The 288,358-nt window shown below is 41.3% G+C and overlaps 4 protein-coding genes across 11 annotated transcripts in view; 1 reads left to right on the top strand and 3 right to left on the bottom strand.

The window, feature by feature from the left end:
• cstf3 (cleavage stimulation factor, 3' pre-RNA, subunit 3) overlaps nt 1–57,011 on the top strand; it is a 102,509-nt gene extending 45,498 nt beyond the window's left edge. For 2 of the 3 annotated variants that reach the window (XM_063061675.1, XM_063061674.1), the window contains 18 exons: nt 33,013–33,045; nt 36,037–36,134; nt 36,236–36,302; nt 36,397–36,431; nt 36,536–36,662; nt 39,338–39,415; nt 39,533–39,695; nt 41,653–41,762; nt 43,363–43,479; nt 44,038–44,112; nt 45,767–45,910; nt 46,425–46,527; nt 47,255–47,324; nt 49,750–49,945; nt 52,255–52,408; nt 52,549–52,643; nt 53,708–53,768; nt 54,897–57,011. In XM_063061675.1, coding sequence (XP_062917745.1) covers nt 33,013–33,045; nt 36,037–36,134; nt 36,236–36,302; nt 36,397–36,431; nt 36,536–36,662; nt 39,338–39,415; nt 39,533–39,695; nt 41,653–41,762; nt 43,363–43,479; nt 44,038–44,112; nt 45,767–45,910; nt 46,425–46,527; nt 47,255–47,324; nt 49,750–49,945; nt 52,255–52,408; nt 52,549–52,643; nt 53,708–53,768; nt 54,897–55,102 — 1,932 coding nt within the window. In that variant the 3' untranslated portion in view covers nt 55,103–57,011. The remainder of the gene's footprint in view (nt 1–33,012; nt 33,046–36,036; nt 36,135–36,235; nt 36,303–36,396; nt 36,432–36,535; nt 36,663–39,337; nt 39,416–39,532; nt 39,696–41,652; nt 41,763–43,362; nt 43,480–44,037; nt 44,113–45,766; nt 45,911–46,424; nt 46,528–47,254; nt 47,325–49,749; nt 49,946–52,254; nt 52,409–52,548; nt 52,644–53,707; nt 53,769–54,896) is intronic. The other variant, XM_063061673.1, reaches the window with a different exon arrangement.
• A 57-nt stretch (nt 57,012–57,068) lies between these two features.
• On the bottom strand, nt 57,069–89,077 carry LOC134353585 (T-complex protein 11-like protein 1). Of its 4 annotated transcripts, none has more exons than XM_063061669.1 (11): nt 88,939–89,077; nt 83,571–83,680; nt 82,148–82,348; nt 80,590–80,722; nt 76,678–76,798; nt 72,809–73,029; nt 68,946–69,082; nt 66,777–66,964; nt 63,046–63,227; nt 59,869–60,041; nt 57,069–58,871 (listed from the first exon to the last, which is right to left on the bottom strand). In XM_063061669.1, exons 3-11 carry the CDS (start codon nt 82,299–82,301, stop codon nt 58,636–58,638), a joined length of 1,545 nt encoding a protein of 514 aa, XP_062917739.1. In that variant the 5' UTR covers nt 82,302–82,348; nt 83,571–83,680; nt 88,939–89,077; the 3' UTR covers nt 57,069–58,635. The 4 variants fall into 4 exon arrangements, with proteins under 4 accessions (XP_062917739.1, XP_062917741.1, XP_062917740.1 ...); XM_063061671.1 differs by having other exon boundaries at nt 88,973–88,995; XM_063061670.1 differs by lacking the exon at nt 88,939–89,077 and adding an exon at nt 88,827–88,928.
• Nucleotides 89,078–106,071: 16,994 nt separating this feature from the next.
• On the bottom strand, nt 106,072–172,332 carry depdc7a (DEP domain containing 7, paralog a). Its single transcript, XM_063061668.1, has 9 exons — nt 172,199–172,332; nt 155,560–155,986; nt 153,856–153,974; nt 152,200–152,380; nt 148,719–148,936; nt 122,000–122,142; nt 121,225–121,350; nt 109,643–109,721; nt 106,072–106,385 (listed from the first exon to the last, which is right to left on the bottom strand). The coding sequence occupies exons 1-9, from the start codon at nt 172,209–172,211 to the stop codon at nt 106,177–106,179; spliced, it is 1,515 nt and encodes a 504-aa protein (XP_062917738.1). The 5' UTR covers nt 172,212–172,332; the 3' UTR covers nt 106,072–106,176.
• Nucleotides 172,333–187,711: 15,379 nt separating this feature from the next.
• Nucleotides 187,712–285,894, bottom strand: LOC134353583 (uncharacterized). 3 transcript variants are annotated; one of them, XM_063061666.1, is made up of 19 exons: nt 285,638–285,894; nt 246,399–246,493; nt 227,682–227,865; nt 225,232–225,389; nt 221,376–221,504; nt 221,147–221,241; nt 219,517–219,695; nt 217,662–217,751; nt 216,915–217,065; nt 214,285–214,420; nt 213,812–213,852; nt 212,793–212,884; nt 211,543–211,669; nt 210,642–210,979; nt 207,012–207,137; nt 204,937–205,594; nt 193,918–195,346; nt 189,274–189,370; nt 187,712–188,605 (listed from the first exon to the last, which is right to left on the bottom strand). In XM_063061666.1, the coding sequence occupies exons 1-19, from the start codon at nt 285,767–285,769 to the stop codon at nt 188,600–188,602; spliced, it is 4,263 nt and encodes a 1,420-aa protein (XP_062917736.1). In that variant the 5' UTR covers nt 285,770–285,894; the 3' UTR covers nt 187,712–188,599. The 3 variants fall into 3 exon arrangements, with proteins under 3 accessions (XP_062917736.1, XP_062917737.1, XP_062917735.1); XM_063061667.1 differs by having other exon boundaries at nt 193,918–195,391; nt 219,517–219,635; XM_063061665.1 differs by having other exon boundaries at nt 187,713–188,605; nt 193,918–195,391.
• Nucleotides 285,895–288,358: the final 2,464 nt, after the last annotated feature.

The raw sequence follows: 288,358 nt of genomic DNA, 5'->3' as shown, positions 1-288,358 counted from the left end.
AGTTCACTGAGCATCCTGTTTGTTAGTCCCATTATATTCTGCATGTTATTACTCCAGGAAACCTGATGAATGCAAAATAACAAAGAAATAATATTAATTAAGACTCTATATTTTACTGATGTGCTATTGAAAGAAATATTTGCAATAAGACAATTTTAATCAAAATTGAGCCCCAAGTATTTATATGTTTTGCTAAGTGTAAAATAGTATAAAACTTAATGTGACCTTTTGTTTATTAGGATAGAAAATAAGAATTCAATAATATACAGGATGTTTAGCTAGCATCTAAGCTAATTGATTGGTTAAGCATACCTTTAAATTGTCCCTGTCCAGCCTGGACCCTGAACAAGTTGATTTGACAGTTATGGTTGTATTGAGGTAGTGTGGCTGGGTTTGTCCTGTTCTAGCTTTTCTGAAACACTATCAGAGCCTTTGCTTTATCCACTGCTTTCAAGCCTTTCATTGGTTTCCTGTGGAATTAATGGAGCTGGCTGAAGGCAAGTTCGGTAATGGGGCTATTGGATGGAGCAGTGATGGATTGTCTACGTACCACTTTAGGCAGAAGATGCTGGAGCCCCATCTTTGATATTCCTGGGCTGTACCACTATTGAAAAATGGGAATATCCTGGGAGCCGCTTTCCCTTTGGCTATTTAATTGTTAATCATCATTTACAATTGCATGTAGATTTGGTTTATGTGGCTTCACCAAGTTGGCCCTTCACTTTCAGGTTCATGAGACTCTTACAGGAAAACCCATCTTCATTGAACCAAAGCTGTTACATGCAGGCCTAATGCTGTTCCTGTGTCTATTGGTCTTATGTTAAAGCATCAAAATTACGGATTGTTGAGAGTTTGCAGTGACTTTTAAATGTCCTCTTTTGAGCTACCAAGTCTTAATGGTAGTTGCACATAGATAAGATTTTGTGTTGACTGTGATGGTCAGTCTTACCAATACTATCAAAGTTGGATGCATCTGCAGTATTTACAGTTATCAGACATGGTCAAGTGGATTTCCCCCTTGCTCCTTCTCTCTCCTATCTGGTAACTATGTCCTTTGGGTCAGTGATGCTACTGTTGGTGATGGGTATTGAAATTCCCTGCTAAAATAAGTTCCATGTCCTTGCTACTGTGCTGCTACAAAGTGGTATTCAACCCACAGAAGATGTGATGTGGGTTCCATCCATACAGAGCAGGAGCTCCCAATCTTTTTTTATATATATACCTCGAAGTAATACCATTGAGCAAAGGGTCAGTGGACGCCAAATTGGGAACCTCTGATCTAGATGCACAATAAATGTGATCTTCACTGCCAAAAGAGGTACATGGACTGGCGTGACTTTAATTCCATCACTCAAGAGAATCTGGATAATCTTCAGACTTGGTTGTCCTTGGAAATTCTTTTCACTTGGATCTGTTATGGACCTGTTCAAGCTACATTGTCTCCACTCCAGAAGCAGGATCATTACAGCTTAAGTCATTCAGCTGTACAAGTGCATGGCAGATGGTTCTTGTGTTCATGCATGTTCAGAAAATGAGCTCTATGTCGCTTTTGACCAAAACATTGGATAATGGATTTCACTAAACTACCAACATGCCCCACTGTTTAATACTCTCTGATAGCAAAGGCAATCAATGAAATCCAAGAAAATGTGGACTAATTTCTGTGTCTTGGGGGCCACTTCTTAAGACCAACATTGACTATGAATTTCAATCACCTTTGATATGTCAACAGAGCCAATAGCCATCTGAAGAAACAAATGTTTGAAAATCAAGACCTCAAACCTGGCAAAATCATGAACAAACAAGCCACAGTGACTCCTGCCCTGCCAGACAGCCCAACTGTATCTGTGGTGGAAACAGTAGCCACACTAATGTCAGTCATCTTGGAACTGAAGTAAAAGCAGGCCATCTTAGCCCTAGGGACTAATCAAAAGATGTGTATGCTTAGAATTTGATATAGACTAGTAAAGGTGGCAGTATTTTTCCTTAATGTTGTGATGTATAACAGTTCAGTAGTATCATGGTTGTTGTTACTGATGCTGTCTTCTTTTTAATTCTGGTTACTTGGCTCAAATCCTAGCTACCATATTTCCCTGGTTGAGTTTAGAGGTAATAATCTAACGTGCCTATTGCCATTCTTGTTAGTTTATCCTAAGCTGCAATGAGTTCCAGTTGTCTCATTGGTTCATCTTGAGAGGTAAAAAAAATGGAAATATTTAGTTGATATTTCATAGCTGGCTCTCAAAGCCTCTATGTAGTCCATCTAAACAATCCTTGGAAACAAAAAAAAAACTTGCTTTCAAAATATTAAACAGCAGGGTATTTTTCATTAATAACTGGTTTACCATTGTGACAGAAAGTAAATGTAATCTTGGTGAATCAGTATTAGTGCTTGAAAATTAATTGGTTAAAATTGTTCTTGGTGTTCAGCTCACCTGATTTAACAGGTGCTAAACCTATCTTGGCATTTTCCCTTTTTTTAAAAAAAATAATCTGCACCAGTACACGTATCTCAAACATATGCATAATTTCCCAGCACCAAAGCAAACTTACTGCTCCGCACACTATTGCATATTTGATACAAACTGCCATTATCTGTACTGTTGGCATTTGTGAAGGAACACCATGAAAAATGTAGTTATATTGTACCATTTTCTTGAGCAGTTGTGCCAGCAGTAGCTTAACAGGTGTGAAATTTGTCTGCAGATAATGTTTTATCAACTGAGGATTTATGCACTAGGTGAGTAAATGGTCTACGAGAAGCTCTGAAAATCTTAAATAGCTTTGTATGTACACTCAGTGGCCACTTTATTATGTAGCTCCTATACCTAATAAAGTGGCTGCTGAGTACGTTTGTGGTTTTCATCTGTAGCCGGTCTATTTCAAGGTTTGACAACCAATAAATCATCCATGATGGAATGGTGGAGCAGACTGAGCTGAATGGCCTATTCTGCTTTCATGTCTTATGGTCTTGCGTTATGTGTTCAGAGTTCCTCTTCTGTACACCACTGTTGTAATGCTTTATTTTATTTACTGTCAGCTTGAACCAGTCTGGCCTTCCTCTGACCTCTCCCATTAACAAAGCACTTTCACCCACAGAACTGTTGCTTACTGTATGTTTTGTTTCTTGCACCATTCTCTGTAAATTCTAGAGACTTGTGTGTGAAAATCCCAGGAGATACTCAATTTGCTCCATCTGTTACCAGTCATTCCATGATCAAAGTCAATTAGATCACATTTCTTCCCCATTCTGATGTTTGGTCTGAACAACAACTGAACCTCGATCATGTCTGCATGCTTTTATGTATTGAGTTGCTGCCACGCAAATGGCTGATCAGATATTTGCATTAATGAGCTGATATATCTAATAGTTGCCACTGAGTGTATTTTAAACTAGAATATATGAGGGTGTGTTAATGGCCATTAACGCAAAACATAAAAATTTGAGTTCAAGCACTGCCCTAACATTTAGAAACAAGACTGACACCAAAATGGTTGAGGGAATCCTACAGCAGGAAAAATCCTTTCTTAGTGGAACTAGATGCACCTTCTGCTTGCTTTGGCAGAATAATTCATTGAAGAGAAGAATTCTTATATTCTTCAGTGTACACCACCAGAAACAGATTAAGCAGAGCATTTGTTTCTGCGATTTAGCAAATGCTGCCAGTTATGTGCAAATTTAACTTGCTGTGCTTTAATGGTGCTTCATTGACCACTAGGCATTTAGTGAAATTAAATGCCTAGTGACCTGGGCATTCAAGTGTCAGTTAAGCTAACATTCAATATATTAAGCATTCCTTATGGATTTACTTGATTTTATATGAAGTAGTTCTACAAATGCCAGAATCTGAATCCTTGCTGTTATACCGTTGAAGGCAGTGCAGTCAAAAACTATGCCCAGCATCCATCACATCACTCACGTACAAATTTTACATGTATGTCAGTGATAATCACAACTGAGCTTATCTGGCTTAGTAGAACATAGAATAGTTCAGCACAGTACAGGCCCTTCGGCCCACAATGTTGTGCCGACCATCAAACCCTGCCTCCCAAATAACCCTCACCTTAAATTCCTCCATGTACCTGTCTAGTAGTCTCTTAAATTTCACTAGTGTATCTGCCACCACCACTGACTCAGGCAGTGCATTCCACGTACCAACCACTTTCTGAGTAAAAAAAACCTTCCTCTAATATCCCACTTGAACTTCCCACCCCTTACCGTAAAGCCATGTCTTCTTGTATTGAGCAGTGGTGCCCTGGGGAAGAGGCGCTGGCTGTCCACTCTATCTATTCCTCTTAATATCTTGTATACCACTATCATGTCTCCTCTCATCCTTCTCTCCAAAGAGTAAAGCCTAGCTCCCTTAATCTCTGATTATAATGCATACTCTCTAAACCAGGCAGCATCCTGGTAAATCTCCTCTGTACCCTTTCCAATGCTTCCACATCCTTCCCATAGTGAGGTGACCAGAACTCCAAGTGTGGCCTAACCAGTGTTTTATAAAGCTGCATCATTACCTCACGACTCTTAAACTCTATCCCTTGACTTATGAAAGCTAACACCCCATAAGCTTTCTTAACTACCCTATCTATCTGTGAGGCAACTTTCAGGGATCTGTGGACATGTACCCCCAGATCCCTCTGCTCCTCCACACTACCAGATATCCTGCCATTTACTTTGTACTCTGCCATGGAGTTTGTCCTTCCAAAGTGTACCACCTCACACTTCTCCGGGTTGAACTCCATCTGCCACTTCTCAGCCCACTTCTGCATCCTATCAACGTCTCTCTGCAATCTTTGACAATCCTCTACACTATCTACAACACCACCAACCTTTGTATCATCTGCAAACTTGCCAACCCACCCTTCTATCCCCACATCCAGGTCGTTAATAAAAATCATGAAAAGTAGAGGTCCCAGAACCGATCCTTGTGCAACACCACTAGTCACAACCCTCCAATCCGAATGTACTCCCTCCACCATGACCCTCTGCCTTCTGCAGGCAAGCCAATTCTGAATCCACCTGGCCAAACTTCCCTGGATTCCATGCCTTTTGACTTGCTGAATAAGCCTACCATGTGGAACCTTGTCAAATGCCTTACTAAAATCCATATAGATCACATCCACTGCACTACCCTCATCTATATGCTTGGTCACCTCCTCAAAGAACTGTGTCAGGCTTGTTAAACATGATCTGCCCTTCACAAAGCCATGCTGACTGTCCCTGATCAGACCATGATTCTTTAAATGCCCAGAGATCCTATCTCTAAGAATCTTTTCCAACAGCTTTCTCACCACAGACGTAAGGCTCACTGGTCTATAATTACACGGACTATCCCTACTACCTTTTTTGAACAAGGGGACAACATTCGCCTCCCTCCAATCCTCCGGTACCATTCCTGTAGACAACGAGGGCATAAAGATCCTAGCCAGAGGCTCAGCAATTTCTTCCCTCGCCTCGTGGAGCAGCCTGGGGAATATTCCATCAGGCCCCAAGGACTTATCCATCTTAATGTATTTTAACAACTCCAACACCTCCTCTCCCTTAATATCAACATGGTAGGGTGACAAAATATATAGACTTTACTGTAAATTTCCTTTCATGCTTCCAGAAAACTGGACAATGTTAAAATGTTTAAAAAATAAAACTTTAATAACTTTTGCATGAATTAGTGTTTTGGTTGAAATAAAAATACATGCAGTTATAGCCACCCTCATTGGAAGAAGACTATAAACTTTAAGAACATTGAAAGGTTCAGGATACAAGAACACTTGAATGTGTCCAAAAGTTTCCTAGACAAATAAATGTCTGTCATTCCCTCCCTATCTATCCAATTCTCTCAATTATTCAAATTCTTGTGTTGGATGGTTGAAAACTCCCTTAAATCAAGTACTACGTTTCAATAATATATCCTTATTCGGTAAGGAATGGAACCAGTGTGGTCTTCTGTCACACATCTACTTCAAGTTTTGTGTTCAGAGGTGCTCTTCTGCACACCACTGTTGTAACATGGCTATTTGAGTTACTGTCAGCTTCAACCAGTCTGGCCATTCTCCTGACTTTGCTTATTAACAGGATGTTTTCACCCACAACTGTCACTCACTCTATTTTCTTTGATTTTTCACACCATTCTCTAAATTCCAGAGACTGTTGGTCAGCAGTTTCTGAGATACGCAAGCCTCACCATCTGGCACTAACAATCATTCCACAGTCAAAGTCTCTTAGAGTTAGATCACATTTCTTCCCCATTCTGATGTTTGGATGAACAACAACTGAACCACTTTACATGTCTTCATGCTTTTATCCACTGAGTTGCTGCCATGTGATTGGCTGATTAGGTATTTGCATTGATGAGCTGCTGTACAAGTGTGACTAATAGAGTGGCCACTGGGTGTGTGCATCTTCCCATATTCATTCCATGGATATTGATTCTGCAATTTGAGACCACATTAAATATTGTGAATTATTTGAAAATCAAAGAGCTAGAGATGCTGGAAATCTGGAATAGAAGCAAGCTGCCAGAACTGGTCAGCAGGAGATGAAGCCTTCATGGATGAAGTTAACATTTCGGTTCAGTGGCATGTTAGCTATTTTTCTTTAGCAGAATACGGAAACTTGTATGCCCATCCTAGGTGAGTTTAAACCAAATTTCAACCCAGCCATAGTAGCTTTCATTCTTTTTCCCTCTTATCAGCTCTGCATTATAGTCTGTGAATATTTACTGACTATTTAATGTATCTCTTGAATTTTATTCAAAACACCGAAAAATATAACTTTGTTGTACCCCTCTACCCCCAACTAGAGCATCTTCATTTTTGCATCTGCAATTATACAAGTCATCATCTCCCTGCACCCACAACAAATACATGGCTTCTCCATAGAGGGAGTTAAATGCATCAAGTTCCTAGGAGTTCACATCAAGGATGACATCACCTGGTCCCCTATATCACTTCCCTAAACAGGAAGGCACAGCAGTGCCTCCACTTACTTGGAGGCAAGCAAGGCTCCCCTCCCCCATCTTAATTCTACTTGAGCACCATTGAGAGCATCCTGACAAAGTTGCATCTCCATCTGGTACAGGAGCAGCTGAGCATTGGACCAGAAGTCCCTACAAAGGACTGTGAGACCAGCTGAGAGATCATAGGGGTTTCTCTATCATCCATCAGGGACATTTATCAGGAGTGCTGCATATGCACTGCCCTTATTAGTAAGGATCCCACCTATCCATCCAACAGCCTCTGACTTTCTACCATCAGGCAAGAGACTATGATGCATAAAAACAAGAATGGTCAGGAGGAGAAACAGCTTTTTCCCCCAGGCTATTCGGCTTCTGAGCTCCCTGTCATATTGTATTTAAAGTATCACTGGTCAATCTGTTCCAGTACAATATTTAAGGGGCACCTTAGTTTGTTATTAATTTGTGATTCATCTGTAGATATTATCCTTATCTTCATAAGTTATTGTGTGTTATGTGTATTACTGTGCTTTGCACCCTGGTTTGGAGAAATGTTGTCTTGTTTCTATATACACTAAATGGTTATGTATGTTATATACATGTCTATAGTTAAATGCAATAAACTTGACTTGATACACACGCCTATCCAATTATGACTTTCATACTTCTAGCCTTTCCCAGAATAAGTTTATATTTGTAGTGTATATACATTGTAGTATGTTTCAAAACACCCAATGGGTCTTGCGTTTTTGTTTACAACTAACAACCCAGTAATATTTATTCCATCAAAGCATCACTGACAACAATGATTCTTTTCACCATGATGCATATCCAATTTAAGTTACATGCAAGTTTAGTTTTTAACATGAAAACAGATTAAAAATGATTTTCTTTGATGTTTTAGCCATGCTTATAATTCCTACAAACAAGTCTAAACCACTGGTTTCCATGATGCTGCTGTAATTGCAGAAAAAGGTATCTAAATCTTCTGGAATTTTCATTTTTTTTAATATATTTGCAGATTTGCCTATTCTTAATTGATCTTTTAAAGGTGATGTTAAGCTAATTTCTTGAAACTTGCAGTCTTAGTTAATGTGTTCCAGGATGCCATTGCAGCATTTAGACCCAGCTTTGAAGGGCAGATTTCCAGATCATAGTAGTAGGAACCTGGAGAGGAACTAGGACAGCACAGTAGCATAACAGTCAGCATAATGCAATTACGGTACCAGTAAGCCAGGTTTAATTCTCTCTTAGGAGTTTGTAAATTCTTTCCAAGGTTTCCGTTAGGTGCTCCTGTTGCCTCCCATACTCCAGACATTGGATGGTGAGATATCAATCAAAAACCTGCTTTTCCTGGATGTCCTTGAGCTTGAATGTTGTTGAAGTTGCAGGGTTAGCGTTACGATCACAATCAGGGTTTAATTCAGCTGCTATCTGTAAGGTGTTTGTACATTCTCCCTGTGACCGTGTGGTTACCTCTAGATGCTCCAGTTTTCTCCCACATTCCGAAGATATGTAGATTAGATTAGTAAATTGTGGGCATGTTGGTGCCAGAAGCATGGCGACGCTTGCAAGCAGCCCTCAGCATAATCCTTGGACTGTGTTGGTCATTGATGCAAATGACACATTTCACTGTATACTTTATTTCAGTGTATATGTAACATGAAGCTAATTTTATTTCCACCATGCTCTTGACTTGTGCCTTGTACGTGGTGAAAAAGCTTTGGCATGTCGGGAGGTGAATCACTCACAGCTGGATACTCGGCCTCTAACTTGGTCACGTATCCAAAGTGCTTGTGTAGCCTATCCAATTAAGACTCTGGACCTGAAGGTAGGAGACTCAAAAAAGGTAATTCCATTAAATGTCAAAGGTATGTTGTTAGATACTTGTTTGAGGAGGTCATTTATGATGTGAATGCTATTTTCCACTTACCAGCTCGTGCCTGATTACTAACTAGGCCTTGTCACTTGTTGAGAAATTATAAGTGTTTTGCATTCATAAGCAAATATCCCCACTCCTGATCTTGGGATGAAAGAAAGAGAGGTTATTGATGAAACAACTGAAGGTGGATAAAGCCCTGAGAGTCTAAAGTGGTGATGTTCTGGGGTTGGAACAATTGTCCTCTTAACCACAGCTATTTTTCTTTGAGCGAATATTCTTCAATATTCAAAGCATTGATGTCCTTTGATTTCGGTTTTACCAGTGGTTCTTGTTGCCCCACACATTCAAAACCGACCTGTTAAAGGTAATCACACACTTCACCCCTGACTTTCAGCTCTTTGGTCCCAGTACAGACCAAGGCTTTGAGGTCTGGAGCAGAGTGGCGGAATCTCAATTGGGCATTGATGATGATTGGTGTTAATGATGCCTTTCATCCAGTCTACTGTCTCTACAGTTGTGACTGTGTGGTTTGGCACAGCTCAAAAGCCACCTATAAATGCCTGTTGTTGACAGAACATTAGATGGTGAAGAAGAGGCTTACAGGAGTAAGTTAGATTAGCTGGTTGAGTGATGTCATAGCAACAATCTTGTGTTCAACATCAGTAAGATCAAGGAATTGCTTGCAGGCTTCCAGAAGCGGAAGTTAAGAGAAAACACCAGGCCTCATTGAGGGATTAGCAATGGAAAGACCGAGTCGTTTCAAGTTCTGAGATGTCAACATCTCTGAAGATCTATCCTGGACCCAGCATACTGATGCAGTTACGAAGTAGGCATGCAAGTGGCTATACTTAATTAGAATTGAGTTTGGGGATATTTAGTGTCTCACCACAAACTAGAACCTTTCTGCAAATGTACGGTGGAGAGCGCTGTTACTGGTTGCATCACTGTCTGGTGTGCAAAGGATTGGAAAAATGTGCAGACTCAGCCAGCTTCAACCTCCACACCACTGAAGACATCTTAAAAAGGCGATGCCTCAAGGTAGTGGCATCCATCATTAAGAACCCTAACTGATCAGAACATGCCCTTTTCTCATTGCTACCTTCAGAGAGGAGGTACAGGAGGCTGAAGACCCGCACTCAACATTTTAGGAACAACTCGCCCCCCCCCACCCCACCATCAGATTCCTGAACAGTCTATGAACCCGTTAACACTACCCCACTGTTTTGCTCTCTTTTTGCGCTGATTTATTTTTTTATTTTTATTTTTGTCACTTAGTGATATTTTTATGTACTACACTGTACTGCTGCTGCAAAAACAAATTTCATGGCATATGATTGTGGGAAGGTAGAGAATTGGGAAGCTTTTAAAAACCAACAGAAGGCAACTATAAAGCCATAAAGAGAGAAAAGATGAAATGTGAAGGTAAGCTAGCCAATAATACACAATAAAAGGATACAAAAAGTTTTTTTCAGTTACACAGAGAGGTGAGAGGTGAATCAACTAGAAAATGATGCTGGAGAGGTAGTAATAAGGGACAAAGAAATGGTGGACAAACTTTTTTGTGTTTTTTGTGTCAGTCTTTACTGTGGAAGATACAGCAGAATACCTGAAATTTGAGTGTCAGGCAGAAGTGAGTGTTTTAGCTATTACCAAAGCAAAAGTGCTTGGAAGCCGGAAGGTCTGAAGATAGGTTAGTCACCTGGACCAGATGGCCTGTACCTCAGGGGTCTGAAAGAGGTAGCTGAAGAGATTGTGGAGGCATAGTAATCTTTCAAGAATCATTAGATTGTGGAATGATTTCAGAGGACTGGAAAATTGCAAATGTCACTCCACTCTTTAAGAAAGGGAGGCAGAAGAAAGGAAATTATAGGCAGGTTAGCCTGACCAGCAGTTGGAAAGATGTTAGGAGTCCATTATTAAGGATGAGGTTTCGGGGTACTTGGGGGCACATGACAAAATAGACCAAAGTCAGCATGGTTTCCTTAAGGGGAAATCTTGCCTGACAAATCTGTTGGAATTTGAGGAAATAACAGACAGGATAGACAAAGGAGTGTTGGTGAATGTTTATTTCAATTTTCAGAAATACTAGCATGGATAAATTGGCTGACTGGCAAGAGGCTAAGAGTGGAAATAAAGGGAACCTTTTCTAGTGACTGCTGGTGGTCTGCAGGATCGGTGTTGGGACTGCTTTTCACATTATATGTCAGTGATTTAGATGATGAAATTCACGGCTTTGTGGCCAAGTTTGCGGATGATATGAAGATAGGTGAAGAGGTAGGTAGAGCTGAGTGAGCGGGACATAGACAGATTGGAAGAATGAGCAAAGAAGTGGGAGATGTAATATAGTGTAGGGAACTTTTATGGTCATGCATTTTGGTAGAAAGAATAAAGCCATGTATGATTTTCTAAATGGGCAGAAAATTCAAAAATTTGAGGTGCAAAGGGACTTGAGTGTCCATGTGCAGAATTACCCAAAGGTTAACTTGCAGGTTGAATCTGTGGTTAGAAAGGCAAATGTAATGCTGAGATTTTGTAAAGCATTGGTCAGACTACACTTTGAGTACTGCAAGCAGTCTTGTGCTCCTTATCTAAGAAAGATGTGCTGGTATTGGAGAGCGTCTACAGGAGGTTCATGAGAATGATCCCAGGAATGAAGGCGTTAACATAAGCGTTTGGCTCTGGGCCTATACTCGCTGGAATTTAGAGAAATGAGGGGGATTTTGTTGAAACCTACCAAATAATGAAGGCTTAGAGTGGATGTCGGGAGAGTGTTTCTGATGGGGGAGACTTGGACCAGAGGGCACAGCCTCAGAATAGAGGGACATCCATTTAGAACAGAGATCAGAAAATATTTTTTAGTCAGAAGGTTGTGAATTTATAGGATTTATTGCCACAGTCATCTGTAGAGGCCAAGTCAATGGGTATATTTTAAGGCAGAGGTTGTTAGGTTCTTGATTAATCAGGACGTCAAAGGTTATAGGGAGAAGGCAGAAGAATGTGGTTGAGTGTGATAATAAATCAGCCATGATAGAATGGTCGAGCAGACTTGATGGGCCAAATGGCCTAATTCTCCTATGTTTTATGGTTTAATAAAGTTGGTTCTGAGAGTGGACGGTTTGTGTAGTAATTAGCCTGATTACAATTGTCCCGCTTCTTGTGAATGGGGCAAAACTGAGCAATTTTCTACATTGTGCAAATTTCAGCATTGTAACAGCACTGAAAGACTTTGGCCAGATGTAGTAGTAGTTCTGGAATGTGTATTTTCAGTACCAGAGCTGGGATGTTCTCCCTGTACTTGTAGTTGGATCCTTGATGTCATGTGGAGTGAATCAAAGTGGCTGATGACTAGCTTTTATGATCTCTGGGATCTCAGAAGGAAGCTGAGATGGATCATCTGTTCAGCAGTTTGACTGAATGCTGCAGCCTTGTCTCGAGCACTTGTCCTTTGCTCCACCGTCATTAAGAATGGGAATGTTTCTGGAGTTACGTCATCCTCTTAGTTCAGCATGACTATTCACAATTAAGTTGACATCTGATAAATCTGATACATTGATTATGAATTGCTTAGCTTTGTTTGGGGCACATCAGCTTAGTCGCATTTAGTCCTGTCTTGCAGCTTCATCAGGCTTATTTTGAGGTAAGCTTAGTACTGCTCCTGGATTGTCCTTAAGCAACGTTCATAAGAGTAGGGTTTAATGCCTTAGCCTGGTAGTAGTTGTAGATTGAGGGATATGGTAGTGGTGTAGATTTCTGTTATAGCAATACTATTAGAGTGCCTAGGTGACTATTGCATGCATTTTGTTGAATGTTGGAATATCTCTACTGTGATTATGGAGCTCTTGTTAGATGATTGACTGAGCTCAATTCTGCACACTTTCCAAACACCCACGTATTCCTCCACCTCTCTCTGATGTACGGCCTCACTGACTTTGCCTTCAGTAACTGTTTTAATTCTTTGCTTCACAAAATCGGGGTTATATCAATTCTGTATTCACCTGATTGGACTGCTTGCCTCAATGATTGACACTATCACTGTACTTGATCTTCTCCATACTCCTGATTTGATTACAGTTTTGTATTTCTGAACCTTTCTCCTTTATACAAATCAGAAAAAAAATCACCACCTTTATTTGTAACTTATTTGTAATCGCTGCCACAAAACAATAAATTTCATGTCAGTGATAATAAACTTGATTCTGATTCAGAATTCTTGTTTCTGGCTTTGCTCACATTATTAAAGTGTGATGTGGAATTTGTTTTAATGCTGCCTAATTAGAGCCATGATTAAGCTTTTCATTTTCTGTCTCCTGTCAATTACCTATTTCCAATACCACCTTCAGCTGCTCCTGATAACAAGGCATGAACTTGAAACATAGATTTGTTCCTCTCTGCCCTACTGCATCCTGACCTAAGGAGTACTTTCAGCTTTTATTTTGCTTTCTAGATTCTGTGTTAGAGTGCTGATCCTGGTGGTCACCAATGATTAGAAACACATTTGAACCATCCACTTAAATCCTTAGGGTACAAGGCAAAGTCTGTTCGTCCTGTTGCATGTGGCTCACCTGTGGACACCCCAGTGCTTTTCCACCATGTGTAGGGCACACATAAGGAGTATGATACAATATTCTCTATTTGTCTGGATGAGTACAACTCCCACAACACTAAAGAAGCTCAATTTAATGCAAGATGCTGAAGTGGCTTGTTAGGTACCTTGCACACTATCATAAACGGTTATATGCTTCACTGGGGGAGCAGCAAGTGGGGCTTGCGTGCATGGACTCAAAAGTTTCACAGCATGGGAATGCGCCTTTCAGCCCAGCTGATGTATGCTGACCAAGATGCCAATCAAAGCTGGCTCTATTTACCCATGTTTGGCCGATATGTATCCTTTTAAACCTTTCCTGTCCAACTGTCTTTTTTTTTAATGCCCCCCTCCCCCACCCCAACTGTCTTTTAGAAGTTGTTATTGTATCTGCCTCAACACTTCCCCTGGCAACACACATAAAAATTGCTGGTGAACGCAGCAGGCCAGGCAGCATCTCTAGGAAGAGGTACAGTCGACGTTTGGGGCCGAGACCCTCTGTCAGGACCCTTACTCTGGCAGCTCATTCCATTCATGCATCTTCCTTGTTTTTTTTTTAAATGTTGCTCCTCAAGTTCTTATTAAATCTTTTCTCTCGCCTTAGCCTATTTCCTGCAGTTTTTGGTTTCTCTATCCTTGCGAAGGGGGTGGGGAATGACAGAGTGCATTCACCCTTTGTATGCTTCCTCATGATGTTATATCACCTTTCAATTTCCTACTCTTCCGTTCACCCACAACCACAGGAAATTCTGCAGAGGCTGGAAGTCAAAAACAACACACACAAAATTCTGGAGGAACCCAGCAGGCCAGGAAGACTCTTCATCAGCCATCCAGTCTCTAGCTACAACTCAATCACTCGAGACCTGGCAACGTCTTTGTAAATCTTTTCCGCAAAAGTGTCTGCATTATCACCTAAAAAAGTACACAGCAGTTATTCACAGGCTGTTCCTGATTGAGTGACCTTTGCTACCGGAGAAAAAACAAAGGCAGCAGGCACATGGGAAGGCCAGTTCTTGCAGGTTCCCCTCCAAATTGCACTCAATCCTGACTTGTCAATTCCTTCATTGTCATTGAGTATAAGTCCTGGAACCACCTCCTTGACAGCACCTCTGTCTTCAAAAAGGACTGCAGCATTTTAAAGAAGCAGTTCATCTTCTGAATGGCAATCGGATGGGAAATAAACTTCGGTTTGTTGAAAGCTCCCAGATTACTAATTAATAAATTAAAAAGTAAAGTCCTCTCTCAGTTCTTCCGACAATGCCTTTCAAAGGCCAGTGGTTTAATCTTTCGATTGGCTCTAAATCCCATCTTCCCTGGCTTACTATGCTAGCAGTACGCCCAAAATTTGAAGCGAAGAATAAATAAGGTTTGTATATTGAAACCGTGAAGACAAAATAAATTGTAGGTGTCAATCATAAAACCATATCCTCTTTCTCTAGCCTTGGGTAACATTTCATGTTGCATTCTGTCATACATAATAGCCTTGCATGACCTTCTCTTTTAAAAAAAAGGTTAATTCAATAACCAGTGCATGATTGCTTTAAATTTAACTTTGTATTACATTTCAGTAACAAGATGTAAATATTTGAATGACTACTGAAATGCTGCTTAAATGTGTGCTAGGTTCTGGATATTTCTGTATATAAACTAATAAGGTATTTTAAATTTACGAAATACTAGGGAAGAGGTGACAAAGGTGATAAATATTTAAAATAATTTAAATATTTCAGTCTGCTATGCTTGCAGAGTGCAGGTAATACTTTATAAAAGACTCAGCTGATTTCAAGCATGCACAGATATAACATTTGTTCATGGCAAGGTTTAAATGAACTGAGCTGTTAATTAGACACAAGGGACTGCAGATTGGAATCTGGACCAATAAGCAATCTGCTGGAAGAACTCTAGGTCAAGCAGTATCTGTGGGAGGAAAGGAATAATTGATGGTTTGGTCCCTGGTGCAAGGTTTTAACCTGAAACATTAATTGTTCTTTTCCTCTCACAGATGTTGCTTGAACTGCTGAGTTCTTCCAGCACACTGTTGAGCTGTTACTTACACTAGTCTGGGTGGAGGAAAGCACTGAATCTGCCAATCGTATGAATATTATTAATCATGCTATTTCAGCTAAACAATGATAAATTTCTGCAGTTTTTACAATACTATTAAACCACATTTGCTGCAGGACTGTATGATATCCATAATGCAATTATGCTGCTTCAGGAAACATGGTCTTTTAAACTTCAATCTAACATGGTCATGGGATACTGTTGACGAACAAATCCAAGGGAACTGAACATTTTAGTATGTTTTTGTACTCTTATTTTTGTAATAACAGCTCCTGTAGCTGTTATTAGAGAAAATGACATATATTTGGGATATGAGAGTTAAGAGCTGTAACATGCCAAGAAAAGTTATACTTGGCACTTTCAGGTCACTAACTATAATAGTAGCATTAATATTGCTTATCTTGAATTACAGTGAATGGAGTGTCTGTTGGGAGGTAGGGTGTTTGGGAATTTGTTAGTCTTCTACAAGGAAATAGTGTGGCACAGATTTTGCAGAAGAAATTGTGGAGATACTATCTGTATTTGCCAATGTTATTCCATGAAACTAACTGCCTTGGGTTTGGGATTTCTGGTGTCCATAAATGCCTGCAAGAAAATGAATCTCAAGGTAGTACTGTACATGGTGACATACATGTACTTTGATAATAAATTTACTTGGAATGTTGATTTCAGTCTTTCTCCATTGGCAGTGCTGTTTTCAACTTTCTTTGACAATCAAGAAATAGGTTTTGTTTTGATGTAAGTTCAAGTTGTTAATGAATTGCCTTACTGCAAAGTACTGTGAAAGTGCAACATTTTGATGCATGAGTTCTGAGTTTAGCTAAACCATAATGCTGCTTAGCAAGCCACCTGGCACTAACAAAGTACCTTGAGTGTGCATTGATACTGTTTAAGTATTTCAAATGTAGGTTATTTTAAAAGGTTATGATTTTTCACTTCAAGGTAGATTAAGTCCATTTTTCAATGCTTTATAGAATTCTGTATCAGTTTATGGTGACAATTTCATTCAGTGTATATAAAGTCTTACTTCAGGAATAGGTCTTTTATAGTTTTTGCAATGTTATAGATACTACTTGACCTACTGAATTCCTCCAGTCAGAGTAAATGTATTATCAAAGTACATATACATCCTTGAGATTCATTTTCTTGCAGGCATTTAGATGAAAATAAAGAAATACAATAGAATTTATGAAAACTTTGCATAAGGCCGATAAACAACCACTGTGTAAAAGAAGACAAATTGTGCATATACTGAGTACATGAGTTGTGGAGTCATTGCAAGTGAGTCTGTAGGTTGTCGAGCCAGTTCAGCATTGAATTATGTGAAGTTATCCCAGCTGGTTCAGGGGTCTGATGGTTGAAGGGTAATAACTGTTCCTGAACATGATGGTCTCCTGAACCTCTCACTCCATGGAAATAGCGAATGAGAGAATGGCCTGCATGGCGGTGGTCCTTAATGATGGAGGCTGCTTTCTTATGGCAACACCCCTTGTAAATGTGCTCAGTGGTGGGGAGGGTTTTGCTTGTGATGGACTGGTTGGATTCCACCTCTTTCTGTACTTTTTTGTTCCTGGTCATTGGTGTTTCCGTACCAAGTCATGATGCAACCAGTCAGGATACTTTCAAACTATGCATCTATAGAAGTTTGTCAGAGTTTTAGATGACATGCCAAATCTGTGCAAGCTTCTCAGAAAGTAGAGGTTCTGTCATACCTTCTTTGTAATGGCACTTGCATTCTGGTCCAAGACAGATCCTTTGATATGGTAGCACCAAGGAATTTTAAATTACTGGCCCTCTTCACCTCCAATCCCCTAATGAGGATTAGCACATGGACCTTTGGCTTCTTCCTCCTGTAGTCAGTAATCAACTCTTTGGTTTTGCTGACATTGAATTAAGAGGTGGTTGTTGTGACACCACTCAGCCAGATTTTCAATCTCCCTCCTACATGCTGATTTGTCACCACTTTTAATTTTGGCAACAATAGTGATGTCAGTAAACTTAAATATGGCTTTGGAGCTGTACTGAGCCTCACAGTCATATGTATTGAGGGACTAGAACAGGGGGCAAAGCATACAGCCTTGTGGTGCATCTGTGCTGATGATGAGTGTGGAGGAGATGTCAGTCCTTACTGACAGGGGTCTGTAGGTGAGGAAATTGTGGATCCAGTTGCACTAGGAGTTATTGAAGCCTAGGTCTTGGAGCTTATTGGTGAGTTTCAAAGGGATGCTGGTGTTTAATGCTGAGCTGTAGTCATTGAAGAGCATCCTGTTGTATGCAGCTTCATTGTCCATATGTTCCAGAGCTGAGTGAAGAGCCAATGAAATGGCATCTGCTGTTGACCTGTTGTAAGGGTAAGCAAATTAGTGTGGATCCACACTAGATTAGTGGACTCGTCTAGGGAGGCTATTTGGGTGGAATTGAGGAATAGGAAAAGTGTTGTGACTCTTATAGGGGTGTATTATAGACCACCTAATGGGGATAGAGAACTGGAGGAGCAAATTTGTAAGGAGATAGCAGATATTTGTAGTAAGGAATATAAGGCGCTTTTAAGGAATATGAAAGTGGATAAGTCTCCGGGTGCGGGCAAGATATTCCCTAGGACCTTGAGGGAAGTTAGTGTAGAAATAGCAGGGGCTCTGACAAAAATATTTCAAATATCATTAGAAACAGGGATGGTGCTGGAGGATTGGCATATTGCTCATGTGGTTCCATTGTTTAAAAAGGGTTCTAAGAGTAAACCTGGCAATTATCGGCCTGTGAGTTTGACGTCAGTGGTGGGTAAATTGATGGAAAGTATTCTTAGAGATGGTATATATAATTATCTGGATAGACAGAGTCTGATTAGGAACAGTCAACATGGATTTGTGCGTGGAAAGTCATGTTTGACGAATCTTATTGAATTTTTTGATGAGGTTACTAAGGAAGTTGACGAGGGTAAAGCGGTGGATGTTGTCTACATGGCCTTCAGTAAGGCCTTTGACAAGGTTCCACACGGAAGGTTAGTTAGGAAGGTTCAATCGTTAGGCATTAATATGGAAGTAGTAAAATGGATTCAGCAGTGGTTAGATAGGAGACGCCAGAGAGTAGTGGTGGGTAACTGTGTGTCAGATTGGAGGACAGTGTGTAGTGGTGTGCCTCAGGGATCTGTACTGGGTCCAATGTTGTTTGTCATATATATTAACGATCTGGATGATGGGGTGGTAAATTGGATTGGTAAGTATGCAGATGATACTAAGATAGGTGGCGTTGTGGATGATGAGGAAGGTTTTCAAAGCTTGCAGAGAGATTTAGGATAGTTAGAAGAGTGGGCTGAAAGATGGCAGATGGAGTTTAATGCTGATAAATGTGAGGTGCTACATTTTGGTAGGACTAATCAAAATAGGACATACATGGTAAATGGTAGGGCATTGAAGAATACTGTAGAACAGAGAGATCTAGGAATAATGGTGCATAGTTCCCTGAAGGTGCAATCTCATGTGGATAGGGTGATGAAGAAAGCTTTTGGTATGGTGGCCTTTATTAATCAGAGCATTGAGTATAGGAGTTGGGATGTAATGTTGAAATTGTATAGGGTATTGGTAAGGCCAAATTTGGAGTATTGTGTACAGTTCTGGTCACTGAATTATAGGAAAGATGTCAATAAAATAGAGAGCGTACAGAGGAGGTTTACTAAAATGTTGCCTGGGTTTCATCTCCTAAGTTACAGAGAAAGGTTGAACAAGTTAGGTCTTTATTCTTTGGAGCATAGAGAGTTGAGGGGGGACTTGATAGAGGTGTTTAAAATTATGAAGAGGATTGATAGAGTTGATGTGGATAGGCTTTTTCCATTGAGAGTGGGGAAGATTCAAACAAGAGGACATGAGTTGAGAGTTAAAGGACAAAAGTTTAGGGGTAACATGAGGGGGATCTTCTTTACTCAGAGTGGTAGCTGTGTGGAACGAGCTTCCAGCAGAAGTGGTTGAGGCAGGTTCGATGTTGTCGTTTAAAGTTAAATTGGATAGATATATGGACAGGAAAGGAATGGAGGGTTATGGGCTGAGTGTAGGTCGGTGGGACTAGGTGAGAGTAAGAGTTCGGCACGGACTAGAAGGGCCAAGATGGCCTGTTTCCGTACTGTAATTGTTATATGGTTATATGGTTATATCCGAGTCACTCCTCGGGCAGGAATTGATATGCTTCATGACCAGCTTCTCAAAGCACTTCATCATTGTGAATGTAAGTCCTACTGGACGGTAGTCATTAAGGTAGGTTACCACATTCTTCTTGGGCACAGATATGATTGAAGCCTGCTTGAAGCAGGAGGGTGCTTCAGATTGCCAAAGCAAGAGGTTGAAGATTTCTAAATACTTAAGCTAGATGATCCAATATTTGGCCAGGTACACCATCTGGGCCAGATGCTTTCTGTGGACTCACTGTCCTGAAGGATGCTCTCATGTTGGCCTCAGAGTGAAATTAGTGTCATTAGAGGCTGTGGAGGTTTATGAAGGTACCTTGTTTTGTTGGTCAAAGCAAGCATAAAGGCAATGAACTGCTCTGTATGTTGCTTGGTTTTGCTTTGTAGAAGATGATGGCATTCAAGTCCTGCCACATCTAACGAGGATCCTTCTGCGATTCAAGTTTGGTCTGGAAGTTCCACTTTGCATGTGAGATAGCTTTCCAGTGGTCATACACGGACCTCTTATACTTTCCTGAATCACTAGTGGTTTGTTTTTTGCTCCAGATTCCAGCATCTGCAATTTCTTATGTGTGTCAATATTATTTCTGCTCTTATTTGAAGGCACTCCTTATCTCTGATTTATTTTTGTCCTCTTATTTCTCAACCTGGCATCAGCTTTCAATTTTTGAGAAGTATCTTGAGAAGCTTTTACTGAGTCTAAGTGTGTAGGTTAAGGTTGATCCGACTTCTGCACTATTGAAATTATATCTATCTCTAGCTTACTGGGCTGTAATCTTCTAAGGACTCCTAATATGAAAGGTCCTTCCAAGCGATTAATGAGTGCTATAACAAACATGTTCAGCTACAGGCTGGCTGACATCAGCTGGCTGGAAGACAGGTAATATGTATTTATTTGTTTAAAGGTACAACGAGAAACAGGCCCTTCTGGCCCAGCAACCCACCTATTAATCACAGGACAATTTACAATGACCAATTAACCTACTAACCAGTACGTCTTTGCACTGTGGGAGGAAACCAGAGCAACCAGACGAAACCCATGTGGTCACAGGGATAACGTAAACTTCTTAAAGACAGCACTAGAATTGAACTCCAAACTGTAATAGCATTGTGTTAGCCACTATGCTACAGTGACACACCAATATGGTACTGTACTGTAGTTTATAAAGGTAGTGGTTTAGAACTTGCTGTTTGGAAGAGTGGTGGAGCCAAACAAAACTCTTTTAAATATTTAGAAGGACCCTTGATATGCAGATATCCACAATGCTTTGAAAGCTTATCTTTATAGTATGGGCACATTGGGAAGAAAGGCCGCCTGCTGGGCAATACATTCAATGAGAAGTAATAGTTATGTTGGTTGTGGAAGTGTGCTCTAATGATCTTAATTTATTCCAATTCACCTCTATCCATGGGGAAAGGTAATTGGAACCTGCATCCTCTACATTGCTGTCCTCTTAAAATAAAGTATTCATTTGGATATTGACAGGTGAGATTTCAAATGGGAAGTGACCTCTGTAGTGTGAGGCAGCAGGCTGTGTCACATTAGCTCAGTGGTGACCATTCTCACATCAGCGTAGGAAACGTGGTTCAAATGGTACTCCATTGGCTCAGGCCTGAGTGAGGGTGCTGTTTTCCTCATGAAATATTTAAACCATCTGCTTCTGTAGATGGATATAAACAAAATAATTCCCTGGTGTAATTTTAAAGATCTGGGGAATGCTCTCTAGCATCCCTAATGTTTATCCCCACAGCAACAACATTAAAAGATTATCTGTTATTATGTTGACGTGTGAGGGAGTTTGTGGTGTGTAAATGAACTGACGTATTTTCAATGTTACAACATTTCTACAATACTTATTGACTGAAAAGTGCTCTTAGTTCTCCTGAGGTTAGGAAAAGAGATATATCAATAATTTTTCCCCTTTGCCTTTCACAGTTAATGTGAAATGTTCTCAGAGAATGGCAGAATATTAAGATAGAGGAGTGAGATGTTCTTGTGAAATGTTTGTGTCTTTCAGCTGACACTGTTTCTTTATTTGTAAATTGATAATGAGCAGTATTATCCACAATTAATGGAGCAATTTCATTCTTCAGTTGAAGTTTTCAATCATCCTGGCATTCTTTGAACTTGACTGCTTTGGACTATCAAACCATGTTACTTACTAAATATGAAACAAGATGATTCATCGTTAGTAAATTGGAGGTTGTCTCACATACAGTCTCAAAATACCACAGCCATTGTTTAACTCATATCATGTCTGAAGATTAAAGCACGAAACCAAATGGATATGGAAAGCAGCTATATTCTCAGTATGAAGAGGCGGTTAAAGCATTGATAATAACTTGGTAGAACAACATGCGATTTTAGATAATAAATCACTCAGATAATGCAAAGAAGTAGAAACACAAATTGTTGAAAAGCTGTGGGAAAGAAAAAGCTGCAAGATAAAGGGAAGCGGGGTGGGTGGGAGGACTACATATCCAGGAGATCCAAAGAGAAAAAAATGAACTGTTGAAGAATACCCTAGACATCTCCACTATCAAGACCCTACTTTAGATAATTTCCCTAACTGGAATGTCAGAGTGCCCTCTCCACCCCAATCCCGGGCTTACCTTCCTGCCCTTGTGCCTGCCTGTTGGTAGTACTACATCATGGGCAGTTCCTTCTGCTGAGAATACCATTCACTAGTGTGCACCCTGGGAGCAGTCTCCAGAGCATAAGGTCCTCTGCTGTCATGCTGCTGAAGGTGAACTGGGACAAATACCAATGTATCTCCATGCACCTACTGAATAAAGATTTAATCGAGCAAGAGATGGTGACGGTCTTGTTCTCTGAAGGGTAGTTCATTTTGGCACCAAGAATTCAAGGTTGTTAACAATTTGACACAGAGAGGATCTTCCTCACCACAGCCAGACCACATTTAATGGACAGTTCCAGCAATAAGCTGCTTTGCTAAATGGTCAGGCACTCACTTGTTCCCAGTTTTGTTTATCAGCCCAAATGCAAAATGCTGCAGGTGCTGGAATCCTAAAATACAACTAGAAAATGTGCAGTAAGATGGACAGCATTTGTAGGGAGAGAAATAGTTAACTTTTCAAATGATGAAAAGTCTGTGAAATAATTTTAACTCTTTATATTTGATCGTTACTTATTTAAATGATCCAAGCATTGAATGTGTCCCACCTCTAGTAAAGTCTGTGTGTCCTCGTATTTATCTGAAAGGAACATGGTTGATGTAAGGAACCGCAAACACGAGGAATTCTGCAGACGCTGGAAATTCAAGCAACAGGCCAGGCAGCATCTCTAGGAAGAGGTACAGTCGACGTTTCGGGCCGAGGGTACCTCTTCCTAGAGATGCTGCCTGGCCTGCTGCGTTCACCAGCAACTTTGATGTGTGTTGCTTGATGTAGGGAATCTGCTCTTTTGATGATTGAAAGTGACTTCTGATTTATCGCTAGAATTGTTACAGCACAGCGGAATCCTCTTGGCCCCATTCCATTCATCCTATCACTCAGCTCTACAAGTTTCTATAATATTTCCCTTTTAAATTGTGGTTTGATTCTATACTACCTTGTTAGCAGTGCATTTCAGGTCATAACCATTTCAGCATAAAAATATTTTTTCCTGTCAGTGCTACTGTATCTTCTCCCATCTTATTAAATTTGTGTACCCCATTCTTTTGACATCAACAAGTGGGAACAGTTTCTCTTTAGTTAACCTGTCTAAACTAGACATATCTTGGAATACCTGTGTCTCATCCCCTATTGATGTTCTTTGCCCCAGGTGCAGCAACTGCATCGTCGCTAGCCTAACCCTCTAGTTCCTCATTTGTGGGGTCATAATTAAGTCTTTTTGGCAACTTCTTTAGAATATTCTGATATCTACCTTCCATCGCATGGAAACAAACAATCTGGCCCACCACATAGGTGTAGTGACCGGAATTGGTATGATACTCTTCGTGGCCTATCACCTTCAAGAAATTATGCTTGTCATTTTGCCTTTTGCTCTACAAGAAGACTGCTCAGTCCATTGAGTCTGTCAGTTCTCAGTAATCCCTTTCCCCAGTTATTTCCTGTTCTCTTCCAGGTGCCCATTCACTCCTTGATCTCCTATCACAGAGGTCCACTGTAACTTACAGTGGCCAATTAGCCTAAAAATCAACACATCCTTGTGATATGGGAGGAAACTGGAGCATATGTGCAATTACTGCAAGAGCATGCAAACTCCACGCAGACAGAACCAAAGATCAGAATCAACCCCTGGCCTACAGATATACGGGCTCGCGGCAAGTGCTGCACCACTCTATCTCACTATTTTCCTGCAAGCTCCTCAGAACCAACCAAGTCCCACTTTAAATATTTGTAAACTACAAGAAATTGCTTTAAAAGTAGGCTCCTGTACCATGGTGATCTTATTGTCATAAAAAGTTTCTTATGAACAAAGTTTCATCTGAATCTTAGGGTTAGGGATGAGGCTGGGTAGCCAAAAAAAAAAGGGTTGAGTAACTCCATGAATCTATGAATTGGTCAACATTATTGACCTCTTTCTCTCATTCCCATGAGGGAGGACTTCATGTTCTAGTCTCAAAGGACAAAAACAGAAAGGGAAAGCTAATTTGTGGCGGCGAGTGCGACATAGGCTTCCTGCTCAAGCATATAGAAGCTGTTGCCGTGGAAACAGTAGAACAGTTGTCACGTTACTTAATAAGCAATTCACAACCTGAACTTCAAGTTCAAATCCCAATATGATAGCTAAAAAATTTATATACAGTTCAGTAAATAATCTTTATCAATAAACTTATATCAGTCATGGTACTATAACTATGAAAGTATAAAATTGTTACAACACTCCACCTGGAAATCTCTGCCTCTCTTGCTCTGACTAATAGGGCATCATGGTAGCCTAGTGGTTACCGTGACGCTATTACAACTCGGGGCGAAGGAGTTCAGAGTTCAATTCCAGTGCCATCTGTAAGGAGTTTCTATGTCCTCCCCACAGGTTTCCTCCTACATTCCAATGGCGTACCCATCTGTAGGTTAATCAGTTATTGTAAATTGTCCTGTGATTAGGCAAGGGTAAATAGCTGGCTGGCTGGCTGGGCAGCTCGTTGGGCCAGAAGGGCCAATTCTGTTCTGTATCTCTAAATAAATAAACATAAATGTTTCCTGGCCTTTTGTTGACCCCTACAATGAATGAATGAGCATAAAACCAAAAAAGCTTTGTTTTTGGACGCAGTTTCATCAACAACCACACCAAAAGTCTTAAAGCTAAAAGTCTTCTGAGACTTTAGATTTAACTAATGAAGACAGTTAGTTATATCTAATATAACTAATGAGAGGGGCAGTTTCCGCTGAATTACCCTTGATTGCTAAGTGTTTTGGGCAATTAACTAATGGCATGGTTGATCTTTGGACTAAATCACTATACATCCCAAGAACAAAAAGTGGAAAGAAAGCCCAATTCACAGATTGCATTCCCGCTGACAGTGTACTAATGAAATTCATATAGATCTGTAACATGGATAACTGACATGATTGAAGAAGTTATTTCAGTATCCTTCTGCAAGGGTGCCTGGCTCTTTTTTTTTGGAATCTATGCCGTCCAGGTTATTAAAACACCTACCTAGCCACGATAGTTAGAGTCCAGCTGTGGGACTTTTCCTTTGTTAATTATTGATACTCAGATCAGTACTACAAGATCTTGAGAGACACGCAGATTCTTCAATCCCACGTTTCTGTAAAAGGTAAATTCAGTGGAAGTTTCACATCATGACTAATGCTGACTGTAATGCACAACATCTTTGAAGAATAGGTTTGTAGTAGAGATGGAACAGTGGAGGCTGAGGGGAGATGTGATAGAGGTTTATAAGGTTATCAGAGGCATAGATCGAGCAGTCAGACAGTGTCTTTTCCCAAGTGTTGAAAGGGCTAATACCAGAGGATGTGCATTTAAAGTGAAAGGGGGTAATTTCAAAGGAGATGAGAGGGGCATCTCATTTAAGAAATGTTTAGCTAGGGACACGAATATGAGGAAAATGCAAGGATATGGGCATTGTGTAGGCAGAGGAAATCAGTTTGGTTGATTACTGATTTAGTTGGTTCAGAACAACATTGTAGGCTGAGCTGTACTGTTCCATGTTCATGTATGTTTATCTATATTTATTTTATATAGAGATACAGTGCAGAACAGACTCTTCTGGCCCAACGAGCCGCAGTGCCCAGCAACCCACCCTTTTTACCCTAGCCTAATCACAGGACCATTTACAATGACCAATTAACTTACTAACCAGACTGGAGCACTCGGAGAAAACCATGCAGTCACGGGGAGGACATAGAAACTCCTTACAGGTGGCGCTGGAATTGAACTCTGAACTCTGACACCCTGAGCTGTAGTAGCATCACGTTACTGCAATGCTTTTTATGCTTCTGAGCTAGTGATGTCTTCTAGGAGAATTTCTTCCTCATTGCTCTAGTTATTTGGAGTTCGCTACTGTACACATGGAAAAAAGTGCTTCTGTTAAGAGTTAATGAATTGTGATGCCCGTTCTGTGAGTAGTTTCAGACTGAAATGTATCCAGGTATTGCACGATTCACAGCTCATTTCACTCTTTAGACGGTGATTCAAAGAGGCTCTGGATTGCTCAACAAGATGTCCCTTTAGAACAGAGATAAGGAAGAATTTCTTTAGCTAGAGGTGGTGAATTTGGAATTTATTGCCACAGACAGCTGTGTGGAGGCCAAGACATTGGGTAATTTTAAAGTGGAGGTTGATAGGTTCTTGATTAATAAGGGTGTCAATGGTGTTGAGAATAATAAATTAGTCATGATGGACTGCAGACCAGACTTGATGGGCCTAATGGCCTAATTCTGTTCCTATGTCTTTATGGTCTTATCTAGTTAGACACAAAGATTATTGCATGAAAAATAGTGCATCAGATAATATGAGCATTCCCGGGTATCACATTGGGGTTACGTTGCAGGGAAAATATATTCTGCTGACTCAAGGGAATGTAACAATGGAATCTGTTGTGTTATCATTCTCTACCATCCCCCAACCACCACTTCTTGATAATTTCTTCTCAGTCACCGTATGTACTGACACTTCTGTGCCTAGCATCATTTTGTCTATACAATCGACCTACCATATGTATACAAGTTCTCATGTATTTATATTTATTGTGTTTTTTATTATTGTATTCTTTGTCTTATTGTGTTTTTTTGTGCTGCTTCAACAATTATTTTCTTCTTGTTTACACTTGTAAACTAGAAATGACATTAGGCAGTCTTGAATTTTGAATTAAAGGGATTTAGTATTTTAGAGTTTCTTTATAGAATCTGACTGACAATGTTCAGAAGAGCCTGTGAGTTTTTAAGACTCCTTGGTGGATTTTTTTTTTGCAAGAGCTCCAGCAGTAATGTTAGCATGTTGAACCAAAGGCAGAGAAGTTATCCCTTGGAGTTCTGCTCCCTGGTTCCATTCACTGAATCCTTACTGCAGATTCTCATGATTCAAGGAAAGTCAAAGGAGAAAAATTCTGGTTTTAAGAAAAGCATGATCTCCAGAAACAATAGATACTCCTTGTACAATGTTGTGATGAGTCTCCTACCTAAGATTTACAGTATGTGAAGAGAACTCTTTATATTGAAGGGACCTGCAATAATTTCCTTGCATGACCTTGATAAAATAAAACTCTACTATTGTTTTAATCAAATCTGTGATATATCCTCCAGACTAGTAAGTTTAGTTAATGTCGGACAGTATCTTCAAATTCTGTTATGATCCCTCAAAGTATAGTGAAGCATATAACACGTGCAATAAAGGCATTGGAAGTCTTAGAGTGAAACGAAATACACTGGTGATTATTAAAGAAAATTTAATTCTACACCATGAATGTTTTAAGGTTCAGAAGGAGACCAAAAGATGTTGAGACGTTTTCACAGAATATCTGCAAAGTGAGGAGAATTGCACAGTGTTCCTACATCATAGGGGAAAGCATCAGAAGAGCTTTACTGGCACTTTTATATAGTCTCAATGGAACTTTAAGACACAAAAGCCCTTTTAAGGCCCTTAACCCTGATTACATTACAAGCTGATCATTCTTGGGAGAAATCTATTCCGCATTTCCTGTTGTTGATTGAAAATTATTGGCATTCTTTCCTCTTCATGGAATTTTTAAGTCAGGGTTTTGAATGTTCCAAGAGTTAGGCATTTTGTGTCTTCTGTTGTAAATTTCTATATACTGTCTTTATAATTGGGACTACCAGGAGGCAATGTAGCATCTCGCTTCCTACATCTCAGCTGCAATGTATAAAAACTTAATTACTCCAACTCTGTGCTTTTGCTTCCCAAGGGAGTTCCCTTTTGGGGAAAAGTAAAATCCAAGTACTTTGTAAGAAATCGAATGATAAAATAAAACGTTAATAAAATTATGTTGGAGTCCTCATGTTCTATTGTGTCTGGACATTGGAGACCAATGAGTCCATAAATTTATTACTTATATAACTTCATTTTTATAGATAAGTTAGTTAGCAAAGACAAAGTTCTCATTTTCTTAAAACCTGAAAGTCAGAAGCAATGTTAAGAGCCTATCTTTTTCTTTCTTTCTTGAAGAAACACAAGGTTTATTTCTAGGTTGTATGTTGGTTTGAGCTGCCAGTTTGCAGATGATTCCTCCTGTACTGCAAAACTCAAGTTAAACCTTAGCTTTTCCTGCCAGCCCCAAGCTGCGAAATGATCCAGAATTGGTCCAACACCAATGAAAATTCACTATACAAAGAACAGTATCTGTTAGAAATCTGAAACAACTAGCAGTTGTTCAGTGAAGATGTGGGCATATTGCATTTCAGATGTTTGAGGTAGGGTTTCACCTGGACTGTACACACCAGTTGTGTGGCAAAAAAAAAATCACAACAGCGTCTCTTCCACCTCAGGCGGCTGGGGAAGTTCGCAGGAGCGCTCAAGTCCTCAAGGCCTTCTAAAGGGCCGCCATGAGAGTATCCTGACTGGCTGTATCACCACCTGGTACGGGAACTGCACCAACCTTGATTGCTGGGCACTGCAGAAAGTGATTCGGACAGCCCAGCGCATACGTGGGTGTGAACTTGCCTCCACTGAGGACACCTACAGCAGCAGGTGTGTAAAGAAGGCCTGGAAGATCATCGGGGACACCAGTCACCCCAACTATTCGTAAGGCCAGTGATGTTGTGGGGATGGAACTGGACTCTCTGACGGTGGTGTCTGAAAAGAGGATGCTGTCCATGTTGCATGCCATCTTGGACAATGTCTCCCATCCACTACATAATGTACTGGTTGGGCACAGGAGTACATTCAGCCAGAGACTCATTCCACCGAGATGCAACACAAAGCGTCGTAGGAAGTCATTCCTGCCTGTGGCCATCAAACTTTACAACTCCTCCCTTGGAGGGTCAGACACCCTGAGCCAATAGGCTGGTCCTGGACTTATTTCCTGGCATAATTTACATATCACTATTTAACTATTTATGGTTTTATTACTATTTAATTATTTATGGTGCAACTGTAACGAAAACCAATTTCCCCCGGGATCAATAAAGTATGACTATGACTATAAACTGTTCCAGCTGCTTCCATCTGGCAAACGGTACCATGGCATTAAAGCCAGAACCAACAGGCTATGGGACAGCTTCCTTCTACAAGCCAATAGACTTTTAAATTCACATGTCTGTACATTGTGATGGTGTCACAACGCACAGATTTTTACTCCCTCACGTTGCGAGATGGGTGTAAAATTTAAATAAATTCAATTTAATGTGCAAAGCCCAGATAGCTGGACACTGTACTTCATTAGAAATTGATATATTTATTGGCCCCAGGACACAAGTTCTGAGATATTAACACAAAAACAAAAGCACTAGTTGCTGAAAATTTTGAAAAATCAACAGAACCTGTTGGAGATGTTTAGCTGATCATAAGACGACAAAGAAGATAAAAGTTAGTTATTAAACAGCAACTTAATGCCAAATGCTAGACCACATCTCGAGTATTGTATGTAGTTCTGGTCATCACACCATAAGAAATATGTGATTGCACTGGAGAGAGTGCAGAGGACTTTACATATGGAGAGAGATTGGACAGGTTGGACTTGTATTCTGTCGAGCAGGGCTTCTAAATCTGGCGTCCAAGGACCACTCGGTTAATGGTAAGGGTCCGTGATGTAAAAAAGATTGGGAACCCCTATTCTAGAGAAAACCAGGTTATCCAAATCTTATCTGGCAAGATCACCAGATAAAAGTATGTTAGATTATGAGAGACATAGATAGTCGACATCTTTTACCCATGGTACATCTATCAAAACAAAAGGTACAGTTTTAAGGTGAGAGGTAGAAGATTTAAAGGATTTTAGGGGGAAGTTTTTCACATAGAACATAGTTGATGTATAGAATGCAGTGCCAGAGGAGGTGAGGAAATCAGATAAAATGCTATACTTCAGAGGCTTCTACTCAAACACTTAAACAGGCAAGGCGTAGAAAGATACAATCCTAATACAGGTAAATGGGGTTAGTGAATGGGAAGAAAGGGGTTGTCATAGATGTGATGGCCAAATGATTCCTTCTGTGTAACTGAATGACTTTATTAGCCCACATCTTTGGAGACAGAAACAAAATTAACATTTCTGATTAAATGCCTCTTCATCCAAACTAATGTTTATTATGTTAAACTACTTGATCTGTTTGACACCTTCACTCCAATCCCCTCCATAAAGGAAGATTAAAACATGACTGATTTAGCTTGTATTTTTAAAATTCAAGTCTTCATAAAGTAGTGATGATATTAATTATTTTAATCTTGCATGGCATAGGCAGTGTTATGGGTTATTACCTCAATAAATTGAGGCATTGAGTTCAAAAGCAGGGACAATGAACTTGTTTAAAGGGCACAGCTGGAGAACTGCATTCAAATTTTGGTTATCAAATTCCAGGAATGTTCTGAAAGTCCCAGAAGGGGCGCAGACATGGTTCTAGGGCTGAGGATTTTCAGCTGTAAGTTTAGCCCAGGAAAAGTGAGGTTGACGCAAAGAATATTGAGCGTAGGCTACACATCTGTATAAGGTTCTGATGGTTAGATAGAGGATGATATAGGGAAGTTGTTCTCATCAATGGGTGGTCCAGAAAATGCAGATTTATATGCAGTATTCTGGACAAAAGATCAAAAGGGAATGAGACAAAAATCATTTCTCATATGGAGTGTAGTTGAGATCAGGAATTCTCTGTCCCAGAGGAGGTAGAAGCAAAACCTGTATATTCATCTGGGAAAGAGAAATGCATTCAGGAAAATAATTTACACCTACTACAAATTTTCACCTGCTACAGCGGCACATTAATATTTCAGTAGTAAGTTAAATTCCAGATTTTCTTTGATAACTAGAGCACAGTAAAATATAATCCAGTTGTATATAATCATCCTCCAATCTGTGATCTTTAGTTTGAACTTTATAGGGTTTTGGGTTCTGTCAGAATCAAATTGCAACTCTTGGAGCAGCATTGCAGCTGTCTGACCTTTATAGGCCTCCACTGCAGTATTGGCATGCAAACTGGGCGGTGGCTGAGAAATGTGCCTCACTGGTGTGAACTTCACGACTTCTTTCAGAGCATGTAAATGTAATTAAGATATTCTAAAGCATTCCTACATAAAATTATTTTTATATTTCAACTGGTTTCGATGCATGATAATGGATAAGCCAGGGAATGTCGGGCCAGTGAGTCCTACATCAGTGGTGGGAAAGTTATTGGAAGGAATTCTGAAGGGCAGGATTTATTTTCATTTGGAAGTACAATGACTGATTAAGGTTAGTTATATGGACTTATGCAAAGGGAAATCATGTCTCAGGAATTTGGGATTTTTTGAGGAGGTGAGGAAGTGGATTAATGAGGATAGGGTAGTAAACATTATGTACAGGGACATTAATAACAAGATTCCACACAGTAGGCTGGCCTAGAGATTAGAACATATGAGATCCAGAGTGATCTATCAAATTAGATACAGAATTGGGTTAGTGGTAGGTGGCAGTGGAGGACTGATATTTTTCTCATTGGGGGACTAACCAGTGGTATAGTGCAAAGATCACTTCTGACTCTTTGTTGTTTGTCAAATATATAAATAACCTGGATGGGAATGTAGGCGATTTGAAAAGTAGGTTTGTAGATTACACCAATATTGGTGATATAATGGACAGTGAAGGAGCTTGTCTAAGGTTGCAATAGGATAGAGATTAACTGGGAAAGCGGGCAAGGGAATAGCAGATGGAGTTAAACTCAGACAAGTGTAAAGTGATGCATTTCGGGATGTTAAGCCGGGGCAGGTCATACACAGCAAATGGCTGGGAAGTGTTGCTGAATAGAGAGACCTTGGGATACAAGTACAGAGATCCCTGAAAATGTCAGCACAGGTAGCCAGCCTGGTGACAGGTATGGTGCACTTTCTCTCATCAGCCATCAGTCAAGAGTTGGGATATTATGTTACAGTTGTACAAATTGTTCATTAGGCAGCACTTGGAGTATTGTGTATCGCCACACTATAGGAAGGATGTGATTAAGCTTGGGAGAGGGTGCAGAAAAGATTCACCAAAATATTGCTTAGATTGGAGGATTAGAGTTACAAAAAAGATAGGAGGCGATGGGTCTATCTTCTCTGAGTAAAGGAGGCTGAGAGGAGTCATGATAGAGGTACATAATTATGAGAGGGATGAGTAGGGTGGATAGCTAGTGCCTGTTTCCTATGGTGGCTGTGTCATAGGTGTAAGGGGATGGTTTTATAGCAGATCTGAGAGAGAAATTTTTGACACACAGCTATTTGTATATGGAATGAGCTGCCAGAGGAGGTGCTGGAGTACAGGCCATAACATTTTTTAAGGTGCATCTGGAACCATCATTGAATGAGCAGGGGGAGGTATTGAATTAACGCAGGATTTGTGCAGATAGGCATTATGGTGGAATGTAGACATGGTGGGTTGAGGGCCTGTTTCTATGCTATACAATTCAATAACTTAAACAAGTTAAATGATTTAGAACAAATTTTAGATCTTTATTTCATCTTTTTTTTCATCTTATTTTTCTTTTGGTATTTTGAGTTATTAAAGTATCTTAATGAATAAGCAAACTTTACATCCTTCCTACCTTATATATAATGACACTAAATATCTCTATCACTGCCATGCTAATTTGAATCCTCGTTAAATATCTTTTTCTTTTATAATGTTGCCTTCTATGTCAAAATTTAACCACAGGGAGTTCTCTGTGTGGAACTGCTATTCTTTTTAAGACAGAGTTTCTCCTCACTTATGGAAAATGTAATGAATCTTTCTTTTTGTTGCTACAGATAAAAGCAAAAAACTACGACAAAGTCGAGAAGGTAAGCTACAGTTTTTAATTGTTATCCCACTAACACACTAGAAGGAAAGGAGCCAAGCGTACTTTATGGTTAGTTAGTTAGTCACTGCAAGCTAACATGTTCGCTTATCTGAGCTTTGTCAGATTTCATGGAGATTGTGAGTGAACAACCCTTTTCAAATTCTCAGTTGGATTGAGGTCTGGACTCTGACTTGACCACTTGAGGACATTAACTCTGTTGTTTTTAAGCCACTCCTGTGTAGCTTTGGCTTTATGCTTGGGATCATTGTCTTGCTGGAAAACAAATCTTCTCCCAAATTGCAGTTCTTTTGCAGTCTGCTTCAAGTTTTCCTCCATGATTTCCCTGTATTTTGCTGCATTTATTTTACCCTCTATCCTCACAAGCCTTCCAGAGCCTGCTGCAGTAAAACATCCCCAGAGCATGATGCAGTCATCACCATGCTTCATGGTAGGGATGGTGTGTTTTTGATGATGTGCAATGTTGGCTTATGCCAGATATAGCTTTTAGTCTGATGGTCAAAATGCTCAAATTTGGTTTCATGAGACCATAGAACCTTCTTCCAGCTGACTTCAAGTCTCCTACAATGCCTTCCGCAAAACTCTAGCTGAGATTTCATCCGAGTTTTTTTCAACGGTGGCTTTCTCTTTGCCACTCTCCCATAAAGCTGTGACTGGTGAAGCACCCAGGCAACTGTTGTTGTATGCTCTACAACTCTTCCATCTCAGCCACTGAAGCTTGTACCTCCTCCAGAGTTGTCATAGGTCTCTTTGTGGTCTCCCTCACTAGTCCCCTTCTTGCACGGTCAAACAGTGTTTGAGGACAGTCTGATCCAGGCAGATTTACAGCTGTGCCATATTCTTTCCATTTCTTAATGATTGACTTAACTGGGATATTCAAGGAATATCCAAGGGATATTCAGTGACTTGAAAATTTTCTTGTATCCTTCTCCTGACTTTTCAGTATCCTGTTTGCAGAGTTGCTTGGAGTGTACTTTTGTCTTCATGGAACACACATAAAAGTTGCTGGTGAATGCAGCAGGCCAGGCAGTATCTCTAGAAAGAGGTACAGTCGACGTTTCAGGCCGAGACCCTTCGTCAGGACTAAATGAAAGAAGAGCTAGTAAGAGATTTGAAAGTGGAAGGGGGAGATCTGAAATGATAGGAGAAGACAGGATTTTCAGATCTCCCCCTCCCCCTCCCACTTTCAAATCACTTACTAGCTCTTCTTTCAGTTAGTCCTGACGAAGAGTCTCGGCCCAAAACGTCGACTGTACCTCTTCCTAGAGATGCTGCCTGGTCTGCTGCGTTCACCAGCAACATTTATGTGTGTTGCTTGAAATTCCAGCATCTGCAGATTTCCTCGTGTTTGCGTTTTGTCTTCATGGTGTAGTTTTTGCCAGGATACTGACTGACCAGCAGTTGGACCTTCCAGATACAGGTGTATTTTTATTACAATCAATTGAAACACCTTGACTGCACACAGCTGATCTCCAAAAACAGATCTCCATTTAACTAATTAAGTGACTGGACTTGTAAAGAAAGGGCTGTTCACTCACGATCCTCATGCAATCTGACAAAGCTTGAGCAGTTTTGTAAAGAAGAATGGGGAAAAATTGCAGTGTCCAGTTGTGCAAAGCTGATAGAGACCTATACACACAGACTCAAGGCTGTAATTGCTGCCAAAGGAACATCTACTAAGTACTGACGAAGGGGGGTGAGTAATAATGCAGTCAATCATTTTGTGCTTAATAATTGTGATAAATTTACACCAATTTGTAGAAATTTGTTTTCATTTTGACACAAAAGAGTCATTTCTGTTGATCAGTGTAAAAAAAACACCAAATTAAATCCACTGTGATTCAATGTTGCAAAACAGTAAAACACAAAAGCTTCGGGTGGGGGGGGTGAATACTTTTTATAGGCACTGTATGTCACCATATACAACCCTGAGATTCATTTTCCTGTGGGCAAACCCAATGAACCCATAATCGAGTAACAGCCATAATAGAATCAGTGAAAGACCGCATCAACTCGGGCATTCATCCAGTTTGCAAAAGACAGCAAACTGCAATTAGAAAAAGAAAGAAATAATAATAATAAATAAATAGATAGATGGATAAATAAGCCATTGTGGCGGCCTGCACACTCGGGACTCGAATCGCCATCGGGAGCTGCGGGCAGACACGCGGTAGCGTTTTGAACTACCCACTCAGGGTGGACTTTCCAGGGACAGTCTGACGTCACGTCTGCCCCGCGGGTTGCAGGGGCCCATGGGAGGGGAGATTTAAGCGCGCGATTTTGAATCAGTAAAGGCATTCTGAGTTCAGCTCTCTCTGCCTCCGTGTGTTTCTTTAGTAGCGTGTTTGCACACGACTACACAATAAATATTAAGAACATGAGGTGAGGAGTCAATGAAAGTGAATCCATAGTTTGTGGGAACGTTTCAGTAATGGAGTGAGCGAAGTTATCCCCTCTGGTTCAAGAGCCTGATGGTTGAGATGTAATAACTGTTCCTGAACCTACTGGTGTGGATCCTGAGGCTCCTGTACCTCCTTCCTGGTGGCAGCAATAAGAAGAGATCGTGGCCTGGGTGGTGGGGATTGGCAAGATAAACATAAATTGTACGCTTTTTTTTGATTTTAAAAAACCCTTAGAACAAAAAAAAAGCAAAGTCCATTTTAGTGAAAAGAGATCAGAGAAGGGTGGGAGGAAGCTTAAATAGACTGTCAGCACTGGAATGAAATTAAATGTTTTTGAGTTTTACATTCTATGAATCAAGTACACAGACCTTTGTTCAAAAGAGTTGGGCTCCTAGCAGGAAATGTGTCCTTGCAATATTTGCTCTATAAACAGAGATGTCTGGAGTTCTAAGGAGAGCTAGCCACAGCACCTCTTGGTCATGGCATAATTTATGGTCTAAAGAACAGTAAGAAATATGTCTTAAAATTTTTCTCATTCAGAAATTTCTAATTTTATTTGTTTTTTTTTTCAGTTGTTTCAGCGATGTCTTATGAAGGTTTTGCATATTGATCTATGGAAATGTTATTTGGCTTATGTACGGGAAACTAAAGGGAAACTTCCTAGTTACAAGTAAGTGCTGAAGTGTTGTAGCTTTGCTTTCAGTTTTTAAAATAATTTTATTTCCAGCTGTCAAAAAATGTTCCATAACTCCTTCATCTGTTGCACTGCAGGGAGAAGATGGCCCAAGCTTATGATTTTGCCTTGGATAAAATTGGCATGGAGATTATGTCCTACCAAGTAATTCTTTTCTTTTCAATTCTGCAACTTGTTAAAAAGATTTTATAAATGCTTTGTGAATTGAAACTGTAATAATTTTAATAATCTCTTGCAGATCTGGGTTGATTACATTAACTTTCTGAAAGGAGTGTAAGTAATGAATATTGTTATATTTTGTTCATTCATTCTGACTTTAATTATTCAGAGAGAAAGCTTGTGTTCACTCTAACGTGCTTCCACATGACTTCCGACAGGGAGGCAGTAGGATCCTATGCAGAGAACCAAAGGATAACAGCAGTGCGCCGGGTGTATCAGCGAGGCTGTGTCAACCCTATGATAAATATTGAACAGTTATGGCGAGATTATAACAAATATGAAGAGGTAAAATCTTTAGACACAGATAATATACTGTGGAGGGAGAAGGTTAAGGTTTACAGCCAATTAGAATATCTTCCTTACTTGAGCAAGGGGAAGCTATGAAGCCTACTCAATCAAGTGTTTATTATGGGCAGTACAGTAGTGTAGTGCTTTGCTATTACAGCGCCAATGACCCGAATTCAATTCCTCTGCTCTCTGAAAGTTTTTATGTTTTCCCCGTGATTGCGTAGGGAATATTAATTGTCTGTTCCCCGGGTGCTGCGGTTCCGTTCCACATTCCAAAGACGTACGTAGGGTTCGTAGGTTAAATGGTCACATGGGCATAATTGGGTGACGCGGGCTCACTGAGCTAGAAGGGCCTGTTACCACGCTGTATCTCTAAGTAAAATAAAAAAGTCACGGCCCTTTCAAAGAGCAAGCTTATTTATCACAATGTCCTCTGAGAATGGTTGTGGTCTTCTGCTACTATCGCCCATCCACTTCAAGGTTCAACGTGTTATTCATTCAAAGATGGTCTTCACACCACTGTTGTAATGCGTAGTTATTTCAGATACTATCACCTTCCTATCATCTTGAACCAGCCTGGCCATATTCCTCTGACTTCTCTCATTAACAAGACATTTTTGCCAACTGAACTGGATATTTTTCGTACCCTTCTCTGTAAATTTCAGAGATGTTGTGTGTGAAAATCCCAGGAGGTCAGCATTTTCTGAAATACTCAAACCACCCCATCTGGCACCAATAATTATTCATTCCATGGGTCAAAATCTCTTAGATCTCATTTCTTTCTCAATTTGATGTTGGGTCTGAACAACAACTGAAACTCTTGGCCATGTCTGCTTGCTTTTATGAATTAAGTTGGTGCCATGTGATTGGCTGATTAGTGATTTGCATTAACAAGCAGGTGTACAAGTGTAATTAATAAAGTGGACACTAAGTGCAGTCTCCCAATGGTAGATTTGATTTTACCATCTTAATGCAGTCTGTTACAAAGTTGATAAATACTTTTAAACAGTCAGCTTATATTTGTTCATTTGCCCTTTTGCTGTCACTGTAATGGGAAACCATCACTGCAGAGTCTGAATATGTGACCACCTTCCACATGAAGTGTTGTACCATCCCCATACAGTAAAATCAGGTCCAGCTCCTACCTGACCATTTTAGCAATACATAAATATTTTGAAGCAAACATCTTCCTGATGATTTACTCCTGCTTTGAAATGGGTGAGATGGACATAAAGAATATTAGCACCCCACACTATTTAAAAATTAGACAAGCAATACATTGAGTATTTTCTATTAAACAATTGTGTTTTAATATGAGTAATTAGATTAAATAGGCATGCAGCCTCCATAAAGGATTAGCACAACAATTTACAGTACCAGTGACCTGGGTTTGTTTCCTGCCGCTGCCTGTAAGCAGATTGTATGTTCTCCCCATGACCGCATGGATTTTCTCCATTTGCTCCAGTTTCCTCCCACAGTCCGAAGATGTACCGGTTAGGTTAATTGGTCACTGTAAATGGTCGCTGTGATTAGGCTAGGGTTGGATCAGGGATTGCTGGGCATGCGGCTGGAAGGGCCTATCTATGCTGTAATCTCAATAATAAAATAAAATTTAAATAACGATTTCAAGATTGTGTATTCACGATTAAAGATTGCTTATTGTCATTCTTCAGTACACAACTGTAAAGTAGAATGAAGTGATTGTTAGTCCAGATCCAATGCAGCGTAACAAAACACAATATGATGAAAGGAAACAATAAAAAAACAAATAAAACACAATAAATATAAATATGAAAGCAATCCTATAAAACACAATGGGCATGTCACTGAGTGTGGTTGTATATGCAAAGATTAGCTTACGTACATAGACTCACTGCATGCCATAAAGTGACCTTATGAGCAGCAGTATCTGTACATAAGATGACTGACAGTATATGATAAAGGGACTTGGAAAGAGGAACTTGTTGCCACAGTGACAACAAGAAATTGTAGAAATTATTTGTAAGCTTGTAAAGTGATGGAAGTACGAGGGGTGAATGATAAGTTCATGGCCTAAGGTAGAAGGAGTAAATTTTAGGAAACCTAGCACATTTATTTTTCCTACGTTTACACATTTAGTCCAGGGGTCGTGGAGCATACGGATCCCTCCTTTGTAGAAGTCAGCGCCTTGAACCTCCAGAAGTGGTCCACAGCAGGGGTGATTGATAAGTTCATAGCCTTCGGTAGAAGGAGATGAGTTATTAACTTCAAACTTTCTGCATTTTCACTCAGAGTTGAACGGCCCGTGCATGTAATGAGACTGGCATAACTCATCTCTTTCTACCTTAGGCCACGAACTTATCAATCACCCCTGCTGTGGACCACCTGGAGGTCCAAGACACTCTCATTACATGCATGTGCAGTTCAACTCTTTCAGTGATAATGCAGAAAGTTTGAAGTTAATATCTCATCTCCTTCTACCTTAGGCTACGAACTTATCAATCGCCCCTGCTGTGGACCACTTCTACAAAGAGGGGATCCATGTGCTCCACAACCGCTGGACTAAGTGTGTACATGTAGGAGGGGACTATGTTGAAAAATAAATGTGCTAGGTTTTCTAAAATTGACTCCTACCTTAGGCCACAAACTTATCAATCACCCCTCATAAAGAGTTTTTCTCTCTTCCTCCACAGAGCATTAACATACACCTGGCCAAGAAAATGATTGAAGATCGGAGCAGGGATTATATGAACGCTCGACGAGTGGCAAAGGTAAGTGTTCCCATTTTAATTTGTGATAGGTTGCTGCAAACTGGGGGAGCTTTAAAATACAAGGGGCTCCCTTCTTCTTGTGCATCAAAGCTATGGAGTTACATATTTCCCTTGCAGGAGTATGAGACTGTCATGAAAGGTCTGGACCGCAATGCTCCATCAGTTCCGCCACAGAACAGCCCTCAGGAAGCACAGCAGGTGGAGATGTGGAAGAAGTATATTCAATGGGAGAAAAGTAACCCACTTCGCACTGAAGACCAAACACTAATTACTAAGCGAGGTGAGGCTAATTAACAGACAGTGCTGCCATTTTCATAGAAACATCATTTTCTGTTGTGCAAAAGCAGTCTAAAAGGATATTTACTGCTTGTTCATTTCATTGTTCTTAAGAGAGATTTTCATGTGCCTAAAATAGCAACCATGTTGTCTAAGGCAGCATGGTAGCGTAACAGCTAGTGTAACGCTTTTACAGCAATGATAGGGGTTTAATTGCGACTGCTGTCTGAAGAATTCGTATGTTCTCCACGTGACAGTGTGAATTACTGCTAGGTGCTCTGATAACTTCCCACATTCCCAAGTACAAGCTAATAGGTTGTAGGCACGCTATATTGGCGCCAGAAGCGTGGCGATACTTGAGGACTGCCCCCAGCACATCCTCGGACTGTAGGGCAAATGACACGGTTCATTGTACCTTTTGATGTACCTGTGACAAATAAAGTTGATCTTCTATCTTTAAAATGTTCAGTGCATCAAACTCTGTAATTCCTCCTCTAAACGTTCATATCTCTATTTACTCTCCCTGTCTCTTTGGTCAGTATTTTGCTTATTAGTCCAAATAAGAACTTAGTCATCTCTTTTTTGGCGTAGTGTCATAATGCTTCTTTGAAGCACTGCATTAAGTTCCTTAGGTAAATGTAAATTATTGTTATGTTTTGAGAGTATTGAATTGTCTATAAAGCATCATGAAATTTCTTAGTAAGCCATTACAAGGAGATATATAAATTGGATCATCATCATCATCGTTATGTGCCATGTCGTATGACATGCGCGGGCATGATATATAATCATATTGTTCTTGCCAAATTTTCTACAGAATTGGTTTGCCATCGCCGCCTTCTGGGCAATATCTTCACAAGATGGGTGACCCCAGTCATTATCAATACTCTTCGGAGATTGTCTGATTGGCGTCAGTGGTCACTTAACCGGAATGTGTGATCTGCACTGGCTGCTCATACGACCATCCACCACCTGCTCCCATGGCTTCCCGTGACCCTGATCGGGGTGTGGGGGCTAAGCAGGTGCTTCACCTTGCCCAAGGGTGTCCTGAAGAGCGAAGGAGCACCTTACACCTCCTTTAGTAGAGACGTATCTCCACCCCACCACCCAAATAAATTGGATATCTTTTTAATTAAGAGTTGGCAAGAATTATTTTCTTTAAAATTGGTTTCTGGAAGTTCTGCAGATGCTGGAAATCCAAAGCATGAACTTCGGAGGTCAGGTAGCATCCATGGAGAGGAATGAACAGTCAACATAACACACACGAAATGCTGGAGGAATTCAGCAGATCCAGATCCTGATGAAGGGTCTTGGCCCGAAATGTTGACTGTTTATTCCTCGCCATAGCTGCTGCCTGACCTGTTGCATCCCTCCAGCATTTGTGTGTGTTATTCTGGAAGAACCAGATATTATGTAATTGATCATATGCTAGCTAACCACAAACAAGAGAAAATCTGTTATTGCTGGAAATCCAAGCAACGCGCACAAAATGCTGGAGGAACTCAACTGTCCAGGCAGCATCTAAGGAGAAGAGTACAGGTGACATTTCAGGCCAAGACCCTTCATCTCATCTGTTAAGTACATCGACTGTTTATTCATTTCCAAAGATGCTGCCTGGCCTTCTGAGTTCCTCCAGCATTTGTGTGTGTTGCTTGGATTTCCAGCATCTGCAGATTTCTCTTGTTTGTGACATTGCAAAGTCTCTTCCAGGGATGCCTGGCCTGAAGAAGTTTAAATCTTCCCTTCGGAGGGAGTTCAGTGAAACCCTCTCTCACTGCTACCCCTCTGTGATCTCCGATTCCTAATGAAGGGTCTTGGCCTGACACATCGACTGTACTCCTTTCCATGGATGCTGCCTGGTCTGCTGAGTTCCTCCAGCATTTTGTGTGTGTGCTATACTAGCTATCGTCTCCTTTGAGATCTGTTACTGAGTGTAAAGAATTGGATGTGTTTTCTTGCAGTTATGTTTGCCTATGAGCAATGTCTTCTGGTCTTGGGGCATCATCCTGACATCTGGTATGAAGCTGCACAGTATTTGGAACAATCTAGCAAGCTGCTAGCAGAAAAGGGGGTAGGTAATTACCAGTACATCGAAAATGGATAATAAAAGCAATGATTATAAGACGATGCAACACACTTAGTTTGAGGGTTGCCAAGCATAACAACTATAAATGAATTACTAGTCTGATTTAATGGGTTTCACCTCCAGACCATCCTTGTAGAAATAATCGCAAATTGTTTTATGGAACTGATTGAGATATCTTGGGTTCCTGAGGCTGTTTGTCGTTAACTTCCAGGGTCATTAATACTATGTCAGACTGCTCAGAACATTTAAAGACTTGTGGAATTATTTGACATTCCCTCTGTTGTACATGTTTCCTAGGTTGTTTAAAAGTAGATGTGTTAAACTCATAGAGTACTACTGTAGAGTAAAAGGCCCTTCAGACCATTAAGTCTATGCCATCCTGGTTTTATGCCTTCCTGCTCCCAGACCATAGCCCTCCATACCCCTTTCATCCACATACCTGTTTAAACTTTTCCTAAATGTTACAGTTGAACCTGTATCCACCACTTCTGCCGGCATTCATTCCACACTCGTATCACCCTTAGAGTGAAGTACTCCTCCTCAGATTCCCCTTAAATATTTCACTTTTCACCTAAACCTATGACCTATAGTTGTTGTTGCACCCAACCTACAGGATTTTATTAATTAAGTTCAAATCCTGTTTTTGGGATCTCTACATTACCTGGTATCTTAACTTTATCTGGATATCTTCATGGGAAGCAACCTTGGAGATGTTACTACAGTAAAGGCTCAATATAAATGTAAGTTATTTTGTTATTAAGATAAACTTATTAAGAGTAGTTTGTGAAGTTCTGTAAAGATAGACAAAATTCCAAGTAAAATTTATTATTGGACTACATACATGTGACCACGTACAACCCTGAGATTCTTTTTCTGCAGCTATACTTAGCAAATCTATAGAACAGTAACTGTAAACAGGATCAATGAACAACAAATTGTACAAATACAAGTATAAAAAATGGCAAATAATAACAAGAGCATGAAATAACAAAATGGAGTCCTTAAAGTGAGACCCTTGGTTGTGGGAACACCAGAAATAGAATGGGTGTAGTGTTCCACTTTTGTTCAGGAGCCTGATGGTTGAGGGGTAGCAATTGTTCATGAACCTGGTGTTGTGAGTGCTGAGGCACCTGTACCTTCTGCCTGATAGCAGCAGTGAGAAAAGAGCATGGCCTGGGTGGTGAGGGTCTTTAATGATGGATGCTGCTTTTCAGTGGCAACTTTTCATGTAAATATGGTCAGTGGTTAATGGGCACAAGAGATTCTGTAGATGCTTGAAATCCCAAGTAACACATTGAATGCTGGACTAATTCAGGTCAGGCAGCATCTATGGAGAGGAGTGAACAGTCAGTATTTTGGGCCGAGACCCTTCATCAGTCCTGGTCTTGATAGATGCTGCCTGATCTGCTGAGTTCCTCCAGCATTTTGAGTGTGTTATCCCATAAATATAGTTTTTTTTAAAAAGTGCCAACAAGATGGCAGATTCCTGGTAGGTTCCTGGTAATTGTTCTTGACTCTTAAATGTCTGTTGTGTCACTGCCAATTAATTTGAGGAACTTTTCTCATAAATGTTACTCTTTGACAGGACATGAACAATGCAAAACTGTTCAGTGATGAAGCTGCAAATATCTACGAGAGGGCCATCAGTACTTTGCTAAAGAAGAACATGTTGCTTTACTTTGCATATGCGGATTATGAAGAGGTAAATAGAGATTATGCAGTCCTCTGGTCTATCAAATGTACAAAGAAGAGATTCTGCAGATGTTGGAAATCCAGAGCAGCAGACACAAAATGCTGTAGGAACTCAGTAGGTCAGGCAGTACCTGTGGAAATGAATAAACAGTCGATGTTCCAGGCCGAGACCCTTCGTCAGAACTGAAAAGGAAACGGGAAGAAGGCAGAATAAGAATGTGGGTGGGGGGGGGGTGTAGTACAAACTGGAAGGTGATAGGTGAAGTGGGAAAAGAGAGCTGAAGTGAGAAGCTGGGAGGTGGCAGGTGGAAAGGTAAAGAGCTGAAAACAAGGAATCTGATAGGATAGGAAAGTGGATTTTGAGAGAAAGGGAAAGAGGAGGGGCACCAGAGGGAGGTGGTGGGCAGGTGTGGAGTGAAAAAAGAGATAAGCGGCAAGCCGGAAGGGGGAATGGAAAAGGGGGGTGTGGGGAGAAATTATCGGAAGTTAGTGAAATCAATATTGTGGCATACTGCTCCCTATTATTCTGCACCCCAGCAGTTAATGGCAAGCTTCTTTTTTATTAAAGAGTCGAATGAAATACGAAAAGGTACACAGCATATACAATCGGCTCTTAGCTATTGAAGATATCGATCCAACGTTGGTAAGTGTGGCTTTGGTTTGTACCATCTGCAGGAATAAGTGTGTGCATTTTAATCCATCTTTTGTTAAACTCTCACTGACTTACAAGTAGTGGCAGGGAGATGGCAAAAAAAAAACAAATTCCGAGTGGATTTTTTTCCAGCGGGGAAAGATTAGGAATATTAAAGAAAATAGGAGCAGGAGTCCATCATTTCTTCAAGCCCCTATCACGGTTTATTTGATTATGACTGTAACTTGTTTCCACTGATCCACCCTGTAGCATAACATAAACGCAGTGCTAATACAGCTCGGCATCGGAGTTTGTATGTTCTCTCCGTGACTGAGTGTTTCCTCCCACACTCCAATGACATACTGTGTAGGTTAATTTATTGTAAATTGTCCTGCGATTACGCTGGGTTTAATGGCTGGCTGAAAGGGCCTCTAACTTTTTAACTATCCCCTGATGTCTTTACTGAAACCTCAGGCAACTGAATTAAACGCTTCACCAGCTTATAGTTTATTTATTGAAAGAAGAAATGCTAGAAAGCTGATCAGATTTAATACATCTGGCATATGTTGTGAAATCCAAACAAAAACAGAAAATGCTGTTGAACTCGTTGGCTTCTCGAGTGGTATGAATAGGAAGGGTAGTAACACACATAAAAGTTGCTGGTGAACGCAGCAGGCCAGGCAACATGTCTAGGAAGAGGTACAGTCGACGTTTCAGGCCGAGACCCTTCGTCATCTGCAGATTTCCTCGTGTTTGAATGGGAAGGGTGCACATTTCATGTCAAGGTTCCTCTGTCAGAATCGAGAAAGTGAGAAAACACATGTTTTAGTTGCTGAGAGGAGGCGTGTGGGATAAAAGCAGTGGGAATGTTTGTGATGGGGTGCAGACTAAACGTCAAGTTAACAGTTACTTCAAAATCTTGTAGATAGAGAAAATAGGTAATGCACTATCAATTACTCCAAAAGACTGGAAGTAGAGTAAATACTGAAGGGCTTTTATTAACAGTAAATGGACACGTCCATGCTGAATATCTGCCCCGGACTGAGGGAGGAGCAGTGACACAATCGCCTTTATTCAGGGGCTGTGGGAGGAGCCACAGGAGCAGTCAGCAGAGGGGCGTGTCCAGACAGGTAACCCAGTTACAACCTATATATGGTTTACCACAATAGGAAACATTGACACATTTCCAGTTCAGGGTATTGCATTTGCATGCCTCTTCACCCTGAGGGTGGGTGACCATTTTGCAGAAAAATTTGCAAGGATGCCCCTGAGCTTCCAGTTGCCTGTCACTTTGGGAGTCTGGCCCACTCCCACTCTGGCTTTCTGTCTTTAGCCTCCAACATTGGTCCAGTGACGCCCAGAGTAACGTTGAGGAATAGCACCTCATCTTCCATCTGTGTACACTGAAGCCCTTGGGACTTCTCATTGCAGTTAACAAGCAGAGCAGAGCAGACAGGGTCCTGTTATGGACAGAGTGTTGTTTCCTCCACCCTTCCCCAGTTGGGGAACACTGAGGACAGCTGTTAGTGCCCTAATAGGCACAAATTGATCGAGTTAACGAAGATCTGGACTGGGCATAGAACTTCCACTGGCCAGAACCCATCTTGTAATGCTGACCTGAGAGATGTAGGGTTTTCCATCATAATCTTTTGTGCTTGAATTGAAGGTTTACATCCAGTATATGAAGTTTGCGCGGAGAGCGGAAGGTATCAAGTCCGGTCGATCCATATTTAAGAAGGCACGGGAAGATCCCAGAACCCGCCATCATGTTTATGTGTCTGCTGCCCTCATGGAGTACTACTGCAGTAAGGTATGCTCCTCGTTCCAGGGTTTAAGCCTGGCAATTATTCTTGTTAAAATCATCTTGCTGAATTACAAAGACTTCAGACAAATACATAATTAATTCTATGGAGTAACGTTTTTTCATTTGAACTAATTCAATGCATTTTCTCAAACTAATGTATTTTCTTGTGATCTGAAACAATCAAATGGCACCATTGCAAAGCCAAAGAGTTTAAATTACTTGATAAAATTAAGTCACTGGCATGTAGCGTACTGATATATTGTAGGATGCATAAGTGATGGCTTTGCATTCTGTCCACTGAATCAACTGGGGATTTTATTTATTTCATCCCTTTTTACATGCAGGAGTATGCTGTTGAGTTCTTGATTAGTCAGGGTGTTAAAGTTTGCAGAGAGAAGTCAGGAGAATGAAGTTGAGAGGGAAATTAATCAGCCATGATCAAATGCCAGAGCAGACCTGATGGGCCAAATGGCCTGAAAGTGCTCCTAAAGTGAGTAACTGTTTGACCATTCCTTTTCAGGACAAGGCAGTAGCCTTCAAGATATTTGAGCTTGGTTTGAAGAAGTATGGTGATATTCCAGAATACATATTGGCTTATATTGACTATCTTTCTCATTTAAATGGTAAGTTGTATATTCTTGTGCATGATAAATTTCTTCAGACCAATGAAGAGTTAGATGTTGGCAAATATAATTGTTTTAATTATTATCTTGGAACAATGTGGCTATATTTAATCAAGCTGGGACCATAATGTCACTTGCTATAAGGATGTCATTGACTGCACATGTTTTCCCAAGAGATGGGTGTAAACAGTTAAAAAAAAGGGGGTCAGTCTCAACATCCTTTGTAGGTGATTTCAAGAGGGGCGGCAAACAGATTACTTCCAGAGAGAAACACAGTAGCATAATGCTTTACCACACCAGTGACTGGGGTTCGTTTCCCATCGCTGTCTATATGGTGTCTGTACGTTCTCCCCGTGACCGTCAGGATTTCGTCTAGGGTCTACAGTTTACTCTGACATTCCAAAGACCGGATTAGTAAGCTGTGGGCACGCTATGTTGGTACTGGTAGTGTGACGTGACTTGTGGGCTGCCCCCAGCGCAATCCTCACTCTTTGTTGCTCATTGACAGAAAATGACATATTTCATTGTATGTTTCGATGTACATGTGACAAATAAAGCTGATCTTTAAATTAGCCATGATGGAATGGCGGAGCAGACTCGATAGGATGTATCTCTGTGATCTAGTCCTACTTCACAGGTCTTGGTGCACAGTCTTGTGGGTTATACAGATTCCCAGGTACTTGTACAGCACAGCAAGATGTTTAACTGCATTCTCTCTGCATTTCAGAGGACAACAACACCAGGGTTCTGTTTGAACGTGTCCTGACATCTGGCTCCTTACCACCTGAGAAATCTGGGTAATGTTTCCTGTCTTTAAACTTTAAATGGTCCGTCAAAAATTCACTGTTTTAAAGTGTACGTAGAACAATGTGGGCTTTATTAGAAATTCTCACAGATAGCAAACAGCTTATAATTAGTACATTGGTGCATTCAAAAATGACATTGTCATGATCCCAAGAATTACTCTCAATTTATCAGATGGGGAAGATGTCCCTCTTCAGCGGAGCCAGTTCCCGATACAGTCATGCTTTGCTTTGCTATGACTATACATACGGTGCAAGGTCAAACCATGGAGAATGTGTTGATTTATCTGGTATTCCAGCACGGTCAGCTGTATGTGGCTTTAAGCCGGGGGAAAAGAAATGAAAACGTTAGAGTATTCCTGAAGGGTGGCAGATCAACCAGAAATGTGGTCATAAAAAGTGTCCTTCGTTAAACTAGGAGGAGCAATATTTGTCTTGCTATGCGTCTTTCTTCTTTAATACACTGAGTTCTTCTTCTTTAATTTCCAAAGCACAGCACATCACATCACACTGAACTACCTTTCTCTCAAAAGGTGCCCCAACGGGTCACCCGGTTGTCTAGTAATTAAGTATACAGAAGTAGTCTAAAAAAACTGGAAGTTTTGAAAAAAATCAATGAATCAGAATAGAAACTTTTATTTTGAGATCACTGATTTTTCAATATTCTTTGGAGGGAACGGACCTCCACACATCTACAATTATTTGGATTAGTTTGTAGCAATCTACTTGTATCTTCTTGTGAGAGATTACATATATTGACATTTTCAAGTTTAATAATATTATCATCTAACTGTACATATATACAACCAAATGAAACAATGTTCCTCCAGACTACAGTGCACCCGTAAACATATATCACACACAGCACAAGCCAAAATATTTCTATAATAAATTAATAAAATATAAATCTAAATGCAGAGCTCAGCACAGGTAAACAGTAAACAGCTTGCTGCCCTAGTGGCGAGACCTCAATGGTGGCAGGATCCTTATTAGTCTTACAGCCTGAGGGAAAAGGCTGTTACCCAATCCTAGTCCTAATGCTTCTGTACCTCCTTCCTGATGGTGGTGGGTCGAAGAGATTGTGGGATTGTTGGTAGGGATCCTCAATGATCTATGTCTGAAGGGTAGAAATGAAGATTTGTAGGTCACAGAAGCTGTGCTGTATGACTCTTATCAGGAGGGATATGGAGGACTATGGCCCACATATGGGACTAAGCAGAATAATAGTTTGGCACTGACTAGGATGGGGTTGAGAGGTTTAATAAATCAGCCATGATGGAATGGCAGAGCAGACTCGATTGGCTGAGTGGTCTAATTTTGCTTCCATCTCTTCTGGCTTTAGAAAGGCTGAAAGACCTGATTCTGTGCTGTGGTGTTCTGTGACTCTCTAAACTGGTCCTTCTGCCCAACTCATCCATATCAACCAAGATGTCCAGCCGAGATAGTCCCATTTACCTGCATTTGCCCCATATCTTTCATTTAAGACAAGGTTGGATAGATTTTTGCATAGTAGTAGAATTAGGGTTATGGGGACAAAGCAGGTACGTGGAGATGAGCCATGGCTAGATCAGCCATGATCTTATTGAATGGCAGAGCAGGCTCAATGGGCCAGATGGCCGACTCCTGCTCCTGTTTCTTATGTTCTCTCTAAACCTTTTATCCAGGTACCTGCCCAAATATCTTTTAAACATTGTAATTGTACTCACCTCTGCTAAAGCAGTTTATTTTGTGATAGCTGCTAAATTCCACTACCAGTGTGAATTCTGCCTGAGGCATTGTTGAAATCTTGATTAACTGTCTCATGTACTGCTCTGTGGTGTGTTTCCAATTACTGGGGATTAAAAGTGTCTGCAAGGAAGTAGCTTGAAACTCAAAAGTACTCACTAAAAAACGCTGGTGGGACTCAGCAAGTTAGACAGCATCTACAGAGGGGAATAAACAGTTGACATTTTGGTCCAGGGCACCTCATGGGGACTGGAAAGGAAGGGGGCAGAAACCAATATAGAGGGTGGGAAGGAGCACAAGCTGACAAGTGATAGGTGAAGCCAAGTGAGGGAGAAGATGCATGAATGGGGGAATGAAGTAAGAAACTGAGAAGTGATAAGTGGAAGAGGTAAAAAGGGCTGAAGAAGAAGAACAAATCTGAAAGAAGAGGATTGTGGATCATAGAAGGAGGGGCGCGAGGGAGGAGAAGAGAAAAAGGTAGTGGGGGCAGAAAGGGGGATGGAAAAAGAGAGATGGGGGAGGGGGTGAACTTACCAGAAGCTGGAGGAATTGATGTTCATGCCATCAGGTTGGAGGCTTTCCAGAGAGATTATGAGGTGTTGCTCCTCCAACGTAAGTATGACCTCACCTGTAATAGCTCTGGTTATTACACCCTAATTTTACTTTTTCTCTCTTCCTGTTGCCACCATTACAGTGAGATCTGGGCACGATTTCTAGCTTTTGAAAGTAACATTGGAGACCTAGCCAGTATCCTGAAGGTGGAAAAGAGGAGGTTTGCTGCTTTTAAGGAGGAATATGAAGGAAAGGAAACAGCATTACTGGTGGATAGGTACAAGTTCATGGACCTGTTTCCTTGTTCAAATAGTGAGCTTAAAGCTCTTGGATATAAGGTATGTACCTTCCATTGGGATGTGTGCCATTCAATTAATTATGCCCTTAATGATCCTGGAAATGTTTCCTTCTTGAAACTCCATAATAATCCCTTGCTGAGTCCATTAGCCACTTTACTGGTTTTCTTTTACACTGATGTCACGTGTACTGTTCTACAGCTGAAATTTTCTCTTCAAAACATTGCTAGTTGGCCCCCACTCTAGGGGAACATCTGCTTTGATTTTTATTAATATTTGATTGAGTGTTGCGGTGCTTAAGTGTAGTCAGTTCACAGAGGAACTGTTCTGCTAGGAACTTTGGATCATTGCGGATACTTGAGTGTGAGTGTCACTTTTCCTTTAGAGCCTGGTAGAAAATCTGGTCTTCCTGTTGGAATTCTTTGAGGAGATTACACATAGGATAGATAAAGGGGATGCAGTGGGTGCTGTATATTTGAACTTTCAGAAGGCCTTTGATAGGGTGCCACACATGAAGCTGCTTACCAAGTTAAGTGCCCATGGCATAACATGAAAATTACTGGCATGGTTAGAGCCTTGGCTGATTGGTAGGAGGCAGCAAGTGGGAATAAAAGGATCCTTCTCTGGTTGGCTGCCAGTGGCTAGTGGTATTCCGCAGGGTCTGTGTTGAGACCACTTCATTTTATGCTGTATATCAATGATTTATATGGTGGAGAGACAGGTAGCGTTGAGGAAACAGCTAGGATGCATAAGGACTTAGGCAGATTAGGAGAATGAGCAAGAAAGTGGCAAATGAAATACAATGTTGGGAAATGCATGGTCATGCACTTTGGACGGAGAAAAAAATCCAAAAATCTGAGATGCAAAGGGACTTGGCAGTCCTTGCGCAGATCACCCTAAAGGTTAACTTGCAGGTAGTGCTGGTGGTAAGGAAGGCAAATGCAATGTTAGTATTCATTTCAAGAGGTGTAGAATACAAGAGCAAGGATGTGATGCTGAGGCTTTATAAGGCTCTTGTGAGGCCTCACCTTGAGTATTGTGAACAGTTTTGGACTCCTCATCTAAGAAAAGATGTGCTGACATTGGGGAGGGTCCAGAGGAGGTTCACAAGGATGATTCTGGGAATGAAAGGGTTATCATACAAGGAATGCTTGTTAACTCTGGGTTTGTGCTCAGTGGAATTTAGAAGGATGAGGGAGGATCTCACTGAAACCTTTTGAATGTCGAAAGGCCTAGACAGAGTAGATGCGGAAAGGATGTTTCCCGTGGTGGAGAGTCTAGGACAAGAGGGCACAGCCTCAGGATAGAGGGGCGTCCATTTAAAAAAGAGATGCGGAGAGATTTCTTCAGCCAGAGGGTGGTGAATTTGTGGTATGTATTACCACAGGCAGCTGTGGAGGCCAAGTTGTTGGGTGTATTTAAGGCTGAACTTGATTAGGTTCTTGATTGGGCACGGCATCAAAGGTTACGAGGAGAAGGCTGGGGGGGTGGGGAATGATCGGCCATGATTGAGTGGCAGAGCACATTCGATGGGCCAAGTGGCCTAATTCTGCTCCTATGTCTTATGGTCGTATGATTTTTACAACAGTGGGTTAATTGTCACCACAGGTGATGTCTTTAATACAGATCACATTAAGAAATTACTGATCTCATTCCCCATCTTCTCTCACTGTGAACAACATTCTTTCTTTACTCCCATGCTCTGCATCCAGCCCTGAAGCCAGTTATAGATCCATTCCATTATCTCTGACTTCACATTCTCCGACCTTAATTATTGGTTTGTTATGAGTTTCTTTATCACAATGGTAGGAATGTATCTAACGCATGACCATTGACTCTTCTCTCTGTAACCTCTTCAAAAAAAAAATCTCAGTAAGGATGGGCTAGAAGCAATTTCCATTTTGCTGTTCATGTTGTCCTTTCTGTTACAAGAGTCTGACTTACTGTTTAAAATGGTGAATAAATCATACTAGGTAAAATTGAAAGAGAGTTTCCAAAACCAAGGTCTGTGAATACAAGTCAGATGAAAAATACAGAAGGATTTCTTACATTTAGGTTGTGGAACCTGGTACCACAGGAAATCAGTGAGGCAAACAGCTTAAAGGTTATGAAGAATAATGGGCAAATTCAGAGAGCAAGCCTCTTGATATTGAAAGGCTGAGATGTGACAATTGAGTGGGACAACTCTAGGGCAGTATAAAGCAGTACAGTCGAGGTGAGCTGGGCTCTCTGTGAAGTACTGTTGGCTGACACAAAACCACTCAGAACTAGTTAACTGAGAACAGCAGACAAACCATTACAAAATTCTGTTGATGCCATCGTACTAAATACAATGATTTGCCTCCTTCCAGGACGTCTCTCGAACCAAGCTAACGGCCATTATCCCAGACCCCATAGTGACCCCCTCCACTGTAACCATAATGAAGGACGAGATTGACCGAAAGCCTGAGTATCCAAAACCTGACACAAACCAGATGATTCCTTTCCAACCCCGCCACCTGGCACGTAAGTGACTTGATGTTGCTTCTTATTTGCTGATTTCAGTATCGTCAGTAATTTAATGGGCTCACTAACAAGACCAGTGTCAGGATGTTGCATTGCTTAATTATTGCTTAAAAAGTGTAACACTTTTTGTTATTGTACAGCTCCTGGTCTCCACCCCGTCCCAGGGGGAGTGTTTCCTGTACCCCCAGCATCTGTGCTGCTTATGAAACTGTTACCACCACCTATGTGTTTCCAGGTGAGTTCACCAGTGACCATTTTCAATAGACCCCAATTCAGGTGTCCATGAAACATTAACTATAATGAGCAGACATGTAAAACGCTGAGTGAATTGAGGAGGAGTTGCCCAGTAGTGGATCTCTTGCTCTGTCACTAAAGTCAGAGTAACCCCTTAAGGACTTCTCTATCTCCTGGGTTGTCATAGCCCAGGGGGTGGAATGGGGATGCTCCCACTATCTATTAAATGTTCCCAAATAGCCTCTGAAACCAAGTCCTGGCCTTCACATGTGGGTCAGTCGTGGTTGGCAACTCATTTAGTGAAAGGAAAACTCTGATCTCAAATCTCTGCTGCCTTGTGGCTATACCCACTGATGGGGAAGGCTTCAGGAGAAAACCCCACGGAAAGCTCCAGAGCTGTCAATGCTGACTGACAACTCCTGTGATGCTGCTGGTGCCAAACTGTATCGGTCTCTGCCGTTCCTTTGGATTCATGAGCTGCGTGGAGAGGGGGAGCCTGCTGCATGGCAACAGCTTACTCTCCATATTGCCCTGTCCTGGCTTGTGTATCACGTAGATGGCTAGGACGTTTGGCCCCGCCAACAGAGGGCATAATGGCATTCAGTCTCTCTCGATCTCCCCCCTCTGCATCTTAAACCATGCTTGTTTTTTAACTTTTCTGACAAAAGGTTATTGATGTGAAGGTTTTGTAGGATCAAGTCCTCCTTTTGCAATTTGCAGTCCCCTTAAATTCCTGTTTTAAAGAAATGATTTACATCTGGCCTATGTTGTATACGTTCTGATTATAATCTTGGCAGATTTCCTGAACAAAAGGTTTCTTGTCTACACTCAATAGTATGGGAAGCCAGCACTTGCAACACTTATCTCCTTCTCACTGTATAACCAGTCCATCATCTTGTTAATTAATTGAGCCCTTTCTATATACGTTCATGTGTTGGATTGGACATTGACACAAGGAAATGAGGCAGAGCTTGAAGAATGTGGTGACTGGAAAACTCTCTTTTCAATGAGCTGAACTGATAGTTACTCAGTATCTGATTACATTTGTAAACTTCTTTCCCACAGGGGCCATTTGTTCAAGTTGATGAACTAATTGAAGTTTTGCGTCGCTGCCAGTTACCAGATAGTAAGTGATGTTCTTTGCTGCTACTTCATGACATTCTGTGAAGACAATGTGCACACAGTAAAACACTCAGCCATGAAATAGATATCAGCTTGCCTTCTCCCCATATCCCTTCGTACCCTGAGTAATCAAGAATCTATCAACCTCTGCCTTAAATATACAAAAAGACTTGGCCTCCACAGCAGCCTGTGACAAAGAATTCCACAGATTCATCACTCTGGCTAAAAAAATTCCTCCTCATCTGGTCTGAAAGGACACCCTTCTATTCTGAGGTTGTGTCCTCTGGTTTTAGACTCTCCCACCATGTGAAACATTCTCTCCATATCCAGTCTATCAAGGCTTTTCAATATTCAATGGGTTTCAGTGAGGTCAATATGGAGAGCAAGCTGTTGCCCATATACACACACATTATAGTAATTTATAGTTTTTTTTAATATATTGCACTGCAGCCACAATTTCACGACATACTGTATGTCAGTGATATTAAACCTGGTACTGAAAACGGGGGATTAAAAAAAGGCCAGACAAGGCAAGTATTATCTTTTTCACTTAGAGTGAACCCACAGCAGTTCCCATTGGTTTTTAGTAATTAAATGTGTTAAACAATCACCTATTCCTAATTACCCTAGAGGTGTGCTGATGAGTTGGTTTTGCCAATGGCTGCAGCCTGTATAAAGGTGCATATCAATGGTGTCCAAGAGTTTTAACTCTGAGGGTGGGAAAACATTTCCAACTGTGTAGGACGGTGTTCCTGGGATCCCAAAGTGACCTGATTGTTGGTGCTTACCTTTAGGGATAACTTGATGCAGAAGTGTTATAGATCATGGATTTCTTCTGCCAGAAACAAGGAACCATTTGATTCCTCAGCTTAGAGGTCGTGTTCCATTCACTTAGAATTAGGACTGGTTGTAGACTGTGAAAGTAACCATTATCAAGCAAGTGAGGTAAACACAATGCAGAACATGTAAATGCAGCCTGGTGAAGACATTCCCGTCAACAACATCCTTGTGTAAAAGACCAGTTCAACATTAATTTTAATAACAAACTTGAAATGGTCATAGCACTGGAATTTCATTGCCCTCCCCACCACAAGGATTGGTTTATTAATGTGTGCCTTTTAATTTCTTCAAGCCGTTGAACAAGCTGTTGAACTGATCACTGGAGGCCAAGCGGAAACAGTTGCTGAAGGGAATGGACCTATAGAAAATGATGCAGTGATTAAAAAGCCCTTGAAAAGGGCAGCAAATGAAGATTCTGATGAAGAGGAGGAAAAGGGCGCGGTGGCACCTCCCGTGCATGACATATACAGGGCTCGCCAGCAGAAGCGAGTCCGATAAACATCCACCAGCAGCATTTTATGTCTTGAAGGAGCTGAATGTCATTCTTAAGCTGTCAAGAAATGAGCTGTGTCTTCACTTGCCTGTGGAAATGAGACTGCTTTCACTGTTGTGCCTCATTCAAATAAGATGGCTCAGCTGGACGGGGGACAAAAAAAACTGGATAAAACTTGGCTTCTTCTGTACGAAAAACTGCATTTTTGAAGAGGCTTTTGTTGGGCGGAATAATAAACTTTGGTATTGATCGCCAGACACTGCACTCGTACACAGCCAGTGCAAACATTTCAGCTGCAATCTAGTTCCATGCAAGTCTGCTATTACAACACAACTTGTGAATCTTTGTGATTTTGTTTTATTTGTTTGTTTCATTTTTTTTAAAGAAAACTGGATGGTGCAAATACAAGGGAAGGTATTTTATTATCCCGTAAACTACAACACCACAGTCCTATTATGCATTGTGGTTTCCTGCCAAGTGTCATTTTACCATTATTTAAGGCAACCTTTTTCCTTTTGTAATTTGAGAGCCTGAACACAATCTTTGTAATAAAGACAGAAAATGCATTTAAACTCCGACTCTTGTTTTATGCTATCTTATCAACGTTCAAGATGCTCAGTGTCTGCTATGCCTTTAAATAGCAGGTGCAGCAGCCAGGTATTGTTAGAAATCAAATGAACGTTTTATTAAGCATATGAGACAAGGTAACTTACAGTAAGTGTCAGGAGCTGCACAGGTTTGCTGCTTTGCCAAACCAGGCACAATGGAAAGATGACTCAGCACCCTGTCATTTGTCAGAAGCCTACAGCCTGTGTTTCTGCAATTCGTTGTAGATTTTTTTTTCCAAAAACAATTGTTAGTTTGTGAAAACAGATTCAATAGGAACTGTTAAAAAGTTAATTGATATATACTATAAAAAACAGAAGGCTGCTGGAAAATGGGTAATGGAATTAATTGGTAGCTCACAATTAGGTTTTAATTCTAAACTATTTTTTTAAGAAGGCTTGAGATCTTAAACGTGCTAAAAAAAAACCTCTTTGATAATCCAGCATTTTGAAAAGCACTTTTCCACTGTCAACATCTTTCCACTGTCAACATCTAAAGTATTACTATGTGATGTCTATTTGTAGATTATAATTCATCCTTGATTTAGTATAGTAAATGTACACCGTGCTGAAATATGTTGCTGGAAATCAGAGTCATTGATCAACAGGCATGCAAGTGTTTAACATCTAAAATCAAGAATGGGTTTCCAACTCACCACTTCTTCATGTACTAATACTCTCACTTTTCAAAATAATACATGAAAATCAGTTACCACATTCTAAGGATTGGCTTCACCTTAGAGTCAAAACTCTATATTGGCTGAAACAGTCACGATCTGAAGTTGAACTGAAGTAGTTATTATAAAGTCAGCTCAGAAGGTTTTCCATTCTCTTGCCACAAGCAACACTCGTTGCTGGGAGACGGGACGGATGAAAGTGCTGCAGGTTGAGGCAGTCCTTTCATCTTCCGAAAAAAATCCCTGCCTATTTCGGTCACTGGGTAGTTCACAGCCAAGGCAGGTCAATGTTTTACATCTAAAACCAAGTTTATTTGGCCTAATGACAGACAGCCCTGTGCAATACTGGGCTTCCATTAGGAGTGGGAGCTGCAGCTGAATTTTTGGCTGTTAGCATCTGACATTTTACAAAGGGTAATACAGTCTCTGCTGAGAGCTGGACAGAGGGCAACAGATGGGGCTTTAGAGAAGATATAGAGATGAGTTAGAAATGGGTGAGGGTGTAGTTATCTACCAGTGAATAGCAGGACATATCTGAACCATAGTACTGCCTGGTCTTTTATGGTGATACACCACCCTACATCAAACCCTTTTTTTTTAAAAAAAGATCTCTTTCAAAATAATTCTAATGCGCTCTTTAATAACAGGAGGTTGATTTCACCCCCCCCGCCCCACCCACCTTGACCAAGGCATTCCTGAATGTAGTCATCAACACAAACACTTGCGGTCAGAACCACAGTGCATCACTTGTATAAACATATTAATACCTACTGTTGTTTCTTTATAAAACAACTACTGCCACTCAATGTACCTTTATTACACCAGAATACATTTTTTGTTTAAATACTATACATTATCACTACTGTACACTGCAAAATTCTGGAAACATGCAGCTGAAAAAAAAATCAGTGACCATTGTCAAGTTTTACAAAATAAGTTACTAGTATTTACACCAGTAAAGTACAACTTGTAGTCAGTACAATATATGCCATTTCCATTGCCAGTCTATAACAGTACACAAGAGGCAAGCATAATGAATGCTCAGCAAGCAAGCAAGCAATGATACTAGATCACAAACAGCAGTGAGGAAAATACTGAGTTTAGAGCCACCATGTTTCAAATGCTTTCATTTAAATAAAGATGACTGTATTTAGTAATTAGTAATGTGCATAAAAGCAAATCAAAGCAATATCCTCATTTTAAACCGTTTCTACAGTGCTCCAAAAATAATCCATTTTCGTGTTGGCTTTTTAGACTTTCAAATATATAAATAAGAAAAAAAACATTTGGTTCCATTTTTTTTAAATAGTGTATCTCAAACTACCACAAAAGAGAAGGATTAAAATATTCCCTATGGATTTAAGCAACAAGCTAGGTTGAATGGTACATGAATATCCATTTTACGCTTCCAACTCGGGCATAACTGTAGTGTAAGTGGTCTTTCTAATTTCACAATAAGAATATCGTATTTGAAGGTTTTCTGGATTGGATTTGAACCAAGGATGACAAGAGGTTGGAAATCTAGATAAATTAATGAAATGTTGATAACTCTTGACCTGAATATGGGGTGGGATGAAGAGGCTTGAAGGGTTGTAGTTACACTCTAGAAATAAGAGTTGTATCATCAAAGACATTCTTGCTGCCGCAGGGAGGTTTTCTGCTGATTACAGTTCAATTAAATAGATGCATCAAAAAGAGGAGCTTCACTTCTCATTATGCAAGAGCTCATCAAAGATGGGGGTTCCTACTCTCAGACCACACCAACTAGCACCAGTAGTCACCAAAGACACAAGCACTGCCCAGGGATCTGCAGTGAGCCTCTTGCATTGTCTGGTATGCATCACCAGATCATGGCATCTGCCCAAACTAACCAATGCCAAGGGCTGCTCTTTCTATTAATTAATTATTCACCAATTAGTCACAACACCTCTAATTAGTGAAAACTTTCAAGGTGTTTTAAATCTGAGTTTTGGGGATGGGGGAGGGGAATGGAGACAAGCTTTGGAGAAGAAATATTTTAAATGAGTATCTCAGAAGAGAATTGGATCTGTACTTAAAGAGCACCATCCCTATTGTACACAAACACCAAAGCTCAGCTAGATACTCCCCCTCACCCCAAGCCTCAGATTACCCCAAAACCAGCTATTTCTTCACAACTTTCCCTTCCCAAACCATAAAGAGAATGAAATCAGCTGTGGAGAAACAGACAAATGGAAAGATTTTGTTGCTCAGTGTGCAATGCTTTAGATTTCATGATCATTGCTCCTTCTCACCCATCCCAGGAAGTTGTGTCTCATTTCTCTGGAGCACTTTAGCCAGGATAGTGTCATAATAAGGACTGAAGACCATCTTGTTATAGTTTACCAGGTGAAGAAATTTAACTGTTATCTTTTCCAGTTCTGCTCTAATGGGGCTAAGCCCTCCAGGGACTGAAACGGATTTTGGATTGCTTGACATGAGATGCATCTTCAGAAAAGTCTGAATTCGTGAATCTGGCAAAAGAAAAAAAATCTAAATGAAAGTAGAGAGTTGCAAAGAGTGATTCCTTAGAAAAAGGTTTTTTTCTAAGATTAAACCAGAACAACCAAGTCACAATCCAGTCAAGAACCAGGGATTTAATAAGATTCCAACCAGCTCTGTGGAGACTGGAAAAGAATAAAACCAAAACCTTTAAAAAACATAATCCTTCTTCTACTATAGCTACATCAGAACTGCAAATTCAGAATTAATAAAGTAACTGGTTAAAAACAGTGATCATTTACTTTCAATTATGATGGAACACACTCTAAATTAGCTCTTCTATAGTTCTAGAACTAGAATGTAAAACTGAAATGAGGTTTGAACAGGTGCAATCACATAAAAAAGGATCACTGTTGGAATTGACAGCTGCCCTCTTAGAAGGGTTGGAAGCTGTCCTGGGGGTGGTTGGAGGTACTTGATACTGTGAGATTTTAAACAGCTAGCATTTATTTGCACAACTTAAGGTATTTATCTAAACACAAGAGATTCTGCAGATGCTGGAAATCCACAGCAACTCACAAAATGCTGGAGGAACTCAGCAGGTCAAGCAGCTTCTACAGAGGAGTAAAAACAGTCAATATTTCAGGATGAGATATTTCATCAGGACTCATACTTATCTCCTTTTAGAAGTTCTTGCTTCTATTATTTTAGACAACATCATCTGAAACATAAGAACTCACTCACAATTTACAAAATTTTTAGCTAGATAATTGCCAATGTGACCAGGCCCAGCTCAAACATTTGATTTGCCCACCCACAGCTCAGTCACCTGATCTCCTGGCTCTGATCAATCCTTCAATCCTTTGATTTCTAGATTCAGATCAATTATTAGATTCTGTGCAGCAACTGAAGCATTTCTGATCGGCAGACAGCTTCAACAAAGGCCATCTGACACTGACTGGTCTGGACTGCCAAATGTACAAGTTACAACTACAGATCATTTTAATGTAATTCAACATACATTCTTACCTATTAATTTGCGAACAGAGTTATCCGGACTAGCTATGGCCTGGATTTGACCTTTCAATACCATCTCTTTTTCAGTAGGTAGTAGTGGGAAACCGTGTTCAGTTAAGCAGTGGTTCACTTCCACACACATCTGCTCACTCATGCTGGTCATGGCCTCAGCAAGGTGGAAGGAACTAGAAATGCAGCATTTTCAAATAAATCAGTTCATTTCATCACTCAAGGTTCTTTGTTTCTTCTACATAGAGTAAGCAAGAGGACTGGAATATTTCTTACTGTAATTTATAGTTTTTTGTGTATTACACTGTACTGCTGCCAGAGAACATTGAATTTCACAATATATGTCAGTGATAATAAACCTGAAACCTGATTCTGATTCTGAAAATTAGTCAGAGAGCATTCCCAATATTACAGTCTGTGGGGTCACCTGATTGCAATATCTGTTTCTTAATGTATTTATTGAGATACAGTATGGAACAGGCCATTCTGGCCCTCCAGCTGAGAGACATTCTAGCATCTATGGGGTGCTTGAACTTTGAAGTTCTTTTCTAAAACCGACAATTGGTACTAGGTGAAGCATTAATTTTCAATCTATGATGGATAGGTGACTTGTATGAAGGAATGAAGGGTATGGGAAAGAGACAGGTATGAATGGGGTTAGGCGACAGATCAGAATTGATGAGACTGAATTATGAAGCAAGATCTACCATTCCATAGACCATACATGAAGTGCAACACCGAATTTCATGGCTGGAAAATCTCAGCCACCCATCATGGAAAGAGATATGATGTGTCAGATTGAACACCTTTTATCTGAACTCAGGAAGAGAGAAGATGGAAAGGGCAGTGGATGTAACAAAGGAAGCCTCTGGGATAGGGTGACATAATTATATGGATTCAATTTCAACACTGAAGAGAAATTTAGATAAGTACATGGAGAGCTATTGTCCATAGGACTAGACCAAATAACAGTTAAGCAGAGACTAGATGGGCTGAAGGGCCTGTTTCTGGGCCGCAGTGCTCTATGACTAATAATCTAGCAATAAAAGGGCAGTTAAGCTCTTTTGCCCATTAATGTGGTGTTAATGTTAAAATCTTGGTAATACTGTACAGTCTGGCCCACTGGGAACTGAAAGAAAGAGCAAAGGAAGAGATGGAAGGTAAAAATCGTCAGTCCTGAAACAAACAGAAAGTTATCTAAGGTTGGAGAATTCAATATCAAGTCCTGCAGGCTGCAATATGCCCACAGATTAGGTAGTATTCCTTATTTACTGAATATTATGTTGCATCCACACTCAAAATGTAATCAAGCGTAGACACAAGAGATTCTGCAGGTGCTGGAAACCTTAAGTAATACAAACGCCAAGTGTTGGAGAAACTCGGCAAATCAATCAGCATCTATGCAGGGAAGTAAGCAGCTGACATCCAGGGCCAAGATCTTCATCAACACTTCATGGTGCATTTTATGTATACTGCCAAGGTAGTATAGGATATAGAGGAACTTGTGCTATATTCAAGGGTACAGCAAATATTGGCATGATGAAATAAAGTAACACACAAAATGCTGGAGGAACTCAGCAGGTCAGGCAGCATCTACAGTAACAAATAAATGGTCAATGTTTGAGGCCGAGACCCTTCTTGAAAACAAATGAGAAAGTGATTTGACAGGGTATTTAAAAATGGGTTCTCAAATACCCCATCATAAGGGAAGGTGGTTCAGAGGGCCAGAACAAAGAGAGTCTTATTTATAGAAACATTGAACAACATAGGGCAGGAAGAAGTCTGAAGATTCAAGGTCAAGGAACATTATTGATTGAAATCAAGTTAGCGTTATGGTTTAAGAAAGACTGACAGGATTTTATAGAAAAGGAGAACAGAAGAGAACAAAGGTCCTGAAGAAGAATCTTGGCCTTAAACGTCGACTGTTTCCTCATTTCCATGGATGATACCCAACTTGCTTGAGTTCCTCCAGCACTTAGTGTGTGTTGCTTTGGATTTCCAGCATCTGCAGAATTTCTTGTATTTATAATTCTAAAGCAATTGGAGAAAGTTTAGGGAGGATGTCAGAGATAGGATTCTTTTTAATGCATGGGACACAATGCCAAGAGTGGTGGTAAAAGAAAGTACATTAGGGACAATTCAGACACTCTTAGATAGGCGCAAGAATGAAAGGAGAATGGAGGGCTTTGTGGGGAAATAAAGGTTACGTTGGTCTTGGAGTAGGTTTAAAGGTTTGCATAATATGGTGGGCTGAGGGGCCTGTACTGTGCTCAGTTCTATATTCTAAGTTCCGTGTGTCTCCTCTAACACAAGCATACATTCAAGTTGAAAGCCCAGGAGACAGGGAATATTGGTTAACTAGGCAATAAATGCAGTGGCTGCCACATGTAACGCTATTACAGCTCTCAGCGTCAGGGTTTGGAATTCAATTCCAGTGGACTCTGTAAGGAGTTTGGACATCACCCCACGCATACATTTCCTTTGGTGCTGCAGTTTCCTCCCACAGTCCAAAGACCAACTGGTTAGTAGGTTAAATGGTCATTGTAAATTGTCCCATGATTAAGCTAGGATTAAACTGGTGGGTTGCTGGCGGCGAGACTCGAAGGGCTGGAAAGGCCTATTTTGCACTATATTTCTAAATAAGAAATAAAAATAAAATACCTAGACTTACCAGTCTTTCTTGTGTAATCAAATGGTTCTTTGAAACTACGACGCAAACATGAGGAAGTCTGCAGATGTTGGAAATACGAGCAACACACAAAGTTGCTGGTGAACACAGCTCTGTCCCTCTCACTTATACCCCTTGCCCATCCTCTGGGGTCCCCCCCTTTTCTTTCTCTCTAGGCCTCCTGTCCCATGATCCTCTCATATCCCAACCGTCCAGCTCTTGGTTCCATCCCTCCCCCTCCTGTCTTCTCCTATCATTTTGGATCTCCCCCTCCCCTTCCCACTTTCAAATCTCTTACTAGCTCTTCTTTCAGTTAGTCCTGACGAAGGGTCTCGGCCCGAAACGTGGACCGTACCTCTTCCTAGAGATGCTGCCTGGCCTGCTGCGTTCACCAGCAACTTTGATGTGTGTTGATTGAAACTAAGATTTAGATATTCTGACAAAACCATCTGGATGGTGAAATCCAAATCAACAGAGCCATAAATAGCTGAAGCATATAATAAATCACTTACTGCGTATGCATGCCTGTCAGTAAGACTTTAATGATCCCCTTCAGTCTGTCCAGGAAGCCCGAGAGCCCTGAAATGGCAGCACCGGTCATGTTGTATATAACCAGCAGGGCAGCTGCAATAATGGTCAGCTGATTCAGCTCTCTCTGCATCTCCATGAACCGGGACTCGTCCATCAGTACAGTCTAAAGGAAAGGAACACGATGGCAGGTCAAACTTCAGTACAGAATCTAACTCATCAGGAGGCTCATCCAGGGAACTGCTTTGTTCTCTGTCAATTATTGTCAGATTTTAAATATTCTTCCCCTTTTGCTTCACATTATATCAAATACTGAAAGGCCTAGATAGAGTGGACTTGCAGATGTTTCCTATGGTGGGGGAGTCTAGGACCAGCAAGCTCTGCCACAAAGAACAAGGACGTCCCCTTGGGAGGAAGAATTTCTTTAACCGAAAAATAGTGTATCTGTGCAATTCACTGCTAAAGACAGCTGTGATGGGCAAGTTGTTGGATATATTTAATGTGGAGGTTGATAGATTCCTGAATGTAAGGGCATCAAAGATTACAGGGAGAAGACAGGGAGAAGAGATTATATATCAGCCATGGTGGAATGGTGGAGCAGACTCAATGGACAAATGGCCCAATTCTGCTCCTATGTCATATGGTCTTAAAGATTTTACTCTGGCTAAGGAAATGGGACAAACTACTAATTCCCTAACTGCTGTCCTTCACCAGACCACTAATCACACACTTAAAAGAGGAAGAAAAATCTAGCATTTATACAGTTTAGCAAAAAACCCTTTAAGTGTGTTTATAGACTGTCATCGTGTAAGTAGTTTGTGTTCAGTGAACTCAGATACTATCCAGAAAAGGCTGCTATTCTCAAACTTAAATCACTCAACCTCTACGAAAGCCAAAACAACAAGCAGGTACAAGTATCACTATGGAATTGAAATTGGTTCTGATTGTCACATGTACTGAGTAACAGAGAAAAGCTTGTCCAGCATATTGTTCATTCAGATCAATTGACTGCATTGAGGTAGAATAAATAAGGTAAAATAACATAAGAAAGCAGGATAAAGTGTAACAGATACAGAGAGAGTGCAGTACAGGTAAACAAACTGCAAGATCGTAACGAGGTAGATTGTAAGATCAATAGTCCATCTTATCATATTAGACATTTCAACCCTGGGGAAAAAGATATTGTCTGTCTACTCTATCTATGCCACATAATATTATAAACTTCTATCAGATCTCCCCTCTGTCTCTGCCACTCCAGAGAAAACAACCCACGTTTGTCCAACCTCTCATTATAGCAACATACCCTCTAATCCAGCAAATATCCTGGTAAACCTCTTCTGCACCTCTCCAAAGCCTCGACATCCTTCCTCTAGTGGGGCGACTAGAGCCGCATGCAGTACTCCAGAAGCGGACTAACTGAAGTTTTAAAGCTCAACGTAGCTTCCTGACTTTTGAACTCAGTGCCTCAACTAATAAAGGCAAGCATGTCATGTGCCCTCTTAACCACATTATCAACCTAATTATCAATTAGGGAGCTATGAACGTAGACCCCAAAATCCCTCTGCCCCTCAAAACTGTTATGGGTCTTGCCCTGAGCAGTGTACCATCTCTTTACATTTGACCTACTAAGGTGCAACATTTCACAATTGGCAAGCTGAAATGCCATCTGCCAATATCTGCAACTGATCTATATCATGCTGTATTCTTTGCTGGTCATCTATACTATCCACAACACTACCAATCTTCGTTTCATCTGCAAACTGACTAACCTACCCATCTACCTTTTCATTCGGGTCATTTACATATACTGTTCCCTCTAAGCTGCGCTGAAATGCTCCTGTGCATGTAGCCTTTGTTGCAATGCAGCTGGAATTTTCTTTTATATGTTAATATAAAGTTCAACGCAGTTTTCAGGCCATGTAAAGATTTTTTTGCCCAGAGCAATGGTTGGTCTGTGCAGTTATATAAAATAATTAAAGGGAATGTTGTTTATATACATCACTAACAGCGGTGTCCCAATGCAGATCCCCGCAGAACATCACTAATCACAGACCTCCAGCTAGTTAATTCCCTTAGACCTCCACTCTATCTTCTATGGACAATTCTAGTTCTGATCCAAACAGCCAATTCACCATTGATCTAATGCTTCTTAATCTTCTGGATAAGCCTCCTATGAAGAACCAATCAAAATCCACGTCAACAACATCCACAGTTCTATCTTTATAAATTACCTCATCACCTTGTGAAAAACCTCAATCAAATTAGTAAAACATAACTTGCCTCACACAAGGTCATGTTGGCTCTTCCATAATTTAGGCAATGGTTTTCCAAATGCTCATAAATCCTATCCCTAAGAATTCTCCCCAGTAATTTCCCCACCACTGACGCAAGACCCACCAGTCCATAGTTTCCAGAACTATCCATGGTTCCCTTCTTGAACAATGGAACCTGTTGATGTGCTGAGTTATGTTCACAATTCTCTGCAATTTCTTAATATTATGAGAAATAGGAGCCCATGGACGAGCAGGTCCATCTGTCCCTCTACCATTCAGTGAGGTCATGGCTGAACCATCCGTGCCTTTAATTTCCTATTCTCTCTCCTGACCCTTGATTCCTCAGTAGTTCAGATGTCTACCAATTTCCACCTTAAATACATTCACTTACTTTGCCTCCACAGCTCCCTGGGAGAGAGAATTCCAAGGATTCACAACCCTCAGAAAAGAAATTTATTGTTGTAAAACTACGCCACTGGCATGAAATGCTTCCCCTAAGGAAAATATCCTCTCAACATCCACCTTGTCGAACCCTCTCATAACCCCATGTTTCAGAAAGATCACTTATCATTCTTCTAAACTCTGAACAACAGCCTAGCCTCCTCAAATCGTCCTTCATTGATCAAGGAAGATCAGTGGTTACTTGATAGAGGTGTACGAGATGGTAAGAGGCATTGACAGAGTGAATAGCCAGCACTTTTTTCTCAGGGTGCAAATGACTAATTTGAGAGGGCACAATTTTAAAGAAATTGGGGATGGCCGAGGTACATTTTTTTCACACTGAGAGTGATAAGTGTATGAAATACCCTGCCAGGGTGGTGGTAGAGGCAGATACATTAGAGACATTTAAGAGACTCTTGGAAAGGCACATTGATGAAAGAAAAATAGAGGGCTATGTGGGAGGGAAGGGCTTATCTTGGAGTAGGTTAAAAAGAAATGCACAGAATTGTGGGTGAAGGGCCTCTACTGTTCTATGTTACCAACCAAGTTTGTCGTTTAATTACATAAAACTTATACTCGACAGACTTTCATTCAAGTACAAATCCATAACCCAAACACATATATGTCACATTAAGTACAGACATCACTGAAGTCAAGACTATACCTTCCAGTGAACTAGAGAGGAGGCTAGTTTTCGCCAGTAAGAGAATCTCAAATAAGGGGACATATCTACAAGATAAAGGGCCAGTAATTTGAAACTTGGGTATGTAGGAATTCTTCACAAACAGTGATAAATAGGAACTTGGTGGAAGATGGATCACTGGAACTATTTCAAATGGAGGTGGATAAATATTAGATTGAAGAATAGAGAAGTATGGAGAAACGATACACACTAGAAATTAAGGCCAGCACAGATCAGACAATGTCATATTGAAGGGCCTGTTGACCTACTATTTTCTGTGTTCCTGTCAGGACATATGAGGTGAGGAAATGGTACGAACCTCCGGGAAGAGTTTGCTGCCATGATCCCATTTCAGTAATTTAACATAGGCATGATTTAACACCAAGGAAGGGCCCAAAGCTGAAACGTCTGTGGCGGCGGCTGTGGCTCCGTCAAGCACAGAAGTATTAGGACCCAGAACTTCACTCACAGCCTCTTGCAGCCACTCTGTTGTGATCTCCAGTGAACCTATGACAAAAAAGAAAATCAAGGGGGATCTCACATTTCCAATAAAGTTGTCTTACTAAAGAAATTTACAATTTTACACTATTGATAGCGTCAGGGAAGGAAAACGTTAATATTAGTGTGTTCCTATTTTCACTGACTTTGTTACAGCTCTATAAAGCTGGTTAGGCAACATGAGTATTGTGACAGCTCTGGTCTCATTATAGGAAGGATGCAGAAGCTTTAGAGAGGGTGCAAAGGAGATTTACCAAGATGCTGCCTGGAAAAGAGAAAATATCTAATGAGAATAGGTTGAACAAGTTAGGACTTTTCCCTTTGGAGTAAAGTGGGATAGAGGTAGTGTGATAGGGATGTACAAGATGATGAGGCATCGATCGAGTGGATAGCCAGAGGCTTTTTTCCTAGGGAGGAATTAGCTAATACGGGGGTGGGGGGGGGGATAATTTTATGGTGATTGGAGTAAAGTATAGGGGAGATGTCAGAGGCAAATTCCTTACACAGAAAGTGGTGAATGCATGGAATGCCCTGCCAGGGATGGTGCTAGATGCAGATACATTAGGGACATTTAAGAAACTCTTAAATTAGGCAGATGGATGATAGAAAAAAATGCAAGACTATATAGGAGGGAAGGGCTCGATTGATTTTAGTAGGTTAAAATCCAGCACAAAATTGTGGGCCGAAGGACCTGTATTGGGCTGTAATGTTTTATAAATAGTCTGATTATTGCATTTTTGTTCTTGCAAGCTTACAGTACATTAGTCTGTTGTACTTCAAAAATACTTTCCTGATCTTACTAAGCTTTGAAATATTCTGAGGTCATAAAAGATCCAATATAAATAAATTCATTTTAAATCAGAAAATGCAGTGCTTGAGAAGCCAGGATGAATGAAGCTTGCAGTGCTTTATATGAACCACAGTTAAGGAATTAAGTGCAGATCTGGTCACTGAGCTATAAAGAAAGATGTCATTAAGGTGGAAAGAGTGCAAAAAAGATTCAAAAGGATGTGGCTGCAGTTGGAGGGCTTGAGTTACAAAGAGGGGCAGGATAGACTGTGGTTTTTAGCCTGGGAAATAGAAGACTGAGGGATGGCCTTACATAAGGGGTGTGTACAACATCATAAAGGGCAGAGACCGGGTGAATGGTCACAGTCTTTTTCCTAGGGTAGGGGAGTGCAAAACTAAAGGATACAGATTTAAGGTGACCTGAGGGATACAGGCCAAATGAAGGTATGTGGAACTAGCAATTTAGTCAGCAGGGATGGGTTAGGCCAAAGGGCCTTTTCCCTGCTGTATAACTCAGTGATTCTAAGCCATAAAACCAAACTGGTTAAATATAAAGTAAATTAAATCATGTCATAGACTCTAACAAACATATGATTTTTTTCTTCAGCAATATTATAAACAATGTCGATAGAATAACATATGATCTTAGCACATCATTATTACTAAATTATCCTGGTTTTAGTTACTGGCTGAGATAGAGAACTAGCGAGCAATATTTCTAAACAACATAACCGGATTAAGAAAGATACATTCTACCTAAAAAGGCACACCACAGTTATAATCAAAATCAACTGATTTACCCATATTCTCTTGTTAACCTCTCTACTGATGTGACCAATATTCTTCAATTTCAAACGCTGTCTGTAAGGAGTTTGTACATTCTCCCCGTGACTGAATTGGATTCCCCCAGGTGCTCCAGTTCCCTCACATATCTCAAAGACGTACAAGGTAGGGTTAGTAAGCTGAAAGCATGCTATGCTGGTGCCAGAAGTATGGTGACATTTGCAGGCTGCCCCCAGCACATCCTCTAACTATGTTGGTTGTTGAAGCAAACACCACATTTCGCTGTACCTTTCAGTGTTTCGGCGTACATGTGACATATAAAGCAAGTCTCTTTTTAATTACACATAAATAACTAGCGAAGTCTAAAAACATCAAATTATCTAGGTAATATGACTATAAAATGACTCTTCATTCTCACCACGTTGCTTATCAAGGAACTCCTGGAAACATTTTCGCTCGTAATCAACAGACTGCTTCATTAAGTGCGGTCGACTGCGGCTAATGGTAACATTCACCATGTCGAGCTTCATTAAGTCCAGCACAGCAAAAATCTCCCTGTCAATAGAGAATACATGTTGAGAATAAGTCGTGCTTTATTTTGTCATAGAAAAAAAAACACAGAAACAGGCCCTTCAGCCATTCTAGTCCATGCTGAATCAATTAAACAGCCTACTCCCATTGGCCTGTACCCAGACCATAGTATTCCCTCCATAACTCTACCATCCATGTATCTATCCAAACTTCTCCTAAATGCTGAAATCGAGCTTGCATGTACCACTTGAGCTGGCTCCCCATTCCACACTCTCCTGACCCTCTGAGTGAAGAAAATTGCTTTAGTAAATTTCCATGCTCTCTCGAGGGTACTCATATCCTTTGCATTCCAGCTGTGGTTTAACTACTGATTATAAAAGTTCAATTAAAGCTCTGTTTTATTTGATGAAGCCAGCATAAGACCATAAGGCACAGGACCAGAATTAGCCTATTTGGCCTATTCAGAATGTTCTACCATTCCATCATGGCAGATTTATTATCCCTCTCGGCCAATGTTCTCTCTAAGGTGTGTGTGTGTGTGTGCGCGCGCGCGCGCACACGCACATACACACACACACACACCTCTTTTGCTACTAGCTCACAAAGGAATTTAAACTGTGCACAAAAGGTTGTCACACTCTCCCTCGTTGGCATGTTAAGTATACATTGCCTATAAAAAGTATTCACACCCTTGGAAGTTTTTATGTTATATTGTTATACAACATTGAATCACAGTGGATTTAATTTGGCTTTTTTTGACACTGATCAACAGAAAACGCCTCTTTCATGTCAAAATGAAAACAGATTTCCACAAAGTGATCTAAATTAGTCACAAATATAAAACACAACATAATTGATTGCATAAGTATTCACCCCCTTTAATATGACACACCAAATTATCATAGGTGCAGCCAACCAGTTTTAGAAGTCACATAATTAGTTAAATGGAGAACACTGTATGCAGACAACATGTTTCAATTAATTGTAGTAAAAATGTACCTGCATCTGGAAGGTCCAACTGCTGGTGAGTCAGTATCCTGACAAAAACTACACCATGAAGACAAACAAATATGCCACACAACTCCATGGAAAGGTTATTGAAGAGCACAGGTCAGGAGATGGGTACAAGTAAATTTCCAAGTCACTGAATATCCCTTGGAGTACAGTTGTCAGTCATCAAGAAATGGAAAAAATATGAAACAGCTGGAAATCTGCCTAGAGCAGGCTATCGTCAAAAACTAAGTGGTTGTGCAAGAGAGGAACTAGTGAGATAGGCCACCAAGAGAACTATGACAACTCTGGAGGAGTTATAAGCTTCAGTGGCTGAGATGAGAGAGACTGCACATCCAACTGTTGTTTAGGTGCTTCACCAGTCACAACATTATGAGACAGTGGGAAAGAGAAAGCTACTATTGAAAAAAACTCACAAGAAATCTCGGCTAGAGTTTACCAGGCAAGATGTATGGCGTCCACTTTTATCAGAAAATTGGAAATATTGGGAGAAGAATGTTCTCACACTTTCTCTGCGATGTATGGAAAGTATAGCACTCTCTTTCACAGACAGTGATTTGCTAGAGTACTGCTTATATCTACAATCACTGAAGAAGGATTTTCAGAATGATTCAAGGATTTGAACGTTCTGGAAATTCCGAACAGGGTAATTAACCCATTTCTTTGCAAGGTGAAAGAATAGAAAGAGAGCTTGCATATGAAGCTTCCTGGTCTTTGAAGAAGAGCAAAGCTACTCTTCATTGCATTTCCATCTTCCTATCTTGTTGAAAGAGGCTTCAGTGCAGTGAAACACATACTCACAAAAAAACGGAAACCGCTTGGACATTGTTACACGTGGGAACTTAAGGTTTTTGCTGTCACAACTTAACCAGATATTTCAACAATTGCTAAAAACCATCCAGCTCATGGATCACATTGATATCGAAATTGCTGTACAGCACACAGGTACTGTGTAAGCTAGGTTTAAAGACAAATGAAAATTTAAAGCAGAATCATTTTTCTCATGTTAGCATATGGTAGACATGATTTTACATTACTGGGGCGCCAGAAAATACATTGTGCCTAAGAGGGGCGTTGGCAGGTATAAAGGTGCTTTTGGGAGGGGCTGTTGTCAAGTATGTAAGTGCTTAGGGGGTGTTGGGCTAAAAAAGGTTGGGAAACACTGATCTAGACTATTCAATAACTTCAACGAGATCCCCATTCATTCTTCTAAACTACAGTGAGTACAAGCCAGAGAGATCAAACGCTCCTACACAATCATTTTCTCAAACTGCCTTACAATAATCAAGATAATTATCTGCATGTTAAATAACCTTTAACCTTCTTGGCAGAATGACACAACTTTTTATATATTGCTGCATTTTATGTATTTATTGCTTCAGATTTCAGACATACTCATGCCCAAGTCTCTTTGTTCCTGTGGTCCCATTAGTCATTATTGTTTCTACTTTGCCTCAATAGCATACTGCATCACTTCACAGTTTTAATCAGTAAATTTCAACAGCGAAGTCTCTTCATAACATCAGCTATATAATGGCCATTAATGGTGTTAACTTGAAAAGTTCCATCAATGCTGTCTTTGAAACATCTTAAATATCAGCTGGGAAGATAGAAGAACCAACATCAGCGTGCTAAATGAAGCAAAAACAACAAGCATTGAAGCCTACGTCATCAAGAACCAACTAAGATGGAGCCGTCATGTTGTTCAGATGAAAGACGAACGTCTGCCGAAACAAATCTTCTACTCCCAGCTGAAAGAAGGCAAACGTAAAAGAGGTGGACAACAGGAGAGATTCAAAGACGCCTTAAAATCCAACATGAAGAAATGTAACATCGACATCAACAATTGGGAAACCAATGCCAAGGACAGGAAACTCTGGCAAGCCGTCATCCGAGAAGGAACAGCAACTTTCGAGCCAACAGATGTGCAGAATTAGAAGAAAAGAGAAGAAAATGGAAAGAGAGGCAGCAACAACCAAAGCCCGACCTGCCATCTGGAACCACCCGTCCTGAATGCAGAAGAAACTTTCAAAGCCAAGATTGGACTCATAAGCCACTTGAGAGCCCATAAGTAGATCAACAGAATGAAGACCATCATCCTCAACCTCGAGGGAGAGCCACGACGACGACATTTTTTGCCAATACTTCCAGCTTTTGTGTCACTTTCAAATTTTTGCAGAATCATGTACAAATCAAAAGTAATAGCTTCAGAAATAGAATCTAATCAATAAATCAAAACACTTTGCACCTGCTTTCCTTCCAGAAGCCAAAACAAAGCATTAAGTTAATTAAGTTCTTGGATGACAAAATAAATCAGCTATTTTAGACTAGCAGAGCAGATTCAATGGCCAAATAGCCTAATTTTGATCCTATGCCTTGTGGTTCTATGGTCTAACTCTGGTTTATGAACATACGACCACAATGGCGTTGGTCAAGTATAGTTGAGATTGCAACAATTAACCAAACAAGAGACCATATTATACAGTTGATTAAGTTGTCAGATTAGGAAGAGAAATGAAAGTTCTTAAGTTTCTTCCTCAATTGCAGCAACTTTTAGTTTTCATGTTCGTGGGCGGGGGGGAGAGGGGTTCACTATGAGGGGAGTGAAGAAGAACAAAAAGGTGGAAAGGATGATATATTACATTGCAGATTTCACTTTGCTACTAATCAAAATAAAAACTAGATACAAAATAAAAGTAAGTTGACACATTATTACTGAACCTTAATATATAATCTTGCCTGAATAGTGGCACCACATCAGAGACGTCCCTGAGGAGCTTGATGTCATCATCCCTGATAGGGGCGCAGAGTGTTCCCATCATCCCAATGATGAAGTCAGCTAGTTTTGGGATGTTCAATGCTCCATTCTCAGCCTCCTGTTTTATGAGGTCCAGATCCAGAACTTCGTTGATTTGGTTCCTCAGCCTGGTATGACCAGGCAACAAGAATGAGAGCAGAGTCTAGAACAAAACAGTGCTATCAGAAACTAGATGGAAACATCAGCAACATCCAGACAGTTCCAAAGTGAATGTAACAATCTATACTGACATATTCCCAAAAGACATGGGTACACCCTGATGGGTACCACAGGCATGGCCCATTTATGCACAAATCTACATGTTCAAGAGGCACCTTTAGCTACCAGAATAGATGTTTTATAAATCATACCATCCACAGTAAAGTCCTCTGTAAACTCTGAGGAAGAAATCTGGAGCCAGGGTCTCTTGTTTACTATTTCACTCTGGTAACCTCTGCGATGACACTGGTGCCAAGCTGTATTGGCACTTGCCCTTCCCTTGGACTACATCAGTGACGTGGAGAGGAGGAACCCGCTGCGCAGGTAAGTCAGTTCTTCAAATCTTCCCGCCCAGGCTTGCGGCCTGGAGAGGACACAGTCTACCAGGGGCGCAAACCCATGATCCTCTGGGATTGATGGCTGCCTACTACTATCAAAGGAATAGTCAATGTATAAACTTCACATGAAGGACGTGACTGTACTGGAGAGGGAGCAAAGAGGATTCACCAGGATTGGAGCATTACAGTTTATTTATTTGGAGATTCAGCATGGGAACATGCCCTTCTGGCCTAATGGTCCGTGCTGCCCAATTACACACATGACCAATTAACCTACTAACCTGTACGTCTTTGGAATGTGGAAGGAAACTGGAGCACCTGGAGGAAACCCACTCAGTCATGGGGACTATGTATAAACTCCTTATAGACAGGAGCTTTTAAAGTGAGACTGGATAGGTTAGATTTGTTTTCCCTGGAACAGAGAAAATTGGGGATGACCACATAGAGGTAATATATACAATTACGTGGGGTTACTAGTAAAACTGTTTTTTTTTCCCATGGTGGTGGTATCTAAGACCAGACAGCATAGGTTTGAAGTAAGAGCTGGAAGCTTAGAGGGGATCTTGGGAGCGGGGGAATTTCTTTTTCCATTCACAGTCTGGAATGCTCTGCCTTAACAAGTGGTAGAAGCAGGTAGTCCGACAACATTTAAGAAGCATCTGGCTAAGTACCTGAGCCATCATGCTACATACATAATGCAAGTAATGCCAGATTAATGTGGGCTGGCCTCTCCTATCGGTGCTGCTCTCTAGTGCTCATTGTTGAAGACAAGCCGGATCGTGTTCATCTGCAGCTGCACTAGCGCAGGACGAGGAACTGTTGCGTGCTTGTTCTCGCTGAAATACCGCTCCAGGAGGACACCCCATGCACTATCAACCTACAGACCATGACACTCAGGGACTTGGGCTAAAACTCCTAACTACTTTATTAATCACACATTTTCCAGTAAACGATCACTGCAAACAATAACCTGCAACTTCCCTTTCAGAGTTGAGATTTTGAACCGCCTGTACAACCTGGCATTTTCGCTGCGTTAACTGAAGTTTCGAAGGTGCAGGATGGTTGCAGCGTAGTGTGCATGGGCCGAGCTGAAGTAGCTTGGCCCGGGCACGAGAGTGGGAATGAGCTAATATTTGACCATTGCTGCAGTGGATTTGCATTCCAAGGCGAGGCAATATGGAGATGGAGCCAAGGCCCCAAACTGAGGAAAGACCCAAAGTGGGATTGATTTAAGGGCCGAGCTGAACTGGAAAGATTGGATTAGGGCTGAATCAAGGTGGTGGGGTACGTAACGAAGAGGCAGGGCTTGGGTCCGAGAGCAAGGAACAACCTGAGGTTTGGAAAATTTAAGCACTGGGCCAGATTCAAAAGGTCAGGGCGTCAGGGCCGGAGGCAAAGGACAGGCCAGTTCAGCTCGCTGCTGCACGAGGTTTACTGGCCTCTGTGCAGAACTGAGACTGTGGCCTGTAACTAACAGGCTCCTGAATTAGCTGCTGGCTTCACGTCTGTGGACTCACTTTTGTGAACTTCAGTTCTGAATGTTATTTGCTTACTTTTATTGCTTACACGGTTTGTTTTTTTTTCCCTGCACGTTGCATGTATGATGGTCTTTTTTAAAAAGTGGGTTCTGTTGGACTCCATTGTTTAGTGGCTGCCTGCAAGGAGACGAATCTCAAGGCTGTATAATGTATACATACTTTGATAATAAATGTGCTTTGAGCTTTTGAACTTTGGCCCTGCTGTTTCGTTTGGCTGTTTACATGTGTATGGTTGAGTGGCAATTAAACTTGTACGGTAGGCAGCATGGACATGTTTCTGTGCTGGATAACTGTGGCTTTCCTACCACTCAAGTAGCCACACCATGGTGATAAGGTTAAATATATTTCCTGCATTCCGTACTGCTGTAATAAAACAGAAATGAGTATGCAAGCTGTTCAATTTAATATTCAAAATACTCTCAATATTATACTTATGGATAGATAAAAATTACATTACAAAGAATAGTTAACAAAATGCAACAATCTGTTTACTCTTGCAAATTAAGTACAACCACTTGGATGATGCAGTGGATACTAGTCTGGACGGGAGATGGACATGAATCAACTTTTTTTCAAAATTATGCATGATATAATAAATTTAATTACCATAATTTATAAATCATATGCTCACCTGTACAGTTCTAACAATATTTCAATGTATGATTATCATGACGTTTTAAAAAAGCTTACAGTAATGGCTATTGCTGGGTGTACAAGCTACCCCTCATCTTTGCTTCTCTGCTTCACCCCAGATTCTACCTCCAGAAGGCAGGGTAGGCTGTGTATTAGGCCACACATACTGTATGGTTACAGCCAAGTACTGGTAGGAATCTGTGGACTGCTTGCTGTTTCCTAGTAAAGCATTAAACTACTTGCAAGTGAGAAAGTGACCAACATACAATAGGAAATTCAATCACTAATGGTACAGCATTACTACCAACATGATGATGGTATTAGACAAGACAGCTGGAGTGTTCAACTTCCATTGGAGCAACGTGAAATTTGGAAGTTTAATGAGAACACAGTAACGTCTACCAATTGTTTCAAAAAACCCAGCTGATTTCCTAATGGAGTATGAGGAAAGAAAAATCTGCAATCTCACTTCTGCACTGGAGTGACACTTAGACCAGAAGACACAGGAGCAGAATTAGGCCATTCTGCTCCACCATTCCATCATGGCTGGTTTGATATTCCTCTCAACCCCATTCTCCTGCCTTCTCCCCATAACCTTTGATGCTATGACTAATCAAGAACCCAATATACCCAATGACTTGCTCTCCACAACCATCTGTTGCAATGAACTCCACAGATTCACTATCCTCCAGCTACAGAAATATGTCTGTTCTAAATGGTTGTCCGTCTATCCTGAGGCTTTGCCTTCTGTTCGTAGACACCCCCACTACAGGAAACATCCTCTCCACACTCACTCCATAGTAGCCTTTCAATATTTGATAGGTTTCAATAGCTTAATGTAGAATATGTCATCTTCTGGAGATTGGAAGTTGGCACAACATCATGGGCTGAAGAGTCTGTACTATGCCATAATGTTCTGTGTTCTAAAACAGTCCACCATCACGATCTCCTCATGACTGTCAATGGGATTGCTGTACTAACTATTTCCAAATAAAACATTAAACAAAGGAATTAAGAGTCTTCAAATGAAATCGGATGGGGTGTGGGTGTGGTGGGGGTCTACAATAATCCTGGAGATCTTACCTCTTTAATCTCACCTAGAAGCTTGATTGCATGGTCATAAACTGGTGGATCCTCATTTAGCTGAGCTTCTAAACAATCCCAAAAAGCTTTCTTCACAATTCCTTCAATTGTCTTCTGAAAACTGTTGACATGATGGCAATTGTAGATTAGTTATACAGTCACTCTTAACTTCAATGCACAAGTATCTTAATGTACCATAGGCAATGTTCCCTCTAATTTTTAGCAGTCAGTGTGCGCAAAATCTTATGTTGTGCAAATTCTTTTCCTGTGACAAAAGTATGTACGCACTGAATGCACACATGGGACAGTTTATGTAGGTTTACAAAATACTTGACATAAAACTGCACAGAATAACAACAAAATAACATACATATTTAAGTCACACACACAAAAAATGCTGGTGAACACAGCAGGCCAGGCAGCATCTCTAGGAAGAGGTACAGTCGACGTTTCGGGCTGAGACCCTTCGTCAGGACTAAGTGAAAGAAGAGGTAGTAAGAGATTTGAAAGTGGGAGGGGGAGGGGGAGATCCAAAATGATAGGAGAAGACAGGAGGGGGAGGGATGGAGCCAAGAGCTGGACAGTTGATTGGCAAAAGGGGTATGAGGCTGGAGAAGGGAGAGGATCATGGGACGGGAGGCCTAGGGAGAAAGAAAGGGTGGGGGGGAGTCCAGAGGATGGGCAAGGAGTTATAGTGAGAGGGACAGAGGGAGAAAAAAGGAGAGAAAAAAAGGGGAAAGAAAAAAATCATAATAATGATAATAATAAATAAGTAAATAAGGGATGGGGTATGAAGTGGAGGAGGGGCATTAACGGAAGTTAGAGAAGTCAATGTTCATGCCATCAGGTTGGAGATATTTAATTTTTATCGTATTTAAGTCACTCAGTTATTTTTTCTCTCTCCTGTCTTTGGCATTTACCTATTCTTTGTAAACTCTACCTTGACTAATAGAACTTCCATCGCATTGATGGCTTTTGATTCTCATTAAAATATCCAAATGACATTCACCTAAACGGTTTCTCAGCTTGTTTTTAAGTTGATTCATTAGGCTAAAACCTCGCTCATAGTCCGCACTAGACGCAAGAAAGTTTCCCCCAATGTCCACCAACTGTGCAAGGTCGCAAAACTGTTCATTTTGAAGTACAAATGCCACCATTTGAGAAAAGTTTGAAATCGGTTTGGATTTAATTTTTTCTTGCACAGAAAATTTGAAATCATTAAACTGTCTAACTATTACAATATTTTCAGCTAGAAAATCATGATATTTTAGACATAAGGCATTAAAAAAGGAGGGGAGGAGAAGATGGCGACATGACGCAATGCGCGCGGTCACTCCAGAATGATATTGTATTTGTAAGTAGGGGCCGTGCACAATCCTGATTTGATGGAGACAGACGTGAGAAGCACGGAGGAACATCTGGAGAAACTTCTGAAATGCCTGCTTCACTGCCGCTGCTACTGTGCGATTGAGAATCTCTGGAGGGGAAGGCCCCAAATCCTCGGCTTTGACTATTGCCGGGGCTGGGGTCAAAGCGCTCAGCAGAGATGGTGCTCGGTGTCAGAGGGCTGGTCAGAGGCTTGAAGTTTTCGGACAGACTCAAGAGTCGGCTGTTGTCGGGTGCTTCCAGGGTGCTGCATCGGCAAGTTTGCGGCGCTGGAAGTTCATGGCAGGAAGAGAGTTTCTCTTCTCTTCCTTCTACTGTCTGCGTGAGATGATGGGACTTTTGAGAGACTTTGAGACCTTTTTTTTACCATGCCCATGGCCTGTTCTTCATCAAATTACGGTATTGCTTTGCACTGTTATAACTATGTTATAATTATGTGGTTTTTGTCAGTTTTTTTAGTCTTGGTTTGTCTTGTGTTTCTGTGATATCACTCTGGAGGAACATTGTATCATTTCTTAGTGCATGCATTACTAAATGACAATAAAAGAGGACTGCGTGTCCTCATAATCTAAACTAATCTAAACTTGTTCATCGCCAATTGTGAAGTCACAATCTGTAATTGTGGAGAAATCAAAAGCTGACCATTCTTGTACCTCAACTTTGATCTCCTCTGAGTTCAATAGTTTTCGCTCTCGCTCATCTGCACTCAACCGCAACACGCGTAGCACTCCTGTAACGGGTAATGATGGGTTCTGTTGCCTGAGCTTTTGTACATCGTCCAAATGCGATTTACTTGCCAAATGACGCTTCAAAAAGTCAAGTTTCCAAATATCATCCCACTTCTTTCCACCAGCAAATTCCGCAGCAACTTTCATATCATGACAATACAAACAGGTAACTCCAGTTTCCGAATCATACATAAATACTTCTCATAGCTGAACGTTCATGACCTCATGAGCTTTCGGTCTAACAGTTTCTACTATTTTGTTAAGCCATTCAACTTTAAACAAATTTGCAGTTCTTTTGCGCTTCACGCCCTTCACTTCTTTTGAATTCAACATAGTGAATCAGTATTTTTTCCAATAAAAACTTAGTAAGCTATCTACAGGATTTGAAATAGATCTTTGTAAACTTTACGATAAGAACACTGTCTGCCAAACAAGGCTGCCACCGTGATGCAGCTGTACAAACCGGAACAGGAAAGGTGAGATGACATAAATTAGTGACGTGCATTGTGGTATTTGAAAAACCGACCAACTAGTTAACAGAAACAGTTAGCTAAAAGATTATTTTCAATAAGTATAATTATTAACTACTACACTATTTTAGGTAACTAACCTTTTGTGCGCACATTAATTTCCTTTGTGCGCTGGTTGAAAAACGTGTGTGCATGCACACACGCACAGCTTAGAGGGAACTATGACCATAGGTGTCATTTTTGATACTGTTATTCTACAGTGGACCCTCCATTGATCAGAGTTGACCACAGATGTTTCATCCTAGCTGTCTATACAAGCCACAGCAGTGCAGTAAGCTGTTGCCCATGCAGCAGGCACCCCTCTCCACACAGCTGATGAATCCAAAGGAATGGCAGAGACCGATACAGTTTGGCATCAGCAGCATCACAAGTGTTGCCAGCGCTGAACTCAACGTAGAACAGCCCTAGGGACACCAACTCTGGATTTTTCCTTAGGATTTACTCCCGGTCTTCCTCATGAGTGGGTATAGCTGCAAGGCAGTGAAGGTCTGACATCAAAGTTTTCATTCTCCAAGATGTGCAGCCAACCACAGCTGACAAGCCCTATCTGCCCGAAGCAGCGGGACTTTATACACCAGTAACCTGCCTTTACCCATTCTCCTGTCTGTAGAAATAATTCCACCAGGCTTAGTAGCTAAGCCACACATGAAGGCCAGGATCTGGACTGGTCAGAGGCCACCAAGAGCATTTAATAGATAGTGGGAGCTTATCCTCACTACCACACCCTGGCTATGGCAAACTTAAGGAACTTATTCTCCAAGTTCTATATTAAAGGCTATCTTGATTAATTAATTACAAAAGCTACTCATCTGTCTGTCCCTTTTGCAGACTTTTATATTCTCTTTAATATAGAAAGAGAGTCCAGGTCCCTTCTGCCATAGGCAGTCCCTCAGATCCAGGCTGACTTGGGTTTCAAAATGATTTTGCGGAACTGGAGGTGACTGTTGAGGCTAGAGTGGATCAAACACTAAGCCCTCTATGAATGGAACAGGTTGTGCGTGGCAGGGCAAGTGAGGCCAAAGGATAGTACGTGAACTTAGAAATTAAGTCATAGTGACCTACAAGGAGAAAAGCTCAGCTTGCCCTGAATTTAAGCTTTGACTGATTTCACTTAGGCAAATAAAAATATCGGCAATTAGCATGGAGACCAAATGAAGAATCAGAATCTGATCTTGATTGTAAAGCAAATGATGTATTAACGAGAATAAAAAGTACAGACGTTCAAAAGCTAAAACAATAAACACTATTATTCTGTTCAAGAAATGTACCTGTTCTCTGGTAGGTCCCGCTTTTTGATTTCAAAGCTTTCATTAACTACTATCTCATGGGCTAGAGCCATGTTATAAATGCCCTTTTCTGTCTCGATTAGCTCCTCTACAGATGCCAGGCTAGGAGAAACAGCTGGAATCACAAGAAAAATTATGTCATGACACATTCATACTTCAATATATCCTCGACCTTTGCATAAATGTGCAGGATAATAGCCAGCACTAACATCACTTCTCGGTAGTGGAATTCAAGGTCAGATCTGATGTGACTATCTGAAATAAGAATCAATCATTGAATTTTAGAAATCAGCAGAATAAAGTCAGTTCTGTTAATTAAACATCTAATCAAATCCGAATCAGATGGACAACCACATAACCATAAAATCACCAAATAGTTTGCCTCCCCTTGCATAGAAATCCTTTTAATAAGAAGTGTGATTTAAATATTATAAGTATTCCATTTTTAAATGTTTATGATTGGAACATTCTCATATCCCAGCCGAGGATTGGCAATTTTATTAAACAGTCAATTTCTAAATGTAAAGAGAATGTATTCATTGAACTATATAAAGTACAATTTATTCCAGCATTACCACATTGTTATTTCAATGTTATCCCCCCATTACAATATATATTATTCACTGTTAAAAAACATTGCCCTGTTTTTTTATATACAAGTTGCTGGCACATACACTGTCTGAATCTCCAGTGAGAATTCTTTCAAAATTCTGGTTATATGGTTAAAGACTTCCTGAATCTTCATTACTAAGGTCCTGCCACTGTCACCCCAGAATGGCTGGGACATGTGCATGAAAGAGGAAAACCCTTGCTACTTCTGGCATTCAGAAATATTCAAAACTAATGAAATCAGTAATTTAAAAATTTTTTTACAATATTAAGAAACAAAAGCACAAAATGTTAATTGCAAAAAATATAAATTATTGATTTTCAATTATTGTGTAATTATACAATCAAAACCACAGGCAATTTGCAATTTTTAAATTGAGTTTTTAAATGGCATTGCAGATCTGCCTGTACAAATCTTAAATCGCATTACTCCTATAAGGTGATTAAGCATTTTCCTCCTTTTGTGGTTCAGAATCCGAACTGATACAATACACCATTGATCTTAATAAATCTTCTCATGTAGCCATTTCTATTAACTCTGCTACAGACAGTCCCAAACCTTGCTGAGAAAAGAAGGTTGGGCATTGGGCTGGCAACCCCATCCTGTAATAACCCAGAGCTACCGGAACACCAACAGAAGCTCATCTTTAAGAGAGTAAAGATTTTCAAAGATGGGTTACAGTTGGGAACAATTTGAAAGACGGGCCCAGGAGAGAGGACTCTGACAAACTGCTACTGGCGGCTTATGGCCTACAGGGGTAGTGGGCTACGAAGAAAAGAAATCCTGAGTTAGTACTTTGGAATTTGCACAGCAGTTCACAAAGAGAGGAAAAGTGAAATACATCATAACAAATCCCATCAATAACTTTGCCACATTTCATAACTCTGATCCTGCGCTTGGGCATATGAAGATGTATAACTACAAACTTACAATGAAGAGTGCTTTCTTTGCGGGAGATTTCAGTCCCTTGGCTCGTTTGATGATGCAGATTTTCGGCTTCTGAATCACCCTGCCTGCTATGATGTGCGCTCATAGGTTTTTCCTCCCCGTCATCTTCTTGTGGTTTCTCTGGCTCCTTTGGCATGTTTGAAGTGCTTCAACTATATTCAACACAGCTTTTTGACTTTGAACCTGTAAAAGACAGTGGCCTTGAGCTCTGCTGATCTTAATTTCTGCTTGGCATTGGCGACTTACAAAAATCCCCAGTGAGATATTCCATACAGAAATGAGATTCCTTTGGTATCCATGAAATTAACCAATTGGAATTGTGAACTATTTCAGTGATATGATTACCAATGTCATAAAACTTAATTTTCATAGGCTCACCCAAAATGGTTGCAAAAGTTTTTCAATAAGTTGTGTAATAATAACTTCTTTTAAAAATTTCCAACTATACTTTCACAAATGAGTCATAACTCAACGGGAAATTACAATTGCAATTACAGAAATGGGACAGGAAGATGGAGCACCAAGGGACCCCATGCAGTCACAGGGAGATTGTGCAAATTCTGTACAGACAACACTGGAGGTCGGGAATGAGCCTGAACATGTGGTGAAGTGAGGCAGTAACTCTACTATCTGTGGCAGTGGGAGAATTGTTAAACTTCTATTTTTAACCTATTCACCATCATTACCATAGCAAGAAGTGAAGACAGATTAAAGATGAAAGGCAAGCCTTCTGCCATCACAAGTTACCCTTTATGAATCCTAATTGGCTTCATAAATATTTCCCCGGAGATAGTGAATGTTTAGAATTCTCCAACATAAGAGTGCTGCAGAGATCCAGTCGCGGAATAGGTTTGCATATGTCATGTAAATCAAAGTTTGTAGGATTAGAGCAGGAAACTGAGGTAAAAGGTCAGACATGCTCTGAAAGAACAGTGATGCAGGCATGAGAAACTCCTGCTTTTACTTCCTATATTCACCAACTTTTTGGGCAATGTTTTATGTAAGCCACTGGTCTACTCCCATGCCTTCTTTGCCTTTTCCCTTTATTCTTCAGACTTCATTTAAATCCCTACTATATTTTTACTACCTCCTCTGTCTCATTTTCATCTCAATATTTTTTTCATCCAGGGAACTCTTGGATGCGATATATGCTCTTCATCTAACAGTGCCTATTTTATACTCAGTCCATCACCTCGTTAAAAGATTTTTGTTACTCAGTTACTGCTTGGACTACCAACATTTGATTCCATTCCACTTGCCAAATCATTTTGTTGTGGAAGCTAGGCCTTTTCAGGTTAAGTACTACAGCACATGATTAACTTATATAATTTTCCATTATTATTTTAAATTTAATATTGTGATCAGCATTCTCCAAATGCTTCTCAGTAAAGCATGCAGCACTTGCCGGACTTCATTCCCCTGGATTGAGCACTGCTTCTTTTCTCATTGAGATGGAAGTACACTTATCAAGAACCTTTTCGTGTATACATGCAAAGTACCACCGATAGTGAAAATCTGAAAGACAGAGAAAAAATGCAGTAAATATTCAGTAGGGAGGCATCATTTCTTCAGTGAAAAGATAGTGAGCTAAGGGACTGCCCATCTGTGTAAGATTACTATTGCCATAATCTCCTTCAGCCCTACAATCCTTGTGTCCTTCTAACATTATCATCTAGCCCATCCATCTTTCTTGTAAAGATTGGGTGCCAGGATGGTGTAAGCGGTGAGCACAACGCTATTACAAATCACAGCATTGGAGTTCAATCCTGATGTCCTCTGTAAGAAGTTTTTATGTCCACCCCATGAAATGTGTGGATTTCCTCCAGGTGCTCTGGTTTCCTCCCATACTTCACTGAAAATTGTCATGATTAGGCTAGGATTAAATCAGTGGGTTGCTAGGGAGTGGCTTGAAAAACCTATTCTGTACTGTATCTATGAATTTTTTAAAAATTAGAATTATTTGTCACATGTACATCAAAGAAGAAAGTGAAATATATTGTTTGCATCACCATACTTCCAGTGCTAAGATAGCAAGTTAACAACTTACTGACACTAACCCGTAGGTCTGTGGAATGGAGGAGAAAGCCACAGCACCCGGAGGAAACCCAGGTGGTTACGGGGAGAATGTACAAACCCCTTACAGACAGCAGAGGGAACTGAAGCTTGGCCACCGGCTCTGTAAAGCTCTATGCCAACTGCTACACTAATGTGCCGTACCTTTTGCAGTTACTGACAACCATGCATTTGGCTAATTAAACTCTCAACTCAGAAATTCCCTTCTAAGGTTTGGTGTCAAGTTTTGTATTATAAAATTAAATGTTCCCTGTTATTACACATTACCGTTTATGTAGCTTGGTGATGTTAAAGGGCTATTGGTTGTTAACCATACAAAACTACTTCTACATGAAAAACATTACATTTAACGATTGGTATCATGACAGGAAGACGTCAGACCATTTGTGTACAGCAAGATCTCACAAACCACCAAGTGAAAACAGAATCTACATTAGAACTTTGATTGAGAAATAAAGCAACAGGCCAAGACGCTAGGAATTAGTCCATTACTTAACTCTGAAATAGAGCCAAGGATCCTTCATCCCACAGGTCTAATGTGAACAGCACATTCTCTGTACTCAATTGGACAGTTGCTCTAGATGTTCAAGTCTCTAGAGTGGGCTATAAGCCAAGTTAAAAGTGCTACTGGCACAGAGAGACTCCCAAAACATATAAATAACAACAAAAACATACCAAAACACAGCATGGTCCATTTCACCTGTCAAATCCATAGCATTTCAATACAAAAGTAGTTCCGCTGTCCTCATAATCTTACAATTTCCTTCATTTCAGTTGCATTTCCAATGCTACAATTGAATCTACCTCATCCACTACAAGCAATATACACTCAGTGTCCACTTTATTAGGTACAGCAGCTTGTTAATGCAAATATCTAAGCAATCATGTGGCAGCAACTCAATGCATAAAAGCATGAAGACATGGTCAAGCGATTCAGTTGTTGTTCTGACCAAGGATCAGATGGGGAAGAAATGGGATCTAAGTGACCGTGGAACGATTGTTAGTTACAGACGGAGTGATTTGATATCTCAGAAAGGGATGATTTCCTGGTATTTTCATGCACAACAATCCCTAGAGTTTACATAGAAAAGTGCAAAAAGCAAAACAAATAAAATTCAGTCAGTGACAGTGCTGTGGGTGAAAATGCCTTGTTAATGAGAGAGGTCAGAGGAGAATGGCCAGACTGGTTCAAGCAGACAGGAAGACAACAGTAACTCAAATAACCGCACTTTACAACAGTGGTGTGCAGAAGAGCATCTCTGAACACACAACACATCGAAACTTGAAGTGGATGGGTTACAGCAGCAGACGACCATGAACATACTCAGTGGCCACTTTATTTGGTACCTAATAAAGAGGCCACTAAGTGTATATTAATGACTTAGATGTGAATGTAGGAGGTATGATTTATAAACTTGACATGAAACGATGTTGTGGGATGGCAAATTAGGTTGTCTAAAGTTACAGGATAAAGCTGAAAAGATGTCAGAATATTGGCATTTGCAATTTAATCCCAAATGCAAGGTGAGGTCAAATAAGACCATAAGATACAGGAGCAGAAGTAGGCCATTTGGCCCATTAGGTCTGCTCCACCATTCAATCATGGGTTGATTCAATTCTTCCAGTCATCCCCACTCCCCTGCCTTCACCAGATACCCTTTGATGCCCTGGCTAATCAAAAACCTATCTATCTCTGTTTTAAATACACCCAATGACTTGGCCTCCACAGTCACTCGTGGCAAGAAATTCCATAGATGTACCACCCTCTGACTAAAGTAATTTCTCCCCATCTCAGTTCTAAAAGGACGTCCTTCAATTCTGAAGTCGTGCCCTCTTGTCCTAGACTCCCCTACTTTGCCATATCTAATCTGTTCAGGCCTTTTAACATTCGGAATGTTTCTATGAGATCCTCCCTCATTCTCCTGAACTCCAGGGAAAACAGCCCAAGAGCTGCCAGACATTCCTCATATGGTAACCCTTTCATTCCTGGAATCATTCTTGTAAATCTTCTCTGAACCCTCTCCAATGTCAGTTATCCTTTCTAAAATAAGGAGCCCAAAACTGCACACAATACTCCAAGTGTGGTTTCACAAGGGCCTTATAGCACCTCAACATCACATCCCTGCCCTTATATTCTATACCTCTAGAAATGAATGCAAACGTTGCATTCCCTTTTTTCACAACCGACTCAACCTGGAGGTTAACCTTTAGGGTATCTTGCATAAGGACTCCCAAGTCCCTTTGCATCTCTGCATTTTGAATTCTCTCTCCATCTAAATAATAGTCTGCCCATTTATTTCTTCCACCAAAGTGCATGACCATACACTTTCCAACATTGTATTTCATTTGCCACTTCTTTGCCCATTCCCATAAACTATCTAAGTCTCTGTGCAGGCTCTCTGTTTCCTCAACACTACCCACTCCTCCACCTATCTTTGTATCATCGGCAAATTTAGCCACAAATCCATTAATACCGTACTCCAAATCATTGGGTAGGATAGGAGTAGGATATATAGTAAATACATGAGAATCTGCAGATGGAAATCCAACACACACAAAAAAAAGTGCTGGAGGAACTCAGCAGGTCAGGCAGCATCGATGGAGGGGAATAAACTGTTGATGTTTCAGACCGAGACACTTCCTCAACTGTTTATTCCTCTCCATAAATGCTGCCTGACCTGCTGAGTTCTGTGCAGAATATGTACTGTAACTATTACGACACTAAGGAATGTTGCTTAACACAGGGGCCTTGGAAAGCATATTACAGTCATAGTCATACTTTATTGATCCCGGGGGAAATTGGTTTTCGTTACAGTTGCACCATAAATAATTAAATAGTAATAAAACCATAAATAGTTAAATAGTAATATGTAAATTATGCCAGGAAATAAGTCCAGGACCAGCCTATTGGCTCAGGGTGTCTGACCCTCCAAGGGAGGAGTTGTAAAGTTTGATGGCCACAGGCAGGAATGACTTCCTATGACGCTCTGTGTTGCACCTTGGTGGAATGAGTCTCTGGCTGAATGTACTCCTGTGCCCAACCAGTACATTATGTAGTGGATGGGAGACATTGACCAAGATGGCATGCAACTTGGACAGCATCCTCTTTTCAGACACCACCGTCAGAGAGTCCAGTTCCATCCCCACAACATCACTGGCCTTACGAATGAGTTTGTTGATTCTGTTGGTGCCTGCCACCCTCAGCCTGCTGCCCCAGCACACAACAGCAAACATGATCGCACTGCCCACCACAGACTCATAGAACATCCTCAGCATCGTCCGGCAGATGTTAAAGGACCTCAGTCTCCTCAGGAAATAGGGACGGCTCTGACCCTTCTTGTAGACAGCCTCAGTGTTCTTTGACCAGTCCAGTTTATTGTCAACTCGTATCCCCAGGTATTTGTAATCCTCCACCATGTCCACACTGACCCCCTGGATGGAAACAGGGGTCACTGGTACCTTAGCTCTTCTCAGGTCTACCACCAGCTCCTTAGTCTTTTTCACATTAAGCTGCAGATGAGTCTGCTCACACCATGTGACAAAGTTTCCTACCGTAGCCCTGTACTCAGCCTCATCTCTCTTGCTGATGCATCCAACTATGGCAGAGTCATCCGAAAACTTCATGCTTGCCTTCATAAGTTAGGGCACAGAAAACAGAAGTTTTTGAGTTGTTATGTTGCAACTTTACTAAACACTGCACTGTACAATTCCATCGTAACACAACAATGGCAGTGCAGAGAAGATTCTCCAGAAGCTTGCTTGGACTGGAGGACCTTATTTAGGGGGAGATTGGAGAGGATGCATTTGTTTTCTCTGGAACAAAGGAAACTGAGGGGTGACCTGATTGTGGTATTTACAATTAATAAGAGGTATGTCAGGTAGATTAGCAGAAACCTTTCTCCCATAGTGTAAGCATGAAATATGAGAGAGAAAGGGGTTGAAGTTTAAGAGTAGACTGTTGTGGAGAGAAGAAAGAATTAAGTGCAAGAATGGAAAACAACAAATTATTTGAATGAAATTTAAAACACAAGTTGCAGATGCTGAAAATCCAAAGGAACGCACACAAAATGTCAGGAAGTATCTATGAAAATGAATAAACAGTCTAACCAGTCCTGCAGAAGGGTCCCAATCTGAAACGTCGACCATTTATTCATTTCCAAAGATGCTGCCTGTCCTGCTGAGTTTCTCCAGCATCTTGTGTGTGTTGATTGAAATTTAGTTTGGTTTAATTGGTAATAAGAGGAAGGAGGTCTAAAGGAATTTGAGGGGAAAGTCTTTTTTCTTCTCCTACACGGAGAGTGGCTGGTATCTGGACTGTGCTGCCAGGGGACTGAGGATCTGACACAATCACTACATTGAAGGAAGATTTAGACAGGCAAGGCACAAAAGTGTGGGCAAATTGGATGAGTGGGGATGGAAACAACCATGGGGTATCATAACAGATTTTATAGCATACCATGTGTTTATGATACATACATATGATGAAAAGAAATATGCATATATAGATTATTACATACAGTCTAACAGATGATATATACAAGTACATGGTGATGGATAGCTGTATATACGGGTGGTAAGTTGTATGCACCTGTATATCGGCCCAGTGTTTCAGTGTGCAGCGTGTTCTGTGCAACGCCCGGTCTCAGGCCATGAGCAGAGACCACCCCACCCGGCCTCTCCCTGTTCGCCACCGCGCTCACCCGCTCCTTGCTGCACCGCCTCACGTCTCCGTACCGGCGAGGCCCAGCCCACAGCCCGTTGCCATTAATCTACCCGTCCGAGCCCCGGTACTCGCTCGGCCGGCAGCCACCCACTCCACCTCCCGCAGACAGCTCACCGACAGCCCGAAGCGTCCGACTAACCGTTTATTTACGGAAGTGACGAGCGGAAATACGCCGCTGGGTGTTATGGGAGCTGTAGTTCCGCCAAATGGTTCCATTATATCATCATTCATGTGGAGAGAGACTCCGAGACTGCGAATTTACAGTGGGGGCGGGGGCGGAACAAACTGCGGGAAGAACTTTGAACGCCTCTGCCTGAGTTTTGTCCCAAACCTGTTTTCCGATTTCTTTCTTTCTTTCTTTCTTTCAAAAGCTATGCCGAATCTTTGGCCAGCGACCAGGGTTAATTTCTAGCTGCTGCCTGTGAAGAGTTTGTACTTTTTCCCGATCACGCGTGGGTTTCCTCCCACATTCCAAAGTCGTATAGGGTAGGAGGTTAATTGATTAATTGGACCGGATGTATAATCACCAAAAACTCAACAATGGAGTCTCCTGACTGGTTGCAGCACAGGCTGGTTTGGACTCACAGGGAATGGAAAAAGTTGCAGAAGGTAGCCCAAGATGGAGCTGACTAGATTTACAACCATCTGCAGCTTCTTTCGATCCTGTGCAGTAGCCCCCACCACCCATAGCGGACAGTGATGCAGCCTGTCAGAATGCTCTCCACAGTACATCTATAGAAGTTTGAGTGTATTTGTTGACATGCCAAATCTCTTCAAACTCCTAATGCAGTATAGCTGCTGTCTTGCCCCCTTTATAACTACATTGATATGTTGGGACCAGGTTAGATCCTCAGAGATCTTGACACCCAGGAACTTGAAACTGCTCACTCTCTCCACTTCTGATCCCTCTTTGAGGATTGGTATGAGTTCCTTAGTCTCACCTTTCCTGAAACCCACAATCAGCTCTTTCATCTTACTGATGTTGAGTGCCAGGTTGTTACTGTGGCACCACTCCACTAGTTGGCATATCTCACTCCTGTATACCCTCTAGTCACCACCTGAGATTCTATCAACAATTGTTGTAACATCAGCAAATTTACAAATGGTATTTGAGCTATGCCTAGCCACACAGTCATATGTATATAGAAAGTAGAGCAGTGGGTGAAGCACACACCCGAGGTGCGCCAGTGTTGATCGTGAGCGAGAAGGAGATATTATTACCAATCCGCACATATTGTGGTCTTCTGGTTAGGAAGTCGAGGATCCAATTGCAGATGGGGGTACAGAGGCCCAAGTTCTACAAGTTCTCAATCAGGATTGTGGGAATGATGGTATTAAATGCTGAGCTAAAGTCGATGAACAGCATCCTGACGTAGGTGTATGTGTTGTCCAGGTGGTCTAAACCTTTGTGGAGAGCCATTGAGATTGTGTCTGCCATTGACCTATTGGGGAGATAGGCAAATTGCAATGGGTCCAGGTCCTTGCTGAGGCAGGAGTTCAGTTATAGTCATAACCAACCTCTCAAAGCGTTTCATCACTGCCGATGTGAGCGCTACTGGGCAATAGCACTCATTAGGCAGCCCACATTAGTGCTCTTAGGCACTGGTATAATTGTTGCCTTTTTGAAGCAAGTGGGAACTTCCACCTGTAGCAGTGAGAGGTTGAAAATGTCCTTGTGCACTCCCATCAGTTGGTCAGCACAGATTTTCAGAGCCTTACCAGGTACTCTATCGGGACCTTCTGCCTTGCCAGGGTTCACTCTCTTTAAAGACAGCCTAACATCAGCCTCTGAGACGGAGATCACAGGGTCATCAGGTGCAGCAGGGATCTTCACAGCTGTAGTTGTGTTCTCCCTTTCAAAGCGTGCATAGAAGGCGTTGAGTTCATCTGGTAGTGAAGCATCGATGCCATTGTATCCTGGATAATGGGCTTCCTGACTGGCAGACCACAGTCTGTGTAGCTTCAAACGCGTGTGAGACATGGCTACAAGTAGCACTGGGGCCCCACAGGGGACTGTATTGGCTCCATTCCTGTTTACCCCGTACACCTTAGACTTTAGATACAACACTGTCATGTCATCTGCAGAAATTCTCTGCTGACTCAACAATAGTTGGGTTTATAAAGGGAAGACAGAAGGATGAATATAGGACCCTGGTGGAGGACTTTGTCAAATGGTGCAAGCTGAATCATCTGCAGCTCAATATCAGTAAGGCAAAGGAGATGGTGATGGACTTTAGGAAGACTAAGCTTGCACAGCTCCCAGTTACTATTGATGCGGGTGTGAATTGAGATGATGTTTTTGCGGGGAAATGTACTATGGACGTGTGGTCGAAGTTTAGGGATCTCTTGCAGGATGTTAGGGATAAATTTGTCCTAGTGAGGAAGATAAAGAATAGTAGGGTGAAGGAACCATGGGTGACAAGTGAGGTGGAAAACCTAGTCAGGTGGAAGGCAGCAGCATACATGAGGTTTAAGAAGCAAGGATCAGATGGGTCTATTGGGGAATATAGGGTAGCAAGAAAGGAGCTTAAGAAAGGGCTGAGGAGAGCAAGAAGGGGGCATGAGAAGGCCTTGGCGAGTAGGGTAAAGGAAAACCCCAAGGCACTCTTCAATTATGTGAAGAACAAAAGGATGACAGAAGTGAAGGTAGGACCAATTAGAAATAAAGGTGGGAAGATGTGCCTGGAGGCTGTGGAAGTGAGCGAGGTCCTCAATGAATACTTCTCTTTGGTATTCACCAATGAGAGGGAACTTGATGACGATGAGGACAATATGAGTGAGGTTGATGTTCTGGGGCATGTTGATATTAAGGGAGAGGAGGTGTTGGAATTGTTAAAATACATTAGGACAGGTAAGTCCCCGGGGCCTGACGGAATATTCCCCAGGCTGCTCCGCGAGGTGAGGGAAGAGATTGCTGAGCCTCTGGCTAGAATCTTTATGTCTCGTTGTCCAAGGGAATGGTACCGGAGGATTGGAGGGAGGCGAATGTTGTCCCCTTGTTCAAAAAAGGTAGTAGGGATAGTCTGGGTAATTATAGACCAGTGAGTCTTACGTCTGTGGTGGGAAAGCTGTGGGAAAAGATTCTTAGAGATAGGATCTATGGGCATTTAGAGAATCATGGTCTGATCAGGGACAGTCAGCATGGCTTTGTGAAGGGCAGATCATGTTTAACAAGCCTGACACAGTTCTTTGAGGAGGTGACCAAGCATATAGATGAGAGTAGTGCAGTGGATGTGATCTACATGGATTTTAGTAAGGCATTTGACAAGGTTCCACATGGTAGGCTTATTCAGAAAGTCAGAAGGCATGGGATCCAGGGAAGTTTGGCCAGGTGGATTCATAATTGGCTTGCCTGCAGAAGGCAGAGGGTCATGGTGGAGGGAGTACATTTGGATTGGATGGTTGTGACTAGTGGTGTCCCACAAGGATTGGTTCTGGGACCTCTACTTTTCGTGATTTTTATTAACGACCTGGATGTGAGGGTGTGGGGGGTGGGGTTGGCAAGTTTGCAGACAACACAAAGGTTGGTGGTGTTGTAGATAATGTAGAGGATTGTCAATGAGTGCAGAGAGACATTGATAGGATGCAGAAGTGGGTTGAGAAGTGGCAGATGGAGTTCAACCCGGAGAAGTGTGAGGTGGTACACTCTGGAAGGACAAACTCCAAGGCAGAGTACAAAGTAAATGGCAGGATACTTGGTAGTGTGTAGGAGCAGAGGGATCTGGGGGTACGTGTCCACAGGTCCCTGAAAGTTGCCTCACAGGTAGATAGGGTAGTTAAGAAAGCTTATGGGGTGTTAGATTTAGGTCGAGGTATAGAGTTTAAGAGTCGCAAGGTAATGATGCAGCTCTATAAAACTCTGGTTAGGCCACACTTGGAGTGCTGTGTCCAGTTCTGGTCGCCTCACTATAGGAAGGATGTGGAAGCATTGGAAAGGGTACAAAGGAGATTTACCAGGATGCTGCCTGGTTTAGCGAGTATGCATTATGATCAGAGATTAAGGGAGCTAGGGCTTTACTCTTTGGAGAGAATGAGGATGAGGGGAGACATGATAGAGATTTACAAGATATTAAGAGGAATAGATAGAGTGGACAGCCAGCGCCTCTTCCCCAGGGAACCACTGCTCAATACAAGAGGACATAGCTTTGAGGTAAGGGGTGGGAAGTTCAAGGGGGATATTAGAGGAAAGTTTTTTTGCTCAGAGAGTGATTGGTGCATGGAATGCACTGCCTGAGTCAGTGGTGGAGGCAAATACACTAGTGAAATTTAAGAGACTACTAGACAGGAGGAATTTAAGGTGGCGGTTGTAAGGGAGGCAGGGTTTAAGGGTCAGCACAACATTGTGGGCCGAAGGGCCTGTACTGTGCTGTGCTATTCTATGGTCTATGCTGAGGACCTACAAGTACCTGGCAGTGCTCCAGGATTACAGGCTTGAGTGGAGCACCAACACAGAGGCTGTGTACAAGAAGGGCCAGAGTTGCCTCTACTTCTTGAGGAGACTGAGGTTCTTTAGAGTTTGCAGATCCTGGAAAGGTGTAATAATAGTTGTCATGATAGGAGATTTTAATTTCCCAAATATTGATTGGCCTCTCCCAACAGCAAGAGGTTTAGATGGGGTGGAGTTTGTTAGGTGTGTTCAGGAAGGTTTCTTGGCACAATATGTAGATAAGCCTACAAGAGGAGGCGCTGTACTTGATCTGGTATTGGGAAATGAACCTGGTCAGTTGTCAGCTCTCTCAGTGGGAGAGCATTTTGGAGATAGTGATCATAATTCTATCCCCTTTACAATAGCATTGGAGAGAGATAGGAACAGACAAGTTAGAAAGCGTTTAACTGGAGTAAGGAGAATTATGAGGCTAGCAGGCAGGAAATTGGAAGCTTAAATTGGGAACAGATGTTCTCAAGGAAATGTGGCAAATGTTCAGGGGATATTTGTGTGGAGTTCTGCAGAGCTGTGTTCCAATGAGACAGGGAAGTTATGGTAGGGTACAGGAACTGTGGTGTACAAAGGCTATAATAAATCCAGTCAAGAAGAGAAGAAAAGCTTACAAAAGGTTCAGAGAGTTAGGTAATGTTAGAGATCTAGAAGATTATAAGGCTAATAGAAAGGAGTTTAAGGAGGAAATTAGGAGAGCCAGAAGGGGCCATGAGAAGGCCTTGGCGGGCAGGATTAAGGAAAACCCCAAGGCATTCTACAAGTAAGCGAAGAGCAAGAAGATAAGATGTGAAAGAATAGGACCTATCAAGTGTGACAGTGGGAACGTCTGTATAGAACCAGAGGAAATAGCAGAGGTACTTAATGAATACTTTACTTCAGTATTCACAATGGAAAAGGATCTTGGTGGTTGCAGTGATGACTTGCAGCAGACTGAAAAGCTTGAGCATGTAGATATTAAGTAAGAGGATGTGCTGGAGCTTTAGGAAAGCATCAAGTTGGATAAGTCGCCGGGACTGGATGAGAGGTACCCCAGGCTACTGTGGGAGGCAAGGGAGGAGATTGCTGAGCCTCTGGTGATGATCTTTGAATCATCAATGGGGACGGGAGAGGTTCTGGAGGATTGGAGGGTTGCGGATGTTGTTCCTTTATTCAAGAAAGGGAGTAGGGATAGCCCGGGAAATTACAGACCAGTGAGTCTTACTTCAGCGGTTGGTAATGTTACGAGAATACACATAAAATTAAGATGTTTGCTGGCCTGGGCTAGCATCAGTGGCATCAGCAGTTGGTCTGCCACCTGCCCTCAGGGGAAGGAGAGATAAGGAACAATGGAGCAGCGTCTGGAGATGTGTAATGAAGGGATGTGGGAGGAAGAGCTGTCTGGAGCGGCTCCCCCCTTTGAACCCTGAACTGTTTGAAGTGATGGACAGGCGATACCCCAGCAGGGGGATAAAAAGGGACAGGTTCGCTAAGACAGACACACACGCCACCCGAGGTAACGAGACCCTGGAAGCGGTGCGCCTCTCACGAGTGGTGAGAAGTATCGGACAACGCACAGGGTGGAAAGGTACGATCAGCGGGAACCCGGTGTGTGTCCGCCCTTGCCTGGGTGCCGGGTTCACTGCAGAGGATCGACCGCATCTGGAGGAGGGGTCACAGTCGGTGACCTCAGGTGACATCACCAAGGACCCGCCCAAACGCTGTTTTGTGAGCCATCTCGCTGGTCTGTGAGTGAAGCCGTTCTGAATGATGAGTTGTTCCTATTCTATCTCTCTCTTCCCCCACGTTGTCCACCGCCATGGCAACGATTACTGCGAACTGAACTACTAACTGGACTGAACTTTGAGTCATTTTGAAATTGGTCATTTACCCCTAGACAACGATAGAGCTTGATTGATGCTGTTATCTTAATTCTGTGCACATGTGTGTTTATCATCACTGAACTGTTGCATTTATTATCCTTTCGATTACTGTGTTGCTTGTTTCTTTAATAAAACTTTCTTAGTTCTAGTACTCCAGACTCCAACTGAGTGATCCATTTCTGCTGGTTTGGCAACCCAGTTACGGGGTACGTAACAGTAAGTTGATAGAGAAGATCCTGAGAGGCAGGATTTATGAACATTGAGAGGTATAATATGATTAGGAATAGTCAGCATGGTTTTGTCAAGGGCAGGTCATGCCTTATGAGCCTGATTGAATTCTTTTGAGGATGTGACTAAACACATTGATGAAGGTAAAGCAGTAGATGTAGTGTATATGGATTTCAGCAAGACATTTGATAAGGTACCCTATGCCAGGCTCATTGAGAAAGTAATGGGATCCAAGGGGACATTGCTTTGTGGATCAGAAACTGGCTTCCCCACAGAAGGCAAAGAATAGTTGTAGACAGGTCATATTTGCATGGAGGTCAGTGACCAATGGTATGCCTCAGGGATCTGTTCTGGGACCATTACTCTTTGCGATTTTTATAAATGACCTGGACAAGGAAATGGAGGGATAGGTTCCTAAGTTTACTGATGACACAAAGGTTGGAGGTGTTGTGGATAGTGTGGAGGTCTGTCAGAGGTTACAGCGGGATATTGACAGGATGCAAAACTGGGCTGAGAAGTGGTAGATGGGAGTTCAACCCAGACAAGTGTGAAGTGGTTCATTTTGTTAGGTCAAATATGATGGCAGAATGTAGTATTAATGGTAAGACTCTTGGCAGTGTGGAGGATCAGAGGGATCTTGGGGTCCGAGTCCATAGGAGGCTCAAAGCAGCTGCGCAGGTTGACTCTGTGGTTAAGAAGGCATATGGTGTATTAGCTTTCATTAATCATGGAATTGAATTTAGGAGCCAAGAGGTAAATGTTGCAGCTATATAGGACCCTGGTCAGACCCTACTTGGAGTACTATGCTCAGTTCTGGTCACCTCACTACAGGAAGGATGTGGAAGCCATAGAAAGGGTGCAGAGGAGATTTACCAGGATGTTGCCTGCATTGGGGAGCATGCCTTATGAAAACAGGTTGAGTGAACTCTGCCTTTTCTCCTTGGAGCGACGGAGGATGAGAGGTGACCTGATAGAGATGATGAGGAGCATTGATCATGTGGATAGGTCAGAGGCTTTTTCCCAGGGCTGAAATGATTACCACAAGAGGACACAGATTTAAGGTGCTGGGGAGTAGTACAGAGGAGATGTCAGGGGTAAGTTTTTTTTAATTAAAAATGCAGAGTGATGAGCGTGTGGAATGGGCTGCCAGCAACGATGGTAGAGGCGGATACGATAGGGTCTTTTAAGAGACTTTTGGATAGGTACATGGAGCTTAGAAAAATAGAGGGCTATGGGTAAGCATAGTAATTTCTAAGGTAGGGACATGTTCGGCACAACATTGTGGGCCGAAGGGCCTGTATTGTGCTGTAGGTTTTCTATGATTCTCTCCTTCACGTTCTACCAGTCTGTTGTCGTCAGTACAATCTTCTATGCGGTGGTGTGCTGGGACAATGACATCAGCATGGGTGATGCCAACAGACTCAATAAACTGATTAGTAAGGCTGGCTCAGTTATAGGAGTCAAACTGGACACACTGGAGGATGTGATAGAACAAAGGACCCTACAGAAAAACCTAGCAATTCTGGACAAAGTTTCTCACCCTCTGCATGCCACCTTGGCTGAACAGAGGAGCACTTTTAGTGATAGACTAAAACAACTGCACTGCTCTAAAGAGCTCTATGATGTCATTCTTACCCTCAGACTTTAGGCTCTATAATGGGTCAACCTATGGCTGGGGAAATGATGATTTCCTCATGTTAGAGTGTTTGAGATAACTTTTTTTATTCTTTCTTACTTTTCTAATATTTGTATATCTGTGCACTTGTTACTGTGACACAGTAATTTCCTTTGGGATCAATAAAGTATCTATCTATATAGTAACATATACATACTTCGATAAATTTACTTTGAACTAGAATCGTACTACTACTATGTCGACTCAGGCCTAGGGGGCCGGCGTCAGGCACGATGACGGACTCTCCACTTCTCCCTCTCCCTCAGTGTGTTCAGTTCATCTACACGAACCGCGCCGCTGTCTTCTAGGAGCACGTTGACCATAGTCTTGGGAGGACACCCAGGGTTCATCCTCCCATGCTTGGGCTCCCATATGATGACTAGGCTGGCAGGTAGTTTGGGGTGGTGTAGACAGTGCCCCACTAGTTGCAGTCTTCTCGCCTCGAATCGTATCTACACCATTACCATACAAATCCCACATTTCTAAATTCCCTTATTTCTAAATCTGAATCATAGCGGTGAACCAATCCAGTAATATCATAATCATAAGACATATAGGAGCAGAATTAGGCCCATCGAGTCTGCTCTGCCATTTCTTCATGTCTAATCCATTTTTCCTCTCAGCCCCAATCTCCTGCCTTCTCCCTGTATCCCTTCATGCCCTGACCAATCAAGAGTCCATCAACCTCTGCCTTAACGTACATAAAGACTTGGCCTCCACAGCTGCCTGTGGCAACGAATCCCAGATTCACCACTCCCTGGCTAAAGAAATTCCTCCTCACCTTCATTCTAAAGGATGTCCCTCTATTCTGAGGTTGTCTCCTCTGATCTTAAACTCTCACCATAGAAAGTATCCTCTCCACATCCACTCTTTAAGGTCTTTCACAATTCAATAGGTTTCAATGAGGTCACCCATCATTCTTCTGAATTCTAGTGAATACAGGCCCAGAGCCATCAAATGCTCTTCATAGTGAGTAAGACAAGATCTAAATCTCACACTTGCAATTGGGGAAATTAAATGCAATAAATCAACCATTATGACATTAAAAAGTTCCTTTAAAACCTCAATTCATTGACCTCCTTCAGGGAAGGAAATCTTCCTTTGTGTGGTCTAGTCTATGTGATGTAATTTAATGTAATAGACATTTACTGTAACTGTTTCCTGCAATATACTAGCAAGCCAATTAACTCAGGAAAAGACAAATAAGCATAGTCTTGAGAGCATCATCTGCATTCCATGAACAATTTTAGTACACCACACATGCTACCAAAACCCTCATCCCTTGATTTTTCCCCTCAAACTTATGCCTGGTTCATGTTCTCCCTTCTGGAAACCTGATTTGAGAAACTGCTGTCTGAATCCTTATTACTACATCTCATTTTGAACATCCCAAAGTGCAGTGACAGAACATTGTGCCTGTCTGGCTGCATCATTATGTGGAACGGAATCTGCAAGGCATTGGACCGCAATACCCAGAGGACAGTAAAAACTGCTGAGGCGATCACTGGGGGTCTCTCCCCCACTATTTGTGACATTAACTGGGAGCATTGCATATAAAGAGCCCCAAGCATTTTTGAGAATCCCTACCACCCATCTCACAATCTCTTTGACCCACTACCATCAGGAAGGAGGTACAGAATCATCAGGACTAGGACTGCCAGACTGGGTAACAGTTTCTTCCCTCAGGCTGCGAGACTAGTAAATATTCTACTACCAGAGACATTGTCACTAGGACAGTGAACTGTGTACTGTCTACCTGTGCCATGCATGACATGCACTTTATATTTTACTTTTGGTAATATTTTGTTTTATGTGCTGTGTGTGATGTTTTGTGGGTGCTCCATGGTCCAGAGGAACTGTTTTGTAAATACGTAGATAGATAACAATCAACTTGAACTTGAATGACTACATGGAATCTAACACTAAAACAAGGGTAAAATGCTCAACTTTAAAATAGGAATTGAATTAAATTTGAATATCTGGTGTTCAGTTATTTCCCCACCATCTTAGCACTGCAATCCCCAAAGACCACATGATCTCAATTCTTCAGCAGAGGGATACATATCCTGACCATTCATACTGGTTACAAGAACTTTTAAGACCATTAAGATGTACAGTACTGTGCACATCTATAGCTAGGGTGCCCAGGACTTTTGCATAATAATGTAGGCATTCAGCTCATCAAGTCTGCTTCCCCATTGCCAATTAATTAACTCTCTCAAACACATTCTGCCTTCTCACCAGCCTCCACAGCTGTCTGTAGCAATGAATTCCACAGATACACCACCCTCTCATGAAATACCTCCTCATCTATGTTCTAAAGTAATGTCCTTCGTTTCCTTTGACAAAGCTTTTTCAGCAGACTGGAAGTATTCAGCATGTTGGCCATCACAAATTCCAAAAGAAACCATTCAGGTCAATTATCACAATACAGTTCATTTGTTCAAGTTGTGCCATGTCATTATGATGTGGGCAATCATGGTCTTTCCATTACCAAGAGCAATCATGGTTAATAATGCCATTAGGCATTTCAATTGTCTATGCCACTGACTTGAACTTTGGGCTCTTGCACCACTCCAAAGGGCAGCACAAACTCGAGGACTCTACACAATACACACCTCCGATCTAAACACTGAATTCAACCACTCCAATTAGTGTTTAAACTGAAAACACAGTCTGCAGATGTTGGAAATCCAAAGCTACACACAAAATGCTGGAGGAACTCAGCGGGACTCAAGAAAAGTCTGAAAAAGGGTCCTGGCCTGAGATGTTGACTGTTTATTGATTTCCATAGATGCTGCCTGACCTGCAAAGTTCCTCTAGCTTTTTGCGTGCATTGCCTCAATGTTTTAACTGATCAGTTCTGCTGTAAAGCAGGAATGCTCAGTGGGTTGGGTAACATCTCTGGTTTGGTAGGGTAGAGAAGGCAGAGCAAGTATTTCCAGTCGATAACAACCTGGGAGCATCAGAGGCCAAGGGCAAACTGATAGGAGTTAGAGATACGAGAGGCCTGAATGGGGTGGATGGCTGACTCAAATCCATGAGCATTTACCACCTTATTCCTTAGTTTTGCATTATTTTATCATCTATATTAATTTCATGTCTTTGCACTGTACTACCGCCAGTGGAAAAGCCATTGCACTGGAGCCGTTCTACTCTCTCATCCCCAGAAGTCCAGGTCCGGTGGTATGAGTAGTCCAAAGCTGGAGTCTTCCAGCTTTGCAGTTGATGACCACGATATTGTTTGTGTCTCTTCATGTCCTTCGCTCTCAGAGCATTGGAGAACCACCTTCTTGGCCATTGGATCACACTGTTGATCTCATCCACCCAGGCCACTGGAGCCAACTTCACATGTTAGGACAGGCATGTCCCCATCTGACTGGGTTATGAGGCCTGCTGGCTACCCTCACCTAATTTAGCCCATCTGTCGAAGTGCTGTACCGAGGTGTGACCGAGGTGTGGACAGCTACTTGGAACCACAGGTGAGAGCTGAATAGTCGGTGGGCCCCCGAAGGTGATTGAGCTGTCCCAGAATGGACCTAACAAGCTCCTTTGCTGTTGGGGATTAAAAAATTCATAATCAACATTTAATGTCATAGAAAATTTACCTAGATTAAAACTGGCAATAGGTGTCAAACTGTCTTCTAGTAGGTGACAACTAGTGATAATAGGGGTTTCTAACCTGGGGTCCATGGATAAGATTCCAAAGGGTCCATGAACTTGGATGGGAAAATCTAACCTCCAAGTGAAATTTAGCATTTCCTTCAATTATGAATCTAGCCAACAAACCAAGTAGTATTAGCAGTACCTGCGACTTTGTCAGTAATTGAAATCAATCACGTTAGTTACAAGTATCTCATCATTTACATCACTACTTCAAAATTACAATAGTTATTAGATCCACCACTGGATTGAACATGATTGCAGTCATCCTGTCTGCAGATGCTTGTATGATGTAGCTGGCCAACTGTTGGGCAGCCAGTGACTCGATGTGCAACTTGACGTGGAGCTTTGTCAAAGACCACCCCACAGTTTAAAGTTCCTATTTAAGCTGAGCAACAACCTCCACACTGATATGCCTTTAAAAGATTAAATTTAATTTAAATTTAATTTTAACTTGCCTGTATTTTAAATGCATAGTCTTTTTAGTGTTAATAAAGCACATATTACTATATCACAAATTTGTTTTTAATATTTTAATAACTATTTCAACATAATTGGTTCTGTTTGTAATCCTGTGTATTTTCTATAAATACATTACAGTATTCTGAGAAGGGATCCATAGGCTTCCAAGTGCCAAAAGGGTCCACGGCATTTAAAAAAGGTTAAGAACCCCTGGTCTAACAATGAGAAAGAATAATGTAGGAGCTGTTACTATTTTCAGGCAGGTGGGGCTCGTCAGCCTTGGATGGCAGCCCACCTAGAAGGAAAACTCTGATTTTAAACCTCTGCTGCCTTATGGTCATAACACCACCCCCCGCCCCCCATGGGAAATGCTTCAGGAGTAAATCCCGAGGAAGAAATCCAGAGCCGGGGTCCCTAAGGCAGTTTGATGTTGTTTACAACTTCACTCTGGCAACCTCTGTGACAACACTGATGCCAAGCTGTATCGGCACTTGCTCTTCCCTTGGACTATGTCAGTGACGTGGAGAGGGGGAGCCCGCTGCACGGGCAACAGTCAGTTCTTCAAATCTTCCCTGGAGAGGACAGTCCACCAGAGGCGCAAACCCATGATCCCCGGGACTGGTGGCTGCCTACTACTGTTACTGCTCATTACCATCTCCATTTATTTGGCTGAACAGAAAATCAAAAAGGCAAATTCGTTATTGACAGCGCAAGTGAAAATGATGTATTCAAGGGTTTGAATAAAACAAATTATATTTTAAACTCTGAAATTTTATGCAAGTAATTGGAGTGTCACTCAAACTGATAGGGTTAATTATTATTGAACAATATTAATCATGAAGAAGCAACTGACCATAAGAAACTACAGAAAGCTGTGGACACAGATCAGCATATTATGGAAACCAGCCTCCCCTTCATGGACACTATTTCTCACTGCTTCCATAAATCAGCCAGCATAATCAAAGACCTTGCACAATCATTCTTCCCCCCTATCCCACCAGGCATTCAAAAGCATGCATCCCCAGACTCAGGGATAGCTTCTACTTCGCTGTTATCAGACATGAGTGAACTTCTTGTACAAGATGGAATTTGATGTTGTGGTGTTCGCCGAGTTTGGGAATTGGCTTGTAGATGTTTTTAATTACCAGTAGGGGAGTCATCCTCAGTGCACATTTACTGTATTTGTTTCTCTCTGGGAGTGCTCATATTTACATAGGACCATGTTCACTTGCCTTGGTCCTGATTGGCTATCCCTTCAATTGACCTTTTGGCTTGCATTTCTTTGGCTCTTAAGAGATTCATATATGACATCTATTTTGGTATGTTTGTTGACAGAGTTATCAAGAGAGAACCACACTACTAAAATTTCTCATGCCTGCATCATGTTTGTCTGCACTAGAACCTCCACGGTGTCCCAGTTAAATGAATCTATGAACCTCCAAGAGCCAAAGAAACATGAACCAACAGAATTCAAAGGTCAACTGAAGGAGTAGCCAATCAGGACTCAGGCAAGCAAATAGGCCTATATAAACATGAGCACACCCAGAGAGAAACACCAACAGTGCACTAAGGACGTCAACTCAACTGGTGATGAAACATCAGCCAAGCTCAGTGAACACAACTTCAAATGCCTCAACCCAAGCCACTAATATTCACCATCATCCTAAATAAATAGTCTCGATCTCAATCACCTTATTATGACCTTGCACCTGTCCAACTGCACAGCACCGTGTCACTGTTAAACATTGTTCTGCTGCTTTTTTTTTAAAAAACCTTGTTCTACCTCAACACCAACTATAATTTGATTTGTTATGAACAGCATGCGAAACAAGGTTTTTACTATCATGGCACGTGACAATAATAAACCAATACTCATTAAAATGTTAACATACTGATGATGTTGTGACATCTTTCTTTCTCCATTTCCATGGGTACTTTGGTTGTCAAGTGTTTGCGATATGAGTTTATAAATTCATTTCCATAGATGCTGCCTGACCTGCTGAGTTTCTCCAGTGTTTTGTATATGACCTGGCTGGTGGCATAGTAGCATCAGTGCCGGACTTCGGGACAAAAGGTCCCGAGCTCGAATCCAGCCAGCTCCCCGGCACGCTTTCCATCCGTGCTGGGTTACGAGCTGGTGATCCCTCTGCAAACTCACCCGGCAGAAGGCAATGGCAAACCATCACTGTAACTTGCCTCATACGCGGTTCCCCACTACGTCAGAGAGGCATGGAGGGAAATCGTCCACTAACCGGAGAAATTCCAGATGAACTGTACCTTTCTTTTTTGTATATTTACTTATGAAAGTTCCTTTTGTTTACTAAGATACAGAACAGACCCTTCAAGCCTCACCACCAGTAACCCTTAATTTAACCCTAGCCTAATCACAGGGCAATTTACAATAACTAATTAACATGCTCAGTAGGTCTTCAGACTGTGGGAGGAAACCAGAGCACCCTGAGAAAACCCACACATTCCATGGGGAAAATGTACAGATTCCTTACAGAGGACCTCAGAATGGAACTGTGATGCTGTGGGCTGTAGTAGCATTGCATTAACCACTACCCGGGCTTGCTGGATTCAGTTTGCAGAACGCTGGACTGGTGCTGCTGAGCAGTTTTCTAAGAAAGCTCATTTTCTTTCATTTATAGGACGTGGCAAGGCCAGCATTTTATTGCCCATCCACACAGGGTAAATGAACCAAAGTGAGGTAGGATGCAGCTTTTCCTACTGATATTGGCCAAGCTTTCCTCCGCTAACCCAGTGCACAAAGGATATTCCAACATGCTCTGATAGCCAGCTTGTAACACCATGAATACCTGTAAACAAAACAGCAGCTTCCCATGGTAACCTAGATAGGAAAATGAACCACATTCCTCAGTTTTGGTGAACTGCTTTGAATACATATTACATAGTGAGATATTGACTGTCACATGTACATTGGAACATGCAGTGAAATACAGCATTTGCTCCAGGATTGTGCTGGGGGCAACCTGCAAGTCTCCACATTCTTCTGGTACCAACATTGTGTGTGCAGAACTTACCAACCCTAAAGGCTGATTTATACTTCTGCGTCAAATGGACGCTGTAACCTACACAAGTGGCCTACATGCGTGGTGAGCATTTATACTTGTGTATTGGTGTGTCTGCGTCGCTCTGCAATGCGGGCACGTCGCACACACCTGCCCGCGCAAGGCTTCATGGTCATGGTAGTCTTTCTCAGGGTAAATAAGTTTAAAGAGCGTCTTTTTCCCCCCCAAAAGGGAAATGTGTCCTCCATAATTTCGGAGGTCTGTAAAGCTTTATGGAAAGCACTGCAGCCAGAGTTCCTTCCCTGCCCTTCAGTCGCCCAATGGGAAGCTACTGCAGCGTAGGAGGAAATGCGATGCTACCAAGTGGACCAATCACAGTTGTTGTGGTGTGTTGCCACAACACAGTTACATTTTGGGAGAGGTGCACGTCAGGCTACGGCATAGGGATCCACATAGGCACTGGGTAGGGTTTGCAGTGATGCCGTACCTACATCCATTTGACGCACAAGTATAAATCAGCCTTAACCCGTATGTCATTGGAATGTGGGAGGGAACTGCAGCACCCAGACGATTCCCCACACAGTTAAGAGAATGTACCAACTCTTTACAGAGAGCAGTGGGAATTTAACCCCGATCTTACAGCTGGTACTATAATGTGTTGTTTGAACTGCTATACAAATATTAGAGGATTATTGATCGAGAGTCAAACTCCACTATGAAAAAGGATCTTGTCCTGAAATGTTAACCATTTCTCCACAGATGCTGATGACAATATCAGCATTTTTATAATTTTATTTCTAATACCACCAACTGTTCCTTTCATAAGGAACAAAATTACCAAGACTGAGTAGATGCAAGATATTAAAAAATGTCACAGCATCTTAAGGAAACCAGCCTTTCATTCCTGGTTTGGCTATGTGCCATACCAAGGTGGTAAGCTCCCCACTATTCTGAAATGAAACAATTAGCACAACCCAAGGATGTGCTGGAGCAGACTGCGAGGTTGGCACCAGAATGCATGAAATCTCCCAGCCAATCACAGAGCAGCAAATCACTGCTTAAAAGTATGCAGACATGGTCAAGAGGTTCAGTTGTTCAGATCAAACATCAGGAAGGGGATGAAATGTGATCCAAGTGACTGCCTGTGGAATGATTGTAGGTGTCAGACAGGGTGATTTGAACATCTCAGAAATGACTGATAATGGGATTTTCACTCAGTCTCTTGAGCAGGGGCTCCCAACTCAGGGTCCACAAACCCCTCAGTTAATTGTAGGGGGTCCATGGCATATAAAAAGATTGTGAACTCCTGCTGTTTTCAGAGAATGGTGTAAACAAACAAAAGTCATCCAGTGAGCGACAGTTCTGTAGGCAAAAATGCCTTGTTAGAGTCAGAGAAGAAAGGCCAGATTAGTTCAAACTGATAGGAAGGCAACAGGAACTCAAATAACCACACAATAGTGGTGTGTAGAAGAGCATATGAGAGTGCACAACAGGACAAACCGTGATGTGGATGGGCTACAGCAGAAGACTGAACACACACTTGTGGCCACTTCATTAGATAAAGGAGGTTGCTAATAAAGTGGCCACTGAGTGTTTTGAAATACATGTGACATCTAAGTACACATGACAAGCAATTGAATCTGATTATGATGACCCGACCACGAGTTAGCAGTTAGAGATGGGCATAAATGCTGGCCCATTCTGCAAACCCAAAGCTGGAACGAAGACATTTCAGGAAAGCAGGTGAGAAAGGTTAAATAAAATTTCAAACTTTATTCATTCAATCTTATAAAATGTTCAATAATTTTAACTTTTTATAATTAACTTAATTATACATATATACAGTACATTGATAAAATTAATGTTTCCTCTGAGGATCAAAGAAATACTGAATAAATATAGCAGGGTGACTCTTGTTGAACTGAGTGAGGACCTTCTTTTTCTCTTTAGCAGACAGCTGTGTGTTTTCATCAATAGTCTTAAGTAGCAGTAACAGTTCATCTCTGGTGGTCTTTCGCATGTTGCTTTCACATGCAGAAAGACTTAACCTCTCGCAGAAAGTGTGTCCTAGGAAGGAAGTTACAGAAGATGCAACATTTTCCAAAAAAAATTGGGTTATATTCAAGACATTAAAAAATTCTACATCCTGTTGGATTGGAGTGTAAAAATTGTTATTTTCCCCCAGTTTAATCTTTCCTTCTTTGCATTTTTATATAATCATTTATACATGTGTATTGTTCATTAATTTTTCTAATAATTGTAGAGCTGATTGTGTACATTTTCCCCCAGAGGCTTTTTTTTTGAAACAGAATGGATCTGGCTGTTTTATGAGTTAACTTATCACTGGGATGTTATCTTTAGTCTGAGTACGAGGCAACTACACTTCCTTTTCTTTTTTGATCTTGTTAACACTTAGTACATGGCAGCAACCAATGTCTCATTCTTGATTTCCAAAGAACTCGTGGCTCACTGTCACCAGATCCAACAACCCTAAATGGAAAATGTTGATTCAACAAGTTTCTGTTGTAATCAATTCTGTAGAATGTGTAAGACTAGCAACTAGGGCACTGAGATTCACACCATTTCCTAGAACCTAGATTCTTAACAGCACACACTGCCTACTTCCCAGATGCCAACATTGCAAAACTACCTGCATATATGACATGTTGTGACTTTATCGTCAGTATCCACATGTCCTTTTCTACAAGTCTGTGGTGGCTAGTGCTATCATGTTTGCTGTTGTGTGCTGGGGCAGCAGGCTGAGGGTAGCAGACACCAACAGAATCAACAAATTCATTCGTAAGGTCAGTGATGTTGTGGGGATGGAACTGGACTCTCTGACGGTGGTGTCTGAAAAGAGGATGCTGTCCAAGTTGCATGCCATCTTGGACAATGTCTCCCATCCACTACATAATGTACTGGTTGGGCACAGGAGTACATTCAGCCAGAGACTCATTCTACTGAGATGCAACATAGAGCGCCAAAGGAAGTCATTCCTGCCTGTGGCCATCAAACTTTACAACTCCTCCCTTGGAGGGTCAGACACCCTGAGCCAATAGGCTGGTCCTGGACTTATTTCCTGGCATAATTTGCATATTACTATTTAACTATTTATGGTTTTATTACTATTTAATTATTTATGGTGCAACTGTAACAAAAACTAATTTCCCCCAGGGTCAATAAAGTATGACTATTCCCAACCCATCATATTCCAAATCTAATTATTTATTTAAAAGCCAGGGTGGAAATACCCTGGGATTTTTGTGCACACCTCCAGAATTAGACACCCCATCAGGTATGTCCTGCTCTCTGGAATAGTTAGGTGTTCCAACGTCAGCCTCTGTGATCAGTTTCTACAGAACCAGATCAAGTTACTACTGATCCCAATGGATCACCCAAGATGACAGAGATCCTGTTTTTACACCAGCGATAACTGCAGGGCATTGGTGAAGGAAACTGGATACCAGATGTACAAGAGTTGGTGAATTTGCAGCAAAGAACACAAACACACATTGTTTCACTTAAAATATCCATTTATGATCTTTCATTATCACTTGCTTGCACTGCATTCATCGGTAGCTTTTACACTTCATTCTGTATTATTATTATTATTTTACCGGTTCCTTAAAGGTTATTATAGCTTGGGGTGGAGAGGTGGGGATGAGCTCCCACTACCTATTAAATTCTCCCAGTGGTATGCCTTTCAATTAGCCTTCACATCTGGCTCAGCTACAAGCCGCAGCAGAAGAGTTTCCACTGACAGGAGAAGGGGCAAAGGTGGGTTACTGGTGCCTTAAAATCCGGTCACTTCATGCAGATGGGATTTATCAGCCACAGCTCGGAGAAGGAAAACACTGATCTCAAACCTCCGCTGCCTTGTCGCTATACTCATTCACAGGGGAAGGCTTTGGGAGTAAACTCCCAGGGAAAATCCAGGGATAGAGTCCCTAAGGCAGTCCTGCATTGAGTTCAACACTTAGACAACTCCTGCAAAGCCACTGGTACCAAACTATCAGTCTTTGCCATCTCTTGGATCTATCAGCTGCATGGAGAAGGAGAGCTTGCTGCATGGGCAACAGATTGCTCTCCATATTGTACTGCCTTGGCTTGGTATCACAGACAGCTGGGACACATCAATGCTCGACCCTGACCAATGGACAGCCTCATGCATTGTTTACCTTATTCTAGCTCAATGCACTGTGTAATGATTTAATCTGTACAAATAGCACTTCACTGCAACTTGGTACATCTGACAATAATTAAGCAATAATAATAAATCTGAGTGGTATTAACAATTTAAATCGTTTTGGTCCAAAACTGTATCCTGTGAAACTAATCCAATTTATACTGTCAGACAGATTCATTAGAGAATCTGTAGGCTATAAGGAGAGGACAATTTAAACAGAATCCCACAGGTTGAATCAATCCAAATGTCAGAAATTCAATAGTGATAGAGAAACATGCTTTTGGGGGAAACCCAAAAGAAGAAGAATGGGACAAAGCCTCAAACTGGAGCTAGAGGGTCCCTGGCCACCACCAGAAAACAATTCCTCAAAGGGCATTGCTATTTGGCCCTTAATGTTCACAGATGGGTTAACTAAAACTGCAAAGTGGAAACCGATTTGGATCAGGTAAAATGAGGGTTACAAAAGAGTTTGAGAAAGGAAGATGTAGACTAGGCATGATCCAAGAGTTCAAACAAGCCTTTATTTATTTATTTATTTATTTAAAAACCCCAAGAGATCTCGCACACCCTTCACCAAGACTCACCCTGAAACATTGACTGCTCCCCTCCGTAGATGCTGCCCGACTTGCTGAGTTCCTTCCACATTGTGTTGCCCTGATTTACTTTCCTAGCAAAGCAGTTATTCCATGTAATATTAGAAAACAAGCCAAGCTCAATTTAAACAAAGCAAACAGATGACTTCCAAGCTTTTCAGACCATTTCCGGGGAATTCAGCAACACACAAAAATGTTGGAGGAACTCAGGTCAGACAGCATCTGTGGAAGTGAGTAAATGGTGAATGCTTCCGGCCATGCTTCTTTGGGACTGGAAGAGAAGGGGAAGATGTCAGAGTAAGAAGTGTGGGGGGGGGGGGAGGGGGAGGGGAGAAGAGAAGGATTATAACCAGGTGATAGTTGAGACCAGGCAAGGGAGAAGGTGTGTGGGTAGGGGAGGGGGACATGAGGCAAGCAGCAAGTGATAGGTGGAAGAATGGAGAATGGAAAAAAGGAGGCAGGCAAAGCTCATTGCAGTGAAGGTACTTAATTAGGACCAATAATCCTAAACATTACTTCACAAATAAGCGTACATGGTTCCTTACCTGTACTAAAGTCTGGATCCTTTCCGCACTGAATGAGCATCAACTTCTCACTCACCATTTTGTGTAAAGCCACAGGAACCTGTACAATATTTTAAATGAGTTATTCAAGGTGTACAAAATATACTTATGCATTTCTCACAGCAAATTCCTCCTGAACTCTTATTTTGTTTTGCCAAATGTACTAAACAATATCCCAAATTCACAAGGTTTCACCCAAACACATTGCAATGTACCCAAGCCAGAAGTCACTGAGCCACATCGAGGAAAGCCAGCATTCACAGGCCTAGGATCATGCAGACAGAGGCTCTACAATGGGTAGTCAAAACTGCCCCACACATCACCAGCACCAGCCTACCTCCAAGGACACGCACAGACAGGTGCTGGAAAAGGGACAGTAACATCCTGAAGGACCCCCCCCCCCCCCACCACCCTTCACCCTGCTCATGGACTTTATCCCACTCCCATCAGGGAGGAGGCTATGCAGCATCCATGCCAGGACCACCAGACTCAAAAACAGTTACCTTCCCCAAGCAGATAGGCTGATCAACACCTCCACCCCCAAGTGCCACTACTTTATCAGCTGTCAGAGTCACCTTTGAGTTCTGACCAGCAACCAAGCTGGACATCAGAAGTTAGAGAGGAAGGGATTTCACTGACTGTAGAAAAAGGCAGTGGTGGATCACAGCAGTTTATTTTGAGCTCTGACCAGTGACCAGTGAGGTACTCAGGATTGATTTGCAAGAGCAAATTAAAGGCAGGGAAATGCAATGTCCACTCAGACAATGGCCAGAGTTAGAGCGGCGAGGCTTTAGCTCTTTGGGACTTCAGACAGAAAGCCAAAAAGAAAAGCTCCAGGCAAAGATTCTTCCCCCCTCCCTTCTTTATATCTGCTCAGGTAGGACAGTAGAGGGGCCAGGCAGTATCCTCTTATAGGATATGAGAAGACAGAGACCTCCAGTGACCCTGATGACTACAACTGCAAGTGCATCCAGCTGCAGCTTCTAACAATCCACATTAAAGTGTTGGAGCTGGAACTGGAACTGAAACTGGATGAAATCCGGATCATTCAGGAGGCCGAAGGGGTGATAAATAGGAGAGGTAGTTAGACCCAAGGTGCAGGGCACAGGAAACTGGATGACAGTCAGGAAGGGGAAATGAGTTAAGGAGCTAGTGCAGAGTACCCCTGTGGCCATCCCCCTCAACAACAGGCAGATCACTTTGGATACTGTTGGGGGGAGACCCTGAGGAAAGTCACTGCATTCAGGTCTCTGGCACTGAGTCTTCCCTCTTGGGTCAGAGGCATCAGAGAGAAGAGGCACACTGTGGTGATAGGGGGGGGAACGGACAACAAGTTCAATGGGTGAGGACAAGATTGCAGATAGTATGTTGCTTCCTGGGTGCCAGGGTCTGGAACATCTCAAATTGAGTCTTCAGCATGCTTAAGTGAGTGGGTGAACAACCAGAGGTAGATAGAATGAATGGGTAGGACAAGTGACAAGGTTCTGATAGAGAGTTTGGTGCTGAGTTAAGGGCAGGACCTCCAGGGATGTGACCTCAGGACTGCTACCCATGCCATGTGCTAGTGCAGACAGAACAAGAAATATTACATCATTTAACATGTGGCTAATGAGTTGGTGTAGGATGGAGGGCGTAAGATTTTTGGGTCATTGGGCTCCTTGCAGGGAAGGTGGGACCTGTGCAAAAAGGACAGCTTGCACCTGAACTGGAGGGGGACTAATATCCTAGTGGGAAATTTGTAAATGCTGCACGGTAGGGGTTTAAACTAGAGTTACAGGGGATTGGGAACCATGGTGTCAGAACAGTGAGTGGAGAGGTACTGGAGACAGACGTTGGTAAGACCTCAGACAAAGTCAGGAACCAAAAGGTTGAACATAGTACAACTAGTGTCCTAAGCCGCGTATATCTCAATCCAAGCATTGTAGGAAAGGCAGATGGATGAGCTCAAGACAACTGGAATTATGTTGTTGTGACCATTGGTGAGACTTTGTTGCAGGAGGGGCAGGACTGGCAGCTCAATATTACAGGGTTCTGTTTTAGATGTGACAGAGGGAGGAGTGGCATTACTCCTCAGGGAAAATGTCACAGCAGTGCTCCATCAGGATAGACTGGAGAGCGTGACTCATGAGGCGTTACAGGTGGAACTGAGAAACAAGAAAGGTATGACCTCATTAATGGGGCTATATGACAGACCACCAAACAGACCTATGGATTTCGAGGAAAGAGGGTGAAGGCAAGGCAGTGGATGTTGTCTACATGGACTTCAGCAACGCATTTGACAAGGTCCTACATGGGAGGCTTGTCAAGGTTCAGTCATTTGGCATTCAGGATGAGGTGGTAAACTGTATTAGACATTGGCTTTGAGGGAGAAGCCAGGGTGTGGTAGTAGGGGGTTGCCTCTGGTTGGACGCCAGTGACTAGTGGAGTGCCACCGGGATCAGTACTAGATCCTTTGTTGTTTGTCATCTATATCAATGACCTGGATGACAATGTGGTGAACTAGATCAGCAAATTTGCAGATGGCACCAGGACTGGGGCTGTAGTGGACAGTGAGGAAGGTCATCATGGCTTGCAGAGGGATCTGCATCAGCCGAAAAAAAATGGGCCGAAATATAGTAGATGGAATTTATACAGACAAGTACGAGGCTTTGCACTTTGATAGGTCTTGTACAGGGAATGGTAGGGCACTGAGGAATGTGGTAGAACAAAGGGATCTGGGAATACAGGTCAATAATTTGTTGAAAGTAGCATCACAGGTAGATAGGGTCATAAAGAAAGCATCTGGCATATTGATCTTCATTCATCAACGGTTTGAGTACAGGAGAGTGAGATCTTATGTTGAAATTGTAGATGAAGTTGGTGAGGGCTAATTTAGAGTATGGTGTGCAGTTTTGGTCACCTACCTACAGGATGTAAACAAGAGTAAATTTATAAGCTTGTTGCCGGGAAAGAAAATTTACAAGCATGTCACCACATCTGGAGGATCCAAATTATAAGGAAAGATTGAATAGGTTAGGACTGTATTCTTTAGACTGTAGAAGATTGAGAGGAGGACTTCCGGGTCATCAAGGGAATGGCGGCGTAAGGAAAAGGTCTCTAGACAAAAAAAGGTAAACTGCCCCAAAATGGAATTTAGACAAATACTTAATATTGCATAACTATATTAATAAAAGGGGCAAGGATGATGTCTAAGAACAAGATTAAAAAGTCCGCTCCGAAGGCTGATAAACAAAGAGACGCAGCAAGGCGACGGGCCTAGCTCCCCCACGGCAAGCCAGGACGGAGATAATGAGGGGGAATCAGTGACTGTCTTTGATTCTCGGAGAGATTCGCGAGTTCCAACAAGATAACAGCAAACAGCTGGAAGATATTAAACAGCAAACAGCTGGAAGATATTAAAGGAGAAATAGTAAAAACTAACTCGCAGATAGATGAAGCCGAAGCGAGGATTGTTGGAATTGAAGAGAAGCTACAAAACACAAAGGAAGTGATAGCAGAAATGCTGAAGCTACAAGACCAGCTCCAGTGGAAACTAATAGATCAAGAAGGCCGCTCAAGGGAAAATGTGAGGATTTACAGAGTTCCTGAAGGAACCGAAGGTAAACCTGGATTGATGATTCCCTTCGTGGAGAAACTGCTTAGAGAGAACCTTGATATAACGGCTGCAAAAGACCTACAGATAGAAAGGGCTCACCGCGCGTTGGCACCACAGCATCCGGCAGGTGCCCAGCCCAGATCCATTCTGGTCAGATTTCTCAGTTACAGAACGAAAGAAGAGGTGCTTAAAAGGGCATGGCAAAATAAAGGTTTCATGTGGAACTGTAAAATCAGTTTAGACCACGACTACGCACCGGGGATTCCTGCCAGACGGAAGGAATATACGGAAACACGGAGAGTCCTGAAGGAAAACAACATCAGATTCCAGACCCTGTATCCAGCTCGGCTGAGAGTCTTTTACGACGAAGGGACAAAAACTTACGCTACGGTGGAGGAGGCAATGTTGGACCTGGCGGACCGGGGACTACCTATTAAAGTTATCACCCAACCGGAGTCGCTACTGGAGAGGATTCAGCAGAAGTCGTGGCAGTTAGTGGGGCAAGGACGCTCCACTTAAACCAGAGTGTCAAACTACAAGGAAAAGCTGCAAATATTCAGACGCGAATGTACAGAGAATACAGATTAATTAAGAGAAATGACTGAAAAGAGTAAATCGGACTTAAAGGTAAAATGAAAACTGGTAACTGAAAATAAACTAGGCAGAATAACTTGAATGATAGCAATTTGGTCGAGACATAAATAGGAGAAAATTCTCTATGATTATTCAAACTGCTGAGGGCCCTCTAACACAGGGTGAAGATAGAGGTTTTCCCTCTGAACTGAGGCGGGTTGGTGCTCAGGCCTCACTGTGGGAAGTCGGGAAAAATTTTCAAACGTTACACGTTCAAAAATGTCTAGGGTGTGGTTATATGTTTTGGTTTACTGTTGAGAAGGGATTGCTTACTGTTTGGTTAGAAAAGGAGAGTGTTTTTTCTCTACTAGAGAAAAATGCAAACTGAATTGGTAAAAATAATTTCCTATAATGTTAATGGGGTTTTGAATCCAATTAAAAGAAATAAGATTATGTCCAAATTGAAAAAAGAGAGGGCACAAATAGCTTTCCTCCAGGAAACACATATGAGCCAATCTGAACATGGAAAATTAAAAAGAATGGGCTTTAAGCATGTATTTTATTCATCATATAAATTGAGCCACAAAAGAGGGGTAGCTACTTTAATATCAAGTACTCTTAATTATGAACATATTTCAGAGACTAAAGACAAAGGACAGTTTGTAAAAATCACAAGAATAGAAGGTACAGAAATAACATTGCTGAATGTTTATGCTCCTCCAGGTTGTGAATGGTCATTTTATAGACACATTTTTGACCTAATGGTCAGTTCTCAAGGGGTAGTAATTTGTGGAGGGGATTTTAATATTAGATTAAATCCTGAATTAGATTCTTCAAGAATAGTTACTCAGAATAAACCTCTGACTCGGAAAATGAATTCATTAATGGAGGAGTTGGGAATTATAGATGTCTGGAGGGAATTACACCCTACTAGTAAAGATTATACACATTACTCTTTCCCTCATTCAGCCTATTCAAGGATAGACTTTATCTTTAATACAGATAGACTCAGGATAAAAAACTGTAATATTGCAACAATTGATCTGTCGGATCATAGCCCAGTCTCTGTCTCTAATCCTGGAAAGGAAAATGAGGAAAACACTATGGAGGCTAAACTCTCATACTCAATAACCCGAAAGTAATGGAGAGATTAAGGGGAGAAATCAAAGAATATCTAGACCTTAATGACATGGGAGAAACATCACCAGTGATCTTATGGGATACATTGAAAGCTGTACTGAGAGGGAAAATTATTTCCATTACCACTCACATGAAAAAAATCAATGCACAAAAATTAGCAGACCTTCAAGGAAAATTAAAACAACTTCAAGTTGTAGATAGCAACAAAAGTAATTCAAATCGAAAACAGGAAATCACAAAGTGGAATTGACGATATTTATACGTTGGAAACTCAAAGAAATTTTTTTACCTGAGACAAAAGAATTAAGTAGGAGGTAAATCAGCTAGATTATTAGCATATAAATTACAAAAACAAGCAGACAATACAATTCATAAAATAAAGAATCCAAAGACAAAGCTTGTGGAGAGTACAATAGGCAAAATTCAAGAGAGTTTTGAAACATTATCGAGAGCTGTACTCCCAACCCCGGGCCCCCAATGAGCCCTATATAGACAGTGTATTGAATTTTTTAGATCTACCTAAACTTACAGATTTACAAAATGAAAGTTTATTAGAACCAGTAACTGTCAAAGAACTGAACGTGGCCATCTCTAGGTTAAAGGCTGGAAAGTCCCTGGGTTCTGATGGGTTTACCTCAGAGTGGTACAAGTTCCTGAAGACAGTTAGCCCCATTACTACTTAACACCTTTAATTGGATCTTGCAGAGAGGAGAAACTCCACCTTCCTGGAGAGAAGCGATTATTTCAGTTATTCCTAAAGAGGGTAAAGATAAACTAGAATGTGGCAATTATCGGCCAATTAGTGTTCTTAATTTAGATTACAAACTATTTACATCTATATTAGCACGCAGATTGGAAAAGTTTTTACCTGGCCTAATCCATTTAGACCAGACTGGATTTATTCAACAAAGACAAACACAGGACAACACAAGGAGAACTCTGCACATATTAGAACAGGTTAATAAGAATGAGACAGAGACAATGGTAGTAGGATTGGACGCTGAGAAAGCTTTTGATTCGGTTAGTTGGGCATTCCTATACAGAGTGTTAGGAAGATTCGGCTTTCAAGAAAAGTTTATTAAAGTAATTCAGACTCTATATGACAGCCCTACAGCCCGAATTAAGGTAAATGGGGACCTCTTTGACTCCATTTTAGAGAGAGGCATTAGACAGAGATGCCCAATTTCTTCTCCTTTTTGCGCTATATATTGAACCACTTGCCCAACTAATAAGACAGAGCAAAATCGTAAAAGGTATCAAGGTGGCAGGGATTGAACAGAAAGTGGCGTTATTCGCAGATGTTTTGGTCTATCTGAGTGAACCAGAAAAATCATTTATAGCATTGTTTACACTGTTGGATGACTTTGGGAAAATATCAGGTGATAAAATAAATGTAAAGAAAACACAGGTTATGTCCCTAAATTATACACCATCCAAAAAATTGCAGGATACATACGATCTTAAGTGGGAAGCTAAATCATTAAAATATTTAGGGATAACCCTGCCGAAGGATCTTTCAACACTGTCACAGGTAAATTACGGGCCATTAATCTCAGAGATAAAAGCAGATATGCATAGATGGAATCTTATCCCCTTTTTAAGTTTAAGTTCAAGGATAAATACTATAAAAATGAATATTCTTCCTCGGTTATTGTATCTTTTCTGTACTTAACCGGTGGAGGTGGATGATAATCAATTCAGGGAATGGGACAAATGGATCTCCCGCTTCATTTGGCAAGGAAAGAAACCTAGAATTCGATATAACACCTTACAGTTAGGGAAGGAAGGGAGGTATGGTTCTTCCTTGCCTGAGAAATTACTTTTATGCCTCACAGATAACCCCTGTTATATTGGTGTAATAGGGAATATAAGGCTAGATGGAAGGAAATAGAATTTGGATTAGTCGACAGTTATCCTCTACAGGCCTCAATAGCTGACAAAGGATTGATGGCCCAGTTGGAAAAATTTAAAAACAGTTGGATAAATCTTACATTAAAAGTATGGCAGAAGGTGGTTAATTCATGTGGAATTAATAACATGTTAAAACTCTTTAGATGGTGTACATATGATACCAAATTCCTTCCCAACAGAGGAGATAAAAGATTTGAGCTATGGATAAAGAAAGGTCTTACAACCTACCTCTCATTTATAGATAAGAGAGTATTACAAAGTTTCCAAATTCTGCAGGACAAACATGGCCTAGAACATAATGACTTTTTTTAAGGTACCTTCAAGTACGAAACTATGTTAACCAGAGTTGTAGATATACAGACCTATCAACAGTAGAATTAGAATTTTTCAAGATTCTGAATTCAGCTTGCAGTTCAATACCTAGTAAATTAGTTTCGAGTATATAATGCACTCTCCCATGCTAAAACTGTAAATACACTATAGTAAAGAGAAGTGGGAGAAAGAAGCGGGGTTGGTACTTTCAGAGGAGGCTTGGGGGAAAATCTGCAGCTTTCAATGGTCCTCGACTAATTCTTTGACTTGGAGAGAACATTGTTGGAAAAACATAAGATACTTCAAGACCCCTATCAGGAAAAATATAAAGATACAAACGTGACGTGTTGGAGAAGGTGCGGCTCCAAGGGGGCAAATCATTTTCATATTTTCTGGGATTGCCCTAAATTAAGTCTATATTGGGAAGGTATTCATAGAACATTAGTTAAGGTACTTGGGTCCCAGATACCTCTGAACTTTGAGACGCTCTATTTGGGGCATGTATTGTTTCTTGAACAGAAGGAAGATATAAAGTTGCTGCAGGCCCTCTTAGCGGCAAGTAAGAAATCAATCACTAGAAAGTGGCTAAATCCAATAACACCTACATTAGAAGATTGGCACGAAATTATCCTGGAAATATTTAAAATGGAAAAGTTGACTTACTCCCTGAGAATTCAAAAAGAAAAACTTTATCAAATCTGGAATAAATGGATTGAATATATAACCCCAATGTGAGCAGACTTTAGATGACACTCCTAATGATTTATACTGCTCTTCTCATCCACACAGTAATATTACTAACATAAGCACCCCTAGTCTAAATGTCTTTTTTTTTGTTTTCTTTTGGAAAATAGAGAATTAACACAAGGGAAAGATTTGGGAAAGGGATAAAAAATGAAAAAATTAAGTAAATAAGTACATAGGGATTGGATAATTATGTCTGTGGGCAGGAGCAAGCATGAACAAATTGGGATATAAACACCTACAATGGTTGTTACATAGGCTTATATACAACATTTTGGACCAGTGGAAATGGTCCAGAAGGGTTATATGGAAACTATTATTACCATTTTTCTTAACAACTAATACCATTACTTAGCCTAATAGATTAGAATTACCACAGTACATAATTATCTATTTAAGTGTTTATTTTCCTTTTATATCATCTCAACGTGTACTTAAGAATGTATAATTAGTTTTATACATAAAAAATGGAAAAGGTTATATGTGTGAAAAAAAGTACATGATATTTGTGAATTCCTTATCCAAATAAAAATAAAATTTAAAAAACAGATTGAGAGGAGATTTGATAGAAGTATACAAAATTATGAGGGGTATTGACAGGGTAAATGCAAGTAGGCTTTTTCCACTGAGGTTGGGTGGGACTACAACTGGAGGTCATGGCTTAAGGGTGAAAGGTGAAAAGTTCAGGGGAACACAAGGGGGAACTTCATCGCTCGGAGGATTGTGCATGTGTGAAATGAGCTGCCAGCACAAGTGGTGCACGCAAGCTCAGTTTCAACATTTAAAGTGAAGTTTGGATAGGTGCATGGATCATAGGGGTATGGAGGGCTACGGTCAATGGGAGTAGGGGGGCTGTGGCCTCCATCACACCACTCCCACAGAATAACTGAAACTGTGAGCACGCACAAGGACTCCGATACTTGCACTAACGGCACTTTGTGCATTACTGTGATATTCTGGTGCTGCTGTAGCTTATTTTCTGCTACTTATTTAATACTGTTTTTCTACTAGTCTTGTTTTTATCTACCGCTTTTTTTTAAAACTGCCTGAGGGGAAGCCAAACAGTTTCATTGTATGTATAATAACAACAAAGAACATTCAATTCAATTTAAATAGTTTCAGCATGGACTCGGTGGGCTGAAGGGCCTGTTTCTGTGCTGTACTCTGACTCCATGTACAGTACAGACATTCCTGTGCCTGGTGTCATTGTCAGTTTTCTATCTTTCTATGTTTATGAACATACAATCAATCTAGGAACAAACTTTCTGAGCCATCTATATTGTGTATTTTTTGTGTTCTTTATCCAAGAGTTTTTTTGTGCTGCATCAGATCCAGATTAACAATCTTGTTCTCCTCTACACTTGCATACTGAAAATGACAATAAACAATCTTGAATGGATTTCATTGTTTGTTTTAAAGAATGAGGCAGCACACTACAGCTGAAAACATTTGAGATAATGTGGAATAGGGAGCCACGCCGTCCAGCAATCCCCCAGTTTAACCCCAGACTAATGAGACATTTTGCAATGACCAATTAACCTGTTAACTGGTACCAGCTTTGAACTGTGGGAGGAAACTGGAGCACCCGGAGGAAATCCACGTGGTCATGGGGAGAATGTACAAACTCCTTACAGGCAGCAGCAGGACTGCCCAGGGTTACCCTCACCCAGATCATCAAGTATCTGCTACTTCAGTCAACCCTTAATGACCTGAATCACTTCAGGTCAAGTTCAATTAGAATTCCCTTTTGCTTTTTGCCTGTATTAAATTCAATGTATTTTGAATTTCTGATGGGAAAAACTACTTGGAATTAAGTGATAGTTCTTTTAAAATTTAGAGTTCAGCACTGTAACAGGCCCTTCTGCCTGATACACACTTTAGAATGGATCTTTGAAATATGAGGTAATCAGAGCATCTGGAAGAATCCCACATTGTCACAGGGAAAATGTACGAAGTCCTTCCAGACAGCGCTGGGAACTGAATTCAGGTCACTGACACAGTAATAGCATTACACTAACACCATGCTCCAAATTGCAGCCAAGAAACTTGGCACAGTTGGACACAGCCTTGGCTTCTTGTGCTCCAGGCTTCAAAATCTCACCACTTTTTAAATTCAGTGATGCCTCAAGGTGGTAGCGTCCATCATCAAGGACCCTCACCATCTGGGACATGCCCTCTTCTCATTACTACCGTCAGGGAGGAGGTACAGGAGCATGAAGACACCCAACATTTTAGGACAGCTTCTTCCACCTCCGCCATTAGAGATCCGAATGGTCCATAAACACTACCTAGGTATTTTGCTAAGAACAAGAGTCTCTAGATGCTGGAAATCCACAGAAAATGCTAGAGAAACTCAGCAGGTCGGGCACCATCTATGGAAAGGAATAAACAGTCAACATTTCCGGTCAATCTTTTATTTCTCCCCCCCTAAGTGCTACCTGGCCTGCTGAGTTCCTCCTGCATTGTGTTATTCACCACTTTTCTCTTTTTGCACTAATTTTTATATTATAATCAGATTAATTTACACATTTCACAATATATTGTACATCAGTGATAATAGGCTTTATTCTACTTCTGGTTCTTAGTGAACACACAGCACAAGGAGAGGGGAAAGACCCATATTTCACAGGGTTGAGTGCAATGATTGAAAAGTTGAAAACTCAGGCCCAGAGGAATTTACTTACCCAGGGGACTGAAGAGCTGTGGATGGTTGGGTGAATGCATACAGTGCGGCAAATTAATGGAACCAAATAATATGGAAACAAAGGCTCACTTCACACCTCTATCTAATCTTTGATCATTGTTTGTCAGGAGGTTAGTTTAAACTTCATGCATCTTTACAGTGTTACAAATAATTTTTAACATTGTCATTGTAGAGAGAAATACGATGTCCTTCATTGGCAGAACTAAATTCAAAAAAATACCAATGAGATTAATCTGGTTGTTGTTACTATAGAAAGAAACTTGCAAAATACTAGTCTTTCTTGACTTTAGGATGACACAAAGTGCACTATAGCTAACGAAGTACTTGAATGAGAATTTTTTTTTTGCCAGAGGGTGGTGAATCTATGGAATCCTTTGCCACAGTTGGCTGTGGAGGCCAAGTAATTCAGTATATTTAAAACGGAGGTTGATAGGTTTTTGATTAAGGGAGAAAGCCAGAAAATGGGGTTGAGAGGGATAATATCAACAATGATGGAACAGCAGAGCAGACTCAATGGCTTGTATGGCCCAATTCTGCTCCTATCTTATAGTCTTGTGGCATTTCTGTTGCCATTATATTATGTACCTTAAAGACATCTTTCTGATGATCAAGTAGAAACAACACCAAGAGATCAGCTTTCCCTTTTGGTAGGTTCTTGTTAAAAACGATGGCTTTACTGAAAGTCCTTTTCATCACAATTCTATTGTTGACCTGGAGAGGAAAAAAATGTCACCATCAGGAACCAAGCTGTTCTTTTGCGCATTGAGTTACAGAAAATTGAAATTCAGCCGTGCATGTTGAACCCCATCCTTCCCACAATCTGACCTCTTGCCATCAGGCAGAAGGTACTGCGACTCAAGAACTAGATCAGGCTGGGTAACCGCTTCATCCCCCAGTCTGAGAGACTTTCAAGCACTCTGCTGCCAACCAAGCACACATGTACACCCTGTCTGAACACCCATTCAACTCAAACACGTCTTGTACCGGTCACTTTTCATCTTTTATTGCTGTTTCACTTATTTATATGACTGCTCATTTTATTATAATAGTCAGTAACATTATACTGTCTTACATAAACATTTACCTCACACTGTCAATGTCAATCTTCAGACCATGCCACTTGGACCTGCACTAATAATTTTTTTGTCTCTCTGCTGGATCATATCATAATTATGTGTGCGGCATGGGACTATATGCACTGTGTTTTGCACTTTGGCTCCAGAGGAATGATCTTTCGTTTAGCTGTGCAAGCGCATGGTTGAACGACAATAAAACTCGAACTTGAATTCTTATGGTACAGAATGACCTACGAGAATCATGTTAGAAGTAAGGAAAATCTTTGTGAAGATTACATACTCACCCCATTCTTCAACGCAATGGATGTTGGATCAGCAGCAATGGCCATGAAATGCAACAGTCTCCTTAGTTCTTCCCGATTACTGGCATTCATAAGTTTCAGACAAAGTTGGGTGGCTTCTAATGCCTGTTCAAACTTGCCATTTACTGCAAAGAGAGCAACTCAGATTTAATATCACTCGCACAAGTCGTGAAATTTGTCTCTGCAGCAGTACAATGCAATACACAATAGAAAACACAGACATTAGTTAAATAAGTAGTGGAGAAATAGAAATAAAAAGTAGCAAGTTAGTGTTCATAGGTTCAATGTCCATTCGGAAATTGGATGGTAGAGGGCAAGAAATTATTCCCGAATTGTGCGGAACAGCTTCTTCCCCTCTGCTATCCAATTTCTGAACGGATTCCCACATTGGAAGTTTGAAACATGAGGTGATGATCCAAAAACTCCATTATTTTCCTCCACAATTACCACCTGCCCAACCGAGCATCACCAAATAAAGCAATTTCAGCACTATCTGTAGTCAACATGATCATACAGTCTGATATGAGATTCTGCAAGATCCTCTTAATATCTGACAGAAAGCAAGCACTTAGTGCTCTATCTATAGGCCAATGAAGAAATCTTAGCTCCCCAGCTCCATTATTGGAGAGAGGTTTTGTATTTATAAAACAGCTTTTACAGGCCAACACATGCCCAACTAATTTAGAACATGGAACATTACAGCATAACAAGCCCCCTGGCCCACAATATTTTGTTGACATTTTAACCTGCTCTAAGATCAATTTAACCCTTCCCTCCCACAGTGACCTCTATTTTCCTATCATCCATGTGCTCTTCTCTCAAGTGCCCCCAATGTATCTGCCTCTGCCACCACACCTGATGGGACATTCCATGGACCTACCACAAAAACCCTACCATGAACATCCCCCTACACTTTCTTCCAACCACCTTAAAGTTATGTGCCCCTGTGTTAGCCATTTCCACCTGGGGGTGGGGGGAGGGAAAGAGAAGAGAGAGAATCTCCAGCTATCCATTCAAAACTTGTTCCTAGGGTGGAAATTTACAGCTCAAGTTCTAGAAACTTAAAGTGCAAGATATATGGTGACTAGCTAGGTTTGAAAACTTGTATTCATTATTTGCTGGTCACCATATTGTTTTGTGTTGGGTAATTGATAAACATTAGCCAGTGCAGTTGGCAGGACCGTCATGCTTCAAAAAAAAATGTCATGATTATTTTTAGACCATTCAAAAGCAATGATTAAAAACAAGCTTTACTTGTCACATGTACATCAAAACAGTGAAATTTATATTTATCCAGACCATACAATACAGGAGCAAAATTAGGCCATCTGGCCCATCAAGTGCATCATGGCTGATCCATTTCCCTCAGTCCCAATCTCCTGCCCTCTCCCTGAGACCCTTCAATACCCTGACTAATCAAGAATTTATCAACCTCTGCCACAGGCAGCTGTAGAGGCCAAGTCATTGGGTATACTCAAGGCCACAGATTCACCACTCTAGCTAAAGAAATCCCTCATCTCTGATCCAGACAGATATTCCTATATTCTGAAGCTGTGTCTCATTTATTGAGATAACGTGGAATAGGCCCTTCAAGCCACACCACCCAAAAACCCCCAAATCAACCACAGCCTAATATCAGGACAATTTACAGTGACCAATTAACCTACCAACTGGGACATCTTTGGACTGTGGGAGGAAACCAGAGCACCCAGAGGAAATCCACAGTCACAGGGAAGAACATTTAAATTACAGATGTGCTGTACGTGTTGTTATACTTCCAGGGCCAACACAACACCCACAACTTACTAACCCTAACCCGTACACATCTGGAATGTGGAAAGAAACCAGAGCAGCTGGAAGAAACCCATGGAGAGAACAATCTCCTTGAGCAGGTATTGAACCCCAACTGCTGGCATTGAAGCATTGCTCTGACCAGTCTCAGTTGAATATCTTGCTGAATACAAGCATCCTTGATGGTGTAAGTGCCCAAGTTCACTGGTGCATCAGGCTATATTTTTCCACAGGGACAGTAATTCACCTGCAAGCCTTCTCCGAAATGGAATGCAAGGTCACTGCAGCAAGCAAAACTGCTAGAAATCTAAAACAATGCTGGAAAAATTCAGCACCTGCAGCATATCTTACAGTTAGTTTGTTAATTTGCATCTTATCACTATCCAGCCACCTTGGTTCAAAGCAAATTTTCAAAGTACTTGTCACCATATGACCAAGTTTCATTTTCTTCCAGGTATTCACAGTATATACGAAATACAACCGAATCAAGAAAAAGCTTCAAAGACTGACAGCCAATGTGCAAAAGATGACAAACTGCGCAAATACAAAAAATTGAGAACACAAGTTAAACAACAGGAATTCTGCAGATGCTGGAAATTCAAGCGACACACAAAGTTGCTGGTGAACGCAGTAGGCCAGACAGCATCTCTAGGAAGAGGTACAGTCGACATTTCAGGCCGAGACCCTTCGTCAGGACTAACTGAAAGAAGAGTTAGTAAGAGATTTGGAAGTGGGAGGGGGAGGGGGAGATCCAAAATGATAGGAGAAGACAGGAGGGGGAGGGATGGAGCCAAGAGCTGGACAGGTGATTGGCAAAAGGGATATGAGGGGATCATGGGACAGGAGGTCCGAGGAGAAAGACAAAGGTGGGGGGGGTGGGGGAGGAAGAGAACCCAGAGAATGGGCAAGGGGTATAGTCAGAGGGACAGAGGGAGAAAAGGAGAGTGAGAAGGCTACCCAGATGGAATACAAGGTGTTGTTCCTCCAACCTGAGTGTGGTTTCATCTTTACAGTAGAGGCGGCCATGGATAGACATATCAGAATGGGAATGGGATGTGGAATTAAAATGTGGCGCCACTGGGAGATCCTGCTTTCTCTGGCGGACAGAGCGTAGGTGTTCAGCAAAGCGGTCTCCCAGTCTGTGTCGGGTCTTGCCAATATATAGAAGGCGACATTGGGAGCACCGGACGCAGTACATCACCCCAGCCAACTCACAGGTGAAGTGTCGCCTCACCTGGAAGGACTGTCTGGGGCCCTGAATGGTGGTAAGGGAGGAAGTATAAGGGCATGTGTAGCACTTGTTCCGCTTACAAGGATAAGTGCCAGGAGGGAGATCAGTGGGGAGGGAAGGGGGGGGGGGAGGAGAATGAATGGACAAGGGAGTCGCGTAGGGAGCGATCCCTGTGGAAAGCAGAGGGGGCGAGGGAGGGAAGGATGTGCTTAGTGGTGGGATCCCGTTGGAGGTGGCGGAAGTTACGGAGAATAATATGTTGGTCCCGGAGGCTGGTGGGGTGGTAGGTGAGGACCAGGGAACCCTATTCCCAGTGGGGTGGCGGGAGGATGGAGTGAGAGCAGGTGTACGTGAAATGGGGGAAGATGCATTTGAGAGCAGAGTTGATAGTGGAGGAAGGGAATCCCCTTTTTATATATTAACAAAAAAGGACATCTCCCTCATCCTGGAATGAAAAGCCTCATCCTGAGAGCAGATGCGGCAGAGACGGAGGAATTGCGAGAAGGGGATGGCATTTTTGCAAGAAACAGGGTGAGAAGAGGAATAGTCCAGATAGCTGTGAGAGTCAGTAGGCCAATAGGAGACATCAGTGGATAAGCTGTCTCCAGAGACAAAGATCTAGAAAGGGGAGGGAGGTGTCGGAAATGGACCAGGTAAACTTGAGGGCAGGGTGAAAGTTGGAGGCAAAGTTAATAAAGTCAACGAGTTCTGCATGCGTGCAGGAAGCAGCGCCAATGCAGTCGATGTAGCGAAGGAAAAGTGGGGGACAGATACCAGAATAGGCACGGAATATAGATTGTTCCACAAAGCCAACAAAAAGGCAGGCATAGCTAGGACCCATATGGGTGCCCATAGCTACACCTTTAGTTTGAAGTGGGAGGAGCCAAAGGAGAAATTATTAAGAGTAAGGACTAATTCTGCTAGACGGAGCAGAGTAGTGGTAGAGGGGAACTGATTAGGTCTGGAATCCAAAAAGCGGAGAGCTTGGAGACCTTCCTGATGGGGGGGTGGAAGTATATAGGGACTGGACATCCATGGTGAAAATAAAGCAGTGGGGGCCAGGGAACTTAAAAATCATCAAAAAGTTTAAGAGCATGAGAAGTGTCACGAACATAGGTAGGAAAGGATTGAACAAGGAGGGATAAAACCGTGTCAAGGTATGCAGAAACGAGTTCGGTGGGGCAGGAGCAAGCTGAGACAATAGGGCAGCCAGGACAGGCAGGTTTGTGGATCTTGGGTAGGAGGTAGAAACCGGAAGTGCGGGGTGTGGGAACTATAAGGATGGTAGCAGTGGATGGGAGATCCCCTGAGTGGATAAAGTGGGTGATGGTGTGGAAGACAATGGCCTGGTGCTCCTTAGCGGGGTCACGATCGAGGGGTAAATAAGGAGGTATCCACGAGTTGTCGCTGTGCCTCGGCAAGGTAGAGGTCAGTACCTGTTGAGTCCATAGATCTTGCTGAAGGGTCTCAGCCTGAAACATCAACTGTACTCATTTCCATCAATGCTGTCTGGCCTACTGAGTTCCTCCAGCATCTTGTGTGTTGCCACAGATTGTGGAATCAGTTCAGTGTTGAGGTGAGTGAAGTTATCCTCACTGGTCAGGAGCCTGATGGTTGAAGAGTAATAATGGTTCCTGAACCTGGTGGTGAGACCCAAGACTTTTACTCCATTCCCAATGGCAGCAAGACAGCATGGCCTGGATGGTGGGGGTCTTTGATGCAGGTCCCTCAAAACATCAGCCTAATAAAATTTTGAAGTACAACCCAAAGATATTGGATGTTAGTAAAGCTCAACTGGTCACAGGTTTGACCAATCCCCAAATAACCATGAGATGCCACATATTAGTGATTAGTGATAATTTTTCAAAACTCTTTAGATTCTGGACTAGTTCCTGAGGATTGGAGGGTGGCTAATGTAACCCCACTTTTTAAAAAAGGAGGGAGAGAGAAACCGGGGAATTATAGACCGGTTAGCCTAACGTCGGTGGTGGGGAAACTGCTGGAGTCAGTTATCAAGGATGTGATAACAGCACATTTGGAAAGCGGTGAAATGATCGGACAAAGTCAGCATGGATTTGTGAAAGGAAAATCAAGTCTGACGAATCTCAGAATTTTTTTTGAAGATGTAACTAGTAGAGTGGATAGGGGAGAACCAGTGGATGTGGTATATTTGGATTTTCAAAAGGCTTTTGACAAGGTCCCACACAGGAGATTAGTGTGCAAACTTAAAGCACACGGTATTGGGGGTAAGGTATTGGTGTGGGTGGAGAATTGGTTAGCAGACAGGAAGCAAAGAGTGGGAATAAACGGGACCTTTTCAGAATGGCAGGCGGTGACTAGTGGGGTACCGCAAGGCTCAGTGCTGGGACCCCAGTTGTTTACAATATATATTAATGACTTGGATGAGGGAATTAAATGCAGCATCTCCAAGTTTGCGGATGACATGAAGCTGGGTGGCAGTGTTAGCTATGAGGAGGATGCTAAGAGGATGCAGAGTGACTTGGATAGGTTGGGTGAATGGGCAAATTCATGGCAGATGCAATTTAATGTGGATAAATGTGAGGTTATCCACTTAGGTGGCAAAAACAGGAAAAAAGATTATCTGAATGATGGCCGATTAGGAAAAGGGGAGGTGCAACAAGACCTGGGTGTCATTGTACACCAGTCATTGAAAGTGGGCATGCAGGTACAGCAGGCGGTGAAAAAGGCGAATGGTATGCTGGCATTCATAGCGAGAGGATTCGAGTACAGGAGCAGGGAGGTACTACTGCAGTTGTACAAGGCCTTGGTGAGACCACACCTGGAGTATTGTGTGCAGTTTTGGTCCCCTAATCTGAGGAAAGACATCCTTGGCATAGAGGGAGTACAAAGAAGGTTCACCAGATTGATTCCTGGGATGGCAGGACTTTCATATGAAGAAAGACTGGATGAACTGGGCTTGTACTCGTTGGAATTTAGAAGATTGAGGGGAGATCTGATTGAAACGTATAAAATCCTAAAGGGATTGGACAGGCTAGATGCAGGAAGATTGTTCCCGATGTTGGGGAAGTCCAGAATGAGGGGTCACAGTTTGAGGATAAAGGGGAAGCCTTTTAGGACCGAGATGAGGAAAAACTTCTTCACACAGAGTGGTGAATTTGTGGAATTCTCTGCCACAGGAAACAGTTGAGGCCAGTTCATTGGCTATATTTAAGAGGGAGTTAGATATGGCCCTTGTGGCTAAAGGGATCAGGGGGTTTGGAGGGAAGGCTGGTACAGGGTTCCGAGTTGGATGATCAGCCATGATCATACTGAATGGCGGTGCAGGCTCGAAGGGCCGAATGGCCTACTCCTGCACCTATTTTCTATGTTTCCATGTTTCTACGCTTCCATTCAGAGGAACAAGGCTTTGCTCTGAATAAAGTCCAGTTCCCTCACCAACGCCAGTGACAAACTACAAATAATCCCCAATCATCTTTGAGTCACATTTTAAACCAATTGCTGCCTTCAGAAACTAAGTTTTAAAGACTGCACTTTGGGCATTCACAAGCAATTCACTTAATTGTTAACTTTTGGTGTTTAGAACCCTACTCTAGCATAGAATTGTTTCCATAGATCAAGAACCAGGAACTTCAAATCATGCATTTTAAAACAGACAGTACCCAACATTTTTCCTTGAGCTTTTAATATTAAAAGCTGTTTCTTTTTTTTTTAAAAAAAATGCAGTTATTAAACAAGTTATTTTTTGTGTAATTAGCTTTCTACCAGAGCAGCCATACGGTTAACAAAACCAATTTAGGCCATTTACATCAAGGATCAACCCAATTTGCCATATACACTTACATGTATTAGGAGTTTGCTGATGTGGCATGTTGATTAACTATCCTCAAGTTAAAACACAACACCCCAAGATATAGGAGCAGAATTAGGCTATTTGGCCCTTTGAATCTGTTCCACCATTTCATCATGGCTGATCCATTTTCCTTCTCAGCCCCATTCTCCTGGTTTCTCTCTGTATCCCTTCATGCCCTGACCAATCAAGAATCTAAGTCTCTGCCTTAAATATAAAAACTTGACCTCCACAGCTGCCTGTGCCAACAAATTCCACAGATTCGCCACTCTTTGGCTAGAGAAATTCCTCATTTCTGTTCTAAAAAGATGCATGCCACTATTCTGATGCTGTATCCTCTGGTCCTAGAGTCTCCCACCATAGGAAACATCCTCTCCATATCCACGTGTCCCTTCAACATACGATAGGTTTCAATAAGGTCATCCCTCATTCTTCAAAATTCCACTGAATACAGGCCCAGAGCCAGCAAATACTTCATATGACAAGCCACTTAATCCCGGAATCATTTGTGAACCTCCTTTGAATCCTCTCCAGTTTCAGCACATCCTTTTTAGAATAAGGGGCCCAAGCCTGCTCACAGTACTCCAAGTGAGACCTCAAGTGTTTTATAAAGTCTCAACATTACATTCTTGACTTTGTATTCTAGTCCTCTGAAGTTAATGCTAACATTGCATTTGCCTTCCTCTAGAATGTTTCATCACTGACAAAAGAGCATCTAATCCTTAAACCATTTAAATAAAACATATTGCATTCAAACAAGAGTGAACAAAATACTAGTGACAGTGGCTTCATTGGAACGAGAAAGACAACATTTCATTATTGGCCAACTTGGCTCCAGAACTGATCATCTTGGTTTCAGCTATACAGTATGTAAATACTTTCATGTCAAAAGGGAGATTAAAAAGAGCAAGAGTTTCTTTTAGTTTGGGACAATTACAGCCATTGAAAAGAAACTTAAATAATGATCAGATTGTGTTCGAGAGATGAACTGAGAAAGGAAAAAAACTATTACCATGCTGAAGGGGGTGAAACTTGAACTGATGCAAAAGATCTTCTGTTCATAAGACATTCAAGCAGTTCTTAAATATAATCACTAATAGAGACCAGAAGTACCAAGTTACACACTAACACCAAGTTTGCGGATGACACGAAGCTGGGCGGCAGTGTTAGCTGTGAGGAGGATGCTAAGAGGATGCAGAGTGACTTGGATAGGTTGGGTGAATGGGCAAATTCATGGCAGATGCAATTTAATGTGGATAAATGTGAAGTTATCCACCTTGGTGGCAAAAATAGGAAAACAGATTATTATCTGAATGGTGGCCGATTAAGAAAAGGGGACGTGCAACGAGACCTGGGTGTCATTATACACCAGTCATTGAAAGTGGGCATGCAGGTACAGCAGGTGGTGAAAAAGGCGAATGGTATGCTGGCATTTATAGCGAGAGGATTCGAGTACAGGAGCAGGGAGGTACTACTGCAGTTGTACAAGGCCTTGGTGAGACCACACCTGGAGAATTGTGCGCAGTTTTGGTCCCCTAATCTGAGGAAAGACATCCTTGGCATAGAGGGAGTACAAAGAAGGTTCACCAGATTGATTCCTGGGATGGCAGGACTTTCATATGAAGAAAGACTGGATGAACTGGGCTTGTACTCGTTGGAATTTAGAAGATTGAGGGGAGATCTGATTGAAACGTATAAAATCCTAAAGGGATTGGACAGGCTAGATGCAGGAAGATTGTTCCCGATGTTGGGGAAGTCCAGAATGAGGGGTCACAGTTTGAGGATAAAGGGGAAGCCTTTTAGGACCGAGATGAGGAAAAACTTCTTCACACAGAGTGGTGAATTTGTGGAATTCTCTGCCACAGGAAACAGTTGAGGCCAGTTCATTGGCTATATTTAAGAGGGAGTTAGATATGGCCCTTGTGGCTACGGGGATCAGGGGGTATGGAGGGAAGGCTGGTGCAGGGTTCTGAGTTGGATGATCAGCCATGATCATACTGAATGGCGATGCAGGCTCGAAGGGCTGAATGGCCTACTCCTGCACCTATTTTCTATGTTTCTATCACAAATGACACTTTGGGGGAAAAAACACAATGTTGACCAGGAAAGTTCAGCTATTCTTTAAATACTGCTTTAATATCATTGGTAAACAGACAGATTTGATTTAAAATTGTTCAGTTATAGAATCATAGAATGCTACACAGGTTCTTTGGCCAACTAGTCCATGCTCAATTAATCTCCCTAGTCCCAATGATTTGCACTTGGACCATCGCCCTCCATACCCTTCCCATCCATGTACCTATTCAAGCTTCTCTTAAATATTTCACCACTTCTGCTGGTAGCTTGTTCCACACTCCCACCCTTTGAGTGAAGTTCCCTCTTAAATATTTCACCCTTGACCTATGACCTCTAGTTCTAGTCTCACCCAGCCCCAGTGGAAAAAAAAGCCTGCTTGCATTCATCCCATCCATAATCCCTCAATTTTGCATATGTTCATCAAATCTCCCCTCATTCTCTTACACTCCAGGGAGTAAAGTGATAACCTATTCAACCTTTCCTTATAATTCAGGTCCTGAAGTCCCAGCAACATGTAGGTAAATTTTCCTCTGGATTTGTTCAACTTTATTGATATCTTTCTTGTAGGTAGGGAACCAAAACTGCCAATAATACTTCAAATTTAGCCTTACCAATATCCCATAGAGTCTCAGCATAATATCCCAACCCCTGTACTCAATATTCTGACTGAGAGAAAAGTCAATGTTTATTTCATTTGTGTGTCAAATTGGTTAATCTAGATTACATGTTCAAATCTCCAGCATACAAGTATCACCAGCTGGACAAAGTTAAAGGATGATAATTGGAGGCAAATTAAAGAGGTATATAATGTGGCAGAAATATGGAAATCTTGAAAGGAGGACTTAAAAATATTCCTCAAAAAATGGAATACCATTTCCAGAATATGCACAATAATCTAGTTGTCAATATTGGAGGCATGATTAGCTGGTGACAAAAGAAATGAATGGGAAGCTTTGCAAGTGAGGAAGGTTCACATAGATCAGCTGGTAAAGTACTCAAAATAAAGGCAAGTAGAATTAAATCTTGATCATGAGGGGGAGTGGTGAGGTGGGAAGGAGATGGAAGGGTATCAAATTATCAACAGTGTGAGGACAAACCATTAGAACTTGCAGTGAACAGTAGGACACTGAGGAGTGTGGTAGAAGAGGGATCTGGGAATACAGATCCACAATTCCTCAAGTTGAGTCACCATAGATAGGGATTAAAAGAGCACTTTTGGCACACTGACTTTTACAATCAGAGTACAAGTACAAGAGCTGGGACATCATGCTGAAGTTGTGCAAGATCCCGGCCAAATTTGAGTGTGTATTTTTCTGGTCACCTTACAGGAAAGGTGTCAATAAGATTGAAAGGGAGGGGTATGGACAGCCATGGTCCAAGTGTGGATCGATGCACTAGGCAGAATAGTTAGCACGAACTAGATAGGCTGAAGGGCCCACCGTGGAACTTTATCCTCAATTTCAACAAACTGTTTAATCAGAGACCATAAAACAAGTGCAGAATTAGGTCATTCAGCTCATCAAGTCTATTCTGCTATTCTTAATTTTATTTAGTGATACAGTGCAGTGTAGGCTCTTCCAGCCCTTTGAGCCACACCACCCTAGCAGCCCCCGACAAACCCAATTAGCCCAAACCTAATCACAGGACAATTTACAATGAGCAATTAATCTACCCAGTACATTTTGGACTGTGGAGGAAATCAGAGGACCCAGAGAAGACCCATGATTTCATGGGAGGGAGATACAGAGACTCCTTACAGAAGGGCACCAGAATTTAAATCCAAACTCCGGAACACCCTGAGCTGTAATAGCGTCACACCAACCACTACATTACCATGGTCGACTCCGATCTCCTGACTCCCTCTATAACCTTTGACACCCTTACTAATCAACTCATCAGCCTCTGCTTTAAATACACCCAAGGGCATGGCCTCCACAACGAATTCCACAGATTTACCATTCACTGGCTAAAGAAACTCCCAATCTGTTCTAAAGGGATGGCCCACTATTCTTAGAGTGAACATGGGGAGGATGCTTCCTTCAGTGGGGAAGTCTGAGCATTTCAATGTTCCAGGTTGCACTGAGAAACCTCATTTTTCTCAACTCCAGTGGAAATAGGCCCAGAGCCATCAAATACCCATGTTAATCCTTTCATTCCAAGGATCATTCTTGGAAACCTCTTCTGGAGCCTCTACAATGCAAGCACATCCTTTCTTAGGCATGGATCTTAAATACGCTCAGAATACTCGGTGCAGTCTGACCAATGCCTTATAAAGCCTCAGCATTACGTCCTTTAACCAGGAGGATGAATAGAACAGTACGATTCAATAAAATCAATAATCAAAGCATTGGTTCCTATTGGAACAAGAAACAAGGCATAAATTAAATTCACAAATCAAATTGCAGCAAATCCAGTTAAGAGTCAGAACACCACAGCACAGAAACATGCCCTTCAGCCCTTCTAGTCCATGCCAAACCATTAATCTGCCTAATCCCATTGGCCTGCATCCAGAGAATAACCCTCCAATCCATGAACTGCACCTATCCGACTTTCTCTTAAATGTTGAAATCTAATCTGCATGCACTACTTGCACTGGCAGCTTGTTCCACTCTCACCACCGAGTGGAACATTCCACCTTTAACCCATGACCTCTAGTTGTAGTCTCACTCATCCTTAGTGGAAAAGCCTGCCTGCAAAGTCATAATCTACAAACGTTTGTAGTAACCTTTCAGGTCTTCAAGTATTGCCAACATCCTTATACAAACAAGGTGACAAATTTATGTTAACAAGATATGCAGGACATTAAATCATTAATGTCCTTTACAAGATTCCCTTTTCCCAGTTACCAGTTTAACACATACATCTCCTGATCTACATCATTCTAGCCAACTTCCAAATGCCCTCTGATGTGTTTGAACAAAATGTTAAGGAGTTTACTTAGCAAATAAGAGTGCTGAAATAAATACTGATCTTATCTAATGATACCAAACTTAAAAGAACATTAACGAAAATGTCAAGCTTGTTACAATGAGGACAAACCCAAATCTTTAACAGAGTAAAATCTACTTCAATGTTTTAACAATGTTGAGTGAGATTTTGATCATGGAAAAGCAGGTAAATACTGCGATTTCTAAAGGCTGATTGAGACTGGGGAGTCAAGATTATCAATTATAGTGCAAAGACATTAAAAGCAGTTGAAGATATCCTAGTGGCTGGATAAAATATTTAAGAATATCAAATAACACACAAAGTTGCTGGTGAACGCAGCAGGCTAGGCAGCATCTCTAGGAAGAGGTATAGTCGACGTTTCGGGCCGAGACCCTTCATCAGGACTAACTGAAGGAAGAGTTAGTGAGAGATTTGAAAGTGGGAGGGGGAGATCCAAAATGATAGGAGAAGACAGGAGGGGGAGGGATGGAGCCAAGAGCTGGACAGATGATTGGCAAAAGGGATATGAGAGGATCACAGGACAGGAGGCCCAGGGAGAAGGAAAAGGGGACAGGAGGGGAAAACCCAGAGGATGCGCAAGGGGTATAGTCAGAGGGACAGAGGGAGAAAAAGGAGAGCGAGAGAAAGAATGTGCCCAGTTTCAAATCTCTTACTAGCTCTACCTTCAGTTAGTCCTGATGAAGGGTCTCAGCCCGAAACATCGACTGTACTTCTTCCTATAGATGCTGCCTGGTCTGCTGCATTCACCAGCAACTTTGATGTGTGTTGCTTGAATTTCCAGCATCTGCAGAATTCCTCGTGCTTAAGAATATCAAATCTTGGGGGTGACTGTTTTACGAACAGAATGTATTATTGAACAAAAAAGTACCAGGGCATTCTCCAAATATAATGCTTCTCCCTGTGGTCAAGGTATAGCGTTGAATCATTCCAATTCAGCACAGACAAATCATATGTAAAACAGTAAAGTGGATCCTACTTTAGACATTGTCAGGGTTCCCAACTTTTTTGTGCCATGGACCCCTACCATTAACCAAGGGGTCCTTGGACCCCAGGTTGGGAACTCCTGCTCTAAACGCTCCAATTTTATACCACATTGAGTTTATTTTGGAATATTGGATGCAGTTCTGGTCACCTACATAAAGATATCAATAAGATTAAAAATAGTTTCTGCAAATGCTAGAAATCCAAAGCAACCCTCACAAAATGCTGGGACAGCTCAGGTCAGAGCATGAATGGAGAGGAATAAAGAGTCACCATTTCAGCCGAGACCTTTCAGGACTGGTGAGAGTCTAGAATGAGCAGCCAGTGGAAGCGGTGGATGCAGGTTCAGCTACAACATTTGAGAGGTTTGGATAAGTAAATGGATAGGAGGGATATGATGGGCAATGGTAAGGACTAGGCAGAACAGTTCAGCACAGACTAAATAGGCTGAAGGGCCTGACTTTATGCTGGAGTGCTCTATGACTTTCAGCCCAAGATGCTGATCACTATAGTTATATGACCCATTTTCGATATTCACACCTGCCATTCTTTGATCTTGTACCAAAATAATCACTCAGTACAAACTAAAATGTTCCTTTTTCTGGAAGTTGCATTCACAAACATCTCATGCCAGATCTCTATAGCCTCAGCATAAACAAAAGATTCTGCAGATGCTGGAAATCCTGAGCCATACAATACTGGAGGCACTCAACCCAGGTAGCTTCTATGGAGTGAAATAAATAGTTGAGACCAAACTCAGAAGAAACCGCTCATTGTCTGGATAGCCTCCAGCCTGATGGCATAATTTCCACCCTCCTCCTGTCTCTTTCCATTCCCCATTGAGAACCCTCACCCACCCATCACCTCCCTCTGGTTCCCTTCTTCCCTTTCTTCCACTGTCCACTATCCTGTCTTATCAGGTTCTTCCTCCAGTGTCCCTCTCGTCTACCTATCCCCTCCCAACTTCAACCCCTTCTCCTACCTTCCCCTCCCTGGTCTCACCTATTACCTGCCAGCTTCTGGTAATCCCCTTTCCTTTCCCAGTCCTGATGAGTCACAACCCAAAGCACTGACCATTTATTCCTCTCCATAGACCCTGCCTGACCTGCTGAGTTCCTGCCACATTTTACTGTTGTTCTATAGCCCAAGACTTGGTTCAGGCAAGTTCAGCAGTTCAGCTATGGAAGACATGGGTAGCATAGCAGTGAGCACTACACTTAGTACTGGCTGCAAGATCGGGGTTCAATTCCCACTGCCATCTGCAAGGAGTTTGTACATTCTCATGACTGCGGGGTTTCCTCCAACATTCCAAAGTTAGGGTTAATGAGCTGTGGGCTTCCTATGTTGGCTTTGGATATGGGGCAACACCTGCAAGCTGTCCAACACAACTCTTGCTGATTTGATGCGACATAAATTGGTGCATTTCACTGTTATGATGCACGTAACAAATAAAGCTAATCTTTATCCGATCTCACCATCCATTCCACAGTTCATTGTTTACTCTTACAGGCAGAGCAAGACTGATCGCCTTTAAAGTCTTGTCAATCACAATTTATCTTTCCAAATACCAAAATATCACTTTCAGATTATTGGGATAAATTAACCTCATTCCCCTTGTGAATTTTGTTCACTAAACAAATCACTTCATATTCCTTTGCAAGTGATTAATTTTTTTTAATTAAAAATGACACTCTGGAGATGCTCAGGTCATGCAGGATCTGGGGTGGGGGAGAACATTTTCCCCCCAACTCAATTGATGGTTCTTCATTACCTTAAGAAATAAAGTTTAAAAATACATTTGGGTCACCACAGCAGCACAGCTGTTAGCTCAACATTATTACAGCTCAGGGTGCTAGAGTTGAGAGAGAAATCTGATGCCATCTATAAGAAATTTGTATGCCCTCTCCATGACCCACATGGGTTCCCTTCCACATTCCACAGACATACTGGTCATTGCAAATTGTCCTGTGATTAGGACAAGGTTAAATTGGTAGGTTACAGGGCAGTGCAGCTCAAAGGGCCTATTCTATGCTGCATCTTTTAAAAAACGCACACCTCACCAGGTCATTACATGGGAACTTGTTGTACAGTCTATGTCCATCATAACAGTGAGTACCTTTCAGAACTACTTGCAAATTTAAGCACTTTGTATTTATATAGTGCAAAGATACTAATGTTTTTATAGTAACAATGCTGGAGGAAGTCAGGTCAGGCAGCATCTATGGAGGGGAATATACTGTGATTGATTTTATTATTTTTCTCTTCTGTATTATGTATTACATTGAACTGTTGCTGCCAAGTTAACAAACTTCACATCACATGCCAGTGATAATAAACCTGATTCTGAGTTATCATTTTGGGATTAGACCCTTCAGGACCTGAAAGGGCGACTTTTCTCCACAGATGCTGCTTGACCTGCTGAGTTCTTCCAGCATTTTATGAATTCTCCTGAGTTTCCAACATCTGCAGAACCTCTTGTTTTATGATTGCTGGACTTTTTAAAATGGCAATTATAGGACAGTACTTAGCTCACTTTTCTCCCGCCCCCATTACCAACTCCATGCAGCAACAGTACATTGATTTAATCACAAGATGGGCTGCAGGTAAGGGGAGGAGTGAAAAAAGGAAAAAAACAGTTAATGAAAAATTAAAAACAATTCAGCTCAAATTTTAGAAGTAATGACATTTTGAAAGGGTTGAGGATGCTGTCACTTAGAGTTCAGCATAAATTATCAAAGCATGTACATGTCACCATATACCACAGGGATTCATCTTCTTGCAGGCATTCGCAGTAGATAGAAAGAAATACAATGGAGTCATTGAAAACTACACAAAGACAAGCCAATGTTCCAAAGGCAAACTGCAAACACAAAACAATCAAATACTGATGAATAAATAAAGAACGTCAGTTGTAGAGTCTTGAAAGTTGTTATAAAGCAAGTCTCTAAGTGTGGAATCAGTTCAGTGTCAAGGTGAATGAAGTTACTCATGCTGGTTCAGGAGTCTGACAATCAAAGGGTACTAACTGACCGGAACTGGGTGAGCCAGAGGTTTAAATATACAAACATCTCCCAAGTGGGTAGACAGTGGAACTCTCTGCTACAAGGAACTGTGGCAAAGCAATGATGCATGAAGGTGAAGCCAGACAAACAAGGGAAAATTGCATTGAGAACATTTTATGCATTTGGCAAAAAAACATGGGACATTAATAGATTAAACCGCACCAGTGTAAATCACAAACCTTAAGGTTGTTATAGCCTGGGTTGGTAAGCTCCCACTGCCTATTAAATACTCCCAATGGCATGCTCCTTAAATAGCCTCTGACACCAAGTCCAACTCCTGGCCTTCACCTGTGGCTTAGCTACCAAGACTGACGGAACCTTGTCTACCAAGGGGCAAAGGTGGGTTACCAGCACCTCAAAACCAGTCACTTCAGGCAGATGGAGCTCATCAGCCATGTTTGGCAACTCATCTGGAAGGAAAACCGATCTCAAACCTCTGCTGCCCTGCAGTTATAACCATCTCATGGGGAATGATTCAGGAGTAAACCCCACAGAGCTGGAATCCCCAAGGCCGTCAATGCTGACTGGCAACTCCTGTGACACCACTGGCACCAAACTATCGGCCTCTGCTTTCCCTTTGGATTCGTCAGTGGTGGGGGTGGGGGGGGGGCTGCTGCATTGGCAACAGCTTGCTCTCCATATTGTACTACACTGACTTGTGCGTCACGTGGACAGCTGCGCTGCGATGCAATATCCATGGTTAACCCTGACCAACAGACAGCCTCAAGTCAAAACCAGATGCTCCAGTTCACCCTTAGTGAAACTAAATTACGTGCTAACAATTTCTTATAGTACAAGGTTTGACATAAAAAATTGTTAATCAGTTACATAGTCACAGAACATTACAGCACAGAAGCAGGCCCTTCAGAACACCTAATCCATGCTGAACTATTAATCTGCCTCGTCCCATCAACCTGCACCTAGACTACAACTTTCCATGTACTGTACCTATCCAAAATTCTCTTAAATGTTGAAATCAAACTCCACTTCTGCTGGCAGCTTGTTCCACACTCAGTGAAGTTCTCCCTCATGTTCCCCTTAAACATTTCTCCTTTCACCCTTAACCCATGACCTCCAGTTCTGGATTCAAACCTCAAAAAGCTTGCTTACATTTACCCTATCTATACCCTTCAATTTTGTATATTGCTATCAAATCTCCACTCATTCTCCTACTCTTCACAGAATAAAGTCCAAACCTATTCAATATTTCCCTGTAACTCAGGTCCTCAAGTCTAGAAATCTATACATCTACAGTACATCAAGCCCATATCTATAATGAAGGGCCATAACATCACATGCCAAGTGTGCCTACATCGATCTCGCAACTATGTCAAACATTCGTGACATTGAAATGCAAATACAAGATGTCAAATTCCAGGATAAATGTGAGCTAATTATATTTAATGTTGGCCTATACAGTTGTTTCCCTGTTGCAAGAGAACAAAGGGAGAATGAGTAACAGTCAGGGCACTGATAGTGTTTTGGACTGTTTGGAACCAGTTCACCCAGTATGCCAGAAGCAGAGTGAGGAGAACTGCTCTCCACAACTCCTCTGGCCTTTTCATTCAACTTCCTCTAACTTACTGAGACTTGGTAATAACTCAGCTGTGGGCGAACAACAGGAGCGGTCCCAAAGGGGCACAAAAGGATTTATTATCCAGACCCTGCAGTTCGCCAAGTGTTTGGTTTAGATAGAATCTCATACATAGAACAACCTCAGAGACACAGTGGAAGCGACCAACACACCAGGGCAGACAGCAGCATTTCCAACATACTTCCTCAGTTGCACAAATGCTTCCACAGCAGACAATGAAATGATTCAAATTGTTTTCAACTGCATTTTTCAGATTTCCAACCCGCAGGCCAACAGTGCACAATTCTGGGATAACTCAGGGTGCTGAGTGGCTTAAAGTCAAACTAGGTGTTGTTTCTTCTGTAAAAATGGTTGACAATTTTTCAGGGTATTATACAAGAGATAAGAAATATGTACAGTAGATCAGTGTAGGAGGGTGTGGCTTGTGTCAGCTATTGATCACATTTAAAAACTGCTGCTGCTCTTTCCTATTGGTTAGTTTCCCTGGTTAGATTGTGTGCAAGACAGGAGTTGGGGGTTTGTTGTTATTGTCACTACCACCACCCCCTCTCCCGTGCCCCCCCCATGGGAAAAGACAAATCTCAGTTGTAATCAGCATACATACTTAGATAATAAAAGAACCTTTGGTTGGCTTACATGCCATGACACACATTTCCTGTTCTGGGAACTTTGGTGGGGTGGGGAGGGGTACAAGAGTAATGAAGTGGAAGGTATGCTCCTCCCACTCAGCTAAATATCTGTTTGTTGATTTGTAGTCTTGCAGTTTGTTTAACTTGGGGTGAGGATTTAAATATTTGGTCAATTTTCTTTTTACTGTTTGTAAATAATGTATGAGATCATGAAAAGGCAACGTAACTTCATTGGACATGTGATTAGGAAAAAGGAGTTAGAATGCACGGTAATTATGGGAAAGATTGAAGGGAAGAAAGCAAGTGGAAGTCAAAGACAAATGGAGACAGCAGACAGAACTAGAAATGAATAGATCCACTTGACCCGAAACAGGAATGTGCGGGCCATGGCAGTCAAAGCTCAAACTGGGCATGGCACCCGATTATGATGACGACGACAACGACTGTTTGTAAATAAATTAGTATGCTTATTTGTAGTCAGTTTTCTGTCTCAGTCACCAAACCTGTGAACCTGCTTCTACATTACACTTGATCACAAGGATTTTGCTTCAAACATTCTAATCCAATTACTTTGTGTATTATAATCACCATTATAATGTAGCAAAAGCATCAGCTAATTTATAGACAGCTCCCACATCCAAAGAGCATGAAAGATTATGAGAAGGCAGGAGATGGGGTTGAGAGGGATAATAAATCAGTCATGATGATCAGTCACCAGTCATGATCAGTCAATGGTGGAGCAGACTTGATGGGCTGAATGGCCTAATTCTGCTATGTCTTTTTGACATCAAAACAACTGGTGACAGCAATTGACGAGCAAAGAGAAAAACAGATGGTGAAAATCAAAAAAAAAACAGAAAATGCACATAATAGTCTGGAGGTCAGACATGTGCAGAGACTGACTAGAGTACAGATGAAATATTATCAACCTGAAGTTGTAACCATTTCCCTCTACAGACACATCCTGAGCTTTTGGCCATCATGGTGAAAGAAATGATATTGGTTTATGAGCATCAACTGATATGAAGAAAAGGCAGGAGAAAAGGGTTGAGAAATAAGTTAGATATGACTGAAAGGCAGAGCAGAGTGATGGAGTGAATGGCCTAATTCTGCTCCTACGCCTTATGGTCACATCACATCTGCTTCCTAAAAATCTACTCACAGAAGAGGTTTTGACTGAATGTCTCACACTTGAGGTACATGTCACCTGGAATGGAGCTTGAATCTACAACTTTCAGACTCCCAAACTAGAACCTCAATATTTCCCTCAAGGAATGAAGGAAAAGGTTGAATCAGGAGCCTTAATTCTGAGGATAAAGTATTTATTTTCTTTTAAGCTGTTAGACCCAGGGCAGCCATGTGAACTAGTGTGAACAGAGGGGCTGATCTGAGCCACACCAACTATAGATTATGAAAAGCCCACAACTGATTTAAAAATGATAGAATTAGGTGTAAACAAAAGGAAAATTACTGAGAATTAAGGGAATTAGATTCCCAAGGTGAAGAACAATGAAATAATTTAAAACTGAACTCTGCATCCCATTTATACTCAACCAATACTGTCTACTACCCAACATATACTCAGTTCCTCTGAAATGACAATTCAGCCCATCAAATCTATGAGCAATTCATTCCCTCACTCATTTTCAGATTCAACATTCAAGATTGTTTATGGTCATTCAGTAAATGAGTGCCAGTGAGAACAAAAAGACTCTAGATCTAGATTGTAATAAAGACCAAATTGTAATTAATGCAATAAATAACATGACTGAAGTCTCCTGCAATTATGAAGACCATCTGGATGCTTGGTTTGTACAGAGCTAATGATGCTGTAAACTCTGAGTGCATCCGTGGTGCTAACACTGAGGTGGTTTGTGGTGGGGGGGGGGGGGGGAGTGACAAGAGCTTTTCCCCCCAGTAACCCAATCACTCCACATCAGAAGCATGGCAATCATCAACACTTCTAGATCCACATAGGCGCTAGGAGCCATTTGCAGCAGCGCCTTAACCTATTAACCAGTCATAGATACTGCCTGACGTTTTTCAGTTAATCTAGGTTTCTTCCATCTGCAGAATATCATGTTATGACAATAAGAGTTTAAATATCATCATAGTTCATCACTGACCTTCCTGCAACTCAATGCAGCATTGCATTTTTGCTTTAACACTCTGGTGACCCAGTAAGCATGAAACCAGTCAACTCAAACTGGAAATTCTTGCTCAGCTGGATGCTGGTCTTCCACATATTCCACACATCTCAAATGACAGATTTTTTTTCAAAATGCATTCTTCAAACCAAAAGTGCAAGCTAATAATATTGCACAAGATCATAACACAAGAGCAGAATCAGGCCATTCATCTCATCAAGTCTATTCCATCACTGCTGATTTATTAGTCCATTCTCCTGCCTTCTTCCCATAACCTTTGACACCTTGACTATGCAAGAATGTATCAACCTCTGCTTTAAATATACGCAGTGACTTTGTCTCCACAGCTGTCTGTGGCAATGAATTCCACAAATTCGCCACCCTCTGGCTAAAGAAATTCCTCACTACTGAACTAAAAGGAGATCCTTATATTCTGAGACTGCCCTTTAATCTTAAATGCAGCATCGATTTATAGCCTTATGTTTTACACTAAAGCATAACTTAAAATTGAGGCAGTTCATTGAAGCATACATTATTCATAGTCTGGAACTCTGAAGAGGAACAAAATGCCTCTGATTAGCTTCACATCTATCCCCTTTCCTAGGCAGTCCCTTGCCATCAAGGACTACTTACAGTACTTCCAGTTTACTGGGCCTTCAGTGGCTAACGAGATAGTGTAGGAAGCACAATCTCATCCACAGATGGGCCACGATTTCTGCCCCAAACTGTAACTGCACTTCAGTTACAGGGTGTACACTGGGAACTGGAGACCACTGCAGGCGAACTGGACCATTTTCACACGGGATCATTACCACCGCCACCCCCTCTCCTCCCCACCCCCCACAAGCTCCCAGACAGCTGGAATAAGAATGCTCAACAGGCCATATTGAGCAATGTGGGAGATTTACTCATGGCCCCAGAATTATTAGTTAATCCATTAACACTCAAATGACACTGGTACAAGTAAACAAGTGGGTCATACTAGATAGAACATGAACAGTTCTGAAAGGTATACAGTTGATTGCACAAAGCCCTCAGTCAAGCAGAGGCATTGCAGAATGTGGAGATGCAGTTAGGTGACTATTACATCAATACACTCATTAAACATATTGTGACAAATAAACAGGGAGCTTGAAAGGGCAGCACAATAGTGTAACATGGTAGTGTAACAGTTGCATAACACTTTAGTAAAAGGGATTATCAATTCAGGTTCAATTCCTGCTCCAGCCTGTAAAGAGTTTGTACATTTTCCCTGTGGCCACATGGGTTTCCACCAGATCTCTCCAACATTCTAAAGACATACAGATTAGGATTAGTATGTTATGGGCATGCTACATTGGCACCAGAAGTGTGCCAATCAATACTTGCAGGTGGTCCCTAGCATATCCTCAAACTGTGTTGGTTATTGACACAAAGAACACATTTCACTATGTTTCAATGTAATGCCATCTATTCCATCATCTAAATCATTGATATACAGCACAAAAAAAACAGCTGCCCCAACACAGACCCTGTGGAACACAACAGCTCACTAACAGCTAAGCAGAAAAGGATCCTTTTATTCCCACTCATTACCTCCTACCAATCAGCCAATGTTCTAACCAACCCAGTAGCTTTCCTGTAATACCACCAGCTCTTAAGGTAAGCAGCCTCATGCGTGGCACCTTGTCAAAGACCTTTTGAAAATCCAAATCTACAACATCCACTGCATCCCCTATATCTATCCTACTTGTAATCTCAAATTCCAACAGGTTCATCAGGTAAGATTTCCCCTTAAGGAAACCATGCAGACTCTGTCCCATCTTGTCCTACATCACCAAGTACTCTATAACCTCATCCTTAACAACTGATTCCAAGATCTTACCAACCACTAAGGTCAGGCCAACTGGTCTATAATTTCCTTTTTGCTGCCTCCTTTTCTTAAAAAAAGTCACATCTGCAATTTTATAGTCCTCTAGAACCATGCCAGAGTCCAATGATCTTGAAAGATCATTACTAATGCCTCGACAATTTCTACCGCTACCCCTTTCAGAACCCTAGGGTGCAGTTCATCTCGTCCAGATGACTTGCACATCTTTAAGTCTTTCAGCTTTTTGAGCACTTTCTCCCTTGTAATAGTAACAGCACTCACTTCTCTTCCCTCACACCCTTCAACACCTGGCACCCTGCTAGTGTCTTCCGCAGTGGGAACTGATGCAATCTCCTTGCCCCATTAGTTTTCTGGCATCATTTTTAAGCGGTCCAAAATCCACTCTCATCTCTTTCTATATACTTGAAAATGCTTTTTCTATTCACTTTGCTTTCATATTTTATCTTTTAGTTGCTCTGTAGGGTTTTAAAAGCTTCCTAATCCTCCACCTTCCTGTAAATTTTTGCTGTTCTCTACCCTCTTGTTTTTACATTAGCTTTCACTTCCCTTGCCAGCTACAGTTATACTGTTGCCATTTGTGTATTTTTGTTTTTGGGATATCTATCCTGCACCTTCCTCATTTTCCCCAGAAACTCAAGCCAGTTCTGCTCTGCCAGCATCTCCTACCAATTTACTTTGGCCATCTCCTCTCATACTACTAATTTCCTGTACTCCACTGAAATACTGATATGTCAGACTTTCTCCCTATCAAATTTCAAGTTGAACTCAAATCATATTGGAATTACTGTCCAAGGGTTTCTTATCTTAAACTCCCTAATCACCTCTGGTTCATTACACAACACCCAATCCGGCATAGCTGATCCCCTAGTAGGCTCAACGACAAACTGCTCTAAAAATCCATTCTATAGACATTTAACAAATTCACTCTTGGGATCCATTACCAACCATATTTTTCCAACAGACCTACATGTTGAGAACATCTAGGACTATCATAACATTGCCCTTTTGACACACCTTTTCTATTTCCCCTTGTAATCTGTAGTCCATATCCCAGATACTGTTTGGGGGCCTGTATACAATTGCCATCAGGGACCTTTTACCTTTGCAGTTTCTTAACTCAACCCACAAAGATTCAACATCTCCTGAACCCATGTCACACCTTTCTAATGATTTGATGCCATTCTTTACCAGCAAAGCCACATCACCCCCTCTGCCTGCCTTCCTCTCCCTCCAATATAATGTGTAACCTTGGACATTCAGTTCCCAACTACAACCATCCTTCATTCACAATTCAGTGATGGACACAACATCATACCCAATCTGTAAAAGTGCAAGATCATCCACCTTGTTTCTTGTACTCTGCATTGAGACATAACACATTACAGATTTATTGATCATCACAAAACACCTCTGATGCCTTCCATTCCCTTCCCCTTTTCCCAGCAATGATTTCCCTCTCCCTGCCCCTTCCCACTCTCAGCCCACAATAAAGCAGTATCAGGATCAGATTTATCACTCATATGTTGTGTATTTCAGGTGGCAGCAGTACAGTGCAATACATAAAATTACTACAGTACTGTGCAGAAGTCTTAGGCTAGCTGTATACATGTGCCTTAGACATTGTACTGTTGTATTTTGAGACATTATAGCCACTTGCAATGTGCTACATCTACCTTGTGCCATGTATGATTCTTGGTAATGTGTTTGTACCTTGACCCCAGAGGAACTCTTTTGTTTGTCTGTATTCATGCATGGTTGAATAATAATTAAACAAAATGAGATCTGGATGGTGGCAGGGAGTGCAGCAGTCTCATCTTGGGGTAGCAGTTTTCCCCATCCTAACTGTTCCAGCTGCTACCATCCAGGAAACGGTACCGCAGCATAAAAGCCAGAAACAACAGGCTCCGGGACAGCTTCTTCCACCAGGCCATCAGACTGATTAATTCATGCTGACAACTGTATTTGTTACATTGACTGTCCTGTTGTACATACTATTTACTGCAAATTACTATAAATTGCACATTTAGACAAAGATTTTTACTCATGTACACGAAGGATACAAGGAATAAAGTCAATTCAATTCCTTCTCCTAAAGCTATGGAGCCTCTTGCCTGATTGTCGAGGGTCAAAGAGATTGTGGGACCTCTTGGGAGAGATAGGTGGGATCAACAAACCTTGCTGTTATATATCAACATTGCCTAGTTCATGGAATCTTCCCATGAAAATACAGAAGATTCAACCCTTTAACTCTTCCCTTGCCAGCATTCAGGGACCCAGACACATTAAGTGAAGCTGAGTTTCTCTTTTACTTGTAATCTGGTCCACTGCATTGGGTGATCACAATGTGGTTTCCTTGGATCAGATAAAACCACAGATTGTGTCCAACCAAGAAGCAGTACTCCAGTCAGCAAGGGTGACCCTGATGTGTTTGGGGATTTGATTCAATTACCTCCAGAATTCATGCACAAATTGCAGAATTCCTTGAGAATTCAAAAGCCTCAGGTTACCAAATGGTGGCTGAAGTGTCCACAAGTCTATTTTTAAGAGCATAGTCTTAAATCTGAGAAGCTCAAAAGCACTTTCCAATCAGAGGTATTTCTGATGAAGGATCACGGTCCCAAATCATTGAACATTTCCCTTTCCACAGATGCTGCCCGGCCTGCTGAGTATTTCCACCATTTGTTGTATCAATTTTCAGCATCTGCAGTTGCTTTAATTTTCACATTTTATTTTATAGCATGGAATAGGCCCTTCAAGCAATGCTGCTCAGCTACACGATTCAACAATTTGGAAGTGAAGACTAGAATGTGTTTCTGGGATGGTGGTAGAGGCAGATACATTATGGACTTGAGATGTTTAGACAGGTACACGAACGTGAGGAAAATGGAGCAGCATGAACATTGTGTAGCCATAAAGGATTAGTTTAGTTGGCCATTGATTAATTTATTTGGTTCAGAACACTGAGCCAAAGGGCATGTTCCTGGACAATACTGTTCCATGTTCCAAGTAAAATTAAAATATAAAAAAATCTTAACAGCACATTTACACACAAACTCCCAGAAACATCAAAAAAGTGACCAGGTCATTGACTGTAATGTTATGGATTAGGCCAGATACACAAGAGCAGAACATTACAGCACAGTGGAAGCCCTTCCACCCATGTGCCAACCTTTTAACTCACTTCAAGGTCAATCTAACACTTCTCTTCCACATAGCCTATAACCCTCCATTTTACTTTCACCCACACATATATCCAAGTTGACATGATCCTTATATCTGCCTCTACCACCACCCCGGCAGCATATTTCACATACCCACCAGCCACCACTCAAACAATAAATAACTTGCCTCTGACATCCCCCTCTACTTTCCTCCAATCACCTTAAAATTAACACTCCCCCCATATTAGCCATTTAACAAGAGATTAAAGACATTAGCTTTGTCACATGTACATTGAAATGTACAGTTAAATGTGTCATTTGCTTCTGTAACGCTCAGTTATATTGGCTCGTATATGTCTAGGGGAAATCCCACCCAGCACCTGCCTCAATGCTTCCCACGGAGTCAGTTGCCACCCAAATCAATCCCAAAGATCAATCATCAGCCAGTACACCCAGTACATTTTACTAAGTACACTTTATAGATATTACTAAGTCTATGACATTAATATAAATTCGATACAGAAAAGAAAGTAATGAAAAAAAAAAGGCACCAAGACTTATCAAAGTCCAAGTTCTTCGCGCGCAACCGTTGGAGCTCAATCGATTCCTGACGACCGCCCAGATCCTGTCGACTCACGGCTCAGGACCACCTGGAGTGATCGACCGGAGCCTTTCCGCATGCCCCCCGTCCTCCCCGTCTCTCCTCCGACTCCCCCCAAAACTCCCCGCACATCCACCATCCTCCCCGTCTCCAACCCGTCCACAGTCATACAAGACAGTATTATCATCCGAAAAAACGATACATGACCACCCATTGGTTAATAGCACCCTGCTATCTGTATTAACCCAAGCAAATGTCTAGCTAGAGACTTTCTCAGCATTTAACATAACAAAGAAGCATTCCCAAGTATAACATAACAAAGAAGCTATTTTAAATTTAACATACAAAAAAGAAATACCCGGTACACTTCAAATCAGCAAAAATTGTGCAAGGGGGCAGCCCTCCAGTACCACCACTGGAGTATCCAGAGGAAACCCATGCAATCAAAGGGAGAGCAAATAAACTTCTCAATGGTGGGAATTGAACCCTGATCTTGCAGCCAGTTCTGTAAAGTACCGCACCCTGGGGAAAAGTCGCTGGCTGTTCACTGTGATTGCACATTGGCAAAAGGCTACATGAAACACGATGCAGAAACACCTTTTAACTTCACAATAACTTTCAAAGGATCATCCTCCTGAACACAGACCATTTGTGTAACTACAGTAAAACAGTTCTCTGTTTCGATATTAAATTACTTCCAAGCTCCTAGCACCTGCAGACAGTTATAAATGGAGCCTATTTTAAAAGCATTGGAATGTCAGTAATTAAAGTTATACATACCAATAAGCTCTGTCACTCCTGTGTGGATGTCAAAGAGATCACTGGTAAGGAGAGGTTTTTTGGTCTGGCTGTAATATTTAGCAATGGCATCAAAAAGCATCATTTTACACTGGTCTATGTCGCAGGATGGTTCTGGAAAGTTCCTACTGATTTCCACCACTGTGGTATCAGGGAAATACTCCAGTAAACAAATTGTAGCCGACAGCCACTCATCATCCCTGGTGGAAGGAATAAAGTATAAAGATTAGATAATCTTTGGAAAAAGTGTCAGCTTTAGTCAATTTAAAACTTTGGACCAGAAGCAATATTACTTTTTCTTCAAGGTTATGTAGGATGAGACTGTATAATTGCCTGCTTGTATTTTAAATGCCTACTTGCACATGTAACTATTTAGTATGTTTCCTAGTAGTCACAGTATATATGTATGCAATGGTTCAGTTTGTCACCTGGTTGTTACAGCTCTGTCTCTTTCTGGAAGCTTCTTGTCACATTATTCAAATAGGGGTTGCCTGGTTAACTCATACTTACAAGTTTGAAGGCAAGGTTTTTTAGCTATGGAGTACAAAGGCAGAACATGACACCCCCATTTTTTTTTATTCTGTTCTTTCTTAACTACGACTTTTGTAGCTCTGCTTTTCTAATTTTGCTCTATCACAAAATGATCGTGAAGAAGTTTCATCCCTCTGGACTTCCAAAAGAACTACGGATTGAACTTCAGAATTCAATATGTGGATGTGTACAGACAAGTGAAACTAGCCCCTCACTAAAGACTCTAGCAAATTCCTTCAGATATACCATGAGAGCGCACTAGAATTTTCACAGCCTGGTAAAGAGGTAATAATGCACAGAATTAGATAAAGCTACACAAGAGGGTTGTAGATTCAGCTAGCTCCATTGTGGGCACTAGCCTCCCCACCAAGGACATCTTCAAAAGGGGATGACTTATGGCAGCACCCATCATTAAGGGCCCCCACCACCCAGGACACACCCTCTTAAAACTACTCAAAAGTGTGCCTTCAAGCTCCTGTACCTCCTCTGCAATGAGTGCATGTTTTAGGAACTGCTTTCCCTCTGCCATCAGATTTCTGAATAGTCCATGAACATTACCTCACTAGTTTACTTTTTGCACTACTTACATTTCTTATCACACATCATGTATTGCTCTGTACTGCTGCTACAAAACAATTTCGTGATATTTGTTTCCATAGGAAAAGGAAACAGTTTCTCACTAAACATCCCAGCAATTTGGAAGGACAGTGGGCACACAGGAGCTTCGATATAGTCTAACACCACCTCCTGGGTACAACCTCCATGTCATGGGACCAGACTCTTGGACTGGTTTCAGCTTATGGACTGCAGCTTTAAGGAGGCAGCATACCAGCAAAAGCAACTAAAGATGGGGGTAATAAATCCTGGCCCTGGTACCAACATCAATACCCAAAAGCCGATATTTAAATTTACTCTTGCCATGAGCAAAACACACTTGGAATCCCATCCTCTGTTGTAAAGCGAGATCTTGGTGTGGTTGATTACACAAAAGTTTAAAGATTTAAAAATTTAGATATTCCAGAAATGAGGAATATTGCTGAAAACCTAGCCTACTGCTATAGGATTACCTAACCTCTGGTTTATTCCCTCCCTCCTATAATACACAAAATTCCCAGCACAAAAAATAAAATCTGGTACTAAGCATCATAAACTCCTCCCACGCAAAGCTTTTCCATAGCTTTCCTCCATTCACTCTTATCTCACTCTAAAATACATGTTTACTGAATGCCCACACTACTCCCTCTGGTAAGAAGGCCCATGTATTAACCATACCAGGTAATGTAATACCAAATCGCTTGTTGGATTTTTAGTGACAGTTTAAAGTCACAAGCTTTAGTCTGCCATTGAACAACATTTTATAAGGCCATCTTCACCTTCTTTCAGAAAGCCCAAATGCCTGGTCTTTTCTGATAGTAATAAACGTAATTTTTAGCATATTCCCATTCAATTTTCCTTTTATACATTTAATGCTTCCAAATTCTTTACATGAGGCCCCTGGCAAGGGACCAAGATCAAAATGGATAAAAGCAGGTGGGCAATTCAGAAAAGTGTCCATACTTCTGGAACTTAGAAATCAGTGTTCTAGAGGTGAGAATTCCACTAGGAGACAATCCAGGGGGTACAAGTATGGAAGATTGAAATAGAAGACAAGCTTGGAATTTTTAACAGCCAAGATTAAATTAAAATATTTAACTCTCAGCAACTGCTGGTGGAGAGCGACCACATGTCCCAGGAAGAATGGGATGTATTACACCAGTAATATTTACAAAATGCTGGAGGAACTCAGCAGGCCAGGCAGCATCCTTGGAAAGGAACTGAGAGTTAGCATTTCGGGCTCTTCATCAAGACTACTTTAGTGACTCCTTAAAAATAAAACATTCATTGTTTTGTGGGTAGATTTAGGAGCAGTACAGAATTACTGTTGTTTTGGTATCACATTTCATCCATTTTGGCTTAACTGAAATAGAAGAGACATTTCTTTGATTATCTGAGGCAGATACTAGATTAAATTACATAGCATAGCAGTTAGTTCAGCTGTAAGATTGAGGTTAAATTCCTGCCACTGTCTGTAAGGCGTTTGTATGCTCTTCTTGTGATCACATGGGTTTCCTCTAGGTGCCCTGGTTTCCTCCCACATACCAAAGACCATGGGTTAGGGTTAGTGAGTTATGGACATGCTCTGTTGGCAGCATAGTAGCAATACTTGTGTTGTTCAGCACAATCCTTGCTGATTTCATTTGACACAAACGACATTTCACTGTCTGCTTCGATGCATGTGAACAAGCAAATAGGTTTACATTTTTACAGGACAATCCAACAATGCTCCAAATTCCATTCCTTCTCGCACATTTATTGTCCTTAGAACAACCAGACTGATCTTTGCAAACACCAGTGGAAACTGGTATGGAAACACCAATGCCCTTAAACAAAACAAAAAAAACATACAAAAGTAGTGGAAATGGCCCATAACCACACCCCCCTCCCCCCACCAGGACATGCTCTTTTCTTGCTGCAGTGATCAGGAAGGAGGTACAGAAGCCTCAGGACTCACCACCAGGTTCAGGAAGTTCATACTCAACCATCAGGCTCTTGAACCAAGGGAGATAACTTCACTCGCTCCATCAATGCAATGTTCCCACAACTATTGGACTCATTACCAAGGACCCTTTATCACATGTTCTCTATGTTTCTTATTTATTGTTTCTTTTTGTACTTGCTCAGTTTGCACTCTGGTTGAATGCCCAAGTAAGGTGGTCTTTCATCAATTCTATTATAGTTATTATTCTGTAGATTTATTGAGTATGCCCACAAGAAAATGAATCTCAAGGTTGTCTATGGTGACACATGCACTTTGATAATGAATTTACTTTGAACTTGGAAAACGGCACAGCTTTAGGGTTATGCAGAGAATGCAACAATTATAAACACCTACTGAGAATCACTGAAAGCCTTGAGGATTTCCCGATCCAGTAAGCCACTGGTAACCACACTGCTGCTTGAATTCTCTGATTTTGTCCGGTGCTCTTTTCTGTCCAGAAGTGAATCCAAGACTGGAAGCTCAATAAGTTGCAGGAGACGCAACATTGTTTGTTCCTGCCATATCTCATTGACTACTGCAATAAGGAAATTAAAAGAGTTTATGGCAGCCATCTCAGAAACGTTACTCAATCAACAATAGCTTGAAAACCAGCCCCACCTTCTACTCAGAAAAGCTTTGCAATTATCTTCAGGTATAGAAATGGTAAACTGTGGATTTTTGTGACTATTTTTAAAGAAATGATGACATTGTAGCCATCAAGGAACCCCATCATCCAGGCCATGCTCTCTTCTCACTGCTGTCATCAGGCAGGAGGTGCTGGAGCCTTAGGTCCCACACTAAGTTCAGGAACAGCATCACCCTACAACCATCAGGCTCCTAAACTGGCATTATATTTAAAGCAGAGGTTGATAAGTTCTTAATTTGTCAGTGTCAAAGGTTACAGAGAGATAACAGGAGGAAGGGGTTGAGAGGGGGTAATAAATCAGCCAAGATGGAATGGTGGAGCAGACTTGAAGGGCCAAATGGCTGGTTCTACTTTTGTCTCATGGTCATGTGCTGGATCAACTTCCTTATCTGCTGTCAACTCTAGTCCTGTTCCCCAGAAGTTCATTGTTAACTAGGACAGAGGGTTAAGTTTGATTTGGACTTGAACTATGTTATAGCTGGGCAGCACAGAAGTGAATGATATTATACTTCCAGCAACCCAGGTGCAATTCCTGCTGCTGCCTGTAGGTAGTTTATATGTTGTTCCCATGACTACTTGGATTTCCACATGGTGCTCTGGTTTTCTCGCACAATTTAAAGACCTGCGGGTTAATTAGTCTCCTGGATGTGATTGGCTCATTGGGCCAGGGTCTGTTACTGTGCTGCATCTCTGTCGTCAGACAAAGGATAAGCTCCAAGAACCGGCCAGGAAATTACAGGCTGGTGAGCCTGATATCGGTAGTGGGCAAGTTACTGGAAGGCATTACATATCTAGTCCCTTATACGTATTTGGAAAGACAGACTGACTGGGGATAGTCAATAAGCATTTGTGCGTGGTAGGTCATGGCTAACCAATCTTCTAGAGTTTTGATAAAACTACCAGGAAAGTTGATAAAGGCAAAGGCAGTGGATGTTGTCTACATGGACTTCAGCAAGGCATTTGACAAGGTTCCGCATGGGAGGTTGGTCAAGCGTCAGTTGCTGGGATTCATCGGTGAGTAGTAAATTGGATTAGACTTTAGCTTCACAGAAGAAGCCAGGGAGTATTAATAGATAGTTGCATCTCTGACTGGTGACCTGTGATTAGTGGCATGCCACAAGGATTGGTGCTGGGTCCAGTTTTGTTTTGTCATCTATATCAATGATCTGGATGATAATGTGGTAAAACTGGATCAGCACATTTGCTGATGACACTAAGATTAGGAGTGTAGTAGACATGAGGAAGACCAAAGCTTACAGCAAGGTCTGGACCAGCTGGAAAAATAGGCTGTTGGTCAACACCAACAAGTCTACTTGTCATTGAGTCTAAAATGCTGCTGTTATTCAACACCAAAAGGCACTTACCTGTTGGAGGCAGACTTGAAGTTTCAATACGAGAATTCACCGGTTTTAAACTCAAATTATCAAGCAGTTCTACTATTGAGTGGTCAGAGCTTGTATCTGATGCAGGAAAGTTAACTGGCCTACAAACAAAATTTTAATTTGTTAAAATTGTTAGCCCAGCACCAGAAACTAGCATAATCCCATTGCATTCACATTTTTCAAATCTTCTCAGTACTAAAAATGAGAAAAATGAGCAGACTGATTGTTAGGCAAGGAAAAAAGTCTGCCTCATTTTTAATTATTAGTTTAAGGTAAAACAAAGCTCTTGTCAAGAAGAACAAAGTCAATTTTCTGAAAAACACCTCCGCTCAAGGGTTTAATTAAAAGTAGCACATTTGAGATTACATTTCTAAACGCCAGTTCATTGTCAGGATTAGGGGTTGGGTAAATGAGTGTTTGGGCAGGAAACTGCATAGCTCACCCCAAACCCAGAGATGTTGCCACAGTAAACTTAGTGGGGAGAACCATGGTGCAAAACGAAAACTGGGGAGACAGTGGTTACATCACATCCAGCAGGTGACAAGGGAGATGCTCACTGGAGGGCACTGTAACTAGTCGCATGAACATCTGATATGGAGGGGCCACTACACAGGATCATAAAAAGCTGCAGAGGGTTGTAAACAGCCAGATCCATCATGGGCCCTAGCAACACACACACACCCACCCACACCTTCAAGAACAGCTTCTTCCCCTCCACTAGATTTCTGAATGGTTAATGAATGCATGAGCACTGCCTCACTTTTTGTAGCACTTATTTTATGTTTCTTTGCACTGAAAGATTGTTGCAAAACAAATTTCACGACACATGCCAGTGATAATAAACCTGAAAAGAATTAAAAAGCATGTTAACAACAGTTACAAAATTAAGTAGGCACCTACTTTCAGAGGTGAACAGAACAAGAGTTTCTGCAGATGCTGAAAAGCTGAAGCAACACAAAACGCTGGAGGAATGCAACAGGTTAGGCAGCATCTATGGAAATTAATAAACACCCAACTTCTCAGGCCCAGACCCTTCTTCAGGGCTGGAAAGAAGGGGGAAGCTGGAATAAAGTGGGGGGAGGGGAAATGAGAAAACTAGGTGATAGATGAAGCCATGTAGGCTTGGGTGGAGGGGGATGACTTAAGCTGGAGGTGATGGGTAGAAAAGGCAAGGGCTGGAGAAGGAATCTGATAGGAGAGTCAACCATGGAAGAAAGGGAAGGAGGGTATCCAGTGGGGGAGGGGGGTGTTGATAGGTATGCAGGTGAGGAGAAAGGGCAGGAGTGGAGTCAGAGTGGGGAATAAAGAGGGAAGAGGGGGGACAAATTACTGTAAGTTAGAGAAATCTATGCTCATGCTATCAGGTTGGAGGCTAGCCAGACAGAGTGAGGTTGTTCCTCCAATCAGAGAGTGGCCTTTTCATAGCAGTGGACCAACATATCAGAATGGGAATGGAATTAAAATGGTTGGCCACTGGGAAATCATGCTTTTCTGCAGATGGTGCGGTTGTTCGACACAGCCATTCCCCTAATCTACGTAGGGTCTTACCAGTATACTGCAGAGACTGCATCAGGAGCTTTGGACAGCAGAGGAATTCAACAGTGACCTGGTAAACTGATTCTGTGCACATTTTATGCAGTTCCTTTACTATGAGTGCCCTCCACTACAGAGACTAAATGACCTTACCTGCCAGCCCAGCCATTGAATCTAGAGGTTAGTTGTGCTTGAGGAGACAAGGCAGTGTCCGAGTTCTCTTTCACAGTATCAATCCACTTGTGCATTGCAGTAAACCGGTATAAACTGTAACTACTGTCCTCAAAAGGGTACTCCTTCTTAACTTTGCCAAAGAGTTTTGTACTGACTCCTTCAAACACCTTATGGTCCATCAAAGCTTGGCAGAGCCTCACCACTTTCGGTCGTGTGATCTCAGCGTCAAAGTACTTGTTCTGCAGAAGGTGGCTCAGGAGGATGTCCACAGCATCAGAGCCAAGGAAGCAGTCATTGTGGGACTTCAAATTATGTCTGCGTCGCTTAACCTCCACTTCTGACTGCAGGGTGAAGATTATATTACACCAAATGTGAGTTGCTCTGAATGGATTAACAGTTGGCAAATCTGGAAAATAAGGGAAAAATTTAGCAAAAGGCAACTCTTGAAGCATATGCCTTTGCACAGCCAGGTATGGCAACACCAATACCCAGGAACCAAAGACCACAGAAAGTGGACAGCTTAGTCCACTGGCGAGGCTCTCTTCACAACTGAGCACATTTGTGGCAGCACTCCTTGCAAATCAGCATTCAAAAAAAAACCCCACCTTGCTTCTTGCATTAGAAAGGTACAGCAGCTTTGGGTCCCACATCAATAGGTTCAGGAACAGTTACGATCCTACAGACATTTGACTCCTGTATCAGCGTGGATAACCCAACACAACTCTGAACTAATCCACAGCCTAGACTTTAAGGTCTCATTTATAAGTTATGTTCTCACTTCTGCACATTGGTGTTTGTCTGCCTGCTTTATGTAGAGTTTTTCATCAATTCTGTTGTATTTATTTCCTGTAAATGTCCATAGAAAAATGCACCCCCCCCCCCCAACGAGATGTCAGCAGTGGAAAGAGTGGGCAGCTTCCAGTTTTAGGTGTCAACATCCCCTGGGCCCAACATTGATGCAACCATGAATGGACACAAGCAACTCTGTTAAAAGTTAGAGGTCGGATACATCAAAGCCAGAAGTTGATAGACCTGATTAGAAAGGGTGTCAAATTTTATGGTGAGAAGGCAAGAGGTTGGGGCTAAGGGAAATAAATCAGCCATGATGAAATGGTGGAGCAGACTCAATGGGCCAAATGGCCTGATTCAGCTCAATCTCTTATGGTTTTGTGCTCTCTTCTCATTCCTACCACCAGGGATACAATTCAGGAGCATGAATACATTTAATGATTCAGAAACCGCTTGCTCCCCTTTGCCATCAAATTTCTGAATGGTCCATAAACACTACCTTTTGTTTGCACTATTTAGTAACTTCTAGAAATTTTAAGTCTTTGGTACTGCTGCCATAAACAACATATTCCACATCATTAGTGATAGTAAACTTGATTCTGATTAAAATTATGAAGGGGAATTTTCAATGTTTGATAAAGCCACCTGAAGGTTTTTTGACAAGATCAAACTATTTCAGCAAAGCTGCCCAGGCAGTTTGTTAAAAAGGAAAAACCATTTGCTTGGCAGATAGTTTCCTACATTGGGATTTCCCCACTATCATTTCCATCAGGATCAAAGGACGAAAAAAAGACAGGACATTCAACAATCTCAATATTCTGAAACACTCTGCAGTCACCCCAGTGCAATGTCCTTCATTACAAGTAGTACTGTTTATGGAGTGAGAATTTAAAAGGTAATCGTTGGAAATTTGGATTTTCAAGCCTGCTCTATCATTCAGTATCATAGCCCATCATCCATCTCAGTAGTATATCGAGTAGGACAGCATGGTAGTGTAGTGGTTAATACATTACTTTACTGCACGAGTGATCACTGATTGGGGTTAGTATGTTCTCCCCATGGCCATGTAGGTTTCCTCTAGGTGCTCCAGTTTCCTGACATTCCAAAGATATACATGTTAGGCTTAGTGAGTTGTGTGCCTACTATGTCCTGGCCCAAAATGTTGACTATTTTATACCCCTCCAAAGATGCTGCCTGACTTGCTGAGTTCCTCCATTTTGTGTGTTACCAACCACAGTAGTGCATTGAAGTGTCATCATTGTTGTCGGGGAAAAGTAGTAAGAACATGACTAGCTAGATCTCGAACAGCAGAGAGGCAACAACTAAATAGTCAACATTTGTAAAAACCATTAAGCAGAGGGCCTGGGAACAATGCACGACTTCTCAAAAGATCTTCGGATCTGGATGGAACTACACAAGTGCTGTTCTCCCTTGATACAGTCAGACTAGATATTCTGCACTCAACCTTGGTTCCAATCCAAGTATTTTAAGTGGACCACAGATGATACTCAAGAAGCATACTGTAAAGCCAACATTGAGCCAAATCCAACCCTAGTCTCATCTAGGCAGCTGGCTTTCTTTCCAACAACGTATCAAATAGGTACTAGATTTGGGTTAAGGGCATGGAGTTAATCCAAAATGCCCCATTTCTCCACAATTGATACAACCCACTTAAGTGACATGATCCCTCTGCCAAATCTTGAATGTAATCTGCTTGGATGGTATTGTCAGCAACTAAATGCATCCCAAGAAACTCTTGGATTATTGAGGTACAACCATCAAGTTACAGCCACTTACAACATGATCCAGATTTAGAGGGATCAGAAGGCAAGCATCTAGCTTGGATTGTGCATAACAATGTTGCAATAGGCCAGTAATGACAGACCTTGCTAATGCCAATTCCATCTGTACCATCCACAATCCATCTTAAAACTATTGCCAATGGAGCAGGAGATCCTTCATTTTCCACAAGACATAGCACCAGAATTAGGCACATCAAGTTTGCCCGTCATTTGATTATGGCCGACTTATCTTTCCTCCCAACCCCATTCTCCAGGTAACCTCCGACACCCTTACTAACCTTTTATAGATGCACAGGAGACACATCCTGACTGGTTGCATCACAGCATGGTATGGAAGCATGAAAGCCCAGGAATGGGAAAAGTCTGTAGGAAGTGATGGATACATCCTGGTCCATCATAGGCAAAGTCCTCTTCCACGAATTGAGCACAGTTACAAGGAGCGCTACCACAAGAAAGCAGCATCCATCAAGGACCCCCATCATCCAAACCATGCACTCTTCTCACTACTCCAGTGAGCCTTGGGTCTCACACCACCACATTCAAGAACAGTTATTACCTTCAACCATCAAGGCCCTGAACCAGTGTGGGTAAGTTCACTCACCTCAACACTGAACTGATTCCACAACCTATGGACTCACTTTCAAGGACTCTACAACTCAATATTTTATTTTTATTGTTTGCACTATTTGCTTTTTGACAAATGGGTTATTTGTCAGTTTTTATTTATGTATAGTTTTTCATAGATTCTATTGCACTTTTATTTTCCAGTTAGTGCCAGCCGGAAAAAGCATCTCAATGTAGTATATGGTGAAAGATACACATTTTGATAACAAATTTAATTTGATTTTGACAATAATTCAAGATCCTGTCAACCTCTACTCTAAATCTACTTGATGACTTGGCCTCCGCTGTTGTCTGTGGTCACAGATTCACACCCTGCTAAAGAAACTCCACCCCATCTGTTCTAAAGGGACATCCTTCCATTATGAGGCTGTGCCCTCTGGTCCTAGATGCCCCTAGATGACTATTCCAAGTATAGTTGGGATTTTCCAGGTTCTGGTATCAGGCAGGCTACATATTTCATAAATCAAGCAGTACAGATTAAATAAAACACACCACCTTCTGGGAGAGCTGAAGGTCAAATTTTGAGTCCATGGGTTCACATTTTCAATGCGAATGAAGAATGTTCCCAACTGAATCACTGAACAAATTCAAGGTGGAAATTGTAGACATTTAACCTACAAGGGCATCAGTGTTTCTGGGAGAAAACACATGAATAGGCCAATTTCAGGCCCTTCAAGCCTGCGCAATCTTTCATCATAGCAGATTATCGACTGACTGCAGAAAAAAAATCTCCACTCCTATCCCCCACCCCCGAATGACTCAGACAGGCACCTGGATGTCAGAAAAATGCAAGGTTATGTACAAGGGAAGGGTTAGAATGATCTTAGTTGGTTTAAAGGTCAGCACAACACAAGGCAGAGGGCCTTATGTTGTACTGGGCTGTAATACTCTATGTTCTATGATCCACTGGATCCCAACTGATCCTCTGTTCTCACCATGTTGTGAACCCATTTTTAAAACCTGAAAATACTTGCGTATCCACAATCTTTGAAGCAAGAACCTCTAACCCTTGAAGAGTTTCCCCATAGACTGGAGTGCCATCACTATAGGATGACAGCCCTGGTTCCTGGCTCTGCCATGAGGAGAGGAACTCCAGTCATGAATGCCCAAGGTAAGCGCCATGTGGCCAGATTGTGCTCCAACTCCATCTACATTGTACTTTACAGGTTTGCAGATGATACCACCATAGATACCACCACATAATACATCAATGGTGTAGAGGTCGAGTGTTTCAGATTCTTCGTTGTTAACATCAATAGCCTGCCCTGGTCCAACCACAACATCACAACCAAGAAAGCTCAGCAATGCCTCCATTTCCTCAGGAGGCCAAAGAAATTTGGTACATCCCCATGGACTCTCACCAGTTTTTATTGATCACATCACAGGAACCAACCTCTCGTCTATGAACTCAATATTCTGACTGCCTCAGTAAAGCAGCCAAAACACTCAACAACCCCACCCACCAGACATTCTTCTCTGCTCCCATTAGGCAGGATTTACAAGCACCTGAAAGGCACATACCACTAGGATTAAGTATAGCTTCTATCCCACTTACCAAACCTTTGAATGGACCTCTGTATCACAAGTTGAACTCCTGGCCTCATGATCTTGGACTTTATGATTTACCCAAAAATGTACTTTTCCCAGCAGCTTTTACATTGATATTGTTTTAACCTTATCCTATATTAATGAATTGTATGAACAGTATGCAACTCTCCCCCCCCACTGTATCTTGGTACATGTGACAATAATAAACCAGTACCAAGTCATCTCGGACCAATATTCAAGGAGATTCCCAGAGAGTTTAAAAATGGTGGGTGCCTGGAATTCATTCCTGGGGCAGGTCAAAAATCAGGGTTATTCTCACTGATATACACTCGGCAGCCACTGTTATGTACATCTACTCATGAATGCAAATATCTAACCAGTCAATCATGTGGCAGCAATTCAATCCACAAAACCATGCCATATCATCAAGAGGTTCAGTTATTGTTCAGACCAAACAACAGAATGGAGAAGAAACGTGATTGAAATGACGGATGTGGAATGACTGATGGTGCCAGATAGGGTGGTTTGAATATTTCCAGAAACAGCTGATCTCAGATACTCATGCACAACAGTCTAGAGTTTACAGAGAATGGTGCAAAATACAAAAACCATCTAGTGAGTAGCAGTTCTGAAGGGTAAAACACCTTTTTAAAATGAGAGAATGGCCAGACTGGTTCATGCTGAGGGGAAGACAGCAGTAACTCAAATAACCATGCATTACAAAAGTGGTGTACAGGAGATCTCTGAACATGCAACACAGCAAACCTTGAAGTGGACTACAGCAGCAACAAACATTCAGTGGCTTTTTTGGTACAGAAAGTACCTAATAAAGTGGCCTCAGTGTACATTATAAACTGCCTTGTAGCAGTATGGTGCAGAAAAACTTACTACAGTGAAACAATGCAAAAGGGGGACAAAGTTGGCTCAGAACAGAGGGATGTAAACCATGTGCAGACAGAAGGGATCAGTTTAACTTATCATGGAAAGCTGGGTGCAAGCCGAATTGATGTGGCTGGACTCGGGCCCCAGAGCATATCAAAGTGATAGAACCCAATGTTTGGACAAGAGTTTAAGTGCCAGCTAAATTGCAGAAGTCCAGGCCCCAAAGTGCATTGTAGCAACTGAACCAGTTGTTTGGATGACTTAGGCACCAGGCCAGATGAAAAAGGTCAGGGTGTTGGGGACAGAGGCGAGGGACCTGCTGGTTCAGTTCAGTGCCCTGCAGCTTTTACTCAACTCTGCACTGAACTCTTTCATGAACTTCATTTCAGAACACTATTTGCTAGTGTTTATTATTTGTGTGACTTAATCTTTCTCTGTGCATTGGGTGTTTGATGAATTTTTCAAAATAGTTTTTGGGTTTCCTGGTTCTGTGGCTGCCTGTGAGAAGATGAGTCTCAAGATTGTGTGATGTATACATACTTCAATAATGTATTTAAAAATTTGAAACTCGAACATTGAAATCAGACATGTTGGGCCAAAGGCCCCATTTCTGTACTGTACCGTTTCTTGTTCTCAAACCCATCTCCTCATACCAAGATCCAATCTGTGCTTGAAATCCCAAGATCAACTGCCTTGGATATAGACATGTACACACCAGTGGTCCCCAACCACCGGACCGCAAAGCATGTGCTACCAGGCCGCGAGGAAACGATACGAGTCAGCTGCACCTTTCCTCATTCCGTCACGCCCACTGTTGAACTTGAACGCACGCGTGGTCATCAGTGACCCAAGACATGCAAAGGAAGGGGTCCGTGACCCATTTGTGAATGTCCCCAGTGAATCATCCATGTCAGCGCAAGAAAAAGATCAACTCCGAGTTTGCAAATGATGGTGGGCTGAAAAGTATGTTTGACATAACATCTCTGCCAGCACTCTGGATAAAAGTCAAGGCTAAATATCCTGAGATAGCCACGAAAGCACTGAAAACGTTGCTTCCATTTCCAACATCTTTCTGCGAAGTGGAGTTTTCTGCAATGAATGCAACGAAAACTAAATTGCGGAATAGACTAGACATAAGGAACCCCCTTCGAGTATCGCTGTCTCCCATCAGCCCTCGATGGGACCGTCTTGTTACAGGAAAACAAGCCCCAGGGCTCCCACTGATTCAGTGATACTGGTGTGTTGCAATGATTTTATATGTTCATACGAGGAAAATATGCACTGTGTTTAATATCCAAACATTACTTAAAATGTTATGATGCTATTGACTTAAGTGACTTATAACTCAGTGGTTCCCCAACCTCCGGGCCACAGACCAATACATTGCCGCGAAGAATGCAGCGGCAGCCAGAAGACACCCAGCACATCTTAAAAAAGCCAAAACAAACAAGCTAATTAATTAGGTGCCAGGCAGCACCTAATTAATTAGCTTGTTTATTTTGGCTTTTTTTTTTAAATACAAAAGATGTGCTGGGTGCATTCTGACTACCGCTGCATTCTTCGCGGCAATGTATCAGTCCATGGCCCGGAGGTTGGGGACCACTGTTTATAATTGACTTATCACTATATTCATGCGAGGAAAATATGCGCTGTGTTTAGATAAACCCTTTTAGAAATGAAATTGAGTGCATTAGCCACTTACAAGAGACTTATAGTTGACTTATCACGTATATTCTGGTCATGATTAACACCCCTCGCCGCCCCCCCCCCCCACCCCGGTCAGCCAGTCTGCAAGAATATTGTCAATATTAAACCGGTCCGCAGTGCAAAAAAGGTTGGGGATCCCTGATGTACACAATATGGGTGTGTTCTCACCAAAGTTCACAATTGAAAATATACAGAGAAATTTCCATCTCCTTTGCTTACAATATGAATATGTACCATGTCAAAAGGAGTACGATTCCAAACCCATAAAACTTATTCCCAGGCCTACCGCACACTGCACCAGCGGTTAGTAATGCCTGCAATGTTAACCACCATACTTGCAGGAATATTTATGAATAAGGTGGCTACAGTGAATTTTAAAGTAAAAAAGTTTCTTTCTCCATCCCGCACCCCCAATCTTAAGGCTGTAATTTGTGATCTCAGCAAATGGCGGAACTGCACACTAATGATGATACACCTAACTGTCATTAAGCTAAGTGGTAAACATTTTCAGGGTTTCTGACACTGAGGAATAATGGGAAAAACAGAGGTCCATGCTGTTTAGTAAGGGATAACATCAGTTGATAATGTGTTGAGCAAGGATCTTGTCTGAGTGATATTGAATTAGAGGGAAAGATTAGCTTTCTTTGTCACATTTGCATTGAATCTGTGAAATGCGTAAATATTGTCCTGGGAGTAGCCTGCAAGTGACGCCACACTTCCAGTGCCAACACAGCATACTCAACTTTCTAACCCATTAGCTCATGCCTTTGGAATGCAGGAGGAAACCAGAGCGCTCCACATGGTCATGGAGAGAGCATTCTGCAAACAGCAGCAGGGATCGGAGCCCCGTTGGTCATCACTAGGGGCAGCCGTGAAGTGTCACACTAATTACTACACGACTATGCTGTCCCACAACCTAATTGTCATTACAGAAAATGGCTGGAAGGCAAAGCCAAAAACTAAACTTTTTCAGGGTTTTTGCCATTGAGGAATGATGGGCAAAACAAAAGGGGTTAGAGTTGCTTAATCAGTACAGAATGTAGTTGGAAAGGATCTTATCCGAGTGAATAGGAGTGCAGGCAGCAAACACAGATGGGAATTGCAGAAGCCTGAAGTCCCTCAGCACCAGGTTCAAGGAACAGCTACCCCTTCAACCATTTGGTTCTTCAACCACAAACATGAGATTTTGCAGATGCTGGAAATCCGGAGTGCTAGAGGAACTTGGCACTCAGGCAGCATCTACGGACAGCAATATATTTTGGGCCAAGACCCTTTATAAGGACATCTCATGAAGTCCTGCTAAAGGGTCTGAGCCCAAAACTTCAACTGTCTTCCTCACCAAAGCTGCTGAGTTTCTCCAGCACTTTGCACTTTTCTTGATGAAGCCTGCACAGCCCCAATCATGACAGTTTAGTAGTACTTCAACCACTTTGCACTAAAATGAACTTGGTTCCAATTTCTCTTGAAAAAAAATTATATATACACATTGCAATTTGTTTTTCTTGCAAATGCTACTTATAAGATTCTTAAATCTGTGATGCTGCTGCAGGCAAGTTTATCCCATTACATTTGTGCATAGACATACTTGTCCATCTGACAAATTAAACTTGACAAACTTCTGAATAATTGCTGTGATGTGGGGCAGAGTACAAACAGGAAAATTAGGGGTACATTTAACAGAGATAATGCAATAATCATTGGGGACTTTAATCTGCATGTAAACCAGGTAAATAATATGTAGGCTTATTCCTGGAAAGTATGCAGGGCAGATTTCTAGGTCAGCCCGTTGAGGAAATAACTAGGGAAGAGGCTATTTCAGATTGAAAGCAGCCTAGTAAGCCACATCATAGTTGGAACAGCAATTTCTTTCTTTCCTTTTTTTTAAAAAAATTTTATTTGGATAAGGAATTCACAAATATCATGTACTTTTTTCCCCACATATAACCTTTTCCATTTTTTATATGTATAAAACTACAATTATTTATACATTCTTAAGTACACATTGAGATGATACAAAAGGAAAATAAACACTTAAATAGATAATTATGTACTGTGGTAAATCTAACCTATTAGGCCAAGTAATGGTATTAGTTGTTAAGAAAAATGGTAATAATAGTTTCCATATAACCCTTCTGGACCATTTCCACTGGTCCAAAATGTTGTATATAAGCCTATGTAACAACCATTGTAGGTGTTTATATCCTAATTTGTTCATGCTTGCTCCTGCCCCCAGACATAATTATCCAATCCCTATGTACTTATTTACTTAATTTTTTCATTTGGAACAGCAATTTCAATGCACAGGATTGCAAAAAATTGCAGAGTTGGTCTCATCTGAATGCATCACTCCCCACAATTAGCATCAACATGAAGTAATTCCTCAAACCCCACCATCCAGGCCATGTGATCCTGCAGTTAAGATTAGGCAGGAGACAAAAGCCACAAGTCTCACACCATCAAGTTCAAGAACAGAAGTTAGAGACCTTAAGGATGAACAAGATTGACAATGAAAGAACCCAGAACATAAGAAACAGACAAAGCTTTAAGGAAAGTGTATGCAACCTACAGAGAATTAGTGGTATTTATGATGGAGAATAAGGAATCTTCTGAAGAACTTCACTCAGAAGGTGGTGCGAGTTAGGAACAAGTGAGGAAGTGATGGATGTGGATTTGATTTCAACATTTAAGTTTGGATAGGTACCCAAATGGGAGAGGTATAGGGGACTATGGTCCAGGTCAATAGGACCAGTCAGGTTGATACTCTGGCATATACTAGATAGGCCAAAGGGCCTGTTTCTATGCTGTAGTGTGCTATGACTATGACAAAAACAAATATTGTGACAGTGAGATGCAATGCAGAAAAAAAGGCCTCTGACCCATTAATATGCACTGACCATTGGGCACCCACCAACAAACCCTACATTAATCCCTTTCCAAATTTCCACAAGTTCTCAACTCCTCCCAATTCTACTCCAACCCCAAATTGGGGGAAATTTGCAGTGGCCAATTAACTTACCAAACAGCACTCTTTGGGATTGAGGAAACTTGAGCACCTTGTGTCTTTACAGAAAGTGACAAAATCTCTCAAACACCAGAGCACTAAAGGTCCAGCACAGATGGGCAGCACGGCAGTGTAGCAATTAGCTTAATGTTAGTACCATGCCAGTGACCCAGGTTCCATTCCCACCACTGTCTGTAAAGAGTTTGTATATTGTCCCTGTGACAGCACGCATTTCCTCCAGGTACTCTGGCTTCCTCCCATATTCCAAAGACATACGAGTGATCAAGTTAATTAGTCACATGGGGACAAATGGGCAGCACAAGCTCATTGGGCCAGAACGGTCTGTGACCTTGCTGTAACTAAAATAAACAAAGATATAAAGATTTACTGTGACAAAACTCCCCAGAAGGTAAAAGTCTAAACTAAAATGCCAATTACTTTAGTCATAGAGAAGTACAGCACAGAAACAGTACAGCACAGAAACAGGCCATTCAGCCCATCTAGTCAATACTGAAACTATTTAAACTGCCTACTCCAATCAATCTGCACTTAAGACCTCCATATCCCTACTATCCATTTACCCATCTAAGCTTCTCTTAAACATTGAAATCAAGTTCGCAGAGACCACTTGTGCTGGTAGCTCATTCCACACTCAACTTTGAGTGAAGATTCCCCTCACGTTTCCCTCAAACTGCTTGCCACTCTATACCACTCAATATGTCTATCAATATCTCCTACATTCTAAAGAATCCTAACCTATTCAATCTTTCCTTACAACTTGGGTACTCTAGACCCAGCAACACCCTTGTAAATTTTCTCTGCACTCCTTAAACCTTGCTTACATCACTCCTGTAGAAAGGTGACCAAAAATGCATGGAATGCTCCAACTGTGGTCTTACAACTTCAGCATAACATCTCATTTTCTGTACTGAATACATTAATGAAGGCCAACTTGCCAAAAGCTTTCTTTATGACCCTATCCACCTGTAATGCCACTTTCAAAGAATTACGTACCTGTGTTCCCAGATCCCTTTTGAGCTTTTAGATCTCAGTCCCACTGAGGTCACACTCCTCAGTGCCCTACTGTTCACTGTGGAAGACCTATCCTGGTTGGAACTATCAAGTGCTAAACCTCACACCGCTCTGCATTAAATTCCATCTGCCATTTTTCAGCCTATTTTTCCAGCTGTTGCAGATCCCTCTAAGCCATGGTAGCCTTCCTCACTGACCACTACATCCCAAACCTTGGTGTCATCTGCAACCATCAACATCCCTGCAGGGCAAGTGCACGCAGTAGTTGCCATCTGCCATAATTCTGGAATTGTTCTGCAGAATGGAGGGCAAAGCTGCTCAAATAGATGCCAGTTAAGGGCTTTTGCTTTGATGTGATTGATAACTTTAACAACATCACTCAATGCGCTGTTATGATCAGGTGACATTTTTCAGCTAGCCAGCATTTCCGTGTGACACAGTGTAGACTGGCATTCAGGAGCAACCTCGGACTCGGCTAGTGAAACCAGACTCGTTAAGGCGTTCCAACAGCTGTGCTTCGATGTCCTCCGCTATGCCATCGATTCTCCTTGAAACTGTGGTAGCTGAAAGTGAAACCTGTGCCATCTTGTTAGCTGCAGCTTCTCCCAACAGTTCACAGCACAGGTCCTTGGCATCAGGCAGAATCAATTCTTCACCAGTGAAAGGCTTCTTAGCCTTAGCAAACACGAGGAATTGCTCTGTCTGCCAGAGAAAGCAGGATCTCCCACTGGCCACACATTTTAATTCCACATCCCATTCTGATATGTCTATTCACGGCCTCCTTTACTGTAAAGATGAAGCCACACTCAGGTTGGAGGAACAACACCCTATATTCTGTCTGGGTAGCCTCCAACCTGATGGCATGAACATCGACTTCTCTAACTTCTGCTAATGCCCCACCTCCCCCTCGTGTTCGTTCTCTCACTCTCACTCACTCACTATACCCCTTGCCCATCCTCTGGGTTCCCCCTCCTTTTCCTAGGCCTCCTGTCCCATGACCCTCTCATATCCCTTTTGCCAATCACCTGTCCAGCTCTTGGCTCCATCCCTCCCCCTCCTGTCTTCTCCTATCATTTTGGATCTCCCCCTCCCACTTTCAAATCTCTTACTAGCTCTTCTTTCAGTTAGTCCTGATGAAGGGTCTCGGCCCAAAACGTCGACTGTACCTCTTCCTAGAGATGCTGCCTGGCCTGCTGCGTTCACCAGCAACTTTGATGTGTTACTTGGCCTTAGAAATACAACTAGCCACTAAGTACGACGCTCTCAGAGCAGCAGCATTTGTGGAGGTGGAGGCTCTCAGCACTTGCTTCTGTCCCACTTGCTCACGTTTTCTTCCACTCAAAAAACTCAACGGGTTTGTCTTTAAGTGCAGGGTGCTTGGACTCAAGGTGCCAAAGCAGTTTTGAGGGCTTCATTGCCTCATTAGACAGCTTGTCTCCATGTGTCACACACAGGGCGCTTGGGGCGTGACAGTCATATTTTATGTACAACTCATCGTATTTTCTGTTGAAGGAAGCTTTTTTTTTGCATTCTCAGCCTTAGCTGTCTCTGCATTATCATATCGTTAGGCCTTTTATGTCCCCTACCATCTCTTCCAAAGAAACTCTCAAGTGACATTTGTTTTTTTTAAAACTCATTGAGTAGACATAGGTTAATGACCAACAGATGACCTCGCATGGGTAATGATTTCACCTGCATTCAAGTTCAACAGTGGGTGTGACAGGGAATGAGTAAAGGTGCAGCTGACTCGTATCGTTTCCTCACGGCCTGGTAGCACATGCTTTGCGGCCCGGTACCTGTCCACGGCCTAGTGGTTGGGGACCGCTGCTTTAGAGTTTACAGAGAATGGTGTGATAAACAAAAAACATCCAGTGAGTGGTAGTTCTGCGGACAAAAATACCTTGTTAATGAGAAAGGTCAGAGGAGATGGCCAGACTGGTTCAAGATGACAGGAAGGCAACCAACTCATAACCACACGTTACAACAGTGGTGTGCAGATGAGCATCTCTAAAAGCACCACATATTGAACCTTGGAGTGGCTGGGCTACAGCAGCAGAAAGCCATGAGTACACACCGTGGCCACTTTATTAGGTAACAGCGACTATTGTGTATGATAGAGGATGGGATAAAGATAACTGGAAAAATAATACAATTGACCACAGTCATCATGGGTGTATCACTTGATGACCTACTGGAGCTTGAGGATGTTTCCATAAAGTAGATGAGGAGACAATAACTAAATTTGAACTTCTATGGAAGTGAACATGGGAATTTGTAAATAAGGTTACTGAATGCAGCAATATAGAAGCAAGATTTAGAACTGCACATAAGCATCCCGGGATAAATGATAGAACAGCTTCTTCCTATCTGATTAAAGAGATATTATGGCATTAGAGAAAAGATGATGCTGAGGAACCAAAGACAAATCAGTTGGATTTGAACCAAGAAATACCAGAGGGAACATTGCAAATGATGGGTGTACACAACAAATCAGCTGGAGGTGGGAGAGACAGGAGTAAATTTGCAGGAAAATTAGAAAATTGGTAAAAATTACCAGGTGGTTAAAAATTGGAGGAGTTTAATTATTCTGGTGTAAACTGGGTTGCTAATAATAAGATGCAAGAAACTTGTGAAAATACAATTGCCGAGAATGGTTTTCTGGAACAATGTCCCTAGTCTATCCAGGGGCAAAACATTGGATCTGGTCTTTGGCACCAAGGTGGGTTCACTACATTATGTTTGGTTGGGAAACATTTGGGGAAAGAAAGATCAACTCAGTGTCAGAACACTACAAAGAAACAAGCCCATCTAGCCCCTGCCAAACTATTAATCTGCCTAATCCCATTGACCTGCACCATGATCATAGCCCTCTCTATACCCCTCCCATCTATGTACCTATCCAAACTCCCTTTAATTTTGGTCAGACATCGGATTCTTTTGTTCTCCATTTGCAAAGGGAAAGAAATTACTTACCAGAAACCCAAATTCCATGGGATGAGTGTTAATCTGGCTCAGATAAATTGGAATCAAAAGGTGACTGAAAACTGTGGCAAAACAATGGGCTGCCAATGGAACAGGGTGTTTAGGTACAGTTCCCATGTAAGAAAAATAAATCAAGCTTGTGTTCTCTGCAAGATGCAAGAAACACAGAGGAAGATAAAGTAGAAAGTACAAGTGCCAGGCTGCAGATACCAATGAAAACCAAAGTGATTACAAAAAAAAATCCAAGGGGCAGCAAAATCTAGAGAGGTTAAAAAAGTACAAGACAAAGTAAACTCAGATTGTGTTTTGCAAAGAAAAATAACTTCAAGAATAAGACCAACACAACCTATGCACTCTTTCAAGGACTCTACAACTCATGCTCTCAATATTTTCCCCCAATTAGCTCCATTTGTCTTTTGCATATTGGTTGTCAGTCTGTAGTTTTCATTGATTGTTGTATCTGTTTTTTCTGTGAATACCAGAAAGGAAATTACTCTTAAGGCAGTACATGGTGACAAATGTACTTTGATAATAAATTTTGAACCCCAAATAGTTGAATTGAATAGTTCTAGAGGCATCTAACAGTAACAGGGCCGAACTGGGAGCATTAAGATTAGAAAATATTGGTATGGTTTGAGTACCTTTTGTCTGTCAGTAGTTAGGAGAAGGAGATTCTTTCCAAGAGTAAAGGGAAATACAGTTGCATAAAAAGCAAGAGTATGCAATTTAGTTGGAATAACAGACATGCCCAGTGTTTATTTTTAAATGGAGAGCGATTGGGAATCCGTGGAGTTGAACAGGATACAAGTGTCTTTGCTGGTGACACTGAGAACTAACATGCAGGTGTATCAAGTAATTTGGAAGGCAAACTGTATACTGGCCTTCACTGCTAAAGTGTTTATTTAGGTACAAAGTAAAAATATCTACTGTAGTTACAGACTGTGTTGGAAACTGGGATTAGTGTTCCAAATTCAAAATAAATTTATTACTAAAGAACATACATGTCACCATATACTACCCCAAGATTCACGTTCTTGCAGGCATCCACAGAAGTACAATAGAAACAATGAAAAACTGCACGAAGACTGACAACCAACATACAACAGGTGACAAATTGTACAAACACAAAAACAGTAATAAATAAAACTGACACCAGGAGTTGGTTGTGGAGGCCAAGTAATTGAGTATATTTAAAGCAGAGGTTGACCGGTTTTTGATTAGAAAGGGCATCAGAGGTTATGGAGAGAAGGCAGGAGAGTGGTATTGAAAGGGATAATAAATCAGCCATGATGGAATGACAGTAGATTCAATGGGCCAAGTGGCCTAATTCTACTCGTCTTTTGGTCTTGTATTTTGTTAGCTCAATCATGGCAAACTTTTCAAATTCTCTGCCCCAGAGATCTACCTCATTGCATTCAGGGCATAGACTTGTGGAATGAGAGAGAGGGGAGGAGAGATGGGGAAAATGTTTTTTAAAAAATCACCCATGATCTTTGTGTTTATGATAAACAAACTGTTTTGAACCTAATCAATGGAACAGACTCGTGGGGCAAAATAGTCTACTTTTTAAAAAGATCTAAACTAGAATCGAAGGCATCTGAAAATTAAGCGCCTTAAAGAACCACTCTGAAAACAGGCATATCCAGTTAGAAAGAATGATGTTTCGCGGGCAGCCAACGCAAGACCTTAGGGAGGGCAAACGTGTCTCGATTCCCTTCGTATTACTAATACATCCCGGCACTGATTTAAATATACAAAGCAACAGCAACTGTGTTCGCTGTTAAATTAAATCAACACCCATTTGCTCCGGGGCACAGCAGATTTCACACTGTGGGACAGTGATTTTAAATCTGAGGTAAATTCAGTTCCTCTTCCTTCGCCAGAAAGATCTGCAGCTCATACTTAGACGGTCCGGGTCTGCTGGAAACGGTGTGACCCCCCGGGAACTTCCCTCACCCCTCCAAGTGTAACCCCCTCCCCACCCACCCCCTTCAGCCGGGGAGTCAGCAACCGGCGCTCGGCCGTTCATCACCCGGAGGTCCCGCCGGTGTGAGACTCCGGGTTCACCCGCGGTGGTGTGAGGGGTGGGGGCGGCTTCGAGTCTTCCCCGCCGACCGCTCTCCCCCACCACACACACACTTCACGTCTCCAGAGAAGGGCGTGTGTGAGTGAGACACGGGCACGGAGTGTCGCCCACCCCCACCCCCCAAACCCGGCGGCGAGTGGGCTCCTCTCCCTCCCGCCAACTCACCTGACTGTGCCATGCCGTGAATCGGACATCCTGCACGGCGTGAGGAGGTGGTAGAAAGTTCCCGGCCCGAGTGCGTGAGAGAGAAAGAGAGAGAAAAGGTATGGGAGTCACAGCTGGTGACGCGGGGAAGGATGTAAATACAGTACAAGGCGTGGACAAACAGGAGGCTGGAATGCAAACCAACCGCAGATTGGAACGGAGAGTGTGGGAGGGTCAGTGTGCGTGTTTGCAATCACAAATGACTTTATGGACGGCAGCAGATTGCACCAGTTACTGAATACTCTCCCTGCATTTAAACATTAACCTTGAATGATAACACTGCGATTAAAAGAAGTCCCTGTTACTACACAACGCCCGGAAGCGACAAGACAAGACAACTTAGTAATAACGGGCAGAGTGAGGGAAAAGGCGAGGCAAGGCGATTTAACAATTCTGTATTGTGGATTTTGCATGAAGCACACTTTTTGTAAATTTGGATTCGTACCTGCTTTGACCGCCGGGCTAAGAGCCGCTGGGTTCAGGCTCAGGCTCAACACCTGAGCTATCTCTCGCACCGTTGCCATTGCTGTCCCGGGGAATCGGTAACCCACCAGTATCGACCAAACGAAGCGCTAGCACTGATTGGCCCTGTGCTCGCTCCTACAATTTATGAAGTGAGACTCACATGCCTAATTGCACAGCACGAATAACACAAAATTAATTGATTGCAATCGTGAGATAACTTGCCTCCGAACACCCCTCCCGTACGCTAAACTTTATAGTTTTTAACCCCTTGTTATGGGGAAATTTTCCTGTATCTACGCTGCTTATTACTCTCATAATTTTATTTCTCCCAATCAGCCCCCACCTGGCCTTCTCTGCACTAAGGAAGATAAATCCAGCGTCTCCAGTCTGTTCTCTAAGTTGAAACACCAGACACACGCAACACTGTTGTAAATCTCCTCTACACCTTTTCCAGTGTAACCACCTCATTCCTTTTTGCGAGCTAAAGAAAGCTGCCACAGTATTTACAATCAGCCACAGATAGTAAGTGTATTTCCAATCTGTAGCTCAACCAATAGGTATCATAACCTCCCAGAAAAAGGCCAGTAATATCATGAAGGCCACTCACCCTGCTCAGGGACTGTTCGTCCCATTCCCATTAGACAGGGGGCTTCACAGCATTCAAACTAGGACTACCAGGCCCTGTTACTTTCCCCAAGCAGTAAGGTTGATCAACACCTCCACCACTAACCCACCCCTCCACCAGTACTTTATCATTTCCTGTCAAAGGCACCTTATGTACAAATAATCCTGTGCCTGGCGTCTCTTTATGTCCATATAATCAATCTATGTATATAAGCCATATTATGTATTTATATTTATTACGTTTTTTATTACTGTGTCCTTATCTTGTTGCATTTTCTTTTTGTGCTGCACCAGACCCAAAGTAACAATTATTTTGTTCTCCTTTACACCTGTGTACTGGAAATGACGTAAAACAATCTTGAATCCCAGCTGATATCCCACTTGACTCCAAAGCTTATCTACCTGTGCTGCCACCTTCAAGATTCTAAGGTCCATCATAAACACAAGAGATTCTGCAGATGCTGGAAATCCAGAGTAACACACACAAAATGCTGAAGGAACTCAGCAAGTCAGGGAATAATGAGTGAACATTTTGGGCTGGGACCCTTCATGAGAACCTGTCGAAACGTCAACTCTTCATTCCTTTCCATCGATGCTGTCTGACCTGCTGAGCTCCTCCAGCATTTTGTGTGCGTTACTCCAAGGTCTTCAAATCCTCAGAATGTCCAGCAGCCTTACCTTGAGTGTCCTGCCTTGATTAATCCTCCCAAACTTCACACTTACTGGGGTTAAGATCCATCTGCCTCTGCTCTGGCCATTTTGCAAATAATGGTGGAGTGGACTGCTTCAAGAACACTGTGGCTTGATGTTTGCCATTCTGTGTGTTATCTGCACATTTTTAGCTCTTTGTGCGACTTGTTCTTTTTTGTGCGTTGGGTGTTTGATGCTTTTTCTGAACAGGTTCCATGGTGTTTCTTTGTTTTGTGACTGTCTGCAGGAAGACGATCTCAGGGCTATATACTGCATACGTACTTCGATAGTAAATGTATTTTGAATCTTGAATATTTTATCACCTTCACAACTCCTCCAGTTTTTGTGTCATCTACAAACTTTTGAACCATGCGGAATCAGGTTTATCATCACTGACATATGTCATGAAATTTGTTGTTTTGTGGCAGCAGTACAGTGCAACACAGAAAAAGATTAGTATAAGTTACAATAAGAATTATAAAATATAAGTAATGCAAAAAGAGGGCAACAAGTGAGCTAGTGTTCATTAGTTCATGGTCCTTTTAGAAATCGGATGGAAGCTATTCCTAAAATATTGAGCTTTAGGCTCTGAACCTTCTTCCTGATGGTTGTAATGAGAAGAGGGCATGTGAGAGTCCTTAATGGTGGATAAATCTCCTCGATGCTGGGGCAGCTAGTGCCCATGATGGAGCTGGCTGAGTTTATAACCCATCTGCAGCTGTTTCCGATCCTGAGCAGTGACCCCTCCATACCAGACAGTGATGCAACCAGTCAGAATGTTCTCCACAGTACATCTACAGAAATTTGCTGGTCTTTGGTGACATGCCAAATCTCCTCAAACACCTCATGAAATATAGCCACTGGTGATACCTTCTTCATTCTAATCCAAATTGTTCATGTATCCAACAAAGAGCAAGGGTTCCAATACTATTTGCTGTTATAGAACATAGAACAGTACAGCACAGTACAGGCCCTTTGGCCCACAATGTTGTGCCGACCCTTAAACTCTGCCTCCCATATATCCCCCCACCTTAAATTCCTCCATATATCTGTCTAGTAGTCTTTTAAATTTCACAAGTGTATCTGCCTCCACCACTGACTCAGGCAGTGCATTCCACGCACCAACTAACCTCTGAGTGAAGAACCTTCCTCTAATATCCCCCTTGAACTTCCCACCCCTTACCTTAAAGCCATGTCCTCTTGTATGCACTGCAGGTCACGTTATCCCTGTCACAAAAACAATTCTCCACAATCACTCTCTGCCTCCTATCAGCAAACCAGTTTTGGATCCAATTTACCAACTTGGCTTCAATCTCAAGGGGTTTAATCTTTTTGGACCAGGCTCCCATGTGGGACCTTATCAAAGGTCTTACTGAAGTCCATGTAGACTATATCAGCTATACTGCTCTCTACACACAAGTTACTCTCCAATAAATGTGTGAGGGAAGGGATTGATCTTAGTGTAGGTTAAAGGGTCAACATTGTGGGCCAAAGGACCTGTACTGTGCTGTACTGTAGTGTTCTATGTTAGATTCATTCCAATTGTTTGGACAGGATCTTCCCAACAAAGCCACACTGACTACCTTTGAGTAAATCTGTCCCTTAGGAACTTTCCTCCCACTGATGTCAGACTGACAGGCTTAGAGTTTATGAACTTATTCCTGCTGTCTTTTGTGAAAGAAAGATACCACATTTACTGTCCTCCAGTTATCTGGCATCTCAGCTTTGACCATAAAGATATAGGAGCAGAATTAGGCCATTTGGCCCATCGAGTATGCTCCACCATTTCATCATGGTTGATTATTATTTCCCTCAACCCTGTTCTCCTGACTTCTCCCCGTAACCTTTGACGCCCTTACTAATTAAGAAACTATCAACTTCTGCTTTAAATATACCCAGTGACTTGTCCTCCACAGCTGTCTGTGGCAATGAATTCCACAATTCAGCACCCTCTGGCTAAAGAAATTTCTCCTCATCTCTGTTCTAAAGTGATGCCCCTCTATTCTGAGGCTGTGCCCTCTGGTCCTGGACTTGTCCACTGTAGGAAACATCCTCTCCACATCCACTTTATCCAGGCCTTTCAATATTCGATAGATTTCAATGAGATCCCCCTCATTCTTCTAAACGCCTGTGAGTACAGCCCCAGAGTTGACAAAATCTCCTCATATGTTAACTCTTTCCTTTCCGGGATCATTCTCATGAACCTCCTCTGGGCCCTTTCTAATGTCAGCACATCCTCACTAAGATAAGGACCCCAAAAACTGCTCACAACACTCCAGGGAGTGCAGTCTGAGTAATGCCTTATAAAGCCTCAGCAGTGAAAACTTGGCCAGTGAAAGTTTAATAATACGTTCATCTCACCTGTTGGAGCCTATGTCACCTGGGATATACAGCATTAGATGGTACCCATATTAAGATGCTTAATACCTTTTTTGTTTTAATGTTAACATGGTCTAGAATTTCAGTCCCCCTCCCTGAATTTTCCAGCTACAATGTCCTTCTCATTAGAAAATATGGATGAGATGCACTAATTTAAGACCTCACCAATCTGAGCATGTTCAAATTATGAACACTCAGCAATTTATGAACAGCTTCTTCCCATACAACATCATATTTCTGAACGGTGCATAAACCCAAGAATGCAATCTTATTATTTGTATTATTTATTTATGGTAATTTCATGTCATTGCAAAACAGTAAATTTCATGTCATATAAATCAGTGATAATATATCCGATTCTGATAATCACCAGTTAGGTTCAAACAACGCACACAGAGTGCTGGAGGAACTCAGCAAGTCGGGCAGAATCTACAAAGAGGAATAAAGAGCCAACGCTTCAGGCCAAAAGCCTTGATTGGGACTGGCAAGGAAGGTGGCAGAAGGCAGAAGAAGAAGGTTGGGGAAGGGAAGGAGTACGAGCTGGCAGTTGAAAAGTAAAAGAGATAGAGGTCTGAAGAAGAAGGAATCTAATAGGAGAGGACAGTGGATCAAGGAAGAAATCAAAGAAGGAATTGGGCAGATGAAGAAAAGAGAAGGAGTGAGGGGGAACTAGAATGGGGAATTTAAAAAGAGAGAAGCGGAGTTAGGATCAAAACTGTATGCTAAATCTGGCCTTTCAAACATACTAGCCTTACTTTCAACCTTAAACCAAAATAATCCACACTTCCTTATCTATCTGTCTGCAGAGGAAGTTTCCAATCCCAGTCTTTCCCCAGAGCCCTGTAAATGATTTCCTCCTGTGTTTATTCTTTTGAAAACCCTCTGACAGTTTCCATCACTGTTACAAGCAGGAACTTCCAAATTATCACCACTAGGATAAGGTTTCTTGTTCTTAAGAGTGCTCTACTACATCTGATAAAGGGAGCAGCTCTTTTTATCCAGTCAGAGGCCATCGTGATCTTGTCAGCATCTTTCACATTTCCTCTCAGTGTTTTTGCTCCAGGAATCCTGAGATCCTCCCGTCTAACTCTGAAGCAGGAATCGTTTATCCTAACTTTCACTGCACCTACTCTAGTGTCCCTCACATTCTCAAGGTGTGGAAACTAGAACCCCAAATTTCAATCATATTTACAAACACTAATCTCTACAGATGTATGATAGAGAGCATTCTGATTAGTTGAATTGCAGACTGGTATGGAACCACCAATGCACAAGATTGTAAGAAGTTGCAGACTCGGCCTTCTCCATCATGGTCACAACCCTTTCCTCCATTGAGAACATCTTCAAGAGGTGGTACCTCAGGAAGGCAACATCCATCTTTAAGTACCTTCACCACCTGAGAAATGCCCTCATCTCGTTGCTACCATCATGGTATGGAAACACCAATGTCCAGGAACAGATAAGACTACAGAAGGTGGTAGACACATCACTGACAAAACCCTCCCACCACTGAGTACATTCTTATGGAGTACTGCCACAAGGAAACAACTTCCATTCAAGGACCACCACAATCCAGGCTATGCTCTCAAGGACCCACAATCCAGGCTATGCTCTCTTCTCACTATTACCATTGGGCAGAACCTAGGTCCCACACCAGCAGGTTGTGGAATAGTTATTACCCTCCTGAACCTGTGTGGTTAACTTCACTCGCCTCAACTCTGAACTGATTCTACAACCTACGCTCACTTTTAAGGACTCCTCGCAACTCACGTTCTCTGTATTTTTTTATTTGCACTATTTGTCTTTTTCACAATAGTTGTTTGTCAGTCTATGTGTGTGGCCTTTTGTGGATTGATTCTATTTTATTTCTTTATTTTTGCTGTAAATATCTGCAAGAAAATGAATCTCAATGTAGTACATGGTAACATATACATATTTTGATAATAAATTTACTTATATCTTTGATCCAGGAGCCTGAAGAACCCACTCAACAGTTCAGAAACAGCTTGTTCCCCTCTGCCATCTGATTTATGAATGGACCAATGACCAATGAACACTACCTCGCTATTCTTATTTTTCACACATTTTAAAATTTTTGTAATTTATAATAACTTATAACACTTTGCGCTGTACTACTGCCCACAAAGCAACAAGTGTCACATCATATAAGTCAGTGGTAATAATTCTGATTCCTACCATTAAGCAAGGTAGGATCCCAGGTTGGGAACCCCTGCGGTAGACCGATGTGTGTAGTAAGGAACACATTACAGTCTGTTATAAAGGGTAACAGGACACTTAGAAAACATCAGATGCATGAAACAAAGTCTACATGTATTTATGAGATTTCATGTTTGATAAACCCACTAGAACTTCCTGATTTTGACTGCCAAAATATACAGGCAACCTCTAATTATGGCCATTTGGGTACTGGAGATTCATAAATCATTACCCAAAGATTTGCGATACATAATAAAATTCAAACTCATGGAATTTATCAGAAAAAAGTAAATAAGTAAATACAAACTTCATTTCTTCAACCCTTGTTTCTTGATGTATGTAGATGACACAAATTCGTGTTATGGAAATTGCAATAAGGACGATTTTCTTGGAACACATTGCTCTTCTGTCATATGGGCGTCACCTATACAAGTGACCTATTCCCTGTGGATTGTCACCTTGTCGTGGTGGAGAAGCTTGTGTGGTCCTGTGATCCCAAGAGCAATGCCGTCTGGAGCTATGTTCCTGGTAGGGTCACCCATGGAGGTAAGGTCAAGGGTGAGGTCCCTGACAAAGAACAATCCAACCAAGACCTCAACGGCGGAACAGGCGGATGAAGTTACTTCGAACTCAACGGCTGTGAAGGCGGATGAAGGCTGCAAGAAATCCATCAGCTCCAATCGTCGTGGTTTCCATGCCATTGGAATCAGTAGATTGATTTGTGAAGTATTATGTGCTTCTTGGAGTGCAACATCAAGTACACGTTAAACAAATACACACACAGGCGTCTTTGCTCTGTGGGCCACTTCTTCAGAATGAAGACGATCATCCTCGACCTCGAGGGATAGCCACGACGATGATGACCTGTACAAGGGAACCCCAATAGACGTGGTGTATTTGGACTTTCAGAAGGCCTTAGATAAAGTTCCCTGTAAGAAGGTAGCATGCAGAGTGAAATCACATGGGATTGCAGGTAATAAATTGACATAGATTTATGGCGGGGGTCCTTGATGATGGATGCTGCTTTCCTGCAAAAGCACACCATGTAGATGCGCTCAGTGGTGGGGAGGGCTTTACCCGTGATGAATAAATGTAAACTTATCATATTGGTCAGTAAACAGAAAGGCAGAGTATAATGTCAGTAGAGATGGAGAAAGGAACATGTACACATACCTGAAAGTGAATATACAGGAAACTCCATCTACAAGTTTGCAGGTGATGCCACCATAGTGAGCTGAATCTCAGCAATGATGTGTCAGATTAATGGACGGAGATAGCCTGGTGTCATGGTTGCATGACAATGTTTCCCAGAAAAGGAGAAGAGGTCATTGACTACAGGAAGGTTGGAGATGCGCGTGCTCCTACTTACAACAATGATGCTGAGATGGAAATAGAGGAAAGCTTCAATTTCTGAGGAGTGAACATCACCAATAGCCTTTCATGGTCCAACCACATAGTGGCCAAGAAGCTTCTGCTCCCTCAGGAGGCTTAGGAAATATGGCACGTTCCTGTAGATGCTACCAGTTTTTGTAGGTGCAACATAGAGAACATCCTATATGGATGTATCATGACTTGGTATGGCAACTTCTCTGTCCAAGACTGCAAGAAACTGCAGAGAGTTGTGGTTAAAACTCATTATAGAAACCAGCCTCCCCTGATTGGACCATGTCTACACTCTCACTGCCTTGGTAAAGCAGCCAATATAATCAAAGACCCCACCCCCTTCTCATCAGGAAGAATATGCACAATCCTGAAAGCATAAGACCATGAGATACAAGAGCAGAATTAGGCCATTCGGCCCATCGAGTCTGCTCCACCATTTCATCATGGCTGATCCATTTTACTCCTCGGCCCCAATCTCTTGCCTTCTACCCGTATCCCTTCATGCCCTGACCAATTAAGAATCTATCAATCTCTGCCTTAAATATACATAAAGAATTGGCCTCCACAGCTGTCAAAGGATTCCACAGATTCACCACCCTCTGGCTAAAGAAATTCCTCCTCATCTCTGTTCTAAAAGGACACCCCTCTATTCTGAGGCTGTGTTCTCTGATCTTAAGACTCTCCCACCATAGGAAATATCGTCTGCACATCCACTCTATCAAGGGCTTTCACCATTCGATAGCTTTCAATGAGGTCACCCCACATTTTTCTGAATTCCAGCAAATACAGGCTCAGAGCTATCAAATACTCTTCATATGACAAGCCGTTCAAACCTGGAATCATTCTCATGAGCCTCCTTTGAATCGTCTCCACTTTCAGCACGTCCTGTCTAAGGGGTCCAGATCTGCTTGCAATAGTCCAAGTGAGGCCTCACCTGTGCTTTATAGTCTCAACATTACATCCTTGCTATATTCTAGTCCTCTTGAAATGAATGCTAACATTGCATTTACCTTCTTCACCAGAGACTCAACCTGCAAATTAACCTTTATGGAATCCTGCAGAAGGACTCCCAAGTCCCTTTATACCTCAGTTTTTTTTTGGATATTCTCTTAGAAAATATTCAACCCTTTCATTTCTTCTACCAAAGTGCATGACCATACACTTCCTGACACTGTGGTCCATTTGCCATTTATTTTACCATTCTTCTAATCTGTCCAACTCCTGTAGCCTCTCTACTTCCTCAAAACTACCTGCCCCACCATCTGCCTTTATATCGTCTGCAAACTTTTCAACAAATCCATCCATTCCGTCATCCAAATCATTGACATAAAAAGAATCAGTTCCAATACACTCCTGTGGAACACCACTAGTCACCGGCAGCTAGCCAGAAAAGGCTCCCTTTATTCTCACTCTTTGCCTCCTGCCAATCAGCCACTGCTTTATCTATGCCAGAATCTTTCCTGTAATACCGTGGGCTCATAGCTTATTAAGCGGCCTCATGGTTCCACATGGAAGGTTCAATCGTTAGGCATTAATATTGAAGTAGTAAAATGGATTCAGCAGTGGCTGGATGGGAGACGCCAGAGAGTAGTGGTGGATAACTGTTTGTCATATTGGAGGCCGGTGACTAGTGGTGTGCCTCAGGGATCTGTACTGGGTCCAATGTTGTTTGTCATATATATTAATGATCTGGATGACGGGGTGGTAAATTGGATTAGTAAGTATGCAGATGATACTAAGATAGGTGGCGTTGTGGATAATGAAGTAGGTTTTCAAAGCCTGCAGAGAGATTTAGGCCAGTTAGAAGAGTGGGCTGAAAGGTGGCAGATGGAGTTTAATGCTGAAATATGTGAAGTGCTACATTTTGGTAGGACTAATCAAAATAGGACATACGTGGTAAATGGTAGGGCATTGAAGAATGTAGTAGAACAGAGGGATCTAGGAATAATGGTGCATAGTTCCCTGAGGGTGGAATCTCATGTGGGTAGGGTGGTGAAGAAAGCTTTTGGTATGCTGGCCTTTATTAATCACAGCATTGAGTGTAGGAGTTGGGATGTAATGTTGAAATTGTATAAAGCATTGGTGAGGCCAAATTTGGAGTATTGTGTACAGTTCTGGTCACTGAATTATAAGAAAGATGTCAATAAAATAGAGAGCGTACAGAGAGGAGATTTACTAAAATGTTGCCTGGGTTTCATCTCCAAAGTTACAGAGAAAGGTTGAACAAGTTAGGTCTTTATTCTTCGGAGCATAGAAGATTGAGGGGGGACTTGATAGAGGTATTTAAAATTATGAGGGGGATAGATAGAGTTGACGTGGATAGGCTTTTTCCATTGAGAGTGGGGGAGATTCAAACAAGAGGACATGAGTTGAGAGTTAAAGGGCAAAAGTTTAGGGGTAACATGAGAGGGAACTTCTTTACTCAGAAAGCGGTAGCTGTGTGGAACGAGCTTCCAGCAGAAGTGGTTGAAGCAGGTTCGATGTTGTCATTTAAGGTTAGATTGGATAGGTATATGGACAGGATAGGAATGGAGGGTTATGGGCTGAGTGCAGGTCGGTGGGACTAGGTGAGAGTAAGAGTTCGGCACGGACTAGAAGGGCCAAGATGGCCTGTTTCCGTGCTGTAATTGTTATATGGTTATATGTGTGGCACCTTTATCATGTGCCTCCAGGTACCCTGAGAACTCATCCTTAATAAGCAACTCTGACATCTTCCCAACCACTGAGGTCAGACTAAACGTCCTATAGTCTTCCTTCTTGAAGAGTGAAGTGACATTTGCAATTTCCCAGTCTTCCAGAATGTAATGATTCTTAAAAGATCATTCCTAATGCCTCCATGATCTCTTCAGCCACCCCTTTCAAAACTTTGGAGGGTACACCATCTGGTCCAGGTGACACATCTACTCTCAGACCTTTCAGTTTCCAAAGGACCTTCTCTCTAGCATGTATACCCAGGCTCAAGGAGACCTATCCCACACCTACACTACTGGTAGTTCCCTAGTATGATAAAATGGACACTTGACTTCAATCTACTGTTATGACATTGCACTTTATTGTCTGCCTGCACTGCACTCTCTCTGTAACTGCAACTCTATATTCTCCATTGCTATTGTTTTCCCTTGTATCAGTTCAGTGTACTGGTAAGTTGAAATGAGGTGCACGGGTTGCATGCAAAACAGATTTTCTTTGTACCTCAGTACATGTGACAACAATAAACCAATTTAAATTGTACGATGGTCTTTGTACAAGAGTGAGAACAAGAATGACGCAGGGCCTTGATAAGATTACATTGGGGTATTTTGTGTATTTGTGGTCCTTTCAACATAGAGGGAACACAGTGAGATTCACCGACTGATTCCTGAGACTGCAGTAGTCCGAAGAAGACTTGAATCAACTACACCCACATTCACTGGAGTTCAGAAGAATGAGAGATTGATTTCACTGAAACATAAAACTAGATCAGGGCTGGACAAACTGGGTGGAAGGAGAATGTTTCCCCTGCTCCTGTGCAATATCTAGAAGAAGAGTGTGTCACATCACTGGATACAGGGCAAGACATTCAAGACCAGCATGGGAAGAAATTACTTCTACTAGCAAACTTGTAAAATTCTGTATTACTCAAGGCAATGGAGGCTGAATGGATTTAAAGGAGGAAATAAGATTCCAGACAAAAGACAGAGAGAGAGAGAGAGAGAGAGAGAAACAGAGACAGACAGACAGACTAGATTAAAGAATCTCCGAGATTCTCGGAGGTGTGCTGATGAAGGGTATCAGCCTGAACTCAGCAGGTATAAAGAGATGACATTTTGGGCTGAAACTCTTCATCAGGATCTGAAACGTCGACTCTTTATTCCTCTCTATAGATGCTGCTTGACCTGCTGAATTCCTCCAGCATTTTGTGTGTGTTACTCTGGATTTACAGCATCTGCAGAGTCACTTGTGTTCAAGGGAATTATTAAAGAATATTAGAAATATTAGACATAAGGAGAGGTTGGACAAAATTGTTTTTTTCCCCTTTTAGAGCACTAGAGTCTGAGAGGAGACCTGATTATGGTTTATAAATAAGATACATACACTGCATAGTCACAGAATTCTACAACACAAAAACAAGTCCTTCAGCCCATCTAGTCTATGCAAAGCTGTTTATCTGTCTAGTCCATCGATTTGCATATGGATCATAGCCCTCTATACATCTCCTATCTATGTACCCATCCAAACTTCTCTTAAATATTGAAATCAGACTCATATCCACAGATGAGCTGGCAGCTCATTCCACATTCTCACCACTCTTGAGTGATGAAATTCACTCTCATGTTCCCCTTAAACATTTTACCTTTAACCCATGACCTCTAATTGTGGTCTCATCCAACCTCAGAGGAAACAGCCTGTATGCATTTTTCCGTTATATGCCCTCTTAATTTTGTATACCTCTATCAAATCTCCCTCATTCTTCTACATTTTGGGGAATGAAGTCCTAACTCAAATGTTCCCTATAAACTCAGGTCGTCAAGTCCTGGCAACACCCTTGTAAATTTTCTCTGCACTCTTTCAATCTTATTGACATCTTTCCTGGTGGTAGGTGATCAAAACTGCACACAATACTCCAGCTTAAGACTGACCTACATTTTATACAATTTCAAAGTAATATTCCAACTTCTTTACTCAATATTTTGACTTTGAAGGCCAATGTGCCAAAAGCTTTCTTTACAACCCTATCTACCTGACACCACTTTCAAGAAATTATGGATCTGTATTCCTAGATCCCTGTTTTACCATACTGCTGTGCCCAACCACTCACTGTGCAACTCCTATCCTGGTTTATCCTCCCAAAGTGCAACACCTCACATTTACCTGCACTAAATTACATCTGTCATTTTTCCAGCTGGTCCAGATCCTGATGAAAGCTTTCTCACTGTCCACTATACCCCCAATCTTGGTGTCATCCACAAAGTTGCTGATCCAATTTACCACCTTACCATTCAGATCATTGATATAGATGACAACCAACAGACCCCAGCACCAATCCCTGTAGCACACTGCTAGTGTACACTCTCTGAGTTCTCCTGTGAAGCCAATGTCTAATCCAATTTACTACCTCATCTTGAATGCCAAGTGACTGAACTTTCTTAGCCAACCTCTGATGTGGGACCTTACTAACATTCATGCCACGCCTTTATCAATTTTCCTGTTCACTTCCCCGAAAAACTCTGTAAAATTGGTTAGGCACAACCTACCATGCACAAAGTCCAGTTGACTATTCCTAATCAGTCCCTGTCTATCCAAATAGTTATATATCTGGTCCCTTAGAATACCCTCCAATACTGATGTCAGGCTCACTGGCCTATAATTTCCTCATACACCTTGTCGAGTCCCGGGGATTTGCCTCAAGACAGCAAACAACTCCTCCTCTGCAATTTGTATACAGTCTATGAGCTCTCTGCTGTTTTGCCTCACTTCTTTAGGCTCTGTGCCCATCTCCCAAGTAAATACAGATGCAAAAAATCCATTTAAGATATCCCCCATCTCTTTTGGCTCTATGCATAGGTGACTACTCCAATTTTCTAGAGGACCAGTTTTGTCCCTCGCTATCCTTTTGCTCTTAATATACCATTTCTGTAGAAGCATTTGCAATTCCCCTTCACTTTGTCTGCCTTCTTTTAGCCCTCCTGATTTCCTTAAGCATCCCCTTGCATTTCTTATACTCATTTACTCCTTCTGGCCTATGCCTGCTGTGCACCTTCTTCTTAACCAGGGCCTCAATATCTCTTGAAAAGCAAGGTTCCCTAAACCTATTATCCTTCCCTTTTATTCTGACTGGAACATACAAACTCTGTACTCTCAAAATCTCACTTCTGACGGCCTCCCACTTACCTTTGCCAGAAAACAACCTGTCCCAATCCACACTTGACAGATGTTTTCTGATACCTTCCTCCAATATAGAATCTCAACCCGAGGACCAGACCTATCCAGTTCCATTGTTACCTTGAAACAAATGGGATTGCAACACTAGATGCAAAGTGTTCCCCTACTCAAATTTCTGTCACCAACCCTGTCTCATTCCATAATAGGAGATCTAGTATCGCACTCTCGCTAGTTGGGATTTCCATGTACTGATTAGAAACTTTCCTGAACATATTTGACAAACTCTTTCCCATCCCACACTTTTACAGTATGACTCATTAGATGATCTCTCCATTCTTTTCTGACTGAGCACTGCCATATTTTCCCTGACCAGTAATGTCACCCCTTCCCCTTTAATCCCTCCCACTATCATGTCTAAAACAACAGAACCCTGGAACATTGAGCTGCCAGTCCTGCCCCTCCTGAGACCAAGTCTCATGAATGACTACAGTGTCATAATTCCATGTTGAATGGTGCCCTAAACTCATCCACCTCTCCAATACTCCTTGCATTGAAATATACGCAGCTCAGAACATTAGTCCCACCATGCTAAACCTTTTAATTTCTGACTTTGTATGTAGGGTGAACAATATTTTTCCCACAACCACTCTGGTTCCCATTCCCCTGCAACTCTAGTTTAAACCCCACCCTTTCCCCTGTGCAGCACTAGCAAACCTCCCTGCTAGGATATTAGACCCCTCCAGTTCAGGTGCAAACCGATACTTTTGTACAGGTCTCACCTTTCCTGGGAGAGAGGCAAATGATCCAAAAAATTTGAGGCTCTCCCTCCTGCGCCAACTCCTTAGCCACGTTAAAAACTGTATGATCTTTCTGTTTCTAGCATATGGCACGGGTAGCAGTCCGGAAATCACAACCCTGATGGTTCAAAAGATGCAGTGACAGGTCATTCAGGTGTTTCTGTTTATGTTCCAAAGTTTAAGAGACTATTAAGAAAAGATTATCCAACAAAGTATCAGTATTCACGTCAGGTTATTGCTATCATTTTAGCCTTGGAATGGGCCGAAGAAGTACACCCTGATTATGTACCTCTGTGCGCTTGTGTTTTACCAAGCAGCTTTCTAATACACTATACTTGTGGTACACTTCACATGTGATCTCTAATGAAAGGAAAATGGCAACTTGGGATGCCTGTAATAAAGGCTCACATGATTTACTCTGGTATGTGTATTTAAGCAAAGTTTGTAGTGGTTGCTTAACAGCTATGCTAGACCGGTAGTAAATATTGAGCAATGCCTTACTGAAACTGATGAGTAATTGCTGGCCAATCCATATACATGTTAGCACCCAGATTTACACATTTACTCACTACAGAAACCTCACATTTGCCTTTATATCTGGTTTATATAATCTTTACAACAGTTAATCTAGTTAGTCTCCCACTATCACTGCACTGCAAACACTTTAAACTACTTTTTATAATACTGTCCTGATGAAGGATCTTGGCCTGAAAAGTCAACTCTTTATTCCTCTCTACCTGTACTGCTTGACTTGCTGAGTTCCACCAGCATTTTGTGTGTGTTGCTCTGGATTTCCAGCATCTGCAGAACCTCTTGTGTTTTTAAAATGCAGTTTACATTGCAAATACATCCTGGTATCTATACATTTAGGCACATTTTATTCCATATCCATACTTAACCTCTAACTTTATTTTTATACATTTCTTTATTCTTTATTATTGTTGTATGTTGTTGCATGTCGTGCTCTGACCAACACACCAAATACCTAATACATGTAAATGAATAAAGTTGATAATTGATATTTGACACGCACCCCAATTTTCTTTCCTTTGGGTCTAGAAAAATCTCTGCCCCATTATTTTATGTAACACCATCTCAGTGGAATAAATCATATGTCCATTCCCTACTGAAAAGAGTGAAGGATTTCTGTGTTGTACACAAATAAATTTATTCCTGAGAAGAGCCATTTAAACACACTGCTGCAGGTACAGAGATAGGCAGCAGTACTCTACACTAAAATTTACAAAACATGTTTTTGACATTAGCGGTGATTACTCCTCAAGATTTTTTAAAACATTTAATACATAAATAACAAAATAGAATTCATATACCTCTACAATCCATTAATAGTTCTAGCTAATCAAATTGAGAAAGGCCACCTTTTCAAAAGGTCTTTACAAAAAAAAAGCATTCCAAATGCAGTTTCACAGACAGGTAATAAAGTACGGTGAATGCAACACTAATTGTAAACCTTTCCTGAATCCATATACTAAAGTAAACACAGGGAAAATCTAATATTCACAGTTTAGCAGCTGCTTGCCAAAGCCACAGTGTGTTTAAACACACTTGAATCTTCATTGTGTGTTCCCAAATGGAAACCTCACTCAAAACAGTGTACACAATTTATAAATTACGATTTCTGGTTATGTTTCATTCTCTTATGATATCATGAATTCTGCAAGCAAGGTGATGCAATCTCTATTTACAATTTACAGTCTCTTTAAGGCAGTTTACAAAACTGTTTCGGGTCAAAATAAAAGTGTAATAAACATAACTTTATTCAAATTCTTATTGAAAATTCTCTATTCACACTATATAAACCTGAGTTTAAGCTCCCACTACAGAAATGGTCCCTGGCTACAGTTTCATTTTTCAGCTGTAATACTACAATAGTATCTTCAGTGCTTTCCTGAGCCACTTCCACTTGCAGGGCCAAGATGTTTGTTCAGGGCTGAGGAGAGAGGGGAGGAAAAACAAGAGAAAATACATTAAATGTAGGCTGCTAAATGTTATTATTTCTTTAGAGATACAGCACAGTAATACGCCCTTCCAGCCCAATGAGACTGTACCACACCCATGTGACCAATTAACCTAATAGGAATGTCTTTGGAATGTGGGAGGAAACTAGCGCACCCAGAGGAAACCTACATGGTCATGGGAAAAATGTAGAAACTCCTTACAGACAATGGGGGAGAATCTGAACTCAAGTTTCTGGCACTGTAATAGCACCACGCCAAATTACTACGCTTTCTTACTGCCAGTTCAGGGGTGAAAACTCCTTGTTAATGAGAGAGGTCAGAAGAGAATGGCCAGACTGGTTCAAGCTGACAGGAAGGCAATAGTAACTCAAATAACCACACATTACTACAGTGGTGTGCAGAAGAGCATCTCTGAATGCACAACACGTCAAACCTTGAAAAGGATAGGCTTCAGCAGCAGAAGACCACACTGGGTTCCACTCCTGTACCTAATAAATTGGCCACTGAGTGTAAATGACCAATGAAGCAGCCTTGGTGTGTGAACAGAGAAATTAATGTTGGCTGGCCAGTAAGCTTGAGGCTTCCTGCGCTTCAGCTATTCCACTGGATCTTCACTTTAGCTACCAGTAGACACACTTACCTGGTTCATACAAAGAGGGGGCACTGTTTTATCTTGAGGCTGCGTATCAGGGTCCCTTCTCCCCATCTGTTTCAACACTGGATATTCGGGCAACAGACTGTAACAAAACATCTAGTTTCAATTTCTCATCTTGAACAGTATTTGATGAGCTTTGTCTGTTATATATACATCAAAACATATAGGGAAATACATTGTTTGGGTCAACGACCAACAAGTGCTTCCAACACCAACATACCATATCCACAACTTACTAACCCTAACACATACTGTACATCTTTGGAATATGGGAGGAAACTGGAGCATGTAGAGGAAACCCATGCAGTCATGGGAAGAACATATAGTGGCAGAATTGAATCTGGGTTGCTACCACTGTAAAATCCTTACACAGACCTCTATACTACATTTATACTTTATACCATGCTACTTGTAAAGAAAAGGAGAAAAGAGCATCCATTACGTGTCATTATTACTATCATAATCATTGACTAAAAGTCCAATACTTTAGACATAGGAACAGAAACAGGCTATTCAGCCCACTGAGTCAGCTCTGCCATTCCATCATGGCTGATTTATTTTCCTTCTCAGCCTCATTCTCCTGCCTTCTCCCTGTAACCTTTAACTTCCTTCCTAAACAAGAACCTAACAAGCTCAGATTTAAATATACCCAATGACTGGTCTCCACAGCAGTCTGTGGCAATGAATTCCACAGGTTCACCACCCTTTGGCTAAAGAAGTTCCTCATCTCTGTTCTACGTGAACATTCTTCTGTTCTGTGGTTGTGCCCTCCGTTCCTAGACTAACTCACTGTGGGACACAAACTCTCCACAACACCTACTCTATCTAGGCCTTTCAATATTTGATAGGCTTCCTTGAGATTCCCCACTTATTCTTCTAAACTCCAGTGAGTACAGACCCAGAGCCATCAATGCCCCTCATTCATTAACCCTTTCATTTCCAGCATCATTCTTGTAAGCCTCCTCTGGACCCCCTCTGATGCCAGCACATCCTTTCTTAGATATGGGGCCCAAAATGTCCCATTATAACACTTAGCACCGGTATAGATAGAGATAGAACAAATCCTCATGCAATAATTTCTATTGATTTTCAGTAAATCCAGATGATATTCACTTCAGGCTTATAATTATTTAATTCTAATTTATGTTTGTAGATACAGCACAGTAACAGGCACTTCTGGCCCAACAAGCCTGCACTGCCAATTACACCCGTGTGACCAATTAACCGGAGCACCCGGAGGAAACCCCTTGTGGTTACAGGGAGAACTCCAAAGCTTCTTGCAGATAATGGCAGGAATTGAATCCCAGTCGCTGGCACTGTAAAGTGATGCAATAACCACTTCATTACCATGCCGCCCCAAACAATAAATAATTATTTGATCCATGAATCTTATATTGACATTGAATCACTGCACTGCTGGAGAATGTTTTAACACCTTCAGCTCCCTTCTCCATTCACACATTAAAACAAACACATATGATACACTATATTTAATACCAGATGAACATAGGCATTGCCAGAACACCACACACAAAACGCTGGAGGAACTCAGCAAGTCAGGTAGCACCAATGGAAATGAATAAGCAGTTGGCATTTCAGGCTGAGACCCTTCATCAGGGCTGAAAAGGAAAGGGGAAGAAGCCAGGAAAAGGTGGGGAAGGAGAAGCAGCTCAAGCTGGCAGGTGATAAGTGAGGCCAGGTGAGGGGGAAGGTGGGTGATGAAATGTGAATCTAGGCGGGTATAGGTGGACAAGGTAAAGAGCTGAAAGAGGAGGAATTGATAAGAGTGGACCATGAGAAAGGGAAGGAGGAAGGACTCCAGAGGGAGGAGATGGGCAGGTGAGGAGAGGAGAAGGGAAATCTGAATGGGGAATGATAAAGGGGGAGGTGGGGTGGAGGAAGAAATTACCGGAAGTTAGGGTACCCCAGGTCGGAGGTGTTGCTTTTCCAACCTGAACGTAGCCTCTTTGTGGCAGTAGAGGCCATGCACCAGCATGTTGGAAATGGGAATGGGAAGTAGAATTAAAATGGGAGGCCACCAGGAAGTCCCTCTATTGTGGCAGACATTACTAGATTACAGATCCAGAGACCTGAACTAGTTATCTGGAGACAAAATAAAAAGTTGGGGCAATTTAAATCCAATAAATGAAGAATTAAAATCTCTGCTTGCCCAGTTTGGCCTTAAGATCCCACACTCTCAGCAATGTGACCAACCCTGAACTGTCCCAAATCGTTAGTTAAAAGGCAACTAGGACTGCACAATTAATAAGCATGAATGAAAACAATTCTCCTATTATAATTTGGGCAACTTTACATACGTAAGGAGCCAAAACTATTTCCATGTATAAACAAAAGCACATTGTAGTGGATGCCAGGAATGAGAAAATCCCCATTATATTTATCCTTCAAGGGACAGCAGGATGTTTTAACAAATCAGGACTTGTCAAATAATGAATAAACAAGGGTACCCCATAGCACCTGAATAGTTTTCAATAGAACAATATTCCTGTCCTGTTATGAGAGTGATCCCCAAAATGAAAGGATTAATATATGAGGGGTGTTTGGTGGCTCTGGGTCTGTAGTCGCTAGAGTTTAGAAGAATGGGTGGAGGGAAGAAGCTGTCTCATTGAAACCTATAGGATACTGAAAGGCCTAGATAGAGTGGATGTGGAGAGGAGGCTTCCTTTGGTGAAGGGAGTCTAGAACTAGCCTCAGAATATGAGGACATCCCTTTAGAACAGAGTTAAGGAGGAATTTCATTAGCCAGAGAGTGGTGAATTTGTGAAATTCATTGCCACAGACGGCTGTTGAGGGCTAGTCATTGGGTATATTTAAAGCAGAATTAATAGGTTCTTGATTAGTAAGGGAGTCAAAGGCTACAGGACGAAGGCAGGAGAATGGGGTTAAGAGGGAAAATGTCAGACATGATTGAAAGATAGAGCACTCAATGGGCCCAATGGCATAATTCTGGTCCTATGTATTATGCTTTATTTGGTTGCATTCGTCAACTTCCAAATGACTGCGGATTCCAAAACCCGCAGTCATTTGTCTCCACAAGGTCTTCCAGCCTCTAACTCTCCCTCCACCCTCCATGGTCCAGCTGCCCATCATCCCACTCCTCAGTCTGGTTCCACCCACCACCTTCTAGCACCCGTCTTCCTCCTCTTATACTGGCCACCCCCCCTTTACACTGGGCAGGTTATCAGAGAAGAAAGGCTTAGCGAGATATGGGCCAAATGTGACCATCTCCGGAAGACCCCTTGGCGGCATGGGCAGGTTAAGATGGAGGACCTGTTTCCCTGCTGTATAACTCCATAATACACTCAGTCTTGACAGAGGACCTCAACCTGGAACATCAGTTATCCCTCTGGCTCCACAGATGCTGCCTGACCTGTTGAGTTCCTCTAGCAGTTTTTATTTATGCTATCAGAACATTAGTTTCCACCATAAATTATCTACCAGGTTACTTAATTTTATCTGTAGAGGGAAACCAGAAGCCAGAGCCAGGTTGGTCAAGTGAAGTTGCATTCAAAGTCTTTGGACTGTGTTCCTTATGTGGCAGCTGTAAATCTCAAATTTGAGAGAGGATTTAGTTCATGAAAGCCATTAAAAAGATATGGGGTAAAAGGCAAGTCAATAGAGTTTAGGCCACAATTCAGCCATGACTTCATGAGAACCATACTGGGCTAAGTAGGTTGGCAGGATGCTAACCTCTTATTTTAACGTTAGTTAGGTTTGTTTTAAAACTGAAGGAAGGAACACAGAAGGATCATTACACATTGGTGATTGACAGTGAATAAAAATTATTAGAAAAATCCCACAACTAATTTTGAACAATGTTCACAATACAGAGAGCATAGAAAAATGGTGTAAATGTTAAAACATTGCTCAAGGCAATGAAAACCTCTATAAAATTAAATTTTTGTTACTATATGTTACAACTCTATTAACCCAATAAAAGGAAACAAGTTATCATATTGTACAAGATGGCATTATTCTGCTGTAAAATGTTGTGCTGACCACTACACTACCATGCCGCCCCTGTGTTGCACCAATTCAGTGGCTAGATTTCTTATATTATATTCTTACAATATAGAAGACCCATTCAATCTGCAAAGGCTTTTCAAGCAATTTCAACAATCCTAATCCCCCACTTACTTCCTTGGGTGAGCTTTAGCAGAATTTTCTGATGATAAAGTAGAAGGCAAATGCCTCTTAAGGAAAGTTAGGTGACAAAAGGAATCACTTAATTAAAACCTGGCAAATAGGGTTCTTTCAACTCTATTTAAATACGGCACAACAAATTCTTTGTATAACATAAATGAGCCAGCAAAGAAAAGCAGCTTTTCTTTTCCATGAAGAATCAGCATTAATGCCATTCTGAATGGCCCTCAAGATCACAATGGTGAGTTATATTTGTAAAACACAGCGTCACTTTTGCAAAGACACTCCTGAGATGCCTTTAAACATGGAATTCCAGAATCTTGACCCAATGACCAAGGAACAGATGATATTTCCAAGAAATATAATCAATCACTTGCCTCTATTTTCAAGAAACCACTCTGTTAAAAGCATTCTATTTTAATCAGGATCATATCGCATTTCAAAGATATTGCAAGTTAAACTCACTTTCTCATCATGTAGAGATCTCCACTTGCATTGAACTGTGGTCGCTGTACAATTACAGTTCCAGGGTAGGGACAGGGTTTTGTGTCAGACTGACTGAACAACTGCATTCCAACAGGACCATGGTTCATCACTGGAGGGGGTACCATGTGGCTGGAAGTTGAAGTTATTACTGAATGTACACGGAGAAGTTGTGGATTGTACGCCTGGCCATAAGGAAGCCTCTGTACATTATGTGATGGGGCATTAGCATAAAGTGCAGGATGTGGAACTTGATGCGAATAAATTCCACTAGTTATTTGACTATTATAAGCTGTAGAAGCCAAGTGAATAACTTGCTGCCTTTGAGATGCATTTTGGACGTGGAGATCTGAACACTCTTGCTGCCTACCCTGCTTGTTAGCTTTCGGACTATTGTCTTCCATTTTGGATGTTGGAACTCTCCTCTCATCAGCCTCAGTTTTTAGTTTCTTTACTGAAGCTTCTTGCAAAGGTTTGGACTCATTTCTTTCAGGAATTAGCTGGTTGGAAAATCTATCAATTCTGTCTTTCCGATGGGCATGTGATTGCTTGCTGCCTTCTCGTAAGAAAATGAGTGGGGACTGCCCGTATAAAGGAGACTGCCCTGAAAGGTAACCTCTCTCAGGTATTACACTGGAGTGAACTGACTGCTGAGGGCGGTAGTTAAGACTACTTAGCTGGGTGGCAATTTGCTGTGGTGTGGGATGCTGGTAAAAGTGGGAGGGTTGACCTTGCATTGGATGAACCAACATAAAAGGGGGAGCATGCTGGCCAAATGAATGGCCTGGTGGCAGGCTGTCAGGACTACACCCCAGATAGTGCATGTAGGCTGGCACGGGTCCGAACTGGTGCCTCATCTCAGGGTGAGTGAGAACAGCTGGGTTCCTTTGGTGCATGCCACCAACTGCTTCAGCGCTGCCATTAGACAAATCCATAAGAGCATTTGCATTATTTGGTAACTTTAGTTTGAGATTTTCCACTGACTTTGGGTCTTTTGTGCTGCGCTTTTCACTGACAGTAGAACACTTTTGCAGGGATGCAGCTTCACATTTGTCAGAAGGCAAACTGGGCCGTTCCATTTTCTGACTGATGAGATTGTTTTTCAGCTCAGCTTCTGTCCTGACCAACTCTTTATGTGCATCAGAGTTGACGTGTCTTTTCTCGGAGTCTTCTGCCTTTGAAAGCACCAAATTCAACATCTCCTTTGATTTACCATCTGAGTCTTTCTCCCCAGATGCATTGTTACCAAAGCTTTTCTGTTCCTTTTTAAATGCTACATTTCCACCGAGTCTCTCCAATTCACTGCTCTCCAGGAAAGAGTCCTGCCGGTGTAGATTAGACGCGGCCGAGGTATTTAGAGGAATGACTTCATTTGAAATGAGGTCCTTGTTCTTCAAGTGATGATGCTGATCTGCAGGAAACACAGTAGTGTAGGCAGTCTGTTTTAGCAGTGCACCTTAAGGGGTTGAAAGATAGTAAACAGTAAGAACTGAAATGGTATAATTCAATCTTAATCTTAAGAAGCTAAATTTACTCCAATAAATTATACATCTAAAATAAGATTCAAGTAGCGAAAGCTACCGTCTGGAGTTCTATGATTGTTCGAACGTCAAAGCTTAAAAACGAAATGAAATTTGTATGGATTTAAATAGAAATTGGTGTAGGTCAGCTTTCTGGGTACTTTAGGAAAGGGTTTAAAGAGAAGGGCCTGGAGAACAGATGCACCAGTTTAATGTTCATCCAATAAAGTTATGCTCAGAATTTGATTTTCAATGAATAATCTCTCTTTTAGAAAGATAAATATTTCCCTGACCCTCTTAAAAATACACTAAATTTGTACTTCTCCATGAACACTTGTTCATATTTTACCATGTTTTCTCGAGAAAACAAGTACATTAATAGAATGGAATCAGAATCAGGTTTAGTATCACCACCAGTTTGTTAACTTAGCAGCAGCAGTACAATGCAATTTTTATATATCTATAAAATAGTTAAAGATCATGCAAAAACACAAAAAAAAAGGCGAGGTAGCGTTCACAGATTCAATGTCCATTTAGAAATTGGATAGCAGAGGGGGAAAAAGCTGTTCCTGAATTGCTCAGTGCATGCCTTCAGGCTTCTTTCTGTACCTCCCTCTTGACGGTAACAATGAGAAGAGAGCATGTCCTGGGTGATGGGGGTCCTTAATAGTGGACGCCACCTTTCTGAGGAGACACTGCTCTTTGAAGATGTCTTGGATACTACAGAGGCTAGTACCCATGATGGAGCTAACCAGTTCTACAACTTTCTGTAGCTTCTTACAATCCAGTGCAGTAGCCTCCTCATACCAGGGGGTGACGCAGCCTGGTCAGAATGCTCTCCATGGTACATCTGTAGAAGTTTTCAAGTGACAGATCAAATCTCCTCAAACTCCTCATGAGACATAGCCTTCTTTATAGCTGTATTTATATTATGGGACCAGGTTAGATCCTCAGAGATACTGACACCTAGGGACTTGAAATTGCTCACTCTGCCATTTCTGGTCCCTCTAAGAGGATTGGTTCAGGTTCCCTTGTCTTACCCTTTCTGAAAAGGCAATTGCAGTTGGAATCATTCTCTCTCTCCCATCCCCATTGACCTGGGGCTTACAGGGAAAAACTAAATTTTAATCTTTAATGAACATATATCACAAAACAACAGATGTCCTAGCTCTGACCTGTGGTTAAAGACTTCCAAATAGCATCCTTCCTCCAATGTGTTTTTCCTAAAATATATCTTCTATGGCCAAGCCAGATGTAAATCCAATCTAATAAATCTCCATGGATCCCATGTGACTTAGATTATCCTACCATAATGAATCTTCTTGGGAGCTTTTAATTTTTAACAACATCAAAAAGACAATCAAATCGGTAAGAAATGCACACGTATACTAATGTCATTCTACAGATATGCAGTAGAGAGTATCCTAACAAGCTGCGTCCCTGTATGACACGGAAACTGCACTGTGGCAAACAGGAAGGCTCTACAAGGGGTAGTCAAAACTGTCTACTGCATCACTGGCACCAGCCTACCCGCCATCAAGGACATATATACAGAAAGATGCCGAAAAGGGCCAGTAACATCATGAAAGATCCCACCCACCCTGCTCATGTACTGTCTGTCCCATGCCTATCTGGAAGGAGGCTATGTAACATCCAGGTCAGAATACAACAGACTCAACCTGAAACGTCGACTGTATTTTTTTCCATGATGCTGCCTGGCTTGCAGAGTTCCTCCTGAATTTTGTGTGTGTTGCTTGGATTTCCAGCATATGCAGATTTTCTCTTGTTTGGGACTCAACAGCAGTTACTTTCCCCAAGTAGTAAGGCTGATCAACACCTCCACCCACTACTCCACCCCTCCACAAGACCAACCACCACTACTTTATCTTTCTTGTCACTCACCTTATGCACAGACACTCTTGTGCCTAGCATCACTTTATGGACACACAATCAATCTATGTACATAAGCTATCTTATGTATTTATATTTATTGTGCTTTATTATTATATTTTTTATCTTACTGTGTTTTTTTTATGCTGCGTCAGATCCGGAGTAACAATTATTCTGATTTTCTTTACACGAGTACTAGAAATGACATTAAACAATCTTGAATCTTGAATGACTTGCCCTGCACAAAACCATTTCTGTCTGTCCCTGATAACTCTGTTTTTTCAGACGTGAGTACATCCTGTTCCAAAAGACTTCTCCAGTAATTTCCCTACCGCTGATTGCCTGATTTGTCTCCACTGCCTTTCTTAAACATTCGGCTGTTCTAAAACTTTCCTTTTTCTTCTTGACTAAATCTGCAAAAGCTCTTGTCATCCAAGGTTCCTGAACTTTGCCATTCTTGCCTTCCTTTCTCATAGGGCCATGCTGGTCCTGAATTCTAACCACTCAGCCTTTAACCAACTCCCACGTGTTCAAATTTGAGCTTATTGTCATATGGGCAGTACATGTATTCACAGATGCAATGAAAAACTTACTTGCAGCAGAAACACTGGCAAAGCATAAACTTAACATAAATTGCACACAACAGAAGTGGCTGTTCTTGATCATGTTGAGCCTTGGACATGACTTTAGACTTCTATGCCTCATTTCTAATGGGAAGCTACAAGAAGATGGCATGGCTCGAATGGCAGGGTTCTTTGGTGGATGCTGCCTTCTTAAGACATACTGATTAGATATGTGACCCCAGTGGAGTTCTCTAGGGATCGATGCTGGGTCTGTTGTTGTTTGTCATCTATATCAATGATCTAAATGATAATGTAGTTAACTGGATCAGCAAATTTGCAGATGACACCATGATGAGGGGTGTAGTGGACAGTGAGGAAGGCTATCATGGCTTGCAGCGGGATCTGGACCTGGTGGAAAAATGGGCTGAAAAATGGCAGACGGAATTTAATGCAGACAACTGTGAGGTGTTGCACTTTGGTAGGACCAACCAGGGGAAGTCTTACACAGTGAAGAGTCAGGCACTAAGAAGTGCAGTACAACACAGGGATTCTGGGAATAAACGTCCATAATTTATTGAAAGTGGTGTCACAAGTGGATACGTTGGAAAGAAAGCTTTTGGCATATTGGTCTTCAGAAATCAAAGTATTGAGTACAGGAGATGGGATGTCATGCTGAGGTTGTGTAAGACATTAGTGAGGCCTAATTTGGAGCATTGTGTGCAGTTTTAGTCACCTACCTACAGGAAAAATGTAAAACAAGGTTGAAAGAGTACAGAAAAAAATTACAAGGTTGTTGCTGGGACTGGAGAACCTGAACTATAAGGAAAGACTGAACAGATTTGGAGTTTATTCCTTGTAATGTAGAAGATTGAGAGGAGATTTGATAGTGGTATAAACAAAATTATGAGGGATATAGATAGGGTAATTGCAAAAAAACTGTTTCTACTGAGTTTGGGAAGGACCACAACCAGAGGTCATGGGTTAAGACTGAAAGGTGAAAAGTTTGAAGTTTAAAGGGAATGTGAAGGGAAACTTCTTCGTTCAGAGGGTTGTGAGAGTGTGGAAAGAACTGCCAACAGAAGTGGTGCACTGAAGCTCGACTTCAATCTTTAAGAGGTTTGCATATGTACATGGATGAGAGGGATATTGAAAGCTATGGTCCCGGTGCAGGTCGATGGAAGTAGGTAGTTTAATAGTTTGGCATGGACTAGATAGGCCGAAGGGCTTGTTACTGTGCTGTACTTTTCTAAGATTCTATAGCTTTCACTCCTCAACCAGCTGCTCCCAATCTATACTCACCAGCTCCTGCCTAATACTGTTCCTCGATTTAGCACAAGGTACAGCCTTCTCTTCATCCATAACTGGATAACTTAAATACTGAGGGTGCAGATACATGCCAATTGCCAGTTATTTTAAAACATGTATAATAATGAAAATTTATAACTTTCCCGTCTGATCTGTAATGACACTCTTTTTCTCTTAAAGGAAATACAAAAATGCATCAAGAGTAAAGAGACAAGTACTTTTATGATGTCAAGAACTGATGGCTTCTGTTAGCATACAATTCATTCTTCATTTACATTCTCACGGGGCAAGTGCCAGTAACCTAGTCAACCACTGAGGATACTGTGCAAAGCCATTCTGCATCTTCTAGTGATGCCAAATTCAACGTCCTGGAAGTGTGGGCTGGGCTGGGCCAACTCTAATGTTACAAACTGTACCCAAAATGAAATTAGTAACCAGAGCATGAATTCAAGTGAGAAATTCCAGTGGTGTGCTTAGCCACTAACCTAATTCTTCCTTCATTTGGTTAGGACAAGTAATGCTACTAAAGGGACACTTTAACAAAGAAAATTCTATTCCTACTCAAATTTACAATGATACTCATCTGAGATTATCCCACTCAATAAACACCGAACCAATTGAGGCTCCTTTCTCGAGGATGGCCCAGTCCTCTGCCATCCCCATTTATCACCTCCTGGCTCCTCTTCATACCCCTCCCCCATCCACCCCGACTTCACCTATCACCTTCTAGCTTGTCTTCCTTCCTCTCTCCCAACCTTCTGATTCTGGCACCTTCTCCTTTCCTTTGCAGTTCTAAAGATGGGTCTTGGCCCAAAATATCGACTGTTTATTTACTTCCACAGATGCTGCCTGACCTGATGAGTTCCTCCAACATTTTGTGTGAATTGCAGAAGGTTTAAAAGGAGCCCGAGTAAGATTTTTAAAGAGTTAAGTGGTTTAAAAAACATAGAGTCAGATTGAAACAACAGCAGCTATTTGGAGAATCATCCAATTGTCCTACATCTCTGTTGCCCTGCAAATCTCTATCCTGCAACTCTGTATACAAATTAGTACTGAAGCTGTTTCTACCAGGCTCTTACCCAATCTAATTGAAACTGTCAACAAAGTAAAAGAAAATAAAGCCACATCCCTTCTGTCAATTATTTAAACCAATTTCCTTTACACCAGAGCAACACACACTCTGCTGGAGGGACTCAGCAGGTCAGGCAGTATCCATATGGAAATGAATGAACAGTTGAAGGTTCGAATGAGAAACTTCATCAGAACTGGAAAGGGAGGGGGAAGATGCCAGAAAAGGTGGTGGTGGTGGGGGGAATGTGGAATTAGTACAAGCTAAAAGGTGAAGATGGGTGGGAAGGGGAGGGGGAGGGGGTATGAAGTAAGAAGCTGGCGAAAGGTGGAAAAGGTAAAGGCCTGGAAAAGAAGGAATCTGATAGGAGGGGAGAGTGGACCATGGGAAAAAGGGAAGGAGAAGGGGCACCAGAAGGAGGCGATAGGCAGGTGAGGTGAGGTGAGAGACCAGAGTGGGAACAGAAGAGGGAAGGGAGAGGGGGAAAAATTACCAGAAGTTGGAGAAAACAACGTTCATGTTGGAGGCTAAATAGATGGAATACAAGATATAGTTCCTCCAATCTGAGAGTGGCCTCATTGTGGCAGAAGAGGAGACCATGGCCAACATGTCAGAATGGGAATAGGTATTGAAACTGAAATTCGAGCAACGCACACAAAATGCTGGAGGATTTTCTCATGTTTGTGATTGACAATGATCTGATGGTCCTGGGTGGGGTTCTTTTCAAAGGGGTAAGTAAAGGGAGGTGTCTGTGAGTTGCCGCCTAGCTTGAACAAAGTAGAGGTGAGTCAGAGAGACTACAACAACACCCGCTTTGTCTGCAGGTTTGATGCAGTGAGTGGAGGGCAGTGCATTCAGTGAGGGTAAGATTTCATCAGCAGAAGAATGCTGAACTCAAGCCAGTTGATGTCTCTTTAGCAACTCACTGAGGCATGGGCGAAGGGGGATAAAGGTGTTGCTTTCAATGCCCAGCATCTGCAAAATCTGTGTTTACCCTTTACACCGGAAATGGTGTTTACTTAATCAAAGCAGCTCATTATTTTAAACATCTGGCATATTTCCACAATTTCTTTGGTCTTAGAGGAAAAACTGTTTCTCAGAACTGAAATTATTTATTGCAAACACTATTCCAGTAGGTACTTTCTGCATCCTTGACTTCTTCCCCATAGGTGGTACTTAAAGCTGAAATCTATTTTCCATGGGGGGAATACTACAGCCTAGTATTCCATTCAGACTAGAATATAATTGCAAGGATGTACCGCCGAGGCCCCCTAATCTCATCTTCTGATTTGGGCTTTTTCCCCTTTTCATTCCAGTCCTGATGAAGGGTCTTGGCCCTAACCATCGATTCTTTATTATTCTCCATGTTGAATTTCTCCTGCATTTTATGTCTGTCGTCCTGGAATTGCAGCATCTGCAGAATCTTTTGTGCTTATATATTGCTGAGACTTTATAAGGTATTGTACTACCTCAATGCACTAACGAATGCATCCATGTGAACAATATGCAAGAGCTTTTTTCACTGTACCTTGGTCCATGTGACAATAATAAACCAATTCCAATTTGGAATCTGTGAATAATTTTGGGCCCAGTACTGGTGACCTTAGAAAGAGTCCAGAGGAGGTTCACAAGAATAATCTTGGGAATAAAAGCTTTAATCTATGAGGAGTGTTTGATGTCTATGAGCACATACTCAGTGGAGGAAGATGAGGTGGGGCATGGTTCTCATAAAAACCTACTGAACACTGAAAAGCCTGGATAGAGTAGACGCGAGGATGATGCTTCCTATAGTGGGGAAGTCATAGTCTAGCGGGCACAGCCTCAGATTAAAGGGATGTCTCTTTCGAATGGAGATGAGGAGGAATTTCTTCAACCAGAGGATGCAAATCTGTGGACTGAGGGAGATCTCATAGAAATATTCAGAATGTTAAAAGGCCTGAACAGGTTAGATATGGCCAAGTTATTTCCCACGGTAGGAGATTCTAGGACAAGAGGGCACTACTTCAGGATTGAAGGACGTCCTTTTAGAATTGAGATGTGGAGAAATTACTCTAGTCAGAGGGTGGTAAATCTGTGGAATTTGTTGCCACAAGCAGCTGTGGAGGCCAAGTCATTGGGTGTATTTAAGGCAGAGATAGATAGGTTCTTGATTAGCCAGGGCATCAAAGGGTATGGGGTGAAAGCAGGGGAGTGGGGATGACTGGAAGAAATGGGTCAGCCCATGATTGAATGGCAGAGCAGACTTGATGGGCCAAATAGCCCACTTCTGCTCCGATATCTTATGGTCGAAAATGTGGTTAAAAAAAATCACGCATGACAGAACGACAGAGCAGACTCGATGGGGCAAGGGTCCTAATTCTGCCCCTATATCTCATGGTCTAATCCAGGTGGAAATTCTGGAGCAACTTGGCAAGAATGAAGAACTCACCACAAACAGCTAGGGAGTCAGAGAGTGACGCAGCATGGAAAAACAAAACAGGCCCAAGATAACTGGTCTGGTTCCATTTGCTTGCATCTGGCCCAAATCTAAACCTTTCCTCGCTTTGTAACTGTCCAAACACTAATTGCATTTGCCTCTAGCACATTCAGTGGCAGCCCATTCCATATACTCAGCCTATATAGAAAAAGTTGCCCTTCAGCCCCTTAAATCTTTCCTATCACTTTTAAACCGTCTTGTATTGGACTCCCCTACTCTTGGAAAAAGATATCGGCTATTCATCTTATTCATGCCCCTTATGACTCTATCAATGTGACTTGCTGTTCTGATTCAAAGGTGCAAGAGGGTAATATTCTAACTGGAGGGCTTGGGCTGGGGCTTTCTTTTTGTCCTGGAGCATAGGAAGCTAAGGGTTAACCTTACAGATGTCCTGCCAAAGGGTTCTGGCCCGAAACGTCGACTGTACTCTTTTCCTAGATGCTGCCTGGCCTAATGAGTTTCTCAAGCATTTGTGTGTGTTGCTCGGATTTCCAGCATCTGCAGATTTTATCTGGTTTGTAATCATATCACCTCCTTCTGGTGCCTCTCCTCCTTCACTTTCTCCTATGGTCCACTTTCCTCTCCTATCAGATTCCTTCTTCTTTAGCCCCTTATCTCTTTCACCCATCATTTTCCAGCTTCTCACTTCCTCCCCACTTACCTACTTTCCCCCTCACCTGGTGATACTTTTCACCTTCCAGCTCATACTTATTCCCCTCACCCCACCTTCTTATTCCTGCTTCTTTCCCATTCCTTTCTTGTCCTAATGAAGGGTCTCGGCATGAAAAATCAACTCTTTATTCCTTTCCATAAATGCTGTCTGAACTGTGACTTTTATTCTGTCTGGGAAGCCTCCAAACTGATGGCATGAACATTGATTTCTCGAACTTCTGGCAATGCCACCCCCCCCCCCATGACCTTTCCTCATTCCCATTTCCCTCTCCCCTCATCTCCTTATCTGCCCATCACCTCCCTCTGGTGCACCTGCCCCTTCCCTTTTGTCCATGGCCTTCTGTCCTCTCCTATCAGATTCCCCCTTCTCCAGCCCTGTATCTCTTTCACCAGTCAACTTCCCAACTCTTTACTTCACCCCTCCCGGTTTCACCTATCACCTCGTGTTTCTTCCTCCCCTCCTCCAACCTCCTTACTCTGATTCTTCATCTATTTTCACAAGTCCCAATGAAGTGTCTTGGCCCGAGATCTTGACTGTACTCTTTTCCATAGATGCTTCCTGGCCTGCTGAGTTTCTCCAGCATTTTGTGTGTGTTGCTTGGATTTCCAGCGTCTGCAGATTTCCTCTTGTTTGTGTCTTTCAGAGTTTGGCAAGTCTGAACAAGGGAGCGGGAAGCTGAATTTTCTCACTCAGTTCCACTCAAGTAGTTCAACTCTACCGTTTTTCCCATAAAAATTGCCGATAGGTTTGCAGTTAGACACGGATACTAAAGAGGATCCCAGTTCTCAGGTAATGCCAACTCACCTTGGAAACACTACAGACTCCACTCTGCCAACTTAAAGATCAAATAGGTGTGAAGACACTCGGGAGCTAAACAGAAGCCTAAGAGGACATGACAGAATCTTAAGCTTTAGAGAGGGTATAAGACATTTACCAGTAAGAGGTTTTTCTAGGGCTTTTCTCTTTGGAGAGAAGGAGGATGAGAGGTGACTTGACAGATGATAAAAAGATATAGATTGAATAGATAGCCTGAGACTTTTTCCCAGGGCGAAAATGGCTAATGCCAGGTGGCATAATTTTAAGGTGATTGGAGGAAAATGTGGGGAGGGGAGCAGAGTTAGAGGCAAGTTTTATTTTGTACACAAAGAGTGCTAAATGCCCGAAACACATTCTGAAGAGTGGTGATCGATAGATACCCTCTGAGGGGTCCGTGGACCCAGGCTAAGAATCACTGCATTAGGGGCATTTAAGAAACTCTTAGGTATGCACACAGATGATAGAAAAATGGAGGGCTATGTAGTGGGAAGGGTTAGATTGATCTAAGAGCAGAATGGCACAACATGGTGGTCTGTATGGTGTTGTAATGTTCTATGCTCTAATGCTTCATACCAAATAACTTCATTATATTTTGTCAGTTGGAACACAGAACTAGAAATATTTAATGATCAGAGATTCATATTTTATGATACAGCCAATTCTTGCAACATTCTATTAAAACTAGTTACCTTTAAGAGGTGGTCTTTGAGACGTTTGGTCAGGAGGACTGCAGGTAGGAGTGTTAAAAACAGAAGTTTGCATCTGAGATTTAACTGGCAGTGATTCACTGAGTTTTACAGAAATTCCATAAGTATTGGGTGGAGTTTCTTTTTGGACAGGACTGCCAGATCCCAGTACTGAATTGTTCGATGTCGATGGATGGCCCTGCATATCAAGTCCTGTGTGTTCCACTGACATTCCCTGAGATGATACAGGAATAGGTTTTGCTGTTGGTAGTTTGTGTTCAAAGTGTTGACTGGAACTGTACAAATATCCAGACCTTACTGGTTCTTCAATCTGATTTAAATCCACTGTTCCATAGCAATCTTTACTTGATTCAATTGGTGGTATAGCTGCTCCTCCACTTCTGTGCCCTGATGGGATAGTTGTGGTTGAATGGGAACCAGGAATTTCTGCCTCAGTCTGCGGAAGCCCCTGACTCAGAGGCCCATTTGGTCTACACATGGAGGAATGTGTTGGTGCTTGAGGTTCGGTACAGCTGGTAGGCACCTCAGTGTGAGGTGGCACCGTTCCAAAACCATTGGATGTAAGGCTGTGTGTCTGTAAACTTGCCGAACTGGAACACACCGTATCAGAGTTCCCTGCTCCATTCATCAACATCAGTTGCTAAAAGGAAAAACAACAGGAAAACTTCTGAAGTAAAAAACAAGCACAATCAAATTTCTAAAAAAATTTTGTTGCACCAGAACAGCTCTCTTTGGCAGGTTTTAATAGTTTAATGCAGTTTAACAGTGGGGCGCCATGGTAGCGTAGTGGTTAGTGCAATGCTATTACAGCTTGGAGTGTTGGAATTAGGAGTTCAATTCCGGAGTCTTGTATAAAAAATTTGTCACCCTTCAATGAGTACGTGACTTTCCTCTGGGTGCTCTGGTTTCTTCTGACAGTTCAAAGACGTACCCGGTTAATTAATGACTGTAAAATTGTCCTGTGATTGGGCTAGGGGTAAATAGGTGGGCTGCTGCACAGTGAGGCTCGTTAGGCCGGAAGGGCCTGGTCTGCACTGTATCTCTAAATACAAAAGTAAAAATAAACATTCTTGTACCAAAAAAAAACAAGGATTCCAGATGGAACTTGGTCTTGGGTGCTGTCTGTGTAGAGTTTGCACATTGTCTCAGTGAACGTGTGCGCTTCCTTCTGTGTCCATATTCTAGAGACACACCACTAGGTTAATTGACATCTGTAAATTACCCCACTGCAGGCCAATAGCAAAATAAATTAAATGGGAGTTGATGGGTCAATATGGAGGGAGAACAGGCTGAAGATGAGAATATGTTGAAAGGGATAATTGCTCCCTGGGAGCACGGACCAAATGACCACCACCCAATTTTGGAAAACTCACACTCACTAAAATGTTAACTTTCAGGGATGGAATACAATTCAGATTTAATTTGGTTGAAGGGGGAGAAATAAAACTTTCATTACTTTGCCTCAATAGTGGGTCTGACTATAAACATCGAAAGAGCATCTCCGAATGTGACTGTATGAATCTTTCCATTCATCACAATGTTTCCAAGAAATACTGACAGCTCATCTTTAGCACTGCAAATACAAGAAACGTTTGCATTTTCTAGAAGATTATGGGACGTAGGAGGGGAATTAGGCCATTCAGCCCATTGAGTCTGCTCCAACATGGCTGATTTATTTTCCCTCTCAACCCCCTCGTCTTGCCTTCTCCCTGTAACTTTCGAAGCCCTTATTCATCAAGAACTCAACAACATACTCCCGCATGTAAAAAGGGACGAAATAAAATCCCCAGTTGATTCAGTGGACAGAATGCAAAGTCATCATTTATGCATCCTATCAGTATGCTACATCCCAGTGACTTAATTTTAAACTAGTCATTTAAACTCTTTGGCATTGCAATAGTGCCATTTGATTGTTTCAGATCACATTAGCTTGACAAAATGAACCGCATTTGTTTAAATAAAAAACACTATTTCATAGAATTAGTTACAGATTTGTTTGGTCTTTGTAAATCAGCTAGATGATTTAAATAATAAATAATAATAATAATTCAGAATACCTGCATCCGGTATTGCTGCTGAAACCTTTTTCGTATTGGTTCCATAACAATCCGCCCTGATACACCAGGAGCTTGAGACTGGGGAACAACTTCAGAACTTGCAAGTGAACCACTGACTGGATGTTGCTATAGGTGAGACAAGAGTGTGATTCAGCATTTACAGGCAGAATCAAAACCACAATTGAAAACCTTCCCCCTCCTTCATGGTCTTATTCTGTTTCTAGCCAAACTCAAAGTTCAAACTACATTTATTATCAAAGCAGGTATGCTATATACAACCATGAGACCCATCTCCTGACAGGCAGCCGTAAAACAAAGAAACTCAATAGAATCCATAAAAAAAAGACTGTCAAACACCCAATGTGCAGGAAAAAAAAATTGTGGAAACATTAGAAGGTAAGCAAATAATATTTAAAACTAAAGTTCACAAAAGTGAGTCACAGCCATGAAGACAGTCATATCTAATGGGATACCATTTTATTCATCAGATTGACAATACACTACATAACGGATTCAGTTTTACATGGCCTTCATTTTGAACTATGTAACATGATTATCACATTAACCTATGCAGGTTATCTTGGAATGCCTAATGTGCCTTTCTCAAATGTCCTAAGTTTTTTTTGTTAAATAACAAAATGTTTTAAATTACATGGTTGACTATCCACAAACCTTGGTTTGGAATCAATGGTTGTCTGGTCCTAGCAATGCTAGTTCACAATGCTTCCGAACTGATTCAAGAAAACCTTGCCTTAAAGTGTGACAAGCACTGGGTTCCACTTTCAGTCAAATGCAACATTAATGCTGTAAGCTGTTTGAGAGAGACCCAGTGGAGAGGAAGACTGATGAAGATACAGAGGAAATGAAATGAAACAGTAAAGACCCACTCCTGTACAGGAACCCACCTACTCAGCTCCACAAAATGTAGACTAAATGTTCCTGGACATTTCAGATTACAAAGCTACCAATTACTTGAATGTAATTAAACAACAAAACAGGACAATAAAAAGAAAAAAAACAAGTGGAAAGTTAGGCTCCAATTCAACTCCCGACAACAGTTAACACTAAAGTCACAGCACATAAAGCCCCCTTCAGCCCACAATGTCCAGCTGACCATCATCCATACTAATCTTATTTACCAATAATTAGTTTGTAGCTTTCTGCATCTTATTAGATTTTTTAAATGTTGTGACATTATCTTCGCAGGTGATAAGATGGTTCCAGATTACAACCACCCTCAGTATGAACAGGGTCTTTGCTTAGATCCTCTTTCACCCTTTTACTTCCTACCTATAAATATCTCCAAAATGGAATAAAATCTCTTTACTAAGAATCACTCCACCCTCTTCAATTTTGTATTTTTTAAATCAGATCTCTGAGAAAAACAAACCAAGCTAAGCCTATCTAAACCATTCGTCATAACTGAAGCATCTCATCCCAAGCAACATCCTGCAAATCTCCTCCGTACCATCTCCAGCGTATTCATTTGCCTCCCATAGCATGGTACCAGAACTAACCGGAAGTAGATTGACCAAATTTTATATGATGCTGTATATGACCTCCAAGCCCCTGTATTCTACGCCCTGGTGAATGGAGACCCACATCTAGTATGCCTCCTTCATGTTTATTTACCTGTGCTGCACTATTTACAGGTTTATGGACTGGTAAACTGAATTCTCCCCATTGCACAATACTCTATAGAGCCCACTATTCATGGTGTCCTTCACATCCTTATTAGACCATAAGACACAGGAGCAGATAAAGCTATTTGGTCCATTGAATCGGCTCTACATTCAATCATTACTGATTTTCACCCTCAACCCCATTTTCCTGCCTTCTCCCCGTAACTCTTACTATCAATCTCCGGTTTAGATATACTCAATAACTTAGCCTCCACAGTCGTATGTGGCAATGAATTCTGTAGATTTACCACCTAAAGGCTCAAAAATGCATCCTCATCTCTGTTTTAAAGGGAGATTCTTCTGTGGAGATAGAGAAATAGAAATATCTCCTCTATGTCCATTCTATCTGGGCCTTTCAAAATTCAGTTGGTTTCAATGAGACCCCCTTCCTATCCCCCAATTCTTTGAAAATCCATCAACGATCTTCATATGTTAACCCTTTCATTCCTGGGATGAATTGCATAATTCTCTTCTGAACCATCTCCAATGCCAACACATCCTTTCTTAGAAATGGGGCCCAAAATGCTCCTCTTTTAGATCTTGCAAAATGGGAGAAATTGGGATTAAGTTCTACGCGCCATTACCCCTGGTAATTGACCAGCAGATCAATATCATTGTGTAATTTAAGAATATCCTTCTTGCTATCAACACCATCATCTTCTGTACATATACCCTTTGGTAATAACCACATTGAACGTCAAGAGTAAGTACAGGTATTGTATTCTAACAAACTCAATGCTGATTTGATATAAGCCCCTCATTAAGCACATCAGAATAAATCGTAATGATCCAGAACAAACTAGTTTAAAATTTAGTGGAATTGGATTCCTTAAATTTTAAAAATCCACCTAGGCAAATCTGGTTTGGGGAAAATCTGACAGCCCACCAGCGTAGAACGATAACCTCTTTGGCAGAAATCAATACATTCTGCAACTTCCTGCACAGAGTTGAACTTCCATAGCTGGAGGACTGGTTGACATATGCCCATATTGAGGCCTCTACTGGTTGGGGTTGACCATGGATATTGTGTCCTAGCTGTCCACGTGATACGCAAACCAGGGCAGTACGATATGGACAGCAAGATGGGCAGCAGGCTCCACAGCTGATGAATACAAAGGAATGGCAGAGAAAGATACAAGATGGCACTAGTGGCATCACTGGAGTTGCCAGTCTGTAATGTACGACTGCCTAAGTGACTCTAGCTCCAGATTTTCCCTTGGGGTTTATTCCCAGGCCTTCCTCATGAGTGGGTTTAGCCACAAGGCAGTGGAGGTTTGAGATCAGAGTTTTCCTTCTCCTAGATGAGCTGCCAACCTCAGCTGACAAGCCCCATCTGCCCAAAGTGACTTGTTTTAAGGTGCCAGTAACCCACCTTTGCTCCTTCTCCTGTCAGTAGAAACAGTTCCACCAGGCTCAGTAGCTGAGCCACATGTGAAGGCAAGGAACTGGACTCGGTTGTCAAAGGCTATTTGAGAGGTATGCCATTGGGAGCATTTAATAGGTAGTGGGAGCTTATTCCCATTACTATCTCTGGCTGTAACAACCTTAAGGAACCATATGCCCATAAGACAGAAAAAAAAGTAGCACTCCAGCCGGAAGGAAGAAAAGGCAAGAAAAAAAGGATTAATCAAAGTTTTATAATGTTGTACATGACCTCTATGCTTTTATATTCTAACCCCAATGAGAACCTACATCCTTCCATATTTTAGAGATGGGAATAACACTAAAGGACCATAATTATTCCCTGATATCAGACTGAAGAAATTATTAAGAAAATGCCAAATTCCCCGCCATACCAAAGTTTAACTGGTTTGTGAAGCATTAGGACATGTTCATTGATTGCATAAATGGAATCACTTATCTCACTGAACAGTGAAAAATTGGGAAAGATAATGGCAGTAAAATATGATACCAATCTACAAAAGTTATTATTAGAAAATGCTCTCACCTTCACCTCTGCGGTTTGCTTTTGAACTGTAACATGCATTGGTTGCTGAGAATTTCCCTCCTCCTTGGGTTCAGCAATTACTTGCGGAATGTCACTGGCTGGACTACTGTTTAGAAAACCATTGACCTTTGGCGATCCAAACCCATCTTCAACTGCTTTGGTCAGAGGCTTGGTTTCGTCCTTCACTAAATGGTTTGGTTTATTTTTCTGCTTGTCTTTCTTTCCACATGTAATCTTAGCTGAGAACTCATCTTCACTGTCCATTTCGTCCTTGGGAAAGTACTTAATCATTGCTTTGTTGAAGCACTTTTCCACAGCTCGGGCCATCACGGTATATTCTATAGACAAGTCAGGTATGAAATCAAAAACTGAAATAATTTTGATAAACTTATTTGTAAGTACACCAGAAATAACATTCTTTCACTTGAACAAGAGAATATAATTTTGCATATAAAGATACCAAGATTGCAGAATGATTTAGTCTACTGCAGAAACACAAGTAATAATGCAAAAGATTTGTTCGTTGTCCAAAGCAATCTTATGACAAGTAAATAACCAAATTATTTTGTTCCCAAAACCCATTTCAACCATGCAATTTTCCCAGGTTCCATTCCATAAAATATAGTAAAAATGACTCTGTTGCAAATCTAACAAAGGAAGATAGAAAGGTTTCTTTCATTGCATTATGTCCAAAACAAAGATATGCCTTTCAGGCAAAAACACACAGCCTCAAATTAATTTTCTAATATTAATGTGAACGAAGCAGTGTAGATTTGAAACTTTCTCAGAGGCACTTAGTTAAGTAGAACAGAAAATAACCAGGATCAGATGAATTTCAATCCATAAATAGTGTTTCAAACTAAGGATTATGAACAACTTTAAATCATGTATAAAAACTAACCATTTCCTTTTCCATTGTATTGCTCACAGTTCTCAAACATGAGCCTAAAGTCAGATACAAAGGCCCACTTATTATTGTACTTTTTTTCGCTTAGCTTTTTCTCAATCGTTGACAGATCCATCGGTTCCTATGGACAGCAGAATGAATACAGGTGATCAGTGCTACTGGCAATGGACAATCAGAGCAGGATGAAGACTTTGCTGGAGGTATGAAAAGCATAATACACTTAGCAGGTAAAAGTTAATTCACTATTGGGGTCCAATCCCTTGCAAGGAAGCAGCAGGAATAGGTTAGATAGTTATATGCCGGCATACCATAATTGATAGTGGACATATTTGAAAAAAAAAGGTCTGGGAGACTGATATGTGGAAAAAGGTCTTGGGGACTGGATTAATCTGCACAATTTGTTGAGATCAGAGACCATTACCGTGATTTTAAAGGGATATCGCATTTGACCATAAGCAGGAAGTGGGTAGTCTGGGCTTGCACTCCAATAGTTGATTAACTTTTCTTTGGAGCAGGGAAGTATACAAAAGTTATGAAAAACATTGTATGGGTGTAAAGTGAATGACTCTTCCCCTTAGCAGTGTACCTGTAACTGGCAGAGTACCGTAGGGGCACCACGGTGGCATAGCAGTTAATATGATGGTATTACAGCTCGAGTTCCTGATTTTGCAGTTCAATTCCAGCTCCAACTGTAAGGAGTTTGTTCTGGTTTGTAATTCATTGTAAATTGTCCTTTGATTAGGCTAATGTTAAACAGATGGGTTGCTGGGCAGTGTACCTCTGAATAAACAAATAAATAAACAGAGACATTGGTTTAAACAGTAGGAGATTCAAAGCAGATTTAAAGATTTATTTTCCACCAAGAGGGCAACTGAAATCTGGAACAAATTGCCCAAGAACTCCCGCTCTATTATCTACTTAGAGGAGCATGTGAAACACCGTGGCATACCGGTCTTCATGCTGACTGCAGCCTGTTTTGGAATTTTTCTTTTGATTTGACATGATGCACAATGTTTTGCAGATTAACTCAAAAAATTTCTACTTCGGTATATTTTAGATTTGGAAAATGAGACAGTAAAATGCGAAAATAGTTGTGAGGCTGAATAATTTTTCAAGGCACTCTATACTTCTAGTGAAATGGTAGAGACAAGGCTTGATGATCACTGAATTAAATTCAGCTCCAAAGTTTCTAGAAGAAAACCAATTTTACTATTACTAACAGAACATCCTCTAGTCTGCTGTACCTCAATGATTTTGTGGTAATCCGGAGCATAGGATTCATCCACCGGTTCACTAAATGGCCAGGAATCCTTGTGAACTTTTACAGCATCCAGTACTGCAAACGACAAAGTGTTCAGTGAGGTTGAAGCAAACACATGTATTGAAAAACCGAGAGCAGTACTATGGCTAAGTAAGCATACAACTACCCTATCTATGTAAGCAGGAACATTACACTGAATCCCAAGCGCAGAAATGCGCTATTCCATCCTGATGAAGGGTCCCGGTCCAAAACATCGACTGTTTACCCTTTTCCAAAGATGCTGCCTGGCCTGTTGAGTTCCTCCAGCATTTTGTGTGTGTTGCTTTGGATCTCCAGCATCTGCAGATTTTACTCATTTTTGTGTTTCATCCAGCTGTGCTTATATCCCCATAAGTCATCTCCTACCCTACGTAATCAAATCTTGTCAGAACACGTTTCTATTTACCTTTATGCATCTATCAGCCTAGTTCTTAGATATGTCAGTGCTGCTCCATATTCAAATCACTCTCTGGGTAAACTGGAATTGTCTTACATTGATGACTCAATCTCTTTACTCTGATCAAGTCACCAAAATTGTTTTTTTTTTTAAAAATCTCTGGCGAGCAGAACAGATGCACTTGAAGACCAGAAAATGGCTTTAATGCAGAGATTCACAGCTTGGGGACCACAGACCCCTCAGTTAATGGCAAGGCTTCATGGCATAAAAAAAGGCTGGGAACCCCTGCTTTAATTCCTTGTTAGACTTTTAATAACTCCTCCAATAATCTCTTGTACCCACTCTGGCATTATTTGATTTTTCTATAAGATCACTTCTCTAAACAAAGGTCAAATGCAAAAACCATTCTAAACTATGATACACAAGTCCAATCAGAAGGCAAGACAATATGTAAAGACATTAAATGTTCAGATTTGCTAAAAGGCATTGTCACTGAAGTTTCAGCAAGTTACACTTACAGCATTGTCAATTCTTATAGATTGAATAACAAAAGAAATGTCACTGACCTTTATACATTGAAACATATTGTTCATCATCTGTATAATGCCTGGAGGGGGAAAAAGACTGCTATTGTCAAACAGGTAAAAATAAAAATCAAAATAATGCATCAGTCATGGACCAACAGGATAAGGCATTTCTCCTACCCTTCGCTAAATTCAATTCTGACATCCTTCCCTATACCTTCCTGCAATCACTTTAAAATTATGCCCCTTCGTATTAGCCATTTTGACCCTGGGAAAAACACTCTGGCTGTCCACTCGATCTACGCCTCTTACCTTCTTGTACGCCTCCATCAAGTTCTTTCTGGTTCACTTAGGTTTGTATCACAACAATGAATTACCCATGTAACCATCAATAAGGTTCCCCAAGGAAACAAAAGATCTTGAGTAGATGGACAAAATGGGAAGTGTATGAAGATTCAAAATGTCAGAACATGGAAAATGGCCAACAACAGAGTGCAGAGCCGAAGACTGCTTACACTTCAAGTCTTTTCTTCTCGGGTTCTTCTGACTTGACTGGGGAATGAGATGATGCATTGTGCTTTCTCTTCAGGACACTCTTAGCATTGGATATCATTGACTTCTCTTCTCGCATTTGTCGGCGCTTTGCTCGTTCTATTTTGGGGAGCAGATAGATGAAGTCAACATCAGGACAAAACTCCCCTCTTCAATAATAAAACATGTTGCATTTACATTATGTGTCAAGGTATATTTATTTGCTTTGTGGTGGTCTCTCTTTGCCAATACTATCATGTTGCCAGTCTACAAAGGCAACAAAAAGGTCAAATAGGTTTGTCCTTGACAGGGTTTAAAATAAAACACCCTGACTAGGCCAAAGAAAGACTGCAATTTTCTAAATGTATAGTGTCATGCAGTATTTGATTCTGAAAGATACAGGGTCTCACAGCACATTATTGTACATTCATCAGCTTATAATGTGATTAGTTTTGTTTTTTTCTCCTTCCAGATTCAAAACATTCCTTTTTCAAAAATAAAACATAATTATGAGACATTCAGGATATATTACAGGAAGTTTCAGTAGACAGACAAGACATGGACTCGATGGGCTGAACAGCCTATTTCAGTGCTGAAGTGTTCTATGACTATTTTGAGTGATTATTTCCTACACCCCCTTCCAGAGCAACATATCGTTTTGAATATGATGCACAAAACCACATACAAGGAAAATAAAGGCCAAAAGATTTAGGCAACCAGACTATTTTGGAGAATGGCAATCCAAAGTTTTTCTTTTATACCTATTTCTAAGTTAGTTAGCTAGCTGTATATTTTGTGCAAATTGCTTTTTGGTTATTGGAATGTTTCCTAATTATATGGCAAGAGTAATAACAACCTTAACTTACACGTACCATATCATCAAAACATTAAAGTAAAACAAAAGTACTTTCTTTTCTCATAAACTGAAAAACACTACCCATTCTTGTAACCACAGCAGCAACCAAAGATTCATTAATTGCCATCCTTTGTGTACAGAAAAGCCAATCGGCTAGAACCGCTGCAATCAGCTTGCAGGTCTGCAGCATAGATGACGAGGGTCTTAAGACATAATTCAGTCAGATCAGGCAAGGGCAACTGGGTTCCTTGCCTGATGCCAATGTCAGACAGGATTTTATGACAGCTTTATGCTCACTTTTGGTATCAGATTTAGATTCCTAAAATGGAATTTGAACTTTGTAATAAATAATGAAGATATCTCTGCATGTTTCTTTTTAGATTAATTTTATTTGTTACATGTACATCGAAACATGCGTTGTTTGCTTCAAAACAAACATGCCCACAACTCACCAATCCTCAACGTACATCTTTGGAATGTGGGAAGAAAGCAGAGCGCCTGAGGAAACTCATGCAGTCACAGGTAGAACATACAAACTCCTTACAGATAGCAGTGGGAATCGAACCCCAATCTTATAAACTGGCATTGTAAAGTGATTGTGCTATTCACTACTCGACTGTACAGCACCCCACCCCCAACATTTCAAAGCTAACTCTGTTTCTATCAGAGTACAATTAAATTAACCAAGCAATTAAGGTAAATAGAATCATCAATTGTGATTAAACATCTTAACGTTGAAGTGTTCTATGACTATTTTGAGTGGTTATTGGGGGGTTATATGGGAGGCAGGGTTTGAGGGTCAGCACAACACTGTGGGCCGAAGGGCCTGTAATGAGCTGTACTATTTATTCTATGTTCTATCTTATAGTTCTGTGGTTCAGAAATATTTAAGTCTCCTTTACTCTTTCAGATTTTGAGCCATCTGTCTTAGACTCTCTTGATGCAGTTTAGAATGGAATCCAAGACCAGAAATGAAGCGCCTTGTAACTGAAAGTGCAAAGATTGATTACAATGAAATTTGTAAATTGCCATTACTGCTAACATTGTTTAATTATCCTATTTTATTTACTTAGAGATACTGTGTGGAACAAACTCTCTTGGCTCACTGAGCTGCTCTTGCCAGCTACCCAACTATTTAACCCTAGCTTAATCACTGGACAATTTTCAATGACCAATTAAACTACTAACCAGCATGTCTTTGGACTATGGAAGGAATCTGGAGTACCCAGAGGAAAGCCATGCACTTCAGGGGAAGGACATACAAAATTCTTACAGATGGCGTCAGAACTGAACTCCGAACTCCAATGGCCCCAGCTATAATAGCATCTTGTTAACCGCTACGCTACTATCGTAATGGAATAAAGATTAAGCCATTGCTTAAGGAAGTTTTAATTTATTATTTTCTGCAGTGTAGAAAAATCAGGCCGGGGTGCATGACAAGATCAACTCCTAAAGGAAACAGACCCATGTGGTAACCACAAATTACTCAAATATTCAGCAGGGAAATAGACAGGAGCAACAGCTCCCCAAAGAATAGTTCATTGGCACCAAACTCCTGTATGAACAAACTAAAGTGACCTGGCATGAATTCTGTTCTAACATGGAAGGTATTTTAAACAAAACTGTATAATGCCCCAATATACTCCAAATTTTGCACATGGAAGTACAACAAATCTTTTTCAGCAATGGAGAAATATTTCAAATATTTTTCTGCCCAAAAAATTATTGTGTTGAAGACATTAAGGAACACAGACTTACCTTCTCGTGCAAGAATTCTTCCTTCTTCCTCAATTTGCTTAATTTCCTGTGGTGTAAACAGCCGCTGGGCTGCATAGTAGTACCCATCTTTCATTCTGTTATCCCCCAGTCTACCATACACAGCCTGCCTTTCCTTCAGTAGGGATGAAACCTGCAAATATCACAAATTCTTGGGTCAAAATATGCGTAATACAAGGCAGATTCATCTAAATTTACATTAGGCACATAATGTTACATTTTTAATGTGACTCATACTACCTATGTTTCTGGGAAGAGGCGGCACACTTGCATACTGATTTGCCTACTAAATGTCGACAATCTTCAAAGTTTGGAATACTTTGGGAACTCAATGTCAGTATCAGTATATCATGCCTGGTATTTGCACAAGTCACGTGTTAATTGACAGGGAGGTACATCATGATGACTTAGAACATAGAACAGTACAGCTCAATACAAGCCCTTTGGCCCATGATGTTGTGCCGACCTTTTAACCTATACAAAGATCAATCTAACATTCCCTCCTACGTAGCCCTATATTTTGCTAATAGGGCTGGATACTATGAAGGAAGATGCAGTAATTGATGGGACATGGTCACATAGATGGGGTGGTAGGGATCTGATCATTCCAGGCTCCCATCCATCTTTTTACCTCATCCACACAGTGTTTCTCTAAAAGTACAATGAAGGTGACTCGCCCATCATCTGCAGCATGCAATTGGGAAAGAGATGGTGGAAATGATCACTTACCAATTCCTCCTGCTGGGTACGTTTCACAAGGAGACGATCTGAAGCCCTACGAGGAAGCATTTCAGCAAATTTCTTCTGCAGTTGTTTCTCCTGAGGCCAGAAGAAAATTTAATTATGCCATATGGTTATTTTTTGACACTGAGATACAGAGTCACTCACTCAGTGGTGAAGGGGAAACTGGGAATATTATTTACATCTTTGTCGATTGAAAGTGTTACGATTTCATGTTGGCCACCATCATCGGCTTACACTTTAAATGAAGACAGCCAATGTGGCTTAGTCTTTGGAATGAGTTTCTGCCACAAGCTATAATGTGTTTTTATTCAGATAGCATCTAAGCCTATATTGGAGAAACCCCGTTAATTTGTGTTATTCAGCTATAAATACCATGAAATCCACAATTTAAAGGATCAACTGTTTGGACTGAAAATAGGAAATGAACTACATCTTCATTCTGCAGCTCTGTATTTCCCATTTTCTCTGACCAAAGACTGCACTTTCCTTCCAAGGACTAGCACAATGGATAATTGCAAGTGGAGAATGATAAAACCTTTCTTCCCATTAGTTACAAGCCAAGTCCTTTCAAAAGGGAAATAAAAGACTGATCTTGAAAGCCAAACATATTAATTAACTTCTGACAGCCAAGCAATTAAATCGATCAATTTAGAGATGAAACACGTCCCCTACATTCCTAAGAGACTCACCAACATGCATCAATCAAGAAGAAAATTCTAAAGGAGGAAAACACTCTGTAAGCCTTTTTATTTCATAAACTTTTTTTTTGGAAACCACTATTCAGCATACAATGTTGGTTATAGGTAGAGCTCCTCAAGTCATCCCATTTCTCCACTTGTTTCCTCATCTCTGTAAAGTATTTTCCCATCCAATTTCTTCCTGAAAGCTCTAAGTGATTATGTTTTTTATCAACCAAATAGGCAGCAAATTGTAGATCACAACTGTTCTCCACCTAAGAAGGTATTGTCGCATATTCACCTTATAATTTTTGCATATAACTGATTTCAAATGCCACACGTCTCTCCCCTTTCCAAGCACTATCAAAATGAACACACATTACGAACAGGCAGGGAGTACAGAAGCTTTGGGTCCAACACCACCAGGATCGAGAACAGTAATTACACCTGAAACGTCGGTCTGCTGAATCGTTGTGGATAAATTCATTCACTACAACGCTGAACTGATGCCACGACCTACAGACCCACTTTCAAGAACTCTACAACTCATGTTCTCAATATTATTTATTTTATTTACACAATTTGTCTTCTTTTGCAAACGATTTTTTGTTGGTCTTTGTATTGGAATAGTTTTTCAAAAATTCTATTGTATTTCTTTATTTTCTGCAAATATCTGCAAGAAAATGAATCTCAAGGTAGGATTTTTTTATTTTATTGGGATACAGCAAATAGGTCCATATGGCCCTTCAAGCCACGCTGCCCAGCAATCTTCCAATTTAATGCTAGCCTAATCATGGGACAGTTTACAATGACCAATTAACTTGCCAAACCATACATCTTCGGACTCTGGAAAGAAACCAGAGTATCTGGAGGAAGTCCACGTGGTCCTGAGGAGAGCACACAAACTCCTTGCAGGCGGAGGCAGGAACTGAACCCAGGTCACTGGTACTGTATAGCGCTGTGCTAACCACTATGTTACTGTGCTGCCCCGAATATGGTAACATTACTACCTTGGTACTTCAAAAATAAATTTTATTTTGACTCTTTTTTCTTGCTTCTACAAAGTTTTGCTGACTGGCCTGTGATAAATTTTTGGGCATGCCCCTATGCTCTTGTCCTACTTATGATGTTACCTATATTTACCTAAACAGAAATGAGCTCACCTTCTGTACAAGTAGATTGCTGATCTCAGGGATGAAGTTCTCAGTTAATATTTTATACAGCTTCTTTTCCTTTGCACACTGACTCTCTCCAAAGGACTCAGCCAGATGTTTCCATTCTTCTAAAGTGTGACATACAAGACTCCATGTGCTCTTTTCATCTATATGCAGTACTGAAGAAACTAGTTCCAGAAATTAATCATGGAGAGAATTAGTATTATATTTTGGCTTGGTATTCACCACACTTGAGGAATGCTGTCAAACCCTATGAAGAATAACATCCAAGTTAAACTACTGTCTAAGGAACCCGAATCGATACCGAAGATCGAAGCCCAGGAGTTGAAGCCCGGCGGTCTGTCCTGGAGTTGGAGGACTGTTTGTGTGTGGGGTGGGTCGGAGGTTTGATGGGAGTGAGGAAAGGGGCTTGCTTTGCTGCTGCTGTTCTGTTCTGTGTGCTCGACTGAGCACTGTGGACGTGCTATGTTGGCACCGGAATGTGTTGGTTGTTAATGCAAACGATGCATTCCACTGAATGTTCCCATGTACACATGATAAATTAATCTGAATTCCCCCAAGACTCTCACCACCTCGACTAAGTATGTAAAATACACCTGATTAGAAAATACTACGTGCCAATCAAACCTCATGCAATTGAAACAAAAATAAATACAAATCCACCAACGTTTGAAGTTTTTTGACATTAGGCCTCCAGAACCAGGTGATACAAATGTGAAGTAGCCCAAGGATAACCCAATGACTATTTTCAGAAGTTTCAATATCATGCCTAATGTGCTGAAGGAACATGGGGGTGGTTGTTTAGCATTATGGATGACTTAACAACATTTATATTTGTACAGCAAGAGTGCAAATCAAGGACTTGTGGCACAGTTACTTCAATGATACAGGAACACAGAAAACCTACAGCACAATACAGGCCCTTCCGCCCACAATGCTGTGCCAAACATGTCCTTACTTTAAAAATTACCTAGGGTTACCCATAGCCCTCTATTTTTCTAAGCTGCAGGAGTCTCTTAAAAGACCCCATCATATCTGCCTCCACCACTGTTACCAGCAGCCCATTCCACGCATTCACCACTCTCTGCGTAAAAAAAACTTACACCCGACATCTCCTCCGTACCTGCTTCCAAGCACCTTAAAACTGTGCCCTCTTGTGTTAGCCATTTCAGCCCTGGGAAAAAGCCTCTGACTACCCACACGATCAATGCCTCTAATCATTTTATACACCTCTATCAGGTCACCTCTCATCCTCCACCACTCCAAAGAGAAAAGGCCGAGTTCACTCAACCTACTCTCATAAGGCATGCTCCCCAATCCAGGCAACATCCTTGTAAATATCCTCTACACCTTTTCTATAGTTTCCACATCCTTCCTGTAGTGAGGTGACCAGAACTGAGCACATATGAACTTTTTCCACCAGCACCCCCCAGAGCTAACATATGATTGGGATTTTTATTAAATGCTTCATATCAGTATGATATAATCATGAACTGTTTCAGTTCCATAATCTACATCTAATTAGCAATTTACTAAATGCCACTTAGCGCATATTCTTCATCACTCGTCACCTGCCAATAAGTACCACCAATAGTGCTTTGTCCTTATACATTCTTACCATTACATCCAATTGCATCATTTTCCTTCTGCACATTAGCCTCTTCATCAGAGGTTCCACCAAGCAATCCACTTCCCTTTTCTCCTCGCTCAAACCTAAACAGGAAACGGAAATCTTAAAGTCTGGAAGAAATGTGTTAATTGTAACAGTAACAAGCATTATTCAGCAAAATGTTACTTAACTGTAACACATTATGAAACTGAACTGCTGTTTGTATGTTCTATCCTACCTTGATTTTGATAAACTGTAACGAAGTTTCCACTTTTTCTTCAGCTTCTCATTTTCAGTTTTTGTAATATTTTTATGTAATATCTTGGAATTTTTGATTTTTTGTTCCTCTTTGAGTTTCTTTCCTTTCCTAGAAAGCAAAGGTTACAGTGACTCACTGAAAGTTAACATCTGACAATACAGAAATCCCCCATTTTTCGAACATTCACTTTACCACACATTGCTGTTACGAAAGACCTACATTAGTTACCTGTTCTTGGTGTTTTCACTGTTACAAAAAAAGGCAGCGCGCGAAAAAAAGCAGCGCACGCCCCGAGCAGCCGCTCTCTCCTGGATTCGGAACTGCATTCTCACCGGCATTGCTTAAACACGTGCCTGTGAGCATCCATTTTCAAGGTGAGTTCTAAGGTATCAGAAAAGCCTAAAAGAGCTTGTAAGAGTGTTACACTTAGCGTAAAACTAGACATAATTAAGCGTTTCGATCGTGGTAAACGAAGTAAGGACAAAATGAGTTTGGCTTGTGGAAGTTGACAAAGATGATGTTGAAGAGGTTTTGGCATCCCATGACCAAGAACTGATAGATGAAGAGCTGATGCAATTGGAAGAGGAAAGGATAACAATTGAAACCGAATGCAGTAGCAAACGGACCGAAAGTGAAGATGTCCAGGAACTGAATGTGAAGCAACTGCATGAGATTTTCGCTGTAAATTATTGCAGAAAAGTACGACTTTAATTTTGAAAGGGTATGTCAGTTTAGGGCATAATTGCAAGACGGTTTGAGTCCTTACAAAGAACTGTATGATAGAAAAATGCGCGAGGCTAAGCAGTCAAGCATACTGTTGTTTTTCAAGCCTTCAACATCAGCAACAGCAGACGACGAACCTTGACCTTCGGCATCGAGGCAAGCAGACATAGAAGAAGATGACCTGCCTGCCCTGATGGAAACAGATGACGAGATGACACCCCAGTGCCCCACCACCCCAACCCCTGGGCTGCGGACAGATACCGATCCGCGAAGAATGCAGCGGTAGTCGGGACGCACCCAGTACACCTTTAAGAAAAAAAGCCGAAATAAACAAGCTAATTAATTAGGTGCCGCTCGGCACATAAATGTCGACCCAGATCAGAGGCGATTGCTGATTTCATCGCGGATCGGTATCAGTCAGCTGCCCGGAGGGTGGGGGCCACTGCACCACCCCAACCTCCAATGACTCAGCCTACCACACCATCATCAGTGTGCTCGATGTCTTCCTGATTCCCGCAAGTGATACTACACTGTACATACATTATTTCTACTTTATATAGGCTGTGTATTTTTACGTGTTATTTGGTATGATTTGGCAGCTTCATAGCTTGAAGGTTACTGGAGAGAGTGTTTTTGCCGAGAGCGCTTGTGCCATGTTTCTGCCAACAGCGCTTGCACCATGTTTCTGCCGAGAGCGCTTGCGTGAGATTTTCGCTATGGAGAACAGTGCGGCAATGATTGTAGAAAAGTATTTCTACTTTATATAGGCCGTGTACTTATCATATCAATCCTGCTTTTACTATATGTTACTGTAATTTTAGGTTTTATGTGTTATTTGGCATGATTTGATAGGTTACTTTTGGGTCTGCGAACGCTCAGAAATTTTCCCCATATAAATAAATGGTAATTGCTTCTTCGCTTTACGACATTCCAGCTTACGAACCGTTTCATAGGAACGCTCTACCTTCGGATGGCGGGGGAAACCTGCATCTAGAAAATACTACTAATTTTTTCTGTAAATATGCTATTTCTTTTTCTCAGTTCCTTCACCTCCACATCTGTTTTTTTTTAGGAAATTGGAGATGTTGCCCTCCTTCAAAGAAAGTGGTTTCCTCTCCTCCAGCACTGATCCTGCCCTCATCCGCATCTCCCCCATTTCCTGGACATCCACTCTCACCCCACCTTCCTGCTGCCTTAATAGGGAAAGAGTTCCTCTTGGTCTAACCTACCACCCCATGAGCTTCCATATCCAACACATCATTCTTTGCAACTTAAACCATCTCCAAAGGGATTGTACCAACAATCTTTACCTCCCCTCCCACTTTCCGCAGGGATGGCTCCCTCTATAATTCTCTTGCCCATTTACCTCTCTCCATTAATCTCCCTCCTGGCACTTATCCCTGCAAACGGCCAAAGTGCTACACCTGCCCATTCACCTTCTCCCTCACCTCCAATCAGGGCCTCACACAGTCCTTCCAGGTGAGGCAACACTTCACCTGTGGATTGTTGGGTTTGTCTATTGTATCTGGTGGTGCTGATGCAGCCTCTTCAACTTCGGTAAGTTAGGGGACTGCTTTGTCAAGCACCTCTGCTCCATCTGCCAAAAATGGAACTTCCCAGATACCAGCCATTTTAATTCCCATTCTCCTTCCTGTTCCAACATGTTGGTACATGGCCTTCTCTTCTGCTATGATGAGGTCTCTCTCAGGGTGGAGGAGCAACAGCTCATATTCTGTCTGGTTACCCTCCAACATGATGGCATGAATATCGATTTCTCCTTCCGGAAATTATTTCTTCCCCTCCCTTTCCCTCTCTTCGGTTCCCCACTCTGGCCTCACCTGCCTATCACCTCCCCCCTGGGTCTCCTAATCCTTCCCTTCCTCCTCTGGTTCACTCTCTTTTCCTATCAGATTCCTTCCTCTCCAGCCCCTTACATTTTCTACCAATCTGTCTTAGAAACATAGAAAATAGGTGCAGGAGTAGGCCATTCGGCCCTTCGAGCCTGCACCACCATTCAGTACGATCATGGCTGATCATCCAACTCAGAACCCTGTACCTGCCTTCTCTCCATAACCCTTGATCCCTTTAGCCACAAGGGCCATATCTAACTCCCTCTTAAATATATCCAATGAACTGGCCCCAAATGTTTCCTGTGGCAGAGAATTCCACAGATTCACCACTCTCTGTGTGAAGAAGTTTTTCCTCAGACTTCACCTATTACCTTCCAGCTGGTCCTCCTTTCCCTCCCACCTTTTTATTCTGGCATCTTCCCCCTTCCTTTCCAGTCTTGAAGAAGGGTCTCGGTCCAAAATATCGACTGCTTATACACTTCTATAGATGCTGTCTGACCTGCTGAGTTCCTCTTGCATTTTGTGTGGGTTGCATTGGATTTCCAGCATCTAGAAAATACCTTGTTTGCGAAGTCACAAGCAATCTCGACACAAAAGGGATGAAACCGGGAGACAGAAGGAATGACATTGAGCTAGAACACCAGCCACAAACATACCGAACAGTCCACACCTGTTTCTGTTTTTATTTTAAAAAGGTAGTTGAAAAAAAACACACACCTGCAATTAACCCATAGGCAGACAGAAGAATAATTGGGCCAAAAAGGCCAAGAAAGGAAAACACTGTAATCTTTGATTCCCTTACTAATCAAGAATCCGCTTTAAATGTACTCAATGACTTGGCCTCCATAGCTGTATATATTCACATATTCCCTAACCTCTAGCTAAAGAAACTCCTCATCTCCATTCTAAAGGGACATCCTTATATTCTGAGGCTGTACCCTCTGGTTCTGGACTCTCCCACTATAGGAAATATCCTCTCCACGTCCACTCTATCTTGGTCTTTCAATATTTGATAGGTTTCAATGAGATCCTCCCTCATTCTTCTAAACTCCAGTGACTACAGGGCCAGAGCCATTAAGACAGTCCTTATATTCAAGGAGAATTACCTGAAATATCCAGGTACTCTCTAATTCCAATACTTCAACTGAGAGACATCACTGCACACTGATCAAAATGAATTTTTGCACTTAATTAACGGGCAATTTGAATCAACCTTGTACTTAAAGAAATTTAAATGAATTAAAATACAAAATTTTAATTACTTATTATCATTCTTTGATAGTTTATATTTTGGGTCCTCCTTCGGCGGTGCTGGTGGAGGCATCTCTTTGTACAGCCTGGTGCCATAGAAATACCAGTATCGAGCCCCAGTGTTGTCCTCTCCGAGGGCTTCTACTCTTAAGCTATCTGCTTCGAGACCCTGAAACAAAATTCATATACATCATACCAAGAGTCAGATTAAAAAAAAGTTCTAGGGAAAGGTTAACTAGGTTAGAACTTTAGTCTCTGGAACGTAGAAGATTGAAGGGAGATTTTTATATAGGTATACAAAATCATGAGAGGTATAGATAGGGTAAACTGCAAGCAGGCTTTTTCCACTGAAGTGGATGAGGCTACAACTAGAGGTCATGGGTTAAGGGTGAAAGGTGAAATGATTAAGGGGAATTTCTTCATTCAGAATGTGACGAGAGTTTGGAACAAGCTGCCAGCTCAAGTGGTAGATGCAGGGTTGATTTAAACATTTAAGAGAAATTTGGACACATGGATGGGAAGAGTATGGAGGGCTATGGTCCAGCTGCAAGTTGATGGGACTAGGCAGATCAATGGTTTAGCACAGACCTGATGGGCTGTAGGCCTGTTCCTGTGTTGTAGTGTTCTATGACTCTAAATCATGCTTTGTAACACCATTCCTCCCAATAAGCATCTTTATTTGGTTTTATAGTCTACAAATATGAATATACAGCCTAAAAAAGTATAGAGTACCACAAAAAAGGTTACAAGATGTGAGAAATTTATGAAGCATAAGCTACAGAAATTGTGATGGGTGGGGAGACTGTGGAGGAAAAAAAAAGGTAAACATGGACCACATCCTTGCTTTGGCTTTTTAGTAAGACAGGAGGGAGACATGCAGTCGTGATACCCAAGTTCATTCTTTCAAGTTCAAGCACCACAGTTCTTCTTGATATACAGTAATTACTCAGACCTGGATATACAGGCCGCACCACCCCCCCCCCCCCAGTAATGAACTGGTTAAATTTTGACAGATACTCCCAAGTTAATTTTGTCTTTCAGTGGGAAAGCACACAAAAACCATTTGATATAGTAATATAGTAACCATACCTTCTCAGTATGATAATAAATCACATCAAAATACATATATGGGTAAGAACAAATTTACTGAAGGTGAAGAGTGAGGAAACTTGCTCTGCAGTTCATTGGAATGAATGCATGTACCTAACATCAAGACATCTGAGAGTATGCGGGCAGTGGGCAAATCATCCCTTGTGCTTCTTGATCTCACCACTTGAGATTCAGTGTCACGCAACCCTGCCACTTTGATCTGGCCTACGCCTTCATTAACCAGGTCCAACACTTGCCTTTATTGGATCTTGCTCCTCCTTACAAAAGTCATCAGGTTTATGGGGGTGTGACCAGGATTAAGTGGGGTAATATCTACAGATATTTGGGTGCTTGTAGGGAGGGCCTGAACAAGACATAATTGTAAAGTTTGTAGTCCATATAGAAGATAAAAGATTTCAAGAGATCATATAGACTGGAGAAGGCAGTAGATGCAGAGCCAATTAAATTAAAAATGATATATTTTCACTGGAAGGATAAAGAGAGGCAAATAATCAAAGGTTTATAAGAGGGTGCAGGCTCAGAGGATTGCACACAAATCTCCAAAAGACATATTGTGAAAATTACTTCAAGAAGAAAAGGATATTTAATTTTATTAATAGAGGCATAAGGTACAAGCATAAAGAAACCCCATGCAAGCTTAGTGAATAAGGAACAGAAAGATATTGAATTAATACAGGCAAATGCAGTTACTATAGACAGGCATGATGGTTGGTTGAAAGGCCTATTTCTATGGTGTACAATTAACAGTCAGATGTATGCAAATTAATTCAACGAAAAGTAAACTTGAAATTGACTTTAAAAAATGTAAGGAATTAAACCCTTGATAATTTTGTTCATAAAGACAGTGGATTTGGAGCTTAGAATAATACAATAGTGAAATTCAGTAGTAGAGATGTGGTACCTAATCACAATTTTCATGTTCCTGTATTTAACAGCAGCATCTTTACAAAAACTATAAATAATCTAACCTTGAAGGAAAGTACAGTGAAAAACATCTTGAATCAGAGCAGAACACAAGAGTCATTAAGACTGGGAAGCCACTGAAAACATCTGCAGCAGATAAATTTAGCAACTTTAAAAACTGTTCTATACCAGCACACTGCAAAGTTTATAATCGCTACTGAGAACATTTATTGTGGCACACCGACTTTATACTTACAAAAACATCAACATTTCAACAACCTGACCAACGCCATTGTGCTAATATTCCTCTACATCAGGTTTCCTCAACCTGGGATCCATAGATCCTCCGCTTAATGGTATTGGCCCATGGCATAAAAAAGATCGGGCACCCCTGCTCTAGGTTAATATATTTAAGAGGGAAAAAAATCCAAAAAATAAAATCCCTTACCTTTAGAAGGTCAAATACATCTGTGGCATCCAAACGGTAATCACATAGTCTGTGCAAAATTTCTACAATTACCCTGGAAGAAAGACCCCTAAAGTGTATTCCCTGCAGTGGGTTTTCCTTCCCCTCTTCGAGTTCCCATCGATGTCGCATGATGTCTTCAAGATACATGTGGAAATTCTCTATGCTGATGAGAGAAACAAAGCACTTTTGAGTGATCATTTCAGTAAATGAATGGGTGTGTTTATCATTACCACCTCCCATCATTCCAGCTAAAGGTCACAGCGAGACACATGAAATGATGTGCCACAAAGATCTGCAGCAGTTTTGAGTGAAATAATTCTGCAATTGTAAAGAGATTGCTTTAAGTTATATAGGCCTCCAATATGCTATTCAGAGGAAAAGGAGACACACCAGAAACAATGCCAATGCTCCACATCAAATTAACATCTGGGATTCAGGCCACAAAAGCACTTTGATGCATTAGAATGGAATTTTTCTTGTGCCAATTGGAGAGATACTTTAAGTTTTACTTCCAAAGTATTAAATAGGTTAAGAAACAAGGAAGCTTTCAAAATCAAAACCAAAACCAGAATATGTTGATTAAGTAGCAAATGCACTGTTGCCATCTGCATAGGATGAACTCAGCGGAATTAATTCTCTGATCAGTTATCTCAGCTGTATATTAATTCTAAGGTCAATAACATCTCTCCATTCAAAAACTTGAGCCTCTGACAGAAGTTAAATCAAAACACAACAGAAAGAAAGTGCATTATAATTCTGAGAATTTATTAAATACTTTCTTCCTTATTTATTTCATAAAGTTCCAACTTTTATCTGCTAACGTTACCATGTTTCACAGAATTCATGGCCAATCCTCAAAATAAAACTGGTGATCGCGACAGTTGAAACTTATCTCCCTGAAATGAATAAATAGTTCCTATTAATTTAAACTTCATGAAAATGAACATTGAAATACAGGTTCATAAAATAAAATAGAAAATAGTGACACAGGAGACTACGTGGTCCTTGACAAAAACTACCCTATTCCATCCCAGTTTCCATCATAACATCTGTAACGTTATAGGTTATGGTTCTGTCAGTCAGTGCTGTCATCCTCAGGCAACAAATTAATTTTCCTCAATTCCTCTCTATAGAATGGAATGGAAAAACCTACAGGATAGGACTCTTCTCACTGACATACAATAACTCCCAATCCAGCTAGTCATCATAATCACAGGAAAGATATTGTATTTTTACACAGTGCCAGGACTGGAAAGTTACAGTGGTTAGAAACACTGGATAAGGTTGTTTTCTTTCATCCATGTACCTATCTGTGAATCTCTTAAAATGTCCCTCATGAATCTGCCTCTACCACCATCCCAGGCAGTGCGGTCCATGCACCTATTCCTGTGTTTAAAAAAAACCTACCCCTGACTCCGCACCCCCCAATACCTTCCCCCAATCACTGTAAAATTATGACCCCTATTAGCCATTTCCACCCTGGGAAAAAGTCTCTGGTTGTTCACTTTTATCATCCAGTGCAGCTCTATCAAGTCACCTCTCATCCTCCTTTACTCCAAAGTGAAAGCCCTAGCTCACTCGACCCATCCTCATAATACATACTCTCCAATCCAGGCAACATACTGGTACATCTCCCCTGCACACTCTCTGAAGCTTCCACATCCTTTTTATGAGGCAACCAGAACTGAACACAATACTCCATGTGGGGTCTAATCAGTATTTTACAGAGCTGCAACATTACCTTGTAGCTCTTGTTTAATTTAATTGAGGTGCCTAAAGTTTTGAGGAGCCTTGATGGGTACAGACCCACTTCCCTTCAGAATTAAAGATCAGGGCACATACAGTATATACAAGGTATAGTAGGATCAGAAGTGAAGAAAATCTTTTTTTCACTGACAGGGTTCAAGATCCAAAACTCACTGTCTCAAAAGGCAGAACCCTCCCACATTTGAAAAATATGTGGTGCACATAAAGAGATACAATCTACTAGGCTGCAGACCTCATGATTAAAGCAAACTATTTTCTCCACCCAAATGGCTTAATTGACCTCCTCCTGTATCATAACCTTTTTAGGATTTTGATTTGCAAAATTCACGTGTTTTTAAATGTTCTACGGCCTTGTTCCAAATAAATTGTAGGCAACTGTTCATCTCTGTCCACCATGATCTGACCTCTTCTACATCCTTGAAAAGGAGTAAAGGGACTACCTTTCGAGCTGATTCCAGTTCTGTTAAAGGGTGTCCACGCGAAACTTCTACTTTTTATTCCTTTCCCTAGATACAACCTGAATTGCTGAGTTCCTCTAGCATTTTCTGTGCGCAACTGTGGACTTCCAGCAGCTGCAGAATTTTTTGTGTTCTTAAATCTCTGAATTTCATTTTGCATTAGTCTAGAAACATCCCCAAAGTTTTCATCATTTTTCCGTGCTTTTCATATGGCCCATAAGTTTGCTTGGAAGCTCATCTTAATATTTCACATTGCCTGGTGACAAGAGGCCTTGGGTATATGCTAGCATTTTTAAAGTAAAAGTTACCCAGACCATTTCTATCTTGGCTCCTAGCCTGGAGACCTGCAATTATTTTTTTTAAACCCATAGTTATTCAACTGCTCTTTGTCATGGTTGAAACTGCTTCTTCAGCCTTTTGAGTGATGACCATAAGACATAGGAGCAGAATTTAATTTTCTCTTTTCGTAAATAAAGTCTGCACATTAATCACACCCTCTTATCTTTATAGGCCACTTAAATCAAAATACAAAGTGATCAGCATTTTGCTCCTAAATATTGAGTCCACCCTATTTCATCATGGCTGATTTACTATCCTTCTGAACCCCATTCTCCTGTCTTCTCCCTGACCTTTGACACCCTTACTAATCAAGAACCTATCAATCTTTGCTTTAAATATACCCAATGACTTGACCTCTACAGCCATATGTGGCAAATAATTCCACAGATTCACCACCCTCTGGCTAAAGAAATTCCTCATGATTACTCACTGAATAAGAAAGCATTTACCTTTGTTCCCTATGCCAATGTCAGCAATGTCAATCCATCCTTCAATGGAAAAATGTCTCTTTATTTATGATACCAAACACCTGTCCAATCTTTTCCCCATTTAGTCTACTCCCAAGAGAACAATCCCAACTGTTCCAGTTGACAGAAGTCTATTATCCCTAATTTTTTTTTTTGCAGTCCTCCTGAAGTACAGTGCCCAGGTTAAGAGACTTTCCCTCCAAGCCAGTGTTTTTAGTGTTAAACATAACTGCTTTGCTTTTACACTTTATGTTTATATTTATAAAGCCTTTGTAAACTGCTTTCACAAACTCTCCTGCCATTTGAAAGATTTGTAAAGATTATATTACCTCTTTACTCTTGATACTTAAATACATCATTCTGTACCTCAGCATTAAATTTCATCACCCCACTAATCCATGTGTTTTGTAAATTGATTGTGGACTTCAGGAAGGGAAAGTTGAGGGAACACACACTAAACCCTTATCAAGAATTGAAAAGGGTGTGCAGTTTCAGGTCCCTGGGTGTCAATATCTCAGAGGATCTATCCTGTGCCCGGCATATTGATGTGACTATGAAGAAGGAACTCCAGCAGGTATATATGGCTCACCAAAAGCTCTAGCAAATTTCTATTGATGTCCCGTGGTGAGCATTTTAACTGGTTGCATCACTGTCTGGTACAGAGGGGTCACTATACGGGATTGGAAAAAAATTTGCAGTGGGTTGCAAAGGCATCCCCAGCATTGTGGGTATCTTCAAAAAGTGATATCTCAAAAAGGTGGCATCTGCTATTAAGGACCCCATCACCCAGGACGTGTTCTCTTCATATTACTACCATCAGAGAGGAGTTAGAGGAGCCTGAAGACACACACTCAATGTTTTAGGAATAGCCTCTTCTCCACCATTAGATTTCTGAATGGACAAAGGAACAATTATCACTATCTCACTATTTTTGCATTACTTATTTAATTTTTAAAAATATATATTTCTTTTTGTAACTTAGTATTTTATGTTCCGCTGCTACCAAACAACAAATTTCACGATGCATGTCAGTGATATTATACCCAATTCTGATCCATGATAATGAATCAGAACAAGAGCAAACAATGAGATGCACAGACAATATTCCTAACAGATGAAAAGTCAGAGCAGAAGGTCACAATAGCAGGATATGGAAATATACAACATAGAACAAAGATTAGGAGTAATTTCATCAGAGTGCGGTGAACATATGAAATGAAAGAATAGCTTTATTTGTCACATGTACATTGAAACATGTAGTGAAATGCATCGTTTTGAGTCAAGTCAAATCAAATCAGTGCGAATACGCTGGAGGCAACCCGCAAGTGTCGCCAAAAGCAGCTCACAGCTTACTAACTCCAACCCTAAATCATACGTCCTGGAATGTGGGAGAAAACCAGAGCAGCAGAAGAAAACTCTCACACTTCTTACAGACAGTAACAGGAATCAAACTCAACTGATTACTGGCGCTGTAAAGCAATTGCGCTAACTGCTACACAAGGCAGAGGTCAAGTCAGAGATACATTTTTTAAGTATATAAGGTGTTAAGTATATATAGCTTTTTTAGGTATATTAAGAGTAAAAGAGGGTCGAGGGTAGATTTAGATGAGATTAGATTCAACTTTATTGTCATTGTGCCGAGTACAGATACAAAGCCAATGAAATGCAGTTAGCACTAACCAGAAATGCAAAGAATAGTATTTACAAAATAACTGAATAAAAAGTGCTACAGCACACAAATATAAAAGTACTGAGACAGTACAATATGGGTGCAATACTGCTTAGTGCTGTGATGTGAGGTTCAGCAGTGTCACAGCCTCAGAGAAGAAGCTCTTCCTGTGCTTGCTGGTGCAGGAGCGGAGGCTCCTGTAGCGCCTACTGGATAGGAGGAGAGTAGAAAGTCCATGGTTAGGGTGAGATGCATCCTTGATCATGCTTTTTGCCCTGCCCAGGCAGCGTTTATGGTAGATGTTCTCGATGGTGGGCAATTGGGTGCCAATAATCCGCTGGGTAGTTTTCACCACACACTGGAGTGCTTTGTGGTCCGATACGGGACAATTGACATACCACACTGAGATGCAGTTGGTGAGTATGCTCTCAATGATACAGCGGTAAAAGCCCATCAGTATCCTGGGACAGAGGTGAGCTTTCTTGATGCTCCACAGGAAATAAAGGTGCTGTTGCGCCTTTATGATCGGATGGAGGAGTTCAGGGACCAGGTGAGATCCTCGGAAATGTGGACACCAAGGAATTTGAAGCTTGATACACGCTCCACTACAGCTCCATTGATGTAGATGGGGACGTGAGTGTGGCTCCTAGCATGCCTGAAGTCCAGAATGATCTCCTCGGTGATATAGGATCAATACAATATCTCCAGCCTCAATTTGTAATGAGAGATGCAGAGATGGCAGAGGAACAGAATGTGTATTTTGCATCAGTCTTCACAGTAGAAGACGTCTGCAGTATACCAGACATTGAAGAGTGTCAGGGAACTAAGTTTGTGCAGTGAAAATTACGACTGAGAAGGCGCTCAGGAAGCTTAATGGTCTGAGGGTGGATAAACCTGGACGTGATGGAATGCACCCTTGGGTTCTGAAAGAAGTAGCTGGTGAGATTGCGGAGGCATTAACAATGATCTTTCAAATCGATAAATTCTGGCATTGTACCGGATGACTGGAAAACTGCAAATGTTACTCCGCTATTTAAGAAGGGTGGGAGGCAGCAGAAAGGAAACTATAGACCTGTTAGCCTGTCATCAGTGGTTGGGAAGTTGTTGGAATCGATTGTTAGGGATGAAATTACGGAGTACCTGGAGGCACATGACAAGATAGGCCAAAGCCAGCATGGTTTCCCGAGAGGAAAATCCTGCCTGACAAACCTCCTGCAATTCTTTGAGGAAATTACAAACAGGGTAGACAAAAGAGATGTAGTAGACATGGTGTACTTGGATTTTCACAAGGCGTTTGACAAGGTGCCACACATGAGGCTGTTTAGCTTTGGTAAGAGCCCATGGAATTACAAAGAATTTACTAGCATGGGTGGAGCATTCGCTGGTCGGCAGAAAACAGAGAGTGGGAATAAATGGATCCTATTCTGGCTGGCTGCCGGTTACCCGTGGAGTTCCATAGGGGTCAGTGTTGGGACTGCTGCTTTTTACGATGTACGTCAGTGACTTGGACTACGGTATTAATGAATTTGTGGCTAAACTTGCCAATGATACAAAGATAGGTGGAAGAGCGGGTAGTGTTGAGGAAACAGAGCCTGTAGAGAGACTTAGATAGTTTAGGGGAATGGGCAAAGAAGTGGCAAATGTTGGAAAGTGTAGAGTTATGCACTTTGGTGGAAGAAATAAATAGGCAGACTATTACTATTATTTAGATGGGGAGAGAATTCAAAATGCAGAGATGCAAAGGGACTTGGGAGCCCTTGTGCAAGATACCCTAAAGGTTAACCTCCAGGTGAGTTGGTTGTGAAGAAGGCAAATGCAATGTTGGCCATCATTTCAGGAGGTGTAGAATATAAGAGCAGGGATGTGATATTGAGGCTCCATAAGGCACTCGTGAGACCACACTTGGAGTATCGTGTGCAGTTTTGGGTTCTTTATTTTAGAAAGGATATACTAACATTGGAGAGGGTTCAGAGAAGATTCACGAGAATGATTCCAGGAATGAAATGGTTACGGTATGAGGAACGTCTGGCAGCTCTTGGGCTGTATTTCCTGGAGTTCAGGAGAATGAGGGGGGATCTCACAGAAACATTCCGAATGTTAAAAGGCCTGAACAGATTAGATATGGCAAAGCAGGGGAATCTAGGACAAGAGGGCACGACCCAGAATTGAAGGCTGTCCTTTTAGAACTGAGATGTGGAGAAATTACTTTAGTCAGGGGGTGGTAAATCTGCGGAATTTGTTGCCACGAGCGGCTGTGGAGGCCAGGTCATTGGGTGTATTTAAGGCAGAGATAGATAGGTTCTTGATTAGCCAGGGCATCAAGCGGTATGGGGTAAAAGCAGGGGAGTGGGGATGACTGGAAGAATTAGATCAGCCTATGATTGAATGGTGGAGCAGTCTTGATGGGCCAAATGGCCTACTTCTGCTCCTATATCTTATGGTCCATTTCTTAATGCTAAGGAATGCTATTAGAAAGAGTAGGAATAGAACATTGAAGTGGATGATCAGCAATGACCCATTGAACAGTTGAGTGAGCCCTGGGACATGCTCTTTCTGTCTAACACTACACACAGAGGAACAAATATGTTCACCTTTCTCCAGTCCAAAAAGCAACCATTCACCATTAATCTTCTTTTCTTAATCACAATTAAGAAAATCTCTTAATCACAAAGTCAATTTTATTTCACAGGCTTCAATTATATAAGTATATAATTATATAAGTTTGCTGATGACACAACAATTGTAGGCTGCATCTCGGATAATGATGAGTTTGAGTTCAGAGAGGAAATTAAGAACCTGGTGGCATGGTGCAAAGACAATAATCTATCCCTCAACGTCAGCGAGACAAAGGAATTGGTTGTTGACTTCAAAAGGAGTAGCGGACCGCACGACCCAATTTACATCAGTGGTGTACAAGTGGAACAGGTCAAAAGCTTAAAGTTCCTCAGGGTCAATATCACAAAAGACCTGACTTGGTCCAACCAAGCAGAGTCCACTGCCAAGAAGGCCCACCAGCGCCTTTATTTCCTGAGAAAACTAAAGAAATTTGGCCTGTCCCCTAAAACCCTTACTAATTTTTATAGATGCACCGTAGAAAGCATTCTTCTAGGGTGCAACACAACCTGGTATGGAAGTTATCCTGTCCAAGACTGAAAGAAGCTGCAGAAGATCGTGAACACAGCGCAGCACATCACATCACACAAACCAATTTTCTGTCCTTGGACTCACTTTACAACGCACACTTTCGGAGCAGTGCTGCCAGGATAATCAAGGACACAACCCACACAGCCAACACACTTTTCGTCCCTCTTCCCTCCTGGAGAAGGCTCAGGAGCTTGAAGACTCGTACGGCCAGATTTGGGAACAGCTTCTTTCCAGCTGTGATAAGGCTGCTGAACGGATCCTGACCCGAATCTGGGCCGTATCCTCCAAATATCCGGACCTGTCTCTCGGTTTTTTTGCACTACCTTACTTTCCATTTTTCTATTTATGATTTAAAATTTAAATTTTTTATATTTACTAATATATTTAATATTTGTAATCCAGACAGCAGGAAGCGCAGAATCAAATATTGCTGTGATGATTGTACGTTCTCGTATCAACTGTTTGGCGACAATAAAGTATAAAGTATTATGCTGACAAGCCCTTTATTGCATTTTATCAAATAACCTTTGAAAATACAATCAACCTGCAGTGATTTCATCAACTCACTATTACTTCATGAAATATGCACTCAGGTATTTAAATATGACTTGCCTTTAACAAATCAATATTTGCTTTCTTTAAGATCCAAATTTCAAAGTAAATTTATTATCAAAGAACATACATATCACCATAAATTATACTGTGATTAATTTTCTTGCGGGTATTCACAGTAAATACAAAGACACAATAGAATTAAAGAAAAACTACACTGACAAACAACTTTGTGCAAAAGACAACGAATTGTGCAAATACAAAAGCAAAAAACAAGTAATAAATAAATAATATTGAGAATATGAGTTTTACCAGCAATCAACTTTCGAGCTCTTTATTTCACACCCCTTTTCCAGTTTCGCTTTATCACCTGCCACCTTGTACTTCTACCTCCTCCTTCCCTCTGCCATCTTCTTATTCTGACTTCTTTCTTTCCCTCTTCCTTTCCAGTCCTGATGAAGGTTCTAGGCCCAAAATGTAGAGAGTTTACTCTTTTCCACAGATGCTGCCTAAACTGCCGAGTTTCTCCAGCATTTTGTGTGTGAGTTGTAGAGTCCTTGAAAGTGAGTCCATAGGTTGTGGGATCAATTCAGCATTGAGGAGAGCGAAGTTTTCCACTCTGGTTCAGGAGCCTGATGGTTGAAGGGTAATAACTGCAGCTGAATCTGGTGGTGTGGGATCTAAGCTCCTGTACCCACTTTTCATTGGCAGCAGTGAGATTGGCGTATGGTTTGGACGATGGGTGCTTGATGATGGATACTGCTTTTCTGTGATGTGCTCAAGGGTGGCGAGCGCTTTCCCTGTGATAGACTGGGCGTATCCACTAATTTTTGTAGGCTTTTCTGTTCAAGAAAAATCCAATTCCAATTTCTAAATGAGAAATTCATTTTGTCCTGAGTTATAAGTTTTCCCAGTAAAGAGGTCAAACTAATTAGCATGAGGTTGCCGAGATATGTTTTAAACATGTACTATGTGTAGTTTTCCTCCAACATATTTTGGGTGGTACAATGGTACAATTAGTCGAGCCACTACCTCACCGTGCCAGAGTCCTGGGTTCAATGACCTCAGGTACTACATGTATGAAGTTTGCACATCTCCCTATAATAGCATGGGTTTCCCCTGGGTGCCCTTGTTTTCACCCTCATCCCAAAGACGTGCACATTGTTTGGTTAATTGACCACTGTAAATTCCCCCAGTGTACAGAAACTGAAGTTGATGTTATGCAGGAAAAATAAAAAAGAACGAGACTAATGTAAGTGGGTAGCTGATGGTTGGCAAGGACATGATGGGCCAAAGGACTGCTTCTGTGCTGTATGCATTTGTGTATAGCCATTCTATATCCAGGAAAATCAGAAAGACACGGCCCAGACCTCCAGAACTTTCACCATTCAGTAATTTTGGATGTATCAAATCCAAAGTTGGTGACTTCAAAGTTTATATACTACCCTGAGATTCATTTTCCTGCAGATCAGAATCAGGTTTATTTTCACCAGCATGTGATGTGAAATTTGTTAACTTTGCAGCAGCGGTAGTACAATGCAATACATAATATAAAAGAAAAAACCAAAATAAAATGGCAATAATAACTAAATCAATTACAGTATATGTATATTGACTAGATTAAAAATTGTGCAAAACAAATACTGTATATTAGAAAAGTGAAGTAGTGTCCTAGGAATTGGATGGGAGAGGGGAAGAAGCTGTTCCTGAATCGCAGAGTGTGGACCTTCAGGCTTCTGTACCTCCTACCCGATGGCAACATCGAGAAAAGGGTATGCCCTGTGTGCTGGAGATCCTTAATAATGAACTCTGCCTTTCTGAGACACCACTCCTTGAAGATGTCCTGGGTACTTTGTAGGCTACTACCCAAGATGGAGCCAACTAAACTTACAATCCTCTGCAGCTTCTTTCGGTCCTGTGCTGTTGTCCTTCAACCCCCCCAACATACCAGACAGTGATGCAGCCTGTAATAATGCTCTCCACTGTACATCTATAGACGTTTTTAAGTGTATATGTTGACATACTTCAAACTCCTAATGCAGTATAGCCACTGTCTTGTCTTCTTTATAACTGCATCAATATGTTGGGACCAGGTTAGATCTTCAGAGATCTTGACACCCAGGATTTTGAAACTGCTCACCCTCTCCACTTTTGATCCCTCTATGAGGATTGCTATGTGTTCCTTCGCTTTACTCCTCCAGAAGTCCACAATCAGCTCTTTCGTTTTACTGGTGTTGAGTGCCAGGTTGTTGCTGAGACATCATTCCACTAGTTGGCATATCTCACTCCTGTATGCCCTCTCATCACCACCTGAGATTCTACCAACAATGGTTGTATCATCAGCAAGTTTATAGATGGTATTTGAGCTATGTCCACCACAACAGTCATGGGTGTATAGAGAATAGAGTAGTGGGCTAAGCACACACCCCTGAGGTGCACCAGTGTTGATCATCAGCGAGGAGGAGATGTTATCACCAATCCACACAGATTGTGGTCTTCTGGTTGCAGAGGGAGGTACAGAGACCCAGGCTCTGCAACCTCTCATCAGGATTGTGGGAATGATGGTATTAATTGCCAAGCTATGGTTGATGAACAGCATCCTGACATAGGTGTTGGTGTTGTCCTGGTGGTCTAAAGCCGTGTGAAGAGCCATTGAGATTGTCTCTGCTGTTGACCTATTGTGGTGATAGGCAAATTGCAATGGGTCCAGGTCCTTGCTGAGGCAGGAGTTCATTCTAGTCATGACCAACCTCTTAAAGCATTTCAACACTGCAGATGTGAGTGCTACCAGGCGATAGTCATTAAGGCAACTGATATTTTTCTAAGGCACTTGTATAATTGTTGCCTTTCTGAAGCAAGTGGGAACTTCTGCCCGCAGCAGTGAGAGATTGAAAATGTCCTTGAATACTCGTGGGATCTCCACAGTTGTAGTTGTATTCTCCCTTTCAAAGCGGGCATAGAAGGTGTTGAGCTCATCTGGTAGTGAAGTATCGCTGCCATTCATGCTATTGGGTTTTGCTTTGTAGGAGGTAATGTCTTGCAAACCCTGCCAGAGTTGTCATGCATCTGATGTTGCCTCCAACCTCATTCAAAATTCTCTCTAATCCCTTGAAATAGCTGTCCGTGAATCATACCCAGTTTTCTGGTACAGGCCTGAGTCACCAGACTTGAATGCCACAGATCTAGCCTTCAGCAGACCATGGACCTCCTCGTTCCTCCACAGCTTTTGGTTTGGGAATGTACAGTAAGCCTTTATAGGTACACAATCATCCACACAGGTTTTAATGAAGTTGGTAACAACTGCAGCATACTCATCCAGGTTTGAAGATGAATCCCTGAATATAGTCCAGTCCACCGATTCAAAGCAGTCCATACCTTCTTGGTCCTCACTACTGGTGCTGCAGTCTTCAGTCTCTGCCTATACTCAGGGAGTAGAAGTACAGCCAGGTGATCAGACTTCCCAAATTGAGGGTGTGGAATAGCATGGTAGGCATTCTTGATGGTGGTGTAGCAATGCTCTAGTGTGTTGTTTCCTCTGGTATTGCAAGTGTTCTGTTGATGGTAATTGTTCAGTGATTTTTTTCCAGACTGGCCCAGTTAAAATCTCCCAAATGGTGAAGGTGTTAGGATGCGCTGTTTCGTGTTTGTTCAGATCATTGCTCAGATCATCTAAAGCCTGATTGACATTGGCCTGAGGTGGAATGTATACTGCTACAAAATGACCCTGGAGAACTCTTGTAGTAGGTAAAAAGGATGGCACGTAACTGCTAGGTCCATTGAGCAGTCCTTATGTCTCTCTGGATTCAGAACCCTAGCTCTGAGATCATCGATCTTATCACCAGAGTCTGCACCTTTGGCAGCAAGATAGTCCATATAGGGAGTTTAAAACTCCGTTTCCTTAAGCACACTTGTATCCCCGACCTGCAATCACGTTTCCTACGTGGAACCTTCCGTCCACAATCAGTGTTGTTTTGGTCAGTTTTAAGCAGCAATAGTTCATTTAAATGCATTAACACATCTTTGTGACTGTAATGACCTTTTTAACTGTATCAAGCTGAAACGACAGTATTTAATCGTATTCACTAAGATTACTGCTGCCACTTGAGTTGCCCCTAGGTGCCCTGGAAATAACCTCATAGAAGAACAAAGAAGTACAATAGAATCAAAGGAAAAACTACACAGAAAGATTGACAAGCAACCAATGTGCGGTCTAACTGTAAACACAAAACGGATAGATAAATAAACAGATGTGGAGAACACGAGTTGTAGAGTCCTTAAAAGTGAGTCCATAGGTTGCGATCAGTGTCGTGGTTCAGGAGCCTGAATCAGCGTGGAAGACTTAACCAAGTCTAGCCAGCATTACATTAAAGATGATAAAACCCTTACAGGGAATAGGTTGATGCAGGAAGGACATTTCCCTGACCAGAAACATCCTTCCTGCTACTTGAAACTGAAAACAGGAGAAATTTCTTGAAGGGAACTGAAATATATGGGAATAATGACAAATCCTTCAGTTAGTCCTGACGAAGGGTCTCGGCCTGAAACGTCGACTGCGCCTCTTCCTATAGATGCTGCTTGGCCTGCTGTGTTCACGAGCAACTTTGATGTATGTTGCTTAGATAAATAATAGAGCAGGTACAAGTGACCAGATAGCTTATTCCTGGTTCCAATTCTTCCGTTTTATTCCTTGAATGCTTTTTCTCTACATGGAGTACATGCTTCCTCTTTTACTGTAACTTTTCTTTGCATGGTATATAATCGCAATGTATTCATTCAATACGTTTTGCCACTCATTACCTCCATGCTTAAATCTACTTAAGTCTCTCATCTGTGATAAAAAGGTTATTTGGATTTCTATTACGAACGTTCCTGAAAAGCACAGTGGGGTATTTTACAGGTTTTGTAAAAGCTGCAGTTTGGAGTTTGGCTCCAATCCTTTCAATGCAAAGTCCCCAACTGATACATCCTTACCTGCAAAAGTTCAGAAACTTCCAATCAACCACACTACAGTATTTTGATGAATATATCAAATAAACCAGGCAGTGAAATTACCAATAATGAATCACGGTGGCTATCACAAAATCTTTTTTAATTGTTGCCATGGTACAAAGTGCCATCAAGAAAATTGGATCCCAGATATGATGGAAATTTGCCAGAATAGAGACTAGCCCCGATAGACTGGGGGCTCCTCTCTCCACGACACTAAAGCTGTGACTCTGCCCCGGCTGCTGTGCTTCGTGTCTGTGAACTTTGTAGCGATTTACCCCATTAATATGATGAACTGAATACTGAGGCTTTAGGCCTACTCTGGGGATTTGGATCTAAGGACTCAGTTTTGTTGTTGTTGTTGTTGCTTGCTTCTATTGTTTGCGCGATTTGTTTTTTTTCTCTTTTTCTGTGCACAGAGAGGGTTGGGGGGGTTGGTCTTTTTTTAAATTGGGTCCTTCGGATTTCTTGCTACCTGTAAGCAAACAAATCTCAAGGTTGAATAATTTATATACATTCTTTGATAACAAATGTATTTTGAATCTTGATGCTGAAGTTATAAAGATTAACAACAGCAAGTTGATTAAGAATTGTTGAACTTTTTATATTTTATTTATATATGGAGGCAATGCATGCCACAGACACCAGAATTCTATGGATCAGAGCAAATTAAGTATTTAAGATTGGACTTAATTCTTCAGGCCCTGATTTCCAATGAAAAATTTCTACTGCACTTTAATATTATGTGTTCGGTGCATTTATCAAAGTAACAGATGGGGTATTAGTTTTCCCCAGAGAGGAGGTGGTTTAATCTAATACTGTGATCCAGGATTGATAAATTACCAGTTGGTCTTAACTATTAGAGTCTTAGAATAAATTGAATTAAGACATGGAAGTTGACTAGGGGCAGCTGGACTCAGCCAGAAATATGCAATGAATTGACTTCTGTGGAACAGCTGTCCTCCCAGAGGAGGGATGAAATATCAAAAACAAAAAAAGGACATGTCACTTAATATATACTAATTGTTTATCTGCTCTGACGGTGCAATACTGGAGCGGTAGGGGAAAAAGGAAAGAAGTTAAAATACATGGAACAATATTCAATTTGATCACAAAATGATTTCTGCAAGCACTCAAGTGGTTTCCTATCAGTGGCGGAAGGCAAAGCTGAAATGAAATACAAATCGACACCTATAACAAAAAAGGAACATCCCCCCCTTATCTGCTCCACTATTCAAGATTGTGCTGAAGTTGCATCTTGAACTTCTGAATGGAAATTAAACCCATGAACACGACCTCACTACTTTTTTACTTCTAGTTTTGTACAAATTATTTAATTTTTAATATATTACTGTAATTCTATTATACTGCTGCCACAAAGTCAACAAATTTCACGACACGTGCTGGTGATATTAAATATTGTTTTCAGTCTGGAATATACAGCTGAAGTCAGAAGTTTACATACACCTTAGCCAAATACATATAAACTCAGTTTTTCACAATTCCTTACATTTAATCCTAGAAAACACTCCCCGTCTTAGGCCAATTAGGATCACTACTTTATTTTAAGAATGTGAAATGTCAGAATAATAGTAGAGAGAATGATTTATTTCAGCTTTTATTTCTTTCATCACTTTCCCAGTGGGTCAGAAGTCTACAAACACTTTGTTAGTATCTGATAGCATTGCCTTTAAATTGTTTAACTTGGGTCAAACGTTTTGGGTAGCCTTCCACGAGCTTCTCACAGTAAGTTGCTGGAATTTTGTTCCTTTCCTTTAGACGGAACTGGTGTAACTGATTCAGGTTTGTAGGCCTCATTGCTCGCACACGCTTTTTCAGTTCTGCCCACAAATTTTCTATTGGATTGAGGTCAGGGCTTTGTGATGGCCACTCCAATACCTTAACTTTGTTGTCCTTAAGCAATTTTGCCAGAACTTTGGAGGTATGCTTGGGGGTCATTGTCCATTTGGAAGACCAATTTGCAACCAAGCTTTAACTTCCTGGCTGATGTCTTGAGATGTTGCTTCAATATATCCACATAATTTTCCTTCCTCATGATGCCATCTATTTTGTGATGGGGGTGGCAGCAACATGATGCTGCCACCCCCATACTTCACGGTTGGGATGGTGTTCTTCAGCTTGCAAGCCTCACCCTTTTTCCTCCAAACATAATGATGGTCATTATGACCAAACAGTTCAATTTTTGTTTCATCAGACCAGAGGACATTTCTCCAAAAAGTAAGATCTTTGTCCTCATGTGCATTTGCAAACTGTAGTCTGGCTTTTTTATGGCGGTTTTGGAGCAGTGGCTTCTTCCTTGGTGAGCAGCCTTTCAGGTTATGTTGATATAGGACTCGATTAACTGTGGATATAGATACTTGTCTATCTGCTTCCTCCAGCATCTTCACAAGGTCCTTTGCTGTTGTTCTGGGATTGATTTGCACTTTTCGCGCCAAAGTGTGGTCCCATGGTGTTTATACTTGCATACTATTGTTTGTACAGATGAACGTGGCACCTTCAGGTGTTTGAAAATTGCTCTCAAGGATGAACCAGACTTGACATCATTTTCTGACCTCAATCCGATAGAAAATTTGTGGGCAGAACTGAAAAAGTGTGTGTGAGCAAGGAGGCCTACAAACCTGACTCAGTTACACCAGTTCTGTCTGGAGGAATGGAACAAAATTCCAGCAACTTATTGTGAGAAGCTTGTGGAAGGCTACCCAAAACATTTGATCCAAGTTAAACAATATAAAGGCAATGCTACCAAATACTAACAAAGTGTATGTAAACTTCTGACCCACTGGGAAAGTGATGAAAGAAATAAAAGCTGAAATAAATCATCCTCTCTACTATTATTGTGACATTTCACATTCTTAAAATAAAGTGGTGATCCTAACTGACCTAAGACAGGGAATGTTTTCTAGGATTAAATGTCAGGAATTGTGAAAATCTGAGTTTAAGTGTGTTTGGCTAAGGTGTATGTAAATTCTGACTTCAACTGTATTTAACATCTCTGCACTCTGAAGTGCGTATAAAAATATCTCAACTCAATTGTATAATTAGATATATATCTTGTGATTATGACACTAGACCCGCAGCCAAAAGATACAGCCCCTTTGTATTTATTTTGCCAATCTGTCAGAAATATGTGGTATCAATGAGGTCTCTTTGCAGTCTTCTAAATTCTAATGAGTATAGGGCAAGTTTTATATATACTTCTCCATATCCAAATTCTCAAGACTAATCTGGTAAATAGATTCTTCTTTAAGCAAATCTAAACAAACTCAACAATTGCAACACAGCTTCCTTATTTAATAATCCAACCCTATTCAAATAACATACAATTCTCCTTTCAAATGGCTAGCTTGCTAATACATGCATGTCTATTTTGTATTCTTCATACTGAGATCCTCCTGACTGTCTGTGACTAGTGATGTTCTGCGGAGGTTGGATTTGGGACTCCTCTTTTTCACGTCAATGATTTGGATGATGGAATTGATGGCTTGTGGCCAGGTTTGCAGACGTACGAAGATAGGTGGAAGGGCAGGTAGTGCTGAGGAAACAGGGAGTCTGCAAAAGGACTTAAGATTGGGAAAATGGGCCAAGAAGCAGCAGATAGAACATAGCGTAGGTAGGTGTATGGTCATGCATTTTGGTAGAAGGAATAAAACCATAGATTATTTTCTAAAAGGGAGGAAATTCAAAACTCGGATGCAAAGGGACTTGCGAGTCCTTGTGCAGGATTCTCTACTAAAAGTTATAAACACGAGAAAGTCAGCAGATGCTGAAAATCCAAAACAATACACACAAAATGCTGGACGAGCTAGGCAGGTCAAGCAGCATCTATGAAATGAATAGATAGTCAAAATTTTGGGCCAAGACCCCTCTTCAGGTTAACTTGCAGGTTGAATCGATGGTAAGGAAAGCAGATGCAATGTGGGCATTCATTTTGCGAAGAATAGAATATAAGAGCAAGGATATAATGCTGAGGCTTCATAAGGTATTGGTTAGACTGCACTTGAAGTATTGAATCCCACGTTATAAGTAGAGATGCGTTCTTTGCTCATATTATTGGTAATGCCATAGCAACCAACTGCTGTTAATTAACAGCTGAGGCCAAGTTTAGGAGGGGAAATGGACAAGGTTAGTCTATGAAGTGGTACTATCAGGGAAAGGGATGAGACTTCAGGCTTGGAGTTCATGGAAGAAAGGTGGTGAAGGAGGAGTTCAAGGGGTCAATGGGTTAAAGTAAGGTGACTTCATGAAATAGATTAAAAACCAAGAGATTTTTTTTGAAGGAGCTGACGTAAGAGCTGGACACAGCTACTGTAGCTTCCCACAGTGCATCTTCCCATCAGAGAAAATGCCTCGCAGGTGAAGCTCTACACTTTGAGGTGTCCATTCACATGTCCTTGGACTGACGAGGGCATGGCAAAGGAGGGACTCAGCTATGTGGTGGACAAAACAGAGAATGCCTGCGGAAAAGTGAGGGTAACAACTACAGGGATCAATAAGTTGCATATGGGGAGGATGTTTCCCATGAATGAAATCTCCTTTCTGCCACTTAAAACTGAAATGAGGAGAAATTCTGCTCTTGGTGTTATAATAATTGTAGATTTGAGTTATAGAGTACCTGCCTAGCTCCACATGCTGCTGAAATGTTGCGTGGCTTTGTACCCTCCGGGTCTAGTTTCCCCAACTGTTACATTTTTCAATCTTTCTGAAACAGAAGTCTTCTGCCTGTGGTCAATCTCCTTTTGGGTACTGTTCATATATTTATTGTCTTGGTCGTTCTCAAACTGATGGCATGACCATCAATTTCTCTAACTTCTAATAATCACTCTCTTGTTTCCCCTCATTCTGGTGGCCCTCTCATCCCTTCTCTTTCCCCTTCCTTGTCAAGACCTGCCCATCACCTCCCTTTAGTTCCCCACCTCTTCTTTATTCCATTATCTAGTGTCCTCTGCTATCAGATTCCTTCTTCTACAGCCAGTTAATGAAAAGCTTGCCTTTGAAATTTTATAATGAAAACTTAGTTATTGAGAACAAGAGCATGTATCAGTAAGATAGACTGCAACATACTTCTAAACTTTTGCTCCTTCAAAGTTTGGTAAAACTAATACTTACTAAATTCTGTGTGCCTAACCACAACCACATCAGAAAGATATTGCTAGCATGGACACTTGCAAGTCTGGCACCTTAACTTCTACCTCAAACAGAATAATCTCAATTACCCTAACATGAAATGCAACATGAACAAATTGAAATGTGCATACAAATATGAATATTGCTTAGAAATAGCCATAGAACTTACCTTATATCTTTACGTTGGTAACATCCACGAAGAAGTTTAGAAACCAAATCCTCCAAAAAGTCCCAGTTATCGACCAGCAAAGCATCTTCCAACTCCTGGAAATGAATGAAAAAGTAAATATCAATAATTAATGTCATACTTATCTAAATTAACCCTATTTACCATTCCTCAGCTGATAACCTATTTGGTGTAATTTATAATCTTCCTAATTATCCCTTGTACATTCATAACCAAATCATTGATACAGATATAATCAGGGCATACTTCTTCAATCCATTCCAAGGTTAAAATGATAGCAATGATCTCACATGTGAATACTGTTATTTTGTCTGATAATCTTATCTTCATAGTCACCTGAAACTGTGGAACATAACAGAAACACCTGAACAACCTGTCACTGGATCTTTTGAACTATCTGTGTAGCTAGCTTCTTCTTCTCCTTCTATTGTTATTTTATTTGCAGCTGGTCGACCAACTAAAAAGGTGGATTACCGGCAACTACTGAACTGGGGTGGGAGGAGGATTCAGAAGAGTGGTCCTAAAACTGACCAACACCACCCCCAAGAAGAAATAATGTCAATAGTAAGGATAATAATAACTAAATACATATATAAACACTCACACTACAGACTTAAATTGTGTTCACCAATCCAACGAGTTTCAAGAGTTGTTTATGCTTCTCTTATACTTCTTAACTAGATCCCACCACACTATACAAAGTAACAGTACTGCTTCCAAGGATCTGCTTTCTCTCCCAATCATATGCCCTACATTCCAATAACAGGTGAGGCTCTCCCTGGAGGTTGACACCGTCTACATTCACCTGAAGTATGCTTACCAAGTCTAAACAATACAGCATTTAAACCAGTGTGGCCAAGTCTAAGCCAAGTAATTATAACTTCATCCCTTCTGGGCCCTCTTCTCCTCTAAAGTGCAGTAACCTTTTTCTGAATTCCATATAAATGTCTTCCCTTCAATTATACGCCCCACAGTCCCTGCCAGATCAAGAGAACATGATTAAAACCACCTCCACCATAGTGGGATATTAGAACGACAAACACAGACCTTTACAGATTGTTTAGCCAGCCTATTGACTTCCACCCTTCCATGAGCTGGGATCCATGAATACTGCAGCTGTAATAATGTCTGTCTAACTTCCAACAAAACACCTGGATGACTATTGGACACACCCATCTTAAAACTGCACAATACAGAGAAGAAATCAGAACAGACAAAAACACATTTAGTCTGTACATCCTCTATTCACTGAAACGCAAGGATTGCTAACATTTCCTATAATTTAAACTGCAAGTTTATTAGATAACCTTTTTCTAATTGACATTCTGAGACATTCACTGCCGCACCAGCATTAAGAGGTCTCTGGAGCCATCTGCAAACACTAGAACCATTCCATAATATTGATGATGCAGGCTTGTGAGCTTTCACTTTATAGGAATTTAAGAGGTAGTCATCTAATTGTCAGTTGAATGGCCAAATAACTAATTATGAGCAGCCAAAAAAAAAAGGAGGCTGGTGACAGTGGTGATGCTTTGGTCTGAAAAAGGCTGTGTATGTTGTGCAGGGGCTTGGAGTGAGAACAGGAACTTTAAAAAACGCAAGTCTCATTGATTAGCTAATTGGACGTCACTTTATCCAATAAAGGAAGGTACGGGAGCTTAGGTCAAGAGAGCACAGCCTTAGGATGGAGGGATGTCCATTTAAAACAGATGCAGAGGAATTTCAGAGGGCGTGGAATTTGTGGAATTTGTTACTACAGGCAGCTGTGGAGGTCAGGTCGGGTGTACTTAAGGCAGAGATTGATAGGTTCTTGATTGGACGGCATCAATGGTTACGGGGAAAGACCGGAGATTAGTGTGAGGAGAGGGAAAAAAATAGATACCCTTTTAGAGCAGGAATTGTGAGATTGGAGAATTGAGGACTTGGGTGAAGGAGTACAGGTGAGGTTTTATTTTACTGTTCATACTTGCCTACTTAATTCTATGTAGGCATGTTTAAATGATCTGGATTGAATATCCAAGACCTGATCAGTAACCTTGCAGATGACACAAAATTAAGTGTTGACAGTAAAGAAAGTTTTATTGCAGACTATAAGGGGATTTTGATCAGTCAAAGTAGGAATACTGAGGAGGACAAATGGATTTTAATACAGGCAAGTGAAGTGATGCATTTTTAGAGAATCAACCCACTATAAGACTTGCCCTATGAATGGTAGGGCACTAAGGAATGTAATGAAACAGTATGTTTAAGTACAAGTGCATTATTCACTGAAAATGGCATCACAGGTAGTTGTTGATGTTGGCAAACTGGCCTTCATTAGTCAAGGCAATAAGTATGAGTTGGGATATTATGCTGCAGTTGTACAAGTCAATTGTGAACCCACACTTGGAATTTTGATGACCTTGTTATAGTAAACATGTGGTTAAAATGGAAAGAAAAGATTTGAGGATGTTAACAGGGTGAGTTATAGGGAGAACTTAGCCAGGCTAAGTCTTTACTTTTTGCAATGAGAATAAGGGGTGATATTATAGAAGTGTTATTGAAGTACTGGTAAGGTAGATGTCAAAAGTCTTCTGCCCAGGGTAGGGGACTGTTTCACAACTATATCTCCACATGCCAAGGCCTAAACTTTTCATCCTCCTTTAAGCTTGTGCTTTTTGCTCTACCATCTGATGTGGATCCCTATTAGTTGTGTGCTTTGGACATTTAGTTTAAATGCAATTTGCCACTGGTGCATGGTACTTTACATACCACTTTCATAAATTACAAAACTTGCATTGAAAGTTCAAATCCAACTTTTTTAATTTTTAAAGAGGGCATGTGAGAGAATAAAGGGAAGAGGCTATAAACAAAGGGAAACTAAATATGGCTGAGAAACCAGCTGAGAGAAGATGACGACAGCCTGTTTATTGCAAAAGGGAAATTTCCTAACAAGGAAGGTGGTTAGAATATGTAATTTGCAGACACTGAGGTAAAATAAAAGAAAAGCAGACATGAGAGAAAGGAAATGAAAAAGACGCTATAGAGAAGCAGGAGGTGGTGGAATGACAAGCACTAAGATACCAATTGTTTTAAGTTATTTGTACAGTATAAATTAATGATCAATGTCACAAATCGAACCACAGAACTTGGCGCTTTACAAGGCAAAATAAATGTTTTCTATTCATTGTAACAACCCCACCTATGAAGTAACTATATCTGGACATGAAGGCTTTGATTATTTAGTTATCACTGCATAGGCAGTGTTGAATGAACATTCAAAAATCCCTTGTAAGTGATCAGATCTCAACTTTCAATGAGAAACTAATCAGAGTTCAAATTTGTGTACTGTGCAAAAAGCCTCAGGCAAATGTAAAAAAAAATCTGTGAAGTAAAGATGCTTTCAAAAATGAAGTTTTAAATATGAAATTTACTATAAAGAGCAGTAATCTGTTTTTTAAAAAAACTAAATTCTTTTACATTGATACTGTTGAGCAGTGTCCAAAAGCAAGTGAAGCCCACCCAGGAGATGGATGGCTGCATGGCAACAACCGCTCTTGAACCTCGCAGTGTGGGACCCAAGACTTCAGCACCTCCAACTTGACCGTAATCGGAGAACAAAGGGAGACCAATCAAATGCAGGTAGATGGTATTTTCTGCTCTTGAGCACGGCAATCTTAATCTTGCTTGATGCTTTAATCAGTGCGGAATAATGGAACTGACCACTGGTTTGTCTTCTACTATAAGCCTCTACACAGCTACCTCCCGGCTGTACTACCTACTTGAGTGCCTGGTTTGCTAAGTGCCCCAAGAGATTGCGAAAGCTTCAAATTGTTTAGTCTATTCAAAAATACACCCTTAAAAGGGAAATTACAGGTTGCAGACTGCAGTGATTGCAGTTCAGAAGTATATCAATTAGAGTATCTAGTAGTTTGTGAGCTATCTGCAATGTCGCCAGCACCATAAAGATGTACAAAATTCTACCCAATCTTGAACACACACACAAGTACTAACAGCAGTGCAACATCTCAGTCAGATCTGTCACTTTAACAGCATTATGGAAAATCAAAATCTGAGCGGTAAGGTTCAATTAAATACAAAACAATTATTCCAATACAGCTGTTAACAATTTTGCAATCATAGCTGCCTTTATCATACAAGTATATTGATTGTTTTTGATCCAAGGTTCTTCAGAAGTCAAGAATGAGACATAGAACTTGTTGCTTATGATGGTTTATTAAGTATTACAAGATAAAGAGAGAGACCTTAGCGGCAGGAGAAAGAACAAAAAGACAAAGCCAAAGATAGTCTGGTCCTCAGATTAATTTGCTAAATTAATTAAATTTCCATAACAGTTGGCCAACAATAAGATGGGCCCTATTCAAGCAAGGCAATACCCACCACTAAAAAGACTAGAAAGATACAAGTGGACTACAACCACTGAAATACACACTGAACAATTGAATGTATATAGTTATTTATAAAAATACCTAAACAAGCACAAGTTAAACAAAGAAAATAACGATTTTACAGTCCAATTTAACAATACAATTTTATCATATGACCGTATATGATATACCGTAGAATTTCTCTACAAGGTTTGTAATCAAATTCCAGTGATCTGCTGGATTCTCTTGTCCCATGAGCATGCTATTGATACCACAGCATTTGGACCAAATGATGTTCTACTTGAGAAATTGACACTGCTCATCCAATTACTTCAGTGCCATAGGAATATTGAAGAAATTCGATCTCAATTGTAAATTGAACAACCACATTGAAGTGTTTGTATTTAGCAACAACAGATAACAGGCCATCAATTCAGCGTGTATTTTTCAAAAGCAGAAAATCTGTTTAACAGTAGTGAAATGAATCATGTACACAAGGTAATCTGCAGACTCTACCCTGATGAAGGGTCAAAACCCAAAATGTCGAACCTAATCCTTTCCAAAGATGCTGCCTGATCTGCTGAGTTCCTGCAGCATTTTGTGTGTTCAATAAATCAAATTCTCATTTACAACATGCAGGAAATATTTATATTAACTCCAACATCATGCAGTATTGTCACTAGAACAAGTGTCCCCTGCAACTTTAAAAATGTTTGTGTGAAAATCCACTACATTTCGAGGTAGGGAGAAGATGGTGCTTCTCACCAAGATCTTAGTCACATCAATGGAGTTACTTGTAAGAAGCTTAAACAATGTAAGGAAAAAGTAAAACTTGCTTTCACCTTCTTGATAAATATTGAATCTTAATCTGGCATCTTTAACTCTGTCTTTGTCAAAAAGATTTCAGGATGCTGTTTGGATTAGAGAGCATATATTGTGAAAAAAGGCTGAGCGAGCTAGGGCTTTTCTCTTTGGATCAAAGGAAGATAAGAGGGGACTTGCAAAGGGTACAAGATTATAAACAGCATAGATAGTGGATAGCCAGCATTTTTTTCCCAGGGCAGCAATGTCTAATTCAGGACATCCTTTTAACCTAAGTTTAAGGGAAACGTCAGAGGTAGTGATGTTTTTAAAATAGTGAGTGCATGCAATGCACTGCTGGGGTGGTAAAGGCTGCTCCATTATAGACATTAAGAGACTCAGGCACAGAGATGAAAATGATAAAGTTTAAGGGAATGGGGGATTCTCAGATCCCTGTAAACAATGGATTCAGTACCATGTCTGTGACTGCAGTGTGTTTGAATAATGTCTCACAGCTGCCTTCTTTGGAGCAAGATGATTAAAGTTCACCCAGATCCACATAGATGTCTCTGAGTTTTTCACACCTTTTGATTTTGACAAAAAGCAGTACCTGACGGAAATTAGACAGAACATCCTTTGTTAATTAAAGCATAAATTTGACAGATGTTCTTATCTTTGTAATTAAGTTGTGGCTCCAGCAAACCAGGTAAGACATTCTTTTCTTTAATTAAGGTGGCTGGAGTGTCTAACAAATTGATTGTACTTTTGTATCAATAGTCCATTGACTTGACTGGAATAGTTATCAAACTGATTGTTCTCTGTATCAATAGTCCATTGACTTGACTGGAATGATTATCAAACTGATTGTTCTTTTCTATCGTTGGCCTTATAACTTCTCACAATTCTGACATTGGGCACTGAACTTGTAGAACCGCCGGGGAGATGAGAAAGGTTCTTTCCCTGATGTCGGGTCCAAGTTCACTCGCCGGCTGAGCTCGAAGAAATAAACGGGTGATAAGTAACGATCTTTTTGTGCTGTCGTTATTTGATCTAGCAAAGTTACGTTTACAAAAGAACCCAGGACATCTTTAAGAAGCAGTGTCTCAGAAAGGCAGTGTCCATTATTAAGGACCTCCAGCATCCAGGGCATGCCCTTTTCTCACTGTTACCATTAGGTAGGAGGTACAGAAGCCAGAAGGCACACACTCAGCGATTCAGGAACAGCTTCTTCCCCTCTTGCAATCCAATTCCTAAACGGACATCGAATCTTTGGACACTACCTCACTTTAAAAAAAAGTATTTCTGTTTTTGCACATTTTTAATCATCTATTCAATATATGTAATTGATTTACTTGTTTATTATTTAATTGATTTATTATTTTTCTCTCTCTGCTAGATTATGTATTGCATTAAACAGCTGCTGCTAAGTTAACAAATTTCATGTCACATGCCGGTAATAGTAAACCTGATTCTGAAAGAAAGAGGGTTATGGGCTATAAAGGGGGAAGTATTAGATCATGAAGTAGGTTAAAAGGCTGGGATATTCTAAGTCTTGTGTATCCCTATATGAACTTTCCCAATAGGCTTAATTACTGGGCTATATTTGTGACTGAAACAGAATCTGAGTTTGATCTTGTTTATATAAGTTACAGACATTCAAATTAATTCAGTAACTACCCAAAGTGTTGACTTTTAAAATTTTGAGTAAATATTGAGGAACACAAGTTTTGATTGCTATTTTTAAAAAAACTAAAATTTAAAGGGTCACAGCCACCTTCCATGCCAAATGAGACATGAAAAGTGCCAACTGAATGATGCGAACTGTACCATCTGCTAGAATCTGTTGCCAGGTAACTGGGAAAAAAAACTTGCCAAGGCACAATGTCCAAATGTTCCAAGTTGGCGCACACAGTGCTGTCGACACCCCCACAAAATCTACATCTGAACTAAACTTAACCACTTGTAATGACAGGAACAGTAGTGGAACAATGGTTCTGTGGCGACCCACTTTCTACACAAGCGAACCGGCTCACAAAGTAGCCCGCGTGCGGGGAGACACTTTTGTAATGCACCTCTGACGTCATTTCCGCCTGGAGAGGGCTGGAAGGGAACTGCTTAAAAGCCAGTGCCGCGAAGTTTGAATAAACGAGTCTTGAGTGCGACTTACTGACTGCGTGTCGTTATTTCTAGCTCTGCGTGTAGCACATCGCTACAGTTCCAGCATTAAATAGTCATTGGGTAAGATTGGGCTACAGACACTCCTAACTTGAAGTAACTCAACAAAAGAATTCTTGGACTGCAATTTCCTTCAAGTTAAAGTTCTTGCTGAGATTTCAAATAACAAATCCATCACTACTATCCTGTTTAATTCTGATTTCTAGTTGATACACATTCCATGTCAACCAATTATACACTATTCTGCCTAGTGAAGATGGTTTAGGCTACGTCCACACTACGCTGGATAATTTTGAAAACAAAGCTTTTTCTCTTCATTCTGACCCTCCGTCCACATTGAAACGGCATTTTCACCCCCCGAAAACGGAGCTTTTCTAAAACACTCTCCAGAGTGCGTAAATTTGAAAATGATTGTTGCACGTTGTAGTGTGGACGGGGTAAACGGAGATATTTTAAAATGCTGTCATGACAACACCATAACACCAATGCCTTTTCTGCTTCTGCTTGGTACTGCACAAGCACTGCCGGACGGCTGTTATAACGTGCAGTCGGTGTGAACGGCGTGAGAGTTAAATTGTAAAGTGAGCTTTTTTGACTATAAAAAAACGCTGCCGTGACGTGCCGCAACAGATGGCAGCAGCGCGGCATTTCATTGTTTTCTTGAATGCAACCCCCCACACAACCTAACAATTTCAGAACAGACGGCAACGAGACTGAAGCCAGAAGAGTTAGAAATGTACTCACCAAATACTTTGACCCATAGCTTACTGAATAAGTATACTCACTTTGCCCTGTTTTCTGCCCTTGCTTGTATGAAGGTGGCTTACCTATTTATGCAAATACTTCTCTGACAACAGATATGTAACAGCCTAATGTAACGTTGTATGGAAATACAAGATAACATTGATGCAGACATGTTTTATACATTTAACAAGGTGCTTTATTAATGCAACAGAGTTAGTCAGTTTTTCAATGTTCGTCGTCAGCTGGGTCATACTGTCTGTGAACTCCCTGTCAGTTGCCTCCATACGCTCCAGTATTTGTTGTTTTTTAGTTTTAAGTCCTCCTGCGCAAGAGCCAACAGCAATTCCTTTAAAGTTTTTCTAGTCTGTAAATGGACAAACGCACACCAAGTATACCGTTTCCTCTTCGCTTGTTTTCTGTGTGTTCTGCGCATGCCCAGTAGGAGATTCACCCAAATATCCGTTCAGATATGGACAGAGATATTTTGAAAAATGCTTGGTGTGGACGCCTGTCGTTTTTACTCGAAACTGGTGTTTTCAAAATTATCCGGTCTAGTGTGGACGTAGCCTTAATCTCGAAACTTCATTCTTAGGAGCACTAAGTCTTTGAATTTTTGTTTAAAAATCTGAAAACAATGTCACTAACTGCTGAATCAATATTGCAACACCATGCAACTTATGCTGAAGGGTCTCTGCAGAATCACAAAATTTACAATCCACGGACCTGAAGAGCTACCTTGCAAACTAACTTTCAAGCATTAAGTCTATAACCTGCAAGACTCAGCTCTTTGAACACGTTATTGCACTTCTGAAAAAACTACATTAAGGCTTCTGTGTCACTCATTCCTCTCCTGGCAGAGTTCCAGACTTCTAGGCAAACCTTTTCCTTCTCATCTCAAACAACAGGAATTCTGCAGATGCTGGAAATTCAAGCAACATACATCAAAGTTGCTGGTGAACGCAGCAGGCCAGGCAGCATCTCTAGGAAGAGGTACAGTCGACGTTTCGGGCCGAGACCCTTCGTCAGGACTAACTGAGGGAAGAGCTAGTAAGAGATTTGAAAGTGGGAGGGGGAGGGGGAGATCCAAAATGATAGGAGAGGACAGGAGGGGGAGGGATGGAGCCAAGAGCTGGACAGTTGATTGGCAAAAGGGATATGAGAGGATCACGGGACAGGAGGCCTAGGGAGAAAGTAAAGGGGGAGGGAGGGAAAACCCAGAGGATGGGCAAGGGGTATAGTGAGAGGGACAGAGGGAGAAAAAGAAAGGGAGAAAAAGAGAGAGAGAAAGAATGTGTGTATATAAATAAATAACAGATGGGGTACAAGGGGGAGGTGGGACATTAGCAGAAGTTTGAGAAGTCAATGTTCATGCCATCAGGTTGGAGGCAACCCAGATGGAATATAAGGTGTTGTTCCTCCAACCTGAGTGTGGCTTCATCTTTACAGTAGAGGAGGCCGTGGATAGACATATCAGAATGGGAATGGGACGTGGAATTAAAATGTGTGGCCACTGGGAGACCCTGCTTTCTCTGGCGGACAGAGCATAGGTGTTCAGCGAAACGATCTCCCAGTCTGCGTCAGGTCTTGCCAATATATAGAAGGCCACATCGGGAGCACCGTATGCAGTACATCACCCCAGCCGACTCACAGGTGAAGTGTCGCCTCACCTGGAAGGACTGTTTGGGGCCCTGAATGGTGGTGAGGAAAGAAGTGTAAGGGCATGTGTAGCACTTGTTCCGCTTACAAGGATAAGTGCCAGGAGGGAGATCGGTGGGGAGGGATGGTGTGGACGAAAGGACAAGGGAGTCGTGTAGGGAGCGATCCCTGCGGAAAGCAAGGGGGGGGGGGAAGATATGCTTAGTGGTGGGATCCAGTTGGAGGTGGCAGAAGTTACAGAGAATTATATGTTGGACCTGGAGGCTGGTGGGGTGGTAGGTGAGGACAAGGGGAACCCTATTCCTAGTGGGGTGGCGGGAGGATGGAGTGAGAGCAGATGCGTGTGAAATGGGGGAGATGTGTTTGAGAGCAGAGTTGATGGTGGAGGAAGGGAAGCCCCTTTCTTTAAAAAAGGAGGACATCTCTCTCGTCCTGGAATGAAAAGCCTCATCCTGAGAGCAGATGCAGCAGAGATGGAAGTTAGTCCTGACGAAGGGTCTCGGCCTGATACGTCGACTGTACCTCTTCCTAGAGATACTGCCTGGCCTGCTGCATTCACCAGCAACTTTTATGTGTGTTGCTTGAAATTCCAGCATCTGCAGATTTCCTCGTGTTTGCATTATGATAGTAGTGGGAGATTTCAACATGCAGGTCAATTGGGAGAATCAGGTTGGAAATGGATCTCAAGAGTGAGTTTGTTGAATGCCTACGAGGTGTGTTTTATTTTTAACAGCAGTTTGTCGGTGAGCCTACTAGGGGATCAGCTATACTGGATTGGGTTGTATGCAATGAACCAGAGGTGCTTAGGGAGCTTAAGGTGAAGGAACCCTTAGGAGGCAGTGATCACAATATGACTGAGTTCAACTTGAAATTTGACACTTGAAGTCTGACATAGCAGTATTTCAGTGGAGTAAAGGAAATTAATGCCACGAGAGAGGAGTTGGCCAAAGTAAATTGGAAGGAGATGTTGGCAGGGTTATAGCAGAGCAGCAATAGTGTGAATTGCTGGGAAAAACAAGGGTGCTGGGTAGATGTATTCCAAAAACAAAGAAATACTCAAATGGCAAAATAGTACAACTGTGGCTGACAAAGGGAAGTCAAAGCTAATGTAAAAGCAAGAGGGTCTACAAAGCAAAAATTAGTAGGAAGACGGGATGGGAAGCTTTTAAAACCCTACACAGCAACTAAAAATCACTGAGGGAAAAGAAATTTAAAAGGAAGCTAGAAAACAATATCAAAGTGGATAGTAAAAGTTTAAGTATGGTGGCGGAGTGGGGAAAGAGATGAATGGATATAGGACCACTAGAAAATGATGCCGGAGGAACAATGGAAGGCAAGATGGCAGATGAACTAAATGAGTATTTTGCGTCAGACTTCACAGTGGAAGACACTACTAATGTGCCAGGGGTTGAAGGGTGTGAGGGAAGAGAAGTGAGTGCAGTTATTATTACAAGGAGAAGGTGCTTAAAAAGGTTGAGACCCAAGGGTATATAAGTCACCTGGACCAGATGAACTGCACCCTAGGGTTCTGAAAGAGGTAGCAGTAGAAATTGTGGAGGAATTAGTAATGGTCTTGCAAAAATCATTGGACTCTGGCATGGTGCCAAAGGACTGGAAAATTGCAAATGTCATTCCACTCTTAAGAAAGGAGGAAGGCAGCTGAAAGGAAATTATAGACCAGTTAGCCTGACCACAGTGGTTGGGATGATGGTGGAGTCAATTGTTAAGGATGAGGTTATGGAATACTTAGAGACACAAGACAAGATAGGACAAAGTCAGCATGGTTTTACTTAATGGAAAATCTTGCCAGATGAACCCGTTGGAATTCTTTGAGGAGATTACACATAGGATAAATGAAGGCGACATAGTGGATGTTGTATATTTGGACTTTCAGAAGGCCTTTGACAAGGTGCCACACACGAGGCTGCTTACCAAGTAAAGAGCCCATGGTATTACAGGAAAATCACTGGCATAGTTAGAGCACTGGCCAATTGGTAGGAGGCAGTGAGTGGGAATAACAGGATCCTTTTTTTGGTTGGCTGCCAGTGATTAGTTGTGTTCCGCAGGGGTCAGTATTAGGACTGCTTCTTCTTATGCTGTATATCAATGATTTAGATGATGGAATAGATGGCTTTGTTGCCAAGTTTGCAGATGATATGAAGATTGGTGGAGGAGCAGGGAGTGTTGAGGAAACAGATAGGCTGCAGAAGGACTTAGACAGATTAGGAGAATGGGCAAGAAAGTGGCAAATTAAATACAATGTTGGAAAATGGATGGTCATGCAATTTAGTAGAAATTAATGTGCAGACTATTTTCTAAAAACGGAGAGAAAATCCAAAAATCTGAGATGCAAAGGGATTTAGAAGCCCTTGTGCGGAACACCCTAAAGGTTAACTTGCAGACTGACTCAGTGGTGAGGAAGGCAAATGCAATGTTAACGTTCATTTCAAGATGTCTAGAATACAAGAGCAGGGATGTGATGGTGAGGCTTTATAAGGCAATGTTGAGACGCCACCTTGAGTATTGTGAACAGTTTTGGGCTAGTCATCTAAAAAAGAGATGTGCTGGCATTGCAGAGGGTTCAGAGGAGGTTCACAAGGATGATTACCGGAATGAAAGGGTTATCATACGTGGAATTTCTGATAGTTCTGGGTTTGTACTTGTTGGAATTTAGAAGATTGAGGGGGGATCTCATTGAAACCTTTCTGAATCCACCAATGTTTTCTCTCTTGTCAGAGATTTAATCTATCTTGATCAATTCTCCCAGTAATTGAAAAGGGTATAAATCATCAAATCAGAATTACTGTTCAAGAATTGGCAAGGCACACACGTAATTTAATCTGGGACTTAAACAACAGATCTGTAATGAAGCTGCCTTAACCTTAGCACTTTGCAGCTCAAAATAAGAAAAAAAATCAATAAATGTGCTACTCATCTGGCTTGAATAGTAATATCAGCTGGAGACATTTCACAAATTCCACCACAGAAGCTGGGGAATCCAAATTCAGTTTATTAAATAAATCTAATTACAATAAATTCTGCATCAATAATGATATCTGCATTAGTACAAAAATGTACCTCAATCACAGAAGTCACCCAGAAAAGGGAATCTGCTGTATTCACTCTATTAGGCCTACTTTCACTGCAAATCTACAGCATTGACCAGTTATCATGGCAAAATACAACAGCTTACTGTCACCTTCTCACAGTAAGGACGAAATGCTGGCCTTGCATTGACGCTTGAATACCATGAAATAGTTGGTCATTTATCTGTGATTTCAATTAAAATGTCTTGGCCATTTCACAGAAACACCTATCATATCATATACCATCTATGGCTTTGGGTCAATAAAAGTCCCATGGAGAATATTGCTGTCACTAAACTCCTACGCATGAACTTGCTCTTGTATCGTATACATGTATACACATCAGTACTTCCCCTATGGCATGACAAATGCCATTGTAATGAGTCAGAGCAAATAAAATCCTGATATTTCTCCATACTCAAATAAAACTTCAACTTGAAGACCCAACTAGATGTAAGCACATCAGGGACAATTTGGATATGCAGATTCAAAATATATTGGAATTTTTTAATAGTTAATGTTATCTGGAAAATATAATTTAGTGTTTAAATTTAATTTCAGAGATGGCCCTTTTTTGTCTGGATTTAGTACAGCTGAAATCATCTTATTGAGTAAAGCCGGTAATAGCTCAAAAGTTATTCATTCTGACTGAATGTCATTCAGCTATTAAGTCCACATAAACAATCTCCAAAGGAGATAATAATATTGGTGATGGTTCTTTGGAAGTTACCCAGTCACCCACAGCACTGTTTTCTTGCAAAAATAGTTTCCTTTTGAAAATCATTGAAAGCAATTCTAATAAAATCCGGTTAACCTGGAAGAGTCATTTGACTCTCTCCATATATACTGTATGAACAGTTATTTGAGGACTAATCATCTTTGCATGTGGTAATGGTCTCTGAAGCTCCAAGAATATAAATTATACCACCATAGTGGGCCAAATCTCACAATGAGTTGGGGTACAGGAAGGAGATGAGAGTTTAGTGACAGTGGCATGACAAAAACATTTCCCTCAATGTCAACAAGAGTTGGTCATTGACTTCAGAAAGGGGTCTGTGCACACAACTCTAGCAACAGTGCTGAGGTTGAGAGCTTCAAGTTCCTATGCATGAACATCAACGACGACTCCGCCTTCCGCCTGTGGACATGTAAGACAGTGTCTTTCTGTCTGCCTTCAATTTCTCCCTTTCCCGACTTAAACTTTGAAATTTTAACTCTATTCAGTCGGATCTTGCAAAGTGATAATTATAGTTTGGCTACCTTGACAAGCACTAAAAGGAATCCCGATACAGGTCATGGTAAGCCTAAAATAACTGATAAAGCTGTAGAGGAGCCAGCCTGGGTTAATAGATTAGAGACTCAAATGAGCTCTATCGTTGCTGAACTGACTCAAATAAAAGAAAGTCTTCTCCCTTTGGAGGAAAAAATTGATTCTTTGAGCTTGGATCTTAAAGAAGTAACTTGCAATGGGGCTGATATTTCTTCTCGTCTGGAAAAGGCTCAACAACGAATTGTTGATTTGGAAGCTCGTTCTCATCGAAACAATATTCGAATTGTTGGATTGAAAGAGAAATCAGAATCAGCCGACACATTGGACTATTTTGCTAAAATGTTTCAATCTCTATTTCCCAAGGCTTTTCCACAATTGCCCGATATTGAAATAGCTCATAGAGTTGGAACTTCGGGACAAGGTAAAAGCAGACATGTTATTGTGCGTTTTCTTTGTTTTCGAGACAAAGACTGTATTACTAAACTGGCAAGAAAACAAAGACTGTTTAAATTTCAAGGTTCTGAGATTCGTTTCTTTCAAGATTTTCTGCGCGAAATTGTTCAGAAACGTTCTGGATTCGTGGCCGTAATGCGTATGGCTTTTCAAAGACAGATGCATCCCTTTCTTAAATATCCAGCTAAATTAAGGCTTTTCGCTAAAGACTCTGGGGTTTGTATTTTTGAGGATCCAGCCAATGCATTGCGTTTTATTAATTCTCTCCCTGATGAGTCTGAAGCCTGATATTTAAAGGACTTACAATTGTTTGATCGTTTCGTGATATGAGAAATGATGAGATCGGAAGAATTGAGGAGTATAGAAAGTCTTGGTATTAAAATGTACCCTTATCTTTGAAATAGACTGGTTTGGACGGTTTTAATTTTAGGATATCGTATGGGATTTGTTGGAAGACTGTAGAAACTTTAAATCATTTAGAATTTTTCTGTTTGCTACACCTATGAACTATTTGTTTTTTTTTGCTTTGTATGCTTTTGTTAAGAACTTTTAACTTACTTTTTTTTTACATTTTATAGATAGATGTAATACGGTAAAGATGGCGACTGTTTTCTCTTCTGAGCAAATATTTCAAGAATTTGTTTTGGACATCTTGTTTTTTTTCTTATCTAATGTTATGAAGGTTACTTTCTAAACCGAAGGTCGTTTCTGTTAACTGTTTTTTCTAATTTAATTGTAATGGGTTGTATACTCGGGCGAGGGAGACAGATTACCTTTTTTCATCTGTACCTTTTATTTAGGCAGGTGGAGTTCAGAATTGCTTCTTATGCATTCTTTGGGGCTTGCATCAATAGATATCGACTTATTTCTGGGCTTTGTAGGTTGGGAGGGTTTTTTTCTTTTTTCTATTTTTTATTCCCATTATGGAATTCCGGAGCGTACGCAAATTGTTATTATTGTTGCTTATCACCGCCATTCACAACTACCTCATCCTGACATGCGTCTAATTGTTTTCTTTAGAAATAAAGTTTCATGATGTTACTTAAACAGTTAAGTGTTTTAAGTTGGAATGTCCGTGGTTGGAATCATCCCATTAAGCGTAAGAAAACATTTAAAATTATTAATTGATTCCGACTTGATATAATTTTTGCACAAGAGACGCATGTCAGATTATGTGATAAAAATCGATTTTTTAAATTTTGGAAGGACCCGCAGGTTCACGCAAACTCTCAAAGTAAAATTAGGGGTGTTTCCATTTTTATTGATTCCGGTATTCCCTTTAATCAGGAGGATATTATATCTGATATTAATGGTAGATTTTTGATTGTTAAAGGAACAATTTACAATAAGAAAATGGTTTTGGTTAATATATATGGACCGAATGCTGATGATCCTTCATTTTTTAAAGATATTTTCGCTCCATTACCTGATTTAAATGAATACATGTTATTAGTGGGTGGAGATTTTAATATTTGCTTAAATCCTTTATTAGATAAATCATCATCTAGACATCAACCCCCTAATCGTTCTGCATCACTTATTAATTCCTTTTTAATTGATTATGGGTTAATTGAAGTCTGGAGACAAATGCATCCTAGCGATAGAGAATATTCCTTTTTTTCACATGTTCATAATAAATATTTGAGAATCGACTATTTTATAGCCGACCCTCGAATTTTATTTAATGTTCAGAAATGTGAATAGGATGCAATTGTTATTTCTGATCATGCACCCTTAAATTTAATATTTGATTTGAAAGATGTTGTTTCTACAAGACCACCTTGGCGCTTTCCAGAACATTTGTTACAAAGTTCAGATTTGTTGAGTTTACTGAAACTTAGATAAAAGAGTTTTTTCTCTTTAATAATACAGGAAACATCTCAAAGTTAGTAATTTGGGATACGTTAAAAGCTTATTTACGTGGTCAGATTATTTTTTATTTAGCTAAATTGAAGAAACAGACAAGAATGGAATTAGATAAAATTGCTAAACAAATTAAAGATTTAGGTAATATCAATGCAATCTTTCCAAATGTTGATTTGTTTAAAAGAACAGTGGAATTACAATCACAATATAATTTATTATTAACTTATCCTATTGAAGGGTATTTGCTTAAATTAAAAAGTCAGTTTTATATTTTTGGGGATAAAAATAATAGGCTCTTAGCTTCCCAATTAAGGGCTGCTAGAGCTAAAAGACAAATTTTAAAGATTCGTAAAGATAATGGAGATATAGTAAGTAATTATGAAGACATCAATATTTTTCAGGATTTTTATTCCAATCTTTATAAATCTCAGTTTCCTGCGGATCCCTCCAAAATGAAGGCTCTTTTTTTATATATATGATTAAATTTCCTCAAATTACTGCTGAAGATCAACAGACCCTTGATGCTCCAATTGTTGAGCATGAAATTCAGAAAGCTATATGGTCAATGCAATCAGGTAAAGCTCGTGGACTCGATGGTTATTCGGTAGGATTTTACAAAAAGTTTGAAAAATTACTTTCTCCGTACCTTTTCAAAATATTTCATGAAACTTTTGAGAAAGGTAATTTACCTTCTTTTTATGAAGCTTCTGTTTCTTTAATCCTTAAGAAAGATAAAAATCCTACTGAATGCTCATCTTATAGACCTATTTCGTTATTAAATGTGGATGCTAAAATTCTTTCTAAGATAATGGCTAACCATTTGGAAAACATTTTATCTAAAATTATCTCTATGGATCAAACAGGCTTTATTAGAGGCCGCTATTCTTTTTCTAATGTTCGGAGATTGATGAATATTATATATTCACCATTATCCAAAACACTCTAATGTGTTATTTCTCTGGATGCAGAAAAGGCATTTGATAGAGTTGAATGGACTTATTTGTTTAATGTATTAGAGAAATCTGGCTTTGGTAAAATTTTAATAAGTGGATTCAAATGATCTATAAGAACCCTATCGCTACCATTATTACAAATAATCTTAGGTCTCCCTTTTTTCCCCATTTTCACGAGGTACTCGACAAGGGTGTCCATTAAGTCCTTTATTTCTTAATCTCCTACTGGAGCCTTTGGCTATAACAATTCGTGAAGCTAAAAACATTCATGGTATTTCTATAAATGGGACCATACATAAGATCTCTCTTTATGCAGATGATCTTTTGGTTTATATTTCGAATCCTGAAGAATCCATTCCCAATCTTTTGGAATTATTAAATGATTTTGGAAAATTTTCAGGATACAAATTTAATTTAAATAGAAGTGAATTGTTCCCTTTAAATGTTCCTGTTTTTATATATAATGATATTCCATTTAGAACTGTGAATTATTTTAAATATTTGGGTATTATCATTACAAAAAAAATAAAGATCAAGTAGTTCCTTTATTGGACTCTATGAAACAATTTTCTGGATGGAATCCTCTTACACTTTCTTTAATAGGTCGTATTCATGCTGTGAAAATGATTTTTCCTAGATTTTTATATATTTTTCAAAATATACCTATTTTTCTAACTAAAAATTTTTTGTTCAAATTGATTCTATTATTTCATCCTTTATTTGGAATAATTACAAAAAAGTTAATAAGTTTCATTCACAAAAATCCAAAAAAGATGGTGGACTTGCACTACCCAATTTAAGATTCTATTATTGGGCTGTTAATATTCGACAATTATGTTTTTGGGTATATTAGCTCGATAAGAGCCAAAAACCAGCTTGGGTTGATTTGGAATTAAAAGCTATTAAACAATTTCATTTAACTTCATTATTAGGAGCTCCATTACCCTTACAACTTGCTAAAATTCCCAATTTAAATCTCTACCCTGTTATTAAACAGTCCTTACGGATTTGGTTTCAGTTTCACAACTCTTAATTTTAAACAATTCATATTGTCTAGCCCTGTATTTCGAAATTTGCTATTTAAACCTTCAATTACTGATCCCATTTTTCTTTTATGGAGAAATAAGGGGATCTGTTCTTTTGTAGATTTATTTAGTGATGGTCGATTGATGACTTTTGAAGAGTTAATTAGCGAATATTCTCTCTCTCATACACATTTCTTGCAATATTTTCAGGTTAGACATTTTTTACAAAAATATGTTTCTACATTTCCATATATGCAAGAATCTGATTTGTTGGATACCACTTTGAATATGAACCCTTTAGTGAGAGGTTCCATTGGTAGAATTTATAATTTATTTTTACTACAAAAAGATAACCTCTCACTAAAGATTAAACAAGATTGGGAGAGAGAACTTAATATGACGTTTGTTAATGAAGATTGGTTGCGAGTTCTGAAAACGGTTAATTCTTCTTCGATATGTGCCAATTATTGTTTAATTCAATTTAAAATTGTTCACCATTATTTAACAAAGGAGAGGCTATCCAAAAATATAGACAATTATTGTGATAGGTGTAAATATGAAGTAGCTACTTTGTCACATATGTTCTGGTCATGTCCCTCATTGAAATAGAAACCACAGAAAACCATAGAAAAACTACAGCACAGAAACAGGCCTTTTGGCCATTCTTGGCTGTGCCGAACCATTTTCTGCCTAGTCCCACTGACCCGCACACATCGAAACCACAGAAAAACTACATATCTTTCTGGAAATCTTTATTTTCTACAATTTCTAAAGCTTTGAAAATTAATTTACAACCTAATACATTGACTTCTATTTGGAATCATATTCAGGGTATTTCATTTTCAAGCCAACATGCAATTGCATTCATTACATTGTTGGCAAGAAGGGCTATTTTGCTGAAGTGGAAAGATACCCCTGCTCCTACACTAATTCAATGGTTTTCCCAAGTAATGTTATGTCTTAGTTTGGAAAAAATTTAGAAGTAGAACTTTTGATCCCTGATTCAATTTTGAGAGAAGGTGGGGCTCTTTTGTTAAATATTATCATTTAATTTGAATTAGTTTATATGGTTTCCTTCCAACTTTATGTTATATAAATGTGATTTGGCGGTTGTTTCTTTTCCTCTTTTACTAGTTACATACACCTGTTAGGGTGCATTCTCCAGTTACCTTATAAGGTAACCGTAGCCTTCAGCCAGGAGCAGATGTCATCAGGTGGTTCCCAACCATCTTTTATATATATAGATGATTGTAAGACATATTGCTCCAGGAGTTGGTTCCTAATGGGTTTTTTTTAAAGTTAGTTGGGGTCCTCTTTTTTCCTTCTTTTTCTTATATAAAAAAATGTTTTTTTTCTTTAGCATATACAAGTTTTTTTCCTTCAGCTTTATTAAATATATATATATATATATATATATATATATACACACACACTAATTTGTTGAACTTTTGTATTTTATAGCTGTAGGAGATTATATATCAATAAAAAGATTTTAAAAATGAAAATGAACATCAACAACCTATCCTGGTCCAACCATACTGATATCACAGCCAAGTAGACTCACCAACACCTCTACTTCCTCAGGAGGCAAAGGAAATTTGGCATGTGTGCCTGGACACTCTAATCTATTTTTTAAATCAGAGCACCATAGAAAGCATTCTGTCAGGATAAACAACAACTTGGTATGGCAACTTCGTCTGCAAGAAACTGCAGTGTTATTCATGGACACAGATCAGAATGTCACAGAAACAACCCTCCCCTCTACGGACTGTCTATACTTCCTGCTGCCTCAGTTAAGCAGCCAGCATAATCAATAACCCCACCTATTCCAGACATTCTCTCTCATCAGGAGAAGATACAAGAGATTGAAAGCCCATGCCACCAGGCTCAAGAAGAACTTCTATCCCACAGCTAATCAGACTCTTGAACGACCTTCTTGTATGATAAGATAGAATCATGGTCTCACAATTTACCTCTTATTTATCATTTACCTGCATTATATTCTTTCGGGAGATTTTACATTTATTCTGCATTGTTATTGTTTTACCTTATTCTAGCTCAATACACTGTAATTGTGAGGTGTTATGAGCAGTCTGCAATACAAGATTTTCATTGCAGCTTGGTACTTGTGACAATAATAAACCAATACCACAAGACTGAGTACTTTGTCCTTGCAATTAAGAGTTTGAATAAGTATCGTTCCACAACACACCTCTAACCTCCACAAAAAATTCCTCTTGGGACAAGGTTATGCAAGATTCTGCATTAGAGACACACTTTCATTTCCCTGAACGGCTGCTACTCACATTTGAACAAATCCAATTTCTCTAGTTCGCCACATAATCCCATTTATTGATATGGTCAAATATCCTTCACATCATTTCCAAGGACAACCCGTTAAAATAATCGGCTATTGGTATGTGAACTGCAGCTTTCAGGATTTAAATAACTCCATTATCATTTGCAGTTCAGCCCCTCCGCAGAACCATTGCTCTCCATACAGCAACATATATCTGAAAAACTATAAATCTTCCATCCCATGAACATTTAACTCAGTTCTATTTAATCAAATGAAAGATATTATTCAATTCAGCCTGAAGCTCAATGCTTGCAATGATCTAGATACAATTTTAAAAATCACACAGAAATTGTTTGCTAAAATTTTGAAGTATACACTACGTTGACAAGAATTCAAAGCATCAGCATTCTAAATTGCTCTACACTTTCTATTTAAAAATAACATTTGAATAATACTAAGGTACTCCTAGGATGAACAGAAGAGTTAATGAAATCAGCTTCATCTTTGTTTTGCAATTCAGGTGCAAACCTCAACGGCATTTAAGACCATAAGACCACAGAAGCAGAGGCAGGCCATTCAGCCCATCGAGTCTTCTACGCCATCATGGGCTGAACCAATTCTTCAGGACATCCCCACTCCCCTGCTTTCTCCCCATACCCTCTGATGCCCATTTGAATAGCGTGTTATTGTGCCAGAAAAATGGAAATAACCACATACTTTAAATTATTCTCAATTTAGGACATAGCCATATGGTATTAACAGTACTATATTTATAAAAGGTAGGGCCTTCCCCCCCCCCCCAGGTGGAATGTCAAATACTAAGGAGCACAGTTTTAAGGCAAAGAGAAAAATTTAAGAGGAGCTTTTGAGTCCCCCCCCCCCCCCCAATAAGCCATAGTGTGGCAAGCACAGGTAATGTGCTAGGGGAAGTGGTGGTAGCAGATACAACAGTGACGTTTAAGAGGCATTTAGACAGGCACAGATCATGTACAGGTAAACTGCCACTGTGTTCAACGTGAACACTGTGGACCAAATGGCTTGTTTCCATGCAATTATGTTCAATGCAGCTCAGCACTGAAACTAGTTAGATGCTACTTCTACTTGTCAGGTGTGGCAGGTGTCTCCATCGTTTCAGTGCATTCGGCTGCATTTGTATTATTATACCAGAGTAGTTTCAAGTTAAATGGTACCACTGGGGAACAGAGGGCTGACAGAACGGCAAACTTACTGCTTACATAAGAGATAATGTAATGCTCCAGTTGGAATCTGAATCTAATATTAGTTTGCATAATTACATAATCTCTTTCAAATCAAATAGCAATTACATACCAATTAGAAGACCAGTTGACCTCTCAAGCTTGCCTTGCCATGCAAAAGGATCACAGGTGACCAGATTGTAACCAACAGCTTCACAATTACATCTACCAGAGTAATCTTTCATAAGTGCCCCTCTCCCTCACTCACACACACACAGCTGGAAGAACAAGTGAGGCAACATTTATGGAGGGGATTCGGACCAAGACCCTTTTTTGTCTAGCACTTTATGAAGGGTCTTGATCTAAAATGTAGATTGTTTACTCCCCTCAATAGATGCTGCCTGACTTGATGTGTTCCTCCAGCACTTTGTGTGGTGTTGCTCAGGGCTTTCAGAAAGTGGAGGCGCTGCTGTGCTTTCTTCATAATAGCACATACATGTTAGACCTAGGACAGAACCTCTGAAATGATAACAATGACCCACCCTACCTCTGATCCCCTGAAAAGGTCTTCTGGTTTCCTCCTCCAGAAGTCAATAATCAACTCCTTGGTCTTGCTGATACTGAGAGGTCGTTGTTTTAGCACCATTCAGCAGGATTTTCAATCTCCCTCCTATATGCTGATTTGTCACCCTCTTTGATTCAGCCAAAGCCAGTGGTGTCATTAGCAAAATTAAATATGGCTTTGCAGCTGTGCTCCAAACATTCACCCCACCTCAGAATTTTTCAAAGATTGTTCTCTCCACAGCCTTGCCAAATATTGTGGTTGGGGGTGCGGTGGAATTTTTAGACGAAATGAGTGACGTACTTCATTGCTCTAAAAAGCCCAACACACATTTGCCAGACAAATAGATTCCCCTCATCATTTAACAACTTTGAAATTAAGTTTTGAATGATGTAATACAATTGTAAAGTTTTTAACATGAAGGAACCTAACTTGTTGAATTGTAACTAGCCCACAATGCTAGACTATTCAAAATTGGTTCAATACCAGGCATAAATGACAGTCAGCAATAACATTGATCTCTTCCTGTCCTCACTTTGAGAGGTTATGAACAATAATGAGAATAAAATCTAAAGTCTGAAGTATTAGACTGACTTGGACACATCCTTTCCAATCATTAGTCCCTTCATTATGAAAAAACTTTAAACATCTGCACTTCATATTTTGATTCAGGAAAAATAGAAAATGTTCCCAGTTTCAGCTACTTCCTTGGGTCAAGTTGAACTGCTTCATGCACATGAAAGTGTAAAATTTATTTCAAGAGCCACATAATATAATTAACCACACCAGTCAGTTGGCAGAACTTGGGAAAGTAATGCCAGCAGGTCAGAGCTTTATTTACTCTGATAGCCCTGAAAAGTGAATGCTCGACCAGTTGAAAAGTTGCCACACAAGGGTGGCCAAGGTTCAGCTGAGGCTAACCAGATCAGGGATAAGATTAATCTGGCTGGTTTGGTTTTGTCCCAAGGTCACCCACTAGATCAGAGCCAATTTGCTGCTTGAAGTATGACCACTTGCTACACGCAGAAAATGAAAGTCCCAGCTGCTGTTGCTGGTAACCACTCTAATGGTTCCTACCTGGAACTGTTCTGTAAGACTTCATAGTCATGATATAGCACTTAACCCCACAACCTCTGCTTGAAGCCATTGGATGGGTCTGCAAACTTGATGTAGAATTTAACCCACTACTGAAATAGCTACATTTTCAGTGAGACATGAACATTTTGTAGATATTTACATTTAAAGGAGTAATAAATATATATAGAACCCAGCAAGGTTGGAAGGCCCACAATTCTCATCTCCTGTCCAAAGATAGCAACCATCTGCCAGTAACAAACAGCCCAATAGGTGAAAAATAATCTCAGTGGGCATGAATCTAGTCACAAGAGAAATTTTGAGATTTTGAGCATAGTGTATCAAACTTCCTAGCAACACATACAAAATGCCGGATGAACTCAGCAGGTCAAGCAGCACCTGTAGAAAATAATAGATTCAACATTTTTGGGCTGATGATTCATTCCCTTCCTTAAATGTTGCCTGATCTGCTAAATTCCTCACAATACACACAATCCAGCATTTTACATGTTACTCTGGATTTCCAGCACCTGGATAATCTCATGTTTATGTCAATCTTCACAACCTTAAGAGCCACACAGAGTAAATGGTACAATGCTACATTCTTCTTTGACAATGTATCAACTCAATGAATGTACAATAATTTTGAATAATAGATACAGGCATGGTTTGTGAAATAAATGCAATGGTGTAATAATTGAAGATAGAACTGTCACTGTTAAGAAAATTAAATAGCAATCACAAAATAGATCAGAAAATTGTATCTAAACCGCAAATCATTTCGCCGAAAAATCGTTGATATTTAATTTGAGAAACAACTGAAGTGCTGATGCAGGAATTGGCAATGGCTCACAGCAGTTTCAGGTTGTTACAGAGAACTTATTTATTCATTTCCTTATCTTGTGAAGTTATGTCTTGAATTTAATCTGCAGATAATCTATGATGTATGTCTAAGCAGAAGGCATTCAAGGTTTTTTCATGAAAGCCCTCTGCTAAATTTGAATACACATGCTTTCAAAAATCATCTGCTTCTAGTAAAGTTAACATAGAACAATACAGCACAGTACAGGTCCTTCAGTCCACAATGCTGTGCCGACCTTTTAAACTTCTCTAAAATTAATCTAAAGCTTCCTTCCTACGTAACTCGCCATTTTTCTATCATCCATGTGCCTATCTGAGAGTTTTTAATATGTCCCTGATGTATCTGTCTCTGCCACCATCCCTGGCAGGGTGTTCCACAAACACACACTCCTCTCTTAAACGTGTTACTCTTGACAGCCTTCTTATATTTTCCTCCAAATCACCTTGAAGTTATAGCCCTTGAATTAGCCCTTGAGATTGATGTGTGAGCTTGTGTGCATTGATAATGTACCTACCTCAATGACTACTGTCCAATAGCACTTACATCCACAGTGATGAAGTGTTTTGAGAGGTTGGTGTGGAACATATCAACGCCTGCCTGAGAAGCGACTTACATCCACTCTAATTTGCCTACCAGAGCCACAGGTCCACAGTAAATCCCATCTCATTGGCTCTTCACACAACCTTGGAACATCTGGACGTCAAAGATGCATACATCAGGATGCTCTTTATCGATTACAGCTCAGCATTCAATGCTATCACCCCCTCAAAACTAATCAATAACCTCCTAGACGTTGGCCTCAATACCTCCTTGTGCAATTAGATCCTCTATTTCCTTACTTGCAGAACCCCATTAGTTCAGATTGGCAACAAAATCCCCTTCATGATCTTTATCAGCACAGGTGCACAAGGCTACGTGCTTAACCCTCTTCTCTATTCATTTTAAACCTATGACAGTGTGGCTATGTACAGCTCCAACGCCATTTTCAAGTTTGCTGATGACACCACTATCGCAGGCCAAATCATAGAAACACAGAAAACCTACAGCACAATATAGGCCTTTCGGCCCACAAAGTTGTGCCGAACATGTCCCTACCTTAGAAATTATTAGGCTTATCCATAGCCCTCTATTTTTCTAAACTCCATGTACCTATCCAAAAGTCTCTTAGAAGACCCTATCTGCCTCCACCACCGTTGCTGACAGCCCATTCCACGCACTCACGACTCGCTGTGTTTTTAAAAAAAAACAACTTACCCCTGACATCTCCTCTGTACCTACTCCCCAGCACCTTAAAACTGTGTCGTCTTGTGGCAACCATTTCAGCCCTGGGAAGAAGTCTCTGATTATCCACACAATCAATGCCTCTCATCATCTTATACACCTCTATCAGGTCACCTCTCATTCCCCTCCACTCCAAGGAGAAAAGGCCGAATTTACTCAACCTGTTTTCATAAGGCATGCTCCCCAATCCAGGCAACATCCTTGTAAATCTCCTCTGTACACTTTCTATGGCTTCCACATCCTTCCTGTAGTGAGGCGACCAGAACTGAGCACAGTACTCCAAGTGGGGTCTGACCAGGGTCCTATATAACTGCTCAGCTCCTAAATTCAATTCCACAATTAAGGAAGGCCAATACACTGTATGCCTTCTTAACCACAGAGTCAACCTGCGCAGCTGCTTGAGCGTCCTGTGGACTCGGACCCCAGATCCCTCTGATCCTCCACACTGTAAGAGTCTTACTATTAACACTATATTCTGCCATCATATTTGACCTACCAAAATGAACCACTTCAAATCAAAGGTGGTGATGAATCAGCATACATGAGGGAGATTGAAAATCTGGCTGAGTGGTGCCATAACAACGACCTCTTACTTAGTGTCAGCAAGATCAAGGAGTTGATTATTAACTTCAAGAGAAGGAAACCAGAGAACCATGAACCAGATCTCATTGGAAGATCAAAGGTGGAGATGGTCAGCAACTTTAAGTTCTTCAGACGACCTGTCCTGGGCCCAGCATGCAAGTGCAATAATGAAGCAAGCATGGCAGCACTTCCATTTCCTTGGGAGTTTACGGAGATTTGGTATGACATCTAAAACGTTGACAAACTTTTGATATGTAGTGGAGAGTATATTGATTAGCTGCATCACAGCTGGTATAGAAACACCAATCCCCTTGAACAGAAAATCCTACAAAAATTAGTGGATACAGCCCAGTCCATCACAGGTAAAGCCCTCCCAACTATTGAGCAGTATCCATCATCAGGGATCCCTACCGCCCAGGTCATGCTCCCTTCTCGCTGCTGCCATCAGGATGAAGGCCCAGGAGACTGAGAACTCACATCACCAGGTTCAAAAACAATTATTACCCCTCAACCATCAGGATTTTAAACCAAAGGAGCTAACTTCACTTGCCCCGTCATTGAAATGTTCCCACTACCGATGGACTCACTTTCAAGGACTCTGCATCTTGCATTGTTTATTTATTTATCATTTCTTCTTTTTTTGTGTGTATTTGCCCAGTTTTGCACACTGATTGAATGTCCAAGGTGGTGTGGCCATTTATTAATTCTGTTATATAGTTATTATTCTATGGATTTATTAAGTATACCCACAAGAAAACAACTCTTGGGGTTGTATATGGTGACATCAATGTACTTTGATAATAAATTTACTTTTACCTTTTTATCCCTTTTGAACTTTGCTCTTCTGAACACAAGATCTGAAAGTAGTTACTGACTAGTAATTCTCACCCTCATCCCATATTATAGAAGTTATAGTCACTTTTGAAAATGGACATATTGGGCTGTTCATCTAAATAGCATTACTTAAGTATTTTAACATCACCACCATTAGTATCAAATTTGTTGCCCAGTTTCTCTTGAGAATCTCCAAACGAGCTATTAACGTGGACAATAAAGTAAACAACACATGCATGAAGCCGTCCGCCATTGTTGTTGTGGTGTTGGAGGTTGCGTTTAAGAAAGCAATGAAATGCCGTGCTGCCGCCACCATCTGTTCCAGCACGTCATGACAGCATTTTTAAAAATAGCTGATTACCCCGTACACACTATGCCGGCTATTAGGCGTTTTTAGGTTTATTCATTCTGGAGAACGTTTCTGAAAAGCTCCGTTTTTGGGGGAGGAAAACGCTGTTTCAGTATGGATGGAAGGTCAAAATGAAGAGAAAAGGCTTCGGTTACGGATTTATCCGGTCTAGTGTGGACGTAGCCTCAGTCTATTACTGAAAGTGCTCCCTTGTTCAGCCAAGGTGGCAGGTGGAGGGTGAGAAACACTGTCCAGAATTGCCAAGACTTTCTGGAGGGACCTTTGTTCTACCACAACCTCCGCATGTCCAGTTTGATTTCTATAGCAGAGCCTGCTTTCAAATCAGTTTATTCAGCCTGTTGACTATTGCTGTTAAGTTTCAAATTATTGGATAATGATTATAAAATAATTATTTATTCTTGATTTCAACTTCAATTTTACACCACAAATTCAAAGCATCACTTCTATGGCGAACCTCTAGGTAAAAGGATTTCTAATTATCACCACTGTAGATGCACCAATGTCTATCCTCGGACCAAAAACATCCTCTGAAAGTTCCTGTGCAACTAAGTTTTCCTCAGAAAATTCATCAATTTTTCTCGATGCAGAGACTGCAAAGATTAAAGACTGGCTTTATTTGTCATGTACACAGTGAAATATGTTGTTTGAATCAATGATTAACAAAGCCTGCAGATGTGCTGGGGACAGCCCACAAGTGCCATCAGACTAGTGATACCAACACAGCATGCCCCAAAACTTACTAACCCTAACGCTAATGTCTTTTTTGGAGGAAACCGAAGCACCGAGATGAAACTCATGTGGTCACTGGTTCCTTATGGTTGTTATAGCCAGCGTTGGTAATGGTGATAAGCTCCCACTACCTATCAAATTCTCCTAATGTTGTGCATCTCAAATAACCTTGGACAACAAAGTCCAGTTCCTGGCTTTCACATGTGGCTTAGCTACCAAGTCTAGCGGAAACGTTTCTACTAAGAGAAAAGAAGAGAAGGGACAAAAGCCGGTTACTAGTGACTTTAAACCAGTCGTTTTAGGCTGGTGGGAGTCATCAGCCATGGCTGGCAGCTGATCTAAGAGAAGTAAAACTTTTGCTGCCTCGTGACTATACCCACTCATGGGGAAGGCTATGGGAATAAACCCAGAGGAAAAATCCGGAGCTGGGGTCCCTAAAGCAGTCCTACATGGAGTTCAATACTGACTGGCCACTCCTGTGATGCCACTGGTGCCAAACTGTATTATGAAATAATTATTTATTCTTCCGTTTCTTTGGATTCATCAACTGCATGGAGATGGAAGCTTGCTACATGGGCAACTGCTTGCTCTCCACATCATACTGTCCTGGCTTGTGTATCATGTAGTTTGCTGGGACAGAACATCCATGGCTGACCTGACCAATAGAGGGCTTCATGAGAGAACACATTCTTTACAGACAGCAGATGGAAGTAAAAGCAACACACAAAATGCTGGAGGAACTTGGTAAGTCAGGCATCTATGGAAAAGAATAAACATTCGATGTTTTAGGCTGAGACCCTTCTTCAGGAATTAACCTCCAAATTTCCAATTCCTAGGGCTATAAAGCAGTACTGTCCGGTGCTCCCAATGCGGCCTTCTAAATATTGGCGAGACCCGATGCAGGCTGGGAGACCGTTTCGCTGAACGCCTACGCTCTGTCCGCCAGAGAAAGCAGGATCTTCCAGTGGCCACACATTTTAATTCCACATCCCATTCCCAGTCTATCCACGGCCTCCTCCACTGTCAAGATGAAGCCACACTCAGGTTGGAGGAACAACACCTTATATTCCGTCTGGGTAGCCTCCAAGCTGATGGCATGAACATTGACTTCTCTAACTTCCATTAAAGCCCCACCACCCCTTCGTACCCCATCCCTTATTTATTTATTATTATTTTTTTCTCTCTCCTCTGTCCCTCTCACTATACCCCTTGCCCATCCTCTGGGCTTCCCCCCTCCCCCTTTCTTTCTCCCTGGGCTTCCTGTCCCATGATCCTCTCATATCCCTTTTGCCAATCAACTGTCCAGCTCTTGGCTCCATCCCTCCCCCCTCCTGTCTTCTCCTATCATTTTGGATCTCCCCCTCCCCCTCTCAAATCCCTTACTAGCTCTTCTTTCAGTTAGTCCTGACGAAGAGTCTCAGCCTGAAATGTCAACTGTACCTCTTCCTAGAGATGCTGCCTGGCCTGCTGCATTCACCAGCAATTTTTATGTGTGTTGCACTAACCACTATACTACTGTGCCTCCCTCATTATAGAAATCGTTCTTCACTTACATTGTGGGCAATTCATTAATCTAAAATCTAGTTATACTCAATGTTTATCTGGAGCGATGTATCAATGTGAATACTCTGCACTGTACATTAAAAAGTTGTCATTAAAGTTTCAAAAACAAGTCCATTGACAATAAATTTGCTGAGTCATGTTTGCAATTCATTACAGGAATTTTAATCCTGTATTGTGTCGAACATTATGTTTCCTTACGGTGACTGGGCACTGACTATCAGCAATGTTGTGGTCCAGGACATGCTTCCTTTGAACAAAGGGTCCACTATATGGACATCACTCTTGCTGGCCTACACAGCTGCTTCACAACTTTACAGTACAGACTAGGGTTAATTTACAAGTAGCACTTTGAATATTACATTGTTTCACATTGCACAGAACGTGCCACCGTGCAGAAAGAGAAGTGTGTAACAGCATCACCACCTCCAGTTATGGTACCCGAGAGAGTTTGCTAAGTGTCTGATTGACACAATAATTGCCACTGAACAGAAGAATGCTGCAGTCAAGTTGGTAACAGATAACCAGATACCCTGGAAAAAGCTTGGGTTATTTTGTTGAGGAGCTGCATAGCTTCCACGTGAATTTGATTAAAAACTGCTTTCACATAATGAGCATTATCCAGTGTTCACACTGACAGATTATTTGACTTAAACAGATTAAGCATCAAGGCTCATGTGTACAAATCACAGGAGTGGAAAAAGATTAGATGTTAGGCATTTTGACAACCCCACCCCCTACCCAAAAGGATAATAGAACCATTCTGTACACTGTCAACTCACGGCATCAATTAATTTACTGAAAACCAAAAAAAAAACAGGCTGGGATCAGTGAAACACAAAATGCAGTTCAGCACTATGAATTATGGTCAACGTTTTGACCACCAATGTGAGCTGGAAAGGAATCTCCTAAACACCTCGCTGGCTTTTTAGCAGACTTGAGACCCAGATGGTCATTTCTTTAACTTTTACTTTCAAATACTCATAGGTTGTGCCAAGCTCCTCAGAGAACACCTTGGAAATGTGAATCTATTTCTCTATCTCAAAATAGGGCATTCACACTTTCAAAATCAGCAAACCCAAACTCACTAACACATCATCCTCACCCTCATTCTATCCTCCTGTCAAAACTTGTCCTCACCTACCACCCCACCAGCCTCCGGATCCAACACATTGTCCTCCGCAACTTCCGCCACCTTCAACAGGACCCCACCACTAAGCACATCTTTCCCTCTCTACCCCTCTCCGCTTTCCGCAGGGATCGTTCCCTCCATGACTTCCTGGTCCACATGTCCCTCCCCACAGATCTCCCACCCGGTCACTTATCCTTGCAAGCGTAAGTGCTACACCTGTCCCTACACCTCCTCTCTCACCACTATTCAGGGCCCCAAACAGTCCTTCCAGGTGAGGCAACACTTCACTTGTGAGTCTGTTGGGGTCAGCTATTGCATTCGGTGCTCCTTGTGCGGTCTCTTCTACATCTGTGAGACCCGACGCAGATTGGGGGACCACTTCGTCAAGCACCTCCGCTCCGTCCGCCACAACAGACAGGATCTCCTGGTTGCCACCCACTTCAACTCTGCTTCACATTTCCATTCAGATATGTCCATACATAGTCTCCTCTACTGCCATGAGGCCAAACTCAGGTTGGAGGAGCAACACCTCATATACCGTCTGGGTAGTCTCCAGCCCCTTGGCATGAACAATGAATTCTCCAAATTCCGGTAAATCCCTCCCCCTCCCTTCCCCCATCCCCAGTTTCACTCTGCCCCCTCCTGCAGCTGCCTATCACCTCCCTCATGGTTCCGCCTCCTTCTACTACCCATTGTGCTTTCCCCATTCCTTCTTCACCTTTCCTGCCTATCCCCTCCCTGCTTCCCCTCCCCCACCCCTATACCTTTCCCCTTACTGGTTTGTCACCTGGCACCTACCAGCCTTCTCCTTCCCACCCTCCCCCCACCTTCTTTATAGAGCCCCTGCCCCCTCCCTCTTCAGTCCTGACGAAGGGTCTCGGCCCCAAACGTTGACTGTTCGTTTCCACGGATGCTGCCCGACCTGCTGAGTTCCTCCAGTCTGTTGTGCGTGTCACTTACACATGCTTGAATCCAAGATCAAAGTACTTACAAGAAACCGCCAAAAACTGGAAATGTCAGGGATTCACTGCGAATCCTAGCCACCTTGTACAGTACCTTAAGCTGAAATGAGAAATCAACACCAGCACCACACCAGAATACACTACAAAATTCAACAAGCATTGAAACTGGCAATGTTTCAAATGCACTTAACTGTTAATTCTGCATCCTCTATCCAGCTGAACGTGAAAAACAAGTAATACACAAAATGCTGAAGGAACTCTGCAGGCTAGGCAGCAAGCACCTATGGAAAAAGAGTAAAGTCAACGTTTTGGGCTGAGACCCTTCATCAGGACCGAGGAAAAAGATGAAGAGTCAGAGTAAGAAAGTGGGGGTTGGAAGGAAGAAACACAAAGTGATAGGTGAAATGGGGGGGGAAGGGAGGTGAAAGAGATGCAGGGCTGGAGGAGGGGGAATCTGACAGGAAAGGACAGAAGGCCATGGAAGAAAGAAAACCTGCCTATCCAGGTTGACACATTGTTTCTGTTTGTTCCTGCCCCACTGACCTTGTTTCCACATACCTTGACTCAGTTTTATCCCCCTTGGTTCAGTCCCTTCCTGCCTACATCCATGAGATTTCACATTCTCTTGATCTTTTCAAAAATTTCAAGTTCCCAGGCCCTGATGATCTTATTTTATTATAAACCCTGACTCTCACAGCTGCCTGGACTATACCTCTTCCCACCCTGTTACTTGTAAAAATGCCATCCCTTTCTCTCAATTCCTCCAACTCTGCTGCATCTGCTCTCAGGATGAGGCTTTTGATTCTGTAACTCCTCCTCCTTCAAAGAAAAGGGCTTCCCTCCTTCCACCTTCAATGCTGTCCTCAACTACAGCGCTTCCATTTTGTGCACATCTGCCCTCACCCCATCCTCTCACCACCCCAACAGGGATAGAGTTCCTCTTGTTCCGACTACCACCCTACCAACCTCCGTGTTCAGCACATAATCCTACGTAACTTCCGCCATCTCCCGCAGGATCCCACCACTAAGCACATCGTTCCCTCCCCCACCTCCACTTTCTGCAGGGGTCGCTCCCTATGTGACTCCCTCGTCCATTCGTCCCTCCCAGGACTTGTCCTTGCAAGCGGAACAAGTGTTACACCTGCCCCTACACTTGCTCCCTCACTAACCCAAACAGTCCTTCCAGGTGAGATGACACTTCACCTGCGAGTCTGTTGAGGTCATCTACTGTACCTGGTGCTCCCAGTGTAGCCTCCTGTTTATCAGTGAGACCTGACGTAGATATCGAGAACGCTTCACCGCGCACCTACGCTCCGTCTGCCAGAAAAAGCAGGATCTTTAAGTGACCACCCATTTTAATTCCATTTCTCATTCCCATTCCAACTTGTCAGTCCACGGCTTCCTTCTACTGTCACAAAGAGGCCACACTCAGGATGGAGGAGCAACACCTTATATTCCGTCTGGGTAGCCTCCAACCTGATGGCATGAACATTGATCTCCGCTAACCCCCCGACCCCCCTTCACCATTCCCCATTCCCATTTCCCTCTCTCACCTTATCTATCACCTCTCTCTGGTGTTCCTTCCCCTTTTATTTCTTCCTTCCATGGCCCCTGTCCTCTCCTAACAAATTTCCCTTTTCCAGTCTGATATCCCTTTCACCAATCAACTTCCCAGCTCTTTCCTTCACCCCCAACCCCAGTTTCACCTATCACCTTGTGTTTCTTCCCCTCCCCCTGTCACTTTCTTACTCTGACTCATCTTTTTTCCCAATCCCGATGAAGGGTCTCGGCCCGAAAGGTCAACTGTATTCTTTTCCATAGATACTGCCTGGCCTGTTGAGTTCCTCCTGCATTTTGTGTGTGTTGCTTGGATTTCTAGCTTCTGCAGATTTTCTTTTGTGAACGAACGAGTACTTCAACCTTTTTCCTTTCCTATTTTAAATTCTTAACATCAGCAGTATTCTGCTTTCATCTCACAGCAATAATCCCTACTTAAATTTAAAAAAGGGCAGCACACACTCATTACTTCATTTAAAACAAGTAGTGAATTCTGTTTGTTTGGTGTTGTATTTAATCCCATTCCACATAACAGGGTGCACAGTGGCCATACTATGCCATTGTAATCAAAGAAGCCAATGTAAATGTATTAGTGTGCAAACTGAGGGCTGGTTAAAACAACTGAAACTCGCCGTTAATTAAAAAGTCAAAAGGAAAACAGCTCCTTAAGAATTTCTCTTATAATTCGCAGAATATTACCAGTAAAGAAATAAGTCAGCAAATGACTGAGCAATGAAAGCTTGAGACAGAGAAGTGGAACTGTGTGGAAGAAGTGAGCCCTGTGACTCAGTGGTACATGATACTTGCCACCAAGTCAGAAGGGTGAGGATTCAAAACATTACGTCACAGAATGTGGCTTATGTCAGGCTGCTGTCTATTAGCTACAGCTCAGTGTTTAATACAATCATTCCTATAGTTCTGATTAAAAAGCTCCAAACCCGGGCCTCTATACCTCCCTCTGCAACTGGATCATCAACTTCATCAGGAAGACCTGTGTGAATTGGAAATAGCATCTTTGCCTCGCTGATAATCAACACTGGTGCACCTCAAGGATGTGGTGCTTAGCCACTGCTCTACTCTCAACACTCTTGACTGTGTGGCTACGCACAGTTTAAATACCATCAATAAATTTGCTGACAACACTATTGTTGGCAGAATTTCAGATGGTGATGAGGTGGTGCACAGGAACAAGACAGATCAGCTAGCTGAGTGCTGTCACGGCAACAACCTTGCCTTCTACTTCAGTAAGACCAAAGAACAGACTGTGGACTTCAGGAAAAGATAAGATGAGGGAACCAACGCCAGTCCTCATCAAGGGATCAAGAATGGGAAGGATTAGCAATTGCAAGTCCTTGGATGTCAACATCTCTGAGGACCTACCCTGGGCCCAACATGCAACTCTGCGGTTACAAAGAAGGTGTGACAGCAGCTACATTTCGCTGGGAGTTTCAGGAGACTTGCTGTCACCAAAAATACTCGCAAATTTCGACAGATGTACTGTGGAAAGCACTCTAAATGGCAGCATCACCGTCTGGTATGGGGGTGGGGGGGGGAGGAGAAAGCACTGCACATGATTGAATTAAGCTGATAAACTGCACGGAGTTGTAAACTCAATCTGCTCCATCATGGGCACTACCCTTCCCAGCAGCCAGGACATCTTCAAGGAGTGATGTCTCAAAAAGGAGGTGTCATTAGGGACCCATCGCCCAGGACATTCCCTCTTCTCATTGCTACTAGCAGGGAGGAGTTACAGGAGCTTGAAGGCACACACTGAAAGATTCAGGAATAGCTTCTTCCCCTCGGCCATCAGATTTCTGAATGGACATTGAACCCATGACAACTACATTACAATTTTTTTCTCTCCTGGCACTACTTATCTAAATTGTACTTAATAGTACTTTTGTACTATAAATACTTACTGTAATTTACATTTCTGATTATGTATTGTAATGTACTGCTACCACACAACCACAAATTTCATGACATATGCCAATGATATTAAAGCCGATTCTGGTGATGAGGGAATGCCATCAAACACCATCTTGTAATGTAAATAGAGCCCTCTATCCCTTCCCCTCTCCAACCATTCGAATGACTCCCATCACCTTCCTCTCCCCCTCTAGATTTCATACACACAACCTTCCTGGTGCTTCCTTTCTGCACATCCTTCCCCTTATTCCTCTCCTAATGGATTCCATCTTCTTCAGCCCTGTTACTTGCAACTATCATCTCTCAGATTCTCCCCTCCTCCACCTATCACACAGATCCACTTACTGCCTCACTATTTTCACTTTTTGCACTACTTAATTAATTTTTACACACAGTAATTTATATTACATTATACTCCCCTTGCAAAACAAACTTCATGACATATGCGGTGGTGAGGTCTGAGCCCCAAAGCCACAGTGTCATCGAGTGGGTGTCAGGGGGCAGTCTAAAGATGATATCCGTGGGGACCCGGATTCTGCCTGTATGTGTGTACACACATATTCCACGTTACTGTATTTTTACTGATATTCTAGAGGGGCTTGTTGACTTGTATGCATCAAGCTGCAGCAGATGGGGTGGGCCCTGGGACTCTTATTACGTGATTGTGATCTTGAGTATGCTTACAGTGTGTGACTCCTGGTAATATGTCGTTGCACACTGACCCTGTGGTAACGCTGTCTCATTTGGCTGTATTAATGAGTAATCATATACGGTTAAATGACAAACTAAGATTGAATATGTCACTGATAATAAACCTGATTTGCAGAGCTCTTGCTCCACACCTTCCCCTCACCTTTTTATACCGGTTATCTGCCTTCTTTCCTGAGGTCCTGAAGGATCCGAACCCAAAATGTTGACTGTCATTTTATACTTATGACAGTGTGGCTAAGCACAGCTCCAATGTCATATTTAAGTTTGCCGAGGACACTACTGTCATAGGTTGAATCAAAGATGGTAACGAATCAGCATATAGGAGGGAGATTGAAAATCTGACTGAGTTGTGCCACAGCATCTCTCTCAATGTCAGCAAGAGCAAGAAGCTGACTATTGACTTCAGGAGGAGGAAACCAGAGATCCACAAGACAGGCCTCATCGGGGGATCAGAGGTGGAGTGTCAGCAACTTTAAACTCCTTGGTGCTTTCATTTCAGAAGATCTGTGCTGGGCCCAGCACATAAGTGCAGTTATGAAGAAAGCACAACAGGACTTCTACTTCCTTAAAAGTTTGTGAAAATTCAGAATGACATCTAAAAATTTGACAAACTTCTTTAGGTGTGTGTTGGAGAGCATGTTGGTTGGTTGTATTACTGGCTGGTATGGAAACACCAATGCTCTTGAACAAAAAATCCTACAAAATGTAGTAGATATGGCTCAGTCCATCACTGAACGTACCCACACAGAGTGCTGTTGCAGGAAAGCAGTATCCATCATCGAGGCCCAGCAGCCAGGCCATGTTCTCTTCTCGCTGCTACCATTGGGAAGGAGGTACAGGAGCCTCAAGACTCACACCATCAGGTTCAGGAACAGTTATTGTCCCTCAACCATCAGCCTCCTGAACCAGTGGGGATAACTCGCCCCCATCACTGAACTGTTCCCACAACCTATGAACTCACTTTCAAGGACCCTTCATCTCACATTCTCAATATTTATTGCATATTTTTTATTATTAGGTTTGTCTTTGTATTTGCATTTTGTTGTCTTTTGCACATTGGTTGCTTTTCCATTCTGTTGGGTGCCGTCATTCAGTGATTCTATTATGTTTCTTGGACTTACTGAGGCTGCAAGAAAACAAATCTCAGGGTTGTTTATGGTGACACACACGTAATAAATTCCTATAGTTCAACTTATTTTGAACTCTGTCCATTTCCCTTCACAGAGTCATATAGCTCCTTTGCGTGCAGCTGCAAATTTCCAGCATCTGCAGTTTCTTGCAACTGTCAACAGGGCAACACTGGAATTGCCTTTAATATTTATTCCTTACAAATTTTAGTTTACAGAGTCATAATTCTGTTTGTACAGAGTTACTACTAAATTCCTTGGACAATAACAATACTTCAGAAAGTATTCCATTAGTTTTAAAAGGCTTTTAGAACTATGACTGTTAAATGCAAGTTCTAAGCAGTCCAATTCACTTGATGACTAGGAACGTAGTCTGTAACACTAACAAAGTCAGTGGATATGGCCAGGATTTGAGTTGTAGAGAAAGGTCGAGTATGTTAGGACTTTATTTCCTGAAATGTGGAAGGAGAATGAGGGGAAATTTAACAGAGGTGTACAAAATTATAATGGGTACAGATCTGGTTAATGCAAGCAGGCTTTTCTCATTGTGGTTGGGTGAAAATTAAATCAGGTCATAGGTCAAGGGCGAAAGATGAAATATTTAAGGGGAACTTCTTCACTCAGAGGGTGACGCAAGTGTGGAATGAGCTACCAGTGGAAGTGGTGGATGTGGGTTCAATTGCAACATTTAAGAAAAAATTTGGATACATAAGTGGGTGGGAGGGGTATATAGTCCGAGTGCAGGTCGATAGAAACAGGCCCTTCAGCCCATCTAGTCCTACGCAGCAGCACCTCATTACAGCACAAGTAATTTAATACTGTAACAGTGATTCTACATCAAATAGAAAACTTTAAAATTTAACTGAACAAATTAAAATACCAAGAAATCCAGATCATCACGTTATTCACAGTACCCACAGACATAATTTCTTAATTAACAGCACCCTGAGATGTTCTTGGAATGTCCTTGGAAGTAGGGAGTAGTAGAAACTAGATGGGAGTAGGTATTTAAATTGTTCGGCATGGACTAGATGGGCTGAAGGACTTGCTTCCATGACTATGTATTTTTGAAATTAATTCCAGCTTCTGATTTAACAAACTTCCCCCTTACATTCCAGTAATTCATTAGGTGCTAGTTTAATTCTCACGAACCAGTAACTTGCAAACACATTTGTTTGTCAGAAACACCTTGCCTAAAAGGAAACATTACTGCATCGTTGGCTTGTATTCAAGGCAAGTTTTCACCCTCCCAGAGATCGCCTACATGGAGACATTACAACATGAATAACATAATATAATCCTGTACATTAACGAGACGTGAGTCACGAAGCCTTTAACAGCCAGACAAAATAACAAAGGAACCACCGCAATAATACTCCACTTGGTACAATTTAACAAGCGTTTCCTTTTCTTATGGGGAAGGAAACTTAAAATATTTCTAACTCTACCCTAATTGCAGCTCACTTAACCCTGACAATTTGGCCCACCTACGTTATTCAAAACAAAAGTGAATTGGGTTTCACAATAACCAACTCAACTGCGCTAAATGAAGCCCGAGTAAATCCCCCTCTAGAGAGTTGGGCAATCATTCAGAACAAGGAACAATCACACCCACAATAAAGGGGTGGGTGGGGGGTAGCAAACACCCCCGAAACAACAAATGAAAGAAGAAAGGGGGCAATAAACACCCTTACACAATTCGTGAAGTCAAAAGGATAAGAAGTGGGGGTGGGGAAGAGAGCCATGGGAAATAATAAAATACAACAACTACAAAGGTTGGATCAATCAACACCCCTCCCCAAAGCATGAAAGCGGATTAATCAGAAACCCATGGGGATATTCATGATTCTCACACCCGGGGGGGGGGGGGCGAAAGCGAATCGAAGTTCAGGCAAAGACCAGAAGATTAATCTCAGGGCCTGGTGCCTTAGGCCTCGGTACCGTCGGCGCCCTGGCTTGGTCAGAACCTGGAGACAACTCAGGGGGCCGGCGCGAAGGTCGCTACCCATCACCCGTATAGCAAGGCCTCGGATCCGGGGCCTCGATTGTCGGCCTTACCTCGATCTCGAAGTCCGGCAGCGCGAAGGCGGCGCGGAACAAGGAGCAGAAGTGAGCGATGGCCGGCACCTCCCACCAGGAGCGCAGCCTCTCAGCCGAGACGCGGCCTCTCACACAGCCCGGCTGCGCCATGGTACCGCCGCTCCCATCCGCTCCCCCGACGGGCCACCAGCAGCACCGGCCCGTAGCAGCCTCTGGGGGCCCCCCCTGGGCTCCCTCCCTCCCGCCGCTCAGTGCCTCGTGCCGTCGCCAAGCGGCCGCCGTCTCCTCTGTGACCAGCGGACGGCCCCGCCCCGCCGTCCCTACCACCTGCGCGCTGCCTCGACCGCGGGGAGAGACACTACCGCATCCGACCTCCAGACACGAAACACACCTAGCATAACCCCACACTCAGCGCTGCATTCCAATTTGAAATAATGATGCGTTTTCCAAACTATACTTGCTATCGTGTTAATGCTTATTAAGTGAAACTGCCCGGCCTCTCAATTTTCCTTCCCCCTCCTGGAGGAGAAGTAATGGTGATGTCCCATGCGAGCCGGAAATCGACCCGTCACGATTGGAACTCCAAGCCGGCCGGCGCGAGGCGCTTGGATCCAAACAATTGCAGCGGAACTGAAGTTGCAGACATTTCTCATGGATGTTCTATATCCCTCCTTATTGCAAATTCATAACGGTTGAGAACATGTGAAAATAGCAGCCTACTTTCCATTCTGCAAGACACTAAACAATGACCACCCGGAAAATAAAAGATTGATGTCGCTGTCAATCCTAGCCACTCCCGCCAAGTATAATGGTTCCACAATAGATAGTGACTTGAACCCACTCTCGGTCCAAGGGCTGCTGAAGAAGATAGCTATTACTCATCCTTAGAGATAATGCGGGCTATTTCATGTTGTTTGTGAACTATGTTTTCTTGTCGTTATGCAGAAAGTTACTTTGAAAAAGATATAAATAAGAATGTGGTGCAAAATACGGTGGGATCACTTAACTACCAATCTCATCAGCAAATATTTATGTCCTGTAACACGCACAAAATGCTGAAGGAACTCCGCAGGTCAGACGGCATCTACGGAAAAGAGTACAGTCTACGTTTCCTGCCGAGATCCCTCAGCAGTCTTCTAGTATCAGGAAGTGACTCGTTTACTTCGCCCTAGTATTTACATGGTTTAGTGAGATGGTACACAATAGAGCTGGCATGAGCTTGTAGTGGTGAACATTTGGGATGAAGAATGTTTTTGGATATGCATACATTCATCCGGACAGCAGTTTCCATTCTGCTCCCAACTTGTATTATCTAAGGTGTTGTGTATCTCCAGTGACAGAAGAATCAATTGTTGCACAATATCCCGCTCTTGTAGCTGCAATCTGATGCAGGTTCAATTTCAACATTTAAGATAAGTTTGGATAAGTACATGAATGAGTTGGGTATGGGCCAGGTGCACGTTGATGGGACTAGGCAGAGTAGAAGTTCAACAGAGACTGGATCGGCCAAAGGCTCTGTTTCTGTGCTGAAGTACTCTATGACTGACTTAACTGAGTTTCTGGTCAATGGTTGTCCCCAAGATGTTGATGTTCAAGGACATGGTAATCTGATTTAATATAACAGATAAGTGGTTGGACTTTTTAGCTAGTGCACGGCAAATACATTATTTACCACTTTTCAGCCTATACTTGAATGATTCTTCAATTTTTCTGCTGGACTGCTTCATTTCTTGACTACACAATTATGCAACAATTATTAAACACCCCGATTTTTGACATTGTGGGAGCAAAGTCGATGAGGAAGCAGTTTGAACGCTGTTTGGCCTAGAACAGCAGCAGTTGGAGTCCCTGCATCCATATCGTAGCGTAGGATGATTAGCATTTAACAACCAGAACTAATATAATTAGTTTTAAAAGATAACAATGCAAGAAATACAGAACTATTTGTCCAGCAGCAACTCCCTCAAAGAACAATGTAATAATGACACAATAATTTGCTTTCAGATAAGACTGGGTTGAATGTTTGCCAAGACACTGGTGTAACTTCCTACGAAGAGCCCTGTGAACTCAATAAGACAAAGGGAGCCCCAGTTTAATATTTCATTGATATGTCACTAGTAAGCTGGATTGCAATATGGGTGGGGTTTCAAGAAGATAAACAAGACTGGAGACATTATGAATTAATAGTACATGGAAAGTAATGTGGAAAAGTACAAGGTCATCTAAATTGTTAGAAAAACAGAATGACATTTTTTTAAAATGGTGCAAGAGTGCAAGCCTCAAAGAAAGCTTCTGTCCCACTGTTAGCACTCTTTAACAGTTCACATAGAGCACTAAAGCTCAAAAGAAAACCCTTGTTACTATTCTGCTTAGTCCCATCAACCGACACGTGGGCAATTGCCTTCCATACCCTTTGCATCCATGTACTTATCCAAACTTCTCTTAAATGTTGAAAATCAAACTCACATCCGCTGTTTTCTTTTGAAGTTTGTTCCTCATTTGCATGACCCTGAGTGAAGAAGTTCCCCTTAAATATTTCACCTCACCCGTAACATATGACCTCTCATTATAGTTTCACCCACCCTCTCTGGGAAAAGCCTGCTTGCATTAACCTTATCTATACCACTTGAATTCTTGAACACTGGCAGCCTGTTCAGAATGGTGACAAAGATAATGAAGGAGGAGAAGGGTCCATTGCTGCACTGTGTGGGCAATTTTTTGGGGACTTAAGCTCATTGC

This window comes from Mobula hypostoma, chromosome 11 (assembly GCF_963921235.1).
Source record: "Mobula hypostoma chromosome 11, sMobHyp1.1, whole genome shotgun sequence".
Classification (NCBI taxonomy): domain Eukaryota; kingdom Metazoa; phylum Chordata; class Chondrichthyes; order Myliobatiformes; family Myliobatidae; genus Mobula; species Mobula hypostoma.
The sequence above is the reverse complement of the archived record's forward strand: the minus strand, read 5'-3'. Positions and strand labels throughout refer to the sequence as shown.

Bases quoted from the DNA above. Each gene is read 5' to 3' on its own strand.
- LOC134353585 (XM_063061669.1), bottom strand. From the start codon at position 82,301: ATGCCAAAGGAGCCAGAGAAACCACAAGAAGATGACGGGGAGGAAAAA. The intron at 80,723-82,147 runs GTAAGTTTGTAG...TTGTGATTCCAG, and splicing joins CAAAGAAAGCACTCTTCATT to CTGTTTCTCCTAGCCTGGCA. The intron at 63,228-66,776 runs GTTCGTACCATT...CCTTTCCTTTAG, and splicing joins GCAGCAAACTCTTCCCGGAG to ACTGTACTGATGGACGAGTC.
- depdc7a (XM_063061668.1), bottom strand. The intron at 109,722-121,224 runs GTACATAATATA...AATATTGTACAG, and splicing joins ATCAGAAAGATGTCTTTAAG to GTTCCTGTGGCTTTACACAA. The intron at 106,386-109,642 runs GTAAGGAACCAT...CTTCCTTCCTAG, and splicing joins GGATCCAGACTTTAGTACAG to GACACACTTTCTGCGAGAGG.
- LOC134353583 (XM_063061665.1), bottom strand. From the start codon at position 285,769: ATGGCGCAGCCGGGCTGTGTGAGAGGCCGCGTCTCGGCTGAGAGGCTG. The intron at 246,494-285,637 runs GTAAGGCCGACA...ATTCATTTCCAG, and splicing joins TGCCGGACTTCGAGATCGAG to GAGTTGGAAGATGCTTTGCT. The intron at 221,242-221,375 runs GTAGGATAGAAC...TTTCCTGTTTAG, and splicing joins TACAGTTTATCAAAATCAAG to GTTTGAGCGAGGAGAAAAGG.